Here is a 269,913-nt window from a genome sequence, read left to right as displayed (position 1 = left end):
GTAGAATTCGGACTGGGTGCAGGGTGTGGGCCTTGCGGGGCACATTCCCACCACCCCGTCTCAGCCGTGCCAGGGCGTCCTCGTGGTTCTGGGGAGGCAGGGGGAATAGTGGCGGTTCCTCTCCGAGAGGCCGTCCTCCGCCGGGCCCTGAAGGCCTGGACTTGGGTTGTGGCTCAGTGTGGCCCATCTGGCCCCCAGAACACCGGGGGACAGACTGAAGGAGGCAGGCCTGGGCGCAGGGCGCAGGTCAGGGGAAGCCTGTGCAGGGACTGGGCAGGTTGAGCAGGCTGCTGCCTCTCCTCACAGAGTGGACCCAGAGGGACCTGGAACGCATGGAAAACATCCGATTCTGCCGCCAATACCTGGTGTTCCATGATGGGGACTCCGTGGTGTTTGCAGGGCCCGCGGGCAACAGTGTGGAGACGCGGGGGGAGTAAGTGTGAGGGAAGAAGCTCGTGGGCAAGGCCACGGCAAGGCTCTTACGAATGCCCACTCTGGGCCCGAGCGCAGGCAGGGTCCCAGAGGGAGGCCGGGAGCCAGGCCACGGCCCCGCGGGAGCTCACGCAGCCTCTGGCGACACGGCCTGCTGGTCCCTGGCAGTCTGCCGTAGACTCAGGCCCGGAGTAGAGTCCACGGGAGGCTGGGGGGGAGTAGAGCCGTGCCCCGGGGAGGAGAAGCAAGGTCAGCGGGCACCTGGGGCTAGAAGGGCCGCAAGTGTGGGTGCGGGGCCACGGTTTAGAGCACAGGTTGGGGCTGTCGCCGGGTGGGAGACGACCCCGACCCGCCGTGCCGTGTCCCCCTCAGACTGCTGAGCAGAGAGTCCCCTTCGGGTGCCATGAAGGCCGTGCTGCGCAAGGCCGCGAGTGCAGGCCTCGGCGAGGAGAAGCAGTTCCTGGAGGTGTGTCTGCAGGGGACCGGGGGGCGGACTGCTGGGGCTCAGCCTACACGTGAGGCTCTGTCGGGGGGCAGCCAGCCTGATGCCCAGGTGTCCTCAGGTCTGGGAGAAGAACCGGAAGCTCAAGAGCTTCAACCTGTCGGCGCTGGAGAAACACGGGCCCGTGTATGATGACGGTGAGGCAGCTGGCTGGGGAGCGGGCAGGGTGGACAGAAGGGGCAGCTGTGGCCCAGGGCTCCCCCTGATCGGCCCTCCCTCACCCAGGCTGCTTTGGCTGCCTGTCCTGGTCGCACTCGGAGACACACTTGCTGTATGTGGCAGAGAAGAAGCGCCCCAAGGCCGAGTCCTTCTTCCAGACCAAAGCCCTGGACGTCAGTGGCAGTGACGACGAGATGTCTAGGCCGAAGAAGCCCGACGAGGCCGTCAAGGTGCTCCGGGTCGAGGCCCGTCCGCGAAGGCCCTGCAGGGCAGCCCTGGGGCTCGGCGGCCCCTGCCCTCGGTGCGCCCGTCAGGACCGGGGAGGCGCTGGCTTCTGGCGGGCTGGGCGGGCTCTCGCAAGGCGGGCTGGGCATCGAGCGTCTTGTGTTCTCAGGGGGACCAGTTCGTGTTTTACGAAGACTGGGGAGAAAACATGGCTTCCAAAAGCACTCCGGTGCTCTGCGTGCTGGATATCGAGAGCAGCAACATCTCCGTGCTTGAGGGGGTCCCCGAGAGTGTGTCCCCCGGACAGGTTAGCACTGACTCTGCCCACGAACTCCTGGGGTCTAGGGGCCCTGCCTGAGCCTCTGAGCTCAGCCTCTGCCTGGGCTGCTGCTCTCACCTGCCCTGCGGTCCCCTTCGCAGGCATTCTGGGCTCCTGGAGACACGGGTGTGGTGTTCGTTGGCTGGTGGCACGAGCCCTTCCGGCTGGGTGTCCGCTTCTGCTCCAATCGCAGGTGAGGAGGCAGGGCCGGGCGGGGCGGGGCGGGGCCGGGTGGCTCAGGCTGGCTCAGGCTGGCCTCCGCGCTGAGCGTCTCCTGGCGGTTCCAGGTCAGCCCTGTACTACGTGGATCTCATCGAGGGGAAGTGTGGTAAGTGCCGCCGCCCACCTGTGCTTTGCTGACTCGAGCTAGCCCTGCCAGCCTGCACGGTGCTCACGGTCCCGTCCGGTCCAGAGCTCCTGTCGGATGACACCCTGGCCGTCTCATCGCCCCGGCTGAGTCCAGACCAGTGTCGCATCGTCTACCTGCGGTACCCGTCTCTCATCCCCCATCATCAGTGTAGCCAGCTGTGCCTGGTGAGCTGGAGCGGGGGCAGGGGCGGCGCACAAGAGGAGGGGACGGTGGCTGAGAGCCGAGCTTCACCCTCGTCTCCCCACGGGCCCCTCAGGGGACCTCCTGTCCTGGGTGCAGAGACGGTGCGAGTTCCGCCTGTCCTGTCAGGGCAGGGCCTGGGGGCCGAGGGTCTGCCGGTGTGGGAGGCTTGGCACCGTGGAGACCCGCCGTCTGGAGAGCATCCTCGGTTGCCCTGGGGCGGGCTCTGCAAGGGGCTGGGCTAGTGTGGGCATTTACAGAGTCTCAGTCACGGGGCCCTTGCCCAGGCAGAGCTCTGGGCCCCCAGTGGGAGTTAGAGGCCCTTCCCGACACCCGGCCCAGGTCCCCAGAAGGGAGGGACAAAAGGCTCATCACAGGTACCGCCTCCCGTCCCTGAGGCCGCCCAGAGAGGGGGGCTGGCACCGAGCTCTGCGCCCCCAGGCAGCTGCCAGTCCCCGGTGGGCCTGAGCACTGTGCTCTCTTGCAGTACGACTGGTACACCAAGGTCACCTCGGTGGTGGTGGATGTCGTGCCTCGGCAGCTGGGAGGTGAGGAGCGCGTGGCAGGCGGTCAGTGGGGCCCGCAGCGGTTTCCCTGCCGCCTGCTCTCCCTGTGCAGGGCCAGCCCGCGTGCGGCCTCAGGGAAGGGCTCTGCTAGAGCGAGCCCACTGGCCCCACACGGTGGTCCGAGCGACCCAAGCTGGCGGGGGTGGGGATCAGTGGTTTCATTCCCGTGCTGCAGCTTATTCCGGGGCCTCGGGACCTGCTCTGGGTTGGAATGCCCGACCAGAGAGGCTCTGAGCCCAAGGGCGCTGCTCCGTCCCTCTCCCACCCCCCACCCAGCAACAGTGCCGTCCAAGCCCTGAGTCAGCAGGGTATCTGGGAGGTGGCCCCCGTCACAGTCTCGGTGGTCACCACTCTGCTTGGGGCCCGGGACCATCCCAAGGATGTGAGAGGGGAGAGTCTCCTTTCTCAGGCTGCCTGGGCAGTTCCCGAGTCCAGCAGATGAGGGGCAGCCTCTTTCCCTTCCCTTTGGGCTGCAGGGATGCAGCCGTGGGGCTCCGTTCGGCCCAGCTCTGCCCCTTGTTAACAGTGTCCTGACCTCCCTGAGCCTCCACGCGTCCACCCGTGCAGCGGGCGGTCATCCCTGCCCTCTGTCTAGGGGTGCAGTGAGGGCAGGGTGAGTGGCGAGGACAGAGAGCAGCCCCCCGGGCCAGGCCCTGTGCGGAGCACCGTGACAGGCAGACGGACGCCAGTGCCCCTGGTGCCGGCAGGGCGGCTCGCAGGACAGCCAGGGCCTTCCTCCGCGCGCCCACGGACCCTCCCGGGGGTCCTGGAGCGCTGCCCCTCCCGGGCCTTCAGGGGCCCTGCTCCCCTGCCCGTCTTCGCGCAGCTCCGCGCTGCCTAGGGCGGGCGTGCGCGCCCCTGTGTCCTGGCAATGCCTCGCCCCCCGCACGGCCACTCCTCTACACGGCCCCCAGCTCTCCTGTCTTTGCAGAGAACTTTTCTGGGATCTACTGTAGCCTTCTGCCTCTGGGATGCTGGTCAGCGGACAGCCAGAGAGTGGTTTTCGACTCTGCTCAGCGTAGCCGGCAGGTGAGGGGGCCCCGGCTGCGTGGGGAGGCCGCCGGGGAGCAGGCCCCCAGGCAGGGTCCAGGGCCCCAGGGCGGTGCGGCGTGCACACACCTCTGGGTGGGGCGCCCAGCTGCCGGGTCTCCCCGGCCCCGTGAGGCCTGCCTGCCGCTGCCCTGGATTCGCTTCTCCTCGGGGGCGTCTGGCTGCTCTCCCTGGTGGTCTCAGATGCCTCCCTTGGTCGTGGTATCCTGTAGTATCCACAACAGATTCCTTGGCCTTTTCCCCCTCCCCCAGGCATTCCTAGCTCAGGACAAGGGGGCTGGCGCTGGGGAGTGGCTGGGCGGAGCCGAGGCCTTCTCCCGGGGGAGCGGGCGGGGACTGGGGACGCCCGCAGTGCGCCAGGCTCCTTCCTGGTGTGACGTCATGTCCTCACTCTGGCTCAGAGGCATTCCTCACCTTGCCCAGGGTCACGTGGGGCTAGGATGGGAACCGGGGTCCTCAGGTCGCTCCCTACTGTACTGAGCAGCATTGTCCTAGGTGCTCCCAGCTGGGGCCTGGCCCAGGGGTCCCTAAGAGGAGGGGAGTGGGGGCGGGACTCACAGGGCTCTTGGCTCTGCCACCACACGCGGCCTCCTTTCTGCCTCAGGACCTGTTTGCTGTGGACACCCAGGTGGGCAGCGTGACCTCCCTGACAGCCGGTGAGCGGGGCTGCCGAGTGGGCCAGCCGGGCCGGCGGTGGGACTGCAGCTGGAGCCTGTGGGGCCACAGAGGCACCCTCAGCCACTGCACCACTGACCGTCCCTCAGCCTTTATGGCAGTGTCACAGGGACCCTGCCCGCGCGGGACCCTTAGCCGACAACCTGCCTCCCTGGTTCCCCTGGGCTCCGTGTGTCCCGGCCAGGCCTCAGCGTGGCCCCCACCCCTGCTCCTCAGACCTGCAAAACTCACTCTCGCCAAGGGATGATCTGCCCGTCATCCCCCACTGCCCGTACCGTAGGCACGCACAGCTCTTCCACCTGGGCCCAGGAGAACCCCCGTGTCGGCCCCCTCTCCTTCCTCCTGCCCAGGCCCCGAGATGCTGCCCCTCAAGTGTCCTGTGAGCCCTTCTGCCTGACTGTACTCACCCTGCCTCAAAGCCACCAAAGCGTCATCCCCACACTGCACCTCCCCTCACAGGTCCCGCTTAGGGATCTCCTTGGGCCCCACTGCCCCGAATCAGCACCACTCACCCACCGCCTGTCCCCTGGGCCTAACTGCCACCATTGCAGGCTGCAGTCATCCAGTGGTGACGGCTGTGGCGTGGTGGTCTGGTGTGTCCCCAGACCTAGCAGTCCCCAGGCACAGCCAGTGTCTGCTAGATTTGCAAAGGGCTGAGCAAGAGGCTCTCCCAGGGCTGTGTGTACCTTGGCCTTTGTGGTAGTTCCTTTGTGGGCATCCCTTTGCTCCCCGGGGCGCCCCTGGCCAAGGACTCTGGCTCTGTGGGGAGTAGGTGGGGAGGGTGGTGGCCCCACCAGGTGCTTAGCGGCATCTGCCTTCCCCAGGGGGGTCAGGTGGAAGCTGGAAGCTGCTCACAATCGACCGGGACCTCATGGTGGCGCAGTTCTCCACACCCAGCCTACCCCCGAGCCTGGTGAGTGTCGGGGGTCGCCGGGCCAGGGGGCAGGGGTTCTGTGCAGGCGGGGCCCCCCAGAGCCGCCCGGAGAACTGGCCTTGGAGTCTGACTGTGGCCAGTTAGCATGTGCGAGGCCACATGTGGGCCGGACTCAGCGTGGTCCATGGGGGTCTCGCACCCATGGTGGGGAACCACCAGGCCAGGGTCCGCTCTGCACCCAGTCCTCTGGCCCAACAGCGCACAGGGAGACAGCAGAGCCTGGACGCCGAGTGGGGGCGAGGGGAAGAGGGCTGAGCGCCTCTGTGTACAACGGCACACGGTGGGGCCGTGCCAGCCCCCAGCGCTGTGAAAGCTGCTCCCTCCCACTCTGGGCAGAGGCGAGGTGGAAGGATGGGGGCAGCCAGGCCCCTGTGACACCCTCTTTCCCCTTGGCAGAAAGTTGGGTTCCTGCCTCCTGCAGGGAAGGAACAGTCGGTGGTATGGGTGTCCTTGGAGGAGGCCGAGCCCATTTCTGACATCTCCTGGGGCATCCGGGTGCTGCAGCCGCCCCCGGAGCAAGAGAATGTGGAGTACGGTGAGCGGGGCCACAGGCGAGGGACACCTTCCCCGGGTTCCCCAGCACACAGCTCCGAGGCCCCCTCCCTGCCTCCCGCCTCACACTGCGGGTGTCTCGGGGTCACCTCCGGGAGGGGTTTTCCTTCCTCCTGCGGATGCTCGTGGGGAGTACAGCGTGCAGGCATCTGGCCGCCTGCTCTGGGGTCAGAGCTTGGAATCCCCCAGGCCACGTCCTCTGTGGGGGTCACCACAGCCCAGAGAAGACAGGCCCCGTACGAGGCCTGTGGCCACACCTCGCCCAGAACGCTGTCCTTGCAGAGAGGGGTCCCCTGACTGGGGCGGGAGTGTGAGCACGCTGGGGCCGTGTGTCGCTGTGTGGGCTCCCTTGGCCAGGTCTCTGCCAGCCCCGGACCTGCAGCTGCAGCGGAGGTCCTGGCTGGGGCAGCCCCCGGGCAGCAGCGCTGGCTCTGCTGACTCTGCTGACTGCTGCCCTCTCCCTGCAGCTGGCCTCGACTTTGAAGCGATCCTCTTGCAGCCCAGCTACCCTCCAGATAAGACCCAGGTGCCCATGGTGGTCATGCCCCACGGTAGGCGAATGGCCGAAGAGCCCCTGCCCTCCCACAGCCCTCCTAGCTGCCTCTCTCACCCCCTGCTCCCTGTCTGTAGGGGGGCCCCATTCATCCTTCATCGCTGCCTGGATGCTGTTCCCGGCCATGCTTTGCAAGATGGGCTTTGCAGTGCTACTAGGTGAGTGAGCGGGTCCCCGCATTTCTGGGAGGGCTGTGGGATGCCGTGGGGTGGGCCCGGTTTGTACGAGCACCACAGGTACCACTCTAGTCTCCAGGCCCCTCTGTAACCACTGCCAGGAGCTGCCTGGCCCAGCCCTGGCTCCGTGGCAGGGTGTAAGAGGGACCAACCTGGGGCTCCCCTGGAAAGGGTGCCGTGGATGCTGGGCAGCAGCCACAGCTCCCATGGCCCCTCCCCGCTGATAGTCTGCATGCAGCTGGCCCCAGGGCCTACTTCCCAGAGGGCGTAAAGGTGTCCGGGGGCTGGGAATGTCGCTTGACCTCCCTGTCTGGTCCCTTCCTGGCCTCCAGTGAACTATCGTGGCTCCACGGGCTTTGGCCAGGACAGCATCCTCTCCCTCCCTGGCAATGTGGGCCACCAGGATGTGAAGGACGTCCAGGTAGCAGGGGCTGGGGCTTCGGCTTCTGGACAGGCTGGAGGAGGGCGTGGACGGGGTAGCTCCGGCAGCTGGGCCGGCAGCTGGCTGCAGTGTGCTCTGCCCCACCCTGCAGTTTGCAGTGGAGCAGGTGCTCCAGGAGGAACACTTTGACAGAGGCCGCGTGGCCCTTATGGGTGGTTCCCACGGTGGCTTCCTCTCCTGCCACCTGATTGGTCAGTATCCGGACATGTACAGTGCCTGCGTGGCCCGGAACCCTGTGATCAACATCGCCTCCATGATGGGCTCCACTGACATCCCGGACTGGTGGGTGTGCCCTCCTCCCGTCCATCCCGCACCCCGTGCAGCCGCCTGGGCCCCAGAGCTCCGGGGGCTGCATCAGCTCGGTCTCTTGCAGGTGCGTGGTGGAGGCTGGCTTCCCCTACAGCAGTGACTGCCTGCCAGACCTCAGCATGTGGGCGGAGATGCTGGACAAGTCGCCCATCAAGTATACCCCTCAGGTACACAGTGCCCCCCTCCCCGAGCGCCACCCCCCGGCCCAGTGTGCCGCCGGTCCATCCCGGGCCTGGAGCTCTGCTCACTGTCCCTCCTCACGCACCCAGGTGAAGACACCGCTGTTACTGATGCTGGGCCAGAAGGACCAGCGGGTGCCTTTCAAGCAGGGCATAGAATATTACCGGGCCCTCAAGGCCCGGAACGTGCCTGTTCGGTGAGTGTGGTGGGACCACCCTGGCAGCTGGTGGGCAGGTGAGTGGGGGAGGACCCTCCAACCTGGAACATTACTGCCCAACCCCTGCAGGCTCTTGCTGTACCCCAAAAGCACCCACGCACTGTCCGAGGTGGAGGTGGAGTCAGACAGCTTCATGAACGCTGTGCTCTGGCTGCGCACGCACTTGGGCAGCTGAAGCCCTGCCTCTGCACGAGCCGGTTGGCAGGTGGCACACGTGGCTCCTGGAGAGCCCCAGGGTCTGGCAGAACAGCTAGAGGCTTCCTGGGCTCTGGACTCCGTGGGTGGGTGAGCCAAGAAATGGGGGCTGTATGGTTGCAATAAATGAGGACGGAGTGTGGTTCCTGCTGGCACTTGGTTCCCAGCCATGCCCAATCCCAGCCCCACCCTTGGAGTTCAAAGACCGCAGGCCCTGGGTGTGATAGCCAGAAGGACTCATCTACCTCCGGTGTGAGAGGGGAGGGGACAGTGAGGAATTCAGCCACTGCTTGTCGCGGCCAACAGGGACGCCACCAGGCTAGCTCCTGCTGCTGCCCCTTTTTAAGAGACTGCCCTACACCACCCTTCTCCCAGCGTTTTGGTAGGGGACCAGTGAGGCCCTGCTCTTCCACAGCACCACAGGCCGAGGGAGCCCGAGGGCCCAAGTCACGCAGCCCAGGGTACACAGGCCCCAAGCCACCCCCCACCCCCAGGCCCTAGCAAGGAGCCGCCACTTCACTCCCTAGAAGCAGAGACTAAGAAGCACCCGACACGGGCGTAGAGGGGAAAGGCAGCTTTATGTCTGCCAGGAGGCTTCATCCTTCCCGCGGCACTCGGACCTGAGGCCAGGCCTAGCCCAGCCGTATGGCCTTGTGAATCCAGTCCACAAACACGGAGACGCGCATGAAGACCGCTGGCCAGCGGGGCCGTGCACACACTCGGGCAGGAATTATCATTCCCTCCAGGACCCAGCAGTCATGGGTGAAGCAGGCAAGTGGGCCTCCGTAGTCCCCCTGGTAGGTGGGAGAGCTGGTGAGGGGCCTGGGCCACGCCAGAGACTAGTCCCCTGGGGACAAAGTGCATTTTCAACTTCCCACACCCTCCCCTGGCTTGCCAGGGCCCCTGCCACTGACCTCACAGGCACCCACAGGGGCCAACAGGTCCTTAGTGCACATCTCCCTCTCCTGGACACGCCCGCGGTACTTGACGTTACATTCCTGGTTGGAGATGACATTCAGTGAAGCCACGTTGAGGACCGAGTTGTTCCCTGTACCTACAGTGGGGGGGATGGCAAGAAGGGAGGGCCTTTGGGCAGGTCCAGGGCAGGGCCTCCTGGCCTGAGCAGTCGGGGGCCTCGCCCTGCGCTCCTACCTTTGGTCTCACCCCAGCCTGCGATCTCACACTTGGTCCCTGGAGGCACCACATACCGCTCAGGGGGCAAGCAGATCAGGGCCACACGCTGGTTCAGGGTCACAGGTCTTGAGCAGAAATGAGGGCACTCAGGGCCTGAGGCCCCTTGGCACAGCCCCGGCTCACACCCTCTGTCTGACTCACACACCTCTCCAGCTTGAGCAGCAGAAACTGGGAGTCTGGGGGCCCGCACACCATTTTGGCTATCGGGACCCGCTGCAGGCCCGGCTCCGTGGGCTTTGGGTTCTGGAACATGGTGCCCAGCCAGACCTCATAGCCCAGGAGAGGCACGTGGCTGGGGGGGAAGCTCTGCTCAGACATGACAGAGTCTGCTGCCCCGAGGCTCACCTGTCGGCTTGCCCGGGGCAGGTGAAGGCGGGAGGGTGGGACTGGGCGGGTCCCCAAACCCAAGGGGGGCTCACCAGGAGGGAAAGCACTGCTGGGCAGTCAGCACCCACTGCTCCTTCACTAGGGACCCCCCACAGAAGTGCTGGCCCTGCCTGGAGAAACAAGGGTCAGTGCAGGGAGCGGTGAGCCCGTCACCTCTCAGCTGGGATCTCTGAGGCGGGAGGCGGGTTCGCGCCTTCCACTGCACAAACACAGAGGAGCCAGCCTCTGCCCCTCTGTGGGGGACACGGGCCAGTGTGCCTCACCGATTGCGCAGGCTGACTGTCCAGGGTGAGTTCCCAGGCTGGCCCCCGACCACACGCAGCTTGGAGACACGCTGGTCCAGGCGAGGCTCCCTCTTGCCACACTTCTCAAACGGAACCTGGTCTGGGGGTACAGGGTGGGCCCAATGGAACCCCACTGTGTGCAGAAGGGAGGCAGAGGGCCCCCCACTCATACTGGTCCAGGTCTACCTGGGGGCTCCAGGATGGACGGCGGTTGGTCGTCATCTGAAAGAGCCAAGTTCACCCGGTTCAGACCGCCAGCCTTCTGCTGTGGAGGTGGGAGGCGGCCCGGGAGTCACCGGCACTCACCGCAGCGCCGCAGTGCACAGTAGTCGAAGGGAGTCTTCGGGTCCGTAGTGTAGCACCAGGGCCCGTGGCTGTCCCCATCAGGGTTCCGGCAGAAGTTCTCCTCCAGATGCGCATGGGGGGCAGAGGTGGGCGTGAACCTAAATGGATGGAGGTGCAAATTCATTGCAGGGAAATCCCAAATCCCCACCAGACTCCAGTTTGAAAGATTACTGCTTGTGGCGTTAGGGTTTCGGGACGGAGGCGCCAACCAACTCACTGCGACTTGTGCGGCGTCTCCGCGGACCAGCGCTGGCACGGGACGCCTTTGCGGGTTTTGCTGACCGAGCCACGGTACTGCTCCCCCGTGCGGTAGTAGCAGTCTGCGGCGGGCGGGCGGGCAGAGGCGGCTGTCAGCCGTTTCTCGCTGGAGCCCTGCGGCTAGGTGCCTCTAGCCCCAGCTCAGGCCTTACCCTCAGGTCGCACGTTGTCGGTGCAGCGCCGGATCTGGTAGCAGAAGGCCACCCGCATACCAGGCCGCGTTGTGAAGCACCAGGGCGCCTCTGAGCCATCGGGGTTTCGGCAGAAGTTCTCCCGAAGGTCCCTGGGCAGGTGCTCTGATCAGCGTAGAAGGGTCCCAGCCAGTCTCCGAGCCCCGCCTCCGCCCCAGGCCCCGCCCTCCTCCAAGCCCCGCCCCAAGGTCGCCAGCCACCTCACTTGCATGGGTATTTTTCAGGCGCGAAGCGATGTTTATGCGGATTCTGCGAGTCCCAACGCTGGCAGGGCACGCCCGCCGCGGTCGTGTTGGCCGTGCCGCGGTAGCTCTCACCCTTCCCGCGGAAGCAGTTGAATGTCGTGGCTTCTTGGTGTGGCTGTGCCTTGGGCCCTTGGATGGACCCAGGTCAGTCGGGGCCGAGATAGAGCTGAGTTTGGGCTGGGGCTGAGGCCGAACCCCACTCCCAAAGGTCTCGCCCAGCTATGCCACGCCCCTTTCCCCAGCTATGCCACGCCCCCACACTTCTTAGGCCCGGCCCTCGCTGCCCACCTACCGCAGCTGGGGAGGTCGCAGAACTCTCGCTCCACCTGAGGGTCGGTGGTATAGCACCAGGGCCGCTCGGAACTGTCAGGATTCCGGCAGTAGTTATCGTCCAGGTCTTTGTCGAGGAACCTAGGGGCCGTAGCCAAGCGTGAACAAGGTCCTGGGACTCAGGCCGTATCTGGCCCCATCCTACTACCTTATATCGAGCCCAGTCCTGGAGTCCAGGACCCTCCCCTAGCTTGGCCCTCGAGGTGTGGAGCCCGCCCATGCGTACTTGCCCGGCTCGAAGGGGTGCGGGTGTGGGTGCTGCAGGTCCCAGCGCTGACACTCGCGTCCTGACTCAGTGCGGTCCACTGAGCCACGGTAATCTTCCCCATTGCACCAAATACAAGCAGCTGGAGACACAGGGCAGAGTGTTTGTGGACGGGTGTGGGCACGCTTCTCCCGCCTCCGGGAGGAGCCACTTACCCTCCCGGCAGGACTTAATGCCACAGCTCTGAAAGCGCACAGCTGGGTCCGTGGTGTAGCACCAGGGACCTCTGGGGTCCCCATCAGGGTTGCGGCAGAAGTTCTCCTCCAAGCCGTTGTGGAGTGTGGGCGTGTACCTGGGCGCAGAGAGCTGCAATGCAGTGCATGCGGGGGGCAGGGACCCACCAGCAGGCACACAGGGGAGGTGTCCCTCTCACTTGTGGTCGTTGGGGACCCTGTGGCTCCAGCGCTGGCAGGTTAGGCCACCCGTGGTGATGGCCACGGTGCCCCGGTACTCGACCCCATTGTCCATGATGCAGGTCCGTACATAGCCTGGGAGCAAGAGACCCACGTCGACGAGGCCCGAGGCCCCAGCACCCCTGTCCCTGGCCACCCTTCTCCACAGCCACACAACCTTTCTTTTGGAAGAGATCGCAGCGCCCCGAACGCTGCAGCCATGTGTGGGGCGAGTCCTGGGTCCATGGCAGCAGCTGGCAACCGTGGCTGCTCACGTTGTAGTGGAAGGCTCTGGAAGGAGGAGGCACAGGTTCACTCAGTGTGCAGGTTCCTCTGCCCCCAGTCTCATCCAGGTCCCCTCGCCACTCACCTGCAGTCCAGTAGGGGCCCGCAACGCCGTGCGCACTCCTCGGCGTCTGCCACGTCTTCTTGCCAAGGCCTGGGCCCTGCGGTGTGTAGCAGGTGTTGCAGCTCCGTTCCCCGAAGAACCTGGAAGTCATTCAAGGGCGAGCGCTGCCCTGCGGGGTGGACATGCGTGTCAGTGCATGTCTGCCAGCACACCCTCACTTCGTTCATTCAGGGGGTCAACGCTATTGGCTCTGGGACAGACCCCGTGGACTCATTCAAGGGCTGGGTCCCTGTACAAGGTGGGGGAAGCAGGCTGGGACGTGGTGGTTATTGCCTGTGCCACTGCTCCGCGGGCAAGGCACCAGGCCCAGGTCTGAAACATACATTCTATGGGGGCAGCGGGAGCTGTTGCTTGCCCGATGGAACTTCTTACATCTCGCCTTGTAGCTGAGAATGCCAGGCCCAGAGCAGTCGTACTGCCCAGGCAGAGGCCCAACCCAGGTGTTCTGACTCCAGTTCTGGCCTCTCACCAGCACGAGGGCACGTGCCAGGTCAGAGGCTAGATCAGGTGGTGAGGGACGACTGCCTGCATGCGTGCCTCCGCTCAGTCCCCACACTGCCTCAGCGCTACAGCAGACGTCCTAATGCGGGCCCGAGCACGCAGTGTGTATCTGTGCTCCTGGGGGCACCCGGCTCTGTGCAAGAAGCCAGAGAACTCAGTGTTCCCTGCCCGGTGGGAAAGTGAGCTCCTGGCTTAAACAGCAGGCTGGGCCTGGGACCGACCCCTCCCTGAAGGCACACGGGGACTAGGGAGGGGCAGAGGGGAACACACTCACCAGGGGCCCGTGAGCACTGAAGCAGAAGGAGCAGGAGTGGAAGCCACCCCATCCTCCTAGCTAGAGGCCGCACTGTGACCCACCACGGCCCCATCCGGGAAATTGTGAAACCTGTCCCCATGGGATTGGGTGGCTCTGGCTCCACACCCCAGCTCCAGGACTGCTGGGGACTGACCTGAGACCCAGTGACAGGGACAGGGGTGGAGCCAAGCCTCAGGCCCCCTGGGTGAGGGACAAGGGCCCTCCCTCTGGCCCAACTAGCCCTGGAGAGGTCTCCCTATGTAGTGGGCAGGTGCTGAAAAGGTTCAGTGGGGACTCCAGGCGCCCTGGGGTGGGGGCAGAGTCCCCCTGCAGCCTAGGCTGCTCTGAAGGGACGGGCAGTATAGACAGCTTTGCAGCCAGGGTCCTGGGTTGCAGCCCCTAGGCAGTGACATTAAAGCTTTTTGAGCCTGCTTTTCCTTGGAGAGCGGGGAGTATTCCCTGCCCCAGCCTCAAGCAGCCCGCGCCTTTTGCTGACTTATCGGCTCCAGCTGCAGACAGATGGGCCCACACCCCTAACAGCAGAGCCCAGAGAGGACACGCTTGCCCCATCACGGGTGTCATCCCAGGGAAGGTGAGCCAGGCCACCCGTCTAGCCTGAAGGGAGGTGGGGGTGACAGGTAGCAGAGACCTGGCAGGAGCGGCCTTCTTAGGGGACATCTGGGACCCTAACGACGGGTAGGAGTTGGGATAGGCGGCCAGGGGCTCCCAGTTAGGACATTGTGTTCCGAGATGACTAGGCCAGGAGCTCTTCCTGTGCGGGCAGGGGTCGAGCGAGGCAGAGGCCGGAACAGCCCGGCTGGAGGTGGCGGAAGGGGCCTCCTGACGGAGGCCAGCCGCGGGCCGCTGCGCGTGCGCGGCGGGCGCTTAGTTTGACCCCGGACGCGCGCCGTAGCCGAGAGGCTGGGCGGATGTTGTGAGCCGGGGCGCCGCGGCGGAGGCTGGGGGTGAGTGAGGGGCGGCCCGGCTCCGAGCGGGGCGGGTCCGGTCCCTGCGGCTCCCCGCGCTGCCCCCTCCGTCCAGTGCGAGAGTGTCTCAGCCTGTGGTGCGGGGCTCCGCGCTGGAGCTGGCCTGGAGGGTCCTCCGGATCCTCGGGCCGGGCACAGGCGACTTGGGGGAGACATGCACTGCCCTCCGCGCCCTTGGGCTCCGGGATGGGGTCGGTTCTGCCCCGACCCCGGGTCTCTCGGCGGGGCTGGGCAGGCAGTCCCCGAGCAGAGTCAGGGTCCGCCTCTCACCTGGGTCCTCAGCACCTGACACACCCAGAGCGGATGTCTGGAAGGTCTTCTGACCGAATGAGTGACCGCGTCTAACCTCCTGCACCTGTCCTGGTGTGAGAGGGGCCGCGGGCCTGGACGCCCGTGGAGGGCCCGCGGTGGGCGGCAGGGCGGGAGAGTCACCTTCCGGAGGGGCAGGCGTGGTTCGGCCCGGGAATGGGCGAGGGTGTGTGATGGGGACAGAGGACCTGTTGGGGGTGAGATAAGAAGAGGCCGGCCGGCTGCAGAGAAGGGAGAGCTGCTTAAGGCAGTGCTGGGGGCCGGGCTCCAGACCTGTGCTGTCCGGTGGAACTTCCTGGGACGAGGGAAGTGGACTGTGTTTGCAGCGTGTAGTATAGTCAGCACGAGCCACACGTGGCCACTGAATCCTTGAAATGTGGCTCATACAACTGAGAAACTGAATGTTAGGAAAATTTTAACTGTAATTCAAATTCGAGTGGCCACATGTGGCTGGTGGCTGCTGTGCTGGACAGGACGGCGTGAGGCTACCAGGCTGGCTCCAGCGACTTCGCAGCTTTTCAAGCAGCTGTCGCAGCTCCCCGGTGGGGGATGGAGAGCAGTGGGAAGACCAACAGGGTCCACGAGGAGGACTGGGCACGGGTGGTGTGAGTGAGTGGGAACAAGAGAACCAGCAGGACTTTGGACAAGAGGAGGGAGGATCCTGGAGCTGAGGAGGGAATCTTGGCCTTCGGTGTCCACAGGACTTGTAGCTAAAGACGGCCCCCAGCGCTGGGTGGGGACCCACACTTGGGGGAGGGTGGTGTAAGGTATATCGAATCCTGGATATGAGCCTGACCCGCTGTGGCTGAGGGCTGAGAGGGACATAAGGGCTCTGCTCCTAGGCCGCCTCACGGTGGGCACTTTGGTCTGATTTTCCCAGGACTCAGGCATTTAGTTGGGTCCAACAAACATATGTATATCTGCACCTCTCTGTGGGGCCCTGTCACATGGGCCTGTCACATGGGGTCCTACATACCCTCCCTTCCTACTTAGGAAGCTGGAGCCCCTGCTCTCCTCCTCCTTGAGTCAGTACGTGTGTGGACGTGCATGCACCTGGCCTCACCTGCGCCCAAGCCCTCCGGCCACCCTAGGACTGAGGTCAGTGCGGGAGCCCTTGGCCGGCTTGAGATAGCCTCCGCCTCCAGGACCACTGGCTGCCCACAAGAGATGAAGGATGGCATCCAAGGGGGCCGGCATGTCCTTCTCCCGCAAGAACTACAGGCTGACCTCAGATGCCGAGAAATCCAGGGCCACAGGTAAGGGCGGGCAGGCGAGGGAGGAGGCTCCTTACGTCGAGGGAAAGAGAAGGGAGAGACAGAGGCAGCAAAGCCACAGGTCCGCTGAGCCTCAGGCCGAGCCGCACCCCTTGTGCCTGCCAGCCAGCTCCTCCCCACCAGCTGCCATGGAGCAGTGCCCCCAACAGGACTGCTCTTCTCACCCCTGTGGCTGGCCCAGGACCAGGAGCCTCTGGGGCCCACAGAGCTGAGAGACGCACTGACATGTGACCCTTCTCCCCCTCCGCCCCGTGGCCCAGGCATTGTGCACGAAAAGCTACTGAATGACTACCTGCACCGTGTCTTTTCCTCTCCTGACCAGGCACCCACTGCAGCCACCAGCAGGTATGGCCTGGTGGGTGGCCCTCCCTCCTCTGCAGGAGCCCAGAGGCCGGAGGCTGCGTGTGGGGAAGGGGGCGCGGGCTCGGGGTCGGCTGGCTTGGGGTCCATTCTCACCACTGCTCCTGGCTGTGAGGCCTGTGGCCAGAGCGCCTGCCTTCTGGGCTCTGCTTTTTTCTCCCCTCTGGCAGCGCCGGCACCTTCCTTCCGAGGGACTTGTGGGGGTCAGAGGGGCAGTGCCTGGTCAGCGTCCAGAGTAGCCCCTACTCTGCTCCTTCTCCTTGCACGTTTAATGTGCTTAAGTTTAATCCGTATCAAAGTGACAAGTGTGTTTTAGCAGAAACTTGGAGGAAGAAAAAGCACCTGTTGTCTCATTATTTTAACATGACTTCCCCGGGCAGGGTTTTTGTATCTCGCAATCTCTGTAGTCTGGACTATGCTGTATAGAAGAGCATTTTTTAAAGGTTATTTATTTATTTTCTTATTTACTTTTAGAGAGGGGGAAAGGAGGGAGAAAGAGAGGGAGAGAAACATCACTGTGTGGTTGCCTCTCACACGCCTCCTACTGGGGACCTGGCCCGCAACGCAGGCATGTGCCCTGACTGGGAATCGAACCGGCAACCCTTTGGTTTGCAGGCTGGTGCCCAATCCACTGAGCCACACCAGCCAGGGCAAAAAAAACTTTTAATTAAAAAATTTTTGTCACCATCAGCACTTTTTAAAAAAAAAGTTTTATTGAGGGATCATCGACGTATAATAAACCACATGTATTTAAAGTGAGTTGTATTATCCTGTGAAACCATCACTGTCATCTAGATAATGGACACGCCCCTCGCCTCCAGAAGTATACAGAAGTTTAAATCCTGTTTTTGTCACCAGACGGTGTCCTCTGAGTGCTTCCCTGCATTACAAATTGACCTTGGCAGGCATCTTTTCGGGGCAGGGGTCAGCCCTTCGCCATGCCCTGGCTCGGGCGGGCTTTTGCTTTTGTAGGTGGTGCTGTGAGGGTGCCCGGGCTTGGGATCCTGTGGCCAAAACGCTTGAGCTGCAGTCACTTTTAGGATTGTTGCTAAATTGTTTTTTGCACGTGCCGCTTACCCGGAGGCCCAGGTCCCTGCCGCTCAGCCCCTTGCCAGCCTGGCCTGTTCCGTCGTCCACGGTCTCTGCTGTCCGGGCAGGCACGAGGCACAAAGGGCGGCAGCCGCCTGTTCCATTTAAGGGGCCGTGGTGGCCGCGGGGTTCCTTCTGCTGGAGGGTGCTGCCCACCTCCGCCCCAGCCCCAGTCCTGGCCTGCTCCCAGGGCCATCTGATCCCCACTTCATGTGACACCGCAGGCGGTCCCGCTGCCGCGGGTGCTGCGGCTGCCAGGAGGGAGAGCAGGTGGCAGGGCCGTCCGTCAGTGGCTGTGTGGACGGAGGGCCCTGGACGAGGAGGACCTGGGCAGGCGGTGCTGGGCCTGGCCATGTGGGCCGCGCTGTAGGCACTGAGAGGGGCTGAGTCTTGTCTTGGGGGGGCCTGCCCACAGCTGCTCTGGTGAGCAGGCGCCGGACCAGAGCAGCGCTCCCGGGTGTGGGCCAGGAGGGACTCCTGAGGAAGCCTCCTTTGTCCCGGGGCCGTGGACTAGGGCGTTCAGAGATGAGGTTGGCTGCAGCCTTTCCCACTGCTGTCCGAGCACCCCATTCCGTGGCCACGGCCATACAGTCACACGGAGACGCGGCTCTGTGCGTCCCCACCTCCTGCAGCTCAGGGTCAGCAGTAGCACCCGGTTGGGAGGAGCACGTGGTCCCTGAGCCTGGGTTGAGGCCGCCTTGCCGGAGAATGGGTGCTCTGACGCCCCTGCGTCCCCTCCCAGCCCCTGCTCTCCAGGGAGATGAAGGGGGTGGGAGCCGGGAGTCGAGGTGGGAGAGCGGGTGCTGGCACCCTGCGGCCTGGATCCCCAGGGGCACGGGCCTCCTCTCTGCCTGGGACCTGCTGGTTCCCCCCTCCCCGTTCCCCGCTATTCTTAGCAGCTGAGCTCAGGGCAGAGCTGGCTGGCGCGAGACAGTGCCCTTTCTCCCCTGAGCACGTGTGCTGGGAGGGAGAGGGGCCACTCAGACAGATTTCCCATCCCTCTGGCTGGGGCGGATGGCGGACAGGCAGGTCACGTGCTCTGCTGGCCTGTACAGGCTGGTACAGCGCAGCCAGCCAGCAGCACAGAAGGGCGAGCCCTTCCGACTGCCAGGACACGTCTGATTCAACACAGACTTCCCGGGGCGGGGGGCGGGGCTGGAAGCCTGGTCCCGACGGAGGCACAGGGCTGGGGTCAGGGGCTGGACTAGCTGTCCTGGATGCTGAGCACTTGGGGATGCGCATTTCTCCCAGCCGTCCTTTCCCGGCGCAGTCGGCACGGCTGCCTGGGAGAGCGGAGCAGGGTGCTTCCCTGGAGCCTTCACGGCGTGCCCGACACACAGCTTCTGCTCCTTCCTACGGATGAGGGACTTAAGGCTCAGAGGGGGCTCTTCCTTTTTAAACAGTCCGGAGGTGCACCCCGTCGGAGCAGTCATGACTGCTAGTGTGGCAGACGGTCTAGCCTTCTGACCCCCAGCACGCCTGAGCCAGGACTAGGCGCAGCCCTCTGTCTGGAGTCCGGGCGGCCACCCTCTGCGTCTTAGGCCCCCTCAGGTTCCAGGGAGCGGAAGGGGGGTGGGGTGTCGTCTGGCTGGTTTCAAGGACTTTTGGGCCCCTCGCAGCCTCTTGCTCTTCTCAGGAAACCCCTGAACTTCCAGAACCTGCCGGAACACCTGGACCAGCTGCTGCAGGTGGACAGTGAGGATGAGGAGAGCCAGGGTACGTGGCAGCTTCTGCGGTGGGACGGGTGGGCCCCGGGGGCTGCCCCGGCAGGCTCCCACCAGCCCTTGCGCTGCCCGCCCCCACACCCGCCTCTCCCCTCTGCAGGACAGGCGGAAGGGCGGCTCGGCCCCTCCACTGTGGTGCTGGACCACACGAGTGGCTTCGAAGGGCTGCTGCTGGTGGACGATGACCTCCTGGGGGTGAGTGAGGGCAAGGCTTGGGACCTCGGGTCCAAGCCCCTTTCGACAGCCCTAAGCTCCTCCTGATGTGGCCCGTCGAGTCCTCGGCCCCCAAACCCTCCTGACATACCCCGGAAACCCTCTTGGAGGCGCTGCAGCCCCAGGCTCTTCCCAGCATAGCCACGAGCCCCTCCCATCATGCTCCTGGCTCAGAATCCCTGCTGACACAGGCCTAGGCCCTGCTGGGCACGGTGCGGCGCTGGCCGTGACAGGCCCACGCCACCAGGGCGGGCTGAGTGGGGGGTGGGGGCGGGCTCACCGGCCCTCTCCTCACCCAGGTGATCGGACACAGCAACTTCGGTACCATCCGCTCGACCACGTGTGTGTACAAAGGTGAGGCCGCGCTGTCCTGCGGGCCCAGAGTCCGGGGGACGTCGGAGGGCCCGGCCTGGGGTGGGAGGCAGCCGCGGTCTCCCCGCAGGGCCTGACTTGGCCTTTTCCAGGGAAATGGGTCTACGAGGTGCTCATCTCCTCCCAGGGCCTCATGCAGATCGGCTGGTGCACCATCAACTGCCGCTTCAACCAGGAGGTACGCGTGGGGGTGGGGGGGGGGAGGCCTCGAGCTGCCTCGGCCCCCAGACCCTCGCCCGACCGCCCCCTGGAGGCTTGTGCCCCACCCTGCTGCAGGGCAGCCCAGCCCCCGAACCGCCCTCCCCACTTCCCTCGGAGCTTCCGCTGCCTTGTCTCAAGCCGTGAGAGCCCCAGGCTGGGGGCTGGTGGGCTCTGGCCTTGCACCTGCCCCCCTCCCCCGGGCCTCACAGACCTGCCTCCCTAGGAGGGGGTCGGAGACACGCACAACTCCTACGCCTATGATGGCAACCGGGTGCGCAAGTGGAACGTGACCACGACGAATTACGGCAAGGTGAGGGCCGAGCCCCCCGGGGCCCGCCTGCCCTTCTGCAGCTCATCGGGAGCCACTGGGCAGCTCTGAGGGGCTGCAGGGCGCCAGGGAGGGCACAGGACCGCGGGGGTCTCCCGGGGGGCAGCGGGGGTGGGCCGCGGGGCCCCTGCGCGGCTGTCAGGCCCCTCCCCCGGCAGGCGTGGGCCGCGGGGGACATCGTCAGCTGCCTGATCGACCTGGACGACGGCGCTCTGTCCTTCTGCTTGTGAGTGCCCTGCCTTTCCCCGCGGGCCGCCCTCGGCCTCCTGGTCCCTGCGAGGGGGTGGCCCGCGGAGGACAGCCCCAGCGGGGGCCCTAGCACTGGCTCACAGGCCCCCCCTTCCGCCCCAGGAACGGCGTGTCGCTGGGCACCGCCTTCGAGAACTTCTCCCGGGGCCCGGGCATGGCCTACTTCCCGGCCATCAGCCTCTCCTTCAAGGAGTCCGTGGCCTTCAACTTCGGCAGCCGTCCTCTGCGATATCCTTTCGGGAAGGAGGCTGTGGGGCTGCTCGGAAGGTCTTGGGGAAGCTGAGCGGGGCTCCCTGCCCCGGGGGCTCTGTGGGCTGGGGGTGGGCACCGTCGTCCTCTCAGCCGAGCAGATGAAGGACACAAAGCTGCAAAGGAAGCGTCCCCCTGCTAAGGAGGCTAAGCGGGAGACCGGTGCCAGGCGGCCGTCCGGCGGCCCAGGGGCCCAGGCCCCTCCGCAGGGCCCCCAGTGGCAGGGTGGGGCGCGGGCGTGTCCGAGCCACAGGTGCGGCAGTGCTGGCTTAACTCTGTGGCACCTACCCAGTAGCGGGCTACCGGCCCCTGCAGGACCCGCCGCGGGCCGACCTGGCGCGGGCGCAGAGGTTACTGGGCTGCTTCCGGGCAGTGCTCAGTGTGGAGCTGGACCCCGTGGTGAGCCGGGCTCTGGGCCGGGGGAGCTGGGGGCCTTCCGCTGCCCTCTGCCCCTCACGGCCCCCTCTCCTCGCCACACACAGGAGGGGCGGCTGGTGGAGAAGGAGAGCTCGGAGTGGCAGCTGCAGGGCCAGCCCACCGTCCTGCTCACGCTGGCCCACATCTTCCACCACTTTGCCCCGCTGCTGGTGAGGGCACCCCGGGGGGGGGGGCGGGCCGTGGCAGAGGAGCCCGTGCGGGGGCTGCGCCGCCGCGGTGGGTGAGCTCTGCACCTTCGCCCGGCAGGGCCCCGTGTGGCCAGAGCCCTCAGACCTCACGGCTGTCGCCGAGCAAAGGGGGCGACGCTTCCAGCTGAGCGTCTCGGGGGCGCCCTAGAAAGAAGGTTGAGGGGTAACAATGTCACAGGCCAGGGCAGCTGCAGGGGCAAAGCCCCAGCGGGCTGTGGGGCGGGCGGTGGCCCCTGTGTCTCAGTCTGACCCCAGAAGGCGCATCTGTATCTCGGGGCTGCTCAGGGGGTCCCAAGGATCCTCCTGTGCCTGTGGCCTTGGCCACGTGCCGAGGCACGGGTGCCACGGCCTCACCTGTGCCCACCCTTGGAGCAGCGCAAGGTGTACCTGGTGGAGGCCGTGTTCACGAACTTCCTGCTGGGCGTCATGGAGGCGGGCACCCCCACGCAGGCGCAGGCTGTGGTGCGCCAGGTCCTGGACCTCCTGTGGCTCTTCATGGAGGTGAGGCTCCTGGGCTCGGGCCCCGCTGGGGGCGGCTCTGGGAGGCGGCCGCCCTCGGCCCGGGAGGTGAGCAGCCCGCCCGGCCTCTCCCCCAGGACTACGAGGTGCACGACTGCCTCAAGCAGCTGATGATGTCCCTGCTGCGGCTGTACCGGTTCTCGCCCATCGTCCCGGACCTGAGCCTGCAGGTGGGCGCTCGAGCTGCTGCCCCGCCCCCGGGGCCACGCCGCCCGTGCTGAGCACCCCTCCCCGCAGGTCCGCTACCTGCAGCTCACCATCGCCATCCTGAAGCACGAGAAGTCCCGCAAGTTCCTGCTTAGCAACGTCCTGTATCCTTCCCCTTGCCACCCGGTGGGCCAGGCACCTGTCCTGTGCGGTCAGCAGAGGCCGGGGGTGGGCGATGCAGTGGGCCTCTGGCGAGGAGCCCCCAGGGAGGCCCCGCAGGACCGGAGCCACCCAGTATGTGAGTCCTTGCTTCGGGACAAGCCCTCCCAGCACCTTCTCTACCAAGCGGGGAGGGCAGGGCAGAGGCCCGGCGGCCAGCCGGCCAGCCCGCCCAAGCAGGGGTCTCCAGATGACTGCAGACTCTTGGGCTGCGTGGAGGTGTCGGGGAGCCAGCAGGGCCTGCCCCTTCAGCCAGAGCACTGTACCTTTGTCGGCCCCATGTCGGGGGCTCCCCGGGATCCTCTAGAAGTCGGCTCTTCCTGCTTCCCCAGAGTGCCGAGGATAGTGAAAAGAACGGGAGGGGGAGGGGCTTCAGCCCCTGGCCGCGCAGCCTGCACTAGCAGCCATCTTCCCTCTCTGGGGTCTTCAGCCCCCAGGAAGCAGAAACAGAGCTGGGCAATGGGGTGGGGGGGGGCACCAGGCCCTTCTCCAGCCTGTCCCACAGCATCTGTCCCTGTGGTGACAGGCCTCTACCTGTGACAGCCCTTGCTGGGGGTCGGGCTTGGCCGCCACGGCCCTCCAGGACTCCCGCAGAGACGGGAGCACGACAGGACGGGTGGGTTTTTGCAGGGCTTCCCGGGAGGACTCGTGGTGGGGGTGTGCCCTCGGGTGAGCAGAGCTGTGCCTTGACGCGCGCCAGCTTCGACGTGCTGCGGTCTGCTGTCTTCTTCCACATCAAGAGCCCGCTGCGCGTGGAGGAGGCCGGCCTGCAGGAGCTCATCCCCACCACCTGGTGGCCCCACCGCTCAGGACGGGAGGTGGGTGGGCCGGGCGGGGGCGGGGTCTGAGAGAGGGCGGGGGTGGGGGTTGTCTAAGTGGGGCACTCTGCAGGGGCCACCCAGGTGCTCAGCCCTGGCCCAGGGCTGGGGGTGGCGGGCTAGCCCTTCCGTCCCCTCCCTGCCCTGCCCCTGCCCAGGGCAAAGACGGCAAGGAGACCAAGGACGAGACGGCCGAGGAGCGGCTGCGAAGGCGTGCCTACGAGCGGGGCTGCCAGAGACTCAAGAAACGCATCGAAGGTCAGGCCTGCCTGGGCCGGGGCGGGCGGGCGGGTGTGTGTGCTTGGGGGTCCCTGGTCGTGACCGCGCCCAGGCTGGGCTCGGGGGCCCTGGTGGTGGAGCCCCACCCGAGCCCATGCCCCCTCCTGCCCCTGGGAGCCCCGGGGGCAGGGCCCTGCTGAGGGCTCCCTGTCCTCCCCCACCCCACCCCCAGTGGTGGAAGAACTGCAGGTCCAGGTCCTGAAGCTGCTGTTGAACAATAAAGATGACAACGGGGTGAGTGGCTCTGAGACACCTGTGCGGGGGGGCCTGGCCGGGAGGGCAGGGCCAACTCTGGTTCCCACGGCCGGCCAGGCCCAGGCGTGGCCGTGAGCTAGCCCAGCCCCGGGCCAGCGTCCTCGGCCCGTTCACAGCTTCATGTGTCCTCCCCCCGAAGGGTGAAGCTTCCAGGTACATCTTCCTGACCAAGTTCCGCAAGTTTCTGCAGGAGAATGCCAGCAGCCGGGGGGTAGGTGTCCGTCCTCCAGGCCAGCCCACCATGGGCCCCTGACTGCGTGGTGGGGTCTGCACCCTGGGCTTCTGCTGCTCTTCCCGTGCCCCGGCCCCTGCCCTCCCTGCCCGTCTCAGGCCCCAGGACCGGCCTCGGGTGAGGAGTGGGCTGGGCTCTGGGCTGGAACCGCGGCATGTCCTACGCCCTGTGCCCGCAGAACATACCCCTGCTCTGCCCCCCCGAGTACATGGTCTGCTTCCTGCACCGGCTGATCTCTGCGCTGCGCTGCTACTGGGACGAGTACAAAGCTGCCAACCCCCACGCCTCCTACAGTGACGGTGAGTGGGGCCGGGCCTGACTGTCCCCATGGGCTCTCTGGGTCCCAGCCTGCCCAGTCCCCTGCAGTGCTTTGTAGGGGACACCTCGGTTGGGCTTTGAGGGCCCTGTGTTTTTGTGGGGCACAGTCCTCAAGGGTCAGGGGAAGCCGTAGGTGCCCTGTGTTGGGGGGATACCCCGAGGGGCTGGGCCGGGGCGCTCATTTTCCTTGGAGCACCCACAACCCAAATGCACCCTCAGTCCCGAGTTGTGCAGTTGCTGGCGCTGGCCTGAAACGGTGGGGGATGGGAGTGGCAGGAGGCCATGCTGCACGCTGGGTGGGCGGGTGACCAACGCCAGGAGTCCCCTCTGTGCTGGGCCGGAGCTCAGGGGGGACCTCTGGGAGGTCTCCCCACTGGGTTCTGACTGCTGGCCTGGCTCCCCGACGTGTTGCAGAGGCCTACGTCCCACCCCAGGTCTTCTATAACGGCAAGGTGGACTACTTCGACCAGCAGCGCCTCGGAGGCCTCCTCTCACACCTTCGGAAGACCCTCAAGGGTGAGTGCAGGCCTGTGGGCAGAGAGCAGGTCCGGCTGGGTGGCGGGCGTGTATCTGAGCCAGCCCTGCCGAGAGTGCTGAGCTATACTGTGCCCACTAGAGGGCGCCCGAGTACCGACCCGCTGGGGCCGCTGGATGCTGATCTGCCCACTCTGCCTCGCGTCTGGGGTCCTGCTGTCCCTTCCCTGGAGCACCCACCCCCAGGGACTTCCGGGAGCCCTGTAAAGAAGTGGGGGTGGGGGTGCTGACAGGGGGGACCATGGAATCTTGGCGAGGTCACCGCGTCCGGAGGGGTGGTGTGCAGTTGCTGCGTGAGCTGCTTTTCGGGATGAGCACGAGTGGCTGCCGACCGGAGGGCTGAGCGCCCCGCCCGCACAGCGCGGAGGCAGCGTTGCGCCCGGAGGGAGTGCGAGGCAGGGAGCGGTGGCGGATGCCGCGGGGGGGTCTCGAGGGCCGCTTTTTGCGCGGTAGGGGCGTGAGGTCTGGGATCTGCGTTGTAAGACGCTCCCTCTGGATGCTGCGGTGCTTAGAACGGGGTGTGAAGGCCAAGAAACCGGACAGGGTGGCTGGTTGTCCAGGCAACAGGCAGGATGGGAGGGCATGGATGAAGGGCAGGAGGCGAGGAGGACCCCGGGTCCCCAGGCGTCTTGCCAGGGGCTGTGGGGCTGGGGTGGCATCAGGGAGAGGGGTTTCAGGAGGAGGCTGCGATGACAGGTCGGGTGTGTTCGAGGTGCCCAGGGACACAGCCAGGACCAAGGCCTGGTCTGGGGGCAGAAGTGGTGTGGTCAGCCCTCAGCACGGAGGTGGGAGCCAGCTGGCAGTGAGGCTTGGGCCCTGGGGGGGTGCGAAGTGAGCAGAAGCTGGGGCAGCCCTGGGTCCCCTTTTGTTGATAGAGCAGGAGGAGGAAGGTACGGTCAGAGGAGCTGGGGGCACTGAGGTCCCCGGAGGCAGAGACAGAGGGACTGGGGGCTGACGGGGAGGGCGGGACGGGGATGCGAGTGAGGCAGCCGGAGTCCATGCAGGGGCGAGGCGCGGGCGTGGGAGTGGGGCCCTGCCAGGCCCCCTGCCCAGCCAGTGGCGCTGTCTCTCGGCCCTGGGCTGCTCCGCCGTGAGGTCCCGCTCCGCCGTGAGGTCCCGCTCCGCCGTGAGGCCCCGCCCCTCCGCCGCGCTGAGAGCCCCTCCGCCATTCCTCCCAGATGACCTTGCCTCCAAGGCCAACATCCTGATCGACCCGCTGGAGCTGCAGGCGGCCACCATGGACGACCTGGACGAGGACGAGGAGCCGTCCCCGGCTGCGGCCCAGGTGCCGCGGTAGGGGCAGGCAGAGGGCTTCGCGTCGGGCTGCCCCTCTTTCCTTCCACGAGGGCAGGGGTGTCACAGGCCGGTCCTCCCTCCGTGCGGGCAGCGGGCTCCTCAGCGGGCAGGCGCCCTTGCTGCGGGCGGAGGCACAAACCTTCCCCTCCCATCCCCCAGCCCCAGGAGTCAGGGGAGCCCTGAGCGGTTCGGGTCCCGGGGAGCTGAGCGGCACCCGGCCCCTTCTCTCCACCACAGCGCCCCGTGCAGGCCCTGGCCATTGGGGGCGCCCTGCCCCTGCCCCGGCCCGGCTGGCTCAGCTCTCCGACCCTGGGCCGCGCCAACCGCTTCCTCAGCACCGCGGCCGTGAGCCTGATGACCCCCCGGCGGCCTCTGAGCACCGCGGAGAAGGTGAAGGTCCGCACGCTGAGCGCGGAGCAGAGGACCCGCGAGGACAGTAGGTGTCGGCGGGGCCAGGCGCCGTTTCGAAGGGCCCTTCTATCGCATGTGACTCCCACCCTGGGCGAAGGCAGGACGCACTCCCTTCCGGGCCAGTCCTCTGGCCTGGCGGTCTCTCAAGGGTGTGGGGAGTCCATTCCGAGGCAGGAAATCGATGCCACAGAAATAAGTCCCGGAGCTGCGGGACGTTGCCCTGCCCCTCCCCCGTGTTCTTCCTGCAGGCCCTCCTGGGGCCCAGCAGGGGGCGCTGGCTCCCTTCTGCTGTTGCGAGGCCTGTCCTGGCTCCCCAGGCTTGGGAGACCACTGGAGAGGTCTGGCCCCTGACCCTGCCTTGCCCCCTCCCTAGTTGAAGGCAGCCACTGGAACGAGGGCCTGCTGCTGGGGCGGCCCCCCGAGGAGCCGGAGCAGCCCCTCACGGAGAACTCCCTGCTGGAGGTCCTGGACGGCGCCGTCATGATGTACAACCTCAGCGTCCACCAGCAGCTGGGCAAGGTCTGGAACCGTGGGTCCGAGTGCACGGCACGCGGCTCCGCATGTTTGGGTGCACGCGTGTGCCTGTGCGTGCGCCCCCACACGTGCCCCAGGCCTGCAGGGGTGCCTGGGCATGGCTGCGCCACAGCAGGACTGGTTCCCACCAGTGCTGTTGCGCCCCGCCTTGGCGGGCTCTGCGGGGTGGGGGTCCTGGGCCTCGGGTCCGGAGCTTGCCGGGGCTGAGGTCCAGGCTGGGTCTGCGGAGACCGGGGTGCGGCGCCCAAGGGTGGCACCGACGGGCGGTGTCCGGTGCTGCAGATGGTGGGCGTGTCGGACGATGTCAACGAGTACGCGACGGCCCTGAGGAACACCGAGGAGAAGCTCCGCCGCTGCCCCGCACGGGTGAGGCCCCCGCGGGCAGGCGGGTCTCTGGGCGGGGGGCCGAGGGGCAGCTTGCTCCCTGAGGACCCCCAGGGCAGTCCGCAGAGGAAATCTGGCCTGGCCCTGCCCCCGGGGGTGACCCCAGCAGTTTTTCTTGTCCCCACCCCTGCCCTGACCGCAGTGGACTGGGGAGAGGGGGCCCGGCCCCGGGGCTGGGCACAAGCAGAGCCCCGTCCACCAGCCACGGCCTGTGCCAGGTGCCCCGCCCCTGGCCGGCTAAGTGCTGAGCACACCCACTCTGCTCATCAATTATGGATTTGACCCTGAGTGCTTTCTTGGCCGCCAGCAGAGTCAGCAGGAAGCGGCCCTGCCCCCGCCCCCAGGCCGCGGGAGCCCCTCCTGCAGCTCACCTAGCCTGGGGAGCGTGGCCAGGCACGCCCAGGCTGGGCCTCCCTGGCAGGCCGCCTGCCCCCAGCTGTCTGCATTCCATCGTAGAGTCCCTGGGGTGTTCCAGCCGGGGGCTGCCGGCCCCCCAGCTGCACCTCACTTCCACACTCCAGGGGGTGACCATGGTTCTATCCCAAGGCTTGCGAGGACGTAGTGGTGGGTCGGAGGTGGAAGAGGGGTCTGCCAGCCCTCTGCCTGCCCCACGCAGCGGGGGTGGGTGGGTGGGGCGTGTCCTGACCATCTCTTCTCCTTGGCTGGCAGCGGCAGGACATCCTTGCAGAGCTGACCAAGAGCCAGAAAGTTTTCTCAGAGAAGCTGGACCACCTGAGTCGCCGTCTTGCCTGGGTCCATGCCACTGTCTACTCCCAGGTGAGCAGAGGTGGCTCTGGGCAGCGGCTGCTGCCCTCCCCAGTCTTGACGGTGAGCCACAGGCTGGCAGGGTGGTGCCAGCCCCTCGATGCGCCCTGCTGCCCTGGGCCTCTGGCACACGCTCCCTCCCCGCCCCTCACCCTTTTTCCTTCCATCCCACACCACGTCCCCTGCACCTCTTATGACCTGGGACCCTGCGCAGATTGGCTGTCCTAGACCCCCCAGTCCCCGCCGGCTCACAAACCCCGGGGCTGAACAGAGCCTGTCTCTCCCTGCCTCCCCTTCTCCCCACGCCCCGCTCAGATCCGAGCCCCACCTCCCCCAGGGGCTCTGCGGCCCGGCCCAAGCCACACCCTCGTTCTTCGCCCGTCCTCCTCTCAGACTCACTTCCCACCCTTGAGGCCACTGGCGTGTTCCTGCTCGTTCACTCGCCCACTTATCAGTAACAGGGACCCGGGCCTGGAGCGTGCCGGGCGCTGTCCTGACACCGGGGACACCCAGGAGTGAGTCAGAAGGACCAGGCGGTGCCCTCCGGGCGGCCGGCCTCCAGGGGCGGGCAGACGGGGCGAGCTGCCCCTGGCCGCGCTCGGACCCCAGGCCCCGATCCTGCAGCCGTGTCTTCTCCCCTCCCTGTTCTCGCGCCTCGCCGGGGGCCGTGGCGGCATCTGTCTTCCCTTCTTGAGCCCTGACCCGCTCAGACTCAGCCTGCTTTGGACGCTGGCTTGCTGCCGTGTGCACGCCAGGCCAGGCCTGCCCTCGGACCTCTTGCTGCCATCTTCTCCCGGTTCTCGGGTCTGAAGGCGCCTCAGAGGGCCGCCGTGCGACTCCGATGCTCTGGCTCCTCCCCAGGAGATGTGGGTGCCCTGGGTCTGGGCTGGGCCCTAGGGCCTGGGGCCTGGGTCTGGCCTCCTTTGCAGGTCCTGGCAGACTGGGCACCATACTGTGGGCCGGGAGCCCTCGCGGGCTTTGTCTGCTTTCTGTAGCCTCTGTCCCAGCGGTAGGCACGCTGACTTCCCACCGCGGTCCCCTCCGAGCTCCAGACCACGTTTCTGCCAACTCAGTGCCTGTCCTTTGGGGAATCTCCAGGCACCTGGCTTTGCTGAGCACCACCGCTGCTCTGCAGCAGGCTGACTTTCCTCCAGCTCTCGGGGTCTCCACGGAGGCTCCGTCACTCCCAGAAATGTTGCCGCATCGGTGCAGCCATGCCCTTGCCCCTGCAGGCCATGGCTGCCTCCCCATTCCCGGCCATGCGGTCCCTTTGCTGCCTTGAGCCTAGGTGAGGCTGTGGCCCCCCACGGCCTTGTCCCCACACGCCCCTGCGGCCCCTTCTGCACCGAGCAGTGCTCCGGGCTGACTGCTGGTCACCCTGCCTCTCACTTAAAGCGTCCTGCGCCTTTAAAACGAAAGCAAACCAGAGTCCCCAGGCCAGGGGCGCCCGTCCCGCCTGCCCAGCGTCGTCTCCGCCCGAGCTTCCTAGGGTCCGTTCTCAGTTCCCGAGTCACATTCCGAGGAGGCCTCTCCGGTCCCCAGACCGAGCTGTGCCCACTGTGGCCCTCCCCGTGAGCAGCCCAGCAGCCCCCTGTGCCCCCCGCAGGAGAAGATGCTGGACATCTACTGGTTGCTGCGCGTCTGCCTGCGCACCATCGAGCACGGCGACCGCACGGGGTCGCTCTTCGCCTTCCTGCCCGAGTTCTACCTGAGCGTGGCCATCAACAGCTACAGCGCTCTCAAGAATTACTTCGGCCCGGTGCACAGCATGGAGGAGCTCCCTGGTGAGGCCCGTTCCGGCCGGGAGGGGCGGAAAAGGGCCTTCGGTGAGGGCCCTGGGAGTCCGGTTGTGAGCCTTCGAGGCCCAGCGCGCATGCGCCTGGGCAGGAGGCGAGGCGGCTCCTGCTCCGTGCGGCGGGCTTTGGACAAGCATTTGCTGACGCCCGCATGGCGGAGAGCCCTGCCTGGTGCCAGTTCCACCGAACCAGCAGCTCCTCCTGGGCCTGGGAAGGAGACGGGCGAAACGGACCCCCGCTTTCACTTCCTACTCGGCGGCGCTGTGGCCAGGAGCCAGCTGGCCTCTCACCCTGCCGACGAGCGCTGCCGCAGGGCGTGGCCGCCGTGGGAGGCGGGGCTTGTCCCTGGGTCACGGCAGGGGTGGGGCCCTGCTGAGGGCCATGGGAGCCCCGGCTTCTGGTAGACCCCCGATTCCAGGCCAGGGTGGGTCGGTTATTCCTGGATCAGGCTGTGGGCGGGCAGGCTCCCGGCCCACCCCGGCCCCACCTCAAACCTAGGTGCAAGCTTTGTCCTCAGAGGGGGCACCTGGGTGCTGGGGCGGTGACTGCTGAGCCGCCCAGTGTGTGCACTGAGGTGGGTCAGGGCCCAGTCGGAGCTCTCTCCAGGACCCCGCTCTCCCCACAGCGAGTCTGCGCCCTAGCGTGTCACTGGCTCTCGGTGAATGTCGTGCCCGGAGTCCCCAGATGCTGGCTTGGGCCCAGACTGAGCCTCAGAGCCGGCTCTGGAGCGACCGCCCAAGCCCGCCCCCTGCCAAGGGATGGGCCCCCTCTGCAGCCCCACTCCCAGCCAGCAGCTCTCACTCCCCGCCCTGCAGGCTACGAAGAGACCCTGACCCGCCTGGCCGCCATCCTTGCCAAACACTTCGCCGACAGCCGCATCGTGGGCACTGGTGAGGCGCCCTGCAGAGGGCTCTGGGGGCCAGGGTAGGATGGCGTCGCGGGCTGCCTACTGTCGGCAGAAAACGCCGGCCCGATGGGCATGAGGCGTGGGGCCCGGGCTCATGCCAGGCACCGGCTGAGGCCCGGCTTGTCCCGGCAGACATCCGGGACTCGCTGATGCAGGCGCTGGCCAGCTACGTCTGCTACCCACACTCCCTGCGGGCCGTGGAGCGCATTCCCGAGGAGCAGTGAGTGGGGGCCGGGGCCGGGGCACGCACCCTGCCCTTCGCAGCACCGTGCCCGGCCTCACCCTGTGTCCGCCGCCCCTTGCCTCGCAGGCGCATCGCCATGGTGAGGAGCCTCCTGGCCCCCTACGAGCAGCGGCCCTGGGCCCAGACCAACTGGATCCTGGTGCGGCTCTGGAAGGTGAGTCTGGCTGGAGGGGCGGTGGCTGTGGCGGCTGGAGCGAAGGCTTGCCCCGCCCCACTGACCTCCACTGACCCTACCCCCAGGGCTGCGGGTTCGGGTACCGCTACACGCGGCTGCCACACCTGCTGAAGATCAAACCCGAGGACGCCAACTTGCCCAGCCTCCAGAGTGAGTACCGGCTTGGGCCAGCGGCGGCCTTTGCGCCCCGCTCTTGGGCTCTCGGACTTTCCCCCTCCTTCCAGCCCCTCTCTGGGCCTCGTGCTGGGCCCCAAACTCCCTGTCTGCCCCCCGAGGTTTCCCTTCTCCCTGGGCCTCCCAGCCCCAGGACACTCTGGGACGACACGGCCCTTGCTCCCCAGGCCCCCGTGTGCCCCTTGGGCCTGAGGCTCTGCGTGGGCCACAGTGAAAAGGGGCGGCGTCTTCGCAGCCTGCTGACAGCTCGTGCAGGGTGGAGACCCGGCTCCCTGACCCCCATGCGGGACACGTGGTTGGAAGGGGCGGCTGTGCTCCCTCTCTGGGGGCCGTGGTGGTTGTGGGTGGTCCAGCTCACGGTCCGCCTGCTGCGCGCTGTCCCCACCCCACCCGGTGGCTCTCCTTGGCCCACAGGGTATGCTCTGCCTTTGTGGGCTGTTTTGCCCGAAGGGTGTCCCTAGAGGCCAAGTGCCTTGTGCGGAGTCACACAGCGAGTCCTTGCCCGTTGCCCGGGCCCTGCCTGCAGGGCGGGACTGAGCTGCCAGTGCAGAGTGGCGGCGGGCCGGTCCGAGTCCTGCTGCTGCCGGAACTATTGATTTGCACGGGGCGCGGGAGGGGTGCCCAGCCCGGCTGCGGCTGCAGCTGCGGGCTCTAGTTACTGCGGCCTGTCAGCCCAGACTTGGCGCCCCCCACCTCGGCCGTGTGCCAAGGCCAGGCCAAGGGCAGCAGAGGACAGGAGAGGACGGCAGGGCTCAGAGGAGGCTCTTGGGGAAGCTGACCTTGAGGCAAGGGAGGAAGGGCCTAGGTCACCCTGTCTGGGTCCGGCCCTCCCCGAAGGGCCTGTGACTGGGGACTTGCTGGGGCGCAGGCTAGGGGGCTGCTGCAGGCCTGGGCGGTGCTGTGGGGCCAGAAACACCTTCAGCTTGTGGGGCTTGCTCAGCAGAGGGAGGGGACCGAGTTAGCCCTGCCCCTCTTCCTTCATGACCCGAGCATTCCCAGAGCCGCCTTTCTGTCCTTACAACAACCGCCCCGCCAGTGGAGGCAGAGGCAGGGCCCCTGACTAGTGCCCCCGACGCCCCTGCAGAGCCCTGCCCCTCCACGCTGCTGCAGCAGCACATGGCGGACCTGCTGCGCCAGGACCCGGACCTGGCGCCCAGCTTCCTCAACAGCGTCCTCAACCAGCTCAACTGGGCCTTCTCGGAGTTCATCGGCATGATCCAGGAGGTGGGTCGTGGCGGCTCTGGGGGCCGGGGTGTCGCAGAGCATGAGGCATGGCCTGCGGTGGGCCAGGCCGCTGACCGCTGACCGCTGACCGCCGCCCGCCCCCCTGCCGGCGGCTCAGATCCAGCAGGCGGCTGAACGCCTGGAGAGGAACTTCGTGGACACCCGGCAGCTCAAGGTGTGTGCCACCTGCTTCGACCTCTCGGTCAGCCTGCTGCGTGTCCTGGAGATGACCATCACCCTGGTGCCCGAGGTGTTCCTCGACTGGACCCAGCCTGCCTCCGAGATGCTGCTGCGCCGTCTGGCACAGGTGTGTCCAGCAGGGCGAGGAGAGCGGGTGGGGGGACCCTGGGGTGCCCCAGGAGTGCCCCACCTGGCCACCAACTGTCTGCTGCTCTCACAGCTACTGAACCAGGTGCTGAACCGGGTGACGGCTGAGAGGAACCTGTTTGACCGTGTGGTCACCCTGTGGCTTCCTGGTGAGGACCTAAGTGCCCTGCACCCAACATACCAGGCCTCGGTTTCACTGCCAGGAGCAGTGATGCCGCTTCTCCATCTGGTGCTGGCGCAGCCAGGCCCGGCAGCCCCAGCCTCAGCTGCGCCCCTCTGCGGGGAGGACGGTGTGGAGGGAGGGTAGCAAGCATCAGCAGGCGGGCATGGGGCGCTCATGCCCCTCCCTGCCTCCCCGTAGGCCTGGAAAGCGTGGACCACTACCCTATCCTGGTGGCAGTGACAGGCATCCTGGTGCGGCTGCTGGTGCATGGCCCAGCCTCAGGGTGAGTGTCAGGGGCGTGGCCCCCATGGGAGCGGGAAGTCTCATGGGGAGGAGGCTGGGCAGGCCCCCCACAGCTGCTTCCCCATTTCTAAAGTGGGCCCCAGGGCCTGGTTCAAGGCAGCAAGGGCTGAGACGCCCGAACAGGTGCCACGGCAGCAGCTGAGGGGGAGAGTCAGGGGCTCCAGCCGGACAGGGCGCTCGGCCCATGGTCAGAGCCTCAGGCAGGGCAGGGGGACCAAGACTCTTGGGGCGGGGGCACCCTGCGATGCCCAGGACAGCACTGCTGAGACCACGAGCCGCGTGTACACACTGTTACCTGCACTTTCGAAGACTCTGGCAATGAGCTATCTTTATTAAGAAACTCCGTGACAACCAGATTCAGGGCCCTCTGGGGGTCCCCAGCTCAGCCCCCACACAGGAGGGGTTCCCAGCCCCCTCCCTGCCTCCCTGCAGCAGTAGGAGGGGGTGAGAGCCGCACAAAGTCATTAGACTGAGACTGGTGCCAGCCCTTAAGAGGCTTCTCCCCCCAAGGGACAGGGCAGCCCGGCCCCGCCCTCCCATCTGGGCCATTGCTCAGCAGGCTTTTCACTGCTAACAAGCTGGGGGCGCCGGCCACAGTGCCCCCGACTGCTGTCCGTGAGCCCGCGGGAGAGGCTGTGTCCACAGGGTGGCCAGTGATGCACCTGGCCTCAGAGGCAGCAGGGCCACCCTGGCTGGGCCCCGGACAGACCTCTGGGGTCTGCGGAGGAGCCTCACGCCTACCCACCGGACCCTGCGTGGATTTGGGAACTGGAAGCAGGTTGGATATTGGTGGGTGGAGTCTGCTCTCACCAGCGGAGGGCTCGTTTCTTCCTCCTGGCCTGTGGGTGGGGGCCAGGTCTTCCTCTGAAGCCCTCCCCCTTCTCTCGGTGCCCGCTCCCTTGCCGTTTCCTTGGGGAGGGGAGCTTGCTGATACCTCAGCCCTTCCCACCCCTCCTGGGTGGCTGCCTCGGCCCCTGAGGGTGCCCCGGGGCTCCAATGCGAGGGCTGTCCCAGGTAGGCCCTGGTTCCAGTCCTCACACCCGAAGGGAAGGGGGTGCAGGCAGCCCTGTGCTGAGGTGAGACAGGAGGGGGTGGTCGGGGACCCCAACCCCCCCCACCAGTGGGTGGGGCTACTGTGGAGCAGGTAGGTGGAGGCCCACTCCGGCGGCTGGAGGACCCAGCCCGTGCTCCCCACCGGCCCCTGGCGGTACTCTGCACGGCAGCAGGGTGCGGGGCGAGCAGCAGGCAGACGGTGACCCAGGCAGGGGCCCCGGGCAGCTTAGGTCATCACCAGCCCCTCAGAGCCTGTGGAGCTGGTGGACTCCGAGGTGGCCTTGAGCCGCAGGCTCATGGGGTTGTAGAGGTCGAAGTCCTCGGCGACGGCCAGCTGCACACGGCCGTCGAGGCCCTTCCTGCCCGGCTCCAGGAAGACCACATGCTTGTGGACGCTGGCCTTGCGGCTGGGCGCGTCGGGGGGCGTGCTGCTGAGCACCGAGGACTGTGCGCTCAGCTCCTGGAGCGGGCTGGGCGCCCGGGGCCAGCAGCGGCAGGTGCGGCGGTAGCAGCGGCGGCAGCCGGGACAGGGCGGGGCGAACAGGTAGAGCAGCACCAGCACCAGGCCCACGGCGCAGCCCAGCAGCGTGGTGTAGCCGGTGTTGAAGGCCTCGGGCTCCGGGTGCGGGAAATGCACGCTCACATTGTACTCGTGTGTTTGGTTGTGACGCAGGTGGGGCCCGGTGGCCAGGCACACAAAGACACCCTCGTGCCACGGCTGCACGCTGCTGATGGCCAGGCTGCCGTCGCCCATCACCGCGATGCTGCCGTTGGGGGACCCTGGCGCCACCAGCAGCTCGTGCTGCGGGGAGACCCAGGCCACGCGCAGGGCGGGGGCGCTGGTGTTGCAGTGCAGCCTCAGGGGCTGACCCACCTGCACTTGCAGCTGCTCCTCGGGCTGCTCCAGGCCCCGAGCCAGGGCGGCCGAGCAGTTCTCGAAGATGCGGCTGGGCTCAAAGAAGCGCACGCGCGATGTGGGCACCTTGAAAGCCAGGCACGTGTACTCGCGTGCAAAGTCGCTCACAGCACTCAGCCCCCGCTGGTGCCACCGCTGCAGCAGGTAGTAGAGGCGGCAGTCGCAGGGCAGCGGGTTGTTGTGCAGGTAAAGGCCGTTCTTGAGAAAGGCCGGCAGCGCCGCCAGGCCGGGTATGTTGATTTGCCCCAGGTGGTTGGAGGAGAGATCCAGGGTGTGGAGGTGGGTGGAACTTAGACCGTGCAGGTGGTCGAAAGAGAAGCTGGCCAGTTCGTTGCTGCCGAGGTAGAGCCGGCGGAGCATGCCCAGGCCCCGGAAGGCGAGCTCGTCCAAGTGCGCCAGGCGGTTATTGAACAGAAGCAGCATCTCGAGTGCCCCCAGTCCGTGGAGGTCGTGGCGGCCAAGCCTCCGCAGCACGTTCGATGATAAATCGAGCAGCCGCAGGCCGCTGGCATTGATAAAGACTCCGCGACTCAGCGCTTCCAGCTCGTTGTGACCCAGGCGCAGGGCGCGCAGCCGGGAGAGGGGTGTTAGCCAGCCGGGCGGCAGGTGCTGGAGCGCATTGTGGCTCAGGTCGAGGTCGGCAGCGAACGCAGGTAACTCGGCTGGCACGTCCTGCAGCCCAAGGCCCGCGCAGCTCAGCAGGTCGGCGGCACAGGTGCAATTGTAGGGGCAGTTATGGGGCGTGGGGCTCAATAAGGTCTCGGAGTCCAGGGTGCTTGATCCGACGGGCAGCGTGCACAGCAGTGCGCCCAGCAGCGCCAGCCAGGCCATGGCGGGGATGACCTGGGGTGGGACCAGTAACTCTACGCGGGTCGCAGCGCCGGGACTCGCCCCCTTCTGCCCCGGCTCAACGTGGGTGGCGCTGAAAGGCCGATGGCGGGGAAGGCAGGATGTGAAGTCGCCCCCGACGGCTGGCCGCTCCCGGTCCCCAGTTCCAGGTTGCTCTGGGGCCCCCCCGCGCTGCTCTCAGCACTCACTCCCTTCTCGGGTCTCCCCAGCTCTCCCGAGTTTTTCCGTGAACACTTCGCTCCTAAATACTCTCACGGAGCCAATTACTCAGGGGCGGAGCATCGGGCTCCCATTGGCTCCTGCTGGAGGGGGCGGGGTAGCCACGCCCCCGGGAGCAAGGCTACCCCGTGGCCGCCAGAGGGGGTGTAACTCTGGCCCCAATGCCTCAGCCTGCGCTTGGTCGCCAGGTTCCTGCAGCGCCCATCTCTCTGAACAGTAGCAGGGCAGCCTGGCAAGCAAGCCCTTCAGCTGCTGTTCCCTTCAAAGGGCTAATGTGTGTCAGGGGGCAGGTGGGCTCGCACTACCTTCTGGTGGCACCTGTGCCTCCTTAAACTGGTACCCCAGCTGTGGGTCCTTACTGGGATTTAGGACTTCTGGGGAGGTTGGGTGTCATTCCCCACCCCTCACCCCCAATAGCTAATGCTCTCAGACAGGTCCCAGCCTCCTAACTCCTCACATCACCCCTCCCCCCCCACTAGGACAGAGAGAGCCACATCAGTGCTGCTGGCCGACCCCTGCTTCCAGCTCCGCTCCATCTGCTACCTTCTGGGGCAGCCGGAACCCCCTGCTCCTGGCACCGCCCTGCCTGCCCCTGACCGGAAGCGCTTTTCCCTACAGAGCTGTGAGTTGGCCAGGGTGGGTCCGGGGAGAGGGGCTGGGCCAGGCCACCAGTCTCAAAAAGAGCTAACTTCCAGGCTGGGGGTGCTGAGGCACTTGGTTCTAGGGCCACACTTGGCCTGACCCCTCTGACCGCCCCCAGATCCAGACTACATCAGTGCTGAGGAGCTGGCCCAGGTGGAACAGATGCTGGCCCACCTGACCTCTGCATCTGCCCAGGCGGCAGCCGCCTCCCTGGTGAGTGGGGCTACTGCACAGGCCGTACCCGGCACCCGAGTGCAAGACAGTGTGTGCGCATTGTGTACACCCACTTGCCTGGGCAACCAACCCCAGCCCCCTCGCCCTCTGCTCCCTGCAGCCCACCAGCGAGGAGGACCTCTGCCCCATCTGCTACGCTCACCCCATTTCTGCTGTGTTCCAGCCCTGTGGCCACAAATCCTGCAAGTACGTGGGCCCTGTGGGTGTGGGGGGCGGGACGGGGCGGGGCAGGGGAAATAGCAGGGACACATTGGCCACCTCCATCCCCTCCTGTTGCAGAGCCTGCATCAACCAGCACCTGATGAACAATAAGGACTGCTTTTTCTGCAAAGCCACCATCGTGTCTGTAGAGGACTGGGACAAGGCAGCCAACTCGAGTGCCACTTCCTCAGCTGCCTAGGTTGGTCCCCACAGCAGGGGCCTCCGCGAGAGCCCAGGCCCAGGCTGGGCCCTATTTACGAGCGCCCCTTGCCAGCCCCCACACCTCCCACCACCCATCCCACCTTCCTGTCTGTGCGCAACCTCAGCGGTGGGAGCCCAGCCACACCCTCGTTGTGCCTGAGCTTGACTCTCAGTCGGGGCCACAGTGAGCATTAAATTATTATTCCATACAGCCCGGGCCCGGCCCTTCTTGAGGGAGTGGGCCTCGTGGGGTGTGCCCAGCAAGGGTCCCGCCAGACTTTGTCCCCAGGAGAAGGCAGGTGCCCGACAGTCTTGGCCTCGTCCCAGCCTCCCCGGAGAAGAGGCAGCGGGTCCAGGGCCTTCCGATGTGTCGGGCCGGTGCTCCCCTGGCCGGTAACGGGCTCGGGCAGCCCACGGCAGCCCTCACATGATGATCCGAGGTTCCGGCACAGACTCCCCGATGGACTTGTGGGGCAGCACGCTGGCCCCGTTGAGGTAGAGCTCATCGTTCACGATGACGTCTTCGCCCAGCACCGTCACATTCTCCATTCGGACCTGGGGGGGGGAGGGCAGGCCCTGTCAGCGAGGCAGGCACACTGCCCGCCCCCTCCCCCTCCGACCCAGCCCGGAGGCTTACCCACTGGCCCACACGGCAGCGCCAGCCCACAATGCAGGACTCAAGCCAGGAGTGGGAGCGGATGTGGGCGTCTCGCAGCACCGTGCAGCGCCGGATGCACACGCCGTCCTCCACCACCACACCGGGGCCCAGGCTCACGTTGGGGCCGATGCTGCAGTTCTGGCCGATGCGGGCACTTGGATCCTGAGGGCAGTGGGGAAAACACAGGTGGGCCGCCTGTCCCCCAGGACTGAGGGGTTAACGATGGGCTGGGCGAGGGCCTCACCACCAGCACGTTGCCCACGATGCCAGGGCCCGAGCACAGCTGCTCAGGCTGCTTCTGTCGCAGCGACTGTAAGAAGAGGCACATGCCGGTGAGGAAATCCTTGGGCTGCCCAATGTCCATCCAGAAGCCTGCAGGGGGGAAATGCATCAGGGGCTCAGCCCAGCTGCGGCCCGCCCCCGCCCCGTGGCCTTCCTGCCTCACCCTGCAGCTCCATGGCGTACAGCTGCCCCTCCTTGGCCATGATGGGGAAGACCTCCTTCTCAATGGACGTGGGCCGCAGCTGTGGGGGCAGGCAGCTCGTGAGCAGGGTCACGGTGGCGGCAGCCTGCCCCGCCCCGGCCCCCCGAGAGCCGCGGCTACGCACCTGGATGCGCCGCAGCACGGCGGGGCTCAGGATGTACATGCCCGCGTTGATCTTGTTGGACACGAACACCTGCGGCTTCTCCACGAACCGGTGAATGCGGCCCGTGTCCGCCTCGCACACCACCACGCCGTACTTGGAGGGCTCCTCCACTCTGGTCACCTGAGGGCAGGGGGACCCCAGGCCTAGTCCAGCATTCCCGAACCCCGACGTACACCCGGTCCTGCCTCTCAGGGGCCGTGCCCCAAATTCCAGCCTGCACAGCTCTGCGCCCACAATATAAGGGAGGCTGGACGTGGGAGGTGGAAGCGTCAGAGAAGACAGACCTGACCCTTACCAGGATGGAGCCCTCCTGGCCGTGGTGCCGGTGGAACTGCACCATGGCTTGGAAAGGGAAATCGCAGATGACATCACTGTTGAGGACGAAGAAGGGGTCTGTGGTCTCAGAGAGCAGGTCACGGGCCAGTGCCAGGGGTCCAGCTGTCGGGGTTGGGGGGACAAACAGGTCATTTTCCCCCAGGGGGGTGAGCCCTGGATCCAGGCTCCAGGTTGGGTCTTACTCCTTTCCCCGCCCTAAACCACAGGGGGCAAACACAAGGCCCGCGGGCCGCCCAGCACCTTGTTTCCACCCCGCAGCAGTGCCGAGCTCCTCGCCCCCAGTGAAGGAGCAGTTACACGTACACAGCCCTAAACTTACATTCAAGGCAGCCTGGAGGCTGGTGTGGCCCCCGGTTAAAACGAGTTTCACACCCCTGCCCTAAACTCCTCCCAAGGGGCCTTCCCCTCTCCACTGACCTGTCCCCAAAGGCTCCTCTTCATGGGACATGGAGATTCTGATTCCTAGCTGGAAGGTAAAAGCCCCAGTTAGGTTCCTCCCACCGGCGTGAGAAGCTGAGTGGGGACCGAGGGAAGGGCCAAAAGTTGACTTAAGCCTCACCCTCTGCTCCTGCGCTTTCATTTCCTTCTCCAGCACCTGAGACATGTAGCTCACGGCCAGGATCACGTGGTCCACACCTGCCTGTCGGACAGAGTAATACCGGCAGACAGGTGGGCTTAGCCAGAGCCATGGGTGTCCCCCACCCCAAATCGCTGGCCGTCCCTCGTCCTGCCACGTCCCCCGGCCTTACCGCGGCCAGAGCCTCCACCTGGTGCAGCAAGATGGGCTTGTTGCAGAAGTCCACCAGGGGCTTCGGGATGCTCAGCGTCAGCGGGCGCAGGCGCGTCCCGTAGCCGCCTACCAAGATCAGTGCCTTCATCGCGCCAGCGGGCGGGCGGGCGGCTGGAGACTCAGGCCCGGCTCCACGGTGTTGGCGGCCTGCTTGGCCGACTCCTGCCGCTCGCTCCCGCCGCCGGGCCTGACCCGTGCCCTTCACCTGCCAGACCGACCAACGCTGGGTCTGTCCGGTCACCCAGGACGCCCCGACGCCGAAATCCGGGGCGCCACAAACCAGGACGTAAGGCCGGCTGGAGAGGCGCAGGCTCCACAGTGAGGCAGGCCCCGGGCCGGCGATGACGTAACCCAGGCGGGCCAATCGGCGACCGCGTACGTGGCACCGCCGCGGGCGGAGGAGCGCTGGGGCGCGGCTCCGGCGAGCGTAACCAATGAGAGCCGGAGCGCGCCCGGCTGCCATGGGGACCGCGCCCGGGACCCGCGGGTCAGCTGGCCATTGGTGGCTCCAAAGGCGGAACTGGCGCCAAGGGCGAGGCCGCCTTCCCTGCCGGCTCCTGCAGAGTCCGCCGCCGCCCGCGGCCCCCTTCCCGCCCGTCCCAGGAAGAGCCAGTGAGGGCGGGGGCCGCCTGTTTTCCGGAAGCCGCAGGTTCTTCACAAAGACGGACACGACTAAGTTTCTAGCGGCTTTATTTTGACATACACGACCTCAGACACAAGCGGGGCGGGCAGCGCTGGATGTACAGAAAGGGGCGGCTCGGCCCAAGCCCCAGCGCGCCCTCCCCCGCACGAAACGTCCGGAAAACGCGCATCTGCGCTGGGACGAAACCTGGAGCAGGCTTCCGGTGGCGAGGATAGGAAAGTGGAGCAAGAAAGCGGTTCCCAGAGGCGAAGCCTTACAGTTCCAGGAGAAGCAAAAGGATTCTCCCAGGGTTCTCCAACTTTTTCTCCTCATTAAACCGTTTTTTTAACTCAGCACAACAGCTTTCAAGTTCAAAGCAATCTGCATATAAAGGGCGTGCACGTGGCCAGGTGTGAGCAAGTGAACAGGAGCTACTGAACTAGCCTAGGCCTTTGGCCCCATTGGCGGGGTCCCCAGGCTCACTGCACAGATCCCAGTGTAAGGGAGGGGTGGGGTCCCTGGCAAATTGCTATACTGGTCCCCTTCCTCTTGAAGCACCACCCGATCCCACCCCTCAGGGGGCTGGTGTCACTTGGCCCAAGGAAGCACTATAGAGGGGTCACTTGAGTGCCCCAGCCGTGATCCCACGTTGCACTTTGGTCCCAAGTAGGGGCTGAAAAGGCAGGGCCTGGCAGGGGCAGGGTCTGGCAGAGCAGTGGAAGGGAGGTGGCGGAGCACATGTGCCCGTACACACATGCCCGTCGCCCTCCAGGTAACAGGGCTGGGTCTCCAAGTGTCAGAAGTGCTGAAAACAGGGGACCCACAGGGTGGGGAGAAGCAGCAAATCCCAGGCCCTCTGCTCCCCAAGTACAGAACTCAGAGGCACAGCACCCCTCTGGGGGGAGAGGTTCAAAGGTCTCTCAAGTGGCCCTGTGTCTCAACCTCTGCCCGGCCAGGGAACGACTGACTACACTAAAGAAGGGCCACTGTCCCTATAGCCAAAGCCACAGAATGGTGCAGGATGGGAGGTCTTTACCGCCCAGAAACAGGCAAGCTCTCCCTCCCAGCCCCAAGGAACAGGGACCTGCCCACCACTGGCTCCAGGGTCAGAGGGCTGAGAAATGGATCCACCCAGGAGCCTATTCAGAGGTGTGAGGCTGCATCTAAGGAACCAGGAGACGAGTCCATTGGTCACCAAGGCCTCACACAGACACACAGGCTAGCAAGCTTAACCTCTAATGCCCAAACAGGGACATGCCCAAAGTGACGACAGTGGTCCTAGGCTTGGAGGTGAGGGCACTAACCTTGGCAATGGTTAGGTGATTGCAGTGTCACCTCCTGGGCACGAGTTAGAGGTGGCAGGGCTCTGTGCCATTAAGGGCTGGCAGCAAAAACTAAAACCATGGGAAGGAAGGGATCCCTTGTCCAGCCCTTGCTGCACCAGTGTCAGTGTGGAGGGGCCGCGGTCCAGGCTGCAGGGAGGGTGCTGGGCCAGCAGGGGCCGCCTCCTGCAGGTGGTTCTGCTCCCGGTTCTCTGTGAAAAGGCCGCACCTGCTGAAGAAGGGCCCGGGGCAAACACCCACTTCAAAGATGGGAAAGAGTATATTTTGCCCAGGGAAGAACGAAGGAAATCAATATTTACTAATGAACAAGGCTGCACCCCAGGGGGAGGATCCCAAGAGGCAGGGGATGGCAGATGGACAAATGGACAAACTGATGGAGCCCCAGAAAGATAAGACAACACTCTCATTAGCAGAACCCGGGCACCTGCACCCAGAGTACAAATGCCCCCACGTGCAGACAGGTTTCAAGTTCTCCCTGGTAAGCCTGGAGCTTCTCACAAGGGGCCGCTGCCTTGAGCTTGGCCTGGGAGAAGGGGAGACCCTGAGCAGACCACAGCCCCCGAGCCCTGGCAGGAGTGGCCCATCCAGAGGCAGCACAGCTGCCCAAACTAGAGGAAGCGGACTCCCACCCATGGCACGAGAACCGCAAACACTGCTTCGGCCAGTCGCCAGAGGCCCCGAGGCCTGCTGGGACGCTGCTCTCCTCGGCAGACACAGCAGGGCCCTTCAGTGGGGCAAGAGGTCCCGGTGAGAAAGGACGGCGGGGGTGGGTGCGCAGGCAGGAGGAGCAGGTGCGAGTGCCGGGGAGCCCCAGGGCCGGCCCTCGGCCGCGCAGGCTGCCCACCCAGCCTCGTGAACCTAGCCTCTGGCCAAGATCGGAACCCAGGAGGGTGGGTCCAGCTGTGTGCAGCTGGCCTTGAAGTGCCCTGGGGACATCAGTCAGAGAGCGGTTGACCCCCGAGACCCTAGAACACATCCCCCTGGGGATGGGCCCCCAATCCCTCCGCTTCCGAGGAACAAGGGGTGTGCGGGACGGAGGGGCCTGTGTGAGCGCAGGGCTCTGTCCCACGACCAGCAGGGCCCTGAGGCCACAGACCCCAAAAACACAGGCAAGAAAAATCCATGGCCAAGGACACCCTGTCCCCGCCGACAAGCCCACCAGGGGCCCCCTCTGCTGAGTAGGCCTGGACACCGCAGTCGGAGCCGTGGAGCTCGGGAGCCTGGCTGAGAGGTGCGTGTTCTGCTCTCCTCCTCTTTATGTATACGGACTCCAGGCTACAGCTAAAAACACTTCTTTTAGTTTACACCCAAGAGAAATATAACCCTTTAAAAGCAAGTCTGTGTGTCCTCGCAGCGCGTTCAGATCAATGGTCCCTGCCTGCGGGTGGAGAGGAAGGGGTCTGGGGACCCAGAGCCGGGCCTACTGGTTCTCGTCCCGCATCTGCTCCATGATGCTGATGAGGTTCTCCAGGCCGAACACGTAGCCTCGGTCGGGCCCGTCGTGCACAGTGGGGTCATCCCGGAAGCCCTTGAACGTGCTGTGTGCAAAGTCGATCATGCGGACGTCCACCTTGGGTGGAGAGGAGGGGCCCGCCTCGGGGCCGGTGCTGCTGGGGCCACTGCTGGGGCCGCAGGGTGACGGCACCTCAGGCAGCCCCGTGTCCAGGTGCTTGAGGCGCATCTCGGACCGGCGGTCCAGGCAGGACTCGGCCCGACACTCCTTGCCATCATAGATGATAAGCAGGGAGCTGGAGTAGAAGCGGTAGGAGGCCTGCCGCTCCAGCACCGCCTTCAGGCCCTGCAGTTTGCTCAGGATGGGCTCAAAAAGGTCACGCCGCAGGTCCAAGCCATTGTGCAGGTACTGGTAGAGGGCGTTACGGAAGCCTTCGATGGACAGGCCACGGCCATAGTACTTGTTCCTGCAGAGGTAATGCCCCGTGTCCAGCTGGTACACCTGAAACCCCAGAAGACAGACAAGGGTGAGCCCAGGCCATCCGACGGCCTCGTGGGGCCCTGAGCAAGCACCGTCTGGGAAGTGCCTCCGACCAGCCTGAGCTTTTCCGCTCATCCCTACGCCACTGCGGGGGCAGCGGGGGGTGACCCCAAGTTTCCCTGCAGTAAAGCCTCCGCTGTCACCTTGAGTTTTAAGATTTTATTTATTTACTTTTAGAAGGAGGGGGAGGGAGGGAGAAAGAGAGGGAGAGAAACATCGATCGGCTGCCTCTCGTACGCCCCCACCAGGGACCAAACCCACAACCCAAGCATGTGCCCTGACTGGGAATCGAACCGGTGACCTTTCTCTTTGCAGGACGCCCAGCCCACGGAGCCATACCAGCCAGGGCTGCTGTCTCCTTTGAAGTCTTTTTCTAAGCGTCCCTGCGGCCCAGTTGGACTCCAACTGGGAACATCTTACTGCGAGAAAAGTCTCACTTGCCCCAATGTCAAGGTGACGGGCCCTCGCAGCAGCTCTGTACCTGGAGCCCAGGTCAAAGTCGCTGGGTACGGACACGAGGGCTCAAGGGGCACGCTCACAGGGATGCATCCGCACCCCGGGGGTGCACCCTCTCCGAGGCGACCCGGGACCGGCGCGGACAGGGAGAGCACCCGGCCCGGGCAGCGGGCAGGCGCGGGCCCCCGAGCGCGCCGGGCTCTCACCTGCATGCCGCAGACCCTGACCCCCAGCGTGGCGGACGTGCTCTGCTCGCACTTCCTCATCTGCCGGGCCGCCTTCTCGGCAGACGCGTCGTCGCCGTGCTGCCGCGTGCCCATCTTCAGGTCCAGCACGCAGGGGCACTTGAAGTGGTGCACCACGTTCTCGAGCAGCAGGAACTCTGGGCCGAGGTCAAGGAGAACGGCACCCACACTCCACGGGGGGGGCGGGGGGGTCTCACCAAACACAGGCTGCCCTCACCTCCCAACCCTCAAGTGCGAGTTCACCCCCCGGGCTTACCCTTTCCTTTAAACGTCTTTACTGTGTTAAAATACAAGCACACAGCTGGCCGCCATAAATGTTTGGAGGTGTGCGGCTCGACGGCCTCAAGCACACTCTCACCGTCATGGAGCCGCCTCCCGCCCTCCTCCGGGGCTTCCTCGTGTGTGCTCCCCGACAGAACCCGAAGCCGCCCCCGACCCCCCGACCCCGCGACCCCCCCATTCCAGGGGCCTCCTGCAAGCGGGCCGGGGACAGCCGTCCTCCTGTGGCGGGCTGTCCCCCTCAGCACCATGTTGTCGAGGCCCCTCCGCACCGCAGTGCGGCAAAGCCCCATTTCCTTCCACGGTGGAGCAGGCTCCACTGCGGGTACACACGCCGTCTCCGCTGGAGCCGTCCTTCCTTCATTCTTAGATGTGTTTCTCCGGCGTAGACAAGCTACAGACGACTCGGGCAGGCTCGCTCGCGGCCTCGCCCGACAGTGCCCGGGGCCCCGCCCCCCGCCCCGGTCGGCGCCTCAGAAACAAGGCGGGTGTCTCTGTCGCGCTGCTACCAATAGGAAAAATCAGACTCAACATTCCCCAGCGGGAACCTTTAGAAAAAGCTGGTTTAAATTTCTACCTTGCCATTTTCTGACTTAACCTCAAACCAGTGGACCACACATTTAAAACCTACCCCTTAGGTCCAGTACTTCCAGGACCTTCTGCTCGAAACGGCCCCACGGCCCTGGCTCCCTGCCCCTTACACCCACGCCGACGGCTACGGCCCTGCCTGCCACAGCCCCGGACGCGGGCGCAGGCACTCCCCGCGTCTGCCCGGAGTCTCGGGGGCTCGGCCTGGGCCTCGGTGCCGCATCCGGGGGCGAGGACATGACCACAGAGGCTCAGAGGACGACACACTCAGCATCAGGCTGATGAACATTTTAGCATCTCCTAATTCTTCAGAGAGTCACTTAGAGAAGACCATTAAATGTGGCCTTTAATTACTCTATCACCTGCTATGACCTACAGTAAGTGACCAGCATTTCAATGACCGCTGCAGGAACACGGCACCACACGGGCACCCCACGGCAGGGCTCAGGAGCAGCACCCTGCCCCCGCGCCCGCCGCCCTCCACCGGAGATGGGAGCCCGGCAGCCCCTCCCCTGGGCTTTCAGGGACGCCGGCAACTCCGAGTGAAGCGCTCAGCACACGCACCCGGGGCCCCGCGGTGGGGTCCGGGCCTCGCTGTCCGCTGCGGGAGGACGCTGGGCGGCTGCTTGCGAGGATCCCGCTCCGTAACCCTCTCTTACCTTCTAGCCCTCAAAACCATTCCACGTTGAAAAAGCATCATGTTTATCTTTAGATAAAACATCAACAAGACAAAAAAACCCCACCAAAATCAAACATACTACTTTTTAAGTATTATCTTTTGGGAGGGAAAATATACGTGTGCATGTCTCTGTGTGTGTGATTCTAGACACGCACCGATGAATACAGCAGCCGCTGGTCACGTTTGGTGACTTGCACTTTAATGAATGAAAATACATTTTAAAACTCAGTAACTCGAGTCACAGCAGCCCGCTGTTGCGTGCTCCGTGTCCACCACACCAACAAAAAGCACGGATGCAGAGCACCTCCACGGTCACGGGCAGCTCTACTGGGCAGCACGCCCCCAAACGGCCACGTTTAAGATTCAGATTCAGCCTTGGCTGGTGTGGCTGTGGACTGAGCACCGGCCTGTGAACCAAAGGTCGCTGGTTCGATTCCCAGTCAGGGCACATGCCTGGGTTGCGGGCCAGGTCCCCAGTGGGAGGGGTGTGAGAGCCACCACACATTGATATTTCTCTTTCTCCTTCCCTTCCCTCCCCTCTCTCTAAATATAAATAAAATCCTTTAAAAAAAGATTCAGATTTAAAAGAACCAAAAAGCTAAACAACAACAACAAACAAACTGAAGACGACTCTGGCAGGCTCCCCCACAGCCTCGCACGGAGGCCCACTCCAGCGGCAGCTCAGAACTCAGCACGGTGTCTCCGGAGCACCGCCGTGGAAAGGAAAGACCGGATTTAGCGTTCCCGAAGGGGCGTCTCTAGAAACCGCAGGATGAGGACCGTGGAAGGAGAGAGAGGAGCCTGCGAGGAGGGGGACGAGGACCCAAGGGGGAGGCCTGGGCGGGGAGGGTCCCGGCGCCGGAGCCGGCGGGCACCCCGACCAGGGGTGGGCACCCCGACCAGGGGCCACGACAAGGATACTGTAGAGCTTGCGGTCCTTGGACTCGGAGCGCATGCGGCTCAGCTGCTGCTTGTGGCAGCGCAGGCTCCAGGGGTTGTGGCTGATCTTCTCGGCGCTCAGGCCGCTGTTGCCGTCCAGCATCTGGAAGGGGACGTCCGAGTGGCTGTGCAGCTCCGCCTTCGGGCTCCTGGCCTCCTGGGCGCTGAGGAGAGGGGACGCACGCGAGTCACCCCCGGGCTCGCTGCGTGGGGCGGCGGCCCCGGGGCCCAGATGCTCGCGAGCACGTCTGAGTGAACGCACAGTTATCGGTGGTCTCCCTGTGCCTCTGGAAACCGACCCTTTGCCTTAGGCTGCGTGGTGAGGTTGCCCCGTCACACCCCCCAGGAAGGCTGTCATGAAGGGAAACCGGCGACTGCTGCTGAGGGGGAGAGACCGGAGCCCTGGACACTGTGGGAGGGCGTGTGAAGGGCGCAGCCACTGGGAACAAGTGTCACGGCTCCTGGGAAAGCTCCCACACGATCGCTCCTACGAGCCAACAAGTTCACTCCTAGGGAGGGACACCCCTGAAAAACACGCGAGCAGAAACTCCGACGCGCACGGTGATGGTTAGGGCACGTGTAAGAATCAACCGAGGAATGCACAGGTAAGTAAAACAACAAATCAGTGTTTCTCTCTCTCCAAAGTCAGAGCTTTACCAGAACCTCATTGCCCCCGACACTGAGGTCTCTGCGTGGAGTCACGTGCAAAGCTGCTCCCCACGCCCCCGAGCCAGCGGAGCGGGGGCGGGGCCCTGCGCCCTGAGAGCGGCAGCGCGAGGCTGAGGCCCGAGCAGGGGCGGCCGCTGCAGCGACGGGAATGGCGCCGTCCCCTCCAGAACAGGCTGCTCCCCGGCAGGGTGGCACTGGCGGGGATCCCGTGTCCCTTTAACCGGAAGCTGAAGAGCCCGCTAGCGCCTCCCGGCGTGACAAAACTCCCGTCTCCCTCTGGCGAGGGCGCCGTGAGGCCAGTCCCGGCGCCGTCCTGTGATCCCCGCTAAGACGCCGCGGGGGCCTCGTTCGCCGAGCGTGCCCAAATCAGCTGTGTGCCTGGACGGGGCCCCGCGGCGCCTGGCACCGGCTCACTCACAGACGCCCCCACCTCCGGGGACGGAACGGGCCCCGCTCCTGGGACTGACCCAGAGACTCTGCTGACAAGCACACAGAGGTCTGGTCACTGCAGACACAGCTGTCTGTCACCCTCAGGGCAGGGCCTTGAGCCTGGACGTGGGCGGGCCTGGGTGTGACTAAGTCCACTCACCGGCTTTTCGCCAGATGATGCGTGAAACTGCTTCTGCACCTGCGGAGGTGAAAAGCGAGCCCCCTCCTAAGAGCTGCTGTGGACCTGGGGGCAGTCCCCCTCGCCTGAATGACGGAGCTCAGGTCCCACGATCATCACTCACGAGAAAGCCCCTTGGGGGACGAGAGGGAAGCCCCTCGACCTGCGGTCCGCGGGGCGTGTCCCACAAGACTCCTCCGCGTCTGGGGACCCTGCTTCCCACAGGAGGCGAAGGACGCCCTCTCCTGGCGCCACAGATGCAGCCCTGGCCGCGGAGGACCCCCACCGAGGACACAGGAAGTCACACGTCACGCACCCAGCCGGAGTCCCGTGGGTTCTGGCTCCCTGAGCGAGTGCGGGCCGCCCCCCCCCCCCGCGCCCCCGTCACGGGGAGTGAGGAGACGGGGACACGCCGGGGCCCTGAGCGTCGGGGGCGTGCTGCAGAGGGGGGCTGACGGCGGGGATGCGCTCCGGGCGCCGCGTCTGAGGCCACCTCCACCGAGTCAGGAGACAGGGCGCACTGCCCCCCAGAACTCGGCTCGGAGTGAAACAGAACACGACATCATTTACTCACACAATTCTGATTTCACTTTGTTTCAGGAAGCTCATGTTACTTTCAGTTGACATGAGTTTTATTATTTTGGTTTATTTTTTTGTTTTTTTCTACAATTCGGTGGCCGTTTTAGGATATTCGTAAGGCTGTGAAGTGTCACCACTCTCCCACTGCCAGGGCACTCTCATCGCTCCAAAGCCAAACCCAGTCGCCGCCCGCTGTCACGGCCCGTCTCCCCTCCCCCGGCCCCCGGCCCCCACCAACACGCTCTCTCTGTCTCCGTGAACGTGCCTGTTCTGGACGTTTTATGTAAACAGAATCGTGAAACACGCGGCTTTTTGGTGACTCGCTTCTTCCACCGAGAACAGTGTTTTCCAGGCTCATCTGTGTCGTGGCAGGTGCGTTACCCCCTCCTTTTCGCCGCCGAGTGACACCCAGCTGTGCAAATGCGTCCCATTTCATTGGCCCGCCCGTCAGCCAGCGGATGCTGGAGCTGTTTGCACTTTCTGACTTTAGAAATGACGCTGCTGTGAACACCTGTGACCGAGCTCTGTGTGTGCTGTGTGTGTGTGTTGTGCTTGCTCAGTTCCCCTGCGTGTGTGCGCCTGGGGGTGGAACTGGCGGGTCAGCTTTCTGAAGAACTGTTCGCCAGGGCGGCTGCACCGTGCTACACTCCCTCCGACGACGTAGGAAGGCCCCAACTGCTCTGCATTCTCACCGCCGCTTTCACTGTCTGTCCTCCTGGTCACTGCTGCCCTAGTGGGCGTTCACATTTTTTTCGTGAAACAGCAAGAAACAATTCTCTGTAGACTATTTTCCTAACCTCAAAGAAGAATCAAGTCCCAAAGCAAGGACCAACAGTTCAGGTGCAGGGGAAGGGCCAACAGCCGAGTCAGAGTCGCAGAGAGCTCCGCCGCCCGTGGCCCTAAGGGCACCGCCTCTCGCCGCCCGGGGGCTCCGACACCCGCAGGGCAGACAGGGGCCGCAGCCTCACCGCGGACCGGCGCACTCTGACCTCCCGCCTCGGGGGCGAGAGAGACGACAGAGCTGGGGGCACAGGGTGAGGGGCGTCCTTCCTTCCCAGGGGCTGCCAGAGCCTCCTCCTCCCTCAAACAGCTACAGCCGCACTCGCGAGTCGTCCCGGGGTGACGTGACACACGGGGCACGGGCTGTGCCTCGGTGGGCGGCCTGCCAGCCCCGGCCACCTGCCCCCGCCGTGGGCCCTGCTGCCCGCGCACCGTGTCGGGACTCCGACGCGGCCGTGAGCCGCCGGGACCCGGCCCGCGCCTGAGGCCTGGCCGGCACGCCCTTACCTCTCAGAGGTCTCCAGGGACAGGCCGGCCCTCTCCTCCTTGTGGTCACGGTCACTGCCACTGCCCGACCGATGCAGGCTCCGGCGGGAGTGTTTGCGCCGAGGCTGCTCCCGCTCCGGCGTGTCGTCCGGCTCCACCGTCTCACTCTCCACGTAGGGGTAGGCCACCAAGTTGATGTAGCCGTCACTGTCCCCCTCGAAGCAGACGGACACCACGCCTGTTGGGAAAAGGCAGCCAGTCAACACACGTCCCCGTGGGCGGGGCCCTCCCCACGGGCGGGTCCGTGAGCACAGACGTAGCCCACCCCGACCTCTCGGCCCGACAATGGCCAGCAGATGCCTTCCCAGAAGACAGTGGGCTCCTCGCGGCCCCTCCACACTGGCTCCTTGCCGCTGATCCCGTGTAAAGCCGTATCTATTTCCCACTCTCCCAGCCACAGCCAGAGCTCTCACTCGCAATCAATGACTCCCGCACCACGCAAGGGCACCACGCAAGGGCACCACGCAAGGGCACCCTGCGGCGACCGGAAACAAAGCGCGAGGGCGGGGTGCGCGGTCACGAGTGCGCAGGAGCCGATGTCCAGGGGCCCCGGAGGCCAAATCTAGAACGATGTGAGGAATAACGTTTCCCGAAGTCCATAATAAGAATAAATGGGTGAGAAGAGATCATTCTTCCTTACAGAACTGTAATTCCTTTTTATTAACAGATACATTAGAAACGATGGAGATAGAAGCCCCACTGGGCACGCGTCACAGCGACAATGGTCGCAGGCAGGAACCACTGACGGGTTCTAAAATGAGCGGGCTCCAGCGTGACAAGAAACAGCATATTCAGAGTCTCGACGTGTTTAATCACAGTGGGAACAGAGGCAGCCTGACCGGGCGGTCCGAGCTGAGCCCCCGGTGACAGCACACGCGCCTCCCGACACCAGGAGCTGAGGTGGCCATGGGGTCACTTCTGCGGCCCAGGGCACACAGCCTGCATCCAATCACGAGCAGAGACGAGGCGAGCCCAAACGGAGGGACCCTCCACAAACGACTGCTGGGACTCTGCGGGGGCGCGGGGCTCAGGGAAGACGGGGGAACCGAGACGGTGTCCGGACTCTGGGGGAGACGCGGGGGGACGAAACACAGTGTAAAGTCCTAGGCGGGAAAAGGACACAGCGGGGAAACGGCCACGGCCTGACCGCGGCCTGCAGACTGGTCAGCGGCGCTGTGTCAACGCCCGCTCCGGCTTCCGCCGTGACACACGGCACCACGCTCGTTTTCTTCGTGCGAGGCTCTCACGGACACTCGACGAGCGGCCTGAACACGACTGTGATTTCGGCGTAAGCCTCTGGATCACAACAGGCGCGAAACAGCACCATTCTCAGAACCTACGGCCTTTAAAACCAGCTGCTGGGGCCCACGTGAGCAGTGGAAGGTGGCAGAGGGCCCGCAGGCCCGCATCTGCTCTGCCTGCTGCCGGCCGCCCCCCTCTCGGTGTGCTCGAGGACCACAGCACGCCTGCCACCGCGAGTCCACGCACGGCGAGCCCGCGGCTCTTCCCGCAGGCGGAGTCCACGGAGCTCAGCGGCTTCCTCTCTACTGCCCTCTCCCAGCTGAAAACAGCGGCACCCACCACCAGCCATCTGCCTGTGAGGGCTCAATGGACAGCATCCTGCACCCGGCCGAACAGGGAGGACGTTCCTTCCCCTTTGATGGGACACACTGCGCGGACACGGAACTTCCGTGAGTCCGCGGCACATTCTCCAAACTAAAGCAAAGCCCAGCTGAGATTCACGAAGGGACTTTTTTCCACCTGCTCGCCTGAGAACTCGAGGAGGATTTCCGGCACGCACCTGACAGCTGAACACGTGTTCACGGCGGACAGGACCCCGCAGGGCCACAGAGCGGGGTCAGCGAGAGGGGAGAAGACGGAGGGTCTGCACCGATCACAGGGGGTCTCTCAGGGCTCTGCGATCTTTCCCAAGCACTGAGTTTACATGTTTATCCTCCCCTGAGGGCTTGTTTACTGACTTCAGGGAGGGGGGCAGCGAGGGACAGAAACCTGGGTCGGCTGCCTCTCACACGTGTCCCAGCCGGGGACCGAACCCGCAACCCAGGCACGTGCACTGACTGGATGTCAAACACAGGACAAACGCCCCGGCCAGCTGAGCCACGCTGGCCCGGGCACCAAGCGCTGAATTTAAGTCAAACGCGCCGGGCAACGCAGCAGCGGCTCGTCAGCCTGGACGCTTGGTTACACCCAGGTCTGCACCTGGCACCCGAACCATCTCGGAAAGACCATCCACCAAGCTTTCAATTCAGACACATGCTCTAAAATGCCGTCTCGGCAGAGCCCAAGAGCCTGGAGTGATGGGTCTGCCTCTTCCCACGCGGGCTGCGGGTCCTGCCGGCACGGGAGGGAGCCAGCGCACGTGGGGCGGGGCCTCCACGGACAGGTGCGCCGCCCAGCAACAGGGCCTCCCTCGGTCCGCTGGCTTCGCGGCGGCATTAGAGAAAGCTGGGTATATGGGAACTCTCTTATTTCCGCAAACTTTTCTGTAACTTTAAATTTATTTCAAAATAAAACATAAAATCCCTATGCTATGGCCTTTGAAATAGGTAAATTGAACCAATAATATCTTCCATTTTCTTTGAAGAAATTGGGCTTAATTTGACTTTTAAAAAAGGGATCAATTTTCACTTAATTGAATTGTATTTCCGAGAAAGCAGATTCTTTTCTAGTGAAACTGTGGCTGGAGGAAAGAAGGTCAAGTAGACACTAAAGGTCTGCTGTGGCCTTTAAAGACTTCTGTCCCCTGGATGCGAGAAGGCTGCGGGGACCAAACCCGTGCTGATCGGGCACCTGGAGACTCCACCGCCTCCCGGGTCTGGGGCTGCGACTTAAAGAACGTTCTCCTGGACCCTGGCCCAGCTCCCCCTCATGTGAGAGGCAACCACACACTGATGTTTCTCTCCCTTTCTCCTTCCTTCCCCTCTCTAAACAAATAAAATCTTTAAGAAATTTTTCTTAAAATGGAAAGTAAGTGTTGCCAAGGGTGTGGAGAAATAGGAATAGTGCTGGTAAGAATGTCAAATGGTACAGTTGCTATAAAAAACTTCAAAACGCTTTAACACAGAATTACCACATAACCCAGCAATTCCCTCCCAAGTATATACCCGAAAGGAGTGAAAACGGCCTCACACATGCATCTGCATGCCCGTCTTCACACAGGCGCCACCCACAGCAGCCCCGAGGTGGGAAGGGCCCAGGTGGGCCGCTGGGGGAACGAAGGGACAAAACAGAACCTGCCGTGTGTTTACAACGGGATCGATTTCAGCCTTAAAAAGAAATGAAGTTCTGATCACGCTGCAGGACGGCCAGGCCTTGACAACATTATACGGAGTGAAATAAGCCACACACACGAGGATGAAAATTACACGGTTCCACTTCCATGACACACCTATGTATGGCGAGCAAGTCCGCAGTGCGAGAAAGCGGGTTAGGATGCGAGGGGTCTGGGCGAGGGAGCGATGGGGAGTTGTTGTGTAACGGGCACAGAGCTTTTGTCTGCGTGATGAAAAAGTTCCGGAAATAGACGATAGTAATGGTCACACGACACTGTGAATTGACTCAATGCCGCTAAATTATATACTTAAAAATGGCAAGTTGTATGTTATGTATATTTACTACAATATTAAAAAAAGTAAGAGAGCAAAAAGTCAATACTGATATGAATTGGTTTTTCTAAATTAAGGATTCCCTCAGGGAAGGGTGGTGTGAACATAACTGAATTTGTACAGCTTTAGAAATGTTAACAATCAGAACACAAAAAACAGATAACTTATGACAAGCATCATAAAATTGTATCCAGTGATGAAAGTCAGACTTTAAAACAGAGTGACTTAATTCTGGTGTACACTGATGGGGTTCTATTCCATAACGTTAACTTACTTTTAAAACACCCAGTCTTCCTTCCAGAACCAGGACCCCCAGCCCCGCCCTCCCCTGCAGTACAGGCTCCGCAGGGCCCCCCACCGCCGGCCTGGAGAGCACCCCATCCTCCCCCTCTGGGGCCCGGGAGGCAGAGGCTGCCCCTTCTCTCCCAGACCACCCCAGCAGAGAGCAAACCTTGACACCAGCGTGGTCCTCACCAGGGGGACTTACTGCTGTGAGTTCTTCCAGGCTCCACCCATCAATGAAGCCACTTTCCAAGACCTGAAGGCCTCCCGGACGCTTCCCGACCACATTCTGCGGGCCGAGCAGCCGAGCGGCTCCGAGACCGCAGGGCCCCACAACCGCGCCACAGGGCCCACGGAACCCGCGCCGCCGAGCTGCGGGCGCGCACACCCAGGCCGGCGACTACTGACCTTTGTACTCGGGGGTGAACTCCTTCATCTCCGGAGGGAGGGACTCGTAGAAGCGCTGCTCCCGCGGGATGAGGGGCTTGCACACGGTGTGGTCGTCGTAGCGCATCATGCTGCTGTGGCCGCCCACCTGGTGGATGAAGGGCTCCAGGAGGACGCCCCGGTCTCCGGCCCGACTCGCGTTCTTGCAGTGCTGCCCCACCTCCATGGTTTGACAAACACACATCGCGTTGGGGCCGGCTGCACGCTGAGGGCCGAGGACGCAGCACATGGGCCACGGGAGGGGCGCGAGGCGGGAGGTCCCGGCGGGCCGGGCGCCGACGGTCACAGCCCGCTGGGCTCACTCTCCTTCCCTGACAGAGAGGAAGAGAGGCAGAGAGGCAGTCAGCACACCGAGACGCCACGGCCTCCCGGGGTTCAGCGCGCCTCTGCCCCGGGAGCGAGAGCGGGGGTCTGCTCCGTCCCCGCCGTGCGGTGGTCCCCCACCCACCCTGCATGGTGCGCAAAAGGCAGGTGGTGAGTTTCTACTCAGTGGTGCCAGTTTGGTCTCCTCCATCCACCTTTCTGTGCACAAAGCCCATATTCTCCTCCCGCCCCAGTTCTCAGACCCCTTTGAAGTTCTCTGAAGGGTCTGATTTTAAAGTGACAGCACGTCACAGGCACCAGGAGGGCACCCAGCGATCGCCGTTCGCTTCCCATCCAATGCTCAGGAGTCCGGGGGGAAGAGAAGGCGGCACGGACTCAGCCCGCTCGGGCTTCTCGGGCGTCCGCAGTGGGGAGGACGTGCTCCCGCCTGAGGAGCCAGGTCGCGCCGGGGCCCCCACTTTTCTGCGGCAGGTGCCAAGGAGCAGGCGGGGAAAAGCCATCCCCTGTCGCGTGGCAGGACAGAAAAACGCCCTGCTTTTCCCAAAGGACTTCAGGCTTCAGGTTTCTTCTACACTACGTCTCCGGCCATCCAGCCCCGGCCACTGCTAGCACCCGGGGCCGCCCCTTCTGTCTGAGTCTACACCAACCAGCAGGACAAGACAGAGCTCTGTGTCTTCAAAAGCCCTGCTGGTAATGTTCATTTCCTCCCAAGGAAGTTACCAGTAGCGGGCACTTTCCTTAGTACTGAATATTGTTTAGAACCAGAAATGTATCGGCAATACTACATCTGAAAATTCAAGACTAAAAAAAATATATATATATATGGGTTGGCCTGCGAGAGACACACCGTTGCTTTTTCCTGAGCCTCACAATCACGGGAGAAGCGGGCCACCCAAAAACATGCAGCAGAGCTGCAACACTGTCCGAATCCAGAGCTGCCCGGGAAACTATGTTCCACTTCAACTGCTGTCGACGGGAATAAACCGCCCCCGAGATCGGCGCTGCTTTCGGGCACTCGTGTTTCTGCTTAGCCGCCCCCTTTCCAGTCCTCCTTCAGGACGAGGCTCGCCGCCCCAGGGCGGTTCCCCCGGCCCCAAGCCCCCCTGCCCCGAGCCGGCCTTGTTTTGTTTTGGCGTTTCCTTTTAAATAACCCAGGAGTCTGAAAGAGGCGGAAGCGCCCGAGCTCCCCCCGCCTCTCTCCCCGAAGCCCTGGCTCACCGGTGGGTCGTGGGGCTGTGGGGCCGTGGGCGAGTCACTCAGCTTCCCGCGCGCACCTGCGGCAGGAAGACACGCCCGCCGCTGCCCCGCGGGGCGTGGACGGGCGCACACAGGGAAGGGCCCGGGCTTGTCCCGAACGCCGCCCAGCCCGGGCAGCACCGGGAACAGGGGCAGCCTGACTCACTTTCACAAAGGACCCGAGGCTGCTCCGGAAACCGGGTGGGTGTCCCCCGAGGCACGTGGACCAGGGAGGGCCGAGGCCGAGGGCGTCTCTGCCCCCCTGCCCGCACGTGCCTGCTGACAGAGGCGTGATCCCGTGCGGTGGCCGAACCTCCAGGGACCGTGATGCTCCATTCTCTGCCCAGGGGGAACCCCGAACAGGACCCAGCGCCCCCGAGTGGCTGACGCAGGACAGGGCCTGCGAGGGAAGCTGGCCGGGGGTCCTCTGGGGAAGGTCCCCTTGCTCTCCAAGAGCGTGTGAGAGGTGCCCCCCCCCCCGGATGTGACTCCATCCGGACGTGGCACCCGAGACGACTGCGGCCACTTTGGGAGCTTGAAGGCCGGCGCGCTGAGCACGCAGAACAGACAGACAGAAAGAACCAGGGTCCCTCGTGCTGTCACGGAAGTGCCGGGTGTCTTGTTGTGTAACAAAAATAAATTTCCCCTCATGCTTTGAGCCAGCTGCATTAGGGTTTTCTGTCACTTTTAGCAAAAGCCATCCTAAGTGAAAGGACAGAAGTAGTTGCATCAAAATCCCCGTATCTCGCCCTGGCTGGTGAGGCTTAGAGGACTGAGCTCTGGCCCGTGAACCAAGGGGTCGCCAGTTCGATCCCCAGTCAGGGCACGTGCCTGGGTTATACGGGCCAGGTCCCCAGCAGGGTGCGCGAGAGCAAGCACACACTGATGTTTCTTTTCCTCTCTTTCCCCCTCCCTACCCCCCACCTAAAATAAATAAAATCTTTTAAAAACAAAAAACAGAAACCCCCCAAATCCCCAGATACCCAGCTGATGTACTTCACACATAAAGAGGCCAGTGTTTCTGATGACCAGGGAACGGGCCGCAACTGCAGAACAGGTCCTTCATGGTAACAACGTGTGTGCTCTGCCCAAAGCCAGAAATTAAAAAATGTAGCTCTCTAATCTTTCAAGCCTCCCCTGAAGACAGAGAACTTGAATTATATCTGGTCCTCAGGGCTGGTACCAAGATACTAAAAAACAATGTGACAAACAGAAAGTTCCTTCTCTGTTTAGAGGTCAAGAATCTGTGTAAACACCCAGATACCGAGCCCCAGACTGAGCCTCCTGTGGTTCGGCAGGAGGCACAACATGGAAGGCACGCTCTCACCACATCGAGACCCTACGGATCACGACTTTCTACAAACTCATCTGAACACAATGGCATGGGGACTTCCGGCACGACGGAGGCACAGGCAGATACACTTCGCCTGCTCACACAACCACCTGAAGGATGACAACAAGTTTAGAAACAAAAAATAACCAGAACTGCCAGGAAACCGAACTGTAAAGGAGTCCGTCGGACAACCCAGGGGTTCCAGGAGACACAGTCAGACTGGTAGGCGGGGCAGAGCCAGGCGGCCAGCGAGAGGGGACGCACAGCAAGGCAGCCGCTGAGGCCTGGGAGAGGCAGCGGGCTGGGCGCTCCCACGCTTGTGCGCGGGGAAACCGGGGGAACAACTGGGGAGCGAAACAGACCACGCGGCCCTGGGTTCCAGCCCAGGGAAATAAAGCCTCAAAACCTCTGTCTGTAAAAGTCAGTGGGGGTTGCAGGGGTGGGAGAAACTCCAAGTCTCACAGGAGAGTCCACTGGAGGGGCCCACAGGATCCTGGACGGTGCACAAGCCCACCCACCTGGAATCAGCACCAGCAGGGCCCAGTCTGCTGTGGGTAGTGGGGGAAGGGACTGAAAGCCAGTCCAGAGCCCAGCAAGTGGCACTGTTCCCTCTCAGACTCCTGCCCCACATACAGCACCACAACGCAGTGACGTGGGTTGCCCCGCCCCAGTGAACACCTAAGCTCCACCCTTTTCATGTAACAGGGGCCCTGAGACAAAGAAATACGGCCCAAATGAAAGAACAGATCACAGCTCCAAAAATAGAACTAAGTGATGAAGACACAGCCAACCTATCAGATGCAGAGTTCAAAACACTGGTAACCAGGATGCTCACAGAATTGGTTGAGTATGGCTGGAAAATAGAAGAAACCGTGACGGCTATGAAAAGTGAAACAAAGAACCAACAGTGATGGGAAGGAAACCAGGACTCAAATCAACTGTTTGGACCAGAAGGGAGAATAAACATTCAACCACAACAGAATGAAGAAACAAGAATTCAAAAAAATGAAGAGAGGCTTAGGAACCTCCAGGACGTCTTTAAACATTCCAACATCTGAATCATAGGGGTGCCAGGAAGAGAAGAGGAAGAGCAAGAAACTGAAAACTTATTTGAACAAATAATGAAGGAGAACTTCCCCATTCTGGCAAAAGAAATAGACTTCCAGGAAGTCCAGGAAGCTCAGAGAGTCTCAAAAAAGTTGGACCCAAGGAGGGACACACCAAGGCACATCATAATTACATTACCCAAGATGAAAGAGAAGGAGAGAATCTTAAAAGCAGCCAGTTACCCTACAAAGGAGTTCCCATCACACTGTCAGCTGATATTTCTCAAGAGACCTTGGGAGGAAGAAGGGGCTGGAAAGCAGTATTTGAAGTCATGAAAGGCAAGGATCTACATCCAAGATTGCTCTATCCAGCAAAGCTGTCATTTAGAATGGAAGGGACGATAAAGTGCTTCTCAGATAAGGTCAAGTTAAAGGAGTTCATCAGCCCCAAACCCTTATTATATGAAATGGTAAAGGAACTTAATCTAAGAAAAAGAAGATCAAAACTACTAACTGTAAAATGACAACAAACTCATAACTGTGAACAACTGAACCTAAAAAAACAAAACAAACTAAGCAAACACCTAGAAGAGGAACAGAGTCACAGAAATGGAGATGACATGGAGGGTTAGCAGTGGGCAAGGGGAGGGAGGAGAATGGGGGAAAAGGTACAGGGAACAAGACGCATGAACAGTAGGCACCAAAACCAACAGGGGGCGGTTAAGTATAGCATGGGAAGTGGAGAGGCCGAAGAACTTACATGTACGACCCACGGACATGAACTTGGGGGGGGGGGGGCGATGCTGGTGGGAGGGGAGTGCAGGGCGGAGGGGAATAAAGGGGAGAAGAAAAATGGGACAACTGTAATAGCATAATAAAATATATTTAAAAAATAAACAAACACAATGGAGTGAATAAATCCCGTTTTCCAGAGCACAACTGACTCTCAAGCAAGACCCTGCAAACTGTCCTCTGGCCTGATTTCCAGCAGCGTAAGCCTCCTGAGGCACCACCAGCTTCGGCAGTCTTTTTCGAGACTTAAATTCAGGAACCGCCAGCATAAAGAAAAACTTGCAAATTCTTTTAAGGCTACAAAGTATAAAAAATAATGTCAGGTAACTGAAAACTTGAGGGACTCTGGTTTCACGGCCAGAAGTTAAACCAACATCAAAAAAAGAAAAGGCACCGAGAAGTGTGTTTGTTTTGTAACTGCTCCAGAGGGTTCCCTCCCGGAAACTTCGTAAGTGGTCCTTTTTCCCCCTAAGGCAAAAAATAACCTCGCCCCCACCCCCACAAAACCACCGGGTTCCCTACCCAGGCTGCAATCAGCGGGCTGCCTGCGTCTGAAATCCACGTGGCACAAGCACGCCTCCTGCGACAAAAATCTTTGGCTATGACAATAGCAGCAGGATGTTTTTTAGGTTGAGACTAATAAAAAAATACTTCTAGTTAAAAAAAATAACAATAACTAGATATCGTCTCCTGCAAATATCACAACAGCTCATACAAGAGAAGGAAAAGCTTAAATAAGCTGCATATTATGAAGATCTCACAAGTCTATCCATTCAAATGCATTAGGACTCGCAATCTTCTTCTTTTCTGTAAAAAAAAAAATCACTTTGTTTTGTAATTCACACCTCTCAGAAGAAGAAATTCCCTCTTGGTCCCCAGAAATGTCCCTCCGTCCCTGAAGCACAAGGCCTGTCTGTCCCTGCGCGGTCTCCGGGACCGCTGTGCACCCCCCTCCCCAGGCAGTGCACCCCCCTCCCCAGGCAGTGCACCCCCCTCCCCAGGCAGTGCACCCCCCTCCCCAGGCAGCGAGGCCTCCCTGCGCAGTCCCGCTCCGGGGGCAGACAGACTCCCCTTCCGGCGGACACTCTGAGGCACGTCAGTCAGGGCAGCAGGCGCAGCGAAGACTCTAACAGTCTAAAACCATGCTGAAACTCGGGAGGAAAAGGCAAGGCCAGAGCCACTGCCTGGAGTCCCTATTAGGACGAACAAGGAGGAGTAAACAGCAGAAGACTCATGGAGAACGAAGGTGCTCAAAGCTCCCTCCACAAGTTCCCGTGCAAGAGACACTTCATGAAGGCAGTGCTTTCAAACCCTCTGGCAGGATTAGTCTCTCAGGTGCTCGACCTTTGACCTGGACAGCAGCCCCCCCTCGCCAGCAGCCTCCGAGGGGCACGCAGGACAGAGCCTGCTCCCCCCCCCACCCCCGGGCTGCGCTCGGCACCTGGGAAGCCCCGGAGGAAAGCGACGCCCACTTATCCCCATCCCACTGCAAACCCCTGAACTCCGGGGTCTCCAGAAGACCCCGTCTGGAGGCACGGCGACTGCACCCCGCAGTCAGACGGCAGCCTGGACGCTCCGCTCCCAGCTGTCACTGTACAAGGCTGCTGCAGCTCTTCCCACAGCAGCACTGCCCTCGGCACCTGCGACCTCATTGGCCCTCTGAGCTACACAGCTGCCAGCGCCACCAAGAGGGTCCCGGTCCCCGCGGTACTCTGATCATGTGGTGCAACACCGTCACCAGCACTAATGCTCCGTGCTCGATGACCGCCACCCTAGGGGCCTTCCTATACAAAACCAAGTAACCGAGTACCTGCTCCCTGTCACGCAAGACTAAGGACCTGAGCAATAAGAAGTGTTGTCAGAGCACACTGGAAAAGCCCCACCTAATCCCCTCGCCCTACCCCAACCCCAACCCCAGTGGACTGAACATGGCCTGAGAACCAAAAAGTCGCTGGTTCGATTCCCGGTCAGGGCACACGCCTGGGGTATGGGGTATGGGCTGGGTCCTGGGTTGGGGGAGCATGAGAGGTAACTGGTTGATGTATCTTTTATGTATCGGTGTTTCTCTCCCTCTCTTTTTCCCTCCCTTCCCTGTCTCTCTAAAAATAAATATATAAAATCTTTAAAAGAAGAAAAAGATTTTTCTGGCTAGTGTAGCTCAATGGTTGAGCTACAGTGATCACAGCAAAGTGTCTGCTCTGATCCAGGGCAACATTTTTATTTCTTTTTTAAAAGCTTGAAACAACTATGGTCAAATGTTAATATGTTTAAGTCTGTGTGTCAAGTACAATACTGTACTATTACTATGCACTGTACTATGAAATCTGACCTCAGATTTCATTAAAACACATAAAGCCTTCCCAGCGCTAGAAGCCTGATGTCGGTGCGCAGCAAACGTCAGACGAAGAACGCACCACCAGTTGTTCTGACGCCGACGCCGTCCCAGGCTCCTGAGGCGGGAAGAAAATACTGACCAGTTTTCCTCGCCGGGCCTCCAGGCACTCAACTCTCACCTTTCCATTGCTCAGTCTCCTCTGCTGGTTCTCTGTCCTGGGCCCTTTCTCGTCTGGCTACAGCTGCAGGTCAGCCCTCTCCTGACCACCGAGTTCATGCACACACCCACCCGCCTCCCTGACCCGGACAGCGGGTTTCAGCCTTTGGCATCCCACGGCTCACGTAAACTAACTACTAGAACTCCATGGTGCACTGAAAATACACTGTTTGCTGATCCGACAAAAAATCAGTATACTTTTTATTTGTTCACACCGGACGGCTCTTGTGTTGGCCGTTACCCTTTTTTACTTGACAATCTAAAGGAAAAGAGGTCAGTGCCCCGAGTCAATAGTCAGTAGTGCATGTTTTTTCTTGCGGCACACCTGCTGAAAATCACTGACCTGGGACGTTTAAATTTAACACGACCAAAACAGGACGCAGCTCTTCCTCACCACAAAACCCCTCCGCTGCGGTCTTCCCCATCCCCAGCTCAACTGTTTGCAGTTGCTCTCACCAAAACCCTGGCAGCCACTCCTGCTCGTCCCTTTCTCCCACGCCACACGCCACGTGGCCCTCCTGACCCCACTGCGGGACACACCCACCGCCCAGCACTGCTCGCCGCCACCAACGCTGCCGCACTGGCGTGGCCACCCGCACCTCCCTCGTCTCCCACCTGCGTCTCCTACCTGGCAGCCCACTCCCATCACGGCCTTCCGACAGCCTCCACAGGCAGCCACGAGAGCCGTTACCCTGAGGACCGCAGCGTGGGACTCCTCGGCTCAAAGTCCTGCAGTCTCGCCCCCTCACACCCAGGGTGGAAGTCCGACTCCCTTTCGTGGCCTGCAAGGCCCCAGAAGGCCTGGATTCTCCCCAGCCCCTTTCTCTCTGATCTGACTTGCTAGCCCTCTCCCCAGGGCTTATGACCCCAGTCGAGACACACTAGCGAGACACACAGGCGCACGTAGCCATTCCTTCTGCCCGGACCTCCTTCCCCGGCTTTCCTCCGCGGCTAACTCTCCTCCTCCTTCCGGACGATCAGCTCCAGTGCCTCCTGCTCAGCCAGACCTCTCTGATCTCCCCAAGGTTAAACTGCAAACCCACCTGGATTCTCTGTCCCCCTTAATCTGCTCTGCTCTTCATCAGGGTGCTCACCCCCTTGGGGCATTTTATGTATTTTACTGATCAATAGTATCTGGTGCTTACTTGTATTGCATCAGCTCCACGAAGTTCACTGCGTGTTACCCTGAATGCCAGCCGCCTGCGGCGGCGTGCGGCACGGGCAGCCGCGCGGTGAAAACACCCGGGGTGAATGCGTGCATGGAGGTGTGTGAGGTCTGGAGCAGACGTATACGCAGGGTAAGTGTACAACATATAAAAAATGTTTATGAAGATGTTTACGAAGGACAAGCTCTTTTTTTTTTCCTTACTATCATTAAGGCTGCAAGTCAGAAAAGTTTCCAGACCGACCGAGGGCTACTAAAACCAGAACAAAGAGGTGGCTTTACAGAGAGCAAAGCATGTCGGCCACAGGCCAGAATTCCAAATCAACAAATGAAGAAAATGCAGAATTCTGCGTTTCAACTCCAAGAAGACGGTATCTGAAAAAACAACACTGGTTTAAATGCACTCGGATAAGAAGCGGGACAACAGAAAGTGAACCAGGTAGTGGAGGAAAGAGAGGAGGAGGAGGAGGAGGAGGAGGAGGGTCAGACAGGGTTGATCAATAATACGAAAGAGCCACAAGGAGGGGGAGGAGGCAAACATACAAATAACCTCCGTGATAAAGAATGAACCCTATCAAAGAACTCCAACCAAACTTAGGAAATACAATGTAAGTTAGTTTGTTTTCATTCAACAACAGCGTAAGCCTGGAAAGTGGCAATGAATAAAAGCCCTGGCAGAGAAAGACAAATGGCAACCAGATACGGTAGTGAACAAGGTCAGGGCTATTTTAAGAACTAGGAAGCCGCTGCCACCACAGTAAGGGCGAGACAATACCTGGTCACCAGCTGCCTCAGGCGGGCAGGCTCACACACGCACTCAAAACGGAGACCGGCAGGCGAGCACGCTGAGAAGCCCGCGTGCAATTCCAAATTCTGCGACCAACATACTTTTGCGGCCTCAGATGAACCCCTTGAGTTTGCTACGCAATCCTTTTGTAAAGAGAGGTGTCCCTGCCCTGGCTGGTGTGGCTCCCTGGACTGAGTGCCAGCCTGCGAACCAAAAGGTCGCCGGTATGACGCCCAGTCAACACACAGGCCCGGGTTGTGGGCCGGGTCCCCACTGGGGGGCACGAGAGGCAACTGATAGATGTGTCTTCTGCACATAGAGGTTTCTCTCCCTATTTCTCCCTCACTTCCCCCTCTCTAAAAAATAAAATAAAATCTTTAAAAGAAATAAAGAGAAGCATCCTTGGTGCCTTCACATTCCACAGGTATACTTGCAAATTTCCTCAGATTTTCATTAAAAAGTTTACAAATCCAATATTTCTACGACCTCTTCTAAAATTAAACATATTCACTTAAGCACTAAAAGATAACGATGAAGCATCCTGTCCTTTAAAAATCATATGAAATTTATTTAGTTTTTAAAAAATCATATTTAAACTTGGTCAGTCTCAGGAATGCTACGGAAAATTCTGATACTGTATCATTAGTTTGTTTTTTACTCCCTGATACAACCCAAGGTCAAAACAGCAAACCCACTCAACTAGAAAGAACACCACGGACTGATAAGTCATTCTAACAGAAAAGAACCACAAAGCTTGCGTTGTATGGCTCTGGACTTTATGGAAACTAACTTCTAACTGATTTCAGAAACAATAAGCTGGTACAGACTCTTGACAGGAAAAAGATACTGAAATACCCTCAAGTTCAGGGACAAAAACCAGGACGGCAGAAAACACGACTGCTTGTCTGTTCCCTGGAGCCCAGGCCCAAGGGGTCACAGCGCCTTCTGGGAGCCCAGCCCATTCGGGCTTCACCCACGGGACAGCGCAGCACCGACCGGCGCAGGTCCGGTTCACTCGGGAGGGTGCAGAGGACAGCCCTCCTCCCCCCACCCCGCGGACCGGGCCCTCTGGAGCAGATGCTCACAGAACTCTCCTTTGAGGAGGGAATGAGAGGCCATGCTTCGGCCATCGGCAGGGCTGCCAACCTGAGCCCGCGCTTCCACCCTGCCAGGGCCCGGCACGCCCCTCACCTGGAAACCAGAAGTGTGGGCAGAGGCCTGGAGCCAGCTGGGAGGCCTGAAACAAGGAGAAGGGGAAAGGCTTAAAGGTATCTGTTTTGCTGTTTGTCCTCTGAGAAGAGATGGGGAATTGTTTGGACTCCTGGGTCCCATCCCAGGGTCCCGGGGTGCGGGGGCTTCCTCCCGAGCCCGCCCGCCCGAGAGTAAACGGGGCCAGAGGCACGGAAACTTGGCGGGAGGCCGGAGATGTGCCAGCCCGTCAAGAAGCAGCCGGAACAGAATGAATTCAGGACAAAGAGAGGAGTCAGGGCCAGTGAACCCCTTCCCTGTTTTTACCGGATTTCTGAAGACTAGAACCCTGTGCTTCTCCGTGTGTGAGTGTGTGTGTGTGTGTGTGTGTGTGTGTGTGTACAAAAGCAGAGATGCCCTTGAAAATCTCTCTCAACTGTGCTGAAATGAGTGAAAAAGGGAGGCTGAGGACAGAATTTTAAACACAGGTCCCAAGTGACACGCAGGAAATCAAGATGAGAAGGTGGGCAGGAAGGAGAGACGAGGCACGTGTCCTGACGGCTGAAGACGGCTTCTCCCACCACCGCTGGCGGGCAGGTGGGCGGCCCGGCTGGCGACCCCGACTGTTTCACCGCCCGCGGGCTGACGAGGTGTCCAGGAGATGTAAGAGAACAGCACTTGTTTTTATTTTTCCCCCTTTTGGGAGCCAGATATTTAAGGAAACCTTTATCGGGTCACTGGCCAACTGCAGAGGTGACTGAACAGAGACTTCAGCGACCACAGACGTACAACAGGAATGCGCATTTTCAAGATCAGTTTGGAGAGGTCACAAACAGAAGGCTCTAGCAATCAGTAAAACCCAGCAACACCCAAGGAGTGGTGAATCCGATGTCTACACTTACCAGAACACCACACTCCAGTGTCCAGTCTCAACAAAGACAACCATAAAATGCGCAAGGAAAAATAAAATTAACGCCCATTCACAAAGGAGACTTTGATCTGAACTGCTGTGGCCGCTACAGGAAAACAGCACAAAGGCTCCCTAAGAAATTAAAAACAGAAGCACCGTACGAGGAAGCACCGTACGACCCGGCAATTCCACTTCCGGGCATCTACCCAGAGGAACCCGCAACGCCGGCGTGCCCGCTGCAGCTGCGTGTCCGCTGCGGCCGCGCGCACAGCGGCCGGGGTGCGGGGGCAGCCCGGGTGCCGGCCGACCGACGGCCGGGGGCGCCAGGCGCGGCGCGTGCACACCACGGAGTGCTGCTCGGCGGTGAAAAGAGCGAAGCCTCACCCTTCGTGACAGCGCGGGTGGACCCGGAGGGTGCTGTGCGCAGACAGACAGAAAGAGGAAATACCGCATGACTTCACCCACACGTGGCATCTAAAAATCAAGATGAGCAAACAGACAGAAACGCACTCATGGATGCAGAGAACTGACGGCTGCCGGATGCGAGAGGGGCCGCTGGGAGCCGGGAGGGAAAAGTAACAGGATGGACATGCACCCGCTGGCAGCTAGAACACAGGCACGGGGTGTAAGGTGCAGCATTTTTACGTGAATGTAAAGCGGGTTCACCAGGGGATACAGTCAACGATATTGCGATAACTGTGCATGGTATGGGGGGGGGGGTATGAGACACACTGGGGGGAACCCTGTTTAAGTATGTAAGTGTCCAGCCGCCGTGCTGTGCGCCTGAAGCTACGGCGTTACTGAGCGTCTCCCCGGCCCGTGTGGCTCAGCTGACTGGAGTGCCATCCGGGGACCCTGGGGACTGAGGGGTCGCAGGATCATCCTGGTCAGGTGCATGCGGCCGGCAACCAGTTCATGTTTCCGCATCGATGTTTCTTTCTCCTTCTCTCTCTCTCCCCCTCTCTCTTCCTCTCCCCTTCTCTCTCTAAAACTCAATGAAAAAATATCCTCAGATGAAGATTTAAAAAATTTTAATATTGAATGTCAACTGAAATTGAAAAATTTTTTAAATCTTTTAAAAGAAAATATGGATGTCAGACTTCAACAAAACTGAAAACTTCTGATCTTTAAAATAAAATAAATAGGCGAGCCACTAGACCTGAGAGAAAATCTTCATGAAACCTGTATCTAACTGGTATCCAACATATATAAAGATCGCCTAAAACTCAATAATAAAAATATATTAATAGCTCCATCTTTTTAAATGGGCAAAGTATTTGAACAAGTACTCACAAAGGAAGCTAAACAAATGACTAACTAACAACGGCAGAAAAGAGTGCCCCAAATCATTAGTGATCAGGTAAATGCAAATTAAAAACCCGGTTAGATACTGTTAGACTTTCACAAAAATGGCTAACATTAAAAACACAGATAACACACTAAATGTTGCTGAGAATTCTCTACATTATTGGTGGAACTGTAAAATCGTACAACTATGTTGCAAAATATTTTAAAGTTTCTTATAAAACTAGACATACATCTACCCTATGATCCAGCAATTCTACTCCCTTTGAGAAAAATGAATGTATATATTTCCCCAAAACCCATGTACGAAAATGTTCGCAGAAGCTTTACTCGTAAACGAAACACTGGAAAGAGCCCAGATGTCCATCCACAGAAGAGTAAACCAACTGGCATGTTCACGTGATGAAATACTACACAGCAAGAAACAATGAACTACTATCGACACGGACAACAGCATGAATCTGTTCCCCCCAAATTACACTGTCTTATACAGGAATAAGTCTGTCTCATACAGGGAACAAGTCTCATGCAGGAGCACATACAGTATGATCATTAATGTGAAACTTTAAAACAGGCCAGACCGATCTGTGATAAAGAAAAACATCAGAGCAGAGTTGTCACTGGCTAAAAGGGAACAGCAGTTTAATCCCTATATGAAAAAACAGAATTAAAAATAAGGTGGTAGTGCCCTGGCTGGTGTGGCTCAGTGGACTGAGCACCAGCCTGCGAACCAAAAGGTCGCTGGTTCAATTCCCAGTCAGGGCACGTGCCTGGGTTGTGGGCTGGGTCCTCAGTGTGGGGCATGTGAGAGGCAACCACACATTGATGTTTCTCTCCCTCCCTTCCCCGTCTAAAAAATAAATAAAATCTTTAAAAAATAAAAAATAAATATATTTTATTGATTATGCTATTACAGCTGTCCCATTTTCCCCCTTTTACTACCCTCCGCCACCACATCCCCCCCCCCCTTAGTTCATGTCCTTGGGCCGTACATATCAGTTCTTTGGCTTCTCCACTTCCCATACTATTCTTAACCGCCCGCTGTCGGTTTTGTACCTACCATTTATGCTTCTTGTTCCCTGTACCTTTTCCCCCATTTCCCTCCTCCCTGCTGATAACCGTCCATGTGATCTCCATGTCTGTGACTCTGTTCCTGTTCCAGGTGTTTGCTTAGTTTGTTGTTTTTGTCTTAGGTTCAGTCGTTGACAGTTGTGGGTTTGTTGTCATTTTACTGTTCATATTTTTAATTTCCTTTTTCTTAGATAAATCCCTTTACCATTTCATATAATAAGGGCTTGGTGATGATGAACTCTTTCAACTTGACCTTATCTGAGAAGCACTTTATCGTCCCTTCCATTCTAAATGATAGCTTTGCTGGATAGAGCAATCTTGGATGTAGGTCCTTGCCTTTCATGACTTCAAATACTGCTTTCCAGCCCCTTCTTCCTCCCAAGGTCTCTTGAGAAATCAGCTGACAGTGTGATGGGAACTCCTTTGTAGGGTAACTGGCTGCTTTTAAGATTCTCTCCTTCTCTTTCATCTTGGGTAATGTAATTATGATGTGCCTTGGTGTGTCCCTCCTTGGGTCCAACTTTTTTGAGACTCTCTGAGCTTCCTGGACTTCCTAGAAGTCTATTTCTTTTGCCAGAATGGGGAAGTTCTCCTTTATTATTTGTTCAAGTAAGTTTTCAGTTTCTTGCTCTTCCTCTTCTCTTCCTGGCACCCCTATGATTCGGATGCTGGAATGTTTAAAGATGTCCTGGAGGTTCCTAAGCCTCTCCTCATTTTTTTGAATTCTTGTTTCTTCATTCTGTTGTGGTTGAATGTTTATTCTTCCTTCTGGTCCAAATGGTTGATTTGAGTCCCAGTTTTCTTCCTGTCACTGCTGGTTCCCTGTACGTTTTCCTTTATTTCACTTTTCATAGCCATCACGGTTTCTTCTGTTTTCCAGCCGTACTCAACCAATTCTGTGAGCATCCTGATTACCAGTGTTTTGAACTCTGCATCTGATAGTTTGGCTTATTCTTTGTTGCTTAGTTGTATTTTTTCTGGAGCTTTGATTTGTTCTTTTGGGCTTTTTTTTTTTTTTTTTTTTTTGGTGGTCTGGGCATGCCCGTTACACAGCGAGGGGCGGAGTCCTAGGTGTTCACCAGGGCGGGGCATCCCAGTCGCTGGGTTGTGACGTCGTATGTGGGGGAGGGGTCCGAGAGGAAGAGTGGTGTTTGCTCCACTCGCTGCTGGTTTTCAGTCACTTCCCCCGCTACCTACAAACAAACTGGGCCCTTCTGGTGCTGACTCCCAGGTGGGTGTGTGTGTGCGCGTTCCAGGGCACCGTGGATCTCTCCAACGAACTCTCCTGTGACGCTGGGAGTCTCTCCCTGCCGCCTAAACCCCCACAGGTGTTTTCAGTCAGAGGTTTGAGGCTTTATTTCCACGCCGGGACCCTGGGTTGCGGGTCTGTCTCAATCCCCAGTTGTTCCTCCAGGTTTACCCGCAGATGAATGTGGAACCACTCCCTCCACCAGCCACCACTGGGCCGGTCCTCCTTGCCCAGAGTCCTCTCTGCCCAGCCGCCAACTCCGCCCCCCCACCCATCGGGACGGATGTTTCTTCTCTAACTCCTTGGTTGTCGGACTTCCACACAGCTCAGTTTTCTGGCAGTTCTGGTTATTTTTTGTTTTTAAACTTGTTGTCCTTTTGGTTGTGCGAGGAGGCCCAGTGTGCTACCTATGCCTCCACCTTGGCCGGAAGTGTACAAAAAGTTATTTTAGTGGCTTCGTAAGAATAAAGTTAATTCTTTAAGAGATTTGGAAAGCTTTAAAAGAGAATTCTGATCAACTAAGTTCTTGACTTCAAAAAACCCAGGAGTCACCGAACACCGGTCCACGGCAGCGGTTAGACGGAACGCGTGTGCCGAACCAGCCGCGCACGGGCTCACGTGCAGATGGCTTTCCACGGGAGGGCGTTGGAGGGATGAGCACTCGTCACCAAAACCAATGCTCGCTGCTCCCAGAGGTTCAAATCCAGGGCACCAGCAAGGACCCTCTAGTTGGTGCTGTTTCCAAATACCACACAGAAAAGATCACCAGACAGGGAAGCCTCAAGCTTTAAAAAGTTAAATGTGAATTAAAATGTTCAAGCCCCAAAGTATGCTCCCCCTGACCAACAGTCTACAGAGGCAGCACCCGCCGTGGTAGCGGCCTGGACACTGTAAAGGCACAGGTCACCGAGGCCCGTCTCCACGGAGACAGAGAGGATGAACTCTGCGAACCCCGTGGATGGCCAAGGGGCCTCCCAGCCCGCATCAACGACAGCATTCTAGGAACACGACAAATTCAAAAGTAAATTCCCAAGCAAACCGACCCCTCAATCAAGCAGCTCGTGACCACTTGCCACAGTTCCTGGTCGTTTCAACTTCCAACCCCAGGGGAGTGCCCATCAGGTCTGCACTCAGCACGGACAGACCTGGGACTCTGGCCACGCGGAGGACGAAGTGCGGAGCCGAGGGCGACCAGGGAAGAGCAACGACACAGCCGGCCCAGAGCCCGCGGGGCCGCTCTGCGGCGTCCCCCAAACAGCGTCTCCTCCGGCACAGCCCGGGAGTCAGAGCAGCTCCCCTCCTAGATGCTGGTTTGGAGAGAAGGGAAAACAGGTACGCACAAAGACTCACACAAGAAGATTTACCGCATCTTCAGTAACAACAGCTGAACACTAGAAGCAACCCAAGTCCCCATAAGCAAATGGCAGAGCCACGAAGCAGAATATTACCCAGCAATAAAAAAGAGCGAAGGCATCCAAATGGACGAGTCCCGGAAAGGCAGCCAGGTACAGAAGGCTCCACAGTCCATTCTCACCGCTGACAGCAGTTACGTTTTGTAAAGCCGCTGCAAACGCCAAGTTCGCAAACACGGGTCTGCCACTCCCGGGGGCAACGCGGGGCTAGGTGTCTGCGCGCCGCTGGTCACACCTCCGTCAGCCAACCAACACACAGCCTTCCACACCCGCATACACGTCGTACAGGACATAACCCGTTCCGTGCACTTCTGTTTACAGACACTTGGTTTTATGTCGTCATCAGTGCGGAACTCACAGCCAACAGCCCCACAACGCACGCCTGGACAAAGCAAGCTAACACGTACCTTCTTCACGAGGCACGTCCTTGCTGGGGAAGCCTGGACGGCACCTCAGCACCACGCTTGGGAGCCCTTTTAGGTAGTGGATCCACCCCAAAAAGCACAAAAATGTGAAAAACCACGACACCTCATGCACTGCTGAAAGGACACTTGTTTAAGTTTTAGGGCCCCCACAAGAAGGCGGAATGTCGCCTCGTCCCACCCGCCTCAGGAGGGGACAGGCGCATCAGGCCCTTCAGAATTTTTACCACGTCCAGTTTGGCAAACTGGTGTTCTCTGACCAGTGAAATGGCTCAAATTTTGGTAATTTATCGGCAAATTTAAAAATCAGGAAATTTCACATAAAAATCCAGACTTCTGGTTTTCTTTAAAGAAGGAAGAGAACAGTCACAAGATCTGATAACACACCACCTGCCGGCGGGAACCGAGCAACAGCGACCTTCAGGTGCGCCTGCGCTAGCCTGTCCCCCGGGCGCGCCACTCCCCGCCGCCCGCACCCTCCGCTTCCCTAGTTCCCTGCCAGCGCCGCCCCCCATCCACCAACCCGACATTTACGGTACATCACTGGCCGCAGAAGGTGCACATCAGGATGGAGAACATGATCTCGTTTTTGGAAAAGTTATAAGACAGGAGTAAAGGTCTGGTTAGACACCAAAACACTAACACTGAAGTTACGGGTGATCCTTTATTTCTAGTTCTTCTTGTTACTCATATGCTTTTTAGAAAATATATTTTATTTACTTATTTTCAGAGAGAGAGGAGAAGGGAAGGAGAAAGAGAGGGAGAGAAACACCAATGCGTGGCTGCCTCTGGCACACCACAGCCAGGGACCTGGCGCACAACCCAGCATGTGCCCCGACTGGGAATCAAACCGGTGACCCTCTGGTTCGCAGGGCAGCGCTCAATCCACTGGGCCACACCAGCCAGGGTTCATGTATTATCCTTTTCTAAACCAGTGAATATATATTACTTATAATAAAAGCTGTTTTTTATAACTGCTTTGAGATGTAATTCACACATACGATTCACCCATTTTTTAAAAAGATGTTATTCATGTATTTTCAGAGAGAGGGGAAGGGAGGGAGAAAGAGAGGGAGAGAAACATCAGTGTGTAGTTACCTTTCGTATACCCCCAACTGGGGGCCCAGCCCACAACCCAGGCATGTCCCCTGACTGGGAATCGAACTGGCGACCCTGTGGTTCACAGGCCAGCACTCAATCCACTGAGTCACACCAGCCAGGGCACAATTCACCCATTTAAAGTGGATAATTTAATGGTTTTTAGTATATCTGCACATAGGTGCAACCGTCACTGTAACCTTCAAACACACGCGTCACCTCGGAATCCCGTGTCCTCCAGCTGTCGTTCCCCACCCTCCCGTCCGCCCCCAGGCAACCAACGATCCACTTCCCAGCTCTGCAGGTCTGCCTGCTCCGGGTGTGTCGCAGAAGCAGACCCATGGGACACGTGACCCCGTGTGTCTGGTGTCCCTCACCTAAGCATGACGGTCTCCAGGCTCGCCCGTGCTGTCGCAGGTGTCGGCACCACGTCCTTTGTTACTGCTACGTGATATTCCGTTTTAAGTACATGTCTCATCTCTTGTATGCATTATCGCTGACAGACGGGTTGCTTCCCCCTCTGGCCACCGTGAGCGATGCTGCTATGAACACCCGTGCACAGGTTGTCGTGAGGACGTGTTTTCGTTCTCGGGAGGGAGTAACCAGGAGGGGACTGCTGGGTCGGACGGAAGCGCCACGTTGAACCGCTCAGAGAGCGGACAGACCGTTGGCCAGAGCGGCCGCGTCGTCCTGCAGCCTGGCCGGCCGTGCCCACGGCTCTGGCCCGACCGCCCCGCCCCCACCAGCTCGTTGTCACCCGACTTTTGACTACGGAGCAGGCTGTTTGTAAGTCATCCGTCAGAACATGCCCGCATGTCTACGGACTTCACGGTGCTCTTCACCACTGCCATCAAATTTCAGACTTGCGAAGAGTCCACTCCCAGACCTGCTCCCCAGCCTGTCTGCCTTCAGCAAAGTGAGGGCACAAGAGTAAGCAAGCCACACCTCCACCAAGAAACGAAACTTTTGCCCTGGCTGGCGTAGCTCAGTGGATTGAGCACAGGCTGCGAACCAAGCGTCACAGGTTCGATTCCCAGTCAGGGTACGTGCCTGGGTTGCAGGCCACGGCCCCCAGCAACCGCACACTGATGTTTCTCTCTCTCTCCCCTCTCTAAAAAAGAAATAAATAAAATCTTAAAAAAAAGAAATGAAACTTTTACGGAAGCGATCAGAAGCAGGTTTCCCAGGCACTCAACAGGACAAAGCCCCCGACTGGGGTGCAACACTGGAGTGAACCTGTGTTCCCGTCAAAACGCATCTGTGATGACGCCTACAGACACGTAACTTTAAGCCGCAGCAGCAAACATGAGAGTTTTGATCACCTCTCACAAAAGAACCAAGATGTCTTAGGTTTTCTCACTCAGAATCCATTACTCAAATCCTGCTGTAGCAGGAGAAATAAATCTGATTTAAAGTTGGGGCAAAAGCACGGACCCACTGGTGCGAGCACACAGGATGCCTGGCCCAGCCCCGGCCAGGCGGCTCGGTCGGCCGGAACACCGTTCAGAGAGGCCGAGGTCCCGGGCCCCATCTCTGGTCAGGTGCACACAGGAACCACCAACGAACGCAGAAACGCCTGACGGCCCCGCGCCCCCAAGCCAGAGGGAGCGGGCACCGCGCACCAGTCCCCAGCTCTGCCCTTCACTGCTCAGGACACTCAGGCCCGGGGCGGTGCGCAGCAGCAAACAGCAGCGACCCAAGCGCAGCAGCCCCAGGCGGCAGTGAGAGCCGCCGCCGACCGGAAGGAGGGCCTGAGACGCTCAGTGCCGCCACGCTCACCCGACGCGTGTTCTCCAAGGGTCAGAATGGGCACCTTAGGGCGCGGTGGGCCACACAGCCGCTTCCGAGACGCGGAACCACCGTTTTCCGGCCTCGGGTCTGCAGTCCAAGGGAGTCCTGCCTCTGTCCGCAGCACTGAGGGTGGGCCCCCAGGGCGCTACGGGCCCTGCAGGCGACCAGTGCTACCATGTCAGGCAGGGTAGGGGGCGGAGCCCCGGGGCCACCAGACCGCCCCTGCCACTTGCCCATCCCCTCTGTTTCCCTCCACCATCTAATTACACAGGGTGGCTCCGACTCAGACAAATTTAGCACATTCGTGTAAACATTCGGTCCTCATCTAGCGTATGCAGGTGTGTGAAGACACGAAAGTACAGCCTCTGTAGAAAAGGGGTCAAGGTGTATCAGAGGAAACAAAACATGACTTCTGAAAGAGCGAACACTATTTTGCTGCTGCATGAGGGTGGCAGTGCCACCGTGGTTCCGAGGGAGCCGAGCATCCCGGGGCCGGCCGGGGTGTGCCGCGACGGCGGGCAGGCCCCTGCCGGGCTCTGGAGGAAGCGGAGGGGGAGGACACGGGTGCTCCGAAGGGGACGAAAACCACGGGAGGCGGCCGGCAAGTGGTTTGTGTAGGGAAATAACTAACATGTGTGGGATGCTTAGTAAACCACTTGGCCAGCGGGGATTACGGTAAGCCCTGGAGGGGTGGGCTGAGGCCAGCTGGCCAGCAGCACCTTGACCGCCGCATCAGAACACCAGATCTCATCCCACAAACCTGTCGCAGTTTCTGGCTTCAGTGCAGGCTCTCCACAGTCTGTGAAGGGTGTCTGTTGCTCAGAAGAGTTACGAGTGCTGACATTCACCGTTGAATCACATAAAGACAAAGAAGTTTAAGCACACGGAGGATCCGCTATCATAACAAGATTCTTACTTACTTGCACTTAGAAATGCCCAACACGGAAGTACTGCTATGAGCTACTTTGGGGTAATACCATGGCGGAATCAAGCATCATCTACTAATCTACCACTCATAAATAGTACTCATGAGGTTGTGAAAGGATTACACAAAGGCAACAAAAGCTCTTGCATATTCTATAGTGTCCTTGGGGCAGCAAAAGTTGGTGCTTTGAACGAAGAGAACATCCTACACAGGCTAGGGGCCTACCCTGGGGCTATTTTAACGGAAACCAGCAAGAATTCAACCCTGTGGCCACCTTACACTCCCAAAGGGGGTCTTACAGGATGGGGGGAGTTGGTTTGCTTGGGACCATTTTGAGAAGATTCTAATATTTTAGTATTCCCTTCCTTTCTTACCAAGAACTGGCCAAGAAACTGGTCTTACCAAGGTCAAAATTCATTCAAGATTCAAGCCCTGGCTGGCATAGCTCAGTGGATTGAGCACGGGCTGTGAACCTAAGTATCGCAGGTTCAATTCCCAGCCAGGGCACATGCCTGGGTTGCAGGCCACGGCCCCCAGCAACCACCCATTGATGTTTCTCTCTCTCTCTTTCTCCCTCCCTCCCCTCTCTAAAAATAAATAAATAAAATCTTTAAAAAAAATTCATTCAAGATTCAAAGAAAATGGCCAGCGGGCAGGCAGTGAAATATACACCCGGACGACTCAACTTCTCTCTCTTCTCACAAGTAAGGCAACCGGCAAGCAACAGGCCGGCGGCCTTCTCTGGTTTCAGCCTCTGTTCTCCAAAAGGATCTCCTGACCCAAGGGGCTGGTTTCTTTCAAAATTGAACATTCTGAAGTTGACAAGATCCTGACCCAAGTGCAGGAAGTCTCGTTGCTTAGTGGTCTCGCGCAGGCTTTCTACACGACCAACGTCAAGGAGCCCGTGCGGAGAAGCCCAGGGCCCACAGGGGAAGAGCAAGGTGTCCTGGGGCGCTCAGAGCTCTGCTGCACACCTAGGCTAGGGTCTCTCACCCTCTGAGCCTGGCAGGGAGAGGGCCTGAGAGGGTCCGTGTTCACTGGGCAAGACACACGCAGCTTGTTAAAACTTAATTTGGCAGTTCCATACCATCCACAGTGACCAAGAAAAAAGTTTCATCTCTTTTTCTGATTCTTATACATTTCTACACTTCCTTTGTCTCATTATAGTAGGAGAATACCTCTTTCATAGATAAAATCAACCAAGTCATCGCCACAATTCTCACTCCTAGAGCAAAAAGAGGAGGACCTTAGCACAACTCCAAAAAGTGGTGGTAGAGAACGAAAGAAGTGATATCCCACAATGTAACTCAGGCACCATGGACATGTAACCAGGCCTACATTAAGGAAGGAGCCAACGGTGAGCTCCGAGGAGCAGGGGGCAGGCGCCGGAGGGCCTTCGCCCTCCCAGAATCACCGCGGCATGCCTGGCTCGCGCGGCTTTTCCCCGTTTCGTCTAGTCTCAGTCTCAGGCCGTCTGAAAATCACTCGCAGGAGCGACATCTAATAAAGAGGTCCAGGTATTTCTCACCCGAGAGCAACACAACGGCCCGGAGAGCATCAGGTTGGGACTGGACATGGATCAGTGCTGCGGACGAGCGGAGCCCAGGGCTTCGGTAGGAGAAACTACTTTCCCGCTACCCAGCGGGCTGTCCCTCGGGCGCGGGACTCTCAGCCCTCCACCCCAGCGCCGTCCCCGCGGCTCGGGCGCCAGCATCCGGGAGGCTCCACGGGCGGCCGATCAGGACACTCGAGCGATGTTCAAGTGATGCTCTAGGGATATCCCGGCCCTGCGCGCACCAGCTCCAACCCGGCACCCGCCGCCGCCCGCCCCGCGGCCGTCAGGCCGGTCCATCTGCCCGGGTGCTGTCACTCACCGGCCCGGCCCGGGCAGCGGGCGCCCACGGCTCCCCAAGGGAGCTGGGCCCCCTGGGCCTCCAGGATTCGGCCCGCCCCTGGCAGGCAGGGCAGGTGGATGAGCCCCGCAGCAGCGACCCCGCACCGGCCGCTCGGTCCAGCTCCTGGCGCTGCCCACTGGGTAGGATCAACAACAAGATGGCGGCTAGCCGAGGGGGCGGGGGCCGGGCGTCATAGTAACCAGGGCGGCGAAGAACCGCCCCCGAACGGGACTGTCTCCAATTAACAACCTCTTTGCCTGACGCCCGGGGAGTGCTTTTCGATGACAGGTCGATGTGCCTGTCAATCAAAGCCAACCTCCGAAGGCCGGGGCCGAGCGCTTTGGCACGTGACTGTGACGGCACGGGTTTGGCGCATGCGTGTGGTTCGCAGAGCTGCTGGCGGCAGAGCTTTTGCGGGTGACTCCGAGGCCGGAGCGCCCTTGGCCTCTCGGTGTACGCGACTCCGGTGCGATCCCAGCAGCGTCTCCCTACCCACTCGTGCGCACACTTAGGGAGTGCCTGCTGTGTTCTGTTTGCTTTTTGATTTTCGTTCCCCACCCGGGAAGGGAGGGGTTGCTGTCCCCAGTTCACTGGCGAGGAAACTGAGGCGCAGAGGGGGAAGCAGGACCAAGGTCACGCCACCTCTGGAAGTGGAGGCACCTGATCGCGTACCTCCTCCTGCTGGCTTCGGGGTTGAATGCCGTCTTTCCAGCGGCTTTCCCAGCGTTGCCCCTCATCCGTCCAGAAGTGCGGCCCTCCGTGCGGTCCCGAGTGGCCCACGTTTGTCCTTTTGTCTCCAGTTCAGTTCCCAGCACAACCCCGCTGGCACACAGCGGGCACCCTCTTTTACCATCCTAAAGTGGCTTGTCTCGGCTTCCTCTGACAATATATTTTGCCCTGGACTGTCACGATGGGTCTCTGAGGGCGACCATGAGTCCTGGAAAGGCGGTTATCCGGGGTCCGCCATTCAGAGTGCTGACACGGGGCTTGGCTTCAGGCTTAGGAGGCCAGAGGCAGTCACACAGACTGCACCCACATCAAGGGTCAGGACTAGCCAGCACTGTGACTTTTGAGCCTTGCAGTCTGGCTCTTTAGAGATGAAGATTTTATGAACCCTTAGAGCAGAGTGCATGCTCAGGAAAAGTTCACCTACCACCGCCTCCAACAGCAGCCGGCTCTAACACCCTCACTTTAGTGCAAGCACCTAGAGGTTTGTTTTTCCCCAGAAGGTGCCCACTCAGCTTCTTCCCGGACCTGGGACTTCCTGGCTGGCTCCAGAAAGGAGATTCTTCCAGCCCCCTGACAGGTTTCAGGCCCACAGACTTGGCAGAGGGGAGAAGACTGAGAGAACTTGGGGATACCACGGGAAAGAGAGCCTCCACCAGCCCCGGCTGCGTGCTGAGTTGGTTAGAGCAACGTCCTGATACACCAAGGTTTCAGGTTCGATCCCGGGTGAGGGAACACGCAAAAATCATCCAATGAAAGTATCAACAGGTGGCACAATAATTCGAGGTCTCTCTCTCTCCCTCCCTTCCTCTCTCCCTAAAATCAATAAATTTAAAGAATAATAAGAGAGCCTGCACCAGACAGCAGTTCCTCTTGGACGGGCGGCAGTACCCTGCGACCTGATGGGCAGGGAAAGGAGGCTGGCGCGGCACTCAGCGGCAGCTGCCCACCTGGCTGTGTGCAGCAGCTCCGTGCAGCCAGGGAGGGCTGAGAGCCAAGGAACCAGAAGAAATACCAGGAAGACATAGGAACAGCCCCTCAGAAGAGGGCCACCACCAACGCCTCCGTGACCACCTGTGCCACGGCATTCTGAAGTCCGCACCAACCCACCCCTCAGTGCAAAACTCCAGACCCTGCCTAGGAAAACCTCCACACACAGTGGGCAAACCGCCGCAACGATGTCCTCTTCTCGGTGGAAAAAAGAAGCTCCAAGGCCCTCTCACCGGCCGTAACAGGTGGCCTCTGAGGGGACAGACCCCCGCAGTCCTGACAAAGCTAACAGGTCCTTACCTCTGCAGAGCATTAATCACTGTCAGTCAGAGCACCGCACGGTGCCTTCTTAAAAATAACCTTCCCCGCCCTGACTGGTACGGTTCAGTGGGTTGGGCGTCCCCCTGAAAACTGAAAGGTCGCCAGTCGGGGCACATGCCTGGGTTTCGGACCAGGTCCCCAGTTAAGGGCGTGCAAGAGGCAACCCATGATGTTTGTCTCCCACCTCGAAGTTTCTCTCCTCCTCTTTCTCCCTCCCTTTCCTTCTCTCTAAAGATAAATAAATAAAATCTTTAAAAAAAAATAACCATGCTACTCCCTAGAGTGTTCCCACAAGGTAGGGAGTTCTCCCAGGGAGAACAAGGACGCACAGATCTCAGAGCTTCTCCCACATGCGGGTTGCGAGGCTGGGACTTTCCTGCTTGTAATTTTGTTTATTATTGAATCAACTTGAAAGCACAGCCCAGGACGACGTGAAGGGGAAATTCCCACGCGGCCAAGAAGCTTCCTGGCCTCAGAGCCAGCGCCGGGCTCCTGTGCGTGTGCTGAACAGGTAGCCTCTGCCTGTGCCTGAGCTCGGATGGATGGGCAGGAGGGAGAGGGGCGCTGCTGGGGTTGCTGGGGCCTCAGCAGAGCTGCCTCCCTCCCCCAAGGGTAGGAGATGTCCCAGGACCCTGGGTGTGACCCTCCTTCTGCTTAATCCAACCTGTCCCCTCCCTCCTTTCTCAGAAAATCCCGTGAGGTCCGGCTCAAAGGCAGAGAAATCATAATCTTGGTTGTGCAAAACTGGACACCAGCTCCCCTAAACCCAGAGCCAGGTTACTCTGCCTTAATTCATTGGTGACAATGGAGTATCTGGGGGCCTCGCCCTCACCACCGCCCCCCCTGCTCCCGAGGGCAGGAACCAGACCGGCTCTGAGTCATTTCCTGGCCCCGCAGGTGTTCGACAAACATGGGCTGGAAGGTGAGTGGGAGCGAGAACGGACCCCAGTCAGGGAAAGAGTAGATCAGATCGTGGGTGCTTGGTGTTAGGAGACACTGAGACGGGGGAAGGAGGGACAGTGGGTCCAGGTGGGGAGTGGTTTGGGAGGAGGGGGACTCACGGGAGTCCTGTGCTCTGCCATCGAAATGCTGCTGAGGGGAAAATGAGAGGGCACAATGGGGTGAACCCCGTCCATGGGGTCAGGAGCGCACTTGCCCCTGTGTCCTCCCAGTATTGGGGTGGGCGCTCCCCTAGGGGTGGCCCTCGGTAGGGAGGGGCTGGGTTTGGCAGGGGAGTGCTCTAGAGCAGCCTCAGTGCCCCCCCACACGGGGCAGGGGGTGGACATACGAGGCCCGTGATGCTGCTGGGTGCCTGCCGTGTCTCCGTCTTCGGTGCCTCCGTGGACCCCTCCGTGGACCCCTCCGTGGACCCCTCCGTGGACCCCTCCTTGAACCCCTCCGCTCCCCGGATGCTGGAGCAAAGCAGGAGCAGGGGTGCAGGATGAGGCTCTGGGCCCCAGCCTGAGTTTGAGGAATGGGCTTCCCAGCGCAGAGGCACACAAAGGAGGCCGACCTGCTCAGTCGCAGAGCCTGGGCTGGTTTGCTGGGTGTCTGTAGCCCCCAGGCCGACCTAAAACACCAGGAGGAGGGGCCAGGCATGAGGGCAGCACCCCCGCTGGCTCCAGGGCCCCGCGCCATTCACCTGCCCCTTTGTATTGGAGAGAGCCAGCGTGCGTCTACAGAGTCCACGCTGCCACCCCACCACCCCTGCGTTGGGCCCTGTGTCCACAGGAAGCTCAAGGTCTCCGGGTTAGGTCAGGTTTCCAGTGGAGGGCCAGGGAAAGAAAGAGGGTCAACGCCCACTGTGTGACACGCCCACTGTGTGACACGCCCCGTGTGAAGCCCTGGGCCTCGCCCACACCCTCCCCTTTCCAAGACTGGGCTCTGCCCACGGCGGAGACAGGGTCCTCGGGCGTCCCTCTGCCTCCGCCGGACAACCTCCGGGGGGAGGGCAGCGCTGTCTGATATCAGGTTGTCCGCTCATCGCCGTGAGCACTGTTACCAAATCGGGGCTGAAACCGCCGCTCACGGGAGCGGCCCACGAGGGGCCGGGGGAGGCGGGGCACGCGGGGCGGGTGCCCTACCCTCGGAGGAGCCCGCGGAGGAGCCAGCCCAGAGTCCAGAGGAGAAGGGCACCGGTCACCGTCAGCGCCGCCACGAACCAGGCCTCTGGCTGCCAGAAGGTCTCTGTGTCCGTCACCAGCAGCGGCGTCCCTGCGGAAGGCACCTGAAACGGGGGCCGCAGCCTCGCCACTGCCCTGCCAAAGCGCCCTGATCATCCGGCCTGCAGCCCCCCACCAAGGGCTCGGCGCCCCCCCCCACCCCGCCCCAGACTTGTTCTCCTGTGTTGCTCTCTGCACTCAGCAGTTCCCTCCGGAGAGCCTCCCCCCACCGTCCCCATGGAAAACTGGGTCTCCTCACCCTCCGAGACCCTCTCTCCCCACCGCCCAAGGGCCCAAGGAGCCCCCTCACTGTGGCTCTGTGGGTGCTGGTGGCCGCTGTGCTGGCCCTCCAGGGGACCACGTGCACGATGACGGTAGCTGTGGTGCTGAGGTGGGGGGCGGAGGGGCCTGCGTCGGCCACACGGATCAGCAGTTCGTAAGTGCGGGGCTGCTCCGGCAGGGGGGGCCCCGACGCCACGTCGCTGTGCACCAGCGCGGCCCCGCGCAGGCTGAACCGGCTCTGACTGTCCCCTGAAAGCACAGCGGCAGGAGAAGGGGGCCGTGGCCGGCCTTGCCCGCTCCTCTCCCACAGCCCGCTGGGCCCCCCGGGCTCACCTCCCACGATGCTGTAGGAGAAGGCCAGGCGCTGTGGCTCCTGAGGGACCCGACACGACACCTTGGTCACCTCCGAGCTACGGCCCGGGGAGGTGTGGATGGTGAGCTCCTGAAACGGGGGCTCGCACTCGGGAGCATGGTCGTTCACGTCCTGCAGGAAGGTCGCCAGGTCGCCCGGTCCCCGCATCCCCAGGCGGTCCCCAGGCCCCCTCCCACCACAGCTGGAGCCCAGGAGTCAGGCAACAGGCCCAGAGCTTCCCACCCGAGGCCCCACCCCCTCCAGCCAACCGACGGAAGAAACTGAGGCACAGAGGGAAAAATCAGAATGTGAGAGGGAGATCTGAACCCTTTCTGATTCTCCCCAAGGCCTCGGGGCTCCATCACCTCGACCTCGATGGTCACGGTGCAGGAGCCGGAGCGGCGGTGGGCGGAGTCCCGGTCTCCGCGCTGGTCGGTCACCAGGACGGTGAGCCTGTGCAGCCTCTGCTGCTCGTAGTCCAGAGGCCCCAGGAGGCGAACCTCCCCTAGAAGCGGGAACCGTGGTGGCCCCAGCCCGCAGAGGCGCTCTGGCTCCACCCCTGCGCCCCAGCCCCGGGGAGGAAGTACCACTGAGGCGGTCCACAGCGAAGGTGTCAGACCCGCCGGGGCTGGAGTACTCTATGCGGTCGTGCGGGTAATCCATGTCCGTGCCCGCCACAGAGCCCAGCAGGGTGCGGGGCCTCGCGTCCTCTCGGACCCGGAACACGCTTGGAGCGCAAGCTGGGGAGAACTCATTGACGGGTGTCACCGTCACCAGCACTGGCACCTCGGCTGCAAGCCGTTAGGCAGTTAAGAACCGGCCTGGGGTGCCCAGCCCTGCCCCAGGGGGCTGAGGAGGGAGACAGGACCCGGCCCTGGGGGTCTAAGGAGGGACAAGGTCTGGTGGGAGGGGAGAGGGTCTGGTCGGAGTGACGCGCCCCGCCCTAGGGGTCCAACATGGACACAAACAGCCCTACTGGTTTTGGAGGGAGGAGAGATGACCCTGTCCCAAGAATGGGGAGAGGGGGACAGAACAGCCCTGTTGAGATTGTCCAGGCCCGGATACGGTCACTCACTGGTCATCGGGGGCTGACCGCCATCCAACACCAGGACGGAGGCTGCCAGCTGAAAACAGGCCCCAGGAGCGTCGCAGTCCAGTGTGGCGTTGACCTGGCCGGCGGGCCAGAGAGTGAGGCCTAGCCCTGGCCTTGGAGAGCCTCGAGCCACACTGGGCTGCCCCAGGCCAGGGCCTCCACGGAGAGACGCCCCCCGCCCCGTGCTTTCCAGGCTGCAAAGCGGGCAGGCTCTGCCACCATCTCCTCCGCCCGCCCGGTCCGGCTCTCACCCTGGCCACCTCCCGCTGCAAGCACCCTGCACGCGGGCGTGGGACCCGGCCCTGGGCACCTTCAGATCCCTGCCGCTAAGGCAGAGGCTGGGCAGCCCAGGAGGGCCGTGAAACCGCAGCTGGTAGTCGAGGGTGGAGGCAGGGGAGTCCCGGTCAGCACACGTGAAGGTTCTCAGCACGGTGCCCACGGGCACGGTCTCGGGGACTTGAGTCCTGGGAGCAGAGGGGGGTGGGAGTCAGGGCCGGGGGGGAAGCCGTGGCTGGCATGGCATCCCCATGGCCACGGTGAGGCTCGGGGCTGTACTCACACCAGAAGCGCTGGGTGGCAGCGCGGGGGCCAACGGTTGACCGGAGTCACGTTCACGGTGAGCTCCAGCTGGACGCTGGCCCACGGCAGGAGCCGCTCGAAGGCCTTCACCTGCAGTACAGTGACCGCGGCGCCTGGGGCCAGTGCCAAGTCTAGGGGCCCAGTGGTCCGGATCACGCCATCCGCTGGGCGGGGTGGGAGGCAGGGATGCAGAGTTAGGCCTGGCCCCAAGCTCAGTGGGGGGGGGGCGGGGGGGGCGCAGTCCCAACCTCCCACCTCATTCCCTGGGCCGGAAGGGCACTATGTCTGGCCACCAGAGTCGCCCCGTCCAAGGCGGGGCCACGGCCGGGCCACCAGACGCAACCTCACCCCAGTTTCTGCCTCAGCTCCAGCCTCTTTTCCCAGGGAGGCGCGAGAGGTTAGCGCGAATAACCTCCGCACCATGCGCAGAGGCACCCCTACCCCCTCCACGCCCCTCGCCGCGCCCCCCTCACCGGGTCCGATGGAGAAGAGCGGGCAGGGCGCCGGAGAGAGGATTTCGTAGCGCACGTCCAAGCCCCGGGCCTGCACCTGAACCACCTCACTCCCAGGCACCAGGTCCTCGGGGATGGTGATGTTCCGGTTCCGCTCCCTAAACCAGAAGGGGCACCAGCTGCGGGGGCCCTGCTCCCCCAGGCCCATCGCGGTCCGCAGGCCCCTCCTCTGGGACTTCCCTCACCCCTGAGCTGGCTGGGACCCTCCTGCAGCGCACTGGAACCCACTCCTGCTTTTCCCTGGGGCTAGACCCCGCCGCCCCCGCCGTCCCAGGGCAGGGGAGCCTTACGGGAAGGAGACCCGGCCGGAAGGGGCAGACAGAACTCGCACTGTGAGCGTCCCTCCGCAGCTCCGGCCTGCTCCCCAGGTCACCAGGACGTGCAGCCGGAAGGTCTGGGTGCACACAGGACAGGAAGGGAGCCATGGGGGGCCTGCACAGGTCTGTCTGCGCCCAGCCTTCTCTTCAAAGAGGCAGACCCCCTCTGGGACCTCCACAGAGAGCTCCAGCATTCACGCCCCCCCCTGCCCCGCCCAGATGTGTCATCCTGCTGTCACGTACTCCTCTGAGGCCCGCTCTGGGGCCATGAATCCTTCCATTAGGATGCAAACAGCCCCAGAGGAGTCATACGTGAGTCATTCGGTATGTGACTTACCACCTTAGAGTTGCTAGGAGCCAGTCACTAAGATGTGGAATTTTTTTTTAATTTTTAAAAGATTTTTTTTATTTAGTTTTAGAGAGCGGGGAAGGAAGGGAGAAAGAGACGGAGAGATACACTAATATGTGGTTGCCTCTTGTGCGCCCTGCAACTGGGGACTTGGCCCGAAACCCAGGCATGTGCCTTGACTGGGGATTGAACCAGCGACCTTTCGGTTCACAGGCCTCTTGGTTCACAGGTCAGCACTCAGTCCACTGAGCCACACTAGCCAGGGCTAAGATGTGGAATTTTTTTTTAAGATTTTATTTATTTATTTTTAGAGAGGGAAGGGAAGGGGGGGAGGGAGAAAGAGAGACAGAGAGAAACATCAATGTGCGGTTGCTGGGGGTCATGGCCTGCAACCCAGGCATGTACCCTGACTGGGAATCGAACCTGTGACACTTTGGTTTGCAGCCCGTGCTCAATCCACTGAGCCACACTAGCCAGGGCCAAGATGTGGAATTTTCAGAGAACGAACTTCTCTAGCCTCCTTCAGACTGCACTAGCCACTTCACTCAGGACTTTGCCTTCCTGTGGGACTGCTCTGAACGCTCTCCTTTCTGTTCCAGGCACCATGAGCCCCCAGAGCCAAGGACCTCTCTTCTTTCTGGACTCAGAGCCCAGCGCTGCACCGGCACGGGGCAGGAGATGCAGGTGTGCGTGGCGTCTGGGACAGGCAGCATCACGGAGAGGACCCGGGAGGCCAGGAACAAGCAAACTCCGGGAGGCGGCGGCTCCACCCGCTGTATGCCCGATCCATGGGTACCCCCAGGTCCCGAGTCATACTCACCTTGGGAGCCTGGCCGCTGAGGCCCTGGGCCGGCGCCTGCAGCCAGCCCTGCCCGTCGATGGAGAAAGGCCCAGGGAAGTGTGGAGGGTCCTGGGCACTGGTGATGTTTATCTGACAGAACAGAGATGCTTGAGGACCCATCCCCGGCCCCAGTGCCCCGAGCATCCCTGTCAAAGTCCCCAACCACCCCGCAGGTGCCTGCCCACACCCAACGCTCCCAACCCCGACTCTGACACTTACCCTAGCCAGGGCAAGCCCTTGCCCTTGGCCCTGATCCTTAATCCTTTCTGCTTTTAAACCGTTTGCTTTTTTTTAAAACTGCATTTTGTTTTTGCATTGTAAAAGTGACACGGGATTGTCATGGAGAATTCACAACATGCAGGAGAACTTGAAAGAACTCAGAGAGGTTCCTGTGGGAACAGCCATGCCACTTAAGGGTGGGGGACCTCAGCGGCTCTCTCCAAAAACAGGTGTCACACAGAGGCTCAGCTGTGCACTAAAGGGTCCCTCTGCAGGGTGTACCTGGCCAGGCAGGGCCTGGGCTTGATCTCCCCACACCTCCTGCATTCTGCGCCCCCCTCGCCCCGCCCCAGCACTGCCCGTGTGCTGGGCTCACCTGGGCTCCCTGGAGCCTTAGGTCTGGGAGCAGCAAAGTGTACAGTCTGGCTCCAGGTGTGACAGTTTCCGGCACCTGGATGACTTCCCCAGACGGCCAAAGGGGAGGTCAGGGAGGCTCTGTTCGGGCCATTCCTGCCCACCCCACCTGCCGCCCCTGGTCTCACCTGGGCTGATGAATCGGCCCGCACATTGGATATGGTCAGGGTCCCGCTGCACATCAACAGAGAGTGGCCCTTCCATCACAAGGGTGCCACACGTGACCTGCAGCTGTAGCTCGTAGTGGCTCACGGCCAGGGTGTCCAGCCGGGCCGTGTTGTTCAAGGTCAGCTGTGGCAAGGGGCAGTGCCATATGGGGCCTAGGCTCTCCTTCCCCCTGCACCCCCTGTGGCTTTGTCAATTCAGGGTCTGCCCTTGCACCCCCTGCTCCCCAGCTGTGCCCATGTCCCCACCTTTCCCATATAGATCCCCTGCCACATGGTTACGCTGAGGTTGAGTGCATCGAAGAAGGTAGTGGGTGGCCGCACGCGCAGCAGCTTCAAGGTGGGCACGTGTGAAGAGCAGTTCAAGGAGAGGGACTGAAAGGCGGCACCAGGCCCCTGTGTCTCAGAGATACTCACGGACCAGGGCAGGCAGTGGCGGTCTGTGAGGAAGACACGATCAGGCTGGGGGCCCGTGCACAGGGAACCACATGCCTGAGGGTGGTTCCGGCCGCCTGCCACAGGGCCCCCCCCTTTCCCCCCCATATCCAGCCATAAGCTGGCTCATTTCACAGACTGAGAGCGAGGACTCCACTGAGGAAGAAGCCAAGACAGGAACGAGGGTCAGGGCTTCCTGCCTCTCCCCCAGCCCCTGCCCTCCGTGATAGCTTATCTGAGAAAAATCAGGTCTCCACTCCACTACGGAGTTCGGGGGCGGAGGTGGTGGGGAGAACGGGGGTTCCCCCACCCACCAGCTCCTCACCAGAGACAACCAGAGCAAGGAGCAGTGCCAGCGGCCTGAACAGCACCATCGTGTGCCCTAAAGATACGGATGGCAGAGGAGACTCTGGAAAAGCAGACTGTCAGGCCCACCTGTTGCCAGGTGAGCTGCTCAAACACACGGGTGGGCGGGCCTCCCGGGCCTCCCAGCCTGCAGCCCCGCCCGTTCCCGGCGACCGAGCTGTAGACTCCACACAGGCCTCCAGAGACCTGTGAAACCCCAGGTCTTCACTGCTCGCAGTGAGTTCCCCCTCTCATTCCTACGGCCCGAAGTAGGTAGATGGGAGGGGACAAGGGTTGAGCTTCAGATGGGGAAACAGACTCAGGGAAGTCGTGGTCATGCCGTCCTCGGAGACAAAGCAAGACAGTGCCCGGGATCGCTTCTCGGCCTTTTGGCTGAGATCAAGTGAAGACAGTGCCCAGGAAACCTGCTCGCCCACGGGGTCTGAGCGCCGACCGCCGGCCCCGTCTGAACGTTATCTGCCCACTAATCTGAGCCCCGCGGCCAACAAAATCTCCGGAAGTTGTTTGCCTGCATCAAGCGCAGGGAGCCCATGGTGACAGAAATCACACAGAAGAGTGGTTATCTTCGGGGACATCAAAGTGGCCTCTGGGAGTGGCCGGGGATATTCTGTATCTTCATCTGGGCGACAGTTGCACCAGTGTCTACAGATTTTCATGTTTTTTGAGCTGTACCTTTGAGAGTTGTCCACTTGTTGTATTTAAAAAGCTGTCTAGCCCTGGCTGGTGTGGCTCAGTGGATTGAGCACCGGTCCGTGATCTGAAGGGTGTCGGTTTGATTCCCCATCAGCGCACACGCCAGGGTTGTGCACCAAGTCCCTAGTTGGGGGTGTGTGAGAGGCAACCACACATTGATGTTTCTCTCCTTCTCTTTCTCCCTCCCTTCCCCTCTCTCTGAAAAGAAATAAAGTCTTTTTGGAAAAGTTGTGTACAGCTGCTCTCTCCGGTTCCTGACCTCTCACTCTCTCCTGCTCTCTAAGTCAGGCTCACCCCTCTGTCCACGGTGTTGCCCTAGTTGGGGTCCTCATAGTTCCTTCTCCAGTCTCACCTCCTTGGCTGCCTCTGGTGCTTGCTCCTCAGAGCTCCTAAGCGCCCACTCTCTGTTTCCTGCCCCCTCCCTGGCTGTCCCTGCTTGCCTCCTTTGCCGGTTCTGTTTCATCTTCCCTGACTCCACTGGGTGGGGTGTCCCAGGGCTCAGTCCTGACTGCGGAACTCACCTTTGCCATCACATCCGGGCACACGGCCTCAAGTACCACCCACTGGCTCTGCCTCCCAGGTCCAAGCATTCAGCGCTGATTTCTCTCCCAAACTCCAGAGCCACACACTCAGGGGCTGACCGCCCCCCACCCCCCCCGCCCCGCATTGTCCCTTGGATGTCTAACAGACATCTCAAAGGCCACATGTCCACAAATCGTCATTTGATTTGTCCAACCCCAAACCCTCTCTTCTCCAGTCTTTCCTGGATCCATTCACGACAGTCCCATCCGACCAGATGTTCAGGCAAGAAACCCAGGAGTCATGCTCGACGCTCCTTCCCTGCTCATGTTCATGCATCGGCAAGGCTTGATTTTAGCTCCAAAACATACCCCAAAGTGGCCCCCTTTTGTGCATCAGCCGCACCGGGGCCCAGGCCCTCCCCTCCTGGGCTGGACGAGGTCAGGAGTCTACGTTCAGAGTACAGAGCGCCCCTCCCAGAGCAGCTGGGGTTCCGTAGGCAGGAGCCAGCCCCGGTCCTTCCTGCTCAAAAGCCCTCAGCGTCCCCGCCACACCAAGAACAGCCAAGACCTCGTGTTTCTCAGGCTGCTAGGAGCCTGGTTTTGTAGAACTCTTCACTCCCCCAACTGCCACCGTCATGGATATCTTGGGCCTTTTTTATTTCCTCATCAAAGGACATTTCTTTTTTCATTGCTTTCAGAGAGGAAGGGAGAGAGAAACCTCCATGAGAGAAAGAAGCGTAGGAATGGAACCTGTAACCTTTCCGTCACCCAGAGATGATGCTCCAACCCACCGGGCCACTCCGGCCCGAGGCAACTCGGGCCTCCATTATGTAAAGCCCTGTCCACCTCCTGTCCTCTCAGGGCCTTTAACTGGCTGATTCCTCTACCTAGAATTCGCCTCTCGATCTCTCCGTGGTGGCTCATCCAGATCCCATACAGAATGCCACTTCCTGGGCGAGTCCCCCCTTCCGAGCTAGCCTCGCACTCATCACCGGTATTTTTCTGTCTACTGACTGCTCTGTCTCCAGGTAGACGGCATCCTTGAACTCGGCCTGCACTCACGGAGCGCTTGGGGACGGAACACGCTCTGACCCTTCCCGCTGGAGAGCGCGCGCCCTAACTCACTCCCCTGCATTCGCTCTCATTCTGCAGGTGGCCTGCGGCCGGCCGGCGAGAGGATGCAGATGTCACCGCAGGAATCGCCGTGACAAGCCGCGGCTCCCCACTAGAGGGCGGCCCGGCGTAGCTGGGCCCAGACGCGGGATGGAGAGGCTGGGTGGAGGTTAGACGTCCCGCGTTCCCGCAGTCCGCCGAGGGGGCCGGGCCCTCCCACCACTTCCAGGGATTGTCACGGCCCACTCCAGGAGCGGGTCCAGTGGGCTGGGCCCTGAGGCCCGGAGACTAGGGGCGCACTGCCCGCACAAGGGGGCCGCCGCCGGGGCAGCCGCGTGCTCAAGGGGCCCCTGAAGGAGGGACCGCAGCTCTGTCCTGATAAAAATGGGGAAATCGGGGCTACTGTGAGGAAGCGACTCGTTCTGGGTCACGAAGCAAACTGGAGTCGACTCAACCGCTGGGGCGTCGGGCAGTCCGGGCCGGCCCGGCCTTGTAGCAGCAAACCCGCCCCGCTCCACAGAGCTGGAACCAAGTGGGGAGTGGGCGTGGGGCTCGCCCCTGGCCGGGCCCGAGAGGCGGGGCCACTTCAGCCCCGCCCCGCCCATTGGCTGCGGCGCCAGGGGCGGGGCGCGGCTGCCAGATGTTGGGGCGGCTGCGGGAGCTACGGAGCGCGAGGAGTCGCGGCGCTGGGCACAGGGTGAAGGCGCCGCTGGCCGGGCCGCCCGGCCCTCTCCGCGCCGCTCCCGCCGGAGTTTTCATTGGAACTGGCAGGCCTGGCGGGGGCTCCGGCAGGGGCATGCACAGCACTCGGCTTGACAGCTTCCTGGGCCAGCTCCGCTGGGAATTGGTGAGGCTTGGGATCGGTGTTGACTCTTAAGGACGAGTGTGGGGTGCTCGGCTGCCATCGGCCGAAAGGCACTGGGGTAGGGGGCTGTCCCGAGTGCTCATCCTAGGCGGGATGGGGGTGGAGCGGCCCAGATGGCCCAGATGGCCCGCGTCGGGTTTCGGACGGTTGGGAGCTGCGCCGGGCATCAAGTAACAGCCGCCCAGCTGGCCTTGCTGCGCAGGCCTGCGGAGGGAAAGGGGAGAGAGGGGATGGGAGAAACTTCTTTTGGGGTGTAACAGTGGTCTTCCAGGGACTAAAGAGTTGCTGGCGCTGCTGTGGATGCCCCTTATGCCAGGTTGGCCTGAAACTCCTTCCTCTACCCTCCACCTGGCAAGTGCCCTATCCTTCTCTGAAAGAGGAAAGACAAGGTGGGGTTTGGGGAGCTGAACCCCTCAAAAAGCACGGGATGGTCCACCCCCACCCCCACCCCCAGCCCCGAGCAGGACCTACTTCCCGATTCAGGCCGGCAACCCTGCCTCCAGCCCTGGGCCTTGGTGGCGGGTGCCGACTTGCCCAATCCTGCGTGCTGCAGCCTGCCGGACTGCCACCAGGTCGGCTTACGGGGAGCCACACGAGCTTCGTGTGCCAGCGCCCCCATCGCCTGAGCTCACCAGAGGCCCCGCTGCCCAGGCCTGCAGGCCTGTCCAGCCCTCCCGAGCCTCCTCTTCTGGGACTGGCCTGGCCGGGCAGGCAGGAGTGACGAGCACTGGCCCTCTGACTTCTGCCCTCTCTTCCTCCGCAGCCCTGTGGCCGGGACACAGGCTCACCCCCAATGCCTGGTCCCCTTCCGCCACCCCCCAAACGCGGCCCAGGTGCCCACCACCGGCTCAGGGCCTCAGATGCCTTGGAAGAGGACTCCGTCTGCTGTGTGGAGGAAGAGGAGGAGGAAGGTGTGGTGACAGGCGACAGAGGTGTAGCCTTGGAGGGCCCCAGGGAGCACACCTTGGACTGGGACTCCGGCTTTTCCGAGGTGTCAGGCAGCACGTGGAGAGAGGAAGAGCTGCCTGTGCCTCCAGCACCCCCAGCATGGCGCCCCCACAGACAGCGCGCCTCAGCCAGTGGCATCCCCTTGTCCAGCGGAGCCCCTGTGGCTAGGGCGCCACCTGCCCACCGACCCCGGCCCAAGTCCACCCCAGATGCCTGCCTGGAGCATTGGCGGGGCTTGGAAGCCGAGGACTGGACAGCAGCCCTGCTGAGCAGAGGGCGAAGCCGCCAGCCCCTGGTGCTGGGGGACAACTGCTTCGCTGACTTGGTGCACAACTGGATGGAGCTGCCCGAGGCAGCAGGCGAGGGGGACAACGGGGGCGCGCCGCGTGCCCGTGCTCGGCCCCCCCAGTTCCTGCTCGGCCTCTCTGAGCAGCTGCGGCGCCAGCTGGCCAGGGCCCGCAGGGCGGCCATGGCGGGAAAGCGACTGTCGTGCCCACCGCGAGCAGAGCCCGAACTGCCTGCGGACGCCTCGCGCTTCGCAGCCCTCATGAGCTGCCGCAGCCGCCAGCCCATCATCTGTAACGACGTCGTCAGCTACCTCTGACCCTGCCCTCCGGCCCGGGACAATAAAGGCCTTTCTCTGGACTGGTTCCCTACGCCTGGGTCTCTGGGAGGCAGGCAGCCCCAGCCCCGGGAGGCACAGCCCAGGTGGGCAAATCCGAAGAGCCTCTTCCCTCCCCCCAGGGGTCCCTGTGTGCCCTGGTCACATCCCGTGTGTGTTACTACCCAGCGTTCCACCATCCAGCCTCTCCATTCACGCCTTCCTTCAACAAGCATTTATTGAGCGCCTGCTGTGGGCCTGGGACGCAGAGCTCCGTAGAGGTGGTGGTGGGGCTGCCGCTTTGTCACAGCTCGTAGTGCAGGGGCGGGAAGGCGGTGTCGTCCTCCTCGCCCTCACAGCTGAGTTCCAGGACCAGCACCCGCTGCCAAGGCGTGGGCACCCAGCCTGTCTTCCGCTCCACCCATTCTGTCACCCTGGTGGCGTGCGGGGTCAGGGGAGGGGAGATTGGGGAGTTGAGCAGGGGCAGATATGGAGTGACCGTGGACGAGGGGGTGCTGATGGGCCATGAGGAGCCCGAGCCAGGAGCAGGAGCGGGAGCAACTCAAGACAGGAAACATCTGAAACTATTTTCAGAGCGGCTGGCTGGGCAGGCAAGAGGCAGGAAGCTGCTGGTCCCCTGGGAGTGGGCTAGGGAGGGGGGGGGCACGGAGCAGGCCGAGCTGGAGGCCCCTCCTCGGGCTCCGGGCCCTCACCCCGCCCCCAGCCCATTTGCTGACTCCATTTGGCAAAAGGAAGCCCCGGGAAGGTGTGAGGGGCCCAAATGGGGCTGGAAGAGGAAAGGCTCCTTGTCCCCCACCTCCGACCTCCAGTGACAGAACGCGGCCCGGCCGGAGCCAGAGGCGGGCTCACCGGAGGGGCAGGCACTGGGCCTGCTGCTCGGGGGGCCATCCTGCCGAGTAGAGCACGGCTTCGCCTCGCAGCAGCATCCTCACCCTCAGCCCATGTTGTTCCTAGAGAGAGACGGGTCAGACGCCGGCTGGGCCAGGCTGGGCCAGGCTGGGCCAGGCCTGGCGGCGGGCGGGGGCCGGGGGGGGGGGGCGGCGGGCGCAGCAAGGCACACCTGGAGATGGTCCAGGAGTGACTTCAGGGTCCTCTCCGGCTGCCCAGCAGCCACCTTCAGGCGGTCCCAACAGGTCCAGCTCAGGTGATGGAACTGGGGGTGGTGAGAAGGAGTGGGAAGCTTCCCACGCGTACCCTCCCCCTACCCCTGTCACCAGCAGCTGACGGCCCCTTCCCTAGAGGAGGAGCTGGACCAAAGGCAGGAAGCCGGAGCCAGGGGGTGGGGATGGAAGGTGGGATCTGGGCCCAGAGCCCCGGCACCCTCCCCGCCCATGCCGGGGCCAGCACAGGAAATGGGGCTAGGGGGCCCCCACACGGGGAAGCAGGCAATCCATCACACAGGCTGGTTGTGTGCAGGTTGGGGGGGAGGGCGGCGCTTCCTGAGGAAGCGGGAGCAGGGCCCCTGAGCTAAAGTCTCCAGGGCAGCAGCTTATTCCTCAAATGCAAGGCTGGGAGCCGGGAAAGGAGGGGTGCATCCTGCCCCCTCATCCTGTACCGCCAGGGCCTTGACTGCCCGTGGGCACAAAGGGGCAAGGGACACAGTGACCGCTGGGAACTCACTGGCCTGGAGACCCCAGTAGGGGCACGGTCCCCAGAGGCCTCCTCTTCCTATCCCTTCTTTCCTTCCCTGTGTCAAAAGCCTTGGGGTTCTGGTGCCCAGAACTGAGGGCAGAAGGGTGGCAGGCAGCCAGGGGCCAAGACATGAGGCCCTGCTGACCTTCCCAGAACATACAGAGGGGTCAAGCTGAGATGAGATCAGAGGTGCAATGGGGGGAGGGGCGTCCCCCGCCCCCTCCACCATGGACAAAGGCAGCCTATGTGCGAACTAGGGGCGGGGCCCCTCACAAAGGGGCTCTGTATGCTGTGCCCTGGGGGACCCCAGGGCTACTCAGCGAAAGCCCAGTGCTAGCCCATGACCTCTCCCTCCTCCCCTGGTGAGGACATTCTTTCCACCCTCCTGTGCCCCAAGGAAAGGCTAACTGCTGTGGAGCCGGGCACGCTGCCAGGGCCATCCGCAGCCCTGCGCTAGAGGGAACTCACGCGCACAAGCCCAGGGACATCGCACGTGTGCTCACACACACGCCCATGAGACCCCACAGTGAAGACGAGCCCTGTGCTCCCATCTGGTGCCCAGATGTGCAAGCATGCCCCCTCTGTGCCCACACAGCACAGAGCTGGAGGTGGCCAGGGATGCCCAGACCCCCGGCACACTCACACCTGTGACACAAACACCCCCCCCACACACACAGGGGTGCAGACGCCACCCCGGAGGCAACAGGGAGCACGGCACCCCTTAATTCAGGGTTTTGATAGGGCAGGCCCAGTGCCCACGCCACACAGGCAGGCAGGCGGTGTTAGGCTCGGTGTGGGGCTGGGGCCTGAGGCCCGCCCCCCCCCCCGCCACCCCGGGCCCCTTCAGCCCCTCTCCAGGGGCACTCCTGGGAAGGAGGAGGCCGTGGGGGATGTCTGGCTCGGTAATAAGTTAAAGCTGCAGCTTCCCCAGACCCCCGGCCGCAGAGGGCTGGGCGGTAGGGGCGGCTGATGGCTGCTTCCTGTGTCTGACAGGCCCCGGCCTGGCCTCGCAGCTGCGGGGAGGGGGCGACGCGAGTCTTAAGGACGCCCCCAGAGTCTGGGTCTTGGTGCAGGCCGGAAGCCAGAGTAGGGCCTGTGCGGGAAGGCACAGGGAAACCTGCGCTGGGTGTGGGTGAGGGCCAGGGCTCACCTCCTGGGCGGCCGGGGCCCCGGGCACAAAGCGGCTGAAGGAGTTTTCAGCCAGGCGCAGATAGCTGTGGCGAAAGGCACGGAGGGGCCTCGGCCCGCCCACCACCTTGAACAGTTCCAGGCCCACCAAGCCCGCCACGGCCGCCGTGGTGGTGGCGATGGCTGGGATGATCCGGCCCACGATCCGCTTGCTCTGCCAAGGACGGGAGGCCGGGTGTGGGACCGGGGCAGGGGGCGGGGGGGGGGGGGCGGGGTCTGACCCCCACCTCCACACTGGAGTCCCAGGAGGCAGGGTCACCTGGGTGCGGCTGGCCGGTGGGATCCCGTAGTTCTGAGCTCGAAGGCTGGCTGCCGCCATCACGAAGCCCACGTGGAAGTTGCTGTCATCGTCCTAGGAGGTTCGAGCCCCGCGAGCGAGTGTTAACACCGCCCAGCACCCCGCGCCCCTCGCCGTGGCCGCCCGCGTGCGCAGCTCTTCCCACGGCTGGTCTGGTGGACACTCACACCTCCCCCCTTATCGGGGAAGGGGAGGCCAGCTGCTTCTGGGGTCCCCACTGCGAGGAGCGCCAGGCCGGCCCGGGGGCTCCAGGGCTGCCTTCTCAGCTCTGGACCTTCCCCGACAACCTCCCTGGCCCCGCCCTTCGGCCCCACGCTGCGCTCCGGCTCCCACCTTCTCAAACCTCAGGGGCTCCAGCGAGGGGCCCGAGCTCCAGTCTCGCAGGGCGTCGCGCAGCCTCTCCGCCTGCCCAGGGTCTGTCAGGGAAGGGGCATGGGGACAGCCCTCAGCCCCCATCTCCGCCGCTGTCCTGGACCCGGGGGCCCCTCCTTGGTCTCTGCTCAGCCCAAGGCCTCTGCCCCTTTCAGGAATCCCCCCGACTGATGCTAGTCTCCTGCTCAGCAGCCCTAGCCCCCCGTCCCCCGTGTTTGTGGGTATCTGTGCACGTGTGTGTGTGTGTCTGCATGCATGTGTGCGTGCTATGTGACTCTGTCCCCGCCTGGGAGCGCCAGGGTTTGTGCTTGTTTTGCTCAACACCTGGCAAGGGAATGGGGGTGGGGTGGGGGTGGGGGAGGCAGCAGGGAAAGGGGGCGCAGAGGATGAGCAAGAAGCAGAAGCAGGGCCGGAGGGCCTGAGAGGCAGTGAGCTGGCTGCAGGGCCCCCAGGCCCCTTGTTCTTCTACCCAGGCTGAGGGCGGGGTCGAGCTTTTGGGCAGCAGCATGGGGGCGAGCAGGGCCGGGGCCTTACCAGGCTCCGTGGAAGCCAGGTCATCAGGGAAGACGGGGTCCAGGTGCTGGGGAGCAGGCAGCAGCAGCAGGGACTGCAGCATTTCCCTGAGCCGCGGCGGGTCCCGGGAGCCAGGCAGCCCGTGCATCCGGGCGTACAGGTTGGCCGCCGCCAGCACGTAGAGGAGTTGCGTGTCCTGAGTCAGACCAAGCAAGGGCAGGGCCGGCGTACGGGTGAGTGAGCGTGCACGGGCGTGCGGGGTGTGGGCTCCGCCCACTGTGGATGCGTGCGAGTGCCCGCCTCTGCCTCACCTGTGGACACCACCCCCTGCCCCGCGCCCAAAGGTGCCTCTGTCCCTCAGCATCTGTGCAGGAGACAGAGGTGCCCACTTGTGCCCTCAGGGGCCACACGGCCCTCCCGGGGCTCCCGCGGGACCTCACTCACTTGACTGGCGTCAAACTCCAAGGGCTGAGGACACTGTCTGGGACGCGACCAGAAACGTGTTCCATCCTCAAGCACCTAGGAAATGAGGGCCGCTGGACTTAGTCTGGTCCCGCTGAGCCCTCAGCCTCGGACCCCTAGCCACGCACTTCGTCAGGTGGGTGGTGCCTGAGCAGCCGCTTGATGCTGTGACGGAAGCACAGCTGCCAGTGGCCGAGGGCCCACAGCACGCAGTCTCGCCAGTTCCGTGGACGCTGTCTCAGGACACCCACCACCACCCGCAGCAGGGGCAGCAGCGGCGGTCCCCCGTCTGCCAGGGAGGTGAGTGCCCTGCGGAGAGGGGAGGGAGTTTGAGGCTGAGCCCTGAAGACCCCGCTGCCGGGGGCCCTGGACTCCCACCCACCCCCGTTACTGCTGGGGGCCTTACTGTTGGTGGCAGTTGATGGCCTCGGCAGAGCGACAGAAGAGCCCCTCAAACTCATCCCGGGCCCACTGTTGGGGAGAAGGCAGCCATAAGGCGTCAGGTGGGGCCCAGGTCTGCAGCTGAGAACTGAGCCGTGTGGCACAGGGGTCTCGGGGGGCCTCCCACCTGCAAGGTGTGCCTGGCTGTGCTGGGGAAGTGCCGCACGCTGCAGATGGGGTCGGGCGCGTCCTCAGAAGCCGCGGCCTCCGAGGCCGGCCCTCTGTAGCCCTCGGTCACCAGCGGCACGAACACCGAGGCGCTGCCCCGGGTGCCCTGCGTGCCTGCCTCCAGCAGTGGCTTCAGATAGTGGGTGCAGCGAGCAGCCACATAGTGCCCTGGCGAGGGGGCGGAGGGTTAGAAGGGGGGCTGGCACGGCCTTGGACAAGGGTCTGAGTTCCAAGGCTGAGCACTCACGGGCCTGGAAGCTGTCCAGGGCGGCAGCCACACCGTCCACGCGGGAGAAGAAGTCGTCTCCATAGATACGCTCTGTAGAGGGATCCAGAGGGTGGGTGCGCGGGTCCACCTGCAGGTCTGGGTTCAAGCGGCGGGCGGCCTCGGCAGCCGCTTCTGCCTTGGGCCTCTGGGAAGAGAGCAGAAGACGCTGGGTGGAGGGGCGGGTGCACTGGGGGAGGGCGGTCCAGGAGAGGGGTGCTGGAAGGCGCAGGCACTCACACCAACGTCCCGGGGCCTGAAGAGGAACTGACGGCTGAGGTTGGAGCGCTCCACGTGGTCCATGTCGGCCACGGTCACGGCCCCTCGGCCCCGGAGCCCCAGGCCCACGAGGGCAAAGCCTTTGAGCAGCTCGCAGCCGATGGCACCAGCGCCCACCTGCCGGCAGGAGCAGCCTGAGCCAGAGAACCAGGCCCGGCCCTCCCGTACGTGCTCCCAGCCTCGCCATGCAGCTCACCAGGAGGTAGCACTGGCGGCTCAGCTTCTCCTGGAAACCGGCCCCAAACACCGCGATTTGCCCGTCGTAGCGGCAGCTTCTCTAGGGGACACCGGGCACAGGTCGGCGATGGCTGCCGGCCCGGGCTGCGTGTCCCCCTCACCCCGGGTTTTCCAGGTCAGGACCCCGGGACCGTTCCTCCTGCTCCTCCCCCGGCCCTGAGTCTGGAGAAGGCGTGCACACGCCCCAGGTTCTCACCGGTGCGCAGTCCTCGGGCTTGGGAAGCAGCTGCTCGTCATCCGGGAGGCAGTCGAGGGCGTCGAAATACAGCCACTGGTCCAGGGGCAGGAACTTCCTGGAGACCGCCTGGAGGCCAGGACCTTAGGGGCTGCTGCCACCTGCTAGCCCCTCAGATCCGGTCTGGGGGGCTGCACCCAAGGTGGTGAAGCCGCCAGGGCCACTGTCTGGTGTCGGGCACCCTCTGGCACCCACAGTGAGCTCTGCGCCCCTCCCAGCCTCACCCTGCCTGTGCCTGCACCCACCTTCAGCACTTCCTGGGCGGCCACGGCGCCCAGCGTGGCTGCCATGGGGCTCAGCACACCGCCGCTGCTCAGGGCGACGGCCCTCACCAGAGCCTCGTCCAGGGGCTCTTCCAAAGGCTCTCCCGCCGGCCCCCTCAGTGGTTGCAGGTCCCGGGCCAGGCCCACCACCCTTTCTGCATCAGCCTGTGGGGTAGAGCTCAGTAGGCACAGCGCCCCGGCCGGAGCGCCACTGCTCCCCACTCCAACCCTTCAGGCAGCCGCCCTGTTCCACAGAGAAGTAAGCAGAAACCTGAGTGGGAAGGCAGACAGGGGCCCGGCAGGCAGGCGGTGCAGCCCCATCAGAGGACACCCAGTGCCAGACAACAGCCCTGGAGGCTTCGCCAACCTGGGGGCAGCCCCGGGCCCAGCTCCGAGGGATCAGCAGGCAGCAAGGGTCCCCGGGCTGTCGTCAGGCCCGGCACTCCTTTAAGTGAGTGGGAAGGCCCCTCAGGGGTTCAAACTTGGATCTGTGAGATGGTCTTTGCTGCCTCCCAGCAGCTGAGACCCCGCTAAGACAGAGGGGCAAAGGGGGAGGACACACTCACAGGGTCCCAGGGCTGGGGTGGGCGGCCGCTGAGGCGCCGGAACTCGTGCAGGGCACGGAAGGCCTGGTGCAGGCAGCGGGCGCGGTGAGCTTCCCGGGGACTCTGGGCCACCACGCGAGGCTGGAGCAGGGCTGCATACAGGGGCTCCTGCAGGGGGCACCAGGCTCGGGGGCAGGTCCAGAACACCGGGGGCCCCCTAACTCTCCCAAGTCCCCCCCCGCCTTGCACTCACATGCCTCACTGTCTTGGGTGTCTTCACCTCAGTGACAGCTCCACCACGCAAGTAAGCGGAGAAGGTTGTCGTGTCCCCGATCTCCAAGGTCCCGCCCTCTGGGGCAGACCCAGCCCAGTTAGCGGGACCTCTGAACCCGAGTGGTTCCCCACGCCCCGTCCCGTCTGTGTCTGTGTCCTGGAGGTGGCCCATCCCGAGGAAGGCAGGGGGAGAAGCCATCCCCAAGGACCAGGCTGCGTCTGCCCCCAGTGGGGGCCGGGGCGCGGAGCCGGGAACTGGAGTGGGGCCGGCTCACCCTGCACGCGGAGGAGCCTGGAAGCACAGCCGTTGAGCTCGACCATGCCCTCGATGCCGGAGAAAGTCACCAAGTCCCCGGCACGGAAGTTGTGGGCATCTTCTCTCAGAGTGACAACGCCAGGGGAGCCCTGGATTGGATAAGAGGTGGCTTGGCTCAGAGCCACTCGCACCTGCCTTCCACGGGCTCCGGCACCTGCCCCCCGCCCACGTCCACACCCCGGCGCCCACCTTAGAGATGTGCTGGATGGCGGCTGCCTGGGGCTCTTCCTCTGTAAGGTCCTGGACGGTGAAGTCCTCACCAAAGTCACAGAACAGCTGCCTGCGGTGGGGGGGAGGTGGTAGGGGCTCAGGGGCAAAGGGCGGGTGACACGAGGGAGACAGAGTCAGGAAGGCATGCTGGGAGGGGCTTGGGAGCTGGAGTTACCAGGGGCACGTCTGGGGGCTGGGGTGGAGGAAGCCGAGGGGTGGGGCTGGGGACCAGAATCGAGGGGGGTGCTGAGGTAGGCCTGGGGCCGGGTGCGGGGCACTCGGGCAAGCCCGGAACGAGGGACAGCTCTGGGACCAGACGCTGCCGTCCAGGATGAGGCAGGCCAGGCCGGCAGCCACACTCACCCCACGAGGCCCCGGGTGTCAGCCGCCAGAAAGCAGACTCCGCGCTTGCGGCACAAGGTGCCCACCTTCAGCTGCTCCTCCAGGCTGGAGGTGGTCAGCACCACCACCTGGGCGGACGGCAGGGTCAGCAGGCCAGAGCCACTGTCCCGCCCACCCCGCGGCCAAGGGCTGGAGGAGGGGACTGCGCCAGCCTGGGGAGTGGGGCTGGGAGGGGACCTGGATGTCCTGCAGCAGCTCCTCCGTGATGTCGCCTGTGTGGACGCGGACCTGGACGGCTCCGTTGAGCTTGGCCACAAGTTCCTGAGTCGCTTCAGCCCTGCTCCTTCCCAAGTCCTGCTCCGAGAGGAAAAGCTAGAGAGAGAGAGACCCAGTCCAGGCTGAGCCAGGAGCTACCTCCTGGGCCCTACCCCGACTCTGGTCCGAGAACCCCCAGACACCCAGGGCCCTCACCTGGGCAGCCAGGTCGGACCAGCAGGCAGGGTGGGGGTCGTGCAGAGTGAGGCTGCCCACGCCCATCAGGACCAGGTTCTTGGCCACCTCAGCCCCCAGGCCCTGGAGGCCTGACAGCAGGACCTTACCCTCCTGAAGCCTCTGCGTGGCCGGCAAGCCCAGCACACACCTGCGGATGGAGAGCAGGAGGGCAGGCAATGGGAGACAGAGGGCAGCGGGCCACCCCACGCCCCATCCCACCTCTGGCCTCACAGCTGCCGAGAGTACAGCTCCTCATCCAGCGACTTGGAGGTGTCCTGGACGCCCATCCCGAGGCCTGGGCCCCGACACCTGGCTGCAGCCAGGACAGGGGGGGTCTCTGGGGGAGGCGGGGCCGGCAGAGGCAGGTGCCCAGCTGTAGCTCAGTGCAAACAGGCACTGAGGCTGAGGGAGTGAAAGACACGGCTGGTCACAGCTTTCTTCTCGGCTCCTCTGTCATTTCAGGGAAAGCAAAAATGAAAGTGAAACTAGACTCTGACCTGGTTCCTTGTCCTGCCTCTGGCCCGTGCTGAACAGCCTGGGCCGGCCAAGGTGAGGCTGGCAGCCCCAGGGCGCACGCAAGGTGGGACAGACGTCAGCCTGTTCGGTCACTGGGAGAGCAGGGAGGGGCCAGGCTGTGGGAGGGACCCACGGGGCTGGATGCGGTCACTTCCTGTGGCTCCCTGCAGGTCCCAAACCCTAGGCCCCGCTCCCCTCAGGTGCCGCTGCCTGGACGGGCTTCCTGCGCACAGAATGCTCATGGGAATCCCCATCCTGAGGACTCCCGGGCCTGCCATCCACCACGCAGACACTTAGAGACCCCGGGGGTCAGGCAGGTCCTGGCCTAGGGGCTGTGGGAGCTCAGGAGGGTATGTCACCCCACTCCCAGGGCCCAAGCCTCGGGTCTGGGTGGAGCCTGCTCTCGAGGAGGGGGTGCATGCTGGGCCTTGCATTCTCTCCTCAGAGTGTGAGGACCCCTCCCTGCCCACAGCTGCCAGACCAGAATGGACAGAGGGATGGCATCCCAGGTGGCCGGCTGGGGATGAGGCCCTGGACTCTGCGTGCTGGACCTGAGAGCGGGAGGCACGGGGCCGCCAGGGTCACGTGTCCTCATTTTCCCTTTAATCTTTTATTTTGAAATGATTATCGACTTAGAGGAAGTAGCAAAAATAGTACAGACAGGTCCTGGGTAACTTTCACCCACGGATGTGTTGATTTGCCTTCTTGGGAGCTCCGGGCCAGTGCTCTGAAGATGGACCACAGCTCCCACCAAACTTCCCAATAACTAAACCATGCGCTGTCGTGACTTCTTTTAAACATGGAGGTGAAATCCATATAACGTGAAAATAACCCTTGAAAAGGTACAATCCAGTGGAGTTCAGTGCATTCACAACGCCGGCACCACCCCTCTCAAAACTTCCGTAGCCCACCGAAGAGCGCCGCACCTGGACTGCAGGCCGGGGCCTCCTTTGGCGGCGGGCGAGAGGCAACCGGTCCACACGCCGATGTTTTTCTCCCTCCCGTCCTGTCTCTTGAAAAAAATAAACACAATGTTTTTTAAAAAGGAATCAAACAAAACGTGACCTTCGGTGTCTGCCTTTGTTCACTTAGCAAAATGTGTCTGAGGTTCATTCAAATCGCAGCGTGTGTGAGCGTGTCGCTCCTTTTCATGGCCGAGTAATACTCCACCGCAGACACACCTCGCGCTTGGTTTGCGCGCCACCTATCGGCGGACCTCTGAGTTGTTTCTTCCTTCCGGAGCGCCGCCATGACCGCCCTCAAACGTGCGCCCGAGCCCCCGTTTTCGGTTCTTTGGAGCATATGCACAGGAGTAAAGTCGCTGGGTCACGTGGTGATTCTATGTTTAATTTTTCGAGGGACCAGCAAAATGTGTTACACCAGCTGTGTACAAAATTCCTGTTTTCCAACATTGCGGCCAACACTCCCTTTTCTTTTCCAAGAACAAATTATACCCATCCCGATGGATGTAAAGCTGTGGGTGATTTTTTTTTAAAGATTTTATTTATTTATTTTTACAGAGGGAAGGGAGGGAGAAAGAGAGAGAGAGAGAGAGAAACATCAATGTGCGGTTGCTGGGGGTCATGGCCTGCAACCCAGGCATGTGCCCTGACTGGGAATCGAACCTGTGATGCTTTGGTTCGCAGCCCGCGCTCAATCCACTGAGCTACACCAGCCAGCCAGGGCTTGTAGGTGTATTTGTGTGCGTGTTTTCACTCAATCGGCATTTACTAGATGTGTCCCATGCACTAGTTGCAGAGACCGGGGCCAGACTGTCTCTTTGTGACTAGCTATTTCCCTTGGCAAATGCTCTCAAGTTCATTCATGTTGTAGCATATTACAAAGCGTCCTTCCTTTTAAGGCCAGGTAACAGTGCATCGTATACGTACGTCCCACGTGCTGCTCGCCCACTCACCTGTCGATGGAGACGGACTGCTGCCGTGTTTCGGCGGCGGCTGTGAGCACGGGTGGGCAAGTCTCTTTTTGAGATTCTGCTTCCAGTCTTTTGGATACATACCCAGAAGTGAAATGGCTAGATACAGTCATTCTATTTTCAATTTTTTTTTGAAGAACTGCCCTGCTATCCCTGGCTGGCGTAGCTCAGTGGATTGAGCGCGGGTTGCAAACCAAAGTGTCGCAGGTTCAATTCCCAGTCAGGGTACATGCCTGGGTTGCAGGCCATGACCCCCAGCAACCGCACATTGATGTTTCTCTCTCTCTCACTCCATTCTCTCTCTAAAAATAAATAAATAAAATCTTAAAAAAAAAAAAAAGAACTGCCCTGCTGTTTTCCACAGCAGCTGTAACATTTTACATTCCCACCAACAGGGCACAAGGCTTCTGGTTTGTCCAAATCCTTTCTCACGCCTGTTTTCTGTGGCTGTTCTGGCAGCAGCCGTCTCCCCGGGTGTGAAGCGGCGACGTCTCACGGTCGTTTCGATGTGCATTTCCCTAGCGATCGGTGACCCTGAGTGTCTCTTTACGCGCTTATCAGTCGTTTGGATGCAGTTTATGTGCTTATTGGCCATATTCCCTGGAGAAATATCTATTCATCTTTGAATTGGGTTGTTTTTGTGTCGTTGAATTTTAGAAGTTGCCTGCATATTCTGGATACTATCCCTTACCAGGTACATGATTTGCAAATACTTCCTCCCATCCTGTGGGTGGCCTTCCCACTATGTGGGCAGTGTCTTTGTGATGTCAGCATTTTTTCAAATGTTTGGTAGTGTAACAGTGGAAAGTTGTAACAGTGGGGAATGGTAACCCACCTCGCCGTTCCTGTGACCTTGTGTCTGTGCATGCGGACTCTGACTCATAAGCGGCTTGCGCAGGAACAGTGCGTTTGCGGAGGAATCCTAGGAACTAACTTCAGAAGATCTGACTCCGACCTTCGGGCCTCCCAGCTCGGCAGGTCTGCTGACCTTCAGCCACGGGGCCAGGAAGCCGAGAAGCCGGGATGACTAACCAGGATGACGCACACCGGAGCATCCAACACTTGCCTCGTTGGAACGGACCGTGCTCGTGTGCATGTAGAGGAATTTGCAATCCCCTCCCTCGAGATACCTTTGTCCTGTTCTCCTCCCCCTCTTCTAGAAACCTCTGCTTCCGCTGAGAGGCGGAGACGGGCCTTGAGATGTGAGTCCCCCCTCTTCCAGGTGGCCGGCATCTGAATAAAACCACCTTCCCTTCTTTCATCAGCACCTGCCTCTCGGGCAGCCGGACCTGCATTCCGTTACAGTGGAATCGCCAGTGAAGCTAGCTCCGGGCTTTTCTGTGTGTGGGGGGGGGGTTCACTGAATACTTACTTAATCCCCTTACTAGTTATAAATGTATTCGGGTTTTGTATTTCTTCTTGAGTCACTTTTGCTAGTTTGTGTTTCTAGAAATTTGTCCATTTCCATTAGGTTATTCCAAGTGTTGGTGTACCGCCGCTGGTCATCATACTCCCTTATAGTTCTTTTTACTTCTGTGAAATCGGTGGAAATGCCCCCACGTTTCATTTCTGGTTTTGAGCCTTTGAGTCCTCCACTCTTTGTCTTAGTCAGTTTATTTAAAAGGTTGTCAATTTTGTTGATGTTTTCAAAGAACCCGCCTTGGGTTTTGTTGATCTTCTGTTGTTTGTGGGGTCCGGACACCAGTTCTAACGAGTGTGACTCCACACCGCCAGGCCGCCCATCACCAGCTGCATGTCCTACGGCGCAGGTGGGTTCTGACACCCTCTGCCTGGCGACAGCATAGCTCCCACAGGGCAGGGACTCTGTCCGGTGAGACTGCCCTCCTGCCCCAACGGCAGGTGTCAGCCACAAGTCCAGGCTTTCACCCGGGCTGCTGACCGGCTGGCTACAGGCTGGAGGTTCCCGTAACCCCCTGCTCAGGTCTAGTCCACACAACTCAGGGAAATCGTTTGCTTACTACTTTGCCCGTTTATCACGAGGGTACATGACGCAGGGCTGGCCAGATGGCAGAGGTGGGTGGAAAGGGCCAGGGGAGGGGGCGTGCCCTGTCCGGCTTGCCACCCTCCCAGCGCCTCCATGGGTTCACCAAACTGGACACTCTCCAAACCCCATCGTTTTGGGTTATTATGGAGGCTTCATTGTACAGGTGTGATTGATGAAATCTTCGGCTGTTGGTGTGATTGAATTCAGTCTCCAGTCCCTCTCCCCTCCCAGGAGGCGTGTGTGTGTGTGTGTGTGTGTGTGTGTGTGTGTGTGTGTGTGTCGGGGGTGAGACGGAAAGTCCCACCCCCCTAATCATGGGGTTTGCTCCACCAGCAACCAGCCCCCGTCCTTAGGTGCTTTCCAAAGGTCACTTCTTACCACAACAAAAGACCTTTCTCAGTTTCATCTCAGGGAAGCCCAAGGGTTTTAGCGACTCTGTGCCAGGACAAAGACCAAATTCTGCACATACTTATTATACATAATTCACAATATCTCATTTTTCTATTTCATTTATATCTAATCTTTATTATTTCCTTCCTTCTGCTAGCTTGAGGTTAGATGTTCTTCTTTTTCTCGTTCCTCAAGGTGTACAGTGAGGACCTAGGTAAGCAGCTCAGTTGGTTGGAGCACCATCCCAGTACGCCAGGGTTCCGGGTTCCAACCCCGGCCGGGGCACGTGCAATAAACAACCAGTGGATGCATAAATAAGTGTGACAACAAATCTCTCTCTCGTCCTGTCTCTCTACAATCAGTAAACTAAAAAGAATTAAAAAGTACAGTGAGATTATTGGTTTTAGATATTTCTTTTCTTACACGTAGGTGTTTATAGCTATAAATTTCCCTCTCAGTACAATTTTTGCTGCAACTCATACATTTTGATGTTGTTTTTATTTTCAGTTACCTTAAGGTATTTTCTCATTTCCCTGTGATTGATTTCTTCTTAGACCCATTGATATTTTTTAAAAGATTTTATTCATTTATTTTTAGAAAGGGGAAAGAAGGGAGAAAGAGAGGGAGAAAACATCGATGTGAAGGGAGAAACATCAACTGGGTGTTTCTCGCGCTCACCGCCAACCAGGGATCAGACAGAACCAGCAACCCAGGCATGTGTCCTGACTGGGAATTGAACCGGCAACCATTTGGTTGGCAGGCCAGCATTCAATCCACTGAGCTATACCAGCCAGGGCTTTTTAAAAAAAAATTATGAATAAAACTACTACAAGTGTTTGTGAGACGAGTTTTGTGTGGCCATACGCATTTAAGTCAGTATTGGGTAAATACCTAGGGGCGTGATTGCTGGATGACGCTTAGCTTTTGGGAGAAATTGCCACAGTGTGCCACTTAGCACCCCCACCAGCAGCAAATGAGCTCTCATTCCTCTGCACCCTCACCAGCATGTGGTGCTGTCAGTGTGCGGGGTTTCCGCCATTCAAATAGGCGCGTAGTGGTATCTCCTTGTTTTAATTCTCATCCCTCCGATTAGGTGATGCTGAGTGTCTTTTCACATGCTTATCTGCCATGTTTGTCACCTTTGGTGAGGTGTGTTCAGACTTTTGCCCATTTTTGAACGGAGCTGTTTCTTGTTGTTAAATTGTAAGAGTTGTTTCTATATTTTGGATCCAGTCCTTTGTCAGATGTTTTTGCAAAGATTTTCTCCCAATCCGTGGCTTGGCTTTTCATTCTCTTAACAGCATCTTTCGCAGAGCCGAAGTTGTATTTACTTACTTACTTACTTACTTATTTTGGGGGAGAGGGATCTGTTGTTCCACCTATTGATGCGTTCACCAGTTGATTCCTATATGTGTCCTAACCGGGAATCGACCCTCAATCCCAGCATATTGGGATGACGCCCCAACCAACTGAGCCACTCGGCCAGGGCCATCAATTTTAAATTTTATTGAGGTCCAAGTTATACACATTTTTCTTTCATGGATTATGCTTTTAGTATTGTTTAAGAAGTCATCACCAAATACAAGGTCACCTAGGTTTCCTCCTGTTACTGTCATCTAGTTTTATTGTTCAGTGTTTCACAGTTGACTCTGTGATCCATTTCGAGTTAATTTCTGTGAAGGTGTAAGTACTGTCTAGATTTTTTTTTTCTCATGTGAATGTCCAGTTGTCCCAGCACCATTGTTGAAAAGATGGCCCTTTTCCCATTGAATTGCCTTTGCTCCTTTGTCAAAGATCAGCTGACCGTATTTATATGTGTCTATTTCTGGGCTCTCTATTCTGTTCTGTTGCTCTGTTTTTCTCTTTACTTGGCAATACTACACTGTCTTGATTAGTGTAGCTTTACAACACATCTCGGAGTTGGGGAATGTCAGTCCTTGACCTTGTCCTTCTTCAGTGTTGTGTTGGCTACTTGTCCTTTGCTTTTCCATATAAACTTCTGAATCGGTTTGTTGAAAACAAAATAACCTGCTGGGGTTTTTATGGGAATTTCACTGATTCTGTAGATCAAGTTGGAAAAAATCCTGGAATATGTCTCCATGTTTTTAGCCTTTTAAAAAATTCCTTTCATTAAAGTTTTAATGTCTTCCTCATAAAGATCTTATATATATTTTGTTAGATTTATATTTAAATATTTTTTTCTCCTCCTTCTTGGTACTAATGTAAATGCTAGTGTATTTTTAATTTCAATTGTTCACTAATGATATATAAGAAAGCAATCGAGTTCTGTGACTCCAGCAATAGTGAATCTTTCACCTCAGTTATTATAGTTTTCAGTTCCAACATTTGTCAGCAAGCGTTTCTATGGAATTCTCCTTTTCCCGTGAATGAGCCATCCTCTCCCGTTTATTTATATGCTTTGCCGTGTTTGGTGGAGAACTAGCTTCTGAGTAGCGTGTTACGGTGACTGGGAGCCCGAGTTCTCCCACACCTCGGGGACTGCCCAGTGCTGCCCCCCGAGGGCTGCAGCCAGCAGCCGCGTTCCCTGTGTGCGCCCCTGAAGCTCCTGCCCCCCTGCCTCTGCCGTCTGCTGAGGGCCCGACAAAGGCGTTCTGGCTAAGGCAGCAGAAAGGCACTGGGCACTGGGCGGTCCCTTTAGGCCCCCCGACAGAGGCCACCACCAGGTCCCCACCAGACGCCTGTGGGCTCTGGGCTGCGCCCAGGGGACAGTCTCCGGACGAGGCCACAGTGGCCACATTCCTGCTCGGGTCTCTCGTGCCCTCTCAGAGGCTGCGTGCCTAAGGGTCCGAGCCCAGGGGAAGGTCCTGCTTCAGGAAGTCATGCCGAACGGCTTCCAAAGTGCAAGTTCACGCTCCCAGACCCAGGAAGAAAAGAGTCTATCTTTTTTTATTTTCAACACAGAAGCCTCGCCCCATCCTCTCCCTGCCAACCCCCCCCCTCCGCCCACTCCCCATTCTGCTCAGCCCAGGCCCTGCCCAGCGAGAAGCCGGAGCAGGCGGAAGCCCGGGCAGGCCGAAGCTGCCTGGCAGCCTTGAGCACCTTGGTCCGCACCGCCGACCGGTCTGGGCGACCCGAAGCAGCCTGCCAGGTGGGCCGGGCAATAAATAGGGGCCCACAGCAAGGAGCAAGCCCTGCCGGCGGCGGCAGTGACCGCTAGGCCCAGCGTGGCGGGGTGGGCCAGGGCGCGCTGCGGGAAGGCACACCCTCCGGGCCTTGCCCCCGGCCCCACCCTCCTGTCCACCACTGCCTTCGGGGCTGGTCCTGGACTGGTGGGAGGGGGGGCCCTGCCCCGCAAACCCCCGCTGAGCCAGTCTTGGACGTACAAGTCAGAAGCACCCATGTGGCCATCGGTCAGACGCACTGTCCTCTCTACCACAGGAAAGTGTCCAGCTTGGCCTGGGAGGGAGGGAGCCCTTTCCTGGCCCCCGCTTTCCGCTTCGCCTTGGCCTTGGGCTTCACGGGCAGCGGGCGGATCACAGTTGTGTCCGTCTGAAGGAGATGTCAAGGAAAAGGCCGAAAGAGGGGGTTGGGGCGCAGCAGGGCAGGAAGGCCGAGGCTGGGGGGTGGGCCACCCTGCGGCACGCAGCGAGGCCTGGCTCTGCAAACGCGAGGCTGCAGCCCCCGGCAGGCTGGGGCCTGGGGGCGCCGGTAAGGGATGGCGTGGGCTGGACAGCTCGGCTCGCCCAGAGCCACAGAACAAGGATACGGGCTGGATGAATTTTGTCCGGCCTCCGAGACCGTCGAAGCCCGTCCGGACCTAAAGGCAAAGAAGAGAGGAGTGGACCAGGCTAATGAGCCGGGGGGCGGGGGCGGCGGCTGGCCACCGCGCCCCCCCCCCCCCCGAGGGCCGGCACCCGCCCCCGTGGGGAGCCACACGCACCGCGTCCGTGCCGCGGCAGGGCTCTGCCCGGGCCCTCTTGGGCTGCTGCTTCAGGCCCAGGACGGCGTTCCGGATGAAGAGCGGGAAGGCGCCGGCCAGCTCCTCGTCAGGCTCTCCCGCGCAGCGCTGGCCGCCCAGCGAGAGCTGCGTCTCCTGCAGGGGACAGGCCAGGGCCAGACTTGACGAGCTGGTGGCGGGACAGGATCGGGACCCCCGATGCCTCACCGGGGGGCAGGGAGCACCATGCACAGGGTCCCAAGGGCGGCTCCGAAGGGCGTCGGCCCCGGGCCAGGGCTGAGAGGGCCCTCCCCCGCGTGAGCCCGGCTTCACGCTCAGTGCTCAGTCCGGGCCAGGACCGGATGGCGGCGGACGGGGGCCTTACCTGCCTGCAGCCTTTGGGCACCTTCTTGGGAGCGTCCTGCGTGGGAGAGCTGTGAGACACAAGGGCAGAGGCAGGTGAGCGAGCACAGGGACAGGGTGGCCGGGCTCAGCACACACCCCCAGCAGAGCCACCGTGTGGCACGGCTGCTGTGGTGCTGGGCGAGGCCCCTCGGCGGCCCTCTCCGCAGGTGCGGGTCTGCGAGTCGCCGGACAGGCACGGCTGCCGGCGTGGTGGGGGCAGCGGAGAGTGGACCGTGTCCCGGTCTCGTGGCTGCCACTCAGGGCAGGCACCTCACCGCGTCCCAGGCTCCTTGTGGGGCAGGACAGCCCCACTGACCCAGCTGTGCCCCGGTCTGGGCAGACACACCTAACAAGCTCAGGCCTCATCCTGTCTGCCCAGAGAGGGGCTAACACTCCAGGAGACCCTCGGTGAGGTCAGTAGCCCGTGAAGCACTCAGAACACAGGGCCAGGCCACCTCCCTGGATAATCTAGATACCCTGTGTAGGCGGGGCCCGGGGCAGAACAGAGCGCAGCCCCAGGCCCTGGCCTCCCACTCTCAGCCCCAGAGCAGGATGCAGCGTTTCCATGGATACCCTCTCCCCGGTATTCTCCTAGGTGGGCGGGAGGGTGGTGACATACAGCTGACCCTGTGGCTTCTCAAAGCCACGAGCACAGGGGCAGGGGCAGGGCCTGCTGACTCTGGACCCTGTGCTCCCGTCCCCAGAGCTGTGGTGGGGCCACATGAAGACCATGGGAAGACCCCTCATTTGCTGCAATTCCGAGTCTGCGGAGGCTGATCCAAGCTGGGGGCATCCCAAACTCCCCCACGTGCCCTGCAGGCCCTACACACGGTAGAAATGTCTCTAGAAGGCCCGACAACCTGTAGGTCCCGGGTCCCCACTTTCCAGCTTTACGCAGGAGTAAAGGCCACCCGAGGAGGCCCGAGTGCGGACCAGGCACCGGAAGGCCCCCGGCTGCCGCCCGCACGCGCTGGGTGCGCTGCTCATCGACGTGCAGCACAGGTGCCTCTGCCCCGAGGTGGGGGAGGTGGGAACCCAGCCCGCTGTCCCTTCTGTCCTCTCCCTGGCCCCCTCCGTCTCCAGGGCCCAACATCTCGACTGCCTCCTCGCAGGCCCAAGGTCTCTGACTACGAGGAAGCCTGCTCGGCCCCGGAGCCCCCTTACCTGAGCAGCGCGTGTACCTACGTGTACGTACGAGAGTCATTCTCATCCCCGTGCTGAACTACACCTGGTCTGCGTGGCCAAGGAGAAAGCCTCCCCGCCCCCAGTGCCCCTGCACCCCTAGTGGGGGTCCCACCCACCCCACTGCAGCTCCACACAGCCTCCCATGCCTGCCCCTGCAGGCCGCCACCCAGGTGGGGGTGGGGGCCTGGGCTCCGCGGTGTGGGATGGCCCTGCCTCAAGAGTGAGGCTGAGAGACACACAGCGGAGGAGGAGGAGGAGGAGGAGGTGCGGAGTCCCCGGCTCAGGACCCCGGTGGGCAGGCGTTCCACGAGCACACACCCATCACCCCATTAGCCAGTACTGGCCCCCACCGGGACCCCTGCCTTCTCTCCAGTTCACACCCCAACACGCTTGTCTGAAGGGTGACGGTGAAGGGTAACGACACAGTGAGACAGGCTTTGACGGAGAGCGTACTCAGGAGAGGAGAGGAGAGGCGGCTGGGACCAAAGCCATGGTCAAGGCCGGGTGACCCCCACCGCCCCATCCGCCGCTCAGAGCCGCTGGGGCGGGGCCCACAGAGATCCCTCAGCCGCCCCCCCTCCAGGCTGCAGACAGGGCCTGGGGCCTCTGCTGCACTTACTGTGCCGTCTCTGGGCAGAGCTTCTTGGCGTGGCCATGCCGAACGCCGGCGGGCCGGGCGGGGGGCGTATCCACGTCGAAGGTGGCGTTGAGGTCGATCTCGTCGCTGAAGGCCGGCCGCCGCAGCTTCAGGCTCAGCATCTCCACCGGGGCCGGGCTGGAGGTGCGGACGGACCGGTCACTCAGGACCACAGGGGCCGCCCAGGCCAACAGCCCCCCAAGCATCAGAGACGGCCTGGTGGGGGTCCTAGATGTCTTCCAAACACCCTCTGTGTGGTTGGGGGTGCTAGTCACCTCCGGAGGCCACCCTCAAATGATGGAAGTGAAGGACCTTCCCACTGCGACAAAGGGAACCGGCAACCACCAGCAGCGCCCACAGACGTCCCCGAAGTTCTAGGGGAGAGCAGCACGGCTGGGGGGGCCGCAGGCCCACATGGGCTGAGTGGGAGGGCGGGTCACAGGCCATATGGGGAGGTGGCGGCAAGGGGCAGGGGCAGGCGCCCCCAGAAGCGATGTGGGCAGGCTCCAGCCTCGGGCTGGACGCGGGAAGAGGGCACAGCGTGACTTCCCAAAAGACACTGAGAGGGGCTCAGTGAGAGGCTGGCTGGGTCCCCAGGGTGGTGCTGGGGTCTCTGTCTGGGCCTCAGCTAGGCGGCCGGTGACAGACTGCCCTGAGGACGGAACACTCAGGGGCAGGCGGGGGTGGGCGTCTGCTCCGGCAGGGGCCCGCATCCCTCTGCCTCTTGGCTCCCTCTGCTGGCAGCTCCCATGCACACACACACGCTCCCAGCACCAGCCGGGAATTCTTTCCGTGAGTGGTTCCCTGCTTGGCTCAGAATCTGGGGCTGACAGATGCATCTGGTGGGCGATCCCATGAACAGCTGCCCGGGGACAGTCACCGCTGCTCCCCCTTCTGCGACCACCTGTAGGCCCTCTCCGGCCCACCCTGGCCTCTCCTCGTCAGAGCCCAGAACTGCCTCAAAGCTGCTTTCCAGCTAAACCTTCGCTGTCTCCCAGGGCGGGAGCACGGCCACCTTCACGGCCACGTGGACCACCCACCCCACCAGAGCCAGGGGGACTGAGGACCCCTCCCACGGAGCTCTCCCAGCCCGAGGCCCCGCACCGGCCCAGGGGGTCCACCCACCTCTCTAAAACCAGGCGGTTCACGGTCTCACTGTCCACCGGCGGCAGGTTCAGGGTTTCCTGCAGCATCGTGAGCTTCTTCTTCAGGCTCTTGGGGAAGGAAGGAGAAAAGTGTGGAGGAAAGGCCAGGCATGGAATGCAGGCGGACTGCCGAGGGCGCGACCAGCGCGCAGCAGGCCAGGCCCCTGGGAACAGAGCCAGGCCTTAAACCCACGGTGGGGCTGGGGCGGCGAAGCCCCTCCTCTGCTGGTCTCGGGGCTGCAGGCACAAGACAGACTTTGAGGGAAGACCCGCGATGCTGTCTGCCCAGGCTCCAGACCGGGGTCAAGGTCCCCACCCCCTGCCCCGACCCCAGAGGATGCACGGGGCCCAGAGCCACCAGTGCCGACTGGTGCACAGGTCCCAGGCACAGCTAGCCCAGCGGCGCTCCCGGAGGGCACGCAAACCACCCTCGCTGCCCTTCGGCCCGGGGTGACCCTCACCGCGATTTCCTTGTCAGCGTTCTGCAAATCCTTCTGGGCCGACCTCAGCTCCAGCTTGGTCTGGTCCAGCTCCGAGTAGACCGTCTGCAACTACAGAAGCACAGGGAGTGAAGGGTGAGCCACGGGGCGGCCGTGTGCCCCGCCCCCATGGGCTGCTACCCAGCCCGCGCTCGTGGTAGACCAGGGTCCAGAAGGTTATAGGGACACGTGAGGCAGCCCCAGCTCCGGGGGGCTGGGCTGTAGTCCAGCAACGTCCTTCTGGAGCCGCCCGGGAGCAAGGGCTGTTCCTTATACCCTGCAGCCACAGACGCGCCGGGCCCAGGAATAATCGTGGCAGAGCTGACTGAGTCAGGCTCTGAGAGCCCTCCTCCTCTGGGCCTGGTACAAAAGCAGACCTTTGCAGCTGTCGCACTGGGGACCTGTGCTCTCCTGCCAGCTCACGGGTGCCCAGGAGCCAGGAAGAGCAGGGCGGAGCGTGTGTTAGGAGAGCGCCTACATGACCTGCCAGCCTGAGCGGACAAGCCACGTGGCCACAGCCAATGCCAGTGAAGGCCGGTAACCCGCCTCCGTGGGTCCTCCGACAGCCCCACGGACTCGGCCGCACCGCCAGGCCCCGTGGCCTCGCTCAGGAGATGTGAGCAAGCCTGGGAAAAGAACAGCCACCGCTCCCTCCGCCCTCCGCACCCCACTAAGGTACCTTGCTTTTGGAAGAAAACAAGTCCTTCTTCAGCTTCTCTGCTAGCTCCCCGGAGGCCTTGCGCGCCTCTTTCAGGTTCTCGTACTCTCTACACGGGGGCCAAAGAAAGACTGGTCAGACCGAGCACCAGCCAGACACGAAGCCCAGCCCAGCCCCGCCCCTGCTCTCCTTCCTGCTCTGACGCCGGAGCTCGGCAGGCTGGCACTGAGGGGGTCCGCACCCAGTGCGGAGAGAGCCATGCTCCGCCCGCCCTGCAGGTGCTGGTGGTTTGAGAGGGTGCGCGGGAAGCCCCGGCCTCACGCAGGAGGCCCCCCGTGCCACCCGGCCCCCACAGGAGGCATCTGGGATCCGCAGTGCCTGTCAGCTAAGTGGCTGTCTCCCCAAACCCCTGCCCACAGGACTGGAGGATCTGAGCGAAGTCCCGACACAAGCTGGCAGGGTCAGTAACAGTGCTGACGGGAAACAGGCTGCCAGTACCATGATGGGGCTGACAGTTCGCAGAGCTGAGCCGGCCTCCTTGGAATACTGCTATCATCACCCCACTCTCAACAACCCTGAGAGGCCAGTCATTACTATCTCCACTCAGTAAGCTGAGGGCCACAGAGGCTAAAACACAGCTCTGGCCACACGGTGAGAGGGAGGGCCAGGGCTCAAACCGAGGCAACACGGCTCCAGGGCTTGCCCCTTCACCCCGCCCGCGCTGCCTTGCAAGAGCGGGGCAGCAGGTGGGGGCACGGCCGGGGTGCCGCGGCCCAGCTCCCGGGCTCGGGCAGAGGGGCCAGAGGACGCACTTCTTGAGGGACACGCAGTACACAGCCAGCTGCTCCACCGCTGACTGGCCCACGCCCATGTCTCGGATCATCTCCTCCACTTCAGGCCGCTGGCTCTTGAGTAGGTGCTCGATCCTGAAAAACACCCAGCCCACGGCGTTTAAAATCTGGAGGCTGATGGGTAGGTACCCAGTGCAGCTCTGCCTCCCCTTGCTACTGTTGCTATGGCGACAGCCTGGCCTGCCAGGATGCTTTAGCAGGCGGGTCTGCCCAGAGAAGCCCCACAGCAGAGCTGAGCGCAGCTGCAGGGGTGCCTCTGGGGAAGAGGGGGTCTGGCAGAGGTCCTCAAGGCCAGGAGTCCCTGGAGAGTGGTTCTTGGAGCAAAAGACCTGCCAGATCGTGTGGCCACAGGCAACCGGTGCCCAGAGCCCGAGCAAAGAGACCCAGCCGGCCCGAGTCCCCCCTCGGCCTATGGAGATCAGAGCCACAGAGGTGACTCAACTCCCGCCGTGGTCCTGTGGGCTGTGCCACCCGGGGGCGCTGGGAGCAAGGCACAGGGCCGGCCCCCGCTCCACGCTCACCGCTCCATGGTCTGCATCTTGCCCCTGAGCCGGCGGGCCTCCTCCCGTGCTTGTCTGGTCTCATCCTGCTGCTGCTCCAGGAACTTCATCTGCTTCTGCAGAGCAAACACACCCACGCGTACCTGTTGCTCAGAGGGTGGCTCCACCCTGGGACTCTCTGCTTCTGCAGATGCTGAGAACCACGCACCCCGACCCTCGGGGGGCAAGGCTCCTGGGCCAGCAGCCGCGCCGCCTCCTTGCTTGCATCCCCCGAGACAGGTCTTACCAGAGGTGCAGCCCAAGGCCAGCACCCCGGGCCCCTTGTGGGCCGCCACACTCCCGTGCCCCGGCCTCACGGCACATGCTGTGCAGACTCACAGACAGTGGCCAGGACAGCAGGGCCGAGCCCGGGGCAGCGGCCAGGCTGCCCTCGGCACAGGACCACGCCACTGCTGGGAACGCCGTCAGAGGCGCCCACTCTGCAGCCGGGTGCTGACCGCTCCTTCCCCTCCACTGGCCAGGCCACACAGTCCGGACCGGCCACCAAGCAGGAACACGGACAGTGAACAGCTCGGGGCCCAGTCTGTTCGCAAGGACGCCTCCCTTCCCCTTTCGAATGGCACCCCGCGACGACCGCTCCTGGCTACAGGGCCAGAACACCGATTGTGGGTTCAGATCAATCGCCTCGTGCCCCTTGGAGAGCAAGAGGCTCACCGACCCAGGCTGATAGCAAATGCATCTGGATCTAGAGCGGCTGGCTCTGCAGGCTTTGATCTGCGCGGCCAGCTCAGCGCAGCCAGCTTCAAAGGCCTCTGCTCCTCCCTGGGGTCTGTTTGATCTGGCTCCAGAGAGCGGCCCGACCAGGGACTCGAGTGCGGACGGCGGCTCCTCCGGGCCAGCTTCGTCAGTGGAGTGCCCGCCGCTCTGGAAACACGGCCCAGCCGCACCAAGGTCATGGCTGAGCAGCCCCTCCACGGAGTGTGGGGGAGCCCTCCCCTCTCCGAACTACTTGGGACAAAGTGTATAGGTGTGGCCCACGTGGCCTTTTTCCTACGAGCCAGGTGGGCACAGTTTGGGGGGCTGGGGGGCCAGGGGACTCGCCTCCCTGTTACAACGGCGCGCACCGAGCCGCTGCCCGAGGCAGGACTGGCTGCGTCTGGCGTGGGGGGGCCGGGCTGGGGCTGCGTCTCCCATCTCCCATCAACCGCGCCTGCGGGACCTGGGGACGCACCTTGAGGGTGGAGCACAGCATCTCGGCCTCGTCCAGGGCCCTCTGCAGAGACTCCACGGTGGCGTTGCGTTCATCCAGTGTGGCCCGCAGCGTGTCGATGATGTCCTGGCTGTCCCGTTTCTCCCTCTCTGGAGCGGGCGGGGGTGGGGGCGGGCAGGGACAGACCCACCCACCTGTCAGCACGACAGCCTGGGCTTCTGGGCCCCTGCAGCCCACCCCAGAGACAAGTGACGAGCAAGCCCCAGGCCAGAAAACCGGGTGGCGAGCTTCTCTCTCTGGCACGCCCCGAAGCAGGGAAGCCGAGCCAGAGCCTCATTCACGGGACAAGACCCTCTTTCTGCGGCTTGGGTCCCCCTGGGTAAAGACTCCACTGCTCCCCACTCCCACGGGCCTAGTTATTGCATCAGCCCAGAAGTCATGCAGGTTCCTGCCAAACTCCGTGGCCGACACCTCTCCTCCACACACTCTGGTGCGTCAGGCAGCCCCTCCCAGCCCGGTCCTGGGCGAGGTGGATGGCTTCGGTCACCAGCCCTGCCTCTCCCTTTGGGTCATGGGCTTGGGCAAGACGCTCGGTGCACAGAGCAGGGTGAGGCCCGGCCCCACCTGCAGGCTGGAAGCTTTCCTCCCAGCGCCGCTCCCGCCAGCTCCCAAGTCCAAGGCTGCCCACAGGCCCTCGTCTCTCGCTAACTCACCTTTGTGGGACAGCTGGGCCCTGACGTTGTCCAGTTCATTCTGTAAGGCAACACCCACCATGAGCAGCAGCAGCAAGACACCATGGCCGGCCTCCCCCGGCCTCCTCGGGGCTGTGGGCCGCCCATGGGGGGTGGGGCGGGGAGGATGAAGCCTGTTGCTCTCTGCTGCCCCCCAGGGCCAGGCTAAGCCCACCATGCAGACATACGCCTTGCTTCGACTCCGTGCACTTTTTTTTAAAAAACCGGGCAAGACGGGGGCAGACAATCTCAGGGACAAGACCCCCAGAAGGGGAAAGAGGCAGAACGGAGTAAGAGATGAGAGGCTGGGCCTGCGCACTCCGTCCCCTGGCGGCGGCTTCCGCTGCTTCCTCGGCCCCGGGCCGGCCCGCACCGTCTCTGGGCACCAGCTGCCCTCAGCGGGGACACAAGGTGGCCATGGCCAAGGACCCTGGGCCACCACTCCTGCCCTCCAGCCTGGGCTCCTGCCTGCTTCAGCCCACCTTTCTTCCAAGCTCTAAGCTGGCTGTGCGCCACAGATCTGCCAGCCCAGGACGGAGTGTGGCCGGTGAGCCGGGGCAGCTCTGGGCCCCGGGGTGAAACCTCACGCGTGCCAGGTCCCAAGCAGGCTGTGTGAGCCACTGAGGCCTGTGTGCGCGCCGCGGAGCACGGCTGCAGGGCCGCTGAGAGGCTGGGGTGAGGCTCAGCCCAGGCCCTGCTCACGAGCCCAGAGGGTTCGACATCCCTGTGGGCGAGAGCGGGGGCGGGGCCTCGTCCACAAGCAGGAAAAGCAGGCTCTGCAGAAGCAGCAGGCTTGGCCAAGGGTCCGTGAGGACCCTTGCACGGATGGAACCAGACAGATCCTCCTCCAGACCATCCTCCCCGGGTCAACACAGACTCAGAACCTCACGCGTGACCCCGTAGGTGGAAAAGCCCCATGTGGCCAAACTGTCCACTCAGGACTCCGGGGCAGGTAGGTTCGGTGGCCGGGCCGGTCAGCGCGGGCCGAGCGTCTCCAGGTGGAAGTGGCGGGCCGAGAAGGGCGTGCAGGGGCCGCCCAAGAAGGAAAACTCCCCCGGGCCCCCGGCTCCTGCCACACGCACGCAGGTGCGTTCCAAGCCCTCGCCCCCCTGTCTCCTGGATCTGACTTTGAAAGCTGGAACGAAACGGAGCTGCCTTTGTTGCCTGTATCACGGGGAGGACACGGCTTAAAACTGGGAGCAGTTACCATGACGATGAACATGCTGGCTTTAAGCACAAAAGCTCCATGTTCCCGAAGCAGGGAGGTTTCAAGGACACCATGGCACCCTGGAGCCAGGGCCAAAGGAGCCCTGATCTGACAGAGGTCCCGCAAATTAGCCCTCGGGGCCCGGGTTCCCTTGCGAACCCCAGCCCCACTTGCTCGAGGTTCCTGCCCACCGGCCCCCTCGCGCGCAAAGGAAGCCGCATCTCAGACCCAGAGGAAAAGCAGCAGGGGTGCAGGAGGGGACGCACCCATCCTTGTCCGCAGTGCGGGCTTCTGCCCCGGCTGCACGGGCTGTTTCCGGGGGCTCCGCCCTCTGCTACTGGCCCGGGAAAGGCACAGGCGCCTGGTGTGTGCCCAGCTCCCAGGCAGTGTGAGACACAGCCAGGTTTGTAAACAGAGGGTCCGTCTATCTTCCCCAGCTGAGGACTAGAACTGTGTTCTCATCTGTCCCTAACTGTCCGCACAGCAAAGTGGGCCAAGGAGGATGGTCGCAGAGCCTTGGCAAGGCGAGGGGGCCTTGAGACAGCTCTCTGACCCCGAGTCAGAGCTGCTTTGGAGTCCCACAGGGAAGCCTCACAGGGCACGTCCCCACTGAGGGCCTCAGTTTTCCTTGTTCTCTGCTCTCCTTGCCTCTGCCGTGAACTTCCTGCCAAGTCTCCCCTCCGCAAATCTGCCCCCCACTCTGGGCACTCTCCCTGGGTGGGGGCAGAGGGAACCCTCAGAGGCTGGGGGTGCAGGGGCAGGAGACGCATCCTGGGTACCTTTAGGAATTCGGCATCTAGGACGCCCTCCTCGTCCTGGGCAAGGTCAAAGAAGAGCTTATTGATGATGGTTCTCTTGCCGACCTGGAGGGGGAACGAGAGAGAGTGAGCGCACGGCTGGGTCTTGGGTAAGGAGGACGGTGGTAGCCCTGTCGGGGCCCCGAGCCAGTGATTGGCTGGTGGCTACTGACGCCTTGTCCCTGCAGACCCAGATGGGGACCCCTCAGAAGACTCCCCAGCTCGAGGTACCGGGCACTGAGGAAATAGGGAAAGGCAGCGAAGGGGGCCAGATCTGCCCAGGGAGAGAATGAGCCAGGCAGCGAGGCATCTGCCAGCCGCCCGTGGGCACAGGCAGGCCTGCCGAGCCGCTCGGAAGCACTGCTGAGCTTCGACCAGCCTCAAACCATGAGGGTCCGAAAGGGTCGAAGAAAGGTGTCGGCTTCAGAGACCTTTCCTCCTTCCTGCACGCTGGCAAGGAGGAGATGCCTTAGGCTGAGGTGTTTCCGCCCCGCCAGCCTCACCTGGATTCGGCACTGTGGGCAGGTCCGACTGGGCGCTGTATCGAACCACTGGATGAGGCTGCAATGAGACGCAGGAGAACAGACCGGTGAGCCAGGGCTTGGCTGGAGACACATGGGCCGGTGGGCACTCTGACCGCAGAGGGGCCTGTCCTGCCTGTCCTGCCCTGCCTCGGCCGACGCCTGCCCACACAGGGGACAGCGCCACGGGCGGTGACAGCACACCCCACGAGGCCCTTTCCTGGCCCTGCTGGCTTGGCCCTTCCCACCGCTGAGCTGCTCTCTTGTGAACCTCCTAGGCTTCGACAGGGAGCGACAGTCAAAACCCAGGGTCCCTCGAGATGGGGACCCTAATAACACCCCCTCTTTAGCTGAGACTCCAGAAGGCTATATTTTCAAACAAAGGGAAAACTAGAAGTAAAAGCAAGAAACGGTAAAAGGAAAACCCAGCCCAGCTTTGCATCATCTGTCTGGCTGGTCCAACAAAACCTCAAGCCTTAAACTTTAAAGCCGCCCCCTACGAGCGGACTCCCCCACGCCCGGGGACAAGGGAGACACAGTGCTTTCTGGAAGATGACACCATCGTCCTGGGCCTCTCTTCTATAGATGCCTTTTCAGATACTACACACAACATATAATCCAAGCTAACCATACACAACAGAACACTACACAGCAGTGAGAACGAATGAATCTACGACTCAGAAGAATGTTATAAATGAATCCCAAAAACATAACACGGAGGAAGAGACGCCAGATACTAACAAAAGGTATACCATGCACGACTGCGTTTACATGGAGTAGAACAGTAGGCAAGACTCATCCGTGCTGGGGGAAGTCAGGACGGCGGGTCCCCGCACGTGAGCGGTGAGCGGTGAGCGGGAACCGGACGGGCGCACGGGCGGTTCCTGGACCGCTGGTGTCTTCTTTCCCGTCTCCTTCAGCTTGTGACAGCTGTGCAAGCCACACCTCTACTGTATGTGCACTTTTATGTGACAGGCTATATTTCAACAAAATAGGTTTTTTTTTAAGTAAACAGTCGCACGAGAAAAGAAGCGCTAGAAGTGCCAACGAAGACACACCCTCAGAGACGTCAGACACGGGCCACGACACGACATGTGAAATAAACCAGACCAAGACTGCAAATATTGGTAGAGGATCCGAAAATAAAAGGTGACCAAGCAGAAGTGCTAAAACTGAAAAAATGGCCAAAGTTAAGAAGTCAGCGGATGGGTTTCACAGCAGTCTGGGCACAGCTGAAGACTCAGTACCCGGAACAGCAGGTCGGAGGCAAGACCGAGAATTAAAGAGATGTGAGCCGCACAGAAGACTCTGTGAGACAGTGCAGCGCTCACACGCAATCGGGAGTTCCAGAAAGAGCGTGAGGGAGGATAATGTCCTCGCCCGAGAAGGCTACCCCCTAATTTCTAAAACCCGTGAGTACCTGACCTTCTATGACAAGACTGGTTTTGCAGAGGTGGTTTACTAAGGGTCTTCAGATAGGGGATTATCCATCCAGGTGTGCCCCGTGTGATCACAAGGACACTACAAGCGGACAGGAGTGTCAGAGGCGTGCAGAGAGATCTGAAGAGGCAACACGGCCGGCTTTGCAGATGGAGAGAGGGGCCGTGAGCCAAAGGGAACCCCCACCCACGAACCTCGAGGTTAACCCAGCACGACCCACTTTCTACTTCTGACGTCTGGAACTATAAGACGACATGTCAGCGTTGCTGTAAGTCACTAAGTCGGTGGTCATTTGTCACAGCAGAAATGACAAACTAATATAGAAGACACAATGGAACAGAGGCAATACAGGAAGAGATAATTGCTGGTAATTTTCCAAAGCTAATTAAAGAGATCATTCCACAAATTGAAGAAATTTAATGAATCCCAACCACGATAAGAAAAATATTAACAAAGAGAGCTGAGGTGCCTACTTAACTGTCAGACAAAATAGACTTTAAGGAAGACAAAAAATCAAAAGGTTATAAGAGACAAGAAGGACTTTATATATTGATAAAAGTTCCAATCTGAGAAGCAATAACAATTATAAACACATATGCACCTAACAACAGAGCCCCAAAATATATGAAAAAAATTGGAGAGAATCGAAGGGAGAAATCGATAGCTCTACAACAAAAACTGAAGATGTCAATACCCGACACTTTCAATCACGGACAAAACAATCAATCAGACACAGAGAACTGAACAATGAAATAAAGCCACTAGATCTAACAGACATGTATACTCCACCCAATAACAGCCGAATACCTATTTTTCTCAAGTGCACATGGAACATTCTCCAGGACAGACCATATGTTGGGCCACAAAACAAGTCTTAATAAATTTTAAAAGACTGAAATCATACAAAGTATCTTTTCTGATCACAATGGAATGAAACCAAAAATCAGTAACAGAAGAAAAATGGACAATTCACAAATACAAGGAAATTAAACAACACGCTTTTAAACAATCAATGGGTAGAGGAGAGATTACAAGGGAAATTAGAAAACATCTTAAATGAATGAAAACACAATATACCCAAGACTCATGAAAGACAGCAAATACAGTGCTACTCGGGAAACTGATAGCTATAAACACACACGTTAGAAAAGGAGACACCTGGAGAGACGGCCATCACAAAAACAAGACAGAGACAGAAAGTCACAAGTGTTGACAAGGACGCGGAGAAACTGGAGCCCTAGTGCAGCTGGTGCGGAAGACAGCAAGGCAGTTTCTCAAAAAAATTACTCATCGCATCACCCATGACCTAGTACTTCCACCTCTGGGCACAGCCCAAAAGGAATGAAAGCTGACCCACGTGGCTCAGTCGGCCAGGCACCATCCCACAAAGTGAAAGGTCGTCGGTTTAATTCCCGGTCGGAGCACAGGCCAGGGTTCAGTCCCTGGTCATGGCGCAACCAACTGGTGCTCCCTTTTCTCTCTTTCTTCCTCCCTCTCCCTCTCTCTAAAAACAAAATGAATAAAACATTTTAAAAAGAGAAATGAAAGCAGGGACTCGAACATATATACTCGTATACCAATATTTATAATAGCATAATTCATAGTAGCCAAAACATGGAAACAAACCAAGGTCCATTCACAGATAAAGGGATAAGCAAAATGTGGCATTTCCATGTAACAGAATATTATTTAGTCATAAAAGGGGATGAAACTCTCACCCTGGCTGGATAGCTCAGGTGATTAGAGAGTTTCCAGATACCAAGGTTGTGGCTTCGATCCCCGGTCAGGCCATTTATGGGAATCAACCAGTAACTACATAAATGTGTGGGACAACAAATCGATGGCTTCTCTCTCTCTCTCATCAATTTTTTTAATTAAAAAATATTCTTTTTTAAAAAAGGAAAAAATTCTCATACATGCTACAATATGGATTAACCTTGAAAAGATGATTCCAGGCTCAAAAACACACCTACTGTGTGATTCCGCTTTTATGAGACCCCTAGAATAGGAAACTTCGAGGAGACAGAAGGTAAAATAGAGGTTTCTGGGGGCTTTGAGGATGGGGGATGGAGAGCGATTGTTGAAGGGGTACAGTGTTATTTGTCTGGAATGATGGAAAAGTTCTGGAAATAGATGGTAGTGGTTACACAACATCGTTAACGTACTTAATGCCACTGATTTGTACACTTAAAAATGGTCCAAATGAAAGGCATCTTTGAGCTCACCGAGTCAACCCCATGTGCAAAGTTCACCCTCCCAAGTTAAAGAAAAAATTATGGACAAAAAGTTATCATTGAAATCAGATGGTTGCCACCATGTCCATGGAATACTGAGGGAATCTGATTCCTTTATGACTCTTGTGGACAAAAAGTTATCATTGAAATCAGATGGTTGCCACCATGTCCATGGAATACTGAGGGAATCTGATTCCTTTATGACTCTTGTGCCGGAGAACATGTGGACAGATAATACACTGGTGGGCAACAGAACTATATCGAAATGGTGGCAAAAGGAGGAACCACTATCATGTTAGAAGCCTCAGGGAGAGTATAAACAATGGCTGTGTTCACCCCTCTCCAAAGGGTCTATTTTAAAATAGGGTTGTGTACTTTTTCATATTGAATTTTCTTTGTTAAATACTTTGTAACAGTCCAAAAATGGTTAAAATGATAAACTGTATGTTATATACCTTTACTGCAATAAAAAATAGTTATAGTAAAAAAACGAAGAGAAAATAATAGTAAAGTTTGTTATGCACAGTTTACCACAATAAATAAAGGAGCGAAGGGGCCCTGGACCAGCCCACCCGCAGCTGCCAGAGGAATCTTTGCCCACCGTCTGTACTCAGTAGAATGGCCCCATAGGGTCAGCAGCACGGCTTGGTCAGGGAGCACCTCCTTGTCCTTAGATGTTAACTGACTTTTGCTTGCGGTGTCTGACCCAAGAGATCACTCTGGAGAGAAGCATTGCAAACCGTCAAGCAAACCCCAACAAATCGGGTAGCCAGAGGCCTACCAGGTTTCTACCTCGAAGAATCAAAAGGGCTCGTCAGTTTGGTGAGAGCTCGCCTCCGCCCGGGCTAATAGTTTTGAAGTCACATCTCTTTGCAAGCCGATCACGAATGCCCCTACTCCTTCCTCTCTTCACTGAGCTAACTCGGTCCCCCGGGTCTCTCAGCTCAGCTGTCACCACCGGCGGAAAGTCTGCCCTGACCCTCCTCTGCCCAGGTCGGAGACCTCTGGGGCCCCGTCTAGTGCCATCCTCATCACCCGTCTGGGATCCAGGGGCTGGCAGCCCAGAGGCCCGACACCCCCCAATCCTGTAGCAGTACTGGAGCAGGCGCCCAGCCCCGAAACAGTGGGCACTCACCACTGCAGGTGGAAGGTGTGGCCGCAGTGGATGGCGGCCACGTCGCGCGAGTGGTCGAAGAAGTCAGAGCAGATGGTGCATAGTGCACGGATAGGCATGATCACTGGACTCAACAGGCCCAGGCAGCCGAGGAAACCGCGAAGGATCCAGCTTCTTGGCCGCGCCCCCGCGTTTCAGCTCCTTCAAATTTGGCTCTACAGCTCGACTTCCGGGGTAGGACCGGAAGTGGCTATACGAAACGTGGAGGTGGAACCTGAAGATTGAGTTCGGATTGGACGAACCCTCGGGGGCGGGGCTCAACGGCCCTGCGACCAATTAGAATCACGGGGTGGAGCGCGGGCCGGAACCAGTCGGAGGTACAGCTCATAAGGTTCTGGGGAAGATAACCCGCACCGAAAGAGCTCAGCGCAGGATCGGGAGCGGGAGCAGCTAGGCTGCTGGCCAGGACGCTTTCTGGGGCAAACCAGAGCTGATGCGAGGCTTGCCAGTGCGGCACCGGCTCCTCGGCCCTGTTCTCTCAGGGCAGCATTCTCTGAACCTCGGGAGAGTCAAGACCGCAGCCGCAGGGAAAAGGGACTATGATACGGATGGAGAACGAGTCCCCTGCGCTTGGACAGTGGTGGACCCTACGCTAGGAGCCCACAGTTCCCACAGACCACCCTCCCAGCCCTCCGCTGTTGTCATCTTGGAAAGATGGACACAGGTCCCTAACCCTTCAGGACATCCTAGGCTCACTCTGGCTTTATCCAAGCAAGGCACGACGGACGATCCCCACGTTTGGAGGCGGCAGGGCTAAGCTCTTAGTGGGGTTGGAATTTTAGAGGCCCAGATGTCTCCTAGACCAAACCCTTTTTTCTTATTCCCACACCACAGAAGTTATCTTTGTGTCTTCCCTGAGGAAGAAAGTGGGTTCACCTGGGCCGGTAGGGGCTGAAACAAGTCTTCCTGAGTTGTCACCCTCAACTATTCTTAGCAGTGGTACGTACGCCCCTCTCCCCATAAGAAACCTTATGCAGAGTCCCATAATATGGAGCTGGTTTGTTCCACCTGAAGTAGACTCAGAGTGAATCCTTTGGGCCTGTGTGGACATCACAGGTGTTGTTCCCAGGAGAAAGGATTCTCTACAGAGGGCCGCATAGAACCTTTGTGCAATGCCCACGGTGCACCCTCTCCCCAACCCAGGGAAGCTCACTTTGGCTATCAGCAAGATCTCTCTCTCTCTGGTGGCTGAGTTCTGGTGGGTTCTAGTTTTATGCCTAGGTTAAGACAAGGACTCCTTGTTAAACAGGACTTGTCAGGACAGCGCCCAGAGGTTATTCCTTGGCACAAGTCCATCATAGGGCCCATCATCCACATGGATTACTACAGTCCAAAGGCACCCGTCACCACCACCAAGGAACGCACCGTGGCAAGGGTGGTCTGCATTCTCAGTCCAAGCAAGCCTCGTGGCACCGAGCACAGGCCACTATCTGTGAACCTGCTTCCAGCCTCTCCCCTCCCCACTGCCTTCCAGGGGCCCCTCCCCAGTGAGACAGAGGAAGCAAAGGCAAGAGGGTGGCCAGAGGCTTCGGCAGGGTGACATTTATTTGCCAGGTTCAGCAGGCACAGTTAGCCCACCGATCTTCATACACCAGAGCAGACCCACGGGCATGCAGGGAGAAGGGCAGGACTGCCACCAGAGTGCCGAGCAAGGGTCGGGACCGGCGTGGCTGCCTGCCCAGGCTGTGGTGGGGTCTGACACAGGGCACCTGCCAGGAGCCTCCATCAGGAAACTGGGGAGCCTTGTTCCACTTCCTCATCCCAGCAAAGGAACTCAGCGTGGCTCAGGGGCACCTGGGCCTCTCTCTGAGCTCTGATAGAAGAGGAAGAGGGTCAGACATAAAGGGGGTTCCTCTCTCTATTGTGTTGTTGAAGTGGGAGAGAGAAAATCTGCCCGTGAAGGGCACATCCCCAAATCAGACCGGGACACTGCCCGGCAGCAGGCCCCCCGGGATGGGTGGACTGTGAACTGCTCCGGAAGGTGGCAGGAGGAGCCAGGGGATATCAGCCCTTCCTGTTTGGCTCATGGGAAGGACCCAGCTAGGCTGGTGCACTAGGTATTGGGCCTGCACTCCGTCCTCCCAGTTCTCATTGCCACGTCCTAATTGCTCCTCCTTCCCCATATATAGGCTCCTGGACTCGGGGCGCAGGGAAACCCACTGCAGGACCCAGGAGGGCAGGAAACAGCACAAGGGTCTTGGGAGGGGCTTCCCAGGGACAAAGGTGGAAGCTTCTACCCTCCTCATTCTTTCTCCCTTCTGAGGACCCCCACAGCTACCAAGCATGCCCCCAACCATACGACCAGTCTTGTCTCAAAGCATACTGCCCTAGATTTCTGCGTTCTCTGTTCCAGCCTGTGCCCACTCCTACAGCAGCCCGCATTCCACAGGCACATACCTCCATGTGTAGAAGCCTAAGACCGCTGACAGGGCCTCGCTGGAGGACCAGCTCTCAGGGCAAGGCCACCCAAGTTTAGGGCCTGGGAGAGGATGGGACCTGCAGGGCCTGCCTGGGGGGTCGTGAGGCAAAAGAGGAAGGGGAGCAGGGACCTCCTGAGTATCCCTAGAGCAGCATCCCACAAGAAACAAAACCGGCGAAGCTAGCAAAAGACAGTAAAGCCACGAGGAATCCATGCAGGGGCTGGGGCCGGTCCTGCCTCTGGCTTGCTCTCCACTCACACACGCACGCACACACACACACACACAGGAGAGATGACACTGCTCTCCTGTGGCCCCCAGACACGCCCTACGCTGAGAGGCGGGGGCTGGGGGGAGCGAGGGCATCATGCCAGTGACTCTATATACAGTGAAAAGCCCCTCATCCACTCTCCCACCCTCCTGCCCTTCCCCGCCCCCCACCAGCCTGCCCACTCAGCTGGTCTCCTCCCTCTGAGACCCGGCAGAGCCAGCAGCCTCTTCCCCTTTACTGGAGGGTAGAGCCTGGCCTGTTGCGCCCCCTGGGGCTGTGCTGTCCGGCTGGGCCAAAGCCGGCTCAGGGGTGGCACTGCTTTGGCTGGTGGGCACAGTGCTCTCTTCCGCGGCTGGCGTGGCTCTCCCATCAGTGGCTGGAGTAGCACTCCTGTCAGTGGCCGGCGTGACGCTTCCGTCGGTGGCGGGAGTGACGCTTCCATCAGTGGCTGGGGTGACGCTCCCATCGGTGGCTGGGGTGACGCTCCCATCGGTGGCTGGGGTGGCACTACGGTCTGCAGGGACTACATTATCACTCTTTGCAGCATCACCCGCTGTGACGGAGGTGGCACCGCCCCCAAGAGCTGGGCCAGCTGCGCTTGCAGCTGCGGCCCCACCTGCAGCCCCAGGAGCGGCAGTGTCTGTGGCCGGGGTGGACGGGGCTGCGGCGGCGCCGGACTGCTCCGGCGCCCGGAGCCGCTTCATGAGAGTCGTCACTCGGACAGCTTTCTGCAAGCAGGACAGCGAGAGAGGCCAGAGTCAGGCTTACAGACGGCGGACACGTTCCTCGTCAAAGGCCAAGCCCAGGCCCTTCCCATGGTGCCCCTGGCTGCCTCTGATCACCCCAGGACTGCAGAACTCACTTCAGACAGTGGCTACAGCTACACTGTGGGTGGAGAAAAGCCTCTGTGTGTGTGTGCAGGCAAGAGACTGTGGGTGCCAGAAGGAGCCCTTGGGATCATTCCAGGAAAGAGAGCCATCCAAGCCTTACCTTCCACTTAGCCCTGGCAAAGTTCTTTTCAATCTGGGCACAGACACCATCCTTGATGTTTTTATCAGAAGCGGCATTGCCAGAAATCCTGGAAAGGGTGCAAATGTGTCTGGATCAGAAGCGTGGCCTTCATGGAGGCTCTGCCCAGCCCTTTCCTTGTAAGATCCAGGGATTACCAGGCAGCCCGTCTGGGCTCGGGCTGCACCCTAACCCCCACCCAAGGCCTCTAGATGGGGCCTGCGTGGTGTGAGGAGGACAGAGGCCTGGCCTCTCCGCTTGTCTTCCTGGGGCGCTGCTCACCACTCATGGGAGATGGCCTCCTCCGCCGTGATCCGCTGGTCTTGCTCCACCTCCATCAGCCTTGTGACCAGGTCTTTGGCTGGGGACAAAGCCAGGGAGAGGCTAGGCATGGCACCCCATCTCACTGTCTAGAGGTGGTGGATGGGCTGGCGGGTAGGAGCAGAATCCGGCAGAGGAGGCTGAGAACAGGCCCCCCACACCAACCCTTCGCTCTCCCCGGATGCTGGGCACCTCCTCACCCGCCTGTGAGATGTCATCCCAGTACGGAGAGTCAAACTCGTAGTCGCCAGCCAGGATCTTGCGGAAGAGATTCTTGTCATGGTTCTCGTAGTCATCTTCCTCCACCTCCTCATAGAAAGGCGGGTTCCCTGAAAGCCTGCATGAGGGCCAAAGGGCAAGGTCACCCAGGAAGGCCACGGGCACAGGCCCCCCCGCCACCTGGCTGTAAGCCTCTGCTTGCCCGTCCACTCACAGGATGTACATGATGACTCCAATGGCCCAGCAGTCCACAGGGCGGCCATACCGCTGCCGGCCCACCACCTCCGGGGCTGCAAACACGGTCCCAGTCGGCTGGTCATTATCGGGCCTGCCAGGCCTGGTACCACTCACACCCACTCCCTGGAGACTTCCTTCCCCCCTACCCAGAGCCACGCCTTGAAGGCGGTTTCCCACCCTGCCCCTGCCCCTCCTCTGCTTGCCCAGGTACTCGGGGGTCCCACAGGGCTCCTTGATGAGGCCATTCTCTAGCTTGGCCAAGTGGAAGTCGCTGATGACAATCTTCGAGTTCTTCAGCCTGTTGTAATAAACCAGGTTCTCCAGCTGCTCCGGCCGGAAACGGCATGTGGGTGGGCAGAGAAAGGTCCGATGAGGAGAGGACCTCAGAGGCTGCACCAAGTCCCCAAAGGACTGCCCAGCCCAGCCCCAGGCCGGCTGCCCGCTGACCCTCTGAGCAGCCCCCTGGCCTCACCTTGAGGTTCCTGTGCACGATCTTGAGTGAGTGCAGGTAGGCCACGGCCTCCAGCACCTGCCGCACCACGTTGCTCGTGTCTCGCTCCGAGTAGTAGCCCTGGTCCAGGATCCAGTCAAACACCTCCCTCCCCGTGGCCCTGAGGGACACCAGCCCCTGAGCCCGGCGTGGGCAGGGTCAAGGGTGGGGCAGGAGCCCTTGGGCAGGCTGCCCACACCGGGTGGCTGGCTGGGCAAGGCTCGGGGACTGGGGCCCCAAGGGTCCAGGCGGGGGGGCTTTCCCTGGCTGTAGAGGACGGGGGAATCCTGGGACCCCAGGCCCACACTCACAGCTCCAGGAAGATGAAGTACTCCTTGCGGGTCACAAACACGTCCACCAGCTGCAAGATGTTGGGATGTTTCACCCTGGCAGCAGAGAGAAGAGCGGATAAGGGTGGGCGAACCCTGAGAGAGTGCCACCACCACCGCCGCCGCATGGGCCGGCTGGAGGGACTGACTGGCCGAAGGCTCGTCCTGCTCCAGGCCTCGGCCCTCCGAGCCCCACCCCGCCCTGCGGCCTCCCCGGCCCCCACCCCAGGCCTCACACTTACATCTTGAGGATGCCTATCTCGTTCTTGGCCGCCTTCCGCACCTTGCGGCCGTCCCGCTTCTGGAACTTCTTGCAGGTGTGCAGCTTGCCCGTCGTCTTGTCCTTGGCCCGGAAGATCTCACAAAACTCCTCACTGCAGCGACGGGCACCCACACGGCCCTGGGCTCAGCTCGGGCCGCAGGCCACTCCCCTCGCCCCAACCCTTGCCCTCCCACCCTCGCGCACCCGACCGGCACTCACGTTTTGATGACCTGTCCCAAATCATATCTGTCAGTCACCTCCGACGGCTGGTTGTAGTTCTTCTTGTCGCCCAGAGTCACACACCCAAACGGCATTGCCGGGCTCTGAGCTGCGGGCAGGTTGGGGGCTGGCTCAGCCATACCACTCCCCACTGCTCCCCGCAACACAGAGGCCATCCCTGGGAGACCCCAGCCTGGCTCAGGTCGGGCCAGGGCAGAGTCTAGGGGCAGAGTCTAGGGCCGGAATGGCCAAGGGTGGTCAGGCTCAGGTCCCACCCCTGCTTTTCCGGCTGCACCTCCAGCCACTGAGCTCACCACCCCTCTGAATTCCAAATACCTCCCGCTTATAAACACCGTACTAAACTGACCTAGCTGGGAATCACTTTGTAATATACACTCTGACAAGGGTGACTGAATGATTTCTTTACATTTCAGCTATTTTCCAGACCAAGGGGGCTGTAACCACCTGCCCTGCAGTCAGCGACCTCCGAAAGCCTGAAGAAACCAAGTGCTGGCAGAGACCACAAGAAGAACATGAGCACTGCCGGGGGACAGGGGTGGGGGGGCGAGCCTCCCTCCCCTGGGGAACGCAGTTTGCTGAAACCTCGGACGTCAAGCATACCCTATGAATCAGCAATTGCACTGCTAAATATACGCCCGACAGAAATACATATATCTGTGCATCGGGGCACTCGTATGAGGACGCTCGCGGTTGCAAGGTTCCCCGTTGCCAAAAACCAGAGACAATCCGCATGTCCGTCCACCTGGTGACGCCGCGTGTGGGTCAGGACACGGTCCCACAATGGAACGTCACACGACAGGGGAAGTGACGTAGCTACGGCGACGCCCACCCGCAGGGTGAAGCTCGGGGTGCTGAGGGAAAGAGACACAAACGGATACGTATGGGGTGCGATTATGTAATCCAGACGGAACCGATGTGCTATCAGTTATAGAACCGACTCGAAGCTCCAGACTCCAGACAGGCAGCACTAACCCGTGCTGTCTGAGGACATAAGCACGCCGGCAACCCTGCAAAGAAAACTAGGAAACGAACCCCACGAGTCCTTCTAAGAGAACAAAAGGGGTCAGGACACCTGGGGGGGTTCTGTTGGGCCTGTTTCTGAACCCACGTGAGGGTTCGACAGCTTGGCAATCATTTGTAAAAATGTACACACAAGTTTTGGCACATTCCTAAATTTTGGTTATGTTTCACATGAAAAAATGTTAATAAAAATACGGTCACCCAAACTAAAGAATACTTGGTGGCTATTAAGAAGAATACAGCAGATTGAGCCCTGGCTGGGGTGGCTCAGTGGGTTGGAGCATCGTCCCGTGCACCGTAAGGTTGTGGGTTCGATCCCTGGTCAGGGCGCTTGTGAGAGGCATCCAATCGGTTTCTCTCTCACATCAATGTTCCTCTCCCTCTCTCTCCACCGCCCCCCCCCACGCCTTGCACTCTCTAAAATCAATACACACATTAAAAAATAAAGCAGACTGGAATAAGCTGCTGCGACAGTCTCTGAGATATGTCGTGAAGTGGAAAAGCAAGGGACAGAAAGGGTGCTGCTATTCAGCTAAATTTTTTAACATTTACCTGCCAGTTTATATAACCCTGTTATGGGAGGACAACTAAGAAATGAAGCGTTCTCTATGTGACAAAGAGTTGGTGTCGGGGGGACAGGTTTATACCTTTCATTTAACTTCCTGTTAGGGTTTTCACTATGATCATGTGGATAGATTCACTAACCACTGCATTCAGGCACTGTGCTTGGGGCGGGGGTCCTCAGAAGCAGAAACCCCACCCGGGTGGAGAAGCAAGGACAGACGGAGGAAGAAGCAGCTCAGGGCTGGACCTTAGGGCGGGAGGGGTTGCGGGAGGATTTGCCAGGAGGCACGCAGGGCTAATGGCCCGGAAGAGGTCCGGAAGGACAGCACGAGCCCGCCTAGTGCCTCACTGCTGGCGCCCACCGGAGACCTGGGCACTCGGGTCCAGGGGAGAGGCCGCTGGCTGGGGCGGGTGTTCCAGGCACAAGGGTGACGACACGCAGAGCTGACTGCAGTGGGGTCCGGGCACTCTGGCACCTGGGGCACGGTGTCCCACGGGTCAGCCCCATCGCCACCTGCGGTGCTGGGTGGACCAACTCCCTGACCAATGGAAAGGCACTCAGAGCCCTTGCTCTGAGGCAAACGTCGGGAGGAGAGCTGGAGACAGTGTCGGGACCTTTGCAGACCTGACCCAGAGTCTGTCACCATAATGCCTGGTCGCCAGGCCCCTGGGGCCCCAGCAAGCTCGGCCTGAGGCTGCTCTCAGCCGGCTCTGGCTCCGCTGGCTGCAAGCGCTTGTCCCTCCACAGGGATTAGCACTTGCTGCTCGCAGGGCCTGGGCAGGGCCCTGGGCGACCTAGGTACCGCCCTGCCTGGGGTCCCTCCCCGCCGCAGGGTAGTGGAGAAGGGAGGAAGCCACCACCAGAGGAAGGGGCTTGGGTTGGAGGGACTTTGCCAGCCGGGATCCAGGCCCAGGGCTCACACAAGCCCCACGGCCAGCCCTGGCTGTTGCTCGCTCCCTCCCTCCCTCCCTCCCTCCCAGGCAGAGGCCACCCACTTCCCAGGGGTCACAGTCCTGGAGGTTCTCCCTCAAATTTGCCCTCAGCATCAGGGACCAAATTCTACCGTCCCCTCTTCTGGGCCGTCTGGGGCTTGGGGATTGCAAACGTATTTATTTCACCAGCGCGATTCAAGGCAGGGCTTAAGCCATCTTGTGAGGCGCTGCAGAGGCGAACGAGAGAAGCTTTGAAGATCGTCCCCGACTGCGTGTCTTTGCCACCGTGGCCACAGCCCTGCTCCTGCGTCTGCCGGGGAGCAGCCTGTGGCTAGGATCCCACTCTCACAACTGACGGCAGAGGCGCGGCCACCCACCCCTGCGGCCACCCGTCTCTCTGCCCTAAGTCCGGGGAGGGGCTGCATCGGTCCCTCTGGTGTTCCACGGTCCCCTTCCCTGGATGGGATCTGAGACCTTGTCCTGGGTCCCGCAGGCACGCTAGGAGGGACTGTGTCCCAGCTCTGTGGCTTTGCCTGGACCATTCCCTCTGGCAGGAATGCCCTTCCCCCTAGCCTCCCATCAGTATCTTATTTGTCACGCCAGAGTTATTTATAACATGAAAAAACCCAGCAACTACCTAAACATCCAACAACAGGTGACTCGCCAGCTCAACAGTGTCCACTCAATGGCAGGAAGTGTGGGTACTGCCCATCTGGCCTCCGTGTGGAGTGGCCTCCATCTGAGGCAGGTGCCGGCACCAGGGCCAAATCTCTTCTTTCCCTGCAGTTCCTGACATCAGGTCGTTTGTGCAACAGATTGTCTAGAACAATCCTGATGCTCCAGACGCCAAACGGCCCTTCTGAAATACCTTCCACAACTTCCCCCTGCCCCCCCCCCACTCCACAGCTCCCTGCTCTGACGCACCGCGTGGGAGGTTTTGTATATGCCTGGCCCTGATCTTGGCCCAGCTTTTGGCCATGCACTTGCACTTGTGCTCACAGGGATCCAGGGCTGCTCTTGAGGTCCGGCCCCACCACAGAAACCCGGCCCTCTGCTCACGGTCACGTCAGCCCAAAGTCACGTCCTAAAGCTTCCCGGGCAGAGCAGGGACGGGCCTGCCCCCCCTCCCCAAGGCCGCCCTGCCCTCAGCCCACCGCGGCTTCTTTGCCTCCACCCCCAGCCTGGCCCCAGGACGAGGAGAAAAGAAAGGGGCCCCCGCCGGTTAGCGCCTTGGTCCCCTCCACCCCCACCCCTCTACCATCTGCCACCCACTGCTGCTGCCTGGGAGGCTGCTGGTGCACAGGGCCCCCGACACCTGTCTGCAGCAAGGTGGCGGGGCGGAGTGTGTGTGGGGGGGCTGCCCCAAGGCTCGGAGGAACAGGCAAGACATGGCTTCGAGAACTGAAAGGCCAGGCAGAAAGGGGTTCGCATTCCACACCCCCATGGCGCAGACAGCTCAGCCTCAACACACAGCAGCGGGGAGCTCTCCTTTCAGCCACACAGAGCCCGGGCTCTGCCTCGGGTCCACGCCGGGACGTGCGAGGGCGCAGGAGCCTCACGGCGGCCGTTTCCCGAGCGAGGCACGTGGCATCTCCCATTCTCTGCAGAGAGACTGAACGGTGTGCCCAGGAGGATGCAGAGCCTGGCACTGCCACTGTCCTCCTGCCGGCTCTGAGGGAGCCTGAGGGCCGAGCACTGCTCGTTCTGACCCCTGGGCTCAGGCCATCCTGCCTTGGGCGACCCCGAGGAAGCCTCAGACAGCAGGTGCCCTGGTAGCGAAAGGTCCCCAGGCGCCCTACTGCTGCCTAAGGCCAGCCTGGCCTAGGGGGAACCCGAGAGGGGCAGAGGCCAGCTCCAGAGGCCCAGAAGTCCCACAGGAGAGGCCTGTCCCCTCCTTTCCAGTAGGGTCAACCTGGTGCTGACCCCACTTTCCTTAGGCATACACAGGAGTTTCCTGCCACCCTGTCCTCTGTCGTGTGGGGTTCCACAGCTCACAGCAACCCTAGGAAGGCTTGGGGGGCCAGGAGGCTTCGGCTGCCTCCCGGCAACTGTGGACAACACCTCCCGATTTAGTGGCAGCTGTGAACACCAGCCTGCAGCACCCGCTCCCTTTCCCTGCTCTCCTCCCTCGGGGACTGGGGCTGGGTCTCCTGATGCAATGGACACGCTCACCTAAGCCCAGGCCCTGCCTGGCCCGCCGCTGAGGCCTCACCCGGAGGGCCGGGGGGGGCTGGAGACCTCGTGCTCAGGGGCTGGCGTCAGGAGGCAGGGCCGAGCTCCTAGCCCACCGTCCAGCTGCTTCAGGGGATGGGCCAGGAGTGGTGCTGGCTGCGGGTCAGCCTCTGGCTAGGCCGTTGTCCCCAGCCCCTGCTGCGGACTCGCTCCCATCTGATGAGGGAGTATGGAGAGAGGGTCTCTGGGGTGGGCACACAGTCCTGCACTGCTTCTAGAAAGTTCAGTCCTCAACATGCAGCCAGAGCCAAGAGCCAAGAGCCAACTGACCTCCCCAGGAGCCGGGGGTCCCAATCTTTGAACCCCTGAAGGAAAAATCCACTGGGGACCCTGCCTCCTTGTGGGTGGAGGAGGGGAAATGCAAGGGAAGGCTCAGAGAGCAAGGGGTTGCTATGGTGATGGAAGTTTTAAAACAAGGGGAAGGGGAGGAGGGAGGTGCTGGCCAAACCCCTTCTGCAAGAATTCCCTGAGGCGTCTGCCAGCATCCTTCCCTGTGGGTCCCCATAGGCTCCGTGGCGCTGGTTCCTGTGGAGGGTAGGGAGGTGGGGGGACTGAGATAAAAAAGAGAGAGCAGGGCAAGGCACAGAGAGACAAAGGCACACCCTATGATGGAAGGGGTGCAGAGAGGCAATGGAATAAAAAGGAAGCAGCCACCAGGATACAGGAGGGGAAGGCGGGCAGGTGGCTCTGAAGGGGCCCGTGGGCGCCAGCAGAGCCCCGAGGCCTCCGTGGCCACGAGCCCTGAACACCCGCGCCGGGAGCTGCCCTGGAGCCTGGGCCTTTGCAGCCGAGCCCCCGGTCCCCGGGTCCCCCGGACGTGCCTGGAACTTGATGTGGGAGGCACAGCCTCAGCCTGGGGGAGGAGGCCAACTGTTGCCATCCCTGAAGTCAAAGCAGTGCCTCAGCCCCTCCCGCCAGCCATCATCGCCCCGACTCAGGGCTCAGGTCGGGCAGGCCCCGTATGTGCAAGGTGGAAGGTACCAGGGGGCTGGAAACAAGCTCGGAGACCTGGCTGCTCCCCTTCCCAGCCCCTCCTCCCAGCCGGCCCAGCTCCCCTGCCGCACGCTCCCCTTCCGCTCCGCTCTCCGGGCGGCCGCGGGTCCCCAGGGCTCCTCCAGCGTCTCAGCCTAATTCCCTGCCGCCCCTGTCCCCTCCCAACAGTGCAGCCCGTCAGGAGAGCCAGAAAGAGCGCCCGAAGCCACCTAGAAACAGGATGACAATTGCACGGCCCTACCTCCCCTTGCCTCAGTTTCCCTAGATAGGGATCGCAGACTGGGAGGCCTTCTTCCCGAGCAAGGACTGATCCCCACTAGTGAGTGGTGGCCAGGACGTGGGCTGCAGAGGGGGGCCAGCAGCAGGTACGGGAAAGACAGCCTATGGCACCTGGAGTCCACACCAAATGCTCTTTAAAAAAGGGGGGAGGGGAGAGGGGAGAGGCCTCTCCACCCCAGGGCCCAGGCCGACACCGAGAGAAGTGGGGACCCAGGAACCCCAGCTGAGGAAGCTGGGGCCCAGCAAGTGCCTAAAGCTGACAGGAACCAGCCGGGGGTGGGGGGGCAGCCAGGCCTCCGCAGGTGGTCCTGGGGGGTCTCAAAGCCTGTGCCTTGGAGGCGGGCGGCAGTGCAGGGACGGGACTGCTGCAGACTGAGCTTTTGGGGAGGGACGGAGGGCCTGCTCCTCAGAGGGGAGCTGGCGGAGCAGCCTCTGCCTGAGGGGTGCGGACAAAAGCAGTTTGCAGAGCCATGGAGGGGGGGCCCTGGGGGGGGGGCCTAGGGTCTCTGCAGATGCTACAGGCTGGGGAAGGAAAACACCCCCTCTTTCACCGTTCACCCCTCCTTCGCCGGGGCCCCTGCTTCCCTCCGCGGTGCCACCCTGGCCCCCTTCCCCAGCGCTGCTGGCTCGCCCCCGCTGGCACAGCCATACACATGCGGGAGGCACACGTGTGAGCGCCAAGCCCCGCACCTCCCAGCAGAAACATGTGCGTCCCCCACCCGCACCGCCCAGCGCTGGCGGTGCCTGGAACCCCCCGCTAGGCCCCACGTTCAGGCTCGGGATCTGGGTCTCGGCTAGGGGGCTGCTGGTCCCCAGGGGCTTGGAGCCCCTTCCCCGCTCCCAGCAGCCCCGCCCAGCCCCCTCCAGGTTGTCGTCCATAAAAAACTCTGTTGTCATGGAAATTAGTGACTGCTTTGCGCGGGAGGGAGGGAGCGAGCCGGGGGCCGTTGGGAGGGCTGGAGGCGCCGGGAGTCAGGAAGGACCATACAGCTCGCGGGCCCTACCCCGGTTGGGGCACCACGAATGTCTGAGGGTTAATGCTTTCACGATTAGGAGCCTAACGAGGCGGGGGGGGGGGGCGGGGAGTACACAAGGGGGGGCGGGGGGCAGGTGCAGAAGATTCGCCTGCACCTGGCTCGGAGGCTTCCCCTGAGACCCCTCACCCAGCCGTCAGAGGTGACCGGGAACTTTAGCCCAACCCCGCACGCCGACCCCCGGATCCGCAGAGCCCGCGTGCTCTGCCCTCTGCCCCCGCCGAAGCCCCACGCTTCGCGGGGACCCGCACACTCGGCGACCCGAACCTCGAACCAGAGACCCAATCCCCCAAGACCACAACGTGCATTCTCTGGGCGGGGGGGGGGGGCGCCCCCCGCCCGGCCCGTTCCGCACCTGCAGCGCCGGTCGATCACAAGGAGGATGCGATCGCAGGTTCAGCGGGGGCACCGAAGGCTCCAGGGGCGGCGGGCAGAATCTGCTCCGAGCACGCGGGGCAGACGCGGCGCCAGCTGCAGCCGCTCCGGCTCGCGAACCTCCAGCATCTCCCGCCGCTCGCCCGCATCAGATTCGCACCCCGGGCCGGGGGCGGGCTGGGGGCGGGGCTTCCCTCAGCTGGCTCCGCCCCGCCCCTGGCGAAGCCTGTGGCCCGAACCCCACTCGAAGGCGAGCGGACAGGGGTGGCTCAGGTCTGCCACCCCTTAGGCGCCCTTAGGCCCTCGAACCGACCGGGCACCAGGGGTCGCAGGGGCCTCCCTATGCCCACTGCAGAGCTGGGGACTAGGAGGTGTGCGGAACGCCTGAGTCCCGGAGCCGCACAGGACCCGAGGGCTGGAACGCGCTTGGAAGCACCAAGTGGGCAGTCGCTCAGGCGAGCGGCACCGCTACAGGCTAGCATCCCCTAGCTAGGAGTAGTAAACAAACGGGGGGCGTGAGTGCGCGCGTGCGCGCGCGCAACTGGCTGGTGAGGGCTCCAGACCACCGCCGGCAGAATCTCCTTCCCGCCCCAAACCCCACTCCTGCAAGGCCAAAGCCTTGGCCAGCTTCAAGTCTGGGCCAGGTTGGCTGGCCCCGCCAGCCCTCCCTGTGTCGCACTGAATTTCCCACAGTGTAAAAGTCACCTCCTATGGCATGGTGTGGAACCCGCTTTCTTCCCAGTTTTACCAACACCCCCGCCCCTCCCCCCAAGCACTTCATGAGCAGAGTCGCCATCGGTAGGTGCCCTGGGCTGGGATACGGGGCCGCAGACCCAGAGGGCAGCTGGACACGGAAGCCAGGACGAGGAAGCCCTACACTGCCTCTGTTTCTCTGGCCGGGGGCCGGCCAGAGCCAGCCCCTCGCTGGGGGAGGCTGAGGACCACCAGGCAGAAGCTCCAGAGGAAGGCTTTGGCCATTTCTCCGTCCCTTGTCAGGGAGGTGCATGGACCTGGTGCTCACCCCTTTTCCCTCACAGGCCCTGAGGCCGGTCTCTGAGGGACAGACTCAGACCCAGCCTTCCCAGCGAGCCTTCTGACCCCAGCCTAGGAGGGGTCCCCCCCCACCCCTTGGCTGTGTTAAGTCTTCCCTGCATGGCTCCTCGTGGCTGCTGACCGGAGCGACTCCCCAAATGTGGGAGATGGGCTGGGGTGGAAGGCTAGCCCGGGCAGTGACTGCTCAAACAAGGCCCCTCAATATCTTCCTGGGGAGGGGTGGTGTTGGGAGCCCTTCACATCCCTCCCTGGCCTTGGGTCCCCGCTTCCGGGCCAGACTGATGTCACGTCTGGGTGGTCTCAGTCCCGGCACCGACCCCACCCCTGAGGAGGCATCTCCGGGCAAGCTGGGCACGTGCAGCGCACAGCCTGCGTCTCCCCGCCGCACGCTCAGCGCCCGCCTGCAGCGTGAATGAGCACCCTGGCACTCCGTGCTGCCCGCTGTCTGCCCACTGTCCCTGACCCCGTGGCTCTCCGAGCGACGTGGTGCAGCTGGGCCACGGCCGGCTGAGCCCCCACGTCACACACGTTCTCTGTCTTTCCCGAAGGTCGCGCATGTCCAGGCTCGGAGAAGCTGAGCTATGGAGGGGCTGCGACGGGGGGTTTGGAGGCAGGGGAAGAGGTGGCTTGCGAGAGCCCTGCCTGCCGCTGGCAGGGCTCCACCTCTTCTTGGTCCTGTGCACACTCCATGTGCCTGTGGGTGAGAGCACGTGGCAGGGTGTGTGTGCACACGTGTGAGTGTGTGTGTGTGTGTGTGTGTGCTCTTCTGCTAAAGGAGAAGGCAGCAGCACTGTGTGTGCAGTGGTGCCCAGGGGCACGTGTGTCTGCGTTCTGTGTGCACCCAGGCGTGCTTGCTCGCACGTGCTCGCGGATGCAGCAGCTCGTCCCGGGAGACACTGGGGCCCTTCCGGCGCGACACGAGCCTGAGGGTTGTGGAGACTGAACTAGGGTGTGAGGACGGGACATGGAAAGAGGCTGGACCGTGCTTGGGGGTGCGCAGGGGCTGGGATGACCCTATGTTATTGGCTGTTTCTAGTCTCTGCACTTAGGGCAGCCCCTCATTTGCAGGGGTGTGTGTGTGTGCACGCCTGTGGTGGGAAGGTGTAACCAGGTCTTTGTCTTTTCTGGAGAGGGCAACCTAAAGGCAGATCCCAGGGTTGAGGTTGGGCCATAGTTTATCCCTCAAGCCTCCAGCCCGAGCGGCACAAGCAGGGTAAAGTAAGGCTTTGGTCTTCAGGTGCCCTCGGGGCAGGAAGTAATACCACCAGCTGAATGCCACCCTTCCAGCTTTATCGGACCACGGGCTGGGACCACAGGCCTTTGTTTCTACTCCCACTTTCAGAGCCAGACAAGGTCAGGAGCCATGGCTTCTGGCCAATCCCCTGGCCAGAGGGATGGCGAGAGGCCCCAGCACAGGATAGAGTTTGGGACCCGAGCAGGGGTGGTTGGCCTTGGCGTCAGCATTGCCTGGTAGCCTCGAGGAGGCTCTCCTGAGGTGGCGTGTCCCCCGGCCACCCTGTGAGCAAGGGCTGTTGGCACTGGGCGGCTGAGCAGCAGAAGAGAGTCCGAAGCTGGCTGTTCCACCTCTCACCCGGGCTGGATGTCAGAGAGGCAGGATCCAGTGTGAGCCTGCAGACCGGGCCAGAGTCCCACCCCCTGCTCAGGGGTGCTTCCCCGCTCCTGTCCGGGCGCCAGGACTTATCTGCCCCACCGCCCCAACTTCCTGCCCCGGAGAACTGAAGGCCAGCACTCCCGCACCCTCACATTCCGTCCGGTGGACGGGAGCCCCTGCCTGCCCAGCAGAGAGCTCCAGCTGAAGTTCAGACTTTAGGAGGTAACTGCATTACAAGCTATCTACCCCATGGAGCCCAGACTCTGGCAGGTACTGTCCCTTGGGGGCAACAAATGCTCCAGGTCCCCAGCCATCTTTGGAACTATTTGGCTGTCGTCTCTGTTGCTGGCCTCAGCCCCCTGTAGAGAGCCCAGGGTGGGGGAGGGCAAATAGTCTTCTCCTGAGCAGCTAGGGGAGGGGGCTGCCCCCCATCATGACTCACTCCAGGCTGTGTGGGTTATTACATTATGTTTGAAATTGCCATGGCAACCAGCTGGCAATCAAATGTAATTGCACTTGTCGCCAGGGCAACGGGGCAAAACCCACAGCAGCCACTCTCTGTGTTTGCCCTTGGGGTGCAGTAAAGGTCAGGTTAGACACGGGTCAATGCCAAGGGGCCCTTGGCACACCCTCTACAAAGGATGGGATTGCCGGGACCTGCGGAGCTCCAGCGTGCAGAGGCTGGGTGTGCCCTCGGTGTGCCACGGACCGCGTCCCTGACCCCATACCGAGGCCCCTGCCCTGCCCACAGCGCCCTGGGCCTAAAACATGCCACAGTGCTCCAAGTAAGGAGAACCAGAACTTTTATGTGCTCACAGGTGGTACTTGTAGATGGCCCATGGGCCCTCCTCCTCGTACTCACGGCGGCTGAGCCACAGGCTCTGGAAGGAGTCCCGGGATGCCATGATGGAGCCCCCGAGCCAGGCGGCAACTGCGCGGTGGGGAGAGCTCAGCACGGTTGCCCGAGGACCCAGGTCCTGTCTCAGGCGCTCAGGAAAGCCAGCCAGCATGGTGCTGCCGCCCTCCAGCACCACGTTGGCCAGCAGCTGCTCCTGCTGCTTGGCCTCCAGCCGGCTGATGCTTAGGAGGGCTAGCTGTGGGAGGCCCGGCTGGTCGAGGCCCAGCAGATCGGGCTGGAAGAGGGCCTCGGGGCAGCAGAAGCGCTCGGAGCCCAGCGTGAAGACCTGCTTGTCCGGAAGTGTGAAGTCCACCCGGGCCTGGGCCTGGGTGCGGGCCATCTCGGCTTTCACGTCCAACGCCACGTAGCAGCAGGCCTCTTTAAGCTGGTTGACCAGCCCTTTCTCGGGTGGCGGGTGGCCGCCAGCCCGCAACAGCTGATCCAGGTATTCAGTGAGGTCCACACCGGCCACGTCCAGGCGGTAGGTGTCAAGCGGGGCCAGATCGCCCGTGAGGATGGGCGCCACGTAGGAGGTGCCGTGCCCACTGCCCAGCACCAGCCCAGTGGTGCGCCCGCAAGCGTAGAGCGCCAGCAGGGCCTGGTGCGCCGTCTGCATGGCTGGCACGTGGAAATGCTCGAAGAGAATTTCGGCCACCTTCTCGCGGTTGGTGCGCGGCGAGATGGGCGAGTCGGCTACGAGGACGGCCAGCTCCTCGGGCTGCACGCCCAGCCTGCAGAAGAACAGGTGCTGCCACAGTGCCTCCAGCGCGTCCCAGTCGGAGACCACCCCGCGATTCAGCATCGTGCGGGGGCCTTCTCCGTCCTTGGGCAGCGTGCACCCGGGCTGGTGCTGGTCGGGCGGCTGCAGCGCCTGCACGCATGAGGGCACCACGCCGAGGACGTGGTCCTCTCCGGTCAGTCCGTACTTGGTGAAGCCCGTTCCTGTGTCGATCACTACAGCTGCCAGGTCCTGATAAGGGCCCAGGGAGTGGCAGCAGGGAGCTGGGGACCGTACCAGCAGAAAGTCTGTGGGGGACGCCGGCTCGGAGTAGGCCCCACGGAGCGGGCCAGGTTTTGTGACCACTGCAGAGTCCGTACTGTCCTCAGCCGCCAGCTTGGGCTGGGGACCCTGGGGCTCAGTGCCCCCCGTGGCCATGGGCAAGACCCTGCAGCCAGGGCCGGGTGTGGTGGGCGTGGTCAGGGAGAGCTGCTCCTCCGGGGCGCCGAGAGAGCCGCCCGGTGGCCAGGGTGAGCGCCGCCGTGTGCCGGAGCTTGGAGTGGCACCGATGCCGGCCTTTTCTCTGCCCACGTGGACACCGTGGGTCTTTTCAGGGGCCAGGGGCACCCGAAGCACCCCCACGTGGGTGGGCAGACCCAAGGCCTCCCGCTCCTGGTGCAGCACGGAAGCCTGGCCAGCCTCCCTGCGGGACGGGGGGCCTCCTGGGAGGACGGGCTCTGTGGAGGCGGGGAGTTCTTGGGGAAAGGGAGGCTGCCTGGGAAGGGTGGTCCCTCAGTGAGAGGGGGCTGGTCAGGAAGAGGGGGATGCTTGGTCGAGGGGGGCTGCTCAGCAGAGGCAGGCGGGCTCGTTGGAGGGGGCTGTCCAGAGAGGGGGCGCTGCTCAGCTGGTGGGGGCCAACCACCGCGCGGGTCCTGCCTAGCGCCTTCAGCCTGGGGTCTGTTGGGGTGAGTGGCGTGGACCTCTTTCCGGCCGTGTGCGCCCCTGTCCTCCAGGAGCAGGGATCGGGGCGCCTCCTGCGGTGCAGCTGAAGGAGCAGGCTCTGGGGCTGACCCTGCGTCCACCTGCTGCAGTTTCCTGGCCTGGGCCATGGATGCATCCTGCGCCCCGGCAGCATCCCGCGTCCAGATGGTGTGACTGGATTCAGTTTTTTCAGCGTTAGGTTCGGAGTAGCCAAGACCATGGACCTGGTTCAACGTCCTCGCACCAAATTGGAGGGGCATCCCCAACTGCACAGGCCCAGTAAGCATCCCCACCCTGACGGGTGTCTCAGTCCCAGGGGTGTCCAGGTGGAGCCTGGCCTCCTTGGGGACCAGGGCCACCTCTCGGTAGCTGCCAGGAGAGATGCTGGAGGGCACAGGGCTAGACAGCACCGACGAGACGGGCCAGAAGCCGGGGTGGTTGCTGTCAGGAGAGGCGACGGGCACGGCCGCTGGCCAGGGGGACGGCGTATTTTCAGGGGCATAAACGGCCGAGTGTCTGGGCGTGAGGCCCACCAGCACTGCTCGTGAGCCCATGGGGTCATGGCACAGCTGTCCTATCCTGGTGTCGCCCGTGGCCACATCAAACACCAGCACACGGTCTTCCTGGGCGTCCCAGAGATAGCAGGCAGGAGCAGTGGAGAGGGCGGTCTGCATGGCTTCTTCCAGAGGCTGGACTGGGCACGGCTCGTGGTGGGTGGCTTGGCAGGCATAGAGGGGCACACTGAAGCAGGTGGTGTTGCCAACTGTGAGGGGCTGCCTGGCTGACTGGGGGCCGCAGGTCTGCTGGCTGCTCCTCCAGCAGAACTTGGGGGTGCCCGGCCTTCCTGAGACCGATGTTGAGCTGTCTGGCCTGGAGGCATAGGCCAGCGGCTTCTCAGGCTGCTGGAGTAACACCTGCCTTCCGGCAACCTGGAGCTCGTGGGCATGGCCGGGGAGCTCTTTCTGAATGGGTCCCGGGGTGGGATGCTTCCCCTGAGAACCGAAATTCACTCTGTCCTGGCAAGATGTGGCCACGCCGGAAGGCTCCAAGAGGACTGACAGTTGGTTGCCACACTTCCTGAGCAGGGGGTCTCGGGACAAGCCCTTGGCGACGGTGGTGCTGCCAGTCAGGTGGTCGGGGCTGCAGGTGTAAGGTTCGACTGCTGCTGGCTTTGGGGGTGCCCCCAGAGCTGGAGCATTTGCCAGAGGTGAAGGCGGAGGAGCGTGAGCCAGGCACCGGCACTCACCCTGGTCCTGACCTTGGGCTGCAGCCAGAAGAGGACCCGGGGCTAGAGCCGAGCCATCCTCCCCTGGAAGGGAAGAGGGGAGCCACTGGCTCGTCCTAACGCCCAAGGGAGCTCTCTGGTCGGCGCTGCAGGGCCCTTTGCCCCAGCCCACCAGGACTTTAGCTGGAGCCTTGCCCTCCCTCGTGCCCTGCACCTGAAACCAGGGGCAGCCGAGTCCGTGCTGGACCACGTCACTGGTGCTGTCACTGTGCATGTTCAAGGGTAGGGCCAGGGTCCCATCCTCCATGATGAGATGCAACTGGGCTCCCACGATGGGGCTTGGCAACAGGCTAGCGGAGGAGGCCCTCGTGGCATCGGGGGAGGCCTGCTCGTAGCCAGCCTGTGCACCAGCCTCAGCAGGGTCCAGGAGTAGCTGGTAGATGGACTCAGGGACATAGACCTGGAGGGCTGGGCTGTAGGCCCCCTCAGGGACGGCCTCAGTGGGCAGTGACGACCCCGGCCTCAGGTATATGGACCCTGAGTTTGCCCATAGTCCCTGGGGCCCTCTGAGGCTACTCCCCAGCCGCTGGCTTCTGTCTGAGGGGTAGTCCCAGGGGCCCAATGTCTCAGGGTCCCCCGCCTTCTTGGTGACCTCCATAGTCCTGCTCCATGCCCTAGGGGCCCTGCCCCCACTGCATTACCATGACGACCCCACACATCACAGCCCCCAGTGACCTGGGTGGGGGCGACAGGGTGTGGAGACCCAGGGGCCCCACCCAGGGAAGCTGGGGAGACAGAAAGGCCCGGTCAGCCCAGTAGAGCCTGCCAGTCCCGGGCCGGCCACCCGTCCCCTTGCCAGCCAGGTGACCGACTGCCCTGCTCGGCCCAGCCCTAAAGTGAGGCGGCACTCTGGGAGCCGGGAGGGTGGGCGGCGGAAGGCCGAGAGAGGAAGGTGGACGGGGAGGTGCCGAGGACGCCCCCGGGTGCCCAGTCCGCCTCACGTGTCACGTGTGGCTCTTTCTCCTCCTTAGCCGTGTGGCAACTTGATACGAGGCCCCGACCCATGGAGGCGGTTCCGAGTATGTGACAGGAGGCCCACTGTGGGGCCAAAGCCCCTTCCCCACTCAGTCCCGGGGGTGGAGGAGGGGGAGGGGCCCAGGCTCAGACCCAGGCTCCCCTCCCCCAGGCTCTCCGGCTCCCGCTCCAGGGACAGAAGCTCCTTGGCAGTCTTTCGGCTCCAGATGGTTCTCCTCTGCCTGCGCCTCGCAGAGCCCCCTCCCCAGAGCCACATGTCCTTGAAACCTGGGACTGGTGTCCCGCAAAGGTGGGGATGGGGACCGCAGGGGGTGGGGGGGCAGGGCCTCGGCTCAGAATTCTCAAGTCAGAGTGTTCCAGCTCTTGTCACATGGTGGCCAGAAGGGGGCTAGAACACTGGGTATAGGGCTGGGCCACGGGGAACCCAGGGCCAGCCAAGTGACAATTACAAGTTGGGGCACAGAGGGACATAGTGGCTCCAGGGCTGGTACACAGTGGGGCACAGCGGGTGCCGGCCCAGACACACAGTGGGCACGGCCGCACATACGATGACGGCCAGTCAGGCGAAGGACTGGACATTGGGTGGACTTCCAGGAAATGCAAGCTCTAGGCCAGGTGGACAGTTCCACTCCCCATTTCCTCTCAGACAGGCAGAGGGGCAGAGAGGGGTGGGGCCTGCCTAGACCACCAGCCCGGGCCCAGACCTGCCCCGAAACCACAGAGGACAGGCCTGGGCGGCCGTCCGGGGCATCGCTCACCGCCAAAGGCCTGGGCCTGGGCCTGGAGGTCCCGGCCTGGCAGCGGGTCGGGCCCTCCTCCGCCCCCTCCCGGAGCTGTGAGCTCGGGGCCCCCTCCCTCTGCCCTCCAGGCCAGTCCTTTCAGGCCTCAGTCTTGCTGCCCAGGAAACAGGTCTGTGGAGAGGGCAGCTGTAGGCGCGTCCTCTGAAGCTGCGTGTTTTCACAGAGGTTAAAAATAGTGCTTACAGTTGGCCGTGGGGTGTGAAGCGGTGTGACCTGGGGCCCAGGCTAGCGCTGTGCTGCGTCTGCACCTTCCCGACGCGGTGCTGGGCGCAGCCTGACTCAGCCAGGCCTCGGGCCCTCGGGGCCCCTCCCCTTCCCCAGATGCTGCCTCAGGCACAAATGCAGCCAGAGGTCTCTGCTCCTGGCTGCTCACCACACGCCATGGCCCAGGGAGGCGGCAGAGCCGGGGGTCTGGGGGCTGAACGCACATCACACACACACACACACACCAAACACCATTGGCTTCACGGATCTCTGGCCCCAAGAACTGCCTTTGGGGTGTTGCCCCCCCCCCCACACACACAATGGAGACGCTAGATCCTGTGCAGCCCTTGGGCTGGGCTGCGCCCGGGAGGGCTGGGTCGGCATGGTGGGAGGCCCTGGGAGCCCCCCGACTGGCTAACTGGTGAGCCATCCCCGACCTCCTGCAGAAGAGGGCCACAGTCCCCCTTTCGGGACCGGGCTTCTGTGAACAAGTGGCCTGAGGAGTCCTGGGGGAGGGAGCGGAGCCAGCCGGAGGGTGTAGCCCAGGAAGCAAGGCCAAAGAGGGCCATCTGGAGCGAGGAGAAGGGTCTTCCCCCCAGGGAAGCAGACACCCCTCCAGCAACAGGAACGACCGTGTGAGTGACTGCGGTCTCCCTCTGCGCAGGGCAGCGCTGAGCACGCGGAGCCCAGCCCCACGGCAGCTCCGTGAGCCTGCCACTGTCGTCCTTGTTTTACAGACGAGGACATCAAGGCCCGGAGAGGAGAGCGACTTCCCAGAGCTCTCGGCTCTAGTGAGCAGCCGTAGAGGCAGAATCTGAAGCCAGGCCACCGGGCGTTGGACCGACACTGCTGAATCTACGGTGCTACCGCGGGTGCCGTGCCCAGGGCCACGTGGCACGGACCCTGCTGGAGGGAAGCCAACACACTCCTCCTCCGAGAGCTGCAGCCCCACCCGGGGGGGTGACCCCATGGCTGCTCCTCCCCCCTGTAGCTCAGCAGGCGGCCCAGGCCTGGGAAGGGGCATTTTCCCTGTTGGCGCAGTCAACCGGGCGGTGCTGAGTAGGGGCCTGAGGGACCAGGCTGAGTCCTTTGTACGCAGAACTCTTGGCCGGCCAAAGCCCGTTCCATTAAGTCCCTCTGAGGGGAGGGGCAGCAGGGCAGCTAGAGAGGCCCCCAGGCAGGGGGGCCCTTTTGCCCAGCCCCCAGGAATCAAGCAGGAACATTGCCCCCTGTACCCCCCCAACATGTTTTTAAATAGTCTCTCACCAGGAAGAAGGGCATCCAATTCTATTTCTGATTCTAGAAAGTGAGGAGGGCCAACATGTTGCCATGGCAACCTGAGAGCCCCTCCCCCAGGCCAAGCCCATTCCCCAGGCTGAGGGCTCTCTGGCGTGGAGGGGCCGAGAAGGAACTCCAAGGAGCTCAGTCTCAGGGCACGGCCACCCAGGGTGCCCCCTGTGAGGGCAGGTCCCCGCACTGCCTCCTCTCATGCCTCACCTGCCTCCCACCTGTCAGGTTTGCGGGCAGGCCCCCAGCCTCTGTGGAGAGGGGGAGACTTCCCGAGGTGGGGAGAGTCGGCCACTCCGAGGGACTCTTCCTTCCTGTGGATCACGCCAGAGCCCCCCCCACCCAGGAGGGCCCGAGGGCGGCGGGCAGGACGCCATCAAGGGAAGGGGTGCAGAAAGCTCCACTGGGCTGGGAGCCCCCTGACCAGCCAAGTCTCCCGCGCCTGCTGCTCCAGCGCGGACGGACTCGGGCTCCTCTGCGGCCCCGGGAGACAGCTCTGTCGGGTCCCCAGACCCGCACTCCTCCGGCCCACCTGCCCGCTCCTCCTGCGCCCCGGGAAGCCTCTGCACATCTCCAAAACTCCAGGATCGGGAGGAGCTTAAAAGGGAACAAAGAAAAAACAACAAATATGAAACAGAGCCCCGGCTGGTGTGGCTCAGTGGACTGAGTGCCGGCCTGCTGGTTCGAACGCCAGTCAGGGCGCACGCCTGGGTTGCAGGTCAGGTCCCCGGGTGGGGGCGTGCAGGAGGCAACCAATGGACCTATCTCTTGCACACCGATGTTTCTCTCCTCTCTTTCTCCCTCACTTCCCCTCTCTCTAAAGATAAATAAATCTTTTTTAAAGAACCCAGAAGGAGGCTGAAGGGGCTCCCGGCGCAGCCAGCCACTTGCTAATGCAGCAAGCAGCAGGCCTGCTCCCCAGAGGTTCGCCCCTGTCCACCGCCCGGGGCTCAGACACCAGAGACTGCAGATGGGCAGCACTTAGATCTCGATTTAGATCTGGGGGCAGGGGCCGCACTCCGGGAAGGAACACAGCCCGGGCAAAGGCTGGCTTCTGAAAAGACCCGAAAGGATCATTTGTGCCAGCCCTTTCTGGGCGCTGATGGGAAGCCAAGGCCCCCAGGGGGGAGGAAGCATGCTCGGTCTCCCAGCTCCACACCGAGCGCTGTCTGTGTCTCCGTCTCCCGACCCTCCTCCCTGGGGCCTCGCGGGACCTGTGAGCCCGGACCCCTTGCTCCCCTGAAGTCTCCTGGCCAGGGCGCCCCCATGCCAATGTTCAAGGAACTGGCATCTCCTCCTCTCAGGCCCCCGCCTGACCCTAAAGGGAGACGGCCAAGGTGCAGAGAAACCCCAGCCCTCAGGGAACCGATGGTGGGGTGAGGGGCGGTAACCCGCTCCTGATCTGGGCTGTGGAAGGCGGAACCCAAGAGTGCCAAGAGGATGCAGCTTTTAAGCTCTAAGGCATAGAGGAATTTAAATAACAGATGTTTAAACAATCTTCCCTGCAAGCCTCGGTGCAGTGACCCCTCTGCTGCGATGTGTTACAGCTTAAAAATAGCCCACAATGAACCGCTCGGAGCTCCAATTGACTCAGGCTTACGTAACTCTGCGTGAAAGCTGGCCAGCCGCACCAGCCCGCGGGGAGGGCAACCGCACAGGCGCCCTCCCTGCTGCCGCGGCCGCCGTAGGGGCCGGGTGGGCTCCGCACCCTCCCAGGGAGCCGTCCTTGCCCAGAAGCCAGCAGAGGCGCGGCAGAGCCAGGGCTGTCAGAAGCACACGTGGCCTCGTGACGGCTGAGAAGAGACCTCCAACCCTGCCTGTGGAGGGGATGTGGGCGGAGCTGCCCTCCCTCGGGGTCCCCAAGCAGGAGCCCATGAGGGCAGGGTGGCTGGGGCTGCCCAAAGCCTCCCTTTACCCCTTTGAAGAGGGGCACCCCCAGCTTGGGGGATCATGTGAGCAGGACTAACGCCTGCCTGAAGCCGTCACTACCACGGAGCCCAGGGGTGGAGCTGACTGCTTGGCTGACACTAAGGGTCCACGGTCCGGGCTGCACAGGTGCACCTGTGGCATGAGGGAAGGTGCCGGCTTCGCAGCTGACAGAATTCTGTGATCTGGCCCACCAGCCACTTTCAGTCCCTGCCTCCCCTGATGCATTCCCAGACCCCAAGTGCCCAGTCCAAGGCTGACCACAAGGGTGCAGGTGGCTCAACGAACGTGACAGTCAGCAAAAAGGAGGGAAGCAGAGGATGCCCTGGCGTCAGAAGCCTCGTGGGCCCCCTCTGCCACTGCCCAGGCTCAGCCCTAGGGATTCGGCAACTTCCTCCGGCTCCCCCGCTGCTGAGCTCCAGCCTGACCCCTGAGCTCCTGCGGAGAAACAATGCGACGGATGGGTGACGCCCATGCGAAGGCCTCCTGCCCTCTTCCCAGCACAGGGCGGGCTGCCAGGCCCCTTGGTGCCTCTGCTTCCCTTCCAAAGCCAGGGCTGCCAGATGGGTGGAGGAGGGGGCTCGGGGCGCCTAGAGGACAGAAGACGGCCCCGGGCTCCTCATCCTGCCAAGTGAGGGGAAAGCTCGCTCTTGCGGCCTCTGTTTCCAGGGCGGCCCAACAGTGCTGGCCAGGCCTGGGATGGACATCCTGCGACCCGGGCAGAGGACGCCCGGGGTGCCGAACGAATAGAGAGCAAGATGCAGAGGCCACGGGGAAGCTCAGGAGCGGAGCCACGCTTCCACGTAGAGGCTGGGGCTGTGAGTCTCCGTGTGGGACAGACGGACGGGGACGGGGTTCAGGAGAAACAGTCATTTCTTTTTTTTTTTAATTTTACCTATTTATTTTTAGAGAGGGAAGGGAGGGAGATAGAGAGAGAGGAACATCAATGTGCGGTTGCTGGGGGCTGTGGCCTGCAACCTAGGTATGTACCCTGACTGGGAATCGAACCTGCAACACTTTGGTTTGCAGCCTGCGCTCAATCCACTGAGCTACGCCAACTAGGGCTAGGAGAAACAGTCATTTCTGAGAGCGTCCGAGGGTGTCGGTAGGGGCTGGCTGGGATTCAGGTGCCACACCTCCGGACTGAGCGGGGTCAGGCAGGCTCTGCCACCCGCTGGACATCTGCTGCCTACCTTTGGGCCAAGGGCTCCTGTCAAGACAGGACCAGTCTGCAGGCCATGCTCCCGGTCACCATCTCAGACATGAAGAGCCCACCCAGGGGCCATGACAGCCAGAGGCAAACGTGGCAGCTGCCCGGGCTCTCCTGGCATCTCTGCACAATGCCCACGGGAACAGACCCCGAAAGACTGGGGCTCAGTGGGCCCCACTGTGCCGGCTGGGGGGCTCTGGGGGTGCCCCACCGAGTCGTTCCCGCTCCTGCAGACAGGTGCAGCCCCACCTCTGGGCTCGCGGGGCACAGCACGTTTTTCACCAGGGCCTGGGGGTGGAGGCTCCGTGCTCCGCTACCGATTCCGGGGCTGCCTGGCCCCAGGCAGAGGCAGCGCGTGCCAGAGCTGCGGCCCAGGCCTCCGTGAGTCTCACTCAGGCCCTCACGGCAGCAGCGCCCGCCCCCTGACCCCCGCACCGGAGAGTGCTGCTCCCTCCTACAGGGGAAGGGACTGAGTTCACGGGATTAACCAGGCTCAGACCCGGGACCTCACGGGCTGCATGAGGGAGTCACTGATGAAGCCCTTGTCCAGGAAGGTCCCGGGGCCTGACGTGGGACCATATCTGGAGCCTTCCGGTGGGACCCCCCCCCCCACAAAAGGATGTGCATCCCTGGGGAAATTCCCTGAGGGTCTGGGGCCGAGGCATACGTGGGGGTGGGGGGAGGGTTTCAGGCCAGGCTCGTGGTGCCCCGTGAAAGCAGATCAGGGTGCTGCCGGCATGCCTCCAGGTGCCAGACACCGCGGCCACCAGGGAGAGCTCAGGAGGCCGTGAGTCATCTGCCGCTCCCTGGGCCCCAGCTCGCACCCTGGCCTCCCTCTGGCCTTTACCGACACCTGCCCGTCCCCAGCCCCACGGAGGCGGAGGAGCTGGCTGAGCGGGGTCTCTGTCCACAGCTAGTGGCGGTCTCCCGAGGCCCTGGGAGAACGCTCTGCCCGTGCCACCCACCGTGGCCGCCAGCAAGCTCCCCCTCGCACGGGCCACCCATCGTGCCTGAGACCACCCGACGGGAAGGCAGTGCAGCCTCCATGAAGCCTGGAAGTCCCGCAGAGTCTCCCGGCCCACCTGGGGGCCCGGGAACAACCCTAACCCTTCCTCACCGGCCTGGTGGCACAGGCAGGGATTCAAAGCCCTGAAGCAGCTCCAGCTCCTCTCACTCCAGGGGCACTCGGAGGGGACACAGCTGTGCCCCGATGCAGGAGCCCCAGCACTGGCCTCCCTGGGGCCCCTCCCTGAGCAGCCTGACCCTGGAAACTTGCCCCCCCCAGCTCCCTTCCATTTCCCTTTTCTGGGACGTCTCTCCTCGCCAGGGCCCCTCCCGGCCAGTGTGGGGTCCCTCTGAGTCCCTCTCTGATGAGCACATGAGCCAGCGGTCCACAAGCTGCAGAGGTTCGGAGGGAAAGAAGCCTCCGTCCAGCTCCAGAGAAGCCCCGGGGCCTGCTCCTATCTCTCCCCGAGCCCTGCGTGACCCTCAGATCCCCGGGACAAGGTCAGGGCACGAGGGTGGGAGGTCAGAGGGACTGAGACAGTCCTTCGAGACAGGTATGGATGGGGACCACGGCTGGGAGGCTGCTCCCTGAGACATTCCACTCGCCTCTCTCCCAGCCTCAGGGGCAACGACGCAGCTGCGTCCCCACCCGTCACGGGGACCGGGGTCTCTGGCCGAGCCAGGGAGGGAGGCCACGAGCCCTTCCGCACCTGCGCCGAGTGGGCAGCACAGGTGCAGCGGTGAACGGGCAGAATGTCCGTCCGCCTCTACCCCTCGCCAGCTCGCGGGCCCCTGATCTTTGGGCCCCGGCACTCGAGCAGAAGAGTCCCCTGTTAAGCTTTGTCTGCCTGTCCTCAGGTAGGTCCTTAGCCTCCCGGGCTGGGCCTCCCACTGGCCCGAGGTGGTCGAGCGGACAGCAGTACGTGTGGAGAACACTGGGCAACTCCAGTCCCAAGGAGACCCCCACTCTGCTTACCTGGGTCCCATGAGACGGGGCAGAGCTGGGGACTCACAGGAGAGGGAATATGCTCCCTTTAGGGTGAACTGGGGCGCCCCAAACTGGCAGGATGGGGACTACAGGGGCCCTGAGCAAGAGAGCAGAACCACCGTGATGTACCCGCATGTCCTGGGCCCGGCCACCCCCGCAGCACCGAGGGTGTGGCAAGGGCTAGTGCAAAGAGAAGCTGCTCTCCCCCTCCGGTGGGGCCTGGCCTTCGGGAGGCTCGTGTGGAGTGGCCTTGACGAGTATGAACAGCCTGGGCAGTCGGCACCTCGACGCTGGTACCGGAGAGTGTGGCGCTGAGGCCTTGCTGCTGGCTCACAGCTCTCAAGGCTGCAGGGACAATGCTGGCAGGTGTGTGTGTGTGGGGCGGGGAGTGTCCCTGCCCTGGCAGTGTGCCTGCGGTGGGGTGGGGGCTGCAGGCAGAGCAGGGAGCCCTGGAGAAGGACAAGAGCCCAGGGAAGGGGACAGCAGACTGGGCGACAGGAGAAGCCACCCTGACCGCTGCAGTCCTGGGTGCCCAGCAGCCCTCTTGGTTCTGTCCCAAAGTCCCAGGGCCCCGAAACTTACGCCTGGGGCTCACCTGCCTTCCTGCCCCCTGGGGCCTTCTCGCTGACCCCAAACCCTTCCAGCCTCAGGGTCTCTCTTCCAACTCTGCTGCTGGCACGGCTCCCACCTGACAGGGTCTCAGCAGAAAACGTCCCCTCTTGGGGCGCTTCCCTCACCTCTGTATTCACCTTTCTGCCCAACGCTGCCCCCCATTCTCCTAAAGATCTTTTTACGTTCATAGCACTTACCACAGTCTGTGCTTAAATAGTCACCTGTTTATTTACTGGCTCGTGGGCCGGTGGCTGGTCCCTGTGCCCAGCAGGCCAGACACACAACGGCTCCGTAAGTACTCACTACATCCAGGGTCACCCTCCCTGGCTCCCTCTGTGGCGTGAGGGGTCAGTGTGCCTTGCTCCCCCCCTACAGCCTGGCGGGTGAGGGTAAGGGACAGGGCAGAGTGCGGGTCGGGCCCCCCCTTGGCGCGGCACAGCCCAGAGGTTAACTCCCAGGAGTGGCTCTGCAGGCCCAGCCCCTCGGGGCCTGCCTAGGGCTGAGGTCACGTGGGCCTCGGTGGCTCTGAGAGGGGCCGAGGCTGCCCGGGGCTCCTGGGCACAGGTGGGGACAGTGACTGTTCTGGGGGCACAGTGGCGTCCTTGGGGGCATCCAGGCCCAGGTTCACGTAGGCCACGGACAGCTGCACGTAGTGGTCCCCACACAGAGCCGCCGCCAGTTGCTCGACTTCCCTCGCCAGCGTCCCGAAGGTGGGTCTCTCGGCAGGGTCTGCCGCCCAGCAGCGCAGCATCACCGCGTACCTGCGGCGGGGGAGGGCAAGGTCAGCGGCAGGTCGGAGCCCAGCCCAGGGATTCTGGGCTGCCCAGCGGTGAGCCCCCTGGCAGGCCACACAGGCAGGAGGACAGGGGCCAGGACCTAACGCCTAGCGTCGCCCGGCCGGGGACAGCTCTTCTCTTCACTGTCATGGCTGCTCCAGTCCTGCCTCCCCACCTGGCGCAGGTCGAAGTGCCTTAGGGGGTAAGAGCTTGGGCCCCGTGCCCTCGTGCCTCGGGCTGATTGGGGGCAAGTTTGTTAACCGCCCTGCGGCCCTGGACCCTCCTCCGATCCTGGATCCTGCAGCCGCTGGGGCACAAGGTGACAGGAGGCCCGTGAAGGGCCCAGCCCACAAGCCACCTCGGTCGTCATCACACACCTGGTGGGCAAGACGCCCAGGTCCGGCGACGTGGGGACGCCGCAGAGCCAGGAGACAAGGACATGTGGGGCAGTGCCCCCTGTGCCCCCATTCCCAGGCGGAGTTTCCCTGGGCCGCCTGGTGGCACCTGATGCTTGTCCCTTTGGCTTGGGAACGTCACCCCTGCCTTCAGTGGTCCTCTAAGTCCCCTACAGACAGCACCTCACATAACTCTCAGACGCTCTGAGGGCGGTCCTGTGAGCACCCCAACTTCTCCGAGGAGGAAAGGGGCACAGAGGGGTGGTGGGACTTACCCTGGGACAGTGGGGTGCTACCCACCCCAGATCCGCCCCTCATTCCCCCGACCCCGCTGATGGCCCAGCTCCGGGCTGAGGTCCTCTCTAGGAACGGCCCCAGGCGGGAAAGAGCGGCCTCTCCCAAGGTCACGCCTGCTTTGGGGACAGCTGTGACCACCAGGGCTGCTTCACATCAGGGACAAAGACCGGGCCCCTGGACCTTAGCTCCATGAAACTGCAAAGGGCCATCGCCTCCAGCGCCCCACCCCCACCCCGTGGGGCGGGCTGCAGCCTCTGTTGCACCTGCCTCGCCGCCCAGCCTCTCCGCCTGGGCCCAGTCCTGCTTCCCAGGGACCCAGCACCCACGTGAATCTCCGCCTCGGAGTCTGTTCCGGAAGCCCGCCTGGGGGCAGACGGGCAGTGAAGTTCACGTCCCTCCCTGCCCACCAGAGGCATCGGCGTCGTGAGGAACGGAGAGCAGGCTCGGGGCAGGCGGGGCCGTGCGGGAGGGCTATGCGTCCCCCGCTGGAGCGCAGCAGGAGACACGACCGTGACCTGGCTCTTCCGTCCTAACCGCGGACGCCTGGGCACCGCGGAGGCACTCGCCGCTCAAGAAGATGAACCTCGCACCAAACCCGCCCCCCCCCCCACCACCCCAGGCAGCGAGGACAACACAGCTGTCGCCATGCCTCCAAGACTGGGAAATCTGAAACTAGATCCCTTGAAAAAAAACATCTGATCTGGAGACGCGGAGGGGGCTAGTGTGGGAGCTAATGGAAGCTTTCCTTGAGACTAAGTGAGTGGAAAAGATGGAAAACAGCCCCCCTTGGCAGGGGAGGGGGAGAGGACTGCTGAGAAATCAAATCACTGGCCTCAACCCAGACTCTGAGATGGGAATGCTGTTACCATGGTGACCAGCCTATCCTCCCAGCACCCAGCCCTGAATAGGGGCAACACCGATCCGCAGATGAGGAAACCAAGGCCCAGAGAGGGTCCTTTGCCAGGTCAACCACAGGGCCGGTCAGACAGAGCTCGAGGCAAGAACTCGGCCTCCCACCCCTCCTGGTCTCCGGGGCCCGGCCCCCACCCCGCACCCGCGCCTGTGTGCACTCACAGAGAATCGGGGCAGTACTCCGGCTGGGGCAGGCGCCGACCCTGGGCCAGGAAGTGCGTGAGGTCAAAAGCGTCGATGTGAGGGTACGGTGGCGCCCCTCGAGTCAGCAGCTCCCACAGCAGCACCCCAAATGACCACTGGGGGAGGGGAAGGGCGAGGGCACTCAACTGCCACCCCGAACTTGGGGGGCAGGTGGGCCTCCCAGGCCTTCTACCTCCCAGACCCCTCTCGCCGGAAATGGGGGCTCCACCCCCAATCGCAGCCTGGTCCTCAACACCTCACGGGCATCTTCCCTGGGCCTCCTCCCACCGCCCGCACCGGTCCAGAGCTGGGGCTGGGCAGGGCCTGCCGTGTTGAGGAGCCAGTGAGTGCACAGCCTCCTCCTGCCCAAGAGGTGGGTGATTGGGCTGTGGGGGCTGCCCAGCTCGGGGAACCCCTGGGTGTGGCTCCTCATCTGGAGCCGAAGGGGCAAGGCCAAGGGCTCTCCGAGGACACCGAGGCCACGTGGACGCTGGGGCGGGTGGGGTCTCACCACGTCCGACTTGCTGGTGAACCTGTAGGTCTGCAGACTCTCCAGCGCCATCCACTTGACGGGCAGGCGAGCATGGCGGTGCTGCTGGACGCTGTAGTACTCCTTGTCCAGGACGCCTCGGGCCAGGCCGAAGTCGGCCACCTTGACTGTGAACGACTCATCCAGCCTGGGAGAGGGGGGTCCCACTCAGGACTGGCCCCCAGCAGGCCCTGAGCCCACCCGTCCCGGGTCTTCACAGGGTCTCAGAGCCACGGAGTCCCCCGTAAGCCTGACCTGGGCAGGCAGGAAAACTGAGGCCAGAGAGGGGAGGACACAGCCAGGGCTGTGCGGCCAGGGCTGGAGCGGGGAGTCTCCCCTGAGGTGCCTTGAGGGCAGCTAGAGACCCTGGCAGGGACCCTGCCCCCTCCCTTCACCCCGACGCCGCCCCCCCCCCCCCCCCGCGCCAGCCCCTCACATGCAGTTCCGAGCAGCCAGGTCCCTGTGGACGAACTTCTGCTCCGCCAGGTACTCCATGCCGCGGGCTACTTGCAGTCCGAAGCTGATGAGGTCCTTCACCGTGGGGTTCTGGGGGCACGCGGGGGGGTCAGTAGGCAAGGGCGGAGCAGCTCCACCCCCAGCGGCTGCCCGAGCCTCCCGACCCGGGGCCCCGCGGAGCACTGACCCGCTGGGGCGAGCGGACGAACCGGAGCAGGTCCCCGTGGCGCATGTAGGGCAGCAGCACCCGGGGCAGCCCCTCGGGCGGCAGCGTGATTCCGATGAGGGCCAGCACGTTGGGGTGGTGCAGACCGCGCATGAGCAGCCCCTCGCGCAGGAAGGCCTCCACCTCCTGCAGCTCCGTGATGCCTGCGGGCGGGGCAGCGCGACGAGTCAGGCCGGGGGCAGGCGGCCCTTCCCAGGGGTCAGACGGGGGAACGGAGAAGCAGGGTCTCCGGCTCGGGGTCACCCAGCGAGACGGCGGCCAGCAGGGAGGAGGCCCCGCCCAGCCCTCCGCCCCACTCACGGCTCAGGGACTTGACGGCGCAGTGAGCTCGCGTCTGGGCCTCGTCTGTGTACTCTCCGTGGTAGACGACCCCGAAGTGGCCTGGCGAGGGGAGAGGGTGAGGGGGCCCCCCTGGCGCCCAGGGCTCGGACCACATGCTCTGCTGTGACCACCAGACCCCCGGGGCACCGACGGGCCGACCCAACGTTAACAACAAGCAGGAGCTCCGTGATAGCGGAGGCTGCGGTCCCCCAGGCCCACCTGATCTGCACCCGAGCCCACAGAAGACAGAACGACCCCCCACTTCCTGGACGAGCAGCTGGAGGCTCAGAGAGGTTCCTTGGGACGCCCAAGGCCACACACGTGGGTGACAGGGCCAGAGTCGGAGGGTTGGTGACGCTCCTGCCTAGCTGCCCCGTGAGCCTGGGACCCCATCTCCGCCCCAGCCCCGCCTGGCCGGGTCCCCTCACCTTTGCCGATGACTCGGTCACTGTGGGTGACCACCCGCTCGTGGGGAATCAGCACGTCCTTGACCTCGGCCAGGAGCGCAGAGTCCAGGTCCCCGAGCTGGATGGACTTCGTCCGAAGCAGAGGGACTCGGGACCCATCCCCACTGTCTGAGAAGAACTCTCCGTGGACCCGAGTGGTGGGATCCAGACCCCCCGCGGAAGGAGCTGCTGCGGAGGAGAGAGGGTGAGTGCCTTGCGGAGTGGAGAGCGGGGCTTCAGCGGCCGGCACCTCCCGCTCACCGGGGCTGTATCGGCAACAGGAGCCGGACTGGAGCGGGGACAGAGGTGTGGCTCCGGCGATCTGGTCCGAGGACGCCGGGTGCCGCAGGCTCGGAGACAGGACTGTGGGAAGAAGGCCCCTGGTAGACAGCCTCTCCAAGCTCCTGGAGGCGGACCTCCACCCGGAAGGTGTGGGCCGGGCCCCCAGGGCAGGGGCAGAAAGAGGATGTAGGGGCCTGGAGACGCCACTGCAGGGGGGCAGAGGCCGAGTCAGGGCAGGGCGGGCGTGGAGCGCTCACCCAGCTGCTTCCTCCGCCGGTAGTTGAAGACGAGCGCGGTGGCCAGCACAACCACGAGCAGGGCCAGGGCCAGCAGGATGCCGAGGACCGTTCTCCGTGGGATGCCTTCCGAGCCCGGCCGCACCACTCTGCCCAGGGTGTGACATTCACCGTCCACGCAGACCTGGGGGCAGGCGGCAGCTCAGGCCCGGCCTGCGGACCCCCACCCGCGCCTCCTGCGAAGAGCCAGTCGAGCTGCTTACCTGCAGCGGGGTGCCGTCCTTGCCCAGGGGCAGGGAGGGGGGCAGGGGACAAACGACCACATCCCCTCGGAGCTCGTGCTGGCAGCGCTTACCACCCACGGTCACGTTCACGTCCACACAGTCGGCCACGGCTCCCAGCCCAATGTACTGCGGAGACAGTCACGAGGACTGGCCGGTGCCCCTGGCACCTCCGGGCAGGCCTCAGCTCTGACCCTCTGCGGCCCCCGCCCTCCATCCCCCCACTTACCTCGAACTTGACGGTGTGCTCCTCGGGCTTCAGTGGGGCCAGGTCAGGGCTGGGTGGGCGGGGCGGGGGCAGGAAGCGAAAGCCAGGCAGGGTGAAGCCGGCAGCTCCATCCCCCCAGGCGCTCAGGTTCCCTGCCACCCACTCCTGGGGGCCTCGGACCACGTACTCGGGCAGGCGGCACCGATGCTTCTCCGGCAGCTGCCCCTCGCACTGCTGGGGACCATGGAGAGTGCTTAGCCTGGCTCCCCCGGCTCCTCGGCCCAGGACAGGGTGGGGCAGGAACTCGGGGGACTGGCCCGGCCTCCCTCCCTCTCTCCCTCCCTCCCGGCCGGTGCCCACCTGGCGGCTGCCAGGGCCCACTCACCCTGGTCTCCACCGCCTTGAGCCCATCGTGGAACGACAGCGCCAGGCGCCACACGGAAGTCAGGTGCTGGCCGCGGACGGTGACGTGGGAGCCGCTGTGAAGGAGAGCGGGGCGGTGGTGAGCTGAGGGGGCCCTCTGAGGACGGCTCCCTCGCTCCTGGGAGAACAGGGTGGGGAAGGAGGTGGCACGCACCTGTAGCCACAGTGGGGGCTGATGCCCAGCACGATGGGGTTCTCCCGGTAGTCGAAGGTCCAGGAGCCAGGCACCCCGGCGCCCCCCACCTGCAGGCGAATGGGAACGCTCCCCAGAGCAGCACCGGGCGGCGTGGTGCAGGAAAGCTGCCCCTCGCCGACCCTGTGGAGCAGGGAGACTAGGTTCAGGGTCACCTTCCGGGGGTGCCGAGGCCCACTTCCCCCAGGGGTCCGCCGACCTCTCCTGGTTCCTCTGTTGGTCGTCTCCCCAGCCGCCCACCCTCCACAGGTCTGTGTCAGGACAGGCTGGTCCCGGGAAGACCCCCCAGGAAGGCAGGGAGGAGATGGATTCCCCACAACCTTGGCTGCGGGAAGCCAGTGGGTTTTGGCGGTCTCTCCTGCCATTCCCACACCACGTCAGGACTGGCGGGGACAACAGACCCTTCTTCCTGGGCCCAGCCATGCGACTGAGCGCTCCCCCCTCTGCTCTGGCAGCACCCAAGTCCCAGCTGGCGAGGGCTCCCCTGCTGGGGCCCTCTGACCTCCCATCCCCTTGCCGGCCAGTGCTCACCACTCCAGAAGACACTCCGTCCCGTTGACCAGCACAGCCCGGCTGGTGCCTGTGGACAGGCCCCGGCCTGTCAGGGTGAGGCGGGTGCCCCCTGCCCGTGGGCCGAAGAGGGGCTGTACTTCTTTCAGCTCTGGCTCCTAAGAGAGTATGGAGGTGGCTTAGCTCAGCATGGAACACCCTCCACTCCAAAGCCCTTCCCTCCCCATGTCACCCGGCTGGCCAAGGGCGCAGACAAGACGAGGTGGTCTCACCACGAAGGAGAAGCCTTGCAGCACGGAGGTGCCGTCTATCCGGAAGTGCTTGCCCAGTGGCATGTTGGTGACGGTGAGGCTAATGTTGGCAGTCCCAGCTGACTGTGTGCCCAAGGGTTCCAGTTCACACTCCAGCTCTTCTGTGAAGCCCTTCCGGGGCACTGGGCTAGAGCACCCGGGAACTCAAGGTCAGCCAGGGGTCACCCAGGCCTCGTTGCATGCCCGCCACAAAGCACGGGTCTCTCCTGAGCCTGCAGGTGGCCTCTCTCCTGGGTGGCCTCCAGGGCGGGCAGGCTCCGGCAGGGCAGGGCCTTGCTAGCCTTGCCCGGTCCGTGACTCAAGGGACAGGTCAGGCATATGCAGGCTGCAGAAGGGACTGAGATGTGGCTGCATACACGAAGCAGCCGGAGCCACTGCAGCTGGCCTCACCTCTCCTTGCCCCCAATAAGCAGAGGACAGAGTCCCACGGGGACGGAACCGTTTGGCTGCCCCCACCGGGGACGGGAAGGACAGGGAATGGTTGTACCTGAGGTGTGAGCTGTCCTTGGGCAGCAGGCGGCAGGGACTCTGGCCCACAGTGACCTGACGCGTGCCCTCAGGCACCGGGCCCGCAGGGTGCAGGTAGAAGTTGGAGCCGCACAAGGTCAGCCTCGTGCTGCCCCTCCGGGGTCCACTGCGAGGGTAGAACTGGAAGGGCAGCAGACAGCCTGTGTGAGCCGGGACTCTCAGCCCCGTCTGCTCCCCCCAAACTTTTCTGCCGCCCCCCTTGCCTGCCCCACACTCCGTTCATTCTAGGTCACGTGCTTGTGCTCACTCAGGCACTCTCCTGCCTCCAAAGCTTTGCATGGGCCATCTCCTCTGCCAAGGATGCCTTCCTGGAGGGCGTCGCAGGCCTGAGGAAGATCACTCCCCGCCCCGGGCCCAGCCTGTGTCACCCTCACCTGTGCCCAGCCAGGCAAGCCGTACCTCAGTGAGCTCTGGGGGACAATGGTCCTGTTGCCAGGAGCCAGGACAGTCCTTCTGCCGGCCACAGACGCCCCCACACCAGCCACAGCCCATGAAACGCTGCGCCCGCAGGCAACGCCAGCAGGTGAGGAAGTGGCGGCAGCCGGGGCCCTGGATGGGTACCTGGAAGACCTTGGAAGGGCAGAAGGGTGGCTCAGGGGTGGCTGGAGGGGGCTGGCGTCCTAGGCCCCGAAGACCCCCCTGGTGCCATTCTAGATCAAGGCGGTAAGACCTGTGTGTCAACGCCTCCCAGGATTAGATGGCCCCAGGCCCTGCCCCTGCCCACCTCACCTGGTCCCCAGAAGCAAAGAACAGGTGGTTCCCAAGGCGACTGACGTTCCGCTGCACGGGCTGCTTACTGTTGCTCAGGGAGAAGTTGGACACATACAGCAGGTAGCTGAGAGACCTGGCCAGCTCCACCTGGGACAGGTCAGCGGTGAGCAAAATGGGGACGGGCACGGGGACCCAGGGACAAAGGGCTGTGGAGACGAGGGACCCACCTGCAGGATGCGCCCGTCTGACGTGCCCATGTGGGCCACGGTGACGTTGTCCAGGCGCGTCACGTGCAGCGCGGTCACCTGCACCGGCCCCAGCAGCCCGTTGAACAGGTCCACGCGTACGAGGCTGCTGCTGACCCGCAGCGGGAAGTGGTAGCAGCTGGTGTTGGGGCTGAGGGACGCCAGGCCGGGCTGGGGAAGATGAGGGAAGGGGTCAGGGCTCATCCTGCACAGTGACCCCTTGGGGCCTCTGTCGGCGACCGCAGCAGCCTGAACTCCCACCCCTCACCAGGCCTGCCCGGAGAGGGCCCCAGGCCTGTCGGTTCCTACATTCCACCCGCCCCCCCCCCCAAACGGCAATGGGGCTCTCGGAGGGAGCGAGGCCACAGCAGGCCCCGACTGGAAGGCCAGCTCCCCCGGTGCCTCGCCCTGCCTCACCATGTCCACTCTGATGATGCGTTACTGAGTCTCACAGACCCGACCCCATTCTGTCCCCACCACCGCTCACCACCCCCATTTTACAGATAAGGAAACAGGCTCAGAGAGGTTCGGTGGCTTGTCCAAGGCCATCAGGCCCCCTCAGGGAGGGGAGCCAGGTTGGCAGCCTGAGCTCTGGACTAGAGTCCTCTCCTGCCCCCTGCTGGCTCTGCTCTGTACTTCAGCAAATGCTGTCTGGTCTCAGGGCTTCAGTCTCTCCACCAGCACAAGGGGCCTGAAGTCTAAGGTTAATTTATCAGCACAGGGTTGGTAACAGGGTCCTTCTCCCTGAGACTCCAGAGGTCTTTCCATGCCTCCAGCGGCTACCGGTACCTCCTACAGGGTGCAAAAGGGATCAACCGAGGTCTGAAGGCCTGGGTGCCAAGCTAGGCCCGACCCCAGGGGTTGGGAGATGCTAATCTCTCCCTTGCTCTTAACAGGAGGGTGTTTGGGGGCTGCACTCAGTGCTCCAGAGAAGGGCTATGGAAGCTTCTGGAAAGCAGGAAGCCAGGGTGTGAATGCAAGGTACTGGATGGAACTGGGTGCCACGTGCTGGCAGGGCTCAGTCGTCCTAGCTGCTGAGGACCCCCTCGCCAGCTCCGAGGGCAGCACTCAGGGCTGGACCCCCGAGGCCCGCATCGCACCAAGTCTGTGTAGCAGACCCCAGCGCCCATCAGGAGCCCCGGGGGCAAGAGCAGGGGCAGAGCTGGGCCCAGAAACCCACACACTCTGGGTCTGTGGCCTGGGTAGGCGGGGACTGGGACTCTGTCCTCACCTGAGGAAGGAAAGGGGCCCATTCCTAGGCGGAAGCCAGCCAGGTGTTTGCAGCATGACTCAGGGACAGGTGGGGCTGAGGGGCGGAAGAGGCCCTGCCCCAGTCAGGATCACGCCCTTGCCTGCTTGCCCGGGGTTCCAGAGTCCCAGCTCTGGCTTCCCAGGCTTGTCGAGGGCCCGTGACTCCTGAAGACACTTCAGTGTTCGATGCCCCACAGAGGAGGGCGACTGCCCCAGCCAGGCCCAAACCCTACGGGGAGCAGCTCCTCGCCGCTCGGGCTTCCTGAGGCCAGCCGCAAGGAGCACACAGCAGATGTGGCCCTGGAGGGGGCATGCCTGGCCAGTGGGCAAGCACAGTACAAGCTGGCTCACCCACCTCCCGGGGGCTGGGCCGACCTGTGGGCGGGGCTGGAGATTAGTCCTCCTAGAGCCTGGCACTACCAAGTCTTGCTTGGTGTCTGTTGACCCACTGACCACTAGCCAAGTTGGGGAGAGGTTCTGGCTCCCCAGAGGGAAGAGGAAGGGGCAGGCAGGGCTGCCAGGCCCAGACAAGGGAGCTCCAACCCTGGGGCCTCCTCAGCTTAGATGGCCTCCACGGACAGAGGGAGGCTGAAGACTCCCCCAACCTCACGCATGTAGCTTCTCCCACCTCTGGGCCATCAACTAGAGCTGGGAGGGAACTGACGGCAGACGTCACAGCAGGGCCATGGCCACAGGGCAGCCCAAGGCTCTGAGAGGAGCGCCTGCGGGCCAGCCTCCCGAAAGACCGCTCGTCCAGTGCCACTCGTCCCAGCTCCTTGGTTTAATTCCTTATACTCTCAGGTAAGACTGCTTCAGTGGCTTCACGAAATCAGTTTTGGTTTTGTGCTCAGCATTTTAAGGCATGTCCTGTTGGTCTCTGCTCCAGCTTCCTGACACCAAGGAAGAATCAGGGTAGGGTCTGCAGGAAGGGACCCCCAGTTCAGCATGGGCTGGGAGACCTCCTGCCTAGGGCGAGGAGGGAGACGCAGGCAGCGCCCCAACTAGTGCGGAAAAAAGTCTGGGACTCCCATGCGGTGAATCAGTTCCAGCAGGCTTTACTCACCCCCAGATGTTTACAGTTGTTTGCACAAGACCAGGGTGAGCCTCCTGGAATCTGCTAGAGCCAAGCCACCTTCCCACCATGTCCCGGGGCCTCCAGCAACCACCCCACGGAGAACGATTCATCAGGGATGAGTGGGTCCATAAAACCCAAGCCACACACGCTCCCTGGCAAGCCCTCACCCCTCCCGGGCCCAGGACGCTCCCCAGAACAGGGGCGGGAGCATTCTCCACCACTCCTGCCTCATCCTCTTTGGACAGCGGAACACGACCAGTGCTCCCATAGAGAAAGTGAAACTATTTGGGGGGATAGGGGATTTGAGGTATAAGGGGATTAAATGATACTGAAAAAATACAATAAAGATTAAATTTGAAGAAAAAAGAAGAACTGTGTTAGCGAGCAGCCGTGAGTCTGTGGAATACGTGCGCATCTGCGGGTGTGTGTGGGGGGGCGGGGGATGTTCTTCCGTGTCTGCCCCGAGGGTGTGGGCAGCGGGCAGATAGGACGGGATGCCCATCATTCCACCCAGAGTCTGGCGGTGTTCCTGGCGGAGAGACAGTTATGACGCAATCCAGTTCTCACGTAACCAGGGAAAAACTGCCTAAAAAATCAGAGGTCATGACAGGTCTGAGGGTCAGAGAGCAAAATGGGGTAGCGAGCGGGCTGGCCTGGCTGGGAGATGAGCCTCCCGGGCGGCCTTCGTTTGGCGGGCCCCTCCGGCCGCAGCAGCTCTGGAGAACTGGGTGGAAGGGAGAACCTCTCTCCTACCGTCCCGGCTCCCCGGCCCCCAGACGCTCTCCAGGGTGGGAGGGAAGCAGCCTGGATTCAGCCACGTGCACACTGTTCACGGGTGAGGTTCCCTTTTTCAGCTTACCGGGTTGGGGCAGAAGCTGGGGGCCTGGAAGAAGTCGAGGTCCCTCCGGAGGCTCCTCCCGGGGCCCGGCTGGACGGGGGGGTTACAGCAGCGCTCCTCGCCTTCCTCGATGAGCTTATCCACCAGATCGATGGGGAAGGCACAGACGACAGATGTGGGACCGCCACCGGGGCTGCTGTCTCGGCTGGCCACGAAGACCCCAAAGAGCACTTGCTGGCCCTCGGCTACGTTCAGCTCGGCGGCCAGCTGGCCGCCCACGGGAGCCGTGTGGGCTGCCCGCAGCACTGGATACGGCTGCCCGACCAGCAAAGCCTCGCGTCGCCGGCGTTTAGGCTCAAAGTGGCAATCCAGAACCAGCTCACGGTAGCTGCCCACGTCGGTGTCCACGGCGCTGAGCCGGGCCAGGCGCGTGTGCAAGGCGCCGGGCGTGGCGGCCAGGCTAGCGGGCTGCACGGTCAGAAAATAGACGAAGGCTCCGGCGTGGAAGCTGTACACATACTCGATGCGGTAGGAAGGGAGGTACCGGGGCAGCACCGACAGCGCCTCGAAGTCTGGTGCGAATCCGGACGCGTCGGCCTTGAGGCGCCGGATGGACACGGAGCGTGGGCTGAAGCTCGAGGCCACCTTCTCGTCCAGAGAAGATGCCACGTAGAGGTAAGCGGCGTGGCCCTGCTCCACCACGGTCACGAGGGTGCCCAAAGGGCTGGCCACGCAGTCGGGGCAGTCTTCGGGCCGGTTGTGGCGGGCGGAGAAGAGGCAGGCTGGCGGGGCCAGGCGCAGGGTGGTCCCGGTGGGCTCCAGCTCGTGCTGGAAGCAGCGGCCGTGCAGGCTGGAGCCGCAGCTGATCAGGGCCGGCAGCCCCGGCTCCAGCACCAGCACCTTTGCGTCCGTGTCCCCCGGGGGCCCGTGGGGGCCTGGGCCACAGGCTGCGCACGTTTGGCAGGCAGGGTCCCCAGCAGGGCCTGTGGCCAGGCTCTCGAGGAGCTGCAGGTCCGGCCCAAGCATGTGCAGGCGATTGCGTGTGGCCACGAACACCGCACTTCCATCCTCGCCCCCATCATAGGTCGCCAGGGCCTGTATCGGCCCGCCCGCCGAGAAGCTGGGCACCGTGTACTTCACGTCGAAGTCACGGGAGGCAGCGTAAGGGACGCTCGGGCACTGCCAGGACCTGCCAGCCTGGGGCACTGCCGGCGGCGGCAGCAGCAGCAGCAGCAGCAAGAGTAGCAGCAACAAGGAGGGCTGCGAGCGCGGTGGCAGGAGCTCCATCGAGGCCCAGCTGGGGCCCCGCGGGGATTCCCACAGGCCAAAGACCTGGCTGGGAGCAGACTCGAGGGCTGGGACCAGACTCGAGGGCTGGGACCAGTGTCTAGCGCGGGTCTTGAGAGCCCTGGGCAGCGGCCCCCCGCCTGGAGCTCCAGCGATGCTCCCCTCTCCTCCCCAGCCCTCGGGTCTGAGCACTTGGCGCAGACGGAGACACACAACCGGCAGGAACTGGAGAGGCCAACTCACCTGCTCGCTGTCCCGCTGCCGCTCCCAGCCATTTCTCAGAGCAAAGTCGGAGGGAGGGACCGGGACAGGCGGGGCCAGTGCTTGGGGCGGAGCGGTGGGCGGGGCCTGTTGAAGGCTTGGCCAGGCCGGCCCTCCAGACTCTCCCTGCCCTGGGGTGTCCTGCTCCTCTTCCTTGAGTCTTTCTCTCAGTGACCTGGGGCTGGGTGTGCTTGGAGTGGCCTGGAGAGAAGTAAGTAGGCCTGAACCATCCCATCCAGGCCCCCCCTACGCAACGGGCCGAGGTGAGGAGGGGGCGGGGCCAGCCCAGTGCCAGGGAGGGTTCAAGGACTAGGACGGCCTGGCTCCTTTCTTCTCTGGGTGCCTTCGTACAGCAACACCCTCAACGCTGGTTCCCAGGCAGGACCCGGGGAACCCACTGTGTGGGGAAGAGACCAGGAAATGTGTGTGGGACCGGAGAGGAGAGGTGAGGGGACCCCGGGAGTGACAGCACCGTCTGTGGGCAGGGGCCATCCTCCCGCGGGCTTGCCCTGGCCTGTCAGCCACAGGACGGTGTCAGAGGAAGGGGTGCTGCGCTCTGACCACCTTTGGACGGGAGGGGTTATATGATGGGGCCAGCCCCACCGGCTGGACCGTGGAGTCAGGGGAGAGGCGCCTTCCGTGGAGGCCCAGCCCCAGTGTTGGCCCGCCCACCGCTGCCTCAGGGTGCAGAAGCAGCAGGACGGGGACGGGACAGCACAAGGCTGGCCTTCCTTTCTGGCCCTGCCCCAGCGCCCCCCGACATGCGGGAAGCGTGGGCACGTCTAACCCGCCCTGTAAGCCTTGTGGGCCCCCAAGCCTCTGCCTCTCGGAAATGAGGGTGTCGTTCTGAGGAGGGGATGGCCAGAGCTCTCTCTCTGAGCTGGGATGCGGGGCACCGGAGCTGGGGGGCGGGGAGGCAACCTACACCTGCTCTCACCATCTCTCACCTGGGAGTCTGCGGCTTCCCCTCGCTCACTGGCATGGGGGACAAAGGGACCTCATCCCAAACCTGACAAGCTCAGGAAGGCCAGCAGGGTGGGGCCTACAGGCTCAGAGGCCGAGTTTGGTCCGAACACAAAAACCCCTGACTGGCAGTGGGTCACGGTGGGCAGTCGCAGCCTAGGCCTGCAGCGTCCCTGACAAAGGCCCGTCTTAGCTGATCCTGCCTGTTGTCTTTGTGCACCCAAGACTCCTGTGGGTGCACCCACAGCACGAGACCCCAGAGCCCCTCGTTGTGACTCTGTTCCCCAAACACCATCTCCGTGTGCTGTATGTGTTAGTTGTCCTGCACCCAGCCATGTGAAAGGAGTTTGTGTCAGCCCTGGCTGGGGTGGCTCAGTGGATTGAGCGCCGGCCTGACAACCAAAGGGTCGCTGGTTTGACTCCCAGTCAGGGCACATGTCTGGGTTGCAGGCCAGGTCCCAGGTTGGGGTGTGCAAGAGGCGACCACACATCGATGTTTCTCTCCCTCTCTTTCTCTGGCCCTTCCCCTCCCTCTAAAAATAAATACATAAAATCTTTTTTTTTAAAGTTTGTCTCTCAGTTTTACTTTTTAACTAATCCCAGAGGTTCTCCCCACTGTCGCTTTCTCCTTCATCTACCACCAGTAGATATCATGTAACCCTCCCCACCACTTCTCATTTGATTCAAAATGTACAAAATAAGCTGAAAAGCTGCCATTTACTGGAGTGTTTTTTCAGTCCATTGAGATTTTGCTGCCCAGCAATTGTCATCCCTTTGGGTCAAATAAACTCAAAGCTCCCTCCAGGCATTGACACTGGTCCCCCCAGCACTGAAGAGGGGCTCTGGGGGACGTTCTCAACCTGACAGCCCCTCGGCCAAATGGGCCCGGACCCTGGAGGGAGGGGAAGCTTCACAGGGTGGCCTGGGCCTGAGGGCCTGCGGACTGTGGGTCCCCGGACTTCGGAGAGCAAGGGGAGCGGGAAAGAGAGCCCGACAGGGTCCGGCCCGGCCCTGGAAGCTGTCTCTCCTCTCCTCTCCATCCAGCCCATATTCCTTCTGCCTCCTTCCAGGAGCACCCCTTTCCCTTCTTCGTGCAGCTCAGGTGGCACCTTCTCCAGGGAGCCTTCCCAATGCAGGCAGTGCCGGGACCAGTTTGGGGGTGTCTCACAGACCCCGTGCTACATCCACCCCCGTACAGTGCGTTCTGGGTACCTGACTCACCCCCCGCCCCCCTCCCTAGGGCCGGACTCCCCTTCCCCTCGAGGCTGGGCACCTGGTGACGCGCCGGGAGGATACGTGCCCGAGGTCATGCAAAAGGCACTCCCTTCTCTGACCAGAATTGCCCCGGAAATGAATAAACAAGTTGGAAAATCATGGCAGGGTTCCTGTGCTCCACAGTCAACATGTCTAAAGATAGTCATGCGGGCAAGACCGAAAGGAAACATTCTCCGCCTGCAGCAGAGACGTGGGTTCCCGTGACCTGTATCCTGCCCGGGACACTCAGGAGCCTTCCTTAATCACCCTGTCCACCTCCTGGGGGTCGGGGGGGGGGGGGGCGCGGCGGGCAGTGCAGCAATCAACAATTAGTTCTCTGCTGCCACCATGTGGCCAAGCTGTTGGCTGCCCCCAGGTCCGCTTTTCCTTGCAGGCAGCCCAGGGCAATGATGGAGGTGTCCACAGGAGGGTCCCCCCTCCCCTACTCCATGCCCAACCCTTCTGTTTGCTCTGAGGAAGGAGAGGCAGGCAAGCCCTGTGGGGAAGGTCAGCTAATGGGGCCTTGCCGTGCCCAGTAGTACAAGTCTCCACCAAGGTGAACTCACAAAGCCTGGCCCACACTTGGCGGACGACCTGCCCCGCTGCGTCTCATCCGTCCCCTTGAAGGAGGGTTAGCCACCCTGCCTTCCTGGGGCTCCCACTCCCCTCTGAAAGGTACGCCAGGCAACCGGTGCCAGCCTCTTTCTCCGACCCACAGAGGTCATCCCAGGGCAGCAGGGCACCTCTCTACGCGCAGGAGGATACCCCAGCACTCCGCAGCCAGCACACATGCCGCGGCTCCCCCCGCCGCACTTGCCTGGAGTCTGAGGACCCAAGGCCTTGGGGATTCCTCCCGCTTCACCCTAAACCAGTCACACCAGATTCTTTACCAGATCCTTCCCTTCGCAATGCCGGCTCCTCCGCTGGGAACACCCTCCCTGTCCGTCTGGTGTTCCTTCCTTGATCCAGATAAGCCCTCCACTCCTGGGCACCCACTCTCCCAGACACACACCCATCGACTTGTGACTGCCCCTCCTCACACCCGCCCAGAACAGGGGCCGAATTGTAGGGAAGCTGAGAGCCCTACAGGGATCGGGACGGCCAACAGGGGCACCCCGGCGCTGACCACTGGCCAGAACACCAGGAGGAGTCGGGGACAGTTGACCTGGCAGCACCCTGGCCCCAGAGGCAGTGGTCTGGAGCCTTGGCCAGGATCAAGGGGAAGAACAGAAGCAGGAAACAGGCAGGAAAGAAGCCCAGGGTATGCACGCAGGGTGAGCAGTGCCCACCAAGCCTCTGGCTGCTCCTGGAGGCTTTGGGAGTCTGGGCAGAGGACCTGTTGCCAAACCCATTCCAGTGCGGCCAGGGTGGGGCCAAAGGCAGGGGCTACACTGCCGTTTCCCGGGGAAGTACGTGGAACCGTTGCAGGGCACACTTGTCCCAGGCCACCCACACGGGCGTGTTCTCTAACGTGGGTGGGGTTTAGAGGCAGAGCATCTTCGCCCAGCTCTCGGAGACTGCGTGAGCGTGATTTGTCCTGCTGTCCACAGCCCATGGTCAGTGGACGCTGTTCTCTGATAAAGACTCCCGGGGTCCCTGCTCCCCCTGCCGACGAGATGGTTAGGTTGCAGCAGAATCGGGAGATCCCCCCTAGCTGCAGGGCAGAGGCTTCCTGCACTGTGCCGTGAGATCGGCCCGCAGAGGGTCTCAGGACGGAGTGATAGAGGCTGGGACGTCACCACTCAGCCTCCTGGGGCTCCCGGTTGTACCGGGGCTCAGACCCTCCCCAGCTGACAGTCTCCATCTTCCTCAGCTCTGTCCCTGCCCAGCAACCCATTGAGCAGAGCCACAGCCAGGGCTTCCAGGGTGGTTGGCTGGTCCTTTGGGGCACATGGAGGCGGGCCCCACCTAGGAGTGAGAAGGGAGGGCCCCGGGCCTCAGACCGAGTATGGGAATGGGGGGGGGCCGTGGGGGACAAAGGCAGTGGGGCGCTGGAGACACCTCTGCGTGTGGCAGGACTTCAGCTGAATGAAAGCAGCTCAACCCCAGGGTCCAACCCTGAGCTGATGCGGTCTGATGTGGTTCTGGGGAGGGAGGAGGCGGGCTTACGTGTGCACGTGCCCCTGTGCACGGGGGAGCGTGTCAGGGGCCTGGGGAGGAGGGGCCGTGTCTGCGCGTGAGGGAGAGTGGGCGGGCCAAGGAGCCAGTGACGACACGGCTTGACGAGCGTTTTCCTCAAAGCACTTTAATGCACGCACCGCAGTCCCTGCCTGCTGCCTGCGCAAGGGAGGCCAGCTCCGCCCGGGGGCGCCCACGGCTCCCACAGCCCCGCGGGCTCGGGAGGGCTGAGCCCACGCACGTCCCCATCAATACGTGAGCGGCGTCAGGATGAAGAGGCGGTCTTCTTCCTTGCGGATCCAGCGCATCAGCTTGTGGATGGCACTGACGGCTGACGCCTTGGTCCCCAGGGGGCTGTAGCACATGTAGAGCTCAAAGGCACCTGTGACCTGGGGGTGGGGGGGGGAGGGTGGCACAGGGTGATCACCCAGGTTAGACACCCCTTGTGACCCCCGCCCCCTGCCTGGAACCCCGACGGAGCCCAGCTCATCCCGAGGCCGCCTTACCCAGGCCAGGAGGTTCTCGTTGGGGCCCGTGTAGTAGATGGTCTTGAGCGGGCGGGAGGCGTTGTGGGCGCGGCTGTGCAGGTACTGGTAGAGGCCCAGGAGCCGCTCCTGCTCCTCCTCGCTGGTGTACGGGGCCTCGATCTCAGGGCTGGAGGCGGGGGTGAGTTTGCAAAGGCGTGACTTCCCTGGCCTTCCCTGGAGATCTAGGAACACCTAATCCGAACCCAGGGGGCTTCTCCAAATGCTCCCCCAGGGCAGGGCACTGTTCCCCCACACAGGAGACTCCCCAGGGCAGGGCAGGGCAGGGCAGCGCAGGGCTGGGCCCACCCCAACTGGAAGCCCATTCTCCCTCCCCCAAGTTCACGGCATCTTTGGTGATCCTCCCCGGGAGAGGCCAATCTAGTGGAGGTGTCTCAGACAGAGTGAGAGTGGGACGGGGAGGGGAGGGGAGGGGGGAGGGGGGGAGGGGAGCGGAGCTGGGAGCCCTCTGGGCCCAAAAGGGGTAAAGAGAGGACAGGAGCTGCCACATCCCGGCCCAGCCCTTCTGTTGGAGGAGGAAGGGGAGGAGCTCTGAACCCTGGGCTGGACCAAAGTGACCCGTAAGGCAAACTTGCTCCAGGGCAAGGGCCCCGGAGACTTCCGTTCTGGCGTCCTCCCCGGGGTGGATTTGGGCACTTCCAGGCCGGCTGGGTGAGGAAGCAGAGCGGTGTACACCCGCGGAGAGTAGGGTGAGAGTAGGGAACCCGGCTGGTTGTATCAGGTGAAACAGACCCAGCGGGTCGTCTTCCCTGGGTCCTGGCGGGCCCTCCGCTTCAGCACTGCATCAGGGCCCAGGCCCCACCAGCCCCCCCCCCCCCCAGTCCCCCGTCTCCCTCAAGCAGTGTGCCCCAGGCCCTCCCTCACCTGGTGAAGAGTCCCGAGCTCTTTGACTTATAGAGGAAATGGCGCAGGTCGGGGATGCCCACTTGGGCAACGCTGTAGTAGGGCGTGCGCAGCGCCTCCCGCAGCGCCACGTGGGCTCCACGCTTCCGCAGGCGCTCCTGAAAGCGGCGGCGGCAGTCAGAGACCGCAAAGAAGTCCTCGCGGTCGGTGGAGATGAGCAGCAGGCAGAGATCGGTGTCAGGCTCCAGGTAAGAGATGTGCGCATGGAAGAAGCCGGCGGCGTTGAATTTGGGCAGGCACACGGGCGTCCAGGCCTCGCCTTCGCGGAAGGACGAGGAAGAACTTATGAGGTTGAAGAGCAGGTGCAGGTCAATGGGGTGCAGGAATTGGTCCTTGCGGCGCACGAGCGCCACGAGCTGGTTGCGGGCCAGCAGGATGGAAAAGACCAGGCTGCGCGCGCGCGCCTGCTGCAGGCTGACACTCACGACGTCGCGCACGGCAGCCGCCAGGGGCAGGCAGCGCGCAGCCCCCATCAGGAAGCTGGGGTCTCGCGCCATGAGCTGTAACAGGTTGTCGGTGATGCGCTCCGAGCCCGAGAGCAGGCGCCGCAGGTCATAGTTCTGCTTCTGCTGGAAGATGTGGCTCAGCTGCGCGCCCGTGAGGAGGCTCAGGATCTGGTAGTAGATATACAGCAGCTCCTGCGCCAGTTCCTGCGCCGACTGCCGCGTGCGGGCCACCGCCACCAGCACCAGGGGGCTCCGGCGGACGAATACTACTTTGTAGCCATCTGCGGGCGGGGCGGGGCGGGGTGGGGGAGTGGCGGTGGGATGTCAGCTTCAGCCCCTCTCCAGGAAGCCCTCCCAGATTGGCCTTACCCAGGTCTCTCCGAGCCCCGCCTCCTGGCAGCTCCTGACCTTCCGTATCCTCTCCACCCTCCCTCACAGCTCTGCACACAGGAGGGGCTTCAGGACGATGAGAAAGCCAGCAGCTCGCGGCCCCCCTTCCCTGAGGGATCGGGGCCTGGCCCTGAAACTTGCTTCACAGACTGTCACCAGCTGAAACTCGGGAAGCACTTCAGAAAAGCACACATGTCTGTGCCAAATGGCAAGAGCTGGGTGGGGCTCAGGCCCGGGAATTTTTGGTCACGCCCCCTCCCCCTTGCAGGCTTCTTTCCCTCTCCAAGGGCAAAGCCTGTCTCGGAGCCGCCTTTGGCCCTTACAGCAGCCCACCGAGGCAGTCAGCGTGGTCACTCCTGTTCAGACCAGGACCTAAGCCCAGTGAGTGAGGGACTGCCCTCCGCCTCGCGGCACATCCCATCCCTCTTGGGCCCAGGGAGTCCAAAACCTGCTCTGAACGACCCCTGGCCGGGGGAGCCTTCCAGCCCCGCTCCAGGTGGCTCACCTGCATGGATGGAACGAATGGCGTTCTTGTCAGCCTCCAGGAAGGACACCAGGGCCACCATGACACCCATGGTGCTGGAGAGCGCCTCCTCCGACCCGTAGCGGGAGTACACGGGCTTCCCCGCCTCGCTCAGCACGAAGATGTGCTTCTGGTGCAGCCGCCAGGCCTCGGCAGCCTCCTCCTCGTCCCCCTCGTCTGTGCCCTCCCTGGGGGGCTCTGTGGCTGGTCTCCCGGCTGCCCTGGGGGGCTCTGCCCAGTCCTCGGAGCTCCCTGGCAGCATCTCCTCCTGGAGGTCTCGGGCCACACCCGTCAGCTGGGTGCTCAGCTCACTGAAGTCCTGGCTGATCTGGCGCATGTCTGCAGGCAGCGGTGGCGGGCCCCCGGCACCTTCCTTGGGACTCTCCCCAGGAGCCACCCCGTCCTCCGATTCAGTCAGGTCCTCGTAGGAACGGGCGTGGACGAACATGGCGCCCTCCTGCCCGGCACCTGCCGGCCAAAAGCACTGGCATTTAGAGCAGCGCAGGCAGGCCACCTCGCACCAGCCAGGCGTCTCATCCACACTCCAGCGTGACTGCCTGTCCCGATGATGCAAGTCACCCTTCCCTCCTGAAACTGACAGGCTGCCAGGCTTCTCCTTTTCACACTGGGAATAAGGCCCCAGCCCCCCCATGGCTATGGGGGCAGCCGGTACCTGCCCACCGCTCCCACTCTCGGCTCACAGCCCTTGTTCATCCCAGTCACACTGGCCTTCGTCCCTCTGCCCTTTGGACACCCGCACCGCCCCCCACTTCCCCCACCCCAGGGCCTCGGCACCGGCTGTCCCCTCAGCCCGGGGAGACACTCCCACCCCTCACATGGCTCCTTCCTTGTCGGCTCTCAGCAGAGATGTGAGTCGCCTTCCCCGCTGACCGCCAGCCCCAGGCGCTCTCTCACATCTGCCTCTCGGTTTCTCCCAGGACACCTGTCAGTTATTGTCCTTCCTGATTATGATGGGGCTCGCCCCCCGCACACACCACCCCGCCGAGGGCAGGAAGCTGGCTGTCCACTGCCGTGTGCCCGGCACCTCGCCTGGGATAGCTCCTGTGCTCGGTGGACAGCTCCCTGGGAGAAGGCGCCTCGGCCGCAGCTCCTGACCCGCTCCAGCAGGTGAGCCCCGCCAGCCTGGGACTCCCCCAGGGGTCTTCCTCTCCTGATTTATTTTTTGATATAATAGTTCAACAGATACATTTTGGGTCTCTATTATGGGTTCGGCACTGGACCAGGCACTGTGGATACAGGGGTACAGCTGCTCGGTGCTCAAAGAGCCCACAGTCTGTGGGTAAGCGAGATAGGCCATACAGGCGTAAAAAAATAAACTAAAACTACAAAATATAACTACTGTTCCGTACAGAGCTTGGTCAGAGCAGGCCTCACTCGTGAGCAGGTGACCCTTCTGCTGACAGCGGAGTGGGGAGGGCCCGGCAGGAGCCTGCACACACAGAGGCGAGGAGGAGGGCCCGGGCTGGCAACCAGACAGCTCAGGGTGAGCGGGCCAACGTGGGGGGCCAAGGAAGCCGGAAGCAGCCTGAGCTCCGTTCCCCCAGCGGTACCCCAGCATCTGACAAATCCCCTGTGAGTGGCCGAACCCATCCATGAGTGGGCGGGAGGGAGAGAGAGGCTGGGGATCCCCGGACTGCCCCAGAGGCCGCTCTGGCTCCCGGCTCGGCACCCCCCGCCATACCTGGCTCCATTCCCTGGGCCAGTCCCGGCGTGGGGCTCTCGGCTCTCTCCGCACTCTGCCCGTCGGAAGGAGCCAGCGTGCCATCAGGGCCCTCGCTGCTTGTCTTCCTCTGCATGTCGGCGGCCATGCCCCGGGCTCTCCTGTGGGGCAGACAGAGGCGTCATCCCGGGGGGGGGGGCGGGAAGGTGCTCTTGGCAGGCAAGGTCGGCAGAATTGACAGCGGGGAAGTGCCCGAGAGTAAGGGTCCCTCACCAGGACCCAGCTGGCTCGAACCTCCGGAGGATGGGTCCCAAGAATCCCGCTCTAAAAAATGGAGTAGGTTGTTCTTTTCCTGATCATAAAAAGGAAGAACTCGTGGTATCTACTCATTGTAGAAAAACTTGGAGAGTACACAAAAAGTATTTTTAAAAAAAGTTGTTTTCCCCCTCATGCAGAATTTTTCACTGTTCCCATGTTAGTCTATTTCCTTCTAGTCTTTTTAAAGCATGGATATAAAATGTCCATATTTTTTATTTTACAAACTGATACCATCAGCTAACACTTACTGACTGCCAAGGCAGCATGGGCGTCTTACAGGAGCTCGAAGTCCTGTGTCCAAAACCGAGTTCCTGGCCTTCCCCTTAAGCAGCTGTCCCGCCCAGCGTTTTCTCCCTCCCGGGGAGGGACAATTTCACCTTTCCGGTTGGAGTCCTAGCATCATCCCCTGGGCCTCCCCCCCCGCACCTCGTGTACCAAACCACCAGCGCCCCCTGTCGGCTGCCCTCCAGAATACAGGCACGCCCCACCAGATGTGTCTGCACTCAACATTTTCCCACCGAATGCCTCTTGGGGTTTGATACCCAACCCTGGTAGCCAGGTTTGCCAGTGAGCCTCTCCTCCTGATATGCGTGCCTGTGTGTACTCCCCTCCTGCTGGTCTGAGGAACCAGAAGGATAATAATGTGGAAGTGACATGTGACTTCTGAGGCTGGGTCATAAAAGACATAGAGGCTTCTGCCTCGCTCTCTTAGATCACGCTCTCCAGATGCCGACATCAGCCATGCCGTGAGGACACCAGCAGCCCTACAGAAAGAAACTCGTGGCCAGAAAGTGAGAACCTGCAAACAGCCAGCACCAATGTGCCAGTCATGTGAGAGAGCGATCTGGGAAGCAAACCGTCTTGGCCCAGGCGTGACTGCAGCCTCACGGGACCCTGAGCCTGAACCGTCCCGCTGAGCTGCTCCCAAGTTCCTGACCCCCAGGAGTTGAACTAGAGGATACATATTTAGAGTTGTTTTAAGCTGCTGAGTTTGGGGATCATTGGTTATGCAGCAATACAATAAACAGGTATTGATTCAGCTTCTGTATATATAGAAAAATGTATATTTACAGCATCAAAATTTGACCTGTATTTTTTTAAAGGATTTGATTTATTTATTTTTAGAGGGAGGGAAGGGAGGGAGAAAGGGAGGGAGAGAAACATCAACTGGTCGCCTCTTGCACACCCCCAACAGGAGACCCAGCCCGCAACCCAGGCATGTGCCCTGACCAGGAATCAAACCAGCAATCTCCTGGTTTGCAGGCCAGTGTTCAATCCACTGAGTCACACCAGGGTTTGATCTGCACTTTTAACAAAGTATGTGTATTTAAAACCTCAAATTACATCCCAAACAGGACGGATGGAAGGTCACTGCATGCCAGCAAAGGGGACCTCCTTGCATCACGTCTGCTGCAGGTGCTGAAAGAGGCTGTGAAACCGGATCAAAGCAATAAATGCTGCCTGGATCAGGTGGAAACGTTTTAGGCAATTTATACCCTAACTATAATTTATCGGGCATATATCAGGTATATATTTCCCCTGTGTTTTAGTGACATTTTAGAAAATTGAGGATCTGGGGTTGATGAGGGAAGCACTGTATTTTTTTTTCCCATTTAAGATAATGGGAAACAGACCCAAAGTTAGTGGTTCCAGACAGAATGTCCAGTTTTTGCGGAATGGATTACTGATGCGGAGTGGAAAATGTCCCGATCCAGACTCTGCCGTGACTGGTGTGGCTCAGCGGGCGGGGTGTCATCCTGCGAACTGTAAGGTCGCCGGTTGATTCCCTGCCGGGGCACACGCCTGGGTTGCGGGCCAGGTCGCTGGATGGGGGCGTGTGAGAGGGATGAGATCAGTGTTTCTCTCCCTCCCTTTCTCCCTCCTTTTCCCTCTCTCTAAAATTAATTATGTGAAATTTTTTTTTAGATTTTATTTATTTATTTTTAGAGAGGGAAGGGACGGAGATAGCGAGAGAGAGAAACATCAATGTGCAGTTGCTGGGGGCCGTGACCTGCAACCCAGGCATGTGCCCTGACTGGGAATCGAACCTGTGATGCTTTGGTTCGCAGCCCACGCTCAATCCACTGAGCTACGCCAGCCAGGGTGTGAAATCTTTTTAAAAATAAAAATAAAGACCTTGCTTCTTGCTAGCTTTGCCAATCCCTAAGCTGGACTGCTCAAGGTGGTCTTACGTTCTTGAAGAAGGTAAAAGATGCTGGCAGGGGTCTCTGGCTGCAAAGTAGCCTCTGGACACCCCGTCTGTGGGGACGATCTGTCCTTGCTAGCGGTCGGGTGTTCAGGGGCAGTGGTTCAGGAGAGGAGCCTGGATCAACCCAGTTTTTGTTGTTGTTGTTTAAAATATTTTTTTAAATTTATTTTTAGAGAGAAGGAAAGGGAGGGAGAAAGAGAGGGAGAGAAACATCACCGTGTGCTTGCCTCTCGCAACCCGATACGTACTCTGACTGGGAATCGAACCGGTGACCTTTTGGTTCACAGGCCAGCACTCAGTCCACTGAGCCACACCAGCCAGAGCCAACCTGGTTTGCTTTTATTTATCTCAGTTTTCTCATCTATAAAATGGGGACACTGATGGTACAGATTCACTAGATTGTGGAGGAGGAATGAGCTAATCCATGTAACCTGATTACCCTGGCGCAGAACAGGCCCTGTAGACTTGGCTCCTGCCATTCCCGCAGCGTGATTATTCTCACTTAGCAGTCAGACCACGTGCGGCTGCACCCACACACACGCCCATCCACTGCTCTCTGCCGTGTACATCGGTCCTTCGAGAGTTTGCTCACCCTGAGTCAGGCCCAGAGTGGACTGGCCTGGGAAAACACGCTTCTGACCTTGGGAAGCCAGGCGGGCTCTGGCGTGAAGTGACCCACCTTGATACTGGCCAGAGAGCTGTCTATGGGACTGGGGTTGGGAGTTCCTCTCGGCTAACCGGCCACTCACGGGTCCTGGATTTGCAAAAACGGACCATTACTCCTGCTCCTCCTGGAAGTCTCTCCCAAGTTGACCTCTTTGGTCTGCCACAGGTTCCTGCTCTGTAGCCTCGCACGTCTGGCTCAAAGATCCAAACAAGGTCTGCAGCAGCTAACCCGGCGTCCCAAGGGCCCACTACCCACTGATCCCTTCTGGGCTTCGGGTAACTGAATCAAGCCTGGCTGGGTAGTACCCACATACAGTGGGGGGCAAGGTCGGCTGGCTGGGGCTAATGGAGGCCTGCCCCCTGAGATCGTGCAACATCGCAGCCTCTCCAAGGTCAATCCAGCAAGAAGCCCCGATGAAGCAAACAGTTCTCCGGACACTTATCCTGGAAACTAGGCAGGGAGCTAAGTGATTAACAACAAAACCCACCCTAACCCCAATGGAGCCGTAACCCTATGTAGCTGAGGCTCCTGGGAGTCTCCGCCTGAAGCAGTGAAGCAAGAGAGGTCTCCTGGAACAAGTCCCAGATGCTCCCTTGAGGCTCCTCCTCTGGCAGCTTCTCTAGAAGCCCCCAGGGCTTGCTACTTAACCTAAAAGTGCTCTACTGTGACACCAGCAGTGCCACCAAGAAGGGTGACTCAATCAGCCCTTCTAGTGTGCCTCCCTCCAGCAGGTGCCTGCCCTGAAAGGGGGAGGGCCTTTCCAAAGCCCCTCCCTACTGACGCCCTTTTCCTGCTTAGACAGTGCTCCATCCAGCCTGGACTCTTTGAGGAGTGGCTTCCTGGGAGGGCGGTGCCAGGACGGAAGGCTGGGTGCAGACAGAGCCCAGGTGAGGCTGCGCTGTGGGTGCTTCAGAGGATGCCTACTCGGACTGAGGGCATGGCCTGATCGTAGTCACTACTGGTAGCCACTCCCCTCTCTGACAAAGGCTGTTCACCTTCCCCTGGAACCCAGAAAGGGTGGTTCCCCGAGTCCACAGGGCAGCCCGGTTGTCTGAGCCAGAGCACCCTTGTGAACAAAGCGCCAAGCTCCAACGTACTTTGAGGAGCTGCCCGGCTCAGCTCAGAGTCACCTCTGCGGATCTTCTAGAGGACTCTGCGGGCGGAATGCGTGCACTGGGGGGCGGGTTCTCCTTGGCCACTGGCCTCTACAGGACTTTGCCCCCCCAGCCAAAGGGATGGGTTCCAGGCCTCGCCTTTTGTATTCCCCAGCTGGGGGACAACCGGCTAAGGGACCCCGGAGAGAACCAGTCCTCCTACCGCAAAAGGCAGCGTAAACGACAGGACACCCCCCGGCCCCGTATCTTCAAGCCCCTCCCTCTAAGGATGACAGCTCTCCAGTCTCGGCGCCCCCAGACCACGTGAGTTGGCAGAGGGACTCACCTGTTTCTCCCGGGGATCCAGAACGCACAGAGATTGCCGGTCACTGCCCACTGCCAGACCCCCAGGATGGCACTGGTGTCTGGCCGGGCCCGGACTGAAGGCGCAGGTTCGCGGGGCCACGACACCCTGCTGACACAGACATGGCCACTTCGAGGACCACCTCCCCTTCCCACCGCCCCTCGTCCGGCCGCGGGCCCAGGAAGACCGCCCTTGCCCGCCTCTCCCGGCAGAGGCCCGGCTCCGGCCGCCGGGCCCGGCCCCGCCCTCCCCCGTGCTGCATTATGGGAAATGTAGTCCTCAGCTCTCGGCCGCCGGCAGTGCCTCGGGTGGGGAGGCAGGGCTTCGAGTCCAGGCAGAACCCGGGGCGGAGCGCAATCCCCGCAGGGGCTGTCTCACCCCACACCGCGTTCTCCTGCGTCCTGGCCTGGTCCAGCGCTTCCTCCGAGCCCAGTCCCGAGTGACCAGAGACCCAGACACCCCGGCCCCTCCCCCCAGCCAACTACAGGTTTCTTGCAAGGGAGAGAAAGAGACGTCGTTGTTTCCTTCACCAATTGGGGAAGGACAGTGCAAGTTTGAGGGGTTTTTTAAATGTCATTAGTAGGCTCGGCTACACTGGCTGTAAAGAATGTAGGCACATCAATTGTTGCTAAAAAAGAAAAATGTTTTTAGCCACGTTGTTTTATTATTATTTTTCTTTTAATATCATGTTTTAGCAGAGTTGTATGAGGCCCCAGAACAGTAATTCTCAAATCTGACTGCACAGGGGACGACGTGGGGAACTTCAAAAAGACAGCCATGCCTAGACACCACCCGCAGAGAGTCTGGTTTAATTAGATTGGGATGGGACTCAAGCAACAGTATCTTTTTTATTTTTATTTTTATCATTCTTTAAACCATGTAACTTTTTTCATTGTATTTTTTTACAACAGTGTCTTTTTAAAAGCTTCCCAGATGATTTGCCAGGGCAAAGAACCACTACTACAGATTTTGTGATTTCCTAGATGCAGAGCAATGCAAACAAGGAAATATGAAGCTTTCCCGAACGACCTTACCTTGGGAGAACAGTTGAGAGATGTAAAATGAGGGATTCACAAGAAGACTACTCAAACTTTTTCTCTGACACAATTCAATTGCTTTAGAGCCTCGTGGTTCACTTGCTCCACGGTTCTGGGATGAAGGGGAAGTCTGAAATCGCTCCTTTGACTTTCCTTGCTGTTTCAAGCACCCCAAGGCAATGGTTTGTCCCCACGGCAGCCCTGCACGGGAAGTGGGGGAGCACTCTGCCTCTGGGATTCTCTCATTGTTTCGGGTGGCTGACCTCCACCATGCTGGCCTGTGATGACATGGTGACAACGCTGTGGCCTTTTACCAGAGGTGACTTTACGCATGGCTATTGGACCCTTGCACATAGTTCAAGGGATGCTTTCTCCTCCCTTTGGGGTGAGAGCATGTAAGAAAATTTCTAATTCCTCTGGAAAGGAGAGAGGAGGAGGGAGAAAGAGTCTCTCCAGGTCTCCACAAGTCCTTTTTTTTTTAGATTTTATTTATTCATTTAGAGAGAGTGGAAAGGAGGGAGAAAGAGAGGGCAAGAATCATCAATGTGTGGTTGCCTCTCACACGGCCTCCCACTGGGGACCTGGCCTGCAACCCACGCATGTGCCCTGACTGGGAATCGAACCGGTGGCGCTTTTGGTTCACAGCCCGCACTCAATCCACTGAGCTACACCAGCCGGGGCCAAGTCATTCATTGTTTTCTCTCCTCACTAGCTCAGGTGCCCAGGCTCCTCCTTTAGAGCAAATGTCATCTATAGAGTTTTGCTCTCATTCATTGTCATATTACGTTGTAAGAGCGGAATCCTCTTACATTCTCTGCTTGGTACAGGAATATCCTGGCTATATTCCATTGACCAAAAATGGTACCCACATCGAACTGATCCCCATAGGAGACAAATTTAAAGTTTTCTAATATACCTAATGAGTCTCCTGGACAGTCTTCGCATTGCCCTCAGGGTTTCTTTGAGTCTCACTCTTGCTTTCAAGCACATCAGCTGCACCAGAAGGCACCACTGCCATTTAGAAGTATTGCATCTACTTAGCCAGGCAAGTGGCTGTATATATACCCCCCATGCTCCTGGCTGAGACGTGCGCCCAGGACAGTCTCACAGAGCAGCTGACAAACACCCACCCTGCAGAGACTCTCTGTCAGAGTTTGAGCCCAAACTGATGACTGTTGCCGGGAAGGAAGATCTCAAAGGCTCCAGAAAATGACAGTTTTACAGTTTCATCTGTGCATTGTGGAATGAAGGAGGGACGGTAATGCAGATTGCTTGAAGGTGGGAGAAAGCAAGGCGGGTATTGGATTATGAAATAGTTAAGATTATGTGCTCCCTCTTGAGGGTGGTTGAGGCTCATTTTAAAGGTGTGTTAACCTAGATGCACAAAAACAATGGATGGGCTTGCCTAAGACAAAAATAACCCTTTTACTAAAAAAAAATTGTATTCCTTAGGCATGACAACCACCATGACCTGCCAAGTTAGGAATTTATGATCAGGTCACCCTGGGAGGTTGCTTTCCATAGAACCCCCTTTTCATCCACAGAACAAACCATTGTGGCTAATTACTAAAACATTGTAAGATTGTCATTTAAACTTCAATTTAACCCACCTATTGAATTACATTTGAATATTGGGACAACCCCTCCCTTCACTTTTGACCAATAAGATTGTCAAGAAATAAATCTTGGTCATTCGGCCCTGACGTGCGTGGCTCAGTTGGTTGGGTGTCGTCCTGCAAAACAAAAAGTCGCCGGTTCGATTCCTGGGCAGGGCCCATGACTGGGTTGCAGGCCAGGTCCTGGCTGGGGTGTGTGCAAGAGGCAACCGATGGGAGTTTCTCTCCCTCCCTTCCCCTCTCTAAAAATAAAATAAATAAAATCTTTAAAAAAAAATCTTGGTTCTTTGGGGTAATAAAGGTCAATCCCACCAGGGCCGCACTGCCCTGTAGGGTGCTGGCTGCAAACGTAGGGCTTTGCCACAGAAAACACGACACGCTACGCTGTGCCTTCTGCTGCCCTCCAGGTTGGGGGCTGCTCAAACCCTCAGCTCTCTGTTCCATGGGCCCGTGTCCTCTCTCCACATCTCTTGTTCCTTCCCACTTTTCTTCTGTTTCATAGCTCCGGTGGGCATTTCGGAGCCAGAGGTCCCGTGCGAGTTGCGGCTGACGTGCGTGGAGACACCTGACTGTCCCCTGAGGCTCGGGTGCATCCCACACCCTGTTGCTGTCCCGCCGTGTGACGCTGGGGCAAATCTGTGAACGACTCTCTTGGTATCTTCAGCAGCGTCCCCTCATGCAAGACAGGTGTCTAATGTGCAGTATTCTGAGCTAATTCTAATGGTTTGTCCTTCCCTGAACATTTTTTAAGAGGTTTTCCTTCCTGCCTTTATTACTTTGAAACTTGGCAGCTGGTTTTCCTGCTTTGCTGGAAAATTTTCATCCATGGTCTTGTATCATCTCTCTCTCCTGGTTCCTGTCTCTCCTTTTAACATTTGATCCGATCCCTACTTTTGATGTCGGAGAGCTATGGCCCCAAACGAGACCGAGGCAACCCAGAACGACAGGCAGGACAACGTCTTTCTCACGCAGGGACGGAAAGAGAGCCCGCCTTCCTGATTGGACCCCATACTCCCCATTTCAGGGCAGGGTGGGCCATTTCCAGTAACTCATACTTCCTGGTCTTAGGCAGTAAATACAATCTTACAGGCACTCGAAGCCCATGTAATTACAAAAACCCTCCAGATGCTTCCTCTGAAAACCCTCAGTAATTACCTTAATAAAAAGGGCGAGGCAGTCAGGAACAGGAGCCTTGGAGTAGTACTGGTGTGGGTTAAAATCCCCCGCCCTCTACTTTCTTGCTGTAGGAAGGTCGTCTTTCAGAGCTTTGGTTTCTTAACTTAAGAGGGTATATCGTACAATTGCTGTGAAAGATTTGATGGGATAAAGAAATCCCAGCACAATGCCAAGTGTATAGTGAGATAAAGGGTAGCAATTATTATTACCCAAGGACATTAGGGGTAGGCAAAAATAATTAGCACCTTAATATGGTTTACCTCTTCAGAGGATAAAGTACTATCTGATAAGGGAGTAATGTATCAATAATGGCCCAGACCTGACTGGTGTTGCTCAGTGGATTGAGTGCCAGCCTGTGAACCAGAAAGTCACCGGTTCGACTCCCAATCAGGACACATGCCTGGGGTTTGGGCCAGGTCCCCAGCTGGGGGCGTGTGAGAGGCAACAGATTGATGTATTTCACACACTGATGTTTCTCTCCCTCTTTTTCTCCCTCCCTTCCCGTCTCTCTAAAGATAAATATATTTTTCAAATGGCCCAGTTTGGGGAAGCAAGTCAGAGTACCCATAGTTCTCTGTAGCTATTCCTCCTCTAACCTGGAAACGCTCAGTGTTGGCGTGCTCCAGGGCTCAGGGCTAGAACTCTGATCCATCTACACACACCCCTCTGTTCGTTTGGCCTCCTCACCCAAGCTCAAGGCTTTAGATACCAGCACTAGACATGTGCTGATACTTCCCAGATTTTCATCTCTAACTCTGACCTTCACCCAGGCTCAGGTACCCAACTGCTGACTCCAGGTCTCACCTGTCTACTAGGCATGGAAAACTCAACCTACCTCAAACTGAGCTCCTGCTTTTTCTACCAAAACTGCTCCTCCCACCTTCTTCCCTCTCTTCCCTCCTACCAGCCCGTCTCCCGTTCCCACCGTGACCACACAAGCACAACTAAAATCCTTCTGCGGTTGTACTACTCCGTGCGTCTGCCCGTCCCGCCTTCAGCCTAGTCTTCACACAGCAGCCAGGGGGATGCTATTAACGCGGAAGGCAAGTCAGTTTATTCCGTGTAGAGGCCTCTGACAGCTTTCATCTCCTTTCTTACAGAAACCAAATTCATTTCCTCAGAGACTGTATGTCTCATTCAATTTGTTGTCTGCCTCCATCCCCAGTGGGGCAGAGATTTTTTTGTTTGTTTTTTTGGTTTATTCATTTTTGTGTTACTGTTTTTTTTTTTAACTTTCTCATTTTTTTTCATTTTTGTTTTGGGGCAGATATTTTATCAGCTTTGTTTTTTCCTGTGTCTCCAGCACGTGATACAGTGCTTGGCACACAACAGGTACTTTATACAAGTCTTGAATAAAGTGACCCAGACAAGATGCCTAAAAAGTGGGAATGTAACTTTAAAGACTACTTAACCCCATAGCCTCCTTTCTCTACAGATAAGGTTTGCTTTATTTTAGAATGCTTTATTGTTTTTTCTTGCAGCAGGCTTCTTTTGATCCCATACTGTTGAATTTAGGCTTAAAATTCAGGTTCCTTTCCCTAAGGGTCCACTGCCAGGGGCACCAGGGGGCTGAAATCAGGAAGCATTTCCACAGTGTAGACAATACACCTGGCAGCCTTGGGAAGAGACTCTGGACGTGAACTGCAAACCGAAAGCTGTTATGCCCTGTTTTCCACTATGTTGCTGATGTGCAAATAACTTCCAGTTCCTCTGTGACCTTGCACAGGCCACTCCCTCTTAGCCAGATTTATTGCCTGACAGCTAGTAAGGCCGGTGGAAGCTGGGTGGATTTTCCTGAGAGGCAGGGCTACTGAACCTTTGCACAGCTACTATCCACCTGGGGTTTTTTTTTGTGGGGGGAGAAAATCACTTTATTATAATTGATTCACAAACATTAACATCACAAAAGCTGGTTTAAGAAGGCCACGCAAATACTTGCCCAGCCCCAAACTCAATACCACCTTAATGAACTTCTTTATAGTAAGAACACTCTTTTTCATTGCAGTTCTGATGCAAGGAAACTATTAATGATAGGATAGTTTAACTGGTAGTATTATACTTCCACTGTCAATGATAGCTTTATACTAAATTAATTTGGTCATGAAAGATAACTTTCCATTTATTCAATATGAACTTCTTGATTGGGCTAATCCATTTTCAAATCTGCACTGTTTCAGCACCTCGCTGAAACCCTCACAAAGCTTAAGGTCACTCTGGTTCTGTGCACACTCCAAAAACGGTTTCATCTTATAGTGGCATGGTCCAAATTGCTGCTGCGGCTGGCATGTCAGCTCAGTTGCCTGAGGCTCCTAGTAAGTGATGTCAGCCCTTGAGGTCTCCGCGTTGCTTCCTCCACTGAAGCCCCCACTGGTGGCATGCATGACCTAGCGTGTGGCCGACAGCAGAGCCCACAGCCACACCAGCTGCAGTGGTTGCTTGCCATCCGGGCCATGAAACCTGGCTGCCAGGGTGGGGTGGGGGGAGCAGCAGGTGAGCCAACAGCAGATGGTGGAGCTGGCGCCGGTGGCTGAGCTGCTGGTGCTGGCCTGGGCACAGCTCTCATTTGAGGTGTCCCGCTGGCCAGAGGGGTCATGCGGGAGGTGCGTATTCAGCTTCCAAGCGGCATCGCCACTGCGCTGCGGCTCTGCCGCTCTGCGTCTACAAGTCCGCCCGGTATTTTTGATATGAGAATGTCTAACTTGGAAACCTATCAGAAGTAAATGGAGACGAATTGTGTGACAATCGCTTCTCTAATTCAAGTGCTTCTCTCTCGCCTAATCTCGATCTTGGGCAAAAGGGCTAAACTGGAACTGGCAGGGCCAGCAACTCCTTCCCCCGAATTGAAGAGAGCAAGCTTTTATTTCCTTCACAATAACGGGCAATAAGGCAGCCTCGAGTTAGGAAAGCCAGGGTGGACTCCACGCTCCTGGCGGGGAGCAATCTCGAAAAGACCAGCCAGCAAGAGACTACCCGCCTGGAAAACTGGAGGACTAGTGGCCACAAACAAAAAGCCAAACCACGACCCCCAAAGGTCCGGCTCCCGGGGCGGGAAAGCGCGTCCTCTCATTGGGCGCCGGCGAGCGGCGTGCCCTCACGCCCCGCCTCCGAGGACACGCCCCTGCCCCCCCCCCCACGCGCGGGGCACGGCGGGAGTGGAGTCGGCGCTACCCGCCGCTATACTCCATATCCCGGCGGGCCGAGCGCTGAAGGCGGCGGCGGCGCGGCGCCTTTGTGGAGACAGCGGCCCTGCGCGGAGGAAGTTCCGGTCTCCGCGACTCCGGGTCGGTGGCTGCGGCGGAGGATTAGGAGGAGCGGGCCGCGGAGGCCGCGCTGCCTCGGTAAGGGCCTGGGGAGGCAGCGGGGACGTGCTGGAAGCTGCGGGCGCGGCGTCGGCCTGCCAGGCCGCGGTGGACGTCAAGGGCCCGCGCGGCCTGGAAGCTGCGGCTTCGGTGCGGCCGGACGGCCGCGGCTGAGCTCGCGGAGGAGAGAGCCAAGTGGTGGTGTGGTGAGGGAGGCGCCGCCCACGGGAGGAACGCCCCGGAACGGTCGCGGGCCAGGGGCGGGCCCCGGAGGGCGGTAGAATTACCGGTCCAGCCTCGGGGCGGCGGGCTAGCGGGGTCGGGGACTGGCGCGTGGCTGCGATTGGGTGCTCCTGCCCTGCGGAGCCCGCAGGCGGGCCCCGTATTCCTTCTTTTTACCCGCTTTTGCAGGAATCTGGTTGAGTTGCGAGGCATCGCTCGAGGGGGAGCCCTTCTGAGCCTAGCACGTAGCCTCGCTCTCAGACCAGGGCAGACACGAGTGGCCTCGGCGGGACTGCAGGGCGCGAGAGCTCAGATCCCGTCATCCTGGGCAGTAGAATCTGGAGGCGGGGGGTGGGGCTGGGGAGCGGTCTGGTGGGTTCTGCGCCCGTTGGGCAGATGTGGGAGGAGCAGGTTTTCCCCTCGTATTCAGTCTTTAGATTCCTTTTGGCGTTGCAAATAGGTTTTTCTCTTAACTTTAGAATTGATGTTTTGCTACTGTGTTCAACTCTCGGAATGCATTTAAAAAAAAACTGGAAAGGGCCTTGTATTATAGAGTTTACATGAACTGTAAGGGTAATTGTATTTTTTGCATATTGCAGGTTTGCTTGTGAAGTCAGAGTTGCTGGATCTGAGTGAAGGAGTTAAGTAGGTTTTGATGCGCCTGGTCACCTGTTCATTTTCTGAACTCTGGATTGTGTCCTAGGTTTGTTAGTTTTCAGCGTCCTGTTGAGTAATACCACCGGTGCGAAGGGTTTAATGTGATGTGAGCATCTGCACACTTGTGAGGACCGTAGGGGGAGGTGCCAAGAACTGGTGAGTGATGACGGTAGGGCTGGCAATGTCTACAGTAACTCATGGCATGTTACCATTTTGGTGAAACACAAAAGTTGAATCTGAATCTTACTCAACTAGCACCCAGCTACGTACCAGACCTATAGGATAGCAACTAGGTCTCTCTTTCTGGACACCTGTAGCACCCTTCTTTACAGAATTCTGGTACCAGACTTGGGTTGTTGTTGCCTTTAGTGTCCTAAGTTATTCTGGTCTTTCAGAGAATTGTCGAGGGAGAAGGTTATGGAGTGATCTCTGCCATCTTGTTGCAGATGCCTGGGGACAAGGTTATATTCTTCTCCACAGTGTTTGTTGTATGTACTGGTGTTAATTAGTTCGGAGTTATATTAGGTTAAAACCATTGGACAGTTTTGAAATATTAAAGATCCAAAAAAAACCAGCCCTACCATGGCTGGTGTGGCTCAGTGGATTGAGTGCTGGCCTGAGAACCAAAGGGTCTCTGGTTCGATTCCCAGTCAGGGCACATGCCTGGGTTGCTGGCCAGGTCCCCAGTTGGTGGCATACAAGAGGCAGCCACACATCAATGTTTCTTTCCCTCTTTTTCTCCCACCCTTCCTCTCTTTCTCCCCTCCCTTCCCCTCTCTCTGGAAATAAATACATAAATCTTTAAAAGAAAACAAACTTAAAAAAAAAATAGCCCTGGGCTGGTGACAGTTGGTTGGAGCATCATCCAAGTACACCAAAAAGTCGTGGGTTCATTCCCAGTCAGGGCACATGCCTAGGTTGTGGGTTTGATCCCTAGCCAGGGCATGTTTGGGAAGTAACCATTCATTGTTTATCTTTCCCTTCCTCTCTCTCTAAAATCAGTAAACATATCCTCAAGTGAGGATTAAAAAAAGAAAAGATCAAATAGCAATAAAAAATTTTAAAGACGACAAATCATTTCTTTAGACATTTTTTAGCTATACACCAAGTGCTTAGAATTATTTTTTAGAATTACGTTTTCTGCTAGACTCCCACCATACACTGTTCCTCTCACTTACCGAGTTGAGGGGGCATCTTCCTGGCACACCGTGGGACTCAGTGTAACAGAGTCAGTACAAACTCTGTAAGCTGACAGGGTCCGAATTCCTGATGGACGACTCCGCTCAGTGATGTTCGGTCAATTGCCTGACTCCAGTTTCCGTGTATTTGAAACGCAGTTAAGAAATGTGGCTGCCTCACAGGTGGTTGTGGAGTTATCGTCATACATATGAGCCTGGTGTGCAAACAGTGCCCACTAAATGTTAGCCACCCTTGTTACCTTTTTTTAAAACGGCAGCGTTGTTGAGATATAATTCACACACCACACAGTTCACCCATTTAAGGTGTATAAGTCATATTTTTTGTGTATTACTAATTTTTTAACAAAGTTGTGATATAACAAAATTTGCCATTTAAACCATTTTAAGTGTGACATTCAGTCTGTTAATTACACACTCAATGTAGTGTAGTGCAATCATCGCCACTATTTCTACAACTTTCATCACGCCGAGCAGAAATTCTCACCGTTAACCAAGTAACGCCCATCACCCCTGCCCTGCAGCACCTAGTAACATCTGATCTAATTCTGTCTCTGTGAATCTGCCTGTTCCAGGTGTTCCACATAAGTGGAATCATTCCGTATTTGTCTTTTGGTGTCTGACTTAATTCACTCACTTAACGTGACGTTTTCAGGGTTCATTCATGTCATTGCATGCATGTATCCGAACTTCATTCCTTTTTAAAAATCAAAACCAAACTTTTTATTGTGATATAACTGATACCTTTATTCTCCTTTAAGGCTGTGTAATATCCTGTTGGTGTGTATGGGTATTTTATCTGTTCATTTTTTGGTAGACATTTGGGTTGCTTCCACCTTTCGGCAATTGTGAATAATGCTGCCCTGAACGTGGGTGTACAAATATTTCCTCATGGCCTTGTTTTCGCTTTCGTTGGGTTTATACTCAGAAGGGGGGGTCATGTGACAGTTTTGTGTCTGGGTTTTTCAGGAGCTGTCATACTACTTTTCCACAGCAATTGCAACACCATTCTACATTCACACCAGTGATGCACGAGGGTTCCATTGTCCCCGTGTCTTTGCCAACGCTTGTCAGTTTTGTTTTGGAATAGCGATCCTGTTGAGGTGGGGTGGTCTCTTCTCTCTCTGGTTCATTTCCCCTCCCATTTTAACCATTAAAAATTTTTTATGAGTTTATTTAGCTAAACTGATGACATAGATTGGGAAGTAAACTCTCCAGTGCTTCTCCATTTTAAGCATATTTTTAATCCTCACCTGAGGACATGTTTTTCATTGCTTTCAGAGAGAGAGAAAAAAATATCGATGTGAGAGAGAAACATCGATTGGTTGCCGTCTCGCATGTGCCCTGACTGGGGATTGAACCTGCAACCTGGGTGTGTGCTCTGACCAGGAATCCAGCCTGCAACCCTTTGGTGTATGGGATGATGCTCCAACCATCTGAGCCACACCGGCCAGGCCCATTTTAACCATTAATTTTAAAAAATGATTTTATGTGTTTATTTTGAGAGGGAAGGGAAGGCAGGGAGAAAGAGAGGGAGAGAAGCAGCAATTGGTTGCCTCTTGCACCTGCCCCCATGAGGGCCCGGCCCTGCGACCCAGGCATGTGCCCTGACCATAAATGGAACCAGTGACCTTCCAGTTTGTGGGATGATGCCAACCCACCGAGCCGCACCACCGGTCAGGGTCATTTTTAAGTGTACGGTTCAGTGGTGTTAAGTACGTTGGCATTGTTGTGCAGCTGTCATTGCCGTCTAGCTGTGCAACTCTTTTCACCTTCCCAAAGTTTGCTCCCGTTAAATAATAATGTCCCATTCTCCCCTGCCCCAGCGCTTGTCAGCTGCTGTGCTACTTCCTGTTTCTATGAATTTGCCTATTCTAGGTACCTCATAAAAGTCGAATCGTAAGTCATACAATATTTGTCCTTTTGTGACTGGCCTTTGTTTCACTTAGTGTCATATCTTTAACCTTCACCCATGTTATAGCATCTGTTGGAATTTCATTCCTTTTTGAGGCTGACTAGTATTCCACTGTATGGACATACATCACACTGATGGACATTTGGGTCGTTTCCACCTCGGGCTGTTGCGAATGACGGTGTAGTGAATGTGGGCATAGAAATATCGACTGAAGTCCTTCCCTGTGTTCACTTCTTTTGGATCTATACCCAGAAGTGAAATTGTTGGACTATATGATAATTCTATTTTCAATTATTTTTATTTTTATTGTGAGAGTATGTTTATCAAAGCTCGGGACAGCGAAACCAGGAAGGGTCTGGGATGGAGGAGCACCGGGAGAGCCTGCCTGGGGCCGCTTTGGCTCTCTGGCAGTGATGCAGGAAAGAAACGAGCCCGGGCAGGGCCGAGGTCAGCTCACTGTCAGGGAAGAGGGGGCCCTGGAGGCAGGTTGGTGGGGGTTTGCCCGAGAGGAGCTGCTGCTGCCCTTAGCTCCCCTGGTTGCGCCCTGAGAGGGAAGAAAGGTGTGGGCGTGCTCTGGAGAGGGAGAGCGCTATTTTTAATTTTTTGAGGACCCACCAGTACTATTTTTCACAGTGGCCGCACCTTTTTTTACAGAGGGGGAAGGAAGGGAGAGAAACAGTAAGTGAGAGGGGAACATCGATTGGTTGCCTCTTGCACCTGTTGTCCCCGACTGGGGACAGGACCCACAACCCAGGCATGTGGCCTTTCCGGGAATTGAACCTGCAGCTTTTTGCCTTATGGGATAACGTCCCAACTGACTGAGTCACCTGTCCAGGGCTTTTAAAAATATTTATGTGTTACTTAAAAATTATTTATTTATTTTAGAGGGGGTAGAGAGAGAGAGACAGTCATCATTTTGTTGTTCCACGTATTTGTGCACTAATTTGTTGCTTCTTGCATGTGCCCTGACCGGAGAGCGAGCCCACAACCTTGGCCTACCCAGATGATGCTCTAACCAACTGAGCTACCCAGCCAAGGCTCTCTCTTTAAGAATTGATCTTAGGGGGTGGGATGGGATGGGAGTAAAAGGCAGAAAACTGTACTTGAACAATTAAAATAAAAATAATAAATTTAAAAAAGGAAAAAAAAGAATTGAACTTGCTGCTAAATGTCAGAGCTAAAACTCTAAAATTCCTAGAAGAAAACATGTGGGAAGACTTTATGTATTGGATTTAGCAACAATCCCTTGAATGACTCCAACACAGGCAACAAAAGTAGACAAATTGGACTTCATCAAAATTAAAAACTTTTCTGCATCAAAGAACGCTATCAACAGAATAAAAGGGCAACCCACAGAATGGAAGAATATATTTGCAAATCATGTATCTGATAAGGGCTTGATATCCAGAATATATAGAAAACTGGGCAAAGGATTTATTTTTATTTTTTTAAAGATTGTATTTATTTTTAGATAGAGGGGAAGAGAGAGAGAAACTTTGATGCGAGAGAGATACATCCGTCTGTTGCCTCTCACATGCCCCCCACCAGGGACCTGGCCTGCAACCCAGGCATGTGCCCTGATTGGGAATCGAACTGGCAACCTTTTGGCACTCAATCCACTGAGCCACACCAGCCAGGGCTGGGCAAAGAATTTAAATAGACATTTCTCCAAAGAAGGATATACAAATGATTGATCAGCACACAAAAAGATGCTCAATGTCAGCATTAGGGAATGCAAATCAAAAACACAATGAGATGCCAGGTCCTACCTGCTGGGATGGCTGTTATCCAAAACAAACAGGAAAATAGAGGTTGGTTAGGATGTAAAGAAATTGGAACTTAATATTGTTCTGCTAGAGATGCCATAACAAAATACTATAAACTGGCTTAAACAACAGAAAATTATTTTCTTACGGTCCGGAGGCTTAAGTCGAAGGTCAAGGTGCTAGCAGGGTTGGTCTTTGGAGAGGACTCTTTCAGCTTGCCATGTCCTCGCATGGCCTTTTCTCTGTGCATGCACCCCTGATGTCTCTTCTTCTGATACCAGCCCTGTGGGATTAGGGCACCGCCCTTGTGGCTGCTTTAACCTTAATTACCCTCTGAGAGGACCTATCTCCAAACAGTCCTCCATACATTTGAGGCTAGGGCTTGGGCATACGAATTGGACCGGGGGTGTGGTGGCAGTGGTAGCACAATTCACCCCATAACAAAACCCTTGTGTGCTCTCCTGTTAAACTGTATAGCTGCTGTGGAAAATAGTACAGTGGTCCTCAAAGAACTAAAAACAATTTCCATATGATACAGCAGTTCTACTTTGGGGTACATATCTAAAAGAATTGAAAACAGAGTCTCAGTGATATTTGTCCACCATGCTCATTAATCACAACAGCTAAGAGATGGAAGGCCAGAGTGTCCATCAGTGGTATATACCTATAATAGAGCACTATTCAGCCTTGAAAAAGGAACGGAATTCTAATAGATGCTGCAGTATGGGTGAACCTTGAAGACGAGATGCTAAATGAAATAAGCCCATGGCAGAAGGACAGATATTGCATGATTCCCCTAGCGTCATGAGAGGTACTCAGGGTAGTCGGAATCATGTAGACAGAAAATAGAAGGTTGGTTGCCGAGGGCTAGGTGAAGAGGAGAATGGGGAGTTACTTTTTAATGAATACAGAGTTTCAGTTTTTGCAAGGTGAAAAAAGTTACATGGATAGTGATGAGGGTCGCACAACGATGTGAATGTACTAAGTGCCACTGAACGGTACACTTAAAAATGGTAAATAGCAAATTTTATATTATGTATATTTTACCACAATTTTTAAAAATACGTAATTAAGCCCTGGCCAGGTAGCTCAGTGGGTTAGAGCGTCATCCCGATATACCAAGGTGGTGAGTTCAGTCTCCTGTCAGGGCACGTGCAAGAAGCAACCGATGAGTGCATCAGTTAGCAGAACTTCAACTTGATGTTTCTCTCTCTCTCTCTCTCTCTCTCTCTCTCTCTCTCTCTCTCTCTCTCGCCCTCTCCCTCTCTCTAAAATCAGTAACAATAAAAAATACGTAATTTTAAAAAATGGGTCTTGTTGATTCTGCTCCTGTCTCTCACCAGCCCCTATTCCGTGTTGCCGTAAAGGCTCCTCTCCACTTGAGACCTCGCTGCAGTGCGCTGCCCCAGTGAGGGGGCCCCTCCGGGACGCCAGACAGTGCTTATGTCCGACCGAAGGGCGTTTGGGTTGTCCCCGTTTTAAAAAGCTATTACGAATAAAGCTGTTGTGAACGCACCTGCACAAGTCTTTTGTTTTCATTGACCTCAGGCAGATACTTAGGAGTGGAGTTCCTGGGTCCTGGGCTAACGTTTATCAGAGCAGTTTCGAAGGTGGTGGTTTTGCCATTTTTCCAGCAATGTATGAGAGCTCTGATTGCTGGAAATCTGTGTGTATTTCATTTGGTGAGTCTTGTTAATTTTATGTAAAGAAAAATTTTGTTTTATTGAATGTAGAGAGAGAAGGAAGGGAGAAAGAGGGAGAGAAACATCAATGTGAGAGAGAAACATTGATTGGTTGCCTCTCATATGTGCCCTGACCCTGCAACCCAGGCAGGTGCCCTGACCAGGAATCGAACCAGCAACCTTTCAGTTTGTGGGACGATGCCCAACCAGCTGAGCCACCCCAGCCAGGGCAAGTCTTGTTAATTTGAGCAATCCTAGTGGATGTGTACTGTTATTGTGGTTTTAATCTATTTTCCTTATGACTAATAATCGTGAGCATTTGTCAGGTACATGTTACAAATATTTACCCCCCGTTCCATAGTTTGCCTGTTCATTTTTTTCAACAGCGTCATTTGAAGAACAAGTGTTAATTTTGATCTTTTTCTTTTCCTTTATGGTTAATGCTTTCTGGATCCTTTATAACAGTGTTTGCTGCCACCAAGCTCACAAAAGGTTTTCTCTGTTCTGTTAATAGAAGTTTTTTTGTTTAGCTTCTGCATTTATGTCTGACCCATTTTCTTTATTTTTTAAACGTATTTGTTTATTATTATTTTTTTTTAGAGAAAGGGAGGGAGAGAAATATCAATGTGGTTGCCTCTCATGTGCTGCCTGTCAGGGACCTGGCCTGCAACCCAGGCATGTGCCCTGACTGGGAATCAAACCTGCGATGCTTTGGTTCGCAGCCCGTGCTCAATCCACTGAGCTACACCAGCCAGGGCCCAAGGTGATAAGGTTTTTTTAACGCATGCCAATATGACAGCTGTCACAATACAATCTAACAAAATTGTTTTGAATGAAGTTAAAGACAACTGAGCATTACTAGAACTGTTGTGTGGAATAAACGTAACAGCCTCTCTGGCCAACCCAATACTTTGGAGAAAATTAGTTTGTGTTATTTTTTTAAGGTTTTATTTATTTATTTTAGACAGAGAGAAAGAAAGAGAGGGAGAGAAACATCAATATGTGGTTGTCTCACACGCCCCCACTGGGGACCTGACCTGGCCCGCAACCCAGGGCTTGAACCGGTGACCCTTTGGTTTGTAGGCAGGCACTCATCCACTGAGCCACACCAGCCGGGGCAGATAGATAGAGTGTTTAAAGCAGAGTAAAGCTGCTGTACACTTCAGCCAGCACTAAAAGAATAAGACCCCTGGTTTTGTTCCGTTGTCTTCTGGAACCGACGTCGTAATTAAAAAGAAGGGATGTCCTTGGGATTTGGAATTGTGTGGCTAGAGGTGACATCCTTGGATCTGTGCAGCATGGGCCCAAGTGAGAGCATTTGCCAGGAATGTTTTACTAATCAGGAATGAAAGGTGCAGGAAACCGCTCAGAAACAGCCAGCTACCACCATGGTTCCCGCTGTAAAGGCTGTAGACCTGCAAATGGGCAGGCTTTGTTCTCCGACTGGCCGGCTTCCTGGAAACCAGAGTCTCGGGGTTCTGAGGGAGCGCGGCTGCAAAGCTGAAACGTGAAGGACTTTTGAGAAGGGCATCACTGGGAATGTGACCTGGCCCGTAGCTCGACTGATCGTGCTGCTTGCCGTCTCAGGACCCTTGTTAACTGCCGCTCGCGGGGAACCGTGTTTCACTTCGACCTTCAAGGCTCTCGTTTGACTGTTTACTGCAAAGGTCTGCACCTGCAGCAGCTTCACCCGGGCTCACATCTCAGTCCTCAGAACGCCCCGTGGGGACCCTGTACGCGTTGTGGGCATCTGTGGGGTGGGATCGGGGCCGCTGGGCGGCAGTTCACTCGCACCCGCATGTGCACTGCTAGCCGTGCTCGTGTGTGGAATTGGTGTTTCAGTGCCTCTTGTTTTCAGTTGGGTTATTCTAGGTTCTCGCTTTTCCTGACTCCTGTCTTGTTGCACATGTCAACCAGTGTCTTTGCTGGGGTCTAATGAGCTTCAGCATTTAAAGCCTTGAGCTGGCATTCGGTTCATTCCGAAGTACCAGTTCTGCTTACCAAAAGCGGCCCTGGCTCAGTGCCAGCAACTCAGAGTTTTTACCCTTTTCAGGTTCAGATCATTTTGGTCCCAAGGCCTGTGATCACTTGCTTTGCTGGATTAAACTGCATGTCCAGGAACTTCAGCTACCCCAGGGAACACTTTGGAGGGAACCTCTACTACGGGGTTTGACACACGTTGCCCTGTTCCCACCGGCAGTGTATGAGGGTTCCAGTGTCTCCACATCCTTGCCGACTCACCGGTCTTTTATTTTTTCATTATTATGATTGTCACCCTAGTGGATGCGAAGCAGTGCTTGTGGTTTTGATGTGGTTTTGATGCACATCAAAACCACATTCTTTCATTCGTTCACATGGAGACATCCAGTTACCCCAGTCTCGCTTGTTGGAAAGACTGTTCTTGCTTCTGAATGGTCTTGGCACTCGTTTCTAAAAAACTTCACCCTGACTGTGAGGGATTATTTCTGCACTCTTGATTCTCTCCCATGGATCTGTGTGTTTATCCTGACGTCAGTGCCACTCTGTCTTGAGTGGGGTAGCTTTGTGGTAAGTGTTAAGATCAGGAGTTGTTGAGTCCTCTAACTTTGTTGTATGTATTTTTTTGTTTTGTACAGATGACACTATTGCAAATAGTATTTTGCACATATTTTTAGATTTAATATATAATAACTTATTCTATATCAATTAACATAGCTACCTTAATTTTTTGGAGTTGCATGGTATTTCAATAATACAAATATACTCTATTGATATATGAGGGGGACCCCCAAAAAACTGGAATTATCTTTTGGAGAGCAGGCCCCTTGTAATTCAGGCTTCCCTTGCTAGTTGAGTGTTCTAAGAATCCATGTCAATCAGTGTACCGGCTGGCATTGTTGTGAGAGGCTGCATTCAGCCTCAGTGAATTTTTTGTGAAGGCTCACTGTGTTTGCCCGTCTCATGACGGGTGATTTACAAGTGCACCTGCCTACTCTGCTGCGTGTTCAGCCGTGTTTGACCCAACACAACGCGACTCCTGTGCCCCACCCTCCCTATTCAGTCTCTCACCAAACAACTTTGTTTTTCCCAGTGAAAAAAAGTGCTCCAAGGGAAACATTCTGCCAATGTGGAAGAGGTGGAACAAAAAATGGCAGAAGCATTAAAGGGTATCACAATTAACAGGTTCAAAAACTATTTTGAGCGGTGGAAAAATTTTGATAGGTGTATTGTGTCAGTTGGAGAGTACTCTGAAGGTGACTGAAGTTTAAACGTGTAAAAATAAATACACACTTTTTTAATAAATACTTTTTTTTGCACAGTCTCCCCTTGTACATTTAGAGTTTATAATCTTTGGTTATTACAGCAATGCTGCACCATGGGCCTTTGTAAGCACGTCACCACAAACTGTAACCATCTGGAGAATAAATTTCTGGAAGAGGAACTGGAAAGTCAGACATAAATACACATTTAAGCCCTGACGGGTGTGGCTCAGTGGGTTGGGTGTCGTCCCGCAGACCGAAAGGTTGCCGGTTCACGCTACCTGCAGTCGCGTAGGGAACCTATTCCAGGGTGTTCCACTGGGCTGCCGTCTCCAAGGGAGGTCTGTGTGGGCTCCCTTCCCCAGCAACGTGATTTAGGACAGTGATTCTCTTGTCGAAATCCGGAATTTCTCGGGTGAAAGGTATTTCCGCAGGGTTCAGTTGAGGTCAGTTCTTGCTTGTTCAGAATCTCAAGTCCAGAAAGATGAGTTAATTGTTGAAGGAAAGGATGCTGAACTTTATCACATTCAGCTGCTTTGATTTAACAAGCCACAACAGTTAAAAACAAGGCTATCAGAAGATTTTTGGATGGTGTCTGTGTTTCCGAGAAAGGGCCAGGTTAGCAGGTTGATAAATGAGATTTGAGTTGTGTGCTACAGAGGCAGCAAGATGCCGCATGGCTCCTCAGACTCTCCCGTGCTGTTTCAAAGACGCGGTAAAAGCCGCGTGTGGGGAAAAGTAGTCTCTTGTTGACAGCATGAGGATGGATCGTGTTTTTCTATCTGTCGTGCCAGGCTCTGGTCTTTTGATTAGAAGAATTTCAACCATTTACATTTAAAGTAGTTACTGATAAGGATGGACTTCTGCCATTTTGTTATTTTCTATATGCTTTATAGCTTTTTTTTTTCTTGCATTATTGCCTTCTTTTACGTTTAGTTGAATTTTTTGTTGTAAAATGTTTGGATTTCCTTCTCATTTTCTTATGTGTATTATAGATAATTTTCTAGTGGTAACCATGGGAATTACATTTAACATTCTACAGTTATAACAATTTAATTTTAATTTATACCAACTTAAGTTCAACAGCATACAAAAAGTCTTCCTATACAGTTCCCTTACTTTCCTCTTTCTCTTTTTTAAAAAAAGATTTTATTTATTTATGTTCAGAGAGAGGGGAAGGGAGAGAGAAAGAGAGGGAGAGAAACATTGACGTGCAGAGAGAAACATCACTGGGTTACCCCCCGCACACCCCCGGCTGAGGACCTGACCTGCAACCCAGGCATGTGTCCTGACCAGGAATCGAACTGGTGGTCTCCTGGTTTGCAGGCCAGCGCCCACCATACCAGCCAGAGCCTCTTTTTCTTTTTGCTGTCGCAGATAACATGTTTGTAAACTGTATCCTCATTACCCAAATGAATACTTGTTTTTCATGCATGCCTTTTTTTTTATCCTTACCTGAAGTTGTATTTATTGTTTTTAGAGAGGGAGGGAGGGGGCAGAGAAAGAAGCATTGTTGTGGGAAAGAAACATGCATTGGTTGCCTCCCGCTGGCTGCCTTCTGCAAGTGCCCTGACCAGGGACAGAGCACAGAGCCCGAGCAGTGACCTTCTAGTTTCCTGCGATGCCCAGCCGGCTGAGCTGTGCCGGGCCAGGGCTCTGTAATCTTGTATTGGCCCACTGGGTGGTCTCTCCTGGCCCCGGAGGCTTCGCTCACCTTTGTGCTTTTTGTTTTCGTTTTTCTTCTCAGACGTGATAATTCCAACCGTCCTATCTTTACGTTTGCCAGTCCTTTCTTCTGCTTGCTCAACTCTGTTGTTGAACTCTTCCCAATTTTTGCATTTCAAGAATTGTACTTTTCAGCTCCAGAATTTTCGTCTGGTTCCTCTGTAAAAGTTTCTCTTTGCTGATCATCTCATTTTGTTCATACATTGTTTATCGGATCTCCTTTAGTTCTCTGTCCATGTTGTCATTTAGTTCTTAAGCATATTTAAGACCCTTGCTATGAAGCCTTTGTCTAGGAAGTCTGATGTCTGGGCTTACTCAGGGATGGATTTGTGATCTATTTTGTTTCTTCGAATCGGCCGTATTTTCTGGGTTCTTTGTATGCCTTGTGGGGTTTTTTAAAAAAAGATTTTATTTATTTATTTTTTAGACAGGGAAGGGAGGGAGAAAGAGAGAGAGAGAGAGAAACATCAATGTGCGGTTGCTGAGGGTCATGGCCTGCAACCCAGGCATGTACCCTAACTGGGAATCGAACCTGTGACACTTTGGTTCGCAGCCTGTGCTCAATCCACTGAGCTACACCAGCCAGGGCTCCTTGTGGGTTTTTTATTATTGTTGTTGTTGTTGAAAATTGGGCATTTGAGTATTATGATGTAGTAACTCTGGAAATCAGATTCTCCCCTTTCTTGGAGTTTGGTGATTTTTTAAAATTGTTCAAGGCTGTGGTAGTCTATTTTGGGACATTTTCTAAACTATTTTTGCAAAGACTGCTCTTTGTCATATTTGATCACTGATGTCAGACATTTTTCTTTTCTTTTTTTTTTGTAGTGCTTGTTCACCTAACTTTTTTTTGAGAGTACATTCATTTATTTATTTTTAAATTGGTATTTAAACAAATTTTTAAAAGATTTTATATATTTATTTTTAGATTGAGGGGAAGGTAGGGAGAAAGAGGAGAGAAACCTCCGTGTGTGGTTGCCTCTCGTGCACCCCCAGCTGGGGACCTGGCCTGCAACCCAAGCATGTTCCTTGACTGGGAATCGAACCAGCGACCCTTTGGTTCGCAGATCGGTGCTCAATCCCCTGGCCCACACCAGCCAGGGCAAGAGCGTATTTATTAAAGCTGGGGTGAAACAAGGAAGGGCCTAACAGAAGAAGCAACAGGAGAGAGCCTTGGTGGGGCCGCTCTGGCTCCAGAAATGTCATAGGAAAGAAGCGAGCCCAGGTAGGACTACCATCCGCTCACTGGGCAGTCAGAGGAGAGGGGCCCTGGGGACGGGGTCAGGGTTTGGCCTGGGGTGAGCTGTGGCTGCCCGCTGTTCCTCTGGTTATCTGATAGTTTAAGCAAGATTTCCTCGAACACCAGGAGTTCAAACAAACAAACAAACAAACCAAAAAGAAACAAAACACCACAAAAACCAAAAAAAAGAGAAAAGCAGAAAGTAAACTCTCTGCTTTTGCGGGTTGGTTCTGTGTTGGGACACTCCTTCGGCAATTAGCTGGGCTTGCTCTAAGCCTAGGGTTAGCCCAAGGTGAAAGTTGAAAGTCTTTTCAGGTCTTGTCTGGTCACGTGTCTGGGCATGTGTGTGGCTTTCAAAGTTTTCCTGTGTACATGTTGCTTTGGAATATTCTAATTTTTCAAGGTTTTTTTTTTTCCTCAACTTCTCTCTCTATATGTGAGTCTCTAGTCTGCTCTGTGGCTTTTATTAGCAATACCTGCGCCGCCGTCCCCCCCGCCCCAACCGAGTTCTGTCGAGGTAAAATAGAAACAAGCACCTCGCATGGACCCTTCAGGTATGCCCCAGCCAGGTTAGACCAGGAGTACACACAGCAGTTTGCAGATGAGGCTTGCTCTGAGGGCGGGCTGGGGACCGGGCTGCCACTGCTTGAACTCTAAAGCCGCTGCGGTGGTAGGGGGGCGGGCCAGGGACCAGTGAAAACGCAGAACTTTCCTGTTACTTTGAAGATGGCTTGACTGACCACTCGCTTGATTGTTACAGACTTTTGACTGTTTTCTAAAGTCCAACCAAGTTGATGTAGACAGTGACCGCTTGTGTTTTAGTATTCCTGTGGAGGGACTAGACTTTGGAACTTCCTCGTCTGCCGTTTTCCAGACCTGTGTGTTACCTTTTCGCGCTCTTGATAGAAGGCTTGGGTGCACAAAAGTTTCTGCAGTCAGTGAAGTGTACTTTATCTGTTTTTTCCTTTGTTTCTTGTGTGCTTTTGGCGTCGTGCCACTGCTGCCGAACCCAATGTCCTGAGAGTTTGCCTCTGTTCTAGAGGCTGCAGCAGAGGCCCTCCCGCCGGCCGCGGGCTGCTTGCCCGTCCGCAGAGCGCCGCTGGGGCGAGGGCAGTAGCCTGTTCTGGTCGGCCGGGCGTGCAGGCGCAGGGCTCAGAGCGCACTTTGTTGGCATGCCTTTTGCAGAGAGGAAGTAGGATGGCTGCTGGAAAAACGGGTCAGTATTTATTAAACGTGAAGCACTCTTACTACACCGAGAAGTTTGTGGTGCTCCGGAGTACACTTTTTTAATTAAAAATTATTTTTCTTGTTATAAATTAATATGCAGGTGTTTAAAGGTGACTTCCAAAACTATCCCTGCTGGTGTAGTCCCGCGTCCGCCAGGCAGGAAGAAACCAGTGTCGCCTCTACTTCATTTTCTAATGTGCTTCTGTGTCACGGTGTGTTTTGTGTAGGTGCTGCTGTGGCTGGAGCTTGGTAGCAAAGGATCTGCTTCCTGGGCCCTCTGGACATAAGAGATGTGGGGGGACTCTCGGCCTGCTAACAGGACAGGGCCTTTCCGGTAAGTCTGCACATCTGCATATTGTTACTATTTTAATGATATAGTATAATTTGTTTTGGTCTACTATAAAGGAGGATATTATCTCTGTATAGAAATAGCTCTGGCTTTTAAAAATTGGAAACTTTAAAAAGTTTCTAGTCATTTTTGAAGTGATTTTGAGACTAAATACCCAGCATGCCAAGTGTTTTGTGTTTTAGCATTTTTTAAGTATTAAAAAATGTCTTGTAGCGACATAATACATACTTGGCTAATAAGGAAAGTCAGCGTAAATGTTTACAAATGTACATCAGTATTCCATTAAGTTCACTAGTACATTTCTAGAACCCAGAGCTGCGTCTGCCCATGCGGCACTTTGATTTTCAGCCGCTAGAACAGGTTCTGAGAAAGAGAAACGCCTGGACGCAGTTTTCTAAGCCGCATCTCAGTGCGAGGCATCAGGGAGGGCAGGGATCAGTGGAGAATGTGGAGCCATTCAGTCGTGTAGCTTAGATTTGAAGGGAGTTAGTTTATATTTTTGAAAGAGGTCCCTTTTAAAAAGGATTTTATTTGTTTTTAGAGAGGGGGAAGGGAGGGAGAAGGAGTGGAAGAGAAACATCAGTGTGTGAGAGATATTGATACTCAGTATATCAGCTGACTGCCTCTTGCACACCCCACTGGGGACCTGGCCCGCAGCCTGACTGGGACTCCAACGGGTGACCAGAAGGTTTGCAGGGTGGCACTCGGTCCGCTGTGCCCACACCAGCCAGGGTGGAGGGAGGTAATTTTTTAGGTAGCCAATATAACAAACACTGATGACAGTATTTTTTTAAATGATTTTGTTTATTTATTTTTAGAGAGGGAAGAGAGGGAGATAGAGAGAGAGAGAGAGAGAAACATCAATGTGCAGTTGCTGGGGGTCATGGTCTGCAACCCAGGCATGTGCCCTGGCTGGGAATCGAACCTGCGATGCTTTGGTTCATAGCCCGCGCTCAATCCACTGAGCTACGCCAGCCAGGGCGATGACAGTATTTTTTAAAACTTTTGCATGTTGATGCTCCAGTTGAGACTTCTGTTGCTCGTAGATTTCCTTTTGGGTTGATAGTCTGCAAGATTTTATTATGCGGGTTTAATAGATGTTCCATTTATTCTTCTGAAGCTTGGGGTCCCCTGAAAAACTGAGGTAGAGAATCGAGTAAAAAAATCCATGTAATATTTAATAAAGCTAGTGTTTCATAAACACTAAATGATAGGGGTCTTTCTGCTTAGTGATCCTTCAATTAAGGCAGTCGTAGTGACGCTGAGTATGTTTTCTCTTTCAGAGTATTCAGGTCTGGATCAGTGGTCAGCACACTACAGACCATAGTTCGTTTTTGTTTTACTGGGACGCAGCCCTGACCATCCCCTGACAGATGGTCTGGGGTGGCTGTCGTGCCGAAGTGAGCAGTTGTGACAGAGACTAATATGATTGCTGTCTGGCTCTTTGTGGGGAAAGTTTGCCAACCCCTAGATCAGTGGGCTTGTACTTTTTACATTTTTATATATTTAGATTGTAATCTGTTCTTTTTTTTTTTTTAAGTTTAAAGTGAATTTATTAGTGAAGCAGTGAGAAAGAAAGTAGGCTATTAGAGCAGCAATAAGCTCTTCTTTTTACTTATATTTATGGATAATTATTTTGTAAGTTGAGGCTGTTTCTTAAAGAACTAATCCATTTACATGGTTTAGATAAGCCTTTAGAAATGTTAGGTAACTTGAGCTCTACTGCCTAACTTTCTAAAAATTTTTAGAACACTTTTTCTTTGACCAATTTATTGTTTAAAATTATATTTCCTCGCCCTAATTTTCGTCTATAAGTCCTTACCTGCTGTTTTTTAAAGATCTTTGCATAGAAGGGAGACATAGTGTATGCAGCATCAGTTTTAGGGGGCTAATTTGGATTTGTAAAAAAGGTGTCTTGCAGGAAAATGATTTATATTTCCTTTTAACAACTCTTCTTAGAGTTTTTTTATTTAGTTAAAAATTATTTTCGTAGTCACTGCTATTTTATATTAACAGAACCGTTTCTTGAATAGTCTGCATAAAATGCAGCTCTAACAACCCCGGTACAGTAGGTTCCAGTCTGGATCTGTCTGATCTTCTCAACTCGAGAGAGTGAGAGCCTCCCCAGGGCAGCGTTAGGGGACAGGGTCGGATGTGTCTGGTCAGAAAACGAGTCAGTGTAGATACCTCGGCCCTTGTCGTGTGAGTGTCTGCTGAGGCTTAAGCCTTCCCGCAAGCTAACTATTGCCATCCGAATGATTTTAAACAGGGGAGACATTGCAGCTAGTGTAGTATCTTCATTTTAGTGTTAAATTGTATTACTTATGAAGAACATTTAAACTTGCTCCTCTTAGTTGTTTCTATGAACCACATAGAAATAACTAATGTTAATGGGGACTAATGGAAATCATCATGTTCTGAAAACTTATTGATTATTCATAACTGTAATGTTTAGGTTGCTGTTGTTAAATTTATTACTTTAAGAAGGGATTTGGCATTGTAACTATTTGTCTTGAACTGAGTGACCCGGAATCAGTTGTCCTTTGAACCTTTCTAGTATAATCGGGTCGTCTGAGTTCAAGTGGGTCCTGTCATGGACCCTGTGTGTTCTGGGAGGAGAACTGAGCTGGACCTGATCTCTTCATATTTTTGTTTTACAGCTAAATAGCGTATAACCCTTCAGATCACTTAATGTATTCCGTTTTCGTGTCCTACTGTTCCCCTTGAGGTCAAAATTCTGGGTACCTAATTGCCTGTTTAAATTCCCTAAACTTTTATCAAAGCCAAAACAATGTAAAATGACTTGGAAGTTAGGCAAACGACAGAAGTTGGGTAGTATAAAAGACTGGGCTAGTTCTTACTTATTGCCTGAGTTCTGTAAACTGAGAATATGAATTTAATACTATACTTATTTTTATTTTATTTTATTATTATTTTTTAAAGACTTTATTTATTTTTAGAGAGGCAAGGGAGAGAGAAAGAGAGAGAGAAACATCAATGTGCGGTTGCTGGGGGCCATGGCCTGCAACCCAGGCATGTGCCCTGACTGGGAATCGAACCTGTGATGCTTTGGTTTGCAGCCCGAGCTCAATCCACTGAGCTATGCCAGCCAGGGCTTATTTTATTTTTTTTAAAGATTTTATTTATTTATTTTGAGAGAGAGAGGAAGGGAAGGAGAAACAGAGGGAGAGAAACATCAATGTGTGGTTGCCTCTCACAGGCCCCCTACAGGGGACCTGGCTGGGAATCGAACTGGTGACCTTTTGGTTCGCAGGCCCACCCACATTCAGTCCACTGAGCTACACCAGCCAGGACTACTATACTTATTTTTAAAAATAATTATTACCATGAAAAATTAGCATGAAGCATTAGAATCTGGAATACCAGCTTCTTCACTGGGGACCTGGGAGTAATGCTTGAAGGCCTAATGCTCTCCCCAGGTCCTCTGAGCATGAAGCTCCTGGGTGCCATTGCTTGGCTTGGTCGACTTACACATGCTTTGTGGCACGATTCATGCTGCCTTCTGCGGTACCCCTGTGTGGCTATGATAGTGGGGACCAGGTGAGAGTGCTTCTGGGGGAGCCACCGCATTGGGATTCGGATGCAGCCAGGGCTGGCGCTCAGCTGGTGTGCACAGGTGTGCTCCCACTGGTTATTCACAGCCAGCGTTTCTTCATGTGGGGCCTGCATCCATTCTGTTGGGCGGTGTCCATGCTGTAACCGTAATAAAATGTTTCGGAATGTTCCTCCTACATGCAGCAATGAGAAAGACACCTCCTGAAACTCACTGTAAGAAATTTACAGTGCATTGATTCTTCCGCTGTATAGGAACCATCGTGTTGATCTTGGAATTTTAAGTTCCCTGGCTGTAGGGAATGGACATTCTGTAGTGTGTCACCATTGCTAGCTTATCTGGCGTTGCGGATTTTCCCTGTTGCAGGACTGGGTGGAAGCTTTTTCTGCAGCAGTCATGTTGAAAACCTTGTGTTGACTTTCCTCGTGTTCTGAGATGGGAGCGTAAAAGTTTACTCCGCCACTTCGTCCTAAAATAGCAAAACCTTGCTGTTTTCTGCATATCTAGGACCTTGTTACAGAACTCTGCCCCCCAAAAAAATGTTTACAGAAGAATTTGCTGTGATTAGAGAAGAATGTGCTGGTGTGTAGATTGCAAACTCTCTGGACAATATGAATAACACTGTCTTTGTTTCTACAGTGGGAGCCAAGAAGAAAGGTTTGCTCCCGGGTGGAACAGGGATTATCCTCCTCCTCCCCTTAAGAGTCATGCTCAAGAGAGACACTCTGGCAACTTTCCTGGCAGAGATTCACTTCCCTTTGATTTCCAGGGGCATTCGGGGCCTCCCTTTGCAAATATAGAAGAGCATTCTTTCAGCTATGGAGTTAGAGACGGACTGCATGGTGACTATCGAGGAGGGGAGGGGTCTGGACATGATTTCAGGGGCGGGGATTTTTCATCTTCTGATTTCCAGAGCAGAGATTCGTCCCAGTTGGACTTCAGAGGTAGGGACATACACTCGGGGGATTTTCGGGATAGAGAAGGACCACCCATGGACTACAGGGGTGGCAATGGTACTTCTCTGGACTACAGAGGCAGGGAAGCATCTCACATGAACTACAGAGATAGGGATGCTCACCCCGTTGACTTCCGAGGTCGGGATGTTCCTCCGCCTGACTTCAGGGGCCGGGGCACTTACGACTTAGATTTCCGAGGCCGGGATGGATCTCACACAGATTTTAGGGGAAGGGATTTATCAGATTTGGATTTCAGGACCAGAGATCCGCCTCGCTCTGACTTTAGGAATAGGGATGCATCTGATTTGGACTTCAGGGACAAAGACGGAACACAGGTGGACTTCAGAGGCCGAGGGTCAGGCACTAGTGATCTAGACTTTAGGGACAGGGACGCACCGCACTCAGATTTCAGGGGGAGACACCGGTCCAGGACTGATCAGGACTTCAGGGGCAGAGACGTGGGGACATGTATGGAATTTAAGGGTAGGGAGATGCCCTCTGCGGATCCAAACATTTTGGATTACATTCAGCCCTCTACACAAGATAGAGAACATTCTGGTATGAATGTGAACAAGAGAGAAAAATCTGCACATGACCATGCAGCAGAAAGGCCTGCTTTCGGCGTTCAGAAAGGAGAATTTGAACACTCGGACACAAGAGAAGGAGAAACACAAGGCGCAGCCTTTGAACATGAGTCTTCATCAGACTTTCAGAACAGCCAAAGTCCGCTTCCAGACCAAGACAAGTCACAGCCTTCTGGAGGTGAAAAACAGGGCTCCGATTCTGGCCTGTTTAAAGAGGAAGGTGGCCTGGACTTTCTCGGCCGGCAAGACACTGATTACAGGAGCATGGAGTACCGGGACGTGGACCACAGGCTGCCAGGAGGCCCGGTGTTCGGCTATGGCCAGAGCAAGTCTTTCCCCGAGGGCAGAGCTTCTCGAGATGCCCAGCAGGAGCTTCAGGTACGTTCCTGGAGGGAAATGCATTTTCGCCTTTTCATAAGGCTTTTCCGAGGGACGAAGTGTAGAGTCCAGGACTATTAGTTCAGAGTCTCTCCTTATACAACCATTAAAAAGCAAAATGTGTACTCAGGTAATGGAATGTACATCTCTGAAGGGAGGACCCTCAACTCAAATCTTTTTTTTTTTTTTTGGAGGTTTTTTTAATTAATTGTATAGAGAGGGGAAGAGAGGGAGAGAAACATCAGTATGTGGTTGCCTCTCATGCTCCCCCAACTAGGGACCTAGCCTGCAACCCAGGCATGTGCCCTGACTGGGAATCGAATCGGTGACCCTTTGGTTCGCAGGTCGGTGCTCAATCCACTGAGCCACACCAGCCAGGGCTATTTTGGAGTTTATTTATAGATGACATCTTTGATAAATGACATATGGGTTAAATTTCTTTCTTCCCTATTTTCTCATCCAAGAGAAGAAAATTACAGTTTTGAGAAAGTTTTATTTGTTTTTTCCCTGATTATAAAAGTTCTGTTCAGTGTTGTTTCTCTTAAGATTCTACTTTACGCCCTGGCTGGTGTGGCTCAGTGGTTGATGCTGGGCTACAAACCAAAGGGTCGCCTATTCAGTTCCCAGTCAGGGCACGTGCCTGGGTTGGGGGCCAGGTCCCCAGTAGGGGGCCACGTGAGAGGCAGCCACACACTGATATTTCTCTCCCTCTCTTTCTCCCTCCCTTCCTCTCTCTCTAAAAATAAGTAAGTAAAATCTAAAAAAAAAATCCCACAAAAACTAAATGTGTCTTTAAAAAAAATGAAGATTTCACTTATTATTTCAAGACTCCAATGAGCCTCGGTCTTAGCACATTTGTATTCTAATGATTTGAGGTTAAATTTTGGAACTCAGTAAAACAGAAAATTACAGTTTTTCATATCTTTTTTGTAAAAAATTTTTTAAAGACTTTATTTATTTATTTTTAGAGAGAGGGGAAGGGAGGAAGGGAGAGAAACAGCAATGTCTGGTTGCCTCTCGAGCACCCCCCACTGGGGACCTGGCTGGGCCCACAACCCAGGCACGTGTCCTGACTGAGAACCACACCAGCCAGGGCAGTTTTTCATACTTTCATATGATGCAAGTCAATTTGATTTCTGAACCTGGGTACCTGTATTTTATGTTCGGTTTCATTTTGTGCTAACACACATTTATTTCTGAAATAACTTCTTATTCTGGCTTCCAGGATCAAGACTATAGGACCGGCCCAAGCGAGGAGAAACCAAGCAGGCTTATTCGACTAAGTGGGCTGCCTGAAAATGCCACAAAAGAAGAGGTATGTGTCTTGTTTCTTGTTGTTGCTCCTTTTGCTCTTTAAAATTTTTTTGGTTGGTTAAAAATTGTTTTAAACTTTATTTTGAGAAACTGCAGATTCACAGGAAGGTGCAAAGAAATATGCAGGGAACCCTTGGGTGTCCTTCCCCCCGCTCCTGGCAGGGCCCACGTCCTGTGCCGCTGTAGCGCAGTGGCTGGCCCCGGAAACTGGCCTTGGCACGCCAGAGAGCGCAGTCACACCTCACCAGTTGTGCACGTTCTACCTGGTGAGGCAAGGTTTGTAAAAGGTGTCATGATGAATGATGGCTGTCCCCTGACCCGAGATCGGCCCTCAGGGCCTCATCCAAGAGGGAGGGTTGGACAGCACACATAAAGGTGCAGTTTATTTACAATAGTGAAAATCGGGAGCTTACTAACTCCTCAGTGTTACAGGACTGCCTGACTACATTATGGCTGAACACGGGGAAGAATTTGGTCGGGATACTACAGTAAGAACAAACAGTGCTTACTCTGGGTCAGGCGTTATGTGACGCTTACTTCACGTACTTCCCTTACAAGCATTACTTCATTTGAATATTGTAATGTATTATGAATAGGTACTCTTAACACGTTCACTTCAGATGTTAGGGACTCCTGTAGGCCAGGCACCGCCTAGGCACCGAGTGATTAGCAGTGACTGTTACAAAGTCACTGTGGGTACCCACCTCTGTGGGTAAGAAAACAAGTAAGCCAGAGGGAGGTGATTCCAGGCAGTGATGAGTGCTCTGCAGGGAAGTAAAGCAAAGCACTCGCGTCACTGGGGTAGGGACTGTTTTAGATCCGGTGGTTGGGGAAGGCCCTCGTGAGGAAGTGACATTCGAGCCCAGGACTGAATGCACTGAGGGAACTGTCCAGAAGAGGAGGAAGAGGACTCCCCGGGCTGAGGGAGCGAAGTGCGTGGACTGGAATGCGTTCAGTGTATCATCTGATGTTGAACAGAGGAGAAACGGGGCCGGACAGGTCACGCCGCCGGCGAGCAGGGAGGCCCAGGTCGCCGGCGGTCTGAGTTCAGGGCACGCACAGCCTGCACTCCCGCTCACGACAGTTAGGCTCTTCTGCCTTTTTTCTATGCCTGGGAACTTTTGAATAATAATTATGTTAGACTCATTCAACATGTTTGAATGCCAAAGCGCATTTACAAAGTAATCATAGCTTTCAGTTATGTAAATTTTTTCCTTTATGAAGTTATTTGCCTTTATAAAGTAGTCATAGCGTTAAATTAAGTCAGTAGGGAAAATAAAATATTCAGTATTTGATTATGATTTCTGTCATTACTGTAAATACCATGTTCTTGCAGATTCTTAACGCCTTCCGGACTCCCGATGACATGCCTGTAAAGGACCTGCAGCTGAAGGAGTATAACACAGGTGAGCTCCTTGTCGTGCATGTGGCCTTGGATTAGGAGGGGGCTGTGTCAGATCTCGGCATTCTGTGCTGCTCAGAAAATTTTAAAGAAGCCACAGTTAAGATTTCCAGAAGCCTCCTGTCGGTGCCTTCACAGAACAGCCAGCTCTAGCCTTGGCTGTTGTTCTTTGTGGATGTCTTGTCCACACGGACAACGAGAGTGCCTCTTCCAGTGCTTCCGAGTGCCCGTGAGACACAGAGTGAGTGCTGCAGCGTTTGTTCCCGAATGTATTTGACATGACCACATCGTTGATCTTGCTACTTACGTTCTTCATGGTGGTGGAATATTTAATAAACTTACTGTGTGTAAACATTTACATTTTATTGCTTCAGCATGAAATTTACAACTTTCCAGAAAAACTATACAAATTAGAGCTTCCTTGAACTTTCAGTCTTGCTTTGAGAACGGAGTCCTGCAGCAGCTAGTTTGTCGAAACCCATAAGGAGATCCAACTTTCTCTTTGACCTCCGTTCTGGGGTCTGAACTGCAGATTAAACTTTTCAAAGTATTCTTCTAAATTTGAGAGTAGCAGTTCCGTTGGTTCCTGCAAATCTTACTGCAGGGAGTGTGGTCAAAAGGGAGGTGCCCAGTACTGAAGGCATCGACCAGTATTTTTAGCACTACATAATATGGAATGGTTTAAAAATAAAACTAATGATCTATCGTGCAGAATTTTAAATTGAAGAAGGTAGAGCAATTAATCTTAATACAGAACTTAGATTTCAGTAATCCAAGCTAAAGAACTCTTCAATTAAGAGCATGCCATATTTTTGAGGATATAGATTACTTTTAAACAACTTATAATAAACCAAAAATTTTGCATTAACTAGGTAGCTTCTTCAGATTGGTTTTGCAGAAGGAAACTATCCACAAAAATAAAATTTTGTGCTTAAAATAATCTGGTGCTGAAACACAATAGCTCTAGAAATATTTTTTCTGTAATTTGAGAACAAACTCAGAAGCATACTTCTCAGAAGCTAATCATTTCTTTGTTTTAAAAGCAACTCTGAATTTGTGGAAACACGACCTAAGAGTTCTGTTGTTCTTGCACATTTGACTTAATTTTTTTTTTTTGGTTTGGGTTTTTTTTTTCTTTTTGCACATGTCTCCTACACATTTTCTTGATTCACTGTTATCTTTGGGAACTGAAGGAGAGTGTACAGGTCGCAGATGCTTTTTAACTGTAATAGGGTAATAAACTCAGCTTGGATCTTGTTTTATGAACTGCTTTCATTAAGTATTGGTATATTTAGGAAAGAAAAGATGTCTTGATGTTTAATAACAGCAATTTAAACTCTTCATTTCTTTAGTACTTATTGACTTTCTATTTATACTGTCAGATTTATTAGCTGAATAAAACTTAATATTAATGTACAGCATCCACAAAGGAAGTTCTTAACCTTGCTGGCTGTGGTAGCTGTTAGAATCATAACTGGCCAACCAAAAACATTGATACACATGTGAAATCACTCAGGACATTGGTTTAAAAAAATACATACCTTCAGGAAATGCAGTCTTTTTTGGCATTTTATTATATGAAGTGATAGTATATTAAGTATATATTAATGTATATTTGTATTAAATATATATATATATATTTCTTTTTTTTTAATGAAAGGATTGGATTACCAGTCCCATGTTACCCATATTCCATCTCTGTGTGGCAAGTAGAGTGAACTTTTAAAAATACCAGCTAGATCGTGTTACTGCCATGCCTGAAAGCCTCTAGTGGCCTTCCGTGTCCCTTGGAAGGAACTCCCAGCTCCCTATCCTGCCCGAGCCGGCCCCGGGCCGCGGGGCCTCACCCTGTGCCGCTCTCCGCCTCTTGTCGTGCTCCAGCCGTGGCTCCCTCTTCTCTCGCCCTCGGCCGGCGCAGACGCCGTTCTCTGTCCGGGCCTCGGCCTGCTCTTCGCCCCGACGCTCGCTTGTCTTCTGGGGTTTCGTTCCCGGCTTCAGTTTCACTTCTCAGAGGCCTTGCCTCTCTGCCCCAGTCTGTAATCACTCCTCAGTCATTTTCAGTTATGTCCTTGTTTATCGTCACAGGACCCGTCACTGATACTTGTCTCGGCGGTTTTGTGTGTCTTGTTCCTCCGACTAGAGAGTCGGCCTCATCAAGCAGGAGCGCTGTTTGTCTTGGTCCATCCCTTTTCCTGCGTGCCCGCCTGGCCCCGCCTGGCCCCAGTACGCGTGGAATGAGTGCGTCTGTGATGTACACGGAGCAGCTGTGGCCTCTTCTGCGGCGGGGAGCACTGAAGGGCGGGTCGGGTGTCACGGCGGTGCAGTCCGACATGTCTGCTGAGAATGTGCCTCGGACCGGTCATGTGTTCTGAGAACTTCAATACTTGCTTTTTTTAAAGGTTTTATTTATTTATTTTTAGAGAGAGGGGAAGGGAGGGAGAAACACTGACCTGTTGCCTCTCGGGTGCCCCAGCCAGGGACGTGGCCCGAACCCAGGCATGTGCCCTGACCTGGAATCGAACTGGTGACCTTTCAGTTCACAGGCCAACACTCAATTCACTAAGCCACACCAGCCAGGGCAATGTTTATTTTTAAAAAGATTGTGTGTGTAGCCCTGGCTGGTGTAGCTCAGTGGATTGAGCGTGGGCTGCGAACCAAAACATCGCAGGTTCAATTCCCAGTCAGGGCACATGCCTGGGTTGCAGGCCACAGCCCCCAGCAACCACACATTGATGTTTCTCTCTCTCTCTCTTTCTCCCTCCCTTCCCTCTCTAAAAATAAATAAATTAAATCTTAAAAAAAAAAGATCGTGTTTGAATTTCAGTAGAAAAGGTGATTTTGTAAACGGCAGTCAGTTTTTTTAAGGCTGTATCATAACTTGCAAAGACCATGCAGGATGGATATTGCTTGTAAGTGGGGTGTTGAGGGGTAGAGGTTATGGTTTGGTTGATGTAATGGGGAGCTGGCGTGTAACAGAGAGAGTAGTGCCTGCTCACTGACTCTAGTCATTAACAGTTGAATTTTTGTCTCATTTAGAGTTGTGTAAGTACAGGGTCACAACTTTGATCCAAAATCTGCAGGGTCAGATGAGTTCATAAATTTTTCTGAACATGGAAAGGTAATGCAGTGCATAGCTCATATATGAATTATATTCCCTATTGGGATATATATCAGACATAATATTTCTACAGCAAAATATATGACTACTCTCACTAAGAGGACTAAAACAAAACTATAAAGAGACTTAGTGGCATGCAGGTTGGGATTTCTCTCTCAGATAACCTCACTGAAAATTTACCAATAAACCTGATATTTAAGGTTTGTTTGTTTGTTTCATTTTGGAGTTACACATAAGGGACTGTGAACCTACATATGTTGTATATATTTGAGTTTTTCTTTTGCCATCTTCAAATATATTATAACCTGCGTTGTGAATTACCTTGAGTTACATGATTGTATTCCCCGGGAAAGGATTAGGAGTGAAAGGTCTTGGTGACTGGACAAGCACACTCTTGCATATACACACAGTGGAAAACTTCTCAGCAGTAAAAATGAAGAAACTACTCATGCATGTACGACATGGATGAATCTCGTAGGTACTGTGCTGTGTGAAAGTAACTACTCAGAAAGTTACACACTGACATAAAAAGAAATGAAGTGCTGATACATGCTATAACTTCAGTGAACCTGAGAACTTGCTAAGTGAAAGAATCCAGACACAGAAGACCACATGTTGCATGATTCCGTTTGTATGCTATGCTGAGAATAGCGAATCCATAGAGATACTAAGTAGGTTGGGGGATTGGTAGTTTGGTAGTTGCCAGGGGCTGGGGAAGAGGGAAACAGGGGGTGACTGCTTCATCAGCCTGGGGTTCCCTTTGGGGTGAAAACACGTGCCGGATCTAGACGGCGGTGGTGGTCGCATAACGTGGTGAGTGTACGTGATCGACACTTCAGAGTGGTGCATTTTACGTGACATGCATTTGATCATAATTTTTATTATTTTTATTTTTATAAGAAAGTTTATTTTAAAAGTCACAGAGGTAGAAGTGAGCCATAGAAGAAATGGGCTCAGGAAAGAAGTTACAGAGACAAAAGAAGGGCCCTTGGAGCTCAGGAGCGAGAAGGGCCGAGGTAACGGTGCCCGGGGGGCGGGGCCGGGCCTGGGGGCGGGGCCGGGCCCGGGGGCGGGGCTGGTGGGTGTTGGAAAGCTGTGGTGGCCCTCCCGAGAGGGACAGCGTACTGATCGTAGTTTTTAAGAGACAGCACGCTGTGTGATTTCACTTATATGACATCCTGGGAAGTCCTAATTGTAGGAATAGAAAACAGTAGTTGTCGGGGTGTTGGGGGAGGGGCTGACGGTGAAGTGGGGGCAGGAGAGGGCTTGGGGGCGCGATGGCGCTGCTCTCTGCACTGGCTGTGGAAGTGGTGTGTCCACGTTAAATGCACTGAAGTCGGTGACTGCTGTGGTTACATGCAAAAGAGCGTCCTTACTCTTAGGAAATACACACTGGCATTTTTAGGAGTAAATGACCCTGATGTATGCAGCGTTTTCTCTTACGGTTTAGAAAAAACATTCTATGTAGATGGAGAAGGGAGGAAGAGAATAATGGTAAAGTACTTACACAAAATGTATCCGTAGAGGTATCTGGGTAAGGACTATATAAGTGTTCTTTGTTCTATTATTCTTGCAACTTTTTGGTAACTTTGAAATTGAAGAACTGATGTAAAGCTGATGTATTTTATTTTTAAACGATCAGCAGAAATCTTGCGAGATAAAGACTACAGTGAACAGCTTCTGTCAGCAGGCAGGCTGTGGAGCGCTGGTTCCCAGGGCGGTCCGGACCGGCTGTGTCGCCACTGCCTCAGCCCCCCGCCCCGTCAGAAACTCTGGGAGCTGGGCCCGCGGTCTCTGCTCTCACAGGCCCTCCATGGGATTTTGATGTGCCCTGGATTATGAAAACCACGGCGTTAGATGGACTGTGTTCTTCCCGCTAAGAGAGACTCAGCTGTAAGCAGAGAATGCTTATGTGGTTTAGGGGCCCGCCTGGTGTCAGTTCCACGCTGCAGGGCTGGGCGGCGCCGGCGCAGTCACGTGCTCCCCGTGCTCTGTGTTCCCTCGTTCTCACAGGGTCTCCGCGACACGCCTGCGGACACGCGTGCTCTTGGCTTTTAGGTGGGATTGCGTACTGTACAGCGTGTGAGCTTGCCGCGGTTTGTTTCCAAAGGAATTGTGTCATTTAAGCAAACTTTATGGAGTTCCTGGGTTGTGTCCTAGTAAGTCTCAAACATAGCATGTAACTCTGTAGTAGCTGCAGTGCTGCAGAGTCATTTTCAGACTGTTTCATTAACTGGTGTTGGGAAGTTGGAGGTTAAGGGTCACAGGCTTCTATCTTTTTATTTTTCACGATTGAAATGGTTTGAGTTTGTGCCTCCATTTTGACAAAACAGAAGTGCCTTCCTTAAGAAAAGGAAGACAAAGCCAGAGATGATCTGTCAGTGTGGGGGCAGGAGTCCATCGTGGACTGGGTCAACGCTGATGACAGCAGCCGCGCATGGTTTACAGCGTCCCAAGGGGGGCAGCGAAAGACACCGCAGCTGAACAGCATCTGGAAAAAATAAACCAGAGCTGAGCCACGCAAACACATTTTTGCAGTGTTTTTGTCATGTACAGACCAGCCAAGGAACAATTTTAGTTCTTAGGGAAAAAACTGACCACCGGCTAATTGGGAAATCACACACAGACCTGTCCCATGTCTAAAACTGCAGGAGGTGTTGCTCTCAGCTGGGACTCTGACCAGGGGTGATGTACTCGGGCGAGGGGGGCGTGGTTACAGGTGAGCCTTCAGAAAAGGCGGCTGAGCTTTAAAAAGAAGAGTGGGAAGTGAAGAGGCATTTTTTGGGTCGGATGAATCTGGTGCAGGCGGCAGACAGACCCTGTGGCTGAGGGGAATTACACACCTGGAGAGGAGTCCCGCGATGCTGTGCCGCAGGGGTCAGGGGGGCCTGGGGGGGTGCTGGAACTAGGGTTGGTTTCCGTTCTCTTTAGAATTACTTGGGCTTTGCCTTATTTTATTGTTTTTAAAGACTTTATTTATTGATTTATTTTTAGAGATGGGGGAGGGAGGGAGGATAGAAACACCAGTGTGTGGTTGCCTCTTGCACACTCCCTACTGGGGATCTGGCCCACAACCCAGGCATGTGCCCTGACTGGGAATCGAACCTATAACCCTTGGGTTCGCAGCCCGCTCTCAATCCACTGAGCCACACCAGCCAGGGCTGAACTGCACACTTTAAAAAGGTGCATTTATGGTATGTGAATTATATGTTAGTTTTAAAAAATACACCTTTTGAACGTTGGTTGACAAGTCATATAAAAGTTGATTTCCTAAAAGTATTTTCATGAGTGTGGCGAACATTTACAGAGTTTCAGCACAGATGTCAATGGTCTCTAACTGGTACTTATACCTTTATGGCAGAGTTCAGTAACTGTCCCTAGTCTCAGTTATGCTGTCCATAAAATATGTTGTTATATTTTCATCTTCTTAAATAAAATAGCCCTCTGTAATCTTGAAAGACTTAATAATTAATTCTCTGATGTTACCTGCCAAATGCAGGGTGGGGCAAAAGTAGGTTTACATTTATGAGTATGCAAACGCAGAGTTTATTCTTGTATTATTATTTATTGTTGTATTATTTTCCATATGAACAACTAAAAAGCTACTTTTGCCCCATAAGCTACTGTCTGCAGCTCATTCACCAACCAATACCCGAGTGTTGGGATGCAGATGACGTGCTGGTGAACGCAGACAGTGTAACCTTTGGCTGTAAAGGTCTTCGGTTTTTGTGGAAATGGGTATGGGTTCTGTATTTTTCTTCTGAATAGGCCACAATACCTTATAATTCAATTTTTGTAAGGGAATCTGGGAGCTGTGGGTTCTCTTTGGCTGAAAGTTTGAAGAATTTACTACTCTGGATAACTTGATAAAAAGTGTTTGGTGATTTCTAATCTTAAAGTTACTAGAGAATGACAAGAAGAGGACTTTTAGAGGCAGCAGGATTAGAAAAGAAGTGTAAAAGGATGCCTGGAGGTAATCAGTGGGCGGAGAATAATTAGTTGTTAGCGACGCCCCGAGTTTGAGAGAGGTGAGACGGGAAGAAAGCGGGACCCGGCGGGCGCTGGAGTGGGTGCACGAGAGGTAGGGGAGAGTGCATGAAGCGGGCCTGGCTTTTTGTGTGCTCTCCGGAAGGCTCTTGTGCCTCTGCTCCAGTGCATATTTTTTTTAAAAAGATTTTATTTATTTATTTTTAGAGGGGGGGGCGAGAGAGAGAGGGAGAGGGAGGGAAAGGGAGGGAGAGAGAGAGAGAGAGAGAGAGAGAGAGAGAAACATCAATGTGCGGTTGCTGGAGGTTATGGCCTGCAACCCAGGCATGTGCCCTGACTGGGAATCAAACCTGCGACACTTTGGTTCACAGCCTGCACTCAATCTACTGAGCTACGCCAGCCAGGGCACAATGCATATTTTTATTTTTATTTTTTTTAAATTTAGCCCTGGCTGGCGTGGCTCAGTGGATTGAGTGCCAGCCAGGGGCACTCACACCAAAGGGTCTCTGGTTCGATTCCCAGTCAGGTACATGCCTGGGTTGCAGGCCAGGTCCCCAGTAGGGGGCACACAAGGCAACCACACAATGATGTTTCCCTCCTTCTTTTTCTCCTTCCCTCTCCCTCTCTCTAAAAATAAACAAATAAAATCTTTAAAAAAATTCATTGTGAAATTACATTTATTGGGGTAACATTGGTTTAATAGCATAAACTTTGGGTGTACACTTCGTAACATGACTTCTGTGTATTCTGTTGTGGATGCCCCACCCAAAATTTAGAAGAGAATATTTCAGCCTCTAAAACATATTTGGTTTATAGAGTTGATAAACTCCTAGAGAGAAAGGTCTTGGTTGTTTCAGTCTCGTGCTGGGGATGCTTCTCTATCCTTTGCTCCTATGAGGAGAGCACTGCTTTGCCGCTCGGGGCGTCTTTGAACGGCCCGGAACTCTTGAGGTGTTTAGAGTGGCCTGAAACCGCCTCAGCATGCGCCTCAGGAACCAGGGTGGGGACATGGCAGTATTTCACTTGTGGAACTTAGTCCTGTTGAAAGAATGTCAGTTTTGCTATGTATTCTCTCTCCTCTTGGTTTTGTTGGGCCTCCTGCTATTTTTTTTTAACCACTATTTTAAAAACTAGGTTTGGCCTGGAAAGAGGAAATGAAGCTATTCGTTGGCTTGATCTCTGCCTTTTGCAGCTCGTTCCGTTATTTTGGGGGCAGGAGGAGCATGACAAACAAAACTACTTCTTTGTTCTGTGTCTGATTTGAGTGCCCACGGGTGCTTTTGGCATTTATCAGAGGCGAAGCTGGTTGTCATCATTGTCAAGTGCACGTTAGCAAATCCTTGTTGCGAGAGCAGGGGGCGGGGGAGCTGTGGAGTAGCACTTGACAGCTCTGCTGAGGTGAAGCGACTAGATGATGTCACTTAGAACAGCGAATCAAATGTTCCTGAATGGTGGTGACAGAGTAGAAGAACCATTGCTTAGTGTAGCTTCATTCGTTTTTTCCTGGTGACCGATCAGCTGCCTTTGTGCCACAGACTGAGTGACCCCCTGCCCTTGCTTGCCTCCCAGTCAAAGAAGAAAGCCTTGGCCGTGCCGTCCCGCGTCACACACCGTGCTGTGAACGTGCCCGGCGGCAGCTCGGGCCGCGAATGAATCGATGGTTAAATAATACTTGTCTAAATGCTGGGGAGTGCTCCTTCAGCCCTAGAGGGTATAAAGTTAGCACGCGCGTGCAAACTCCGGAAATAAAACACTGGGCGAGCAGAAGCTCCTGGGACGTTTGGCACAAAACGGTCCTGTCAGACTGAATTTTCGTTTCTAAAACCGTGCAGTGGTGTTATGTTGAGGGAGAAGAGTTTTCTGTTTTACCGTTTGTATCACTGTAAGTAATTTAAAATTCCGTATTTGTTAGAAAATTTAAATTTTTCATTTTAGCTTTTGGGCTAATGTCAAAGGCTCAAAAGTGCTCCCCTTGTATATCAGGTGATGAACACGTTTGGCAGAGGTACAAGCCTCTCCGATGAAACGGAACCGTTGGGGGGAACCTTAATCGAAAATAGTCTGTATTTTAAAATGGCTGCGTGGGGGGCAAGTGCTGCCGGCAAGGTAGCTGGTTACGGCAGTGCTTGTGGTTGAACTTGGCAGAAAGCCGGCTGGGGCCGCACTGCAGGGAAACCGAGAGGAGGCGGCTCGGACAGGCTCCAGAATGGCGCCGTGGAAAGCAGTGTTTGCCGCCAGTCCTGGCACCGAGTGGCTGTCCTGTAGTTCGGTTCGGTTCCGACACTAACTTCCCAGAGTTGGCGTCCGACTCCGTAGGGTCAGGGGCTCCGTCCTGTAAGGCTGCCTGTGCTTCAGGTGCCAGTCACATGGGTCAGGCCCCCAGACCACCCACCCTGCTGTCGGGGGTCCTCACTTCCCTCCTCAGCTGTGACGCTTTGCCGGAAGGGCTCACGCGGCCCAGGGGAACACTCAGACAGTTTGTTACACAGGACCGGGTGCGGGGGGTGCGGGGGTGCGCAGGTCCGTGGGCCTGGGAAGGGCCTGGAATGCGGGCTTCTTCACCAGCCTGGAGGCCTTCCCAATCTCGTTGTTTGGGGCTTTTCCTGGAGGCCCCGTTGTGCAGGCATTATCGATTAAGTCCTTAGCCGCGGACCCCTAGCTCAGTCGCAGACCCTGCCCCTTCCCTGGGAGTTGGGGGTGAAGTTAAAAGTTCCACCAGCCTTCTAATCAGTCTTTCCGTCTGCCACGAATCACCTCGTTAGGACAAAAGACATTCGTATCACCCTTATCACTAAGGACATTCCAAGACTTTTAGAAACTCTGTGCCAAGAAACTGGAACAAAGACCAGATACCTTTCGATGACACCACAGCTGAGGACCCCAAACTGGATCTGGCGGGTGCCTTCGGTTGGGCATTGGTTCTCCGTTACAAGACGCAAATGCCCTGGGCTCGCGGTCTGGTCCAGGTGCGAGTCTCACAAAAGGCCCCTCTCCCGGCCCTCCTCTGGATGCTAGTTCACTTCTGCAGCAGGCGAGGGGCTGGGCCTGCTCGGTCTGCTCGCGTCCTGACCAGGGTGGAGCTCCGAAGCCGCTGTCTCTGGGGAGCCTTTCCCAGGGGCCCCCGAACAGTGGTGTGTGGTTCCTGGTTTTGCACTAGGGCCAGGGCAGTGGGGGAATGTTTATGGGCCATATTTTTCTTCCCACTCAAAATGAAAATAGCTTTGTAGCCTGTGGGAGAAGCAGAATATTCTCAGCATACATTAGAAATTAGCAAGGAAATTCATCAGTGCGAAAATTTTAGCTGCCACACAGAGGCAGCTGTCTGACAGTCCTGTGTAACAGAAGCACAGGGACACCAAAATGCACTGTCTCATGCCCCCCGCAAAGGAGTTAGCATCAGTGCTACTTGGAACATGGGATAACCCGGGCCGGAGAGGGGCGGCTTGGTTGAGAGCATGTGGTCAGTTAGTTGTAGCATCTAGCTATGTAAAGAACTCTAAAAATTATGTTTCCCGTGTGTCACTCCAGTGGACACACTCATCACGATTGATGAGACATCACCGACTGAGTGCCACCGTGCCCCAGGTGTTGTGCTCGTCGGGGATGCGGACATGCAAAGAAGTCCTCGCCCCCGACCTGGGACCTCGCCTCTTCCGCGATCGTCTCTGCGCGTGCGCAGTTCGCTGCAGCATCCTTCCGGTGCTGCTCTGCTCCTCTCTTGGGCGACCCTTCCGCGGGGCCTGCGCCGTTTTTCCTGCCAGCCTGCAGGGTTCCGAGCTGGGGAAGAGAGCGGACCTGTGAGGGTTCCTCTCCTGCTCATGGCTGCCCTGTGGGTTTTTTGTTTGCTTTGAAGTGAACAAAAATTGGGCAAGATCGTCGGCTCTGTTCCTAGACAGGCGAGTCCCAGGAGCGTGGGGTGCAGCACGGTGACCGTCTTGAGAAGGGAGTAGGTCTTCAAAGTTCTCATCTCGAGGAAAAAGTTGTAACTATGGGTGGTGACGGATGTTAATTAGATGCATCATTTTGCTACATATACGTATATCAAATTATTCTGTTGTACACCCAAAACTAATACAATGTTGTTTGTCAATTACAGCTCAGTTTAAAAAAGAATAACTCCCTTTTTCCAACTTATGTAGCATCTTTAGGTAGTCAATACCTATCTACTTGTCGTAACTCTTTTTTTAAGATTTTATTTATTTATTTTTAGAAAGGGGGGGAGGAGGGAGAAAGAGAGGGAGAGAAATATTGATGTGTGAGAGACTGGTTGCCTCTTGCGCAGCCCCAACTGGGGACTGGCCCACAGCTCAGGTATGTGCCCTGACTGGGAATTGAACCCACGAACTTTTGGTTTGGAGGTCGGCAATCAATCCACAGAGCCACACCAGCCAGGGTACCTAACAGAGCTTACCCCTGGGCCCAGAGAACCATCAAGGAGGAAGCAGCCCTAGGATTAATTTTGAACTTTGAAAACTACTTGAAAATGTAAGCCAAAAATATATATATATACATATTTAAATATATAAAACCAGTTGGTGCAGATGGTGAACTAAATAAAATAGAACCATAATGGCAGCTTTCAGAGATTTACCAAGTAATCCTCAGTGCGTATCTTTGTTTCATCTGTCTTATCATAAATCAGCAACTCATATGCACAGTTGAGGGGAGGAGAGTTGAAAGTGCTCACAGGATGTCAGAGTGATGGATTTCGTGTGCACCAACTCCATTCTTCCGAAATGGTAGCTCGATGCCTAATCCTGCTACCTACCATCGATGACTTTGAGCAAATCACTGTTCTTTTTTTTATACTTGCCGCATAGGATCGTCTCGTGAGGGTTCTGTTAACATCTGTAAAGCATTTTGATTGTAGCCTTGCAGCAGCAAGTGCTATGCAAATATTGCTTAGTGTTATCATCAGTTTTGTTAATTGCTAAAAATCATTGTGGTACAACCGTAAGTCTTGGACACACAAAATGCCTTGGATCAAGATTATGTACTTTTTGAACTTTTATTATTTTTTAAGTTTTAGGCATTATCATTAAACTTTAAATTTCTGTTCGTCTTTGTTAGCTAATGTTGTGGGTGTAAGAAATTGAGCAGAGCATTGGGCTTGTGAACCTAATATTCAATCTGAAGTACATTGTCAACATACAGTATTGCAGGGTTGGTGTATAAAGATGCTCTTCGACTCTCTTAGTGTCTCCTGCAGACCGTATCTCTTCCTTCCCAGTGACTCTAGTGTCTGTTTGTCCTTTAGCAAAGTATGAATATTGTTGTGAATCTTCTCTCTCTCCCCTTCCCCCCACCTCTCTCTCTCTCTCTCTCTCTCTCTCTCTCTCTCTCTCTCTCTCTGTGTGTGTGTCTACGGATTCCGTGCGCTCCTCTGGGCCACAGTAGTCACTTCTGTAAGCATGGAAAGGAAACTCGAGGCTTTGCTAGTTTGGCGTCAGTTCCTGTTTTCCTTTACCGGCTGTGGGTGGTCTTCCACACTCCCGGACACTCCCTCGTGCCTGCGCAGCCGGCACCGACGCAGTCAGAGCATCCCCGCTCCTTCCGTGGTGGCCCCTTTCTGACTGTGGGCGGGCATTGGAGCATCTGCAGTGGCTGCTCGGTGACAAAAGGCACCTTGGTTTTCCTGCTGTTCCACAGTGTTTCCCAAAAACACAGAGAGCCCTGTGCGCGGTGCAGGACGTCTTGTGGGTGAGATGTGCACTGAGTCTGATCAAGAGAGTCTGTTTGCGAAGAATCAAATAACCAAACAGCTTCTGTCATTAATAGGATATATACAAACACGCACACTGTTTCTCTAAACTAGTTTCATTTCTTCCAAGAGTTACTAATCAGAAGAGGCTGATTTTGTGGTAAGTTTAAATGGAGGTTACAGGGGTTACGGTCAAAACTGTGAAATTAGGTAGAAAACTGGAGATTTCCAGCAGCTTTCTGTTATACTTCCTGGTCATTTCCAAAAAATTCAAAGCAACATCACCTCGTACCACTGTAACTTTTCATAAAGATCTTGGAGTGTTTAACAAATTTTAAGTTATAGCTTAATAAAACATTTCAGGCCATTCATTCCACTGACAAAGAATCCAACCCATTTTACTAACTTTGGTCCACTTTTTAAGTTATGTTTTCCATTGCCCTAGTTTTTTAATAATTGAGCTTAATCATGCCAGCAGTTTCCTGTTGTTACACCTTGTGCCCGGAATTGCCCCTGGTTTTGTGCTGTTTTCTTCTCCTGAGCTTTGTTTCTCACCTGAGCAAATCACACCTTTTCCTTGCTGTTCCAGTCGCACACTGTCACCCCGAACAGCAACAGCGAGCTTCTCTACCCTGCGAGGCAGTGGGGGGGGGGGCGCGTGGGAGCCCCCCCGTGCAGCGTTGCACGGGCCGGCGTGTTTTCGTGGTTGATGCTGGCACAGCAGGGAGTGACAGGGGCCGGGCTGGTTGGGGTAGAGTTCAGCAGCCTGTAAATCCCATGACGTTGCCGTCTCATGGGTTGTGAGAGCCGCAGATGACGCTTGACCGGGGAAAAGGTGAAGGGTGTGTTCTGACCGACGGTACGCACCGTTCCTCAGTGTGTGCTGATTGCTAACCGTGGCCCCCCCCCAGCCCACCCCTCCCCCAGTCTCGTGCGTGAGCACGGTTTGGGGCCCCGCTCTCTGTACTTCTTTATGCTTTCACACCTTCTTCCTTTTGCAAAGATTGAGCTGGTCTGTGACTTGAGTTGAAACAAGGGAAAGCGAGGAGACCTGAGATGGTCTGCCCCCTGCCGGCCGGAAGCCCCCGCGGCATCCCAACAGAGTGGTTGCCGCGGCCGTCAGCACTTCTGTCTTTGAGGTGGTTTCTGCTGGAAAAGCGGTGCCTGTCAGCACCGCTTTGGGACAGTCACTTCTACTTCCTCTCTTGGGACACTTTTTTTTTCCCTCAGATACTTTCCTATTCTTGTTGACTTTGTTTTTTCCAGAAGGTTCAGCCTGTGGTTAAACTGTTTTGGGCCCCCACTTGAATTTTCTGTGGGGATACCCTCTCCAGATCATCACTGCTAAGGGGGCAGAGGATCTTCTTGGTTAATAGGAAAAGTCATTTTTTGGAATGACTCTCAAAGTCCAGGAACATCCAGACTTTCCTTCAGTACTTTTTTTCTGTGTTGGGGGTAGCAGCTTTGCCTAGCATAGGGGAGGGAGGGGCTAGTTGGGAGGGCTTGTGTTTTTAAGGGGTTCAGAAACAGGGGGTTTAAGTCTGTCTTTTGTGTTTGCAAGGCACTAACACCACTCCCGTCTGTATTTAAATGCTGTCCCCAGGTTACGACTATGGCTATGCCTGCGTGGAGTTTTCACTCTTGGAAGATGCCATCGGATGCATGGAGGCCAACCAGGTTGCTTTACACTTCGGTCAAATGATGCTGGAAGGATATATTTTATGTATGGGAGGGAGGGTTTCAAATGATTCGACTTTGGAAAGGTACCAGAAATCTGTATTTGGAGCCTACCACATTCCAACCAAAAAGCGGTTGTGAGGAGAATCTCTGAAAGAGGCTGGGAAGGTTCCTCTGGAAGAATTAATGGGCACAGAGTGTATTTAAAACCAGAGCCCAGTTGTAGCTGGACTGCATTCCAGAGACAGTAGCTGGGGAGGAACTGGCGGGGCTTCCCTGCCGGTACGACGGAGACGTGCATCCTGACGCAAAGGGGGGGTCCTTGGGGTTCTGTGCTCTCGAGGCGCTGCCTGGCTCCGGCGTCTGGGGCAGCGCTCTTATCCAGACCCAGGGTGAAGGCCGCCGGTGGCAGCCCCCGTGCCACTCGGGAGCCGCCTGCACGCGCTCCTGTCGTACAGAGGCCATCGGGGAGGAGAGAGGCGTGGATGGCTCGTGCCTGTTTCATTAATTGTTCCTTACAAAGTGAGTTCTGTGCTCAAGTTCTTGGCTGCATATGGTCAAAGCTGGTGAATCGGAATCTGTACGTACCCTATGTTTGAAACGCCCGGAAGTATTCACCTCTCCCCTAGATCTGCCATCTGGGTCTTTATGAAACCCTGCCTGGCAGTGTGGGGAAGAATCATGAAACGTCGTGGTGTCTGCTTAGGGCAAGTTTTTGTTTGTTTGGTGTTGCTGTTTGTAGTGTCCCAGTTCCTCCAACGGTAAAGTGAGAGAAGGAGACTTAGTGATACAGTTTGATTTTTATGTACCCACTGCCTGTTCTTAAGAGCGTGAATGCAGTGCACCCAGAGTCATGAAAGGACGCCCTGGTGGAGAAGAGCGGTATTGCTTGGGGGCAGCTCCTCTGTCTCAGCCCGAGGCCCCGTCGCCAGAGCTGTGTTCCCTTCAGCACGGCTGGGCGCACCGAGCCGCTCCCTTCTGTGGCCTGTTCTCCTCTTACGGAGACGACAGCTCTCAGTCCTTTGGGAGAAGCAGCAATTAGAGGAAAACTGATGTATCCATCGGTCGCTAGTGATACAAACATTGCTAGATCCTCAGAGAATGACTGGATTAGGACCACGTACCCCTGACCGAGCTCCTGTTGGCTGATTGTCCCACGTCCATTACCGACTCAGCCGTTAACAGACACGAGTTACGCGTCGGCAGCTGTGCAGCCTCCCAGTGCTGGGAGAGGAGAAGGAAGGTCCCAGTCCGCACGCTGGCGGTTGGTTTCTCTGACAGTCTGTCGTAGTGTGCGAGCACCCGTTTAGTTCACGGTCTCACCAGACGGGAGTCGTCAAGTCCTTCGCCTCTGTCCTAAGCCATACTGGGAGTGACGGAAGCACGAGTGGGGAGCCACGGCAGATGCCGTCTCTTTTGTACCATTCCCCCAGCTCCCTGTGTTTCTTCCGGAGGGTGTTGCTTTTGATCAGAGCTAGTTAATCTTTGGTCTTAAAAAATAAGGGGGCATTGTGCCTTAACTGCCCCTTCCTCCATCCCAACAAAAAAATCTTGTTGAAAGTATGCAGCCCGCTAAGTGTAGTGCCGGAGGGAAACCAGGGCAGCCTTCTTTAGACGCGAGGCTTACCCTTGGGCAGGGTCTCTGTTAGAGTCCCGTCTGGGAAGATGTGTTCATTTGCACGAGCACCCTCTCTGCTCTCGCCCTCCCCACCCGTCTGAGCACTCTCGGGGACTCCAGAGCCCTGTCGAGGGATCCTTGTCCTGTGCGTGGGACGGCAGGACAGGACGGCGAGAAGCAGGAGCAGGCCCGGGGGCTTCCGGGTGTGAAACAGAATGGTCTGTTGGGGAGACCCTCTCATGCATAGGGTACCGTATGGGGCGCCGTGCGGGAGTGTAAGTAAGGCACGGCCCTGTCTTCCAGGACCGTAATCTCACAGTGAGAAAGCTGACAGAGGCTACGTGGTCCTTACTCACGGATCCCGTAGGGTGTTCTCAGATAAACTCCAGATTTTTGTCTGATGTCATTTTCAGTATTCATTGGAGTCATTCCTTAATAAGAGATCACCATATCCTTATTCAGTCAACTTCCTAGATTTTTATTTTTTAAAGATTTTATTTATTTATTTATTTATTTATTTATTTATTTTTAGAGAGGGGAAGGGAGGAAGAAAGAGAAGGAGAAGAACATCAGTGTGTGGTTGCCCCTCGCACACCCACTGCTGGGGACCTGACCCACAACCCAGGCGTGTGCCCTGACTTGGAATTGAACCGGCGACCCTGTGGTTTGTAGGCCGGCACTCAGTCCCCTCAGCCACGCCAGCCAGGGCGTCTGCCTAGGTTTTTATTCTTCCCCTAGTCATGGGGCCGAGGGCATCCTGCTAGCGCAGCTGCGCAACAGCCTCCTCCTGTAGACTTCACGATACAGTCCGCGTTCTCTCAGTAACCGTTGTTACCACTGGGGGTGTGCGGAGGCCACTCTGATGGGAAGTGTTTTGCAAAGGGGGTCTCGGGGGAAGTCGGCGCGTGGCACACAGAAGAGGAGCACAGGCCCCGTGGTCAGATGTCGCTTCCCCACTCGATCGCCTCTGGCAAGTCTCTCAGCCTCCCTCAGCCGCGCGGCCTCTCTCACCACCGCCCGTGGGGCCCTGGGTGCGTCAGATGGGGTCGTGCGTTCGCACGGGCCGCCGTGTGCCAGGCACCGGTCGGTGGGCTGGGGCTGCCGCGGTAAGCACGGCAGTCGCACCGATTCCCTGTTAGTGCACAAACCAGTAGACAAACTTGAAATCATATACGATGATGCTGAGCACTACAGAGATAGTAAACAGGCCTGGACTGAGGGAACCCGTGACAGGGCAGTTCTAGGTGGGGTGGCCAGGGGACCTTCTTGAGGAGTGACGTCACATTCGAGGGGTGACTCTTGGTGAATAATAAACACATACAGAACACTTTCCACGGCCCTTGGTACCTAGTGATCGTTTGAAATTAGACAGTCATCTCCTCCTCCTCTCCTCCTTGTTCACGTCAAGGAATTTCCAGTCCTAATTCTAGGAACGTAAGTGTTCCTGTCCGGATATTCTCTAAGGAAACAGATACTGGCCAAGCTCCCAAGAACACAGTGACTCAGAACCTTCTAGGAGACATAAGATGTGAGGGAAGGAGGCCTCGCTCCCTCGAGTGCACGGAGCAGGTGTTGGTGGAGGACGGACGTCTCTGTCTGTTCATCCGATCGCCTCCTCGGGTTTTGTCTGGAGCCCAGGCCGGCACAGACGCCGAGTCTCCGCTGCTGGGCCTCTCTGAGTGGGGTCCGTGTGTGTGCACCTGAGGAGGCTTCTATGAAATGCTCTGGGTTGAGTTGTTTATGACTCTCCGTTACTGACTCTTGGTGTGAAATGATTTTTATTCATCATTGACTGATATTTACAGCCTGCCAGCTTGCTTTGCAAATGTTCTGGGTCATGTACGCCCACATGAGGTTGTTTGAGACGATACCCAAGGCCCCTGCAGCCCTGTCCCAGCGCCGTCCCTGGGGAGGCACCCTGTCGGCGTGTCTGCAGCTGCCCGAGGCCGGTGGGCTCCGCAGGGCGCCGCTTCGCCGAGCCGGGAAGTGGTCTCTAACAGGTGACCTCCCCTTCCCTGTCTGGGAAGGAGTGGGAAGCCAGCCAGCACTGGGGGGCAGGGCCTCTCTTTACCCCGCCCCCTGTGGGCACAGTGCTTTCTAGCAGTGTCATATATACACTGGCTTCCTTAAATTTTTCACTTAATTTCATCTTATTTTATTATTGATTGGAGAGAGAGAAACATCGATCTGTTGGTCCACGTATTCACGCATTCATTGTTCGATGCTTGTATGTGCCCTGACTGGGGATTGAACCTGCAACCTTGGCATGTCAGGAGGACGCTCTAACCATTAACTGAGCTCCCTGGCCAGGGCTACCCTTAGGTTTCTTTGTCGTCCGAGTCCCTGGAGACTGAAGGTGAATATCGTTTCCTTGCTCGGGGCGTGCCGTTGCTGTGGGACTTGGGAGGGAGTAAGCGTTGTGCTAGCGAATCTGCCCCTTTTGCTGGTTGCCCAGTTTTGAGTACTTCCTCTCTCAAACTGTTGTCGCTTGGTCTGCGGAAATTAGTGTTTTGTTTCCTCAAATTTGCAGATGTGATGTTTGTTACCTGTTCATGTTTGCCCAAATATTCACTAAAATTCTCTCATAAGATGGCTCTGGGAGAAGAATTAATCTCCATGGAAGTTTTTACTCAGCTGTTTTAGCGCCAGTGGCCTTCTTGGGCCAGAGCTGCCTGGGCCGTGTGACCGAATCAGCTGGACCTCATCGGTGCAGGGAAAAGGGCTCTATTATCCCCTGACATGAAAATTTTACGAGAAGCTGGCCTTCTCTGCCCTTCGGACATAAGGGCTGTAGGTTGTTTGGGATTTTACAAAGGTGCTGCTTGCGTCAGTGGAGTTAGGAGAGTCTGGGGTTCCGAGGCTCCCGGGACGGCCCAGGCGTTTCTGGGGGTGTGCATGTGAAGGACGCCGCAGCGTAGGTGGGGCCTGCCCTTGCGGTGGAGTGAGACCGCGGGCGGGCTTATGTCTGGGGCACGGGAAGGGTGAGTACTGCTGGATTTCCAGAGGACGCCTGGGCGAGGGTTCCTCGCCCTGCGACAGAGTCCTGCTGACTCTCCTGTGAGCGCGTAGTGGGGACACGGCTGAAGACGGCGTGTCGGGACCTTACTCAGGTTGGCAGCAGCACTGCGTGGACACTCGGGCACTTAACGCGTGGGCCTTCTGAGTAGCAGCAACAGCAGAACCTTTGCAAACTCCTGCGAAGTCGTGGGCCTGCGCCCTCTCCCCAAAACTGCTTCCCCGAGGAGAATGCGGCTTGAGTCCTGCCATTCTTCCAGAAACTTCTATCTCGGTACCTTCTCCTGAGAGCCTGCAGGGAGGTTTCGGGAGGAAGAAAGGAAATGCATTCTAAACTTGGTAATCAGTAGTTACTGAAGATCTCGCTCTCTGGAGAACTGAAGTCCTCAGGAGAATTGAAAGTGATTTTAGGGCTTGGTGACCCGATGATGCGGTCCGGTGGCCTGTGCAGAGGTGGGGTCTTGGCCGGGCCCGAGGCAGCCTGTCGAGAGGCAAGACTGTCCGGAGCTGCACCCCAGCCCTGTCCCTCCTCCTGTGCGACCTGGGTCGGTGGCTGAATGTCTCTGCGTCCCCCACCCGTTAGGACAGCCACTTCTCGTCTGACTGAAACAGGGAAGTCTCCGGCGAGCAGCGGCCCCAGACTTGGCTCCCTGGAGTGTACGGCCGAGAAAGGACGTGGTACTGCCCGGGAGGGTTGTTTCTGCACCGACAGTGCTTCCCGTTCAGCCTGTTGACCGGGGTTGACTGTCAGGGGGCTGCCTCCCGGCCTCCCTGGGAGGCTCTCCTGCCTCAGCCTTCGGACCTTCGCTTCTCCCAACAGGAGGAGCCAGGGAGGCCGCACACGCGGGGCCCGGGCTGTGGGCCGAGCACACTGGACCTCTGGCCTGTGGCTTTAACACCCTGCGCTCTGGGGTCCCAGCCCCGGTTTTGCCGTCTCTCAGACGTTCTCACGTAATTACAAGGGGTGCTCTAAGCTGGGTTCAGTTGAGTTTTTTTGAATTGGAAAAGTGAATGAATACTTATCACTTGGCAGTGTTAAGAGGAACTTCCAGTGTGCCTCCTGCGAAGTGTGTAATCATTTTTGCCATACGTGTTGTGGTTCATTTCTGTGGGTTGAGGTAATCCAGTCCTTGATTTCTTCTAAACTGGAAATGTGCCTCCACCGTCTAACCTTGTGCTTTGATGTGCTATCTCCGTCAGCCTGTAGATTCGGTTCGTGTTTGACTTGACAGAAATGGGACGTGCAGAGTGTTTTCGGCCTCCGTGGCCTTTGGGAACTCGGTGACCGACAGTCCCTGAGAAAGCAGGTGGGATACGTGTGACCCCAATGAACTGGTTTGGGGCATGCAAAGGCACGGACCCTAACTTCGGTGTGTGACTGTGTACACCTCCGGACACTACAGGGTGAGGAGCACAGGCAGGTTTGGGAGTCCAGCTTCGCCACCTCCTGGCTCTTTCCCGGCTCCCGAATCGGCGCCCCCGCCTGTAGAGCGGAGGGGTAGTTGTCGTGCCTGCCCCGGAGCAGCTGTGAGGTTAGCGCGTGTGATGTGTGTGAAGTGCTCGCTCCGGGGGCCGGCACGTGGCAGTGCTCAGTAGTACGAGTGATCCTAGCACAGCGGACTCGGCTTGGTGGTCCTCCCTTTCCCTGGGGGTCGGCCGCCGCCTGGGGACCCGAGATGCCTGAAAGGGTGGCACTGCTTTGGGGGCTGTTGGTCTTAGGCAGCCGGTTCACGTGGTGCTGTTGCCCACGGCCTTTCCCGTGAGACTAGGGTGTCCAGGCTTCCGGGCTGAAGGGGGAGGGGGCTGGACAGCCTGTCCTGACGGCATCTGAGGGGCGCACGCGGGGGCACCCGGCGAGTGGGTGCAGAGGACCGTGGCCGTTCCAGCACTTGTGTGGTGGAGAGCCTCGCTGGTTTCTGACAGCTCTCGTATCGCAGGATTTTCTTAGGCCGTCGGCGGCGTTGAACGTCGGGCATCTTCTCCATCTGCGCTGAGCCTGCAGGTTGTGGTGTGATACAGGCCCCGTTCTCCACGGGGCCAAGCGCTCGGGTGTTAGTCGTTCTGCCCTCCGGCGCATTTATGCACGGGCTAGGTATCTGTTACACGTAGTGAAGTGTAGTGTTTACGGGGTGCGCATGTGGGCATTTCTTACTGAGAGTATTGACGGTATGACCGTGGTGATCATGGATACGTTTATCTGGATTAATATCCTCCATCTCGCATGCTGAGAGCAGTAGAGCTGATGTTGTATGCTAATGACAGTGCCTTCTGCCAGAATCCGGGGCCGCGTGAGGTCTGTGTTTAATCTGCGCAAATGCTGCATCCGGAGGAAATGCGTAGGAACGAGAGAAGCCCTGTCACAGAAAGTAGATGACTGGTGACCGGGCCCCGGGGGCGAGGGGCAGAGCGGGGAGGGCGGTGCCGGGCTGCGCTGGGGGACAGAGGGGCTCTCTGTGCGGGGCGAGGGGCCCTTCCCGGGTGTCTTCCTCGCGGCCTCTCTCCGGCAGCACCGACCTTGTCGTCACCTGTGACCGCCAGCACGAGCGGATACAGAGGTTCTTTTTCTCCAAGAAAAAAACTCCTGAGATAATTTATGTATCAAAATTCACCCATTTTAACTGTATAATTCAAAGATTTTTTCATGAATTTGTGGAGTTATGAAACCATCATTGTAATTCAGTTTTAGAACATCTTCATTACTCTGATAAGATCCCTGTTCAGGGATTTTTTTTAATGATACTACATTTAAAAGTTGCACAGGTAGCACAAAGAATTACTGTGTGCTTTGTGCTTAGATTCCCCAAATGTTAACTTTTTACTGCATTTGTATGCAGAGATTGGTTCCCCAATTCACTTTTTTAATTGTGTTGTTTCTCATTGCCATTTGTCCCCCTTATACCCTCTCCCGCCACCGCTGCACACACCACTCCCACCCCTCACCCCTGAAGTCGGCAAGAATGCTGCGGTTTTCGAATAGTGAAGATCCTGGCTCTTGAGAAGAGGCATTGTTTAACTTGGCCTCCCACTGCACCCTCCCCCTGGTAGTCGGAGGTGCTCTCCTGGCAGGCCGAAGGGGTGCTTTGGAAGGTGATGTGAGGCTTCAAGAGCCATCTTGTCAACCCTCCCAAGAGGGTCCCCTGCTAGACAGGGCCTGAGGTTGGGGTCAGAGGATGGGAAATAGGGCCGGAATCAAACCTTCCATTCCTGGGCACTGGGATTTTAGTCTGGCTTTTCAGAAAACCAGCGAGTGTGTTCCCCCATGAGAGAGGTGGATTTAGATGCCTCACACACAGCGAGAGGCTGCGTGCTCGTCACGTTAGACTGAGAAGCAGTGCAGCCAGGAGAGAGGGGAACAGACACCACTGGCCTGGTCGTCTTTTTGTAAGACAGCAGTTCTTAAAAGTGGCTGGAGAGAACAGCAGTTCTTAAAAGTGGCTGGAGAGAACAGGGGGCCAATCTTGACAACCCCTCCTCTCCTCCCCAGCCACTGGACACTTAGCCATGCCCAGAGACGTTTTTGGTTGTCCATGCTGGCATCTGGTGGGAGAGGCCGGGGATGATACTACACATCCTACAGCTCCCAGGATAGCCACATAGTGAGAGATTGTTGGGCCCAAAGTGTTGATAGTGCCGAGGCTGAGAAACTTGGCTATACGGGGACAGAAGGTGTGGTTAGCCCAAGACCGGAGGACTCAGCCTGCCAGGGGCTGTCTCTTAATGAAGCATCTTTCTCCTTACCTTCCTTCTGTCCTCACCGGCGGGGGAGTGGCGGGTGGCATTAGGAGTGCGGGGAGAGTGCAGGCCCGCCTCCTGCTCACCTGTAGACCTGGATCACAAGCTCAGCTTTGGAATGGGGGCTGCAGAGCGGGGCCCGTTTGATGGATTGACCAGATTTTTTAGAATGAGCCTGAGACAGGACTGAGGTATTCTGTTACCCAGCAGACATGCCTGTTGGATGCGGGCGGGGTGGAGTCAGCAGGTTACACATTCGGTAGGAGTTACTAGAAAAACCAAGTAAGTTGTGATTTCTCTATCAGAAATACTTAACATGTCAGCTAGTTTTCCAGGGAATATTTAGAATGTGGTGCTGACCTTTCTCATACGAAGTCAACATGCTTCATTGGAAGGACAGACACGATTTCATTCAGGAGTGGATCTGGGTTCACTGACCTGGTTGTAGTCACATTATAGTGAAGCTTAAACAAGAAAAAGGGATGAGAAGTAAATCTTTACATCAATACAAAGACCTTCCTACCTGATTTAGAGATATAAAACGCCTCAACAGCCTTGGCTGGTATGGTTCAGTTGGAGCATCATGCCATAGACCAAAAAGTTATGGGTTCAATTCCCAATCAGGGGACATACCCTGATTGCAGGTAAGATCCTCGATTGGGATGCGAACCCCGGTCTGGGCGTGTACGAGAAGGCAGTCAACCAATGTTTCTACCATCGATGGTGTCTCTCTCTCTCTCTCTCTCTCTCTCTCTCTATCTCTATCTCTATCTCTATCTCTATCTCTATCTCTATCTCTATCTCTATCTCTGTCTATCTCTCAGCAATGAAAAAAATGTCCTCAGGTGAGGATAAAAATAAAATAAAACTCTTCAATATACTACCATTTTACATGAAAATATTTCAAGAAAAAATAGTGAAAGAATTTACATCCCACTCTCAGGAAATGGCAAGATGGTTTTCTTAATCCCCATGTTAATGTTTGGAGTACTTTGCAACTGTCTCCAACTACAGAAACCTTAGAATAAAGCGATACAATATGCCTAATAAGCAGCCATATGTAACCTTAAATAAATGTGGGTGCAGATTTTCAAAGCCCTTTGTTACAGTGTTCCAAAGTGTAAGGTTTCTTTTGATAAATCAACTGGTAGTGTTATGGGAACTACTTTGTAGGTGATGGTCTCCTTTTCTCTTGCTGCTTTTAAGATTCCCTCCTTATCTTTCATCTTGGGTAATGTAATTGTGATGTGCCTTGGTGTCTGCTTCCTTGGGTCCATCTTCTTTGGTACTCTGAACTTCCTGGACTTCCTGGAAGTCTATTTTCTTTACCAGATTGGGGAAGTTCTCCTTCATTATTTTTTCCAGTAAGTTTTCAGTTTCTTGCTCTTCTCCTTCTGGCACCCCTATGATTCACAAGTTGGAACGTTTAGGATGTCCTGGAGGTTCCTAAGCCTCTCCTTATTTTTTTGAATTCTTGCTTCTTCATTCTGTTCCGGTTGAATGTTTATTTCTTCCTTCTGGTCCAAATGGTTGATTTGAGTCCCGGTTTCCCTCCTGTTGCTCCCAGTTCTCTGTGCGTTTTCCTTTATTTCACTTTTCATACCCTTCATTTCTTCCTCTGTTTTCCAGCCGTACTCAACCAATTCTGTGAGCATCCTGATTACCAGTGTTATGAATTTTGCATCTGATAGGTTGGCTATCTGTTCATCACTTAGTTGTATTTTTTCTGGAGCTTTGATCTGTTCTTTCATTTGGGCCTTTTTTTTTTTTTTTTTTGGTCTCTGTGAGCCTGTTACGTAGTGAGGAGCAGAGCCTTAGGTATTTGCCAGGGCAGGGCAACCCACATGGGTGTGTTGTGGCACTCTGTGTGGGGGAGGGGTCCGAGAGGGAACAATGGCACTTGCTTGGGGGGTGTTCAGTTACTTCCCCCACTACCCACAAGCAAAGCGGGCCCTTCTGGTGCCGATTCCCAGGTGGGTGGGCTTGTGTACGTTCTAGGACCCCGTGGGTCTCTCCACCGGACTCTCCTCTGAGGCTGGGAGTTTCTCCTGCAGCCAGAACCTCCACAGGGGTTTTCAGTCAGAGGTTTTGAGGCTTTATTTCCACGCTGGGACCCTGGGCTGTGTGGTCTGCCTCACTCCCCAGTTGTTCCTCCCCGTTTATCTGCGTGCGAATGTGGGGCCGCCCAATCCTCCAGCTGCCGCCTGGCCGTGAGCCCTCTCCAGCGGCTGCTTGCTGCAGGACTCTGCCCCTCCCGCTGCTCTGGGTGGGTGTTTCTCCTTTAACTCCTTGGTCGTTGGGCTTCTGTGCAGTTTGATTTTTTTGTCAGTTATTGTTATTTTTGTTTTTAAACTTGTTGTTGTCCTTCTTCTGGTTGTGCGAGGAGGCCCAGTGTGCTATCCGTGCCTCCATCTTGGCCGGAAGTCAACTGTTAAACCTTATTTGTGATTCCTGTTGCTAACAGTGAAAATCTTAGCTCTCATTATCCACAATATTCTTACGTATGTGCTTAGTCCTAGAATATACACAAAGTGGTGTCAGAATGGTTCATTCATACCCCTGTGGAAAACTGTGTGATTGGTATTCATTCCACTATAGAAAATGAGTAAAACACAGGTTAAAAGAAAAGGTTAACCTGTGCTGCTGTTACTATTTTTTAATTAATGGATATTCTTCCTTTTAAATAGACTTTGTATTTTTAGAGCGTTTTAAGTTCACTAAAAAAAAATTAAGCAGGAAGTACAGAGAATTCCCGTATACCTACCCCATCTCCACCACCACACTCAGCTTTCCGTGCCATCCAGTGCGGTGTATTGGCTACAGCCAGTGGGTCTGCAGTGAGACTTCGCTGTCAGCCAAAGTCTGTAGTTCCCACGAAGCCTCGCTCTTAGAGTTGTACACTCTTGGGGTTTGGACAGAGTTACAATGACGTGTGTATATATACACAGTAGCAGTGTAGTGCCACACGGAGTAGTTTCACTGCCCTACACATCCTCTGTGTTCCTGTTCGTCTTTCCTCCCCCAGCCCCTAGCACTCACTGGTCTTGTTACTGTCTCCATGGTGTTTGTCCAGAATGTCATCCAGTTGGAATCCCACAGCGTGTAGTCTTTTCAGATTGGCTTCTGCAGCATAGTAATGTGCATGTAATAGTGATTAGCGTCTTTCGGTCAGTACAGCAATACACATTTAAGGTTCCTCCATGTCTTTGCACAGCTTTTTCTTCTTCTTCTCTCTCTCTCTCTCTCTCTCTCTCTGTTTAAACCTTTGAATAATGTTCCATTGTCTCAATGGACCACAGTTTATTTACCTCTTCACCTACTGAAGAACACGTTGGTTGCTTCCAAATTTTGGCAATTACGACTAAGGCTGCTGTAAAATATATCTGTGTGTGGGGTTTTTTTTTTAAGATTTTATTTATTTATTTTTAGGGAGGGAAGGAAGGGGGGAGGGAGGGCGGGAGAGCGAGAGAGAGAGAGAGAGAGAGAGAAACATCAATGTGCGGTTGCTGGGGGCCATGGCCTGCAACCCAGGCATGTGCCCTGACTGGGAATCGAACCTGCAATACTTTGGTTCGCAGCCCGCACTTAGTCCACTGAGCTACGCCAGCCAGGGCTTAAAGAGAGAGAGAAATATCAATGTGTGGTTGCTGAGGGCCGTGGCCTGCAACCCAGGCATGTGCCCTGACTGGGAATTGAACCTGCGATACTTTGGTTCGCAGCCTGCGCTCAATCCACTGAGCTACGCCAGCCAGGGCATGTTTTTGTCTGGACATAAGTTTTCAGCTTCTTTGGGTAAATACCAAGGAGCATGATTACTGGATTGCATGGTAAGAGGAGTGTTTAGTTTTGAAAGAAACTGCCGGCTGTCTTCCGAAGTAGCTGCACCGCTTTGCGTCCCCACCAGCGGTGAATGGGAGCTCCTGCCGCTCCACGGCCTCAGCTCCACGGCCTCAGCAGTGTTTGGCGGTGTCGGTGTTTGGGGTGTGGCCGTTCTAACGGGCGCATAGTGGGCTCGTCCTTTAAACTTGCACTTGGCTGCTGACGTATATTTGCCAGCCGGAGGGGCTTTTCCCCCCCGATGTTCTTGATGGAGTTGAAAAGGTTCCTCTCTGTTCCTAGTTTGCTGAATGGGTGTTTGATTTTGTAAAATGCCCCCCCATCTATTGATATAATCATAGGATTTTGTTTTCTTTAGCCTGTTGATGTGATGGGTAACCTTAATTGATTTTTGAAAGTTGAGCCGTGATTACGTACCTGAAATAAATCTCAGTTGTTTAATGTATATAATTCTTTTAATATATTCTTGAATTCAGTTTGCTGATATTGTGTTGAAGGTTTTTACATCTCTGTTCGTAGTTGTTCATAGTTGTTTTCTTGTAACATCTTCGTCTGGTCTGGTACTAGGGTGATGCCTTCCGCATAGGGTGAGTTAGGGACTGTTCCCTCTGCTTCCAGCTTCTGGAAGGGGCTCAGAGACTTGTGTGATTGCTTTGTTAGTTGTTTAGCAGGCGTCATCGGTGCACCAGTCTGCGCCTGGTGCTTTCAGTTTGGGAAGAGCATTCGTTTGGACCCAATTTTTAAAAATAAGTAACAGTCCCGTCCACACTGTCTTTTTCTTCTTGTGTGAGCTCTGGCAGGATTGTTTCTCTAAGAACTGGTCCTTTTCATCTAGGCTTTCAGATTTGTGGGTATAGAATTATTCATAATCTTATCCTTTGGATGTTCTTAAAATCAGTAGTGACGGCCCCTATTTTGTTTTTGATGTTAGTAATGTATATTTTCTGTTTTTTCTTTGTTATCAGTAATGCTCCATAGTATGTTTTACCGTGATTTAACTAGTTCTTCATGTAACATTTTGTGGTTATTTTATTAAATAGTTCTGTGATCAGTATCCTTGTAGAGAGCCTTAATTACCTCCTTAAGTTAATTCCTCCAGGTAAACTTGCCCGATTAAGTGCTAAGCACATTTTATGGCTTCATGAATATAGTCCAATTGCCACCCAGAAACTTCCCGCTTATCCTTACGGCAGCAGTGTTTGAGGGTACTTGTTTTCCCTGCATCCCACCCAGCGCCAAGTGTTAGCAACAAAATGCTTGTACTGGGTCCGTGGGTGTTTGTTATTGTAGTCTCTAATTTTCCGTATGTTTACAATATTTCGTAATTTTTAAAAATATGTTGCTGGTGTAGCAAAGAAGGGAATGATTTAATGTTCTTTTCTTAGGTTATTAGTAAGATAGAACATTTTTATATTTGATTACTGGTTATTTGCATTTCTTTTGTAAATTATTGATTCTTGACAAATATTCAGTGATAAGTGAAAAAACAGAACATCTTCTTTACCCTGTGTGGTATTAAGGTAGATACATATAGGGTATCTGTTGGGCTTTTTGAAATGTTGAAAATGAGTATGTCATCAGAATATGAGGTGGGTTTTCCCAAGAATTTATCCCTCAGAAAAGAGAGAATCTTTGTCTTTTTAAAAAGGTCTCATAGTGTTTGTTGTTGTTGGGTATTAGTTATATTTCTTCAGACACAGAGTTCCGTGTTTTGCCATGTGTAATGTGCTCCCGTGTATTGTGCACGCCCATGTTTTGTGCGCATTATACACGGGATTCTTATACTGATGGTATGTATTTATTATACCCATGTATAATGCTCATTCTTATTTTTCCCTCAAAAATTTGGACAAAAAGTGTGCATTATACATGGCAAAATGTGGTATTATTTGAGGATGATATGTCAGTCATTGACTAATAGAGGTCAACTAACAGAATCTTGGGGGGTTTTTTTAGGGAGAGGGGAAGGGAGAGAGAAAGAGAGGGAGAAACATCAATGAGTGATTGCCTCTTGTGCGCCCCCTGCTGGGGACCTGGCCCGCAACCCACACATGTGCCCTGCCGGGGAATCAAACCAGCAACCCTTTGGTTCACAGGCCAGCACTCAATCCACTGAGCCACACCAGCCAGGGCTGTTTTGTTGTTGTTGTTGTTGTTGTTGTTTGCTTGTTTGTTTGTTTGTTTGGTTGGTTTTTAGAAGGTAGAGAATTTTAACACAATTTCAGTGATTATTCTGGGGTTATAATCTCATAAATAAAAAGATAACATTTTTAGTAAAACAAGTATTCAAATTTACTTACAGGACCAATGAAAGAATTGACTATTGTAATTTTATGCCAAAAGGTACTTTTGACTTAGAGTAAACTTCCCGAGTTTACAACATATTCACATATTCAAAATGTGGTGTATCTTAAGCAGCTTTGTGGCAATTAAAATGATATGATCTAGGAAATTGTTAGATCACCTAAAATGGCGCTGTTGGTTATGGAAACATATGTAGCTTGTAAAGAGCTTGAATAAAATAGAAGTATACAAATGGAAAGGGCAGTGTTTCTAAATCATGATTTCCCCCCCTTTTTTGGGTGGGGACTTTTGCATACATACAGAAAATAACACAGATTGTAAATGTACTGTTTAGTGAGTCATCACCAACTGAAAAACCTGTTGTCTTAGCCTTGGCTGCTATAACAAAATACCTTAGATGGGGTGGCTTAAACAGTAGAAACTTATTTCTCACCATTCTGGAGGCTGGAGAGTCCAAGATCAAGGTTCTAGCCCATTCATTTCCACCCGCAGCCCCTCGCCCTGGTGGGCAGAGGCTGCCCGCGTGCCGCGTCCCCACATGGTGGAGAACGAGGCCATCTCCGTCTCTCTGTAGGGCACCAGCGCACTCGTGGGGCTCCACCACCACCCAGGCTATTACACAGACTCTGCTGCTGCCCTTGCTCCGTGTCCTTCCACCCTTCCCAGAGATTGGCACTGCCCTAGTTCCAACCTGGAGAGTCTTTGACTTGCTGTGGAATCACACAGGATGCACTTTTCCACCTGAGTTTTCTTATGCGCAGTAGTATTTTTGAAATTCATCTGGTGTATGACTAGGATTGGTTCATTTCATTGTTGCACAGTCTTCTGTTACAGGCATATATGTATCACAATGCATTACTCATTAGCTCCACTGCCAAAGGAAATGTCAGGGGTTTTTTTCCCCATTTGTGGCTCTTTCGAAGTTGTTGTTTCTCTTGGTGAACAGGTATACTCCTTCTGTTAACAAGTGCCCGTGAGTGGGCTTGTTGGGTGTTGCGTGTCTTCCGTCTGTCACCTGGTAGTGTAAGCGCACATCAGTCGCTTCTGAGACGCGAGCGTGCAGTAGCTGTTGGTCCCCTGCTGCAGCAGCTCCCTTGCCGTGGTTGCGCTGTCACTCCCTGCGGTGACCCGTGGTCTGGAAATATTAAAAATACCAGAAATAAACAATTTGCGTGTTTTAAACTGTGAGCAGTTTGGCTTAGTGTGACGAAGCCTCGTGCTGCCCTGCTCTGTTGCACCCGGGACCCGTGAGTCATCCCTTTGTCCGGCATCTGCACGCATGCCCGGCCTGCCCGCTGGTCACTTGCCAGCTGTCTTGGTTATCAGGTCGACCGTTGCCGAGTTGAAGTGCTTGTTTTCAAGTCACCCTTGTTTTACATGATGATGCCACATTCCCAGAACGTTCATTACTGTGTGTGGTTAGAATTATATTCTATTTTGTTATTATTGTTATTAACCCCTTACGGTGCCCAGTTTATAACACAAACTTTACCACAGGTGTGTGTGTGTGGGCAGGACCACGGTAGTAGAGGGTCCGGGACGCCCACAGTTCCAGGCGCCCACTGGGGCTCCCGGAATGCGTCCTGCGGAAAAGGAGGAGGCCGCGTGCTTACGCGGCGCCAGTGCGCGGGCGTGGTGCTGCCGTCACAGCTAAGGCCACGTTATGTTAAATTCAGGTGTCTGAGGCTGACTAATGAATTAAGTGTAAGTAGGTAGGCATTTGGCTAATTACGTTCATATCCTTAAAAGTCTATTTACTCAAGGTTGGGCAGATGGCTTTTTGGCCATCTCTGTGCTGGGAAGATGGATGTTCCCTGCCAGTTGGAGTCCGCTGATCTTCGTTTGTGTATAGTCACTGGGACCAGAGCGCCGGGTGGGCGGGCGCTGGGGTGCTGCGGAGAGTGGGGAGGCCGGAGGCAGCCGCTCCCTGAGAGGCTTTGAGAGGCTCTGGCGGGCCAGGGCCAGGGCCAGGGCACGGCAGGGAGGGGAGAATGCAGTGACTGCGTCTCTGTTCCGGCATCGTCTTCCGGCCCTGAAAGCTTCTCGGTTCCTGTTTTGTTTTCTTCGTTTTAATAGAGGTATGATTCACACAGCATAAAATTCACCCTTTCAAAGTGTATAATTTAGTGGTTTTTAGTATATTCACAAGGTTATACAACCGTCACCACTAGTTCCTGAACGTTTCCATCACCCGAAAAACAGACCGTGTACCCTTTGGTAGTCATGCCCAAGTCCGTCCGTAGTCTCGCCTGCTGGAGATGTCCCTCGTGAATGCGGTCATACACTGTAAGCTTCTCTACTCAGCGTAAGGCTCAGTTATCTGCGTGAAGCTGTGAATCAGTACTTCATTCATTTTTGTGGTTGCATATTCCATTGTCTGGATATAGCACATCTTCTTTATGCATGACTTAGTTATGAGCATGCGGTTATTTCCACGCCTGGCTATTGTGAATAATGTTGGTATGTACATTCATGTACAGATTTTGCGTAGATGTGTTTTCTGTTGTCTTAGGTAGATACGGTATCTAAAAGTGAAAATGCTAAGGCTTTTGTTTTTTTTCAGGAGCATTCTCCAAATGGATAGCCCATATTGGACTATTCATAGTTCCAGTGGCCAGGTTCCTGTTCTGTTTTGGTTGCTTTGGGCATTCACATTGCCATTTTTTAATTCTCCCTTGGAGTGGGGGTGGGGGCGGGGGAGGCAGGGTTATTTGACCAGATGCCTCAGGGCGCTCGCTGCCCTGAAAGTGGGTCAGTCTTTGTGATTTGGGCTTTGAGCATATCCAGGGTTTGCAGTTGGTGCCTGAACAGCTAGCTAATTTTCTCCTTTCCGTTCCTTACGGCACAGGTGGCAAACACAAGGCCTGCAGGCCAGCACCTTGTTTCTACCCAGCTGCCGAGCTCCTTGCCCCTAGTTAATTAGTAGTTACATGTACACAGCCCTGAAATTACACCCGGCCCTTTGAAGGCAGCCTCGAGGCTGATGTGGTCCCTCTTGTTCTGCTACTTAACTATGTTATTCTATAGCTTTCTCTATTTCATAGCCCCTGTCTTTTGCACAAAATACCCACCTCTTCCTATCACCAAGAATTTCCAAAAGCAGCTGTATCAGTTAGGATTAGATTTCAGCTGTGAGTGACAGCGCACCAAAAATAACAGTGGCTTCAGTGAGTCCATTTCCCTCTGTGAATGAAATCTGAGTCACTCGGGCTTCCTTAGGTTAGTGCCATGAACATCAAGGGCCTGGGTGGGCCCTTTCAGTCCTCAACACGTGGCTTCCACCTCGTGGTCCAAGGTGGCTGCTGAGTGTCAGCCGTCACTCAGACTTGCCAACCTATGGGGAAGAAAAAGGGGTGAAAGAGGACATGGCCCTCCCTTTAAGAATACTTCCTGGGCTTGGCAAGCACTATTTTTACTTACATGCAGTTGATTAAAATTTAATCATAGCCACACTTAAACCCCAGGGAGGGCTGGGAGACTCCTTTATTCCAGGCAGCACTGTGCCCACTTAAATCAGCCTTGCTCCCAAGGGAGAGGAAGCAACTAGGCATTGGAGACTACTCAGAAGGAGCCTCTTAACTTTCCAGATTAAGAACTAGATTCCAGATTCCTTTAGGTTATAGAACTTGTATCTCTAAACCTTAATTATCCTTATGACAATAAAATATAGCCCCCACTGGTGTGGCTCAGTGGCCTGAGTGCCAGCCTGTGAACGAAAAGGCTGTTGGTCGGGTTCCCAGTCCGGGCACAGGCCTGGGTTGTGGGCCAGGTCCCCAGCTGGGGGCGTGCGAGAGGCAACCAATCCATGTATCTCCCACACACCAGTGTTTCTCTCCGTCTCTTTCTCCCTCCCTTCTCCTGTCTCTAAAAATAAATAAAATCTTTAAAACATAATAAATAATAAAATATAATAAAAATGTGCACTTGTTTTTATGCCGTGTAAAATGACACGTGAAATGATGAGTCATGGCCCAGGCGTGTGCCGTGGAGTCAGCGTCCGAAGTGTGAATACAAGAGCAACACGTTCGGAAGCCGGGGGAGTTGCAGAGCGATGGCGGCCGTGTGTCTCCTGGGCCGGCTGGGGTGCGGCTTTTCCGCCCGAGCTGTTCTGAGTCTCGTCACCTGCAAACACAGAAGGCCCGTGGGGGCGGGAGTCAATGCCCCCTGTCTGAAGGCACCGGCGTCTCTGTAGGCTTCTTTCAGCAAGAGGAACGTGCCTCGATCTTACTCATTTCTGCACTTTCTCTCTTAAGTGTGGTTCACCCTCTTCCCCTGTCCGGGTCTCACCCAGCTCTGTCCACTGTGCATGCAGCTCTCGGTGCACTCGATGCCTGGGCTGTCCAGTGAACTGTTAACAACACAGCGACTTGTCTCTCTTGAGGTCTTCCCATTCTGTGTGTCTCCTGGTAAGAATTTCAGATGGAGCTGTGTGCCTCTCGCTCGTTTGAAAGTGGACGTGTCTGTTGTCCTCATGCTCTAAAACGTAATCTCCAGGAGAGCACCGCTAGACCCCACGCCTGCTCAGCCGGGAGAACGCACTGGTTACTGAGTGGGGAACCCGTGTCCCGCCCTGGCCGGTGTGGCTCGGCGGGTTGCGTGCGGCCTGCGAACCGAAGTGGCGCCTGTGCGGTTCCGGGCCGGGGCGCACACTTGGGTTGTGGGCCAGGTCCCTGGCTGGGGACGGGCGAGAGGCCGTTGATCCGAGTTTCCCCCGCACATCGATGTTTCTCTCCCTCTCTCCCTTCCTCCCCTCCCCTCTCTCTAAAAAAATTAATAAAGATTTAATGGGACAAAAAAAGTACCCTGTCTGGCTAGTGATTTTGAGGGACAAGGAGAGGTGGTAGGGGGGCAGGTAAAAGCATTTAAAATCCGTAAAACTCCAGAAGTCTTCCCACAAGAAGAAGTAGTCTCAGCACATTGAATTGACAGCATTTCCAGGGAAGCCAGCTGTGTGTTAAAGTGTCGACCATCTCCCAGAGCCTCCGACGACGGGACGGGGCACAGGGGGCGAGTCCTCTGAGAGGCCCTGCATGTGTGGTCCGTCCGTGTAACGGGAGCCTCAGGGCGCTTCCCAGCACTGCTCAGGGCCCTCCCTTTCTAAGTGTATTTCCCCCGTTTTTCTTGTAAGTAGAAGTTTCTGATTGTATAATCACTTATTTTGGCTGCTTGGATGACCTTCAGACAAATATCAGGGGTGCCTTTTAATGCACGAGGTGGTCCAAGGGAGCGTGAAGGCCCCCGGCCGAGGGGTGAGTCCGTGTGAGGTCGCCGGGGCGCGCAGTCCTGATCGGGAGGGCGGCCGGGTGCCGAGGGCAGTGCCCGTGCGGCACTGGGCAGCAGCGCCAGCTGGGGTGGGAGGCCTCTGGGCTCTGTCTTCTCCTAAACTCTCAGATTACCAGAGATTTTAGGGTTTTATTTATTTATTTTTAGAGAAAATGGAAGGGAGGGAGAAAGGGTGAGAAACATCAACGTGTGAGAGAAACATCGGTCAGTTTCCTTCTGCCCGTGCCCTGACTGGGAGTCGAACCAGCGACCTTTTGCTTTGCAGGATGACGCCCAACCCACTGAGCCATACTGCTCAGGGCACCACTGCTTATTTTTAATAGAGGTTGAAGGTTGATAATTTTGTGTTACTTCCAAGTGAGAGTCAGTAGACCTAGAATTCCTGTCCAGTGGACCTTTGCTGACTCGAAGCTCCTGGCAGAGTGGCACTGGGTCTGTAGCTTTTTACTCGAGAAAAAAGGAGTGGGGGTGGCTACCTCCCTGAAACGGTGGTGACCGTGCGTTCGGAAGTCTGGTGGCTCTGTGTTTTACCCATCTTCTCAGGGTGCTGTTTCTGTAGAGAGGATGTCAGCGGGGTCCTCCAAAAGGTCCGAGCAAGGCGATTGAAGCGGAGCGGCTGATGGAGACAGCCTTTAGGAGAGCTACAGTTCGGAGGTGGGTGGTCGTGGATAAAGAGCCGGTGGATACAACCTCTGTTCAGTGGCAAGGCCAGAGGAGTAGCTGCGGTGCCCTGGGGACGCCTGGCGAGCGCACTGCAGCCTCTGTGGGGGCTCGACAGTGTGGCCCGTGCAGTGTGTCAGGGCTGGTGGGCATCACTGCCCCCTCAGCTGTTCCTGCCCCCTCCCACCATCAGTTCTGTCAGAGAAAGAAAAGAGAGGTTTGCTTGCATTTCTCAGTCAACACAGCAAAATAAGAAGCTTTACATTTTCCACGCTGATTTTAGAAATTGCCTTCCGTTGCAGTGGCTTGATTTAGACACCTGGACAATGAAATGTCCATATGTGTCGAACTTAGGGTCTACTTTTTCTAGAAGAAAAGAGCCAGAGGCTCTGGAACAACAGTCATCTGAGAACATGAAAGAGCATCACAGAGCTACAGCCAACCCTGTGGGAAGTGGTGCTGATTGCAGGGGAGGGAGCCTGCCTCTCAGCTGGGACCAGCCCCCCTGCCCCGTGTGCCCCGCGGTGACTCCAGGGTTAACTGGGGAAGTCCCGGGGGCAGAGCAAGCGATGTCCGTCTCTGTGTTCCACTTCACGAGAACTGTGGTTATGTTACTGTGTGATTGAAACCACCTGAGAAGGGAAAATAAAATTAAATGGCGGCTACAGAAACCCGAACTCTGAAGGGAATTCTGAGGGTTATCCGCAAGATATGTTCACGCGCCATCTTCTACCCCCACGAAGAATTGGGCCGCACTGTTACTGGGAAATGAGTTTTTGATTGACAAGGGAAATCTTAACTAGACTGAGGTCCTTGTAAGCATTGAATGAAACGCTGCTGAAAACATAGCCAACAAACTGAAAGTTTCAGAAGTATTTGCGTTTTAGTGGCTCGCAGTTGCTCGGTGGTTGTGCTGAGTGCTCACCGCAGCCCGTGCGTCCCGTGCCCGCAGTGAGCTGTGTGGGGTGAAGCGACCACCCGGCGCCCCCCTGCCCGGCGAGCGCCCCCCTGCCCGGCGGCCTCTCCCAGCCTCGGGGGTAGAGCCGCGTCTTCTCGGGGGAGGGGAGACTCGGCTGTTTCGGTTATTTAGTTGTCTGCTTACTCATTTATTTATACGTTTGCTTGTATTTGGCCTCTTGGTTTTGTTTTGAATGTTCTTTTTTTTTTTTTTTACATTTTTTTTATTGTTGTTCAAGCACAGTTTTCCGCCTTTTCCCCCTACCCCAACCTCTCTGTTTTTGACGCAAGCGACTCTTAGAATGGGGGAGGCAGGTGGACCCCTGAGTGGACAAGTCTGTTTTCCCTGAGTCTGGGCCTCGGCTGATGACAGTAACCCCAGCACTGCAGATCCCTGACGTTCTGTCACTATGAGGAGAGGCCTGTTCTGCGGGAACCGGATGGAGTCCTACTGTACATGCACGAAGGCCTGGCGGGGGGTGGGGGTGGAGTGGGTGGCATAGACTCTCGGCAGCAGACGCCTTCAGAATAATCAAGTCCCTGTACGTCCGAACCTGGCCGAGAATGTACTGCGTTCCTGGGGCAGCGTTCAGTTTGAGGCTCTGACTTCGGCCAGCTCTGGGCCTGCTGGGTGGGGCTCCATGAAACAGGCCAGCCGTATTTTTTTTTTTTAAGATTTTATTTATTTTTTAGAGTGACGGGAAGATAGGGAGAGAAACATGAACCAGCTGCCTCTCGAAAACCCCCAGCTGGGGACCTGGCTCACAACCCAGGCATGTGCCCTGACTGGGAATCAAACCTGTGACTTGTTGGTTCTAAGGCCAGCCCTCCATCCACCGAGCCACACCAGCCAGGGCCAGGCCAGCCATATTGCTTCAGAGAGCACAAGTTAGGTTTTAGCAAGATGCTAGTTGTGGCCTCTTAGGATACAGATAAACTGGTCAGTGAAAAATGCTAAGGAGGATTTTAGAAAATGTTTTTGTTGCATTTTCATCTGGACAAGAAAAGATATCTCAAGGTAAGTAGCCGTCCAAGAAGGCAGTATCTTCTTGCCCGCCCACCTTAAGTTGGAGCCTGAGGTGGGGTTCTGTTTCAGCAGAGATCCCGCTAGGGCCTCCTGTCTCCGCTGCTCGGACGACAGCTCAGCTGCTGCCGGGTGCTGAGCGGAGGGTGCAGAGGCCCGTGGACAGGGCTGCGGGCTTGTCGCCGCGGAGCCCCCGGTGTGCTTCCCTCAGGGTTTCCGGCCTCTGCGTACCCCTCCCTCTTTCTCCTCCTTTCCTCTTTCGGGCTCATCTTGGACTTGGCCTTTGGGAATACTGAGCTTCACAGAACGTTTGAAATGTGGCACATCCTTGCCCCAGAAAGAATGAGTCTGGTTGTGTCATGAAAGATTTCTATTAAAACTACTCTTTTATCCTAAGGGGACGGACACACCTGTTTTAAGCCTGCTGATTTGTTCCTCTTGCTTTATTTTCTTCTGTCACGATCACTGAAACTCTTGGTAGCAGCTACTTGCTAGTGGCGGCACAGCACCCAAAGTAATTGTAGGTGCTTTAAGAACGTAAAGACCGCCTTGAGCGGCCAGTTAAGGGGTCGACAAAGCTATCAAGAAGCAAAGTCTTTTTTTTTTTTTTAGATTTTATTTATTTACTTTTAGAGAGAGGTGAAGGAAGGGAGCAAGAGAGGGAGAGAAACATGGATGTGAGAGAGAAACATCGATTGGCTGCCTCCCATACGTACCCTGACTGGGGACCCAACCTGCAACTTAGGCATGCGTCCTGACCTGTGACCTTTTGCTTTGTGGGACGATGCCCACCCACCCAACCAACGGAGCCACACCGGTCAGGGCAAAAAGCTAGGTCTCTTTGTGGTAGTCTCTCTAAAAACTCCCTATGGGTCCACTGCTTGTGAACCTCTTTAGGTTTTACGTTGCGCATCTTCTTATCAGAAGCCACCTCTTTGGTGTGGCAAGTGCCATGAGTCGGCTGGCTCCCTGGGAGTTTACAAACAAAGCAAAACAAAAAAGCAACGTCGTGAAAAGAAAACCTGACTGGGAGGCTTCTACGAGTGGCCGCGAGCTCTGCGGTCTCTGGCAGGCTGTGCCGTGCATCTCAGCCGTACTGTCCCCTGTGGACGTGGGTTTTCTGTACTCCTCCTTGTGAGGGTTGAGTGAGATGCCGTTTGTGAAGGGTGCCTTTGTCCGCTGCAGTGGCTCTGTGAATAAAGATTACTGTCCCTGATAAACAGCACCAGTCCTCAGCCACCAGCAACCTGAGTCTCCCGTCCTGTGTGTGGAAGAAGCACAGACCTCCGAGGAGGGACTGCTGGTTTTTCAGTGTGAGTTGTATTCACAAGGCTCACGTACTTGCCCTTGTCTTTTGATGCTCGCCCTCCCCCCCCCACTCTGCCCCCCACCCCCGTGCTTTAATAAGATGATCTGTTATGTCACGCAGCAACCGTGTTCTCAGGACACAGTTTAACTGTGACTGTGCTCGTGTCGGGAATATTTAAGAAAGACGCGAAGCTCTAGGCCAGAAGTGCTGTGTCCATTTTATCTCGCCCGCACCGCCCAGTACCTAAAGAATCCGTGGGCTTGGTTATGAGCCGGCTCGAGCATAGGGCGGCCTCTCAGCTGGCTGACTCAGCCCCTTCTCAAGGTGGACAGGCACAAAACGGGTTCGCGGGACACCCAGGAGCAGCGGCTGAAACAGGAAGTGGAAACTCGGGTGCCGGTTGCGCTCAGCAGCCCTCTCGCCCAGGTGTGCTCCTCTCGGGGGCCCTGAGGTGGAGAGGAGGGCCTTGCTCTGCTTTCGGGGGGGCCTTATCTCCAGATTTTGGAGCTGCACATCGGGACCTATGAGATGCACTTAGGAACACCTGCATGTGACTTGTCGGGGGAGGGCTTTAGCGGGTTTTAACCTGATTTACAGCTAGCCTCACACTGCTGAGAAAGGAGGTAGGTGTCTTTGGATTTACTCTGAAATATGGTACCTCTTTAGGAGCCGCATCTGGTTAATCAGACTCATGGTTGTTACTGGTGCCTTTCTTTAGTAGCTTAATGAACGGCTCAGTAAGTCAAGGATGAATAAAAAGTCTAATGTGTGAAGATGGCAGATCTGTGACAAGCAGATAACCAAAAAGCAACGCAGTTATTCTCCCCATTTATTAACTCAACCCCCCACAGGTTGCTCCCCTAGGAGACACGGGCAGATCTGTGCCCCCCGAAGTCCGAAGAAGGGGCACTGCAGGGCCGGGGAGGGGGGTTCAGTGTGTGTCAGACCTGCGCCCGCTGGGCCACCTGCCTGTGCGCCGTAGCCACCGGGGAAGGAGAGCACGGGCCGGCCCGGCCGGCCGTTCCCGCTCGGGCTGTTCCTGTGTCTGTTCACTCGCACTGAAGCAACAGTGATGTCGAAGCCACTCCGTGTCTTCGGCAGCAGTTTCTCTGGCGGCCTTGTGTCTGGCCACGTGCAGGTCGGAAAGAAAGCGCTGCCTTAGCCGTAGGGGACTCTGAGGAGTAAGAAATCATTGCCTTGGCCTCCCGGTGCTTACCGCAGGCTGTGTTCTTGCACCGCCTGCACAGAATGAGGAGGCAGAGTCAACTCACCCCACGTACACCTCAGCCCAGGCCCTTTGCCTGGGCTTTATTGTGAATGGGGGGACATGGAGGGAGGGAGGGAGGGACGGAGGGAGGGAAGGAAGGAAGGAAAGGAAAGGAAGGAAGGAAGGAAGGAAGGAAGGAAGGAAGGAATCATTTCCATGGTCAAAGTCGGTCTGCCGACGAGCACTTCTGGTAGAGGGGTTTCCTGCCTTCCACAGAAGGGCACCCAGCGCCTGGACTGCATGTTCGTTCCCCGAGAAGGATAAAGTGCTCCTTGCCTTACAAACTTCTGAATCTGCTGATGCCTCCAAGTGGCAAGATCAGAACTTGCAACAGGCTGCAACACAGCAGTGCCGTGCTCCGACATAGCGCTCACTGCCCGAACGGCAGCCCGCGCACTCTGCGGGCTGGGGGGTGGCGAGCCTGTGATGTTGGCGGCACTCCCTCCCAGAGCCGCTGTGCACTGCGCATGTCCGTCTCCCGGGGTGGTCGGACCCTCTCGGTCTTCCTTCCACAAGCACTTGTCGAGTCCCTTTTCTGTACCAGGCACTACGCTTGGTACCGATAATAAAAGGCCAGGAAGATGTGGCCTGGTGCTAAGATTTGGCCCAGCAATGGACACATGACACCAAGTGCTGTCCTAAAGGTGCAGGTTCTGACAGGCAGTGGCCACCCCCCGTGACAGTGTAGGCTTTCGGTGTGATGCGAGGAGAGGGGACGCAGCACCACTGACCAGCAGGCGGGGCGGAGCGCGGGGCCGTCTGACCCTGCCTGGTCTGGTCTGCGGCGCTCGGCCCTGCCCAGCACAGCGGGTCGAAGTGCGCGCACTGAGCCTGCACTGTGTCCCCTGGTAAGCGCTCACGTGTGTTAATGTACTTAATCTCCACAACCACCGCAAGAAGTAGGTGCTGTCATCCCTACTTGCCAGACGAGGAAACTGAAGTGTAAAGAGGTTAAGGACGCTGCTGAAGGTTGTGGAGAGGAGGCAGGATTTAACTGTATGGAAAGAGACCCAGAGTTCTTTTTTTTTTTTTAATCCTTCTGTTAGGATAGGTTCGCTGATTTTTAGGGAGAGACAAAGGGGAGAGAAGCATCCATCAGTTGCCTCCTGTATGCGTCCCAGCTGGGGTTGATCCTGCAGCCTACCTAATGCGTGCCCTGACTGGGACGGGGCCAGCAGCCTTGTAGGGGTGCGGGACAGCGCTCCGACCCCCTGACCCACCCGGCCGGGGCCGGAGTCCATGTTTTTAAATCACGTGATGTGCAGCCTCTGGGTGGAAAGATGTTGTTTCGAGGGTAAAAGTCGGCCGAGTGCCATCCCCTCCGACCCTGCCTACCTGCCTGCCTGCAGGGCTCTTTTCTTCTCTGTTGGCTCCCTGCCAGCGCCAAGCAGGAGCTGGTGAACGGGGCAGGGGGTCCCTTCTCTGCGGCCCCAGGCGGGGGCCCGGCTCTGCCTTTCACCAGCTGGGTGGTCCTGCCTCTCTGCCATGTGTCCTCGTCCGTGAAGTGGAGATCATGTTACTTCCTGGCATCATGTAGGGGGTTAAATATGACTGAGCAAGCACCTAGTAAATGTTAGCAAACATTCGTCATCATCGTCCTCCGGCTTGAGTCCAAGCCAGGAAACAGTTTCTCGGAGACCGGACTCTAGGACCCAGGCAGGCAGGCGGTGTTCCTTTGGTTTCGACAAGACAGTAATTTTGTCCTATGTGTTTTTCTTGACTCTTTTGGCATGGAAAGCAGAGAGGTAAAGCATTATTTGACAGATGTGTGGATTCGAGCAAGACACTGCGGCCTCGTTGCCCAGGAAGGCCCTGCAGAACTCAGAGCCTGTCTGGGGACACGCGAGGACCCTAGCGGGCGGCCGTGGGGCCGCGGAGCCGCGCAGGGCTGTTCCTGCGGCACCCTCGGTTGGTGCGCTTGCACGCGGGGGGCGGGCCAGCCGACCGGTAGGCGGAGGTGTTCCTTCCTCGGTTGCCACACGAGTCTGCGGGTTGGTGTTTAATGAGCAAAACTCACTTTTTCTCGATGCGAAGTAGATGTCGTGGCTTGCCTGAAGTGCAGAGGCAGAGGAGCCTTGTTGCTGCCGACTTGCCCGAGCCCCTCTCCCCCGATCCCGGCCAGGCGGCCCCAGACCGCTCGGTTCCCGGTGGTCGGTTCTCCGATCCCGTGGCGGCTTGCTCTGCAGGCTCCAAGCTGGGGTGACACCGAGGCCGCTGCCACCAGCCATTCAGTTTCCTGATAACAAGGATGTGACCTGCCGGGAAGCTTTCACCTTCCCACCTTCCTCCTTGCTTCGCGTCTTCTGTGTGGCACCTCTTTCTCCTGGTGCTTTTGCCGCGCAGCCAGTGTTCCAAAGCAAGTCCCCAGGCACCAAAGTGCCCGGCCCTCTCCCCTCCCTCCTCCTCCAGGAGTCCGAGTTAGCCCTGTAAGGGAAGACCACTGCGAGGGCCCCTGGGCCTCTGTGCTGCAGGAGCAAGGGTTTGCTTCTGGGGGTGTGCCGGCTCCTGAGCCGGGCAGGGCAGTTGCTGGGGGTGGGGGGCCCGTCTGAGAGCGCTCTGCCTGAGCTCTGGAGTGGACTGGGCCTCACCTGCCCAGGGACAGTGCCCCGCCTGCAGGAGTCAAGGCCGAAGACCGATGCCACCTTCTCCCACCCCCTTTCCCTAAGCTCCCTTTGCCACACCGCCCCAAGTCCGAGGCTTAAAACAGCCACCGACTTCTGTTGATGAATAAGCTCACCCTTTGTGAAATGTTTCAGCTTGGGGACTGGAAAGGCTGTCTGTGCCTTCCCGTCTCTCCGTTTCTCTGGGGGCCGACGTTGATGACTTCTGTCTTTGTCTTCACAGGGAACTCTGATGATCCGTGACAAAGAGGTCACCCTCGAGTATGTACCAAGTCCGGATTTTTGGTACTGCAAACGGGTAAGTGCCAGGAGTTCCTTTGCTCAGAAGTGAGGATCTGGCATCGCAGCTTCTCCGTGTCTCCAGGAATGCTGCCTGGTGGAGGGCTTTGCCAGGGGCAAGGCTCTTCCTCCTTGGTCATTTCAGATGAACTGGAGGTCAGGGCAGGGTCACCTGGAGCACCTGGAGTTCGCCAGCTGCCACCTGTGGCCACAGCGGGCTCTGGGCCTGCAGTTAGAAACACTTTTTGGGGGTAGCAGTCACTTGACTTTTAACCTCTCCCCAGCTGCCCTTCCTGGGCATGACCCAGGGGAGTTAATGCTTGCAAAGGTGTGTTTGGAGAGGCTGGTGCGGTGTGAGGCGTACATGTTTGGGATACTCAGGAGTTTCTAGGATCTAGAACTTCAGGTCCCATAGCATTTTACCTCTGTCCAACTCCATATTCCTGTGGAATAGTGTATTAGAAGATTGTAGGCAATACTCTTTTTTTAAAAAAAAAGATTTTACTTATTTATTTTTTTAGAGAGTGGACGTGAGGAAGAGAGGGAGAGAAAATCAATGTGTGGTTACCTCTTGAGCGCCCCCTACTGGGGATCCGACCTTGCAACCCAGGCACGGGCCGAGACTGGGGATTGAATCAGCGACCCTTTGGTTCGCACTGAGCCACACCAGCCAGGGCTAGCTAGGCTGTATTCTTATTAGAAGTCCATTTTGATTGCAGTTGAGCATGAAAATATAATTTGTCATTTTTCATTGCTACTAGTTTCAAAAATAATTATGAAAAATTTAATAAAGTTTCTGAACCACACTTAGAGCTTAATATAAGTCAGTAAAAACTGTAGCTTGGTGTTAATGATCTCAGTAAGGTACAGTCTGGACATTCGGTTGCCGTTAACCAAAGCTCCTACGTTTCATGGGTATATCACCTGAAGGTGTCAATTTAGGAAAAACATTTAACTTTTCTTTAAGGTTTTATTCGTTTATATTAAAAGAGAGGGGAAGGGAGGGAGAACGACAGGTTGATATCTGATGTCAGAATTATACTGCTGTTGCCAAGGCTGTCTCTTGAAAGAACTGAATGGCTTGGTTACGTTGTCCCCTTAAAATGACAGGCCACTTGCCTAGCTGTCTTGGGCTACTTTTCAGTTTTTGTGTTTTGGGGGCTAAGCGTTGAAGTGCCAAACCTGCGCATGTGCCCTCGGGCCTGACGTGGAACGTGCTGACTTTTTCAGCACACGCACGGCCTCGGCGTTCACGACAGCCAGCAGGTGGAAGCAGCCCAGGTGTGCGTTGGCTGGCGGGCAGGCAGGTAAACAAAAGGTGGTATGGCCATGCAGTGGGGTGCTGTTTGGCAGTAGAAAGAAATGAGGTGCTGATACACACCGTGACATAGAGGGACCCAGAAAAAAACTATGCCAGACACGAAAGGCCATTTGTCACAGTTTCATGGGAGTGCGGCGAGAACGGGAACTGACTCTGCTTGGCCTGATTTGGGTGATAAAGCTGTTCTGAAGTTAGCCTGTGGTGATGGCTGCACTGTACACGTACTAGAAATCATTGAATCAGACACTCAAACGGGAGAATTTTGTGGTGTTTAAATTGTACCTATTGAGGTTTGGATCCTGGCTCCGCCACTTAGAACAGCTCTGCTGTGACAACAGATATCCCCCAAACCCTATCCTCCACACACAGTACCTGTTGGGGGCTGTGAGCCATTGCTAACACTTCTGCTGCGTGGCCTTCGTTCTGGGCCCCGGGGGGCGGGGGCGGGGAGCAGCCCTGGCATGGCCCTGGTGTCTCTGAGGGGAAGAGCAGGAGGCTCACTCCCAAAGGCAGTGGCTCTCGAAGCCTCTGCCAAACCTTCGCAGGTCACGTTCACTCACACTCCATTGGCCGAACGGAGCAGGGCACGTGGCCGAGGCGGAGAGTGGAGAAGGGAAGCGCACTCACCCTGCGGGGAGGTGGCGCAGTCACTTGACGGCGGGCAGGGCTTTGTGTGTGAGCCGGTTACAGCGGAGGGGACGATGGAACAGTCGGCTGTAATGATCTCATCTGACTGACTCAACCTCCACAGGCCTCGGTTCCATCATCTGCAAGATGGAGAGGTGGTAGCTCTCCGCGTCAGTCAGTGGTGGCATGTAGGCCTGGGACGCGGCATGTGCTGTGTAATCGTGAACTGCTGCTGCTAACGTTCTCCCCTGTCCTCCGTCCGGGGGGCCCCTACTCACCCTGCAAAGCCCCACTCAGACAGCACCCTCTTCGTGGGGCCTGCCCTCCGGTTTCCTGCCCGTCCGCTCCCTGCCCTCATGGCACTTGGGAGCTCGGCGGCAAAACTTCAGGGCCTTTGAGTTCGGCAGCGTGCTTGCCCAGAGGCTCAGACGAGAAGAGTTATGTCCACGTTGCAGTGTGTTTCTTCCCTTGCTACCAGGCTAGTGAACATTTCGTTTCCTTTAGCAGCCTCAGAATAGCTGCCAGGGGCGTGACCGGTGCATCTCAGCAGTCCAGTTTCCTTCAGTGAGCTTATTATTATTTCCTGCAGAAGCCCTCATCCGGGGCAGGGACACTCGGGGCTGCTCCAGAGTCAGACTCCCTGTCGGAAGGCAGCTCTCAAACGGCAGCGTAGCAGTTCCGTCCTCCAGCTGCGTCTCAGGCTTCGGGGCGATCTGGGATGTGGCTCATTTCTTTCATTTTGGCAGGTGTTGCTGTGTAGGTATATATAAGGTTTCTAACAGCACTTCCAGTGCCACTGAATTCTCCCTCCTTCTCCTGCAGTGTAAGGCCAGTATCGGTGGACACCGGTCTTCGTGCTCATTCTGCAAGTGCCCGCGGGAAGGTGAGTGGTGGTGGAGGCGGCGGTTTGTATTTTCTGTGCTGAGCAAAACACATTTCCTGCTTTCCTTGGCCTCTGATAAATACAAGTTCATCTGTGAACGTCTTAAAAGTGCATCCTGACACCTGACCTCATGTGTCCTGTTGGTGAAGGACTTGGGGTCACAGAGCGCCGCCAGGGGGAAGGGGTGGGTTTCAGTCTCCTCAGGCTGAGGCGGCTGAATGGGCCGCCAAACAGAGGTCAGTGGTGTTACGGTTTAGGGCACAGTCGGGGTGCGAGGCTGGAAAAGAGTCTGCGTGGTGTTAGCGCATGTGACACCCCCCCACACGCATGCACGCTCCCTTCTCCGAAGTCACTGCGGCTCGTTTGCCCTCGTTACTGTTTTCTCATTTACACCCTAAGAAAACGTGACAGGGTCGTCAATAGAAAAGCATTTGTCGAAGTAGCAGTAAAAATGCAAACAAGAGGAAATCATCAGAATGGAGGGTGTGTGTTATTTTTATAGAGGAATAAACCCCATCAGCTTCTCCGCCACTTGACATAAAAGTAGATTTCTCCAAAAAGTGGAGGGGTAGGAGTGGAGTAGCTTTAGGGGGACGGCCTTCGAGGCTGCCAGAGGCCCGCTAACCACAGTCCTGTGGCAGCAACTCGCCGCCACGGAGGTGTTCCTCACGCCATCTGCTGAGCGAAGCCACGCGTGACCATGAAAGACAGTTCCGAGCAGGGCCCAGGTGGCCTTCCGCACAGCCCCCCTGCTCCGTGGCCAGAGCGCAGGGCGCTTGCGGGGGGTTTCTCGGCCGGGCTCTGGCCCGTGGCGCAGACGCGCTTCTCTGCGGGCGGCGGTGCGCCAGTGCTGTGGGAACCTCTGGGGAGGGCTCGCCCCAGAGACCAGACCAGCACACGGGAAGGCGAGTCAATGCTGAGCTTTTTAGCTTGTTGCATGACTTCAGATTAGGCAGAATTGTATTTTTTCTCTCAAGGAAGACTTCTTTCTCAGTCTCTTCTCACAGACGAATAGACGGTTTGTAGAGACCCTGGGGCCCTGCCGCCAGGACGGCCGAGACGGCTTTGACCCGTGCACAGAGAGCAGGTGCTCGCCGGTTGCCGGTCACTGTCCCCGATCTCGGTGTCGCTCCCATAGGTGTCTCCTTTTGAGCCACGTGGCTTCCTGTGAACCCTCCAAAAATGAAGTAATTGCAAAAATATGCCCCCAATTAACTGGATAGATTATTCTCCCGTAGAAAGAGATTTGCGATGAATCATGCATATTTTGAAGGACATTCGCCCATTGTAAGGACTTGAGTATGAACGAGCTGTGTGCAGGTGGGCCTGGTCTCAGCTCCGCCAGAGGAGAGGGCCCCGCGGTCTCCCCGAGTGTGAGACGGCCGTCCCTGTGGCATAGCCGTGGAAGAGGAGGACACGTGTCCTCCTAGACACGTTTGGGAGATATCTTTCTACCAGACTTCTAGCAAGGGTCATATTTTTGCTGATTTTGTCTCCAAATCTGTTCTTATGAGTGGTTATAATAGGTACAGGTTCTCATGAAGGATTTCTTATATTTTAAAATTTTGCTTTATTTTTTATGTTGTACATTTCCGTTATCATTTATTCCCCCCCATCTCCTCTCCCAGCCCCGTCCCCTCCCTTCCCCCTCAGTCACCACACGGTTGTCCGTGTCCGTGAAGGATTTCTTCTATCTAAGTGTTTGGGGAGTGATAGACTACTCACAATATTAGAGTTTTAAGTACTTGGATAGTTTCTTTTGTGAACCTTGTGTGGTCTCATTCGTTTTGCTTATAGTCTGTGGGGATCTTTTTTTTGTACATATTTCTGAGATTGTTAAAAGCATTCCAGTGTCAGTATTTGGAGCCAGATAAGGAGGATCACAGGGGTAGTGTGTTTTGGCTAAAACCTACTAGCAGGCCCTGGCTGGTGTGGCTCAGTGGATTGAGTGCAGGCTTGGGAGCCAAAGGGTCACCGGTTTGGTTCCCAGTCGAGGCACATGCCTGGGTTGTGGGCCAGGTCCCCTATGAGGGGGTGCACGAGAGGCGACCACACATTGATGTTTCTCTCCCTCTCTCCTTCCCTTCCCCTGTCTCTAAAAGTAAATACATTTTTAAAAATTTTAATTAAAAAGTAAAACCTGCTGGTGATTTTCTTTCTGTTTCTGTAGTGGCAGAGTCCAAGCAAGATTTAGTAAGTTACCCCCAGCCTCAGAAAACACCCATACCAGCGCCGTCAGAAAAACCATCCAGCCAAGCCCCAAAGTCCACTGACAAGGAACCTGAACCCAAGAAGCGGGAGGAAGGACAGGAGCCGCGCTTGGGACACCAAAAGAGGGAGGCGGAAAGGTACCTGCCCCCTCGAAGGGAAGGGCTCAGCTTCCGAAGAGACCGAGACAAGGAGCCGTGGTCTGGGGAGACTCGCCAGGATGGGGAGAGCAAAAGTAAGTGCCTGGTCAGGGCGGGCCAAACTGTGACCGCTGCGGTTGGGGCGCGGGCAGCCTGTGCGGCGGCCCGGGTCTGGTCTGCCGCGCCCCACACCCTCGCACAGCTCTTCTCTGCAGCGCCCCCCCCCACACACTCCCCCGTGCTAGTGGAAGGGACCCTCCTCTTCCCCATAGCGAGTTCTAGTCAAAGGCAGCAAGGCTTTAACTTCAGATTTCTGGGTACTGGTGAACGGAAGTACGAGCGGGTATTGGACTAACACTTCATTACAGAAGCAGCCTCGCTAGACCAAGTAGCAACTGCAGTCGTCTGCAGTAAAAATAGCTAATTACATTAATTTAAAAAAAGAAAAGAGAAAAGGACAGTCAGGCTCTGAGGACTTCAGAAACGAGCCTCTCTCTTCCCTTGCCTCTCTGCCACCCGTGCGTGGCTTGTCCAGCGATCATGCTCAAACGCATCTACCGGTCCACGCCGCCCGAGGTGATCGTGGAAGTGCTGGAGCCCTACGTCCACCTGACCACGGCCAACGTGCGGATCATCAAGAACAGGACCGGCCCCATGGGCCACACCTACGGCTTCATTGACCTCGACTCCCACGCGGTGAGTCTCCCCCGCCTTGCGGTGGTCGGGGGACAGCCGGCCGTGGGGACCCCGGGCGGCTCTGGCGGGCACTCCCTCGTCCTCGGAATTCTCGTGTTCCGCCTGGTATCAGGGCCCTCCGGTTCTCTCCTCCAGTTCAGAGTTCGTTCAGGTGAGGCGACTGCCCTCGAACTTAGAATTCTGAGTGGCTCTCCAGATCCACCCCTGGCTGTGGGCTGTACGATTTCCAGTTAAAAATGGAGCTCGGTCACTCGTGAAGAGTCTGAGTGCCGACCCTGGCGGGAGTTGAGTGAATTTTCTGATTCTCAGACTTGCTTTGCCGACTACAGATGGTTTTTATGTTTGCTGGTAATAGGACACTTCTTCTTTTTCCTTGGAGTGTTGCTTTTATAGATTCTCGCTGCTTGCATTTTCAGCCGTGGGGCCCTTTTCTGTGGAGGGGACATGACGATGTCCCCTCTGTGGAGGGGACCTGACAGAAATCGTCGGCACTTAGATTCCGTGCCCAGAAACCACAGGGGCTTTGTAGACCAAATCCGACACGAGGACAGTTGCTGCCTCAAAGAAAAGGACTTGCATTTCTGACATTCATTTCAGAAACTGGCCAGAAACAAAAAGCTGACTATGCCATCTTCCCTTCGGGAACAGGAAAGGGTGCTTATCACAATAAAGTCTTTTCCAGTTAAAAGGGAAACTGACGACTTCCCCGCCCACTCTGAGCGCCCTTCACTGGAAACCTTTCTGGCCAGTGCGCCTTCTATCACAGTTGTGGCCCGAACGTACCGTTTAGCAGTTTTTCCTTTGAGGGGTCCAGTACTTGTTTGGGCCTCTCTCGGAGGACATGGCCGTTTCTCTCTTTGGGTTCACGCGAGTCTTCGGTTCCCCAGGAAGCTCTTCGGGTGGTGAAGATCTTGCAGAACCTGGACCCACCGTTCAGCATCGATGGGAAGATGGTAGCTGTGAACCTGGCCACTGGGAAGCGAAGGTGAGGAGGGCAGGGGGGGTGTCCTTGTGCCGCCTCCACCCGCCCAGGACTTGGGAGGAAACTTCACACCCCATGGCCCTGAGAAGTCTGATTCCTCTGCGCTCTCTCGCCCATCCTGGCCCAAGAGTGGTGGCTGGGACACGGCTGCATCAGAGAGGCCAGGTTGCAGGAATGGGGGGGATCTGGCTCTTGCTCCCTCAACCCGGCAGTTCTGCTCCATCGGATGGTTCCGCAGAAGTCCCGCTGCTCCTCCGTGCAGGACTCTGCCCCAGCAGGACTGCTTGCTGGGGCGGGGGGCGGGGGGGGTCCTTCCCTGCAGAATGGGGGAAAGAGAGTTGCTTGGCCAATCTGTAGGGCTGGGCACTTCTCAAGCGACTCTTGGCCGCAGGCCCGTGTCATGTTGTTTTGTTTGTTGCAGAAATGACTCTGGGGACCACTCCGACCACATGCACTACTATCAGGTAGGCGTTGGCGGCTGGGGAGTGAGTGCTCTGTTGAAGTCCTCAAGTGACTGAGAGAGTGGTTAGGAATCCTCTGCAGTGGGTGTCTGTTAGGGGGAACGGCTGTCAGAAGGTCCATTATCTTACCTTGCCTTTCTGTGATAGGGTAAAAAGTATTTCCGAGATAGGAGGGGAGGTGGCAGAAATTCAGACTGGTCTTCAGATTCAAATCGACAAGGACAACAGTGTGAGTGACCTTTGTTTTATTTTTATTGTGGGGTTGGTTTTTTGTGGGGTTTTTTTTTTTTGCTTGACTACTCATTAATTGAAATTTTTGTGACCGCAAACTTTGCGAGAAGGGTGCTCCTTCAGAGAGTGCCGCCCACAGGGCTTGCTCCCGTTGAGGCCGCCGGCCTCATTCCTGGGCCGTCCTCGTGGGTCCCAGTGAGGGCCTCGCTGCGGGACCGACACGGCCTCTGGCTGTATATCCCCTGCAGCGTCATCGGACTGCTACATATACGACTCTGCCACGGGCTACTATTACGACCCCTTGGCGGGAACCTATTATGACCCCAACACCCAGGTGAGTTTGTGTCTCTGTCTACTTTGTCAGTGAGTCTTTTGAGAGGAGTGCCTGTAATTTGTCACTTTGAAGATTTCGTCCCCTGGATTGTCTGGTTGCTCATTACATGACAAGTTGGAAAGGTTTAAACCTACAGAAACTGAGTGTTTCTCCGATCCAGGCAGCTGCTTTGACTACCTGCACCTCATGTCTAATGTGGTGTTTTAAAAAGCCCAGATCTTCTGTTGAGTTGTATTTATTCAGGCGGATTTTAAAGATGATGACCTTTATGTTAACTGTTGCCTCTGGAAAACCAGTGCCTTGTGGCATGGCAGGTAAGACCAGCACTGCTCTTGGAGGAAGGGACAGCGCGTGGCCTGGACGCGCCCTGGCCCCCAAGCAGAGTGCTAGGTGGTTTGATGCGGTCTCCTCTCGGACTCGGGAGTGAGCGAGCTGCTCTTTCCCCCGGAGGGACTGTGCTCCCTGGACCCGGACTCCTGGGAGAGGGAGGCATTCCGGGGACTTACCTGTCTCCAACTGCACTGCAGCAAGAAGTCTACGTGCCCCAGGAGCCGGGGTCGCCTGAGGAAGAGGAGAGCAAGGAGAAGACATCAGCCGGTCAGAAGTCAAGCAGCAAGAAGGAGACGTCTAAAAGAGAAGGCAAGGAGAAGAAAGACCGAGGAGCGACCAGGGTGAGAGGACGTGGGATCTGCTCTCTCTTCACCGCGTATTTACAGATGAGAACACAGGGGTCGCGGCAGAGAACGGCTGCGTCGGAGGTGTCAGATTGCCAGAGAAGCAGGCAGCCCCCTTGCCCCCCAGGGCGGGCTCACTCCCACGAGCGCAGGAACCAGGGGTGGCAGGGCAGAGTGGCCCGGCCCGAGCCCCACACAGGGTTCCACGGGCTCCCTCCCCTTCTGGGTGCTGCCGCCTGCACGCCCAGGCCTGTGGGCCGGCTGTGTGCAGCGGGGGCGCCGCGTGGTGGTCTCCGTTCGCTTTGTATTCTGCCATGAGTCCTCGTCCTTGTTTCTGTGCAGTTTCCAAGTTGTTATCTTAACACCTGCCTGGTGAAAACTCGCAGTAGAGCTGTGCCCTGCTTTCCTCATCATTCCGGCATTGCTTGTCCCTTCTTTCCGATCTCTTACTGTCATGATGCATAGCACTCAGGATTTTATTTCTCCTCTTAAACCGTTTCCTGTCTCCTGACATAAAGTCGAATTGTTCTCCAAAGAATTGTATTTCATGTATCCTGACACGTTAGTGAAAAGGGATGAATGTTGTGGTTCAGTTTGTAACTTGTCTTTTTTTTCCTTGAATACTGTGTGGTTTGCTGAGAGAGAGAGAGAGAGAGAATGTGTGTGTATCCGAGAATTTAGACTTGGGAGTGACATCTGCTTAGTGTCTGGTGCCTGCTTTTGCTACTTATTTGTTCTAATCATATTCTCAGTCATTTCAAGAATGAGGATATTAATGCCTATATAGGAGGATTGTAGTAAAAGCTGCAGATAATGGGTATGAACGTATCATCTTCCTGGCATATAGTTATCATTCAGTATATACCAATTTTGAAATCATAGCAACAGCTCTTAACCTACCTTGTACGAGTATCTATCGTGTGAGACTTGCCTTGGATTTTGTCAGTTTCAGGAGAATGCTGGCGAGGGGACAGCGCCCCTAGAGGACGTCTTCAAGAAGCCCCTGCCTCCCACCGTGAAGAAGGAGGAGAGTCCGCCGCCGGTGAGGCCGGGCTGCTGCCCTGGGCTGGGGCCAGGGCCGGGCTGGGGCCGGGCCGGTGCCGGGGCCGGGGCGGGTCCCAGTCGGTCGGGGAGGAGGTTCAGAGGCCCGTGCCTCACTTCCACGGTGGTCCTTGGTGGTCCTGTCCGCCTCACAGACACACGCGCGCGTGACGGGGCTGTCTTCTCACGGGGAAGGCCGGAGGAGGGCCAGAGCCAGGTTTCTGCCCTCTTTCCCTCCGCCCTGCTGCGTTCCCTCCAGATCGGGGAAGGCCCGGCTCTTTTTAACTTGCATTTAGCCTTGGTCTTGTTAATTCTCTTTTAAACGGCCAAGGAAACCCATTTTTTTCTGGCCCTGATATTTCCCCTGGAGGATCCTTGTGGAGATGCCATAAGAATCTCTCGGGGGGCGGGGGGGGGCGCTGCGTGGCTGTTGTAAATAGGCTGCGGTGAACACGGGGTGCATGTACCCTTTCCACTCAGTGTTTCAGGTTTCCTCAGATACATTCCCAGAAGTGGAATCCCTGGGCCATAAGGCAGTTCCACCTTTCATTTTTTGAGGGAACTCCATGCCGTTTTCCCCAGCGGCTGCACCGTCTGCATTCCCACCAGCAGGGCACTCGGGCGCCCTGCCGACAGGCGTGGGGCGGGTCTCCCGCGGTTTCCGTGTGCGTCTCTCTGGTGACGGGCGACCGGAGCGTCCTTTCCTGTGTCTGTCGGCTGGCCGGCCCTGTGTCCTCTTTGGGGGAGTGTCCGTTCCGGTCCTCGGCCTATTTTTAAGTTAGACTTTTTTTGTGGGTGTTGAGTTTTATAAGTTCTCACAAATGTTGGATGTTAGCCCCTTATCAGATGGATCAGCAAGTATGTTCCCTGTAAAGTCGTTTGTCTTTTCACCTTGTGGTGGTTTCCTTGGCTGTGCACGCACTTTCCAGTTTGACGTAGTCCATCTGTTTACTTTCCCTTTGGTTTCCCTGGTGCAAGGAGATACGGTAGAGAAAATATTGCTGTAAGAAATGTCTTAGATTGTACGGCCCCTGTTTTCTGCTAGGATTTTCATGGTTTTGAATCTAACATATAGGTATTCAATCCATTTCAAATTGATTGTTGTTGGTACCTGTGTTTTAGGTACCTAAAGTAATGATAGTCTCAGTCTAATCACACGATTCAGATTAAATATAGATATATAGCTGTAGTAGTCTTCTTTCTTTCTTTTTTTTTCTTTTTCACTTTTTATTGATCATAAGACAATGACCATGCATCGCTGCTTAACAGTTTCCTGTAATCCGTCGATCAGTACTCTTTGCCCACTCGGCATTGTTAATCCACTTCACTGTAACACATCAGTGCCGACCCACCTTGGCCTTCCCTTGCTAAGGAGCCCCGTCTGTCTACCTGAGCGCTATTCTTCCGTTGCGCTAATCCCTAGGGGTCACTGCGGCCTTCATAAAATTTCTCTTTCCTTTTCTCCGTGGTTACAGCGACTTGGAGATGGTTGCTCTCTCTTCCTCTTTGTAACTGGTAACTTCGCGACTCCTTCTCTGTGCTCTGCTTCAGCCCTCTTCCTCTCCTCTCCACCGTTCTGTGGCTACAGCCACTCCCCAGGGAGCTAGTCGGGCTCGCACCCCGCGAGCAGGAGGAACGTCAGGCTCCAACCATGTCGCCCCCACTTGGGAAGGGAGCACTGGGGTCCGTGGGCCTGTCCTGAACCCAGTTCACTGTTCCAACTAAAAGAAGAAATGAGGCGCCCATACCAGAACGTGTGGAAAACAGGCCCCAGGGTGAGGCTGAGTGTGGTGTTGATCCCGGCCCTCTCCTCGCAGCCCAAGGTGGTGAACCCGCTGATCGGCCTCCTGGGGGAGTACGGAGGCGACAGCGACTACGAGGAGGACGAGGAGGAGGAGCAGCCCCCGCCGCCGCAGCCCCGCTCCGCGCAGCCCCAGCAGCGGGACGAGTCGGCGGCCAAGAAGGAGAACGAAGAAGACAAACTCACGGACTGGAACAAGCTGGCCTGTCTGCTCTGCAGAAGGCAGTTCCCCAACAAAGAAGTTCTGATCAAACACCAGCAGCTCTCGGACCTGCACAAGGTACTGGGGGACGGGGCCCTGACCTTTCAGGCTTGCAGAGAGCGGGGAGCATTTCGGGGGACAGAAAGTGCAGGCCGTCCCTCCGCAGCCTGCATCATCATCCCCAGTTCCAGGAACTCAGGCAGTCCACACTCCAGGGGTCAGTTGTCCCTCCACCTGTTGTTCGTGATGAGTCGCTTTGTGTTGGAGCTGTGCCCGCCTTCCAGAAACTTCAGACCCAAGGCGGGCTGGGGCTGGGGCGCCCAACCTGGAGCCTGCGCTGGAGCTGGGGTGGGGGCAGGAGGGGGGAGGGCTTGTGGAGTGGGCGACTCACTTGCTGGGTTTCTCACCTTCGCTCCGTCGTTACCCAGACCTCAGACAGGCCCCTCCTCTTCCCCAGCACTCGCAGGCGTCCCCTGGTGCCGTCTGGCTCCAGCAGGTGCCAGCTTCCCCGGTGGGTCACGTTCTGCCGTCTCCTCACGTAGGGAGTCACTGCTGTGAGCCAGGGCACAGCGGCTGGTCTCGGGGGTCAGACAGGCACACACCGACCTTCCCATTGATGCATGCTGACCCGGGAGCCAGGCTCCGGGCAGGTGGAGCCCCATGGGTGAGCTCGTGCTGCAGAGGGGTTCGTTTCCGACTCCTTCTGTAGCAGGTGCTGCGGGGGCAGGTGAGGGGGTGGATTCGGACTCTCCCTCGGTGCAGAGCCCTGTCTCGTGTGGCCAGAAACCGAGAAGCTCTGACTTTGTGATAAGCACGCCCCTTCCCCCAGCTGCCTCTGGGGGCTCTGCAAAGCTTCCAGGATTCGGGGACACTTCTGACAGCCCCTGCCACAGACGACCTCTGAGTCCCTTCAGTCTTTTCAAACTCTGAGTCATCAGACTAACGTTTAAATTTCAGCTTTCCGATGAAATGTGAATAAATGGCTAACAGGGTAGAAAGTAGTTGTCAGGGAAGAGGAACTAGCCGTCTGGGGACCCCACAAGTGGAACTGCTCCCTGGGCAACGGGAAGTGGGTGCAGTAGTTTTCCTCCCCTTACAGAGTGCAGAGAACCCCTCTCCGCGCAGTTTCCTACCCTGTGTGCTTGAGGGCCTTGTGTGGGGCGCCCGCGCCTCTGTGTGGGGCCCTTAAGGCGTGGGAGACTCTCAGAACAGTCTGTTTGTTTTCTGAGGCCCTTGGGGTTTCTTTTACCGTTTCTCTGGGGGCTTGAAAGTGACCAGTGTCTGAGGATGGTGGCGGCGGCGGTGGCGGCTGTGGTGGCAGGCAGAGCATGTGGGTGTTTGGTTTTCTTCCCTGGTACGCTCAAATTCGCCTCTCCCATAACTTTTTATCTTAGGTAAAGAGAGATAAACCAGATCTGTGTCTTTACACTTGAGACAGAAGCGAAGTTTCCTCTGGTGCCACACCACTTAACTGCTCTGTGTGACCAGGCAGCGTTGCAACCTGGGGTCCCGTTGCTGAGCCTCAGCAAGACCCCTTAGTGGCTGTTGCTCGCAGGGCACAGGGGCCAACCGCTCAGTAGGACTGGTCAGGGGGAGGGGCTGCCGCCCCGGAGCGGCCACGGGACGGGCTGGAGGCGTTTCCAGGAGGCCTGCTCTGGCCCGTGCTCAGCTCTCCTTCTCTTCTCAGCAAAACCTGGAGATCCACCGGAAGATAAAGCAGTCGGAACAGGAGCTCGCCTACCTGGAGAGGAAAGAGCGGCAGGTGAGCGCTGGTGGCCTCCTGCCGCCCTACCCCTGCTTTCCGGGGCGGGAGGCCCTGAAAGACGCTGTGCACATCTCTCACAGCTCATCAAACTGCGTTAAAATGGGTGCATTTTAGCATTTATGAATGACACCTTGATAGAGTTGATGGTTTTTTTAAAGGTGCGGCAGGGGTCTCATGAGTAGACCGAGCGAGGAGCACTGCTCTTCCTGCCGAGCTTTGGAAAGCCCGGTGAGGGGTGTGGGGCGGGGCTGCTGAGGCGCCGTCCTGGAGCTGCGGGCACAGGTGGCGGCCCGAGAGCCCCGTGCGCTGCACTGGTCCAGGACAGGACAGGTCTGCTGGGATGGTTCGGAGGCCGTCCGTGCAGGCCTGTGGGGAGCTGCTCCTCCTCGGAAGAGGAGGAGGAGACGCTGACCCCAGCACACCGCCACCTCCTCCGACCCGACCCGACCCGACCCGTCCAAGGGGCCGCTGCTCCCGTGGGAGGAGCGTGGGAGGGGCGCGAGCCTCCGGACTCCCGGCTGAGCTCCCTTCACGTTGGGAAAAATGTCAGGAATGAAGTGAAGCTCCCCCGCTTTTCTGTGCCCTCGGAGGGAAATCTCAGGTTGGTCGTTCTGCTCACCAACAGGGGAAGTTTAAAGAAAGAGGGAACGACCGCAGAGAAAAGCTTCAGTCTTTTGACTCTCCAGAAAGGAAACGGATGAAGTACTCCAGGGACCCCGACAGGTAAGCCTGGAGCTCCTGGCTCAGCCCGAGCCTCAGGGCCTGACGCTGAAACCGGCTCCTCCTCCCCCGACTGCCCCGCTCCCTTCTGTCGGCTCCCTTCTGTCGCACCCAGGTCGGGTGACTGGGGGCGGGTTCGGTCGGGGCTCCTGGAGCACGACGCCCTCTTGACTTCCCATCTTCACACCGGGAGAGTGTGCGTGTGTGTATGTGCGTGTGCGCGTGTGTGTGTGTCTGTGTGTGTGTGTGTGCGTGCGCGTGCACGGAAGAGCCGCGAGCGGCCTGGCTGCCCAGGGCCCTGCTGCGGTGGGCCTGCTGGGGAGCCCGCCCTCCCCTCGCCAGTGGCGGGCCCAGTAAGCGTGTTGTGCTCAGGAACCTTCGCTGTTGCACAGAGGGGCTGAGTGGGCGGTTGGCTGCTGGCAGAGACACACGATCTCCGGCTGCGCGAGCTGGTTTCCGGTGTGCTGGTCTCCGGGTCGTGAGCCCGGGGTTACACAGAATGTGCTGACAGCCACTCTGTGCAGACACTGTGTTCAGTGCGAGGATGCTCAGGTGGGCAGAACGTATATCACTCTCCGCCGTCTGAACTCGGAGTGAAGCACGCTCAGGTGGCTCTGTGTCTCACGGGACACACAGGAATACAGTGGGGGGGGGGGGCGGGATGCACCTGGGGAGTCGTCGGTAGCTCGGTGGCGCCCAACACTAGAGAGGCGTGGTTGGGTCTCCGCCAGGAGATGCGGCCGCCGGAGGCCACTTCCTGGAGTCCGTACTCCTGGAACGCCACGCCGAGACTGCGTCTGAGCGCGGTGCAGGTGCTGGAGTGGCTGTAACCGGCGTGTGGTCTGGCACCTCCGTGTGGAGGAACCAGAAGCCGGGGCGGACCGTGTGCGCCTGTGGGGCAGAGGGAGGGATGGCAGGGAGAGGCCCTGCAGGGGGCCCTGCCGGGCGGTGGCGCCTCACCTTCCCTGCTCACAGCCCACGGATAAGGGGTTATTTTTGGGTCGCGACTCAGTGACTCTCTGTGCGTAACTGAAAAAAAATTGTCGTGAAAAATACTTCCATGTGTGTGCAGGAAGTAAACTGATGATTTTATTCTGGTCTATTCTGTTTGCATATTTAAGAAGCATTAAGGGGGGACCACTTAATCACTGTAACGTCCCATCGGGTCACCCTCTGCAATGTCAGCCACGCTGGACGCGGGCAGGGGTGCAGGGTCAGCCAGGAGGCGGCGGGCTGCCACGCTGGTGGTCGAGCTCCTCGGCGTGCCTTGGGCATCTGCTGGTGTAGTGTCCCTCTCCCGTCCTTCCCCGTGAACAGGGTCCGGTCTTGGTGGTCTCGGTGCCCCGGGACAGGGCCTGCGCGTGGGTAGCAGACACTCAGGGACACCGTTCAGCACCCATAAGCGGAGGCAGAGCTGGATCAAGGGGGCAGTTTTCAGCGGGCCGTGAGCAGGGCGCTCCGAGAGCGGCGCTGAGTCTGTCTGCTTCCCTTGCAGCGACCGCAGACCTGCGGGCAGAGAGGGCCCGGACGACGGAGGCAGCAAAGGCGGCTGTGCCCAGCAGCCCGCCGCTTGGAGGAAGGGGGCAGGCCTCGGGTCCGGCCACCCCGGGCTGGCTTCCGCCGAAGAGGTGAGGTGGTTTCCGTCCTGTCGGGCTGCCATAACCGGACACACACTCACCTTTCCCTCCCTCTGTGGCCCAGAGCGGTGTCTCTGCCTTTGGGCTGGGCCTTTCCACTGCTGGCGACGGGTGCGGGAGCTGAGGAGCCCCCGGGTCTTGGTCCCGGGGCACAGCCCGGCGTGTTCGCCCGGCAGTGGGAAGGGGGAGAGCAGTTGGGAGGGAGCTCATCTTATTCCTGCACAGAGTAAGAGGTGCGGCGCCGTGGGAAGCAGGCAGGGTGAGCCTGAAGAGCCCTTGGGTGGAAAGACCGGGGAGCTAGCCACCAGAGGCACAAAGGCGCCTCTGTCTGGGAGGGGTCGTCATCAGAGGTGTCCGATGCCGAAAGTTTGAGGCGCATGAAGTTCACCCTGGTTCCCAGGAAGGGCTTCGCCCCCGAGATTTCAGGAGACGGGGAGGAAGGTGCCAAGAGGAAACACGGCCCATTTTGCGCTCCCTCCGCCCCCTCTGAACCTGCCGCCTGCAGGGCGGCCTCTCCCGGCTCCGTGTGGGGGTCGGAGTCCTGCACTCACTGCGGCCCCGCCTCCTCCCTCATCTCGGGGCCTGTGTGCGACACACCTGAAAACCCGCCCCCCGTCCCGCTCCGCTCCCACTCAGAAATGCGCGTGGTCAGAGGCCAGCCCGCAGCCGACTCACAGAGCCCCCCTCACTGTGTGCCTCTCTCGCGCAGACCGAAGGCCGGCCGCGGGGGCCCAGCGCGGGGGCTCCCGGGAGACCCGGCAAGAGACAGTCCAACGAGACCTACCGGGACGCCGTGCGCCGGGTCATGTTTGCGCGGTACAAGGAGCTCGACTGAAGAGGCGTGGGCACGCACCCCCAGGACACAGCCCCACCCCCTCCCCCGTTTTGTTTGTCCGTCTCTCCTTTTGTTTTGTTACTGTTCTGGCTGCTAGGACTTTTTTAAATAAACTTTTTTTCAATGTGACTTTTTGGTGTCCTTGCACTTGTCTCCCGTAGGTGGGAGGGGGTGGGCGCCCTTGAGGTGGGCCGTTTGAGGTGCTGCTGCCTGGAGACAGCGGCGCTGAGCCCGGCAGCGCCGCCTGCTGTCGGGACCAGTGACCTGGAGCTCCGGCCTGTGTGGGGCTGTCAGACCGAGACTCAGGCTCCCGAGCCGGGGAGAGCAGCGCGTCACTGTTGTCCTGTTTCTTTGCCGACCGCCGAGGCCAGACTCCTTCCACGTGTTGGGTCGCTGCTCTGACGGCCTTTGAAAACCCTCCTCTGACCTCCCCAGCGTCGGGGGGGTGTTGGGCGACTCTTTCTTGTGCCTGCTGGGCGCTCGGTGCTCGCACACTGTGGTCGCCGGGACACGTCCGCGAGGAAGAGTTGCACCCCTCTCCGGCCGACGCCCAGCCTTTTCCTCCCTCCACGGCTGAAACTCTCCCCA

The 269,913-nt window shown here is 57.8% G+C and overlaps 15 protein-coding genes, 1 non-coding gene and 2 pseudogenes across 34 annotated transcripts in view; 6 read left to right on the top strand and 12 right to left on the bottom strand.

The window, feature by feature from the left end:
• The window catches only part of APEH (acylaminoacyl-peptide hydrolase), an 8,693-nt gene extending 502 nt beyond the window's left edge, over positions 1-8,191 (top strand). The window contains exons 3-22 of the mRNA XM_045857428.1: positions 307-433; positions 805-898; positions 996-1,071; positions 1,160-1,323; positions 1,488-1,625; positions 1,739-1,830; positions 1,925-1,965; positions 2,050-2,171; positions 2,675-2,735; positions 3,685-3,782; positions 4,408-4,459; positions 5,303-5,391; positions 5,809-5,947; positions 6,432-6,515; positions 6,595-6,675; positions 7,026-7,114; positions 7,227-7,417; positions 7,509-7,611; positions 7,714-7,820; positions 7,911-8,191. Coding sequence (XP_045713384.1) covers positions 307-433; positions 805-898; positions 996-1,071; positions 1,160-1,323; positions 1,488-1,625; positions 1,739-1,830; positions 1,925-1,965; positions 2,050-2,171; positions 2,675-2,735; positions 3,685-3,782; positions 4,408-4,459; positions 5,303-5,391; positions 5,809-5,947; positions 6,432-6,515; positions 6,595-6,675; positions 7,026-7,114; positions 7,227-7,417; positions 7,509-7,611; positions 7,714-7,820; positions 7,911-8,016 — 2,054 coding nt within the window. The 3' untranslated portion in view covers positions 8,017-8,191. The remainder of the gene's footprint in view (positions 1-306; positions 434-804; positions 899-995; positions 1,072-1,159; positions 1,324-1,487; positions 1,626-1,738; positions 1,831-1,924; positions 1,966-2,049; positions 2,172-2,674; positions 2,736-3,684; positions 3,783-4,407; positions 4,460-5,302; positions 5,392-5,808; positions 5,948-6,431; positions 6,516-6,594; positions 6,676-7,025; positions 7,115-7,226; positions 7,418-7,508; positions 7,612-7,713; positions 7,821-7,910) is intronic.
• A 404-nt stretch (positions 8,192-8,595) lies between these two features.
• MST1 (macrophage stimulating 1) lies at positions 8,596-13,266 on the bottom strand. 7 transcript variants are annotated; one of them, XM_045857033.1, is made up of 18 exons: positions 13,112-13,266; positions 12,298-12,445; positions 12,106-12,218; positions 11,909-12,023; positions 11,691-11,827; positions 11,497-11,617; positions 11,233-11,351; positions 10,901-11,069; positions 10,657-10,787; positions 10,464-10,566; positions 10,208-10,344; positions 10,088-10,123; positions 9,881-10,001; positions 9,650-9,727; positions 9,376-9,522; positions 9,189-9,295; positions 8,951-9,090; positions 8,596-8,830 (listed from the first exon to the last, which is right to left on the bottom strand). In XM_045857033.1, exons 1-18 carry the CDS (start codon positions 13,230-13,232, stop codon positions 8,669-8,671), a joined length of 2,205 nt encoding a protein of 734 aa, XP_045712989.1. In that variant the 5' UTR covers positions 13,233-13,266; the 3' UTR covers positions 8,596-8,668. The 7 variants fall into 7 exon arrangements, 6 of the variants coding, with proteins under 6 accessions (XP_045712989.1, XP_045712990.1, XP_045712993.1 ...); XM_045857034.1 differs by having other exon boundaries at positions 8,951-9,034; positions 9,245-9,295; XM_045857037.1 differs by having other exon boundaries at positions 11,202-11,351; positions 11,501-11,617.
• A 110-nt stretch (positions 13,267-13,376) lies between these two features.
• Positions 13,377-37,662, top strand: RNF123 (ring finger protein 123). The gene is made up of 39 exons (XM_045856599.1): positions 13,377-13,724; positions 15,421-15,683; positions 15,962-16,046; positions 18,787-18,866; positions 18,975-19,069; positions 19,387-19,441; positions 19,552-19,637; positions 19,884-19,970; positions 20,147-20,214; positions 20,340-20,465; positions 20,771-20,885; positions 20,969-21,073; positions 21,488-21,613; positions 21,709-21,801; positions 21,869-21,942; positions 22,698-22,815; positions 22,974-23,073; positions 23,267-23,328; positions 23,489-23,560; positions 23,760-23,880; positions 24,314-24,415; positions 25,612-25,718; positions 25,967-26,165; positions 26,514-26,659; positions 26,957-27,040; positions 27,728-27,835; positions 29,430-29,607; positions 30,435-30,509; positions 30,659-30,746; positions 30,837-30,924; positions 31,011-31,095; positions 32,204-32,343; positions 32,462-32,650; positions 32,744-32,819; positions 33,032-33,116; positions 36,653-36,795; positions 36,934-37,028; positions 37,150-37,235; positions 37,329-37,662. The coding sequence occupies exons 2-39, from the start codon at positions 15,602-15,604 to the stop codon at positions 37,447-37,449; spliced, it is 3,945 nt and encodes a 1,314-aa protein (XP_045712555.1). The 5' UTR covers positions 13,377-13,724; positions 15,421-15,601; the 3' UTR covers positions 37,450-37,662.
• Positions 33,197-36,638, bottom strand: AMIGO3 (adhesion molecule with Ig like domain 3). The gene has a single exon (XM_045856601.1). The coding sequence runs from the start codon at positions 35,934-35,936 to the stop codon at positions 34,416-34,418; it is 1,521 nt and encodes a 506-aa protein (XP_045712557.1). The 5' UTR covers positions 35,937-36,638; the 3' UTR covers positions 33,197-34,415.
• GMPPB (GDP-mannose pyrophosphorylase B) lies at positions 37,632-40,224 on the bottom strand. Its single transcript, XM_045856602.1, has 9 exons — positions 39,842-40,224; positions 39,652-39,732; positions 39,510-39,558; positions 39,052-39,194; positions 38,718-38,876; positions 38,555-38,633; positions 38,354-38,481; positions 38,089-38,271; positions 37,632-38,006 (listed from the first exon to the last, which is right to left on the bottom strand). The coding sequence occupies exons 1-9, from the start codon at positions 39,968-39,970 to the stop codon at positions 37,875-37,877; spliced, it is 1,083 nt and encodes a 360-aa protein (XP_045712558.1). The 5' UTR covers positions 39,971-40,224; the 3' UTR covers positions 37,632-37,874.
• Positions 40,225-40,555: 331 nt separating this feature from the next.
• IP6K1 (inositol hexakisphosphate kinase 1) lies at positions 40,556-77,221 on the bottom strand. Of its 3 annotated transcripts, XM_045856827.1 has the most exons (7): positions 65,887-66,177; positions 64,988-65,033; positions 54,524-54,873; positions 50,169-50,385; positions 47,009-47,190; positions 44,503-44,678; positions 40,556-43,801 (listed from the first exon to the last, which is right to left on the bottom strand). In XM_045856827.1, the coding sequence occupies exons 3-7, from the start codon at positions 54,789-54,791 to the stop codon at positions 43,268-43,270; spliced, it is 1,377 nt and encodes a 458-aa protein (XP_045712783.1). In that variant the 5' UTR covers positions 54,792-54,873; positions 64,988-65,033; positions 65,887-66,177; the 3' UTR covers positions 40,556-43,267. The 3 variants fall into 3 exon arrangements, with proteins under 3 accessions (XP_045712783.1, XP_045712782.1, XP_045712784.1); XM_045856826.1 differs by lacking the exons at positions 64,988-65,033; positions 65,887-66,177 and adding an exon at positions 77,042-77,221; XM_045856828.1 differs by lacking the exon at positions 64,988-65,033.
• A 2,350-nt stretch (positions 77,222-79,571) lies between these two features.
• CDHR4 (cadherin related family member 4) lies at positions 79,572-87,192 on the bottom strand. Its single transcript, XM_045857245.1, has 19 exons — positions 87,144-87,192; positions 86,633-86,823; positions 86,348-86,510; positions 86,182-86,273; positions 85,566-85,676; positions 84,370-84,473; positions 84,041-84,177; positions 83,548-83,731; positions 83,299-83,452; positions 82,971-83,064; positions 82,483-82,686; positions 82,261-82,400; positions 81,877-82,027; positions 81,572-81,792; positions 81,184-81,326; positions 80,613-80,669; positions 80,388-80,511; positions 80,161-80,191; positions 79,572-79,627 (listed from the first exon to the last, which is right to left on the bottom strand). The coding sequence occupies exons 1-19, from the start codon at positions 87,190-87,192 to the stop codon at positions 79,572-79,574; spliced, it is 2,406 nt and encodes an 801-aa protein (XP_045713201.1).
• Positions 87,193-89,721: 2,529 nt separating this feature from the next.
• INKA1 (inka box actin regulator 1) lies at positions 89,722-91,969 on the top strand. Its single transcript, XM_045857151.1, has 2 exons — positions 89,722-90,358; positions 91,140-91,969. The coding sequence occupies exons 1-2, from the start codon at positions 90,152-90,154 to the stop codon at positions 91,926-91,928; spliced, it is 996 nt and encodes a 331-aa protein (XP_045713107.1). The 5' UTR covers positions 89,722-90,151; the 3' UTR covers positions 91,929-91,969.
• A 178-nt stretch (positions 91,970-92,147) lies between these two features.
• On the bottom strand, positions 92,148-101,084 carry UBA7 (ubiquitin like modifier activating enzyme 7). The gene is made up of 25 exons (XM_045857480.1): positions 100,975-101,084; positions 100,709-100,879; positions 100,457-100,625; positions 100,223-100,357; positions 100,007-100,113; positions 99,623-99,713; positions 99,393-99,522; positions 99,098-99,195; positions 98,866-99,012; positions 98,282-98,464; positions 97,998-98,105; positions 97,761-97,841; positions 97,526-97,681; positions 97,268-97,433; positions 96,980-97,188; positions 96,818-96,882; positions 96,540-96,720; positions 96,394-96,468; positions 95,971-96,145; positions 95,398-95,480; positions 95,026-95,118; positions 94,729-94,920; positions 93,007-93,099; positions 92,796-92,896; positions 92,148-92,359 (listed from the first exon to the last, which is right to left on the bottom strand). The coding sequence occupies exons 2-25, from the start codon at positions 100,762-100,764 to the stop codon at positions 92,230-92,232; spliced, it is 3,024 nt and encodes a 1,007-aa protein (XP_045713436.1). The 5' UTR covers positions 100,765-100,879; positions 100,975-101,084; the 3' UTR covers positions 92,148-92,229.
• Positions 101,085-108,296: 7,212 nt separating this feature from the next.
• On the bottom strand, positions 108,297-124,543 carry LOC123830649 (TRAF interacting protein). The gene is made up of 15 exons (XM_045857123.1): positions 124,355-124,543; positions 119,528-119,585; positions 119,007-119,090; positions 117,003-117,042; positions 116,311-116,438; positions 115,101-115,195; positions 114,541-114,654; positions 113,750-113,837; positions 113,053-113,142; positions 112,572-112,660; positions 111,429-111,584; positions 109,605-109,653; positions 109,223-109,375; positions 109,049-109,099; positions 108,297-108,831 (listed from the first exon to the last, which is right to left on the bottom strand). The coding sequence occupies exons 1-15, from the start codon at positions 124,450-124,452 to the stop codon at positions 108,712-108,714; spliced, it is 1,413 nt and encodes a 470-aa protein (XP_045713079.1). The 5' UTR covers positions 124,453-124,543; the 3' UTR covers positions 108,297-108,711.
• Positions 123,223-123,538, top strand: LOC123830650 (annotated as a pseudogene).
• A 1,385-nt stretch (positions 124,544-125,928) lies between the features above and the next one.
• Positions 125,929-137,763, bottom strand: CAMKV (CaM kinase like vesicle associated). Of its 3 annotated transcripts, none has more exons than XM_045857042.1 (12): positions 137,598-137,763; positions 130,167-130,275; positions 129,928-130,059; positions 129,668-129,742; positions 129,339-129,477; positions 129,070-129,190; positions 128,844-128,919; positions 128,611-128,747; positions 128,372-128,450; positions 128,072-128,159; positions 127,698-127,809; positions 125,929-127,604 (listed from the first exon to the last, which is right to left on the bottom strand). In XM_045857042.1, exons 2-12 carry the CDS (start codon positions 130,259-130,261, stop codon positions 127,264-127,266), a joined length of 1,395 nt encoding a protein of 464 aa, XP_045712998.1. In that variant the 5' UTR covers positions 130,262-130,275; positions 137,598-137,763; the 3' UTR covers positions 125,929-127,263. The 3 variants fall into 3 exon arrangements, with proteins under 3 accessions (XP_045712998.1, XP_045712999.1, XP_045712997.1); XM_045857043.1 differs by having other exon boundaries at positions 125,929-127,595; XM_045857041.1 differs by having other exon boundaries at positions 125,929-127,809.
• A 3,331-nt stretch (positions 137,764-141,094) lies between these two features.
• On the bottom strand, positions 141,095-144,762 carry LOC123830718. Its single transcript, XM_045857244.1, has 2 exons — positions 142,818-144,762; positions 141,095-142,635 (listed from the first exon to the last, which is right to left on the bottom strand). Exons 1-2 carry the CDS (start codon positions 144,760-144,762, stop codon positions 141,095-141,097), a joined length of 3,486 nt encoding a protein of 1,161 aa, XP_045713200.1.
• An 8,618-nt stretch (positions 144,763-153,380) lies between these two features.
• Positions 153,381-166,367, bottom strand: MST1R (macrophage stimulating 1 receptor). 4 transcript variants are annotated; one of them, XM_045857431.1, is made up of 20 exons: positions 164,826-166,226; positions 161,623-161,811; positions 161,414-161,542; positions 161,084-161,254; positions 160,644-160,804; positions 160,118-160,283; positions 159,867-160,003; positions 159,297-159,458; positions 159,105-159,198; positions 158,741-158,953; positions 158,494-158,640; positions 158,252-158,414; positions 157,974-158,075; positions 157,695-157,901; positions 157,246-157,326; positions 156,907-157,088; positions 156,700-156,809; positions 156,246-156,411; positions 155,714-155,850; positions 153,381-153,932 (listed from the first exon to the last, which is right to left on the bottom strand). In XM_045857431.1, exons 1-20 carry the CDS (start codon positions 166,089-166,091, stop codon positions 153,677-153,679), a joined length of 4,239 nt encoding a protein of 1,412 aa, XP_045713387.1. In that variant the 5' UTR covers positions 166,092-166,226; the 3' UTR covers positions 153,381-153,676. The 4 variants fall into 4 exon arrangements, with proteins under 4 accessions (XP_045713387.1, XP_045713389.1, XP_045713388.1 ...); XM_045857433.1 differs by having other exon boundaries at positions 157,695-157,898; XM_045857432.1 differs by having other exon boundaries at positions 158,741-158,950.
• A 4,431-nt stretch (positions 166,368-170,798) lies between these two features.
• Positions 170,799-180,076, bottom strand: MON1A (MON1 homolog A, secretory trafficking associated). Its single transcript, XM_045856876.1, has 6 exons — positions 179,810-180,076; positions 175,197-175,336; positions 173,477-173,962; positions 172,097-172,862; positions 171,194-171,341; positions 170,799-171,076 (listed from the first exon to the last, which is right to left on the bottom strand). Exons 2-6 carry the CDS (start codon positions 175,321-175,323, stop codon positions 170,936-170,938), a joined length of 1,668 nt encoding a protein of 555 aa, XP_045712832.1. The 5' UTR covers positions 175,324-175,336; positions 179,810-180,076; the 3' UTR covers positions 170,799-170,935.
• A 5,703-nt stretch (positions 180,077-185,779) lies between these two features.
• Positions 185,780-186,282, bottom strand: LOC123830716 (annotated as a pseudogene).
• Positions 186,283-186,810: 528 nt separating this feature from the next.
• Positions 186,811-269,433, top strand: RBM6 (RNA binding motif protein 6). 6 transcript variants are annotated; one of them, XM_045856953.1, is made up of 22 exons: positions 186,811-186,994; positions 187,777-187,822; positions 202,049-202,155; positions 206,384-207,662; positions 208,888-208,977; positions 210,313-210,382; positions 224,788-224,861; positions 252,712-252,786; positions 255,538-255,598; positions 257,769-258,041; positions 258,482-258,642; positions 259,530-259,627; positions 260,046-260,088; positions 260,233-260,314; positions 260,565-260,650; positions 261,178-261,321; positions 262,271-262,366; positions 264,183-264,446; positions 266,056-266,130; positions 266,759-266,856; positions 268,349-268,481; positions 269,200-269,433. In XM_045856953.1, the coding sequence occupies exons 3-22, from the start codon at positions 202,112-202,114 to the stop codon at positions 269,323-269,325; spliced, it is 3,372 nt and encodes a 1,123-aa protein (XP_045712909.1). In that variant the 5' UTR covers positions 186,811-186,994; positions 187,777-187,822; positions 202,049-202,111; the 3' UTR covers positions 269,326-269,433. The 6 variants fall into 6 exon arrangements, with proteins under 6 accessions (XP_045712909.1, XP_045712907.1, XP_045712912.1 ...); XM_045856951.1 differs by lacking the exon at positions 187,777-187,822; XM_045856952.1 differs by lacking the exons at positions 186,811-186,994; positions 187,777-187,822 and adding an exon at positions 187,832-187,990.
• On the top strand, positions 249,800-249,931 carry LOC123830905. The gene has a single exon (XR_006787840.1). It is a non-coding gene; the product is annotated as a small nucleolar RNA SNORA51 (small nucleolar RNA).
• Positions 269,434-269,913: the final 480 nt, after the last annotated feature.

The sequence above is a fragment of the Phyllostomus hastatus genome, unplaced genomic scaffold (genome assembly GCF_019186645.2).
Source record: "Phyllostomus hastatus isolate PE091 unplaced genomic scaffold, TTU_PhHast_1.1 phas_scaffold_129, whole genome shotgun sequence".
Classification (NCBI taxonomy): Eukaryota; Metazoa; Chordata; class Mammalia; order Chiroptera; family Phyllostomidae; genus Phyllostomus; species Phyllostomus hastatus.
This window is presented reverse-complemented; position numbering and strand designations above follow the sequence as displayed.

Bases quoted from the DNA above. Each gene is read 5' to 3' on its own strand.
- MST1 (XM_045857036.1), bottom strand. From the start codon at position 13,232: ATGGGGACAGGTTTCACAATTTCCCGGATGGGGCCGTGGTGGGTCACA. The intron at 11,828-11,908 runs GTGAGAGGGACA...CTCTGCGCCCAG, and splicing joins AGGGTCCCCAACGACCACAA to GTACACGCCCACACTCCACA. The intron at 11,070-11,232 runs GTAGGTGGGCAG...GGTCCATCCAAG, and splicing joins CTGCGACCTCCCCAGCTGCG to GGCCCAAGGCACAGCCACAC.
- RNF123 (XM_045856599.1), top strand. From the start codon at position 15,602: ATGGCATCCAAGGGGGCCGGCATGTCCTTCTCCCGCAAGAACTACAGG. The intron at 26,660-26,956 runs GTCTGGAACCGT...CCGGTGCTGCAG, and splicing joins TCCACCAGCAGCTGGGCAAG to ATGGTGGGCGTGTCGGACGA. The intron at 33,117-36,652 runs GTGAGTGTCAGG...CCCCCCCACTAG, and splicing joins GTGCATGGCCCAGCCTCAGG to GACAGAGAGAGCCACATCAG.
- AMIGO3 (XM_045856601.1), bottom strand. From the start codon at position 35,936: ATGGCCTGGCTGGCGCTGCTGGGCGCACTGCTGTGCACGCTGCCCGTC.
- GMPPB (XM_045856602.1), bottom strand. From the start codon at position 39,970: ATGAAGGCACTGATCTTGGTAGGCGGCTACGGGACGCGCCTGCGCCCG. The intron at 39,559-39,651 runs GTGAGGCTTAAG...TTTACCTTCCAG, and splicing joins TGAAAGCGCAGGAGCAGAGG to CTAGGAATCAGAATCTCCAT. The intron at 38,272-38,353 runs GTGAGGCCCTCG...CACTGCCCTCAG, and splicing joins TCGTGGGCAACGTGCTGGTG to GATCCAAGTGCCCGCATCGG.
- IP6K1 (XM_045856826.1), bottom strand. From the start codon at position 54,791: ATGTGCTGCGTCCTCGGCCCTCAGCGTGCAGCCGGCCCCAACGCGATG. The intron at 44,679-47,008 runs GTATCCTTGTCG...ACCTCGGCCCAG, and splicing joins CAAGGACCGCAAGCTCTACA to AGTTCCTGCTGCTCGAGAAC. The intron at 43,802-44,502 runs GTGAGAGCCCGG...CTGGGGTTTCAG, and splicing joins TCAGGGTCTGCGGCATGCAG to GTGTACCAGCTGGACACGGG.
- CDHR4 (XM_045857245.1), bottom strand. From the start codon at position 87,192: ATGGTGCTGTTCAGGCCGCTGGCACTGCTCCTTGCTCTGGTTGTCTCT. The intron at 82,401-82,482 runs GTACTTCCTCCC...TCCCGCTTCTAG, and splicing joins CGCTGTGGACCGCCTCAGTG to GGGAGGTTCGCCTCCTGGGG. The intron at 79,628-80,160 runs GTGAGTCCCCCT...ATCCGAGCTCAG, and splicing joins TGGCAGAGCACAGGACTCCC to GCACAGGCAGAGGCTACCTG.
- INKA1 (XM_045857151.1), top strand. From the start codon at position 90,152: ATGTTGGGGCGGCTGCGGGAGCTACGGAGCGCGAGGAGTCGCGGCGCT. The intron at 90,359-91,139 runs GTGAGGCTTGGG...CTTCCTCCGCAG, and splicing joins GCCAGCTCCGCTGGGAATTG to CCCTGTGGCCGGGACACAGG.
- UBA7 (XM_045857480.1), bottom strand. From the start codon at position 100,764: ATGGGCGTCCAGGACACCTCCAAGTCGCTGGATGAGGAGCTGTACTCT. The intron at 97,842-97,997 runs GTGAGAACCTGG...GGTGTCCCCTAG, and splicing joins AGCCCGAGGACTGCGCACCG to AGAAGCTGCCGCTACGACGG. The intron at 95,119-95,397 runs GTGGGAGCCGGA...CGAACCTCCTAG, and splicing joins AGCCCCTGAGGTTTGAGAAG to GACGATGACAGCAACTTCCA.
- LOC123830649 (XM_045857123.1), bottom strand. From the start codon at position 124,452: ATGCCTATCCGTGCACTATGCACCATCTGCTCTGACTTCTTCGACCAC. The intron at 119,091-119,527 runs GTGAGGCTGGCG...TTCCCCCTCCAG, and splicing joins GCCCACAGTGCCGAATCCAG to GTCGGCAAGAGAACCATCAT. The intron at 109,654-111,428 runs GTAAGTGCAGCA...TGTGTCTCACAG, and splicing joins CTCTGCCCAGAGACGGCACA to CTCTCCCACGCAGGACGCTC.
- CAMKV (XM_045857041.1), bottom strand. From the start codon at position 130,261: ATGCCGTTTGGGTGTGTGACTCTGGGCGACAAGAAGAACTACAACCAG. The intron at 128,920-129,069 runs GCAAGCAGAGGA...CCGTGTTTGCAG, and splicing joins TGGGACCCCCGAGTACCTGG to CCCCGGAGGTGGTGGGCCGG. The intron at 128,451-128,610 runs GTGAGGAGGTGC...CTTTGTCCCCAG, and splicing joins GGATGACATCTCACAGGCGG to CCAAAGACCTGGTCACAAGG.
- LOC123830718 (XM_045857244.1), bottom strand. From the start codon at position 144,762: ATGGAGGTCACCAAGAAGGCGGGGGACCCTGAGACATTGGGCCCCTGG. The intron at 142,636-142,817 runs GTTGGCCCCCAC...CCGCCTCCACAG, and splicing joins TAGGCAGGACCCGCGCGGTG to AGCCCGTCCTCCCAGGAGGC.
- MST1R (XM_045857435.1), bottom strand. From the start codon at position 166,091: ATGGAGCTCCTGCCACCGCGCTCGCAGCCCTCCTTGTTGCTGCTACTC. The intron at 160,805-161,083 runs GTACGGCTTGCC...CTGCCCTTCCAG, and splicing joins GTCCCCCAGAGCTCACTGAG to TTCTACCCTCGCAGTGGACC. The intron at 160,284-160,643 runs GTACAACCATTC...CGGGTGCTCTAG, and splicing joins AAGGACAGCTCACACCTCAG to CCCAGTGCCCCGGAAGGGCT.
- MON1A (XM_045856876.1), bottom strand. From the start codon at position 175,323: ATGGCCGCCGACATGCAGAGGAAGACAAGCAGCGAGGGCCCTGATGGC. The intron at 173,963-175,196 runs GTATGGCGGGGG...TTTGGCCGGCAG, and splicing joins GGCCCAGGGAATGGAGCCAG to GTGCCGGGCAGGAGGGCGCC. The intron at 172,863-173,476 runs GTGAGCCACCTG...CCCCGCCCGCAG, and splicing joins CATTCGTTCCATCCATGCAG to ATGGCTACAAAGTAGTATTC.
- RBM6 (XM_045856951.1), top strand. From the start codon at position 202,112: ATGTGGGGGGACTCTCGGCCTGCTAACAGGACAGGGCCTTTCCG. The intron at 252,787-255,537 runs GTAAGTGCCAGG...CTTCTCCTGCAG, and splicing joins ATTTTTGGTACTGCAAACGG to TGTAAGGCCAGTATCGGTGG. The intron at 266,131-266,758 runs GTGAGCGCTGGT...GCTCACCAACAG, and splicing joins TGGAGAGGAAAGAGCGGCAG to GGGAAGTTTAAAGAAAGAGG.